General features: G+C 44.0%; 1 protein-coding gene across 2 annotated transcripts; it reads right to left on the reverse strand.

Annotated features, from left to right (window-relative positions):
- Nucleotides 1–38,564: 38,564 nt before the first annotated feature.
- On the reverse strand, nucleotides 38,565–237,985 carry plcg1 (phospholipase C, gamma 1). 2 transcript variants are annotated; one of them, XM_063041158.1, is made up of 32 exons: nucleotides 236,938–237,979; nucleotides 150,945–151,109; nucleotides 149,182–149,275; nucleotides 137,142–137,189; nucleotides 131,845–131,929; nucleotides 130,446–130,529; nucleotides 128,113–128,135; nucleotides 114,060–114,132; nucleotides 112,837–112,938; nucleotides 110,310–110,428; nucleotides 97,135–97,220; nucleotides 96,096–96,216; nucleotides 93,783–93,951; nucleotides 89,850–89,969; nucleotides 86,811–86,912; nucleotides 85,818–86,005; nucleotides 82,679–82,879; nucleotides 78,305–78,424; nucleotides 76,951–77,131; nucleotides 75,281–75,358; nucleotides 71,474–71,577; nucleotides 69,059–69,128; nucleotides 68,788–68,857; nucleotides 62,542–62,705; nucleotides 60,669–60,765; nucleotides 56,835–57,059; nucleotides 53,427–53,575; nucleotides 51,425–51,539; nucleotides 47,726–47,887; nucleotides 44,330–44,424; nucleotides 42,983–43,164; nucleotides 38,565–39,061 (listed from the first exon to the last, which is right to left on the reverse strand). In XM_063041158.1, the coding sequence occupies exons 1-32, from the start codon at nucleotides 237,161–237,163 to the stop codon at nucleotides 39,022–39,024; spliced, it is 3,858 nt and encodes a 1,285-aa protein (XP_062897228.1). In that variant the 5' UTR covers nucleotides 237,164–237,979; the 3' UTR covers nucleotides 38,565–39,021. The 2 variants fall into 2 exon arrangements, with proteins under 2 accessions (XP_062897228.1, XP_062897229.1); XM_063041159.1 differs by lacking the exon at nucleotides 42,983–43,164 and having other exon boundaries at nucleotides 236,938–237,985.
- Between the last annotated feature and the right edge of the window lie 50,373 nt (nucleotides 237,986–288,358).

Genomic DNA, 288,358 nt, shown 5'->3' on the forward strand with positions numbered 1-288,358 from the left:
GTGAAACCTTTCTTCTCTGCAAACAATCGAATAAAATTAGTAACACACACAAAATGCTGAAGGAAGCCAGCTGGTTGGGCAGCATCTGTGGAGAGGAATAAAGAATTGACGTTTCAGCCCGAGACGTTTCATCACTCCTGGTGAAGGGTCTCAACCTGCAATGCTGACTGGTTATTCCTTTCCGTAGATGCTGCCTTACCTGCTGAGGTCCTCCAGCATTTTGCGTGTGTTACTTAAGAAAGTTTGCAGATGCTGGAAATCCAAAGCAGCACACACAAAAAGCTGGAGGAACTCAGCAGACCAGGTAACATCTATGAGTAAATAGTAAGTCATTGATGTTTCAGGCCGAGACCCTTCATCAGGACTGGAAACAATCTCTTGTGTTTATGAATGAAATTGGTAATTGTAGATTGGTTGCTTCCTTTAAGTGTTTTATCAGAGCTTGAAGGATTCTGCGCAAAGATGCCTTTCATTACTGTGTGTAATTCGTTTGGACAATGACAATTCTTTCCTACCTCAGCGAAGTTCAGTGATAGAATTTGATTAAAATCTTAAGTCATTCTTTTAATGCTTCTTTTAGTACTTGGTAAGGTGTATCATTAAAACAATTGCCATCTGAAGACCAGTACTTAGCAAGTTACTACTACTTCTGCCTGTTACACCGCTGGTGTTCAGGGCAGCAGTGAAGATCCTCCATCTCTGGCAGTGGTCAGGGCTTCCTTCATTGTGTCAACATCTCAGGTTCCACTACTATCAGACATGCAAGTTCCAGGTGGAGACTCAGGAATACTGTCACACTCAGACGTAGAAGGATTCTTCATTGCTGCTTCCATAACAGTTTTGTTTTACCAGTCAGGGGTGTTAGCCTTGAGCTGAACCCCCAAAGCTGGAAGACCGTTGACCACTCTTAGTCTTCCCTCTACCCTTTGACCTGTTTGACATGGGTGGCCCTATCAAGAGCCAAACCACAAGGCCCTGACTCCAGCCAGCAGAGCTCTCCGGGTCATTGAGGCACGCAAACCTCCAAACCACGACAAGGTTGTGGTCCTGTTGGAGGACTTAGCAAGTTAACCACATACATATCAGAGGAACTCAAAGATTTTAAAAATTTCCTTTACTTCTCGTGTACACCAAACATCCAGTGGAATGCATGGTTTGTGTCTATGACCAACACAGTCTGATGGTGCGATGGAGGCAGCCTGCAATTGTTGCCATGTTTCTGCCGCCAGCATAGCATGTCCGGAACTTACTAACAACCCATCCGTCTTTGGAAAGCAGAGCAGCCGGGGAAAACCCAGGCAGTCGTGGGGACTATGATCCAACTCCTTACAGACAGCAGTGGAGAATTGAACCTGGGTCACTGGCACAGTAAAGCATTACGCTAACCGCTGTACTGCCGTGCTGCCGTGCTGCCTGACGAATATTAATTCATCATCTGAGTAACAGGCCCATAGCCTTTCTCCTTGACTTACAGTCCACTTGAACCCATTTTTAGAATATTATCTCCCAGTTACTGCCTGTAATGCTGCTGTCGTTTAGGGTAGCAGTGAAGGTCCTTCATTTCTGCCGGTGTTCAGGGCTTCCTTCCTCGTGTCAGTAGCTTGCTCTCAATTTTCACTCCTGTCAGTCATGGAAATCCTGGGTGGAGACTCAGGAATACTGTCAGACTCAGAAGTAGAAAGATTCTTCATTGCTGTTTCTGTAATAGATTTTTTTTTGGACCAGTCAGGATTGTTAGCCCTGAGCTGAACCCCCAAACCTGGAGGACCGGTGGACCATTCTTAGTCTGACCTCTACCCTTTGACCTGTTCGGCATGGGTGACCCCAGCAAGAGCCAAAGCATAAAGCCCTGACTCCAGCCAACATAGCTCTCCGGGTCATTGAGACACGCAAGCCTCCAAACCCTCCGACAAGTTTGTGGTCCTCTTGGAGGAATATTACCTCTTGTTGGCAGTGTACTTGTTAGAGTCACGATGACAATGATTTCCTCATCGATTACATCAACTGGCGCATGGTACTGCATGTTATTAAAAACGCTGATTTCAATTGTGCACAATTTAAGCCTTGAAGTTAATGTGATTTTTCTAATTTTATTTAGAGATACAGTACGGTAACAGGCTTTCCTAGCCCAGCGAGCCCACGCCACTCAATTTACACCCATGTGACCGATTAACCTACGGACCTGTGCGTTTTTGGAATGTGGGAAGAAATTGGAGCAGCCAGAGGAAAACCACACGGTCATGGGGAGAACGTACAAACCCCTTACAGACAGCGACGGAATTGAACCTGGATGCTGTAGTAGTGCAATCACTCAAGCCCAGTAGATGTTGTCTATTGGTGGGTCTCAGGTGGTGATAGAAGCCAATCTGGGATCCACTGTGGACACGACCAAGTGGTAGCTGAGGTTCGTGGTTGAGTCTTAACAGCGTTAGGCTGCCATGCCACCCTAATTGTTTTTAAACAAAGAAATACAGATGTTGGAAAATAAACCAGAAAATGATGGAAAAACCCAGCATGTCAAGCAGCATCTGTGGATGGAGAAACAATCAACATTCAGTGTCTGGGACTCTTCATTATGATTTTTTTTTTCTCTAGAGTGTGATGAGCATGTTTTCCCCACCACTCTCCTTGGTAAAAAGTTCAAGATCCCCATTCCAATCAGGGCTTTTCACATGTAAACGTGTTTAAACCTGGCCCACTCCAACCTAGACCGGTGCAGGGCAATTGAGAGTACTCAGGAGTTCAATAAGTTTCAAGACTGCCTGGAGTGCACGATTGTGGAGTTTGAGATTAGTGTGAAGGCCACAATGTTGGATGAAAGCACAGAGAAAGATTTACCCAGTTTCTGGCCTGTTCACACTTGGCTGGGAGTGGTTAACGACAACTGAGTGGAAAACATTCTGTTCAACACTGCCAGCATCTCCCACCTTGCCAAGGGGAAGATTTAAAGGTCCTCAGTAAGCCACATACAAGCAAATATAGATATAACTAAACAAAGCTGGTAAGAAAGCAATAATACTGCAGCTAAGAGTTATTAAGTCTGATAAAAGTTTAGTCATGCATTTTCCACCAATTCTGAAAGCTGACTTTACACTTTAGACCAAGTCAGAGTTTGGAACCTCACTGCAATAGCTTTGGGTCTCTTGTTTGAGGTGACAGCATAGAACAGTACAGGCCCTTTGACCCAAAATGCTGTGCCGACCTTTTAACCTACTCCAAGATGAATCTAACATTTCCCTCCGACATATCCCTCCATTTTTCTTTCATCCATTTGCCTATCTAAGAGTCTCTCAAACGTAGGCTCGCTCTCCGCGGCATCCTCCTGGCAACTGAAAGTCTATCTTGGCAAACAATTAAAGTTCCCTGACTTCATTGCACCGTCATCCCTGAGGCCTGACATTGTCATTCTGACAGAAACCTTGAAGCAGGTGCTCATGGTGGGACTGACAGTGCCTTGGGAAGACTGAAATGAGGAGGCGTTTGAGTGTAAGAAAGCCAAATACCAGGAGCTGGTAGAGCAATGTCAGAGACGGGGGTGGAGGGCACTATGTGAGCCTATACAGATGTGGTGTAGAGATTCTGCTGGCTGCTCGCTACTCCTTGGCATTACAGGGCCTGCAAAGAAGTGAGCCATCAGGACTGTCACAGAGGCTGCTGATCGAGCCTCCGGGTGGCTGTGGATCAAGAGGTGTGACCCGTAGACCAATGCTGCTGAGTCACAAACTGGGGGTTGATCAACCCTGGCTAGGTTGCCCGGGCAAGAGCGACTAATGTTGAACGACCTGAAACACCTGATGACCCCAGGTTACATCACTGACGATGTGTCCCAGCACATCCCAGGATGTATCGCAGTATTCCGAATATAACCTGCCTCTACCACCACCTCTGGCAGTGTGCTGCACATGCCCATCATTCTCATAGACAGGAACGCGGGAAAGAAAGAAAAAGTAGGAAAGCAAGGAAAAAAGAAAGATAGATAAATTCCCTCTGCATCCTCTCTAAAGCTTCCACAGCGTTCCTATAGTGAGGCAACCAGAGCTGAACACAATATTCCAAAGCCTAGTATGACCAGTCAATGCACATAACGAGACAACCCCCTTCATCGGTGGTGAGGGATGCCAGAAACTCGCTGAACTGGCTGCTTGCTCCATGCTATTAATAAGCATGAAGAGTATTTTCAGTGCTGCTGTTAACAAGAGAAGAATTATCCTTTGTACATTACAGTATGAAATACTGGGAGCCAATTAAAGTCTTCCTTTATGTATTTAGCATGGAAGTAAGGCTGGTGTCGAAAGATTGATTGGTTTTGTAAACTTATTGATCTCCATTGAACTCTGAGATCTGACTTCCAGCATTTATTTGTTAACCAATGAAATAAATAGAATTTCAATGGAATCATTTTCATTTATCCCTTAGAACGTAGGTATATTGCAGTATCTGAATGCCGCATTTGCACAACGTGATTTTTTAAGAACTTTGCTGCCCTTTATGCCATGGGCACTTAAAGCGGCAACAAAGGTTCTCCATCTTCATTGCTGTTTCTGTAGCAACTCTTATTTGACTGGTCAGGGTTGTTAGCCCTGAGCTGAACCCCCAAACCTGGAGGATCGGTGGGCCACTCTTAAGTCTGGCCTGACTCCAGCCGCCATAACTCTCCAGGTCATTGAGGATGGCAGGTTTCGAAACCACAACAAGGTTGTGGTTGTCTTGGAGGAAAGTGATATTTTACAATTGGAAAATAACTGCACATAGCATTGTTTACAATGAGTCATAAATCAATGTAAATGGCACATGGAAAATCTTGCTTCCTTCAGCATCTCTGCCAGTAAGGGACTGAGCTAAGCAACCAGATAGCAAAGTAGGAATTGGGCTACAACTGCTGGTTGCACATTCCTATATTTCTTTCGCAGTTTGATACCAAGAGAAGATGGTAGGTGGTGAGGAGCTGAACTGTTCTGAGCTGCTGAAATGGAACTAAGTCACACTGGCACGTAGAGACACTAGACACCGCCTTGCAATGATGACCTTGGGAGCTGTTTGCAGGGAGGTCTACTCATTCTCCTTGTTAATGCATGGGTTTGCTCCCGTTGCTCATCTCCTCCCACACCCAAAAGATGAGCATGTTGGTAGGTTAATTAACAACTGTGAATTGCCCCTAGTCTGTAGAATCTGGGAGGAGTTGATCGGAAGGCGGGGAGAATAAAATCTGCTGAGTTCCTCCAGCATTTCGTGTGTGCTACTCTGGATTCCCAGCATCTGCAGAATCTCTCGTGTTTAGACTAAAACAGGATTAGTGTAGGGTTGGTGTAAATAGGTGGGTGATGGCAGTGAGGACTTGCTGGGTTGAAGGGCCTGTTTCTGTGATATTTTTCTCTGAATAAAAGAAGTGGATTCATTATCACCTCTTCACCTCCCTCCAATATTCCCTCTAATTTCTTTTTACAACTGTATGGACCAACCATTGCTCTAACTGCACAGCACTTTAAGTGCTTTCTTTTTGTAACGTACTATGAATACGGGGTGCACAGTAGTGTAATGGTTAGTGCAACGCTTTACAGTACCAGTGACCTGGGTTCAATTCCTACTGTGAGGAGTTTGTATGTTCTCCCTGTGACCACGGGGGTTTCCTCCAGGTGCTCCATTTCCTCCCACAGTCCATAGACCTACCGGTTGGTAGGTTAATTGCCCGTTGTAAATTGTCTCCTGATTAGGCTAGGATTAAATTGGGGGATTGTTGGGCTTGGAGGGGCTGGAAGGGCCTATTCCACACTCTACTTCAATAAACATTTTTTTTTAACAGCCACACGACCAACCGTTACTCTGAGCAGGAAATTTTTACACAGCCCAAAAAATGCGTGGCAATTTAAATGCTTTTTTTTGTAATATGATACCATGAATATTTAGAATGAGAACTGAAAAATCACATACTGTTGATTTTATTTATTATTTGAAAGGTATAATGAAATACAGTGCAAAGAAAATCTTCCATGTTTCATAAACCTTTTCCAGCTGCGCTGCAACGAAGGCTATGTGCATGGGAGCATTTCAGTTACTGTGCGGCTGCACACCCGCACAGCTTAGAGGGGACAGTGCCTCCCTTGTCTGCTTCTGTAGCATTAATGTACAAATTTGGCTGGAATCTGTGGCTTTTACAGGTGGAGCTGGCCGGCACTTGCCAACCCTAAGCACACGGAGTTTTTCTTCCAGTTTTTTCCAAATGGGCTCTTTCACGATTCTGTTTGGACTCCAACTCCCAATTTGATTAGTGTTTGATACTTCATTAATTATTTTAAAAAGAAGATACTCCAAAGATGCATTGAAATTCAGTCCATATAAAGTGCAACTAAATCAAAATTGTTGCTGGTAATAATTACTGAACTTGTTGAACTTTCACCTTAGTTTTTTTTCCAAGTCATCACAAATACCTTTTATGTTTGTCATCCCATTCCTGTCCACGATTTGACTTTTCCAATTTTTCTAAGTACCATCACATAACTGACCAACAGATCCTACATTCAAATGGAACTGTTCAGTGGGCTGGGCATTTTGAGAACTACTTGTCTTCATAAAGCAAATAGAATAAATCTTTCAGCTCTGTATGGTTTTAGTTTTGGTTGAGCTTTATTGGTGGAAGTAAATTTAACAATTGGGAGGGAACCACTTCATCGAGCACCTTCGCACCATCCACCACAAGTGGGACGTCCTGATGGCCAAACATTTTAATTTCGATTCCTATTCCTGTTCTGATGTGTTGGTCCACGGCCTCCTCTGGTGCCAAGATGAGGCTAACCTCAGGTTGGAAGGGAGCACCTTGTGTTCTGTTCTGGGTAGCCTCCAACCTGATGGCATGAATATCGATTTCGCCTTCTGGTGAACAAGTTCCCTCCTCCCCTCCCTCGATTCCCCACTCTGACCTTTTACTTCTTCTCACCTGCCTATTACTTCCCCTGGGTCCCCTCCTTCTTCTTTTCTCCTCTGGTCCACTGTTCTCTCATATCAGATTCTTTCTTCTCCAGTCTTTGACCTTTACCACCCACTTGACTTCACCTATCACCTTTCAGCTAGCTTCTTTCCCCCTTCCTTCCCCCTTCCTGCTGCTTCCCGGTCCTGAAGAAGGGCCTCAGCTCGAAATGTCGACTACATTCTTTGACATGGATGCTGCCTAACCTGCAGAATTCCTCCACCATTGCAACAAGTTTCCAGGTAGGTTTCAGGTGTGATTTTTCAAAAGGTTTTATCAGAATTCAAGGACCAGTGCTTTAGGAAGGCAACGTCCATTAAGGATCCCCACCACCCAGGACACGCCCTCTTCACACTGTTTCCACCGGGAGGGAGGTACAGAAGCCTGAAGGCACACGCTCAGTGATTTAGGAACAGCTTCTTCCCGTCTGCCGTCTGATTTCTAAATGGACATTGAACCCAAGAAAACTACCTCACTACTTTTTTTTATTTCTGTAATTTTGCACCACTTAATAACTTAATGTATTTAAGAGACAAATACAGTGCCTATAAAAGCATTCACACTCCTTGGAAGTTTTCATGTTTTATTGTTTTACAGTGGATTAAGTTTGGCGCTTTTTTGACAACAGAAAAAGACTCATGTCAAAGTGTAAACAGATCTCTACAAAGTAATCTAAATTAATTACAAATATAAAACACAAAATAATTGATTGCATAAATATTCACCCTCTTTATTATGACACACCAAATCATCACTGATGCCCCCAATTTGTTTTAGAAGTCACATAATTAGTTAAATGGAGATCACCTGTGTGCAGTCACGGTGCAGTTGATTGTAGTAAAATTACACCTGCGTCTGGAATGGCCAATTGCTGGTGAGTCAGTATCCGGGCAAAAGCTACACCATGAAGACAAAAGAACACTCCAAGCAATTCTGAAAAAGGCTATTGAAAAGCTCAAGTCAGGAGATGGATATGAGAAAGTTTCCAAGACACTTACTATCCCTTGGTGTACAGTTAAGTCAATCACCAAGAAATGGAAAGAATATGGCACAGCTGTAAATCTGCCTAGAGAAGGCTGTCCTTGAAAACTGAGTGACAAGTGACTGTACAAGAAGGAGACTAATGAGGGAGGCCAACAAGAGACCTATGACAACTCTGGAGTAGTTAGAAGCTTCAGTTTCTGAGATGAGAGAGACTGTGCATACAACTGTTGCCTGGGTGCTTTACCAGTTGCAGCTTTATGGGAAAGTGGCAGAGAAAGCCACTGTTGGAGGGGAAAAAAAACAATGAAATCTCAGCTAGAGTTTGCCAGAAGGCATGTTGGAAACATCAAGTGGAAGAATGTTGTATGGTCTGATGAAACCAAAATTGAAAGTTTTGGCCATCAGACTAACTGCTATATTTGGCATAAGCCAAACAGCGCACATCATCAAAAACACACCATCCCTACTATGAAACATGGTGGCTGCATCATGCTGTGGGGATGCTCCACTGCAGTGGACCCTCAAAGGCTTGTGAAGGTAGAGGGTAAAATGAATGCAGCAAAATACAGGGTAATCCTGGAGGAAAAGAGAACTGTGACTTGAGAGAAGATTTGTTTTCCAGCAAGCTTAAAGCCAAAGCGACAAATGAATGGCTTAAAAAGAACGAAGTTAATGTCCTGGAGTGGTCAAGTCAGAGACCAGACCACAATCCAATTGAGAATTTGTGGCTGGACTTGAAAAGGGCTGCCACTCACGATCCCTGTGCAATCTGCTAGAGCTCGAACAGTTTTGGAATAAAGAATGGAGAAAAATTGCAGTGTCCAGATGTGCAAAGCTGATAGAGACCTATCCACACAGACTCAAGGCTGTAAATGATGCCAAAGGTGCATCTACTACATACTGACTTGAAAGGGGTGAGTAATTATGCAGTCAATTATTTTGTGTTTAATAATTGTAATAAATTTAGACCAATTTGTAGAAATTTGCTTTCACTTTGACCCTAAGGAACCTTTTCTGTTGATCAGTGTCAAAAAAAAACTAAATCCGCTGTGATTCAATGTTGTAAAAGAATGAAACATGAAAACTTCCAAGGGGAGTGAATACTTTTAATAGACACTGTATATACTTAATGTAACTTGGGTTTTTCCTCTATTTATCATATTTCTGCCGTTAAGTTGACAAATTTCACAACATATTCCAGTGATATTAAATCTGCTTATGAGAATTGGCTTTAATACCTTTGTCCTATATCACCTGACGTTTGTTTTATAGCCCCAGTTCAGTGCAAATACATTGGATCAGTATGAATTACAGACCAGGAGTGTAAAACAAAAGGAATAACAAGGCAGTATTCAGAAACCTGATGGTGGAGCAGAAGAAGAAGCTGTTTCCGAATCATTCAGAGTGGTAGGCTCCTGTTCCTCCTCCCCAAAGGTAGTAATGAGAAGAGGGCATGGTAACAGTGATGGATGTCACCTTCTTGAGCTGTCACCTCTTGAAGATATCACAGAAAAGTACAGCATAGAAACCGGCCATCTAGTCCATGCTGAACTATTTAAAACATTATGTTCCCAATAGTGGGTCAAACTAAACATTTCAAATCTAGTGAGAGGAAATTGAGTTTGCAATCAAATGGTGCTTAATCCCAAAACGTTTTTTACCTATAAAATACTTTCAAGGAGTAGTCACCACTGTAATGTATTAATTGCATTAGGCAATTATGAAGCTGCAACTTCACATTGACATCAATTTTATAATGAACAGGTATCAGTTTTCGGGGCATTTATCAAAGTTCAAAATTCAAAGGTTAAAAGTAAATTTATTATCAAAGTATGTCACTGTATAAAGTCACAGAAAAATGCAGTACTGTACCGAAACAGGCATTTCAGCCCATCTAGCCCGTGCTGAACTGCCCTGAGATTCACTTTCTTGTGGACATTCACAGTAGAACAAAGAAATACAATAAAATCAGTGAAAAGCTACACACAAAGACTGACAAACGACCAATGTGCAAAAGAAGATAAACTCCGCAAACAGAAAAAAATAATGGATTTTATTTTATTGTCATGAAACACTGGAAATTTCTGCTGTTACAGATCTTTAATTTACAACTCAATTGAGGGTCTTATTTAGAAGATAGGAGCACTAATAGTGCAGCAGGCTTTCAGAACTGCACTGGAGTGGTGTACTAGACTTTTGTTAGTGAAGTTTAAATATACGTAAATGTCCATAATGTCTTTAAGTAACTGGTATAACAAAATATGTGCACATGCCATAATCACCCAGATTTGGTCTGTGACCTTACCCAGTGAGGGAGAGATCTGTGTACCTGTGAGGTATCTGGAATGAAGGTGGGTGTTAAGGAGGAACTGAGAAGGTATGGTACCGGAGGGTTAAGCATGAAGTTCAGTATGTTGCGTCACTTCAACGAGAGCACCCATTAACACATTTCCCACCTGACATCATCTCAGAGAAGGTACAGGATCCTGAAGAAACACACTAATATTTTAGGAATAGCTTCTTCCCCTCTGACATCAGCTTTATGAACCATCCAGGACTCTACCTCACTATTTTGCTCTGTTTGTTTGCACTGTTTATTTTTTATATACTTATCATAGCCCAGCAATTTTTAATGTCTTGCGCTGTACTGCTGCCACAAAACAACATATTTCACAACATATGTCAGATAATAAACCTTATTCTGAGAATTGTAGTTGGAAAACATTACAGGGAAAGATTGTATTAGCCAAGAACATGGCAAGTATTTGTAAATCAACACATTTCATTTCAGCAACAGCCCACAGTCTGTAAATGGTACTTCAGAACAGTGTTTGCAGGGGCAGGCTATCAGGGAAGATGGACAGAAAGGCAGAGAGTGGATTGGGAAAGGGTGAAGCATGTAGATGCTCTGCACTCTGAACTGGCTTCTGTTTCTGCCCCGTGGCGTATGATGTTACTGATAATTACTCCTTTTTGTAAACTGTGTGTGTGTGTGTATACACGTACACAGTGGTAAGAGAGGGAGTGTGGAAAAAGAGAAAGATAAAAGCAGACAACTTCTGCTGCAGTCCATCCACAGTGCGATGATGTGCTCCGTCATGCTGGACAGGCAGTTTTGGTCAGAAGCAAAATTGTTCCATAATATTACCTGCCCCAATGAATCCAAATCCAATTCGCTCTCCACATGCTGGTGTCAAGATGGAAGTGATTTGCCTCTTCATTTCAGAGTTTAGAGAGGTTGACCCTGGAAATCATGTTGCAGTAGACAGCACTGTTTCCTTAACGTTTGTTCAACTAGGAAGGAATTTCTGGGACAATAATGGGTTGTTAGATCAGCTGCTCTTGCTGTTCAATTCCTTCATTCTTGCTCAGGAGGTTGGAGAGTTTCACATGACTATTTCTTCCATAAATTTCTAAATACATTAATTTTACACCACAGGTTTAAAGCATTTTTTAATTATATTTTTTGGTCTGTTTCTTCACTTGTCGGGCTGTATGTCTGCTTGAGCAATGGAAGGATTTCAGATGGTCGATGCTGAATAATGCTAATTCGTGTCTTTAGGCTTGCTGTAGTGGAAATACAGTACCTACACTGGTTTAATTGAAAATAGTTTTCCTTTCTTTCTTATTACTTTGGAACAGTTTTGGGAAATAAATGTATACCACAGTAGAGCCCCTCTTTTCTACAGGAAAGTAGGAATAATCCATCAAGCCTGACGTATCATTGTCTTTTGCCTCTCTATTAGATTGTCCCTGACCATTTCCTTGTCTTTCATCCAAATCAAGTACACTGGTGGCCACTTTACTAGGTACCTCCTCTGTCTGCTTGAAGTGCCGTGGTTAAGATTTATACTGCTATACTGTAGGTATTTTGTTCCAGCAGTTTTCTGCAAAAGCAGTGTGTCCTGCTGGTGAAATGTTTTGGTTTCAGCTAAAGGTAAGAGGCCCTGTTGTGTCAGCTATCAGGAAGGTGGGATCTGGAAAAGGTTCTAAAGAGAGCAGGGTGGAGAGAGATTTGTGATGGACAGTAGTCTGGTTTGGCAGAAGCTGTGGAGTGGGACAGAAGGTTAGATGCTGCAGAATGCAGGAAGGAGATTCACCACTGCAAGAAGTGCTTTGTGCAGATGAATAGCTCCAAGGAGGAAGAGTCAGTACTCCTGAGAGAGAGCCAGTGTGTTCGAGATGGACTTTGAGGGAACTTCAGAATGTGCCAGGTGCTTTCATGCAGACCCTGGCTCCAGTGCATGACTAATAGATACAATCCCGAAAACTTCAGTATGAGCTCCAATGATATGTGCTCATTTGGACTGGTTTAACCGTAATGGACCCTTTTCTTTCATTTCTTTATTTTGATAACTGTTTGATAAAGCTGAAATTGGTAAATATACTTTCTTTATGTAATGTACGATCTGTTATTTCTTGTCAACCGATAATTATGTATGGCCAGTATTTACATAGCATTTACTCAAATCGAGGTTTCTTTAATTGGAACATGATATTCCTGTTTGGTTGAACCTCAAATCATACCAACCCTAGACATATTGTTTATGAAAGGTGGCTTTCTTGCCACCGAGTCTCATGGCTGTTAGGAGAGTTGGCTAATGAGCTGAGTTTGTATACGAGCCCGGTGAGGGGGTTACATAATTTAGTGAGCACTGAGTGTATGTTTGTGGTCAGCTGCTGCTGTAGCTCATCCACTTCAAGGTTTGATATGTTGTACATTCAGAAATGCTTTTCTGCACACCTTTGTTGTAAGATGGGGTTATTTGAGTTACTATTGTCTTCCTGTTGGCTTGAACCAGTCTGGCCATTCTTTTTCAGTAACAAGGAATTTTCGCCCACAGAATTACTGCTCACTGGATATACGTTTTCTTCTTTGTTTTCTCATCATTCTATGTAAACTCCTGTTCTGTATGAAAACCCCAGGAGATCAGCAGTTTCTGAGATACTCAAGCCACCATCTCTGGCACCAAGAACAATTCCACAGTCAAAGTCACTTAGATCACATCCCTTCCCCATTCTGATATTTGGTCTGAACAACCAAACCTCTTGACCATGTCTGCATGCTTTAATGCATTGAGTTGCTGCCACATGATGGGCTGATTAGATATTTGCATTAACGAGCAGGTGTTCCTAATAAAGTGGCCACTGAGTATACACTTGCCCAATAAAAATCTTCCAATTGCCGTTGTCAAAGTTCTGATTGTTCCACCAGTCTGTGCTCTGCCTGGAGAGAAAATTCAACATTCCCAATCCATTTTGTGAGGGAATTTTTCAAATCTGTAATTTTAATTTGTACTTTACATTTCTCATTACCCTATCACCTAGAAGTAATTTCCATTGATCATATGAAATCCTTTAGTTCCTGCACCAAGATTGGCCCTCAACCATCTAACTCAGTGGAACATAAGCCATGTTTTATGCACTTTCCTTTGTGATTTTAACCCTTCAAACACTATTGATAGTGTAGGAAAGCTGCTTGTAAATCTACCCCTTCCCAAGTCAAAGTCTCCTTTGAAGAGTATGGCACCGTTTGTGAATCCTGTCTCTTGACAAACAAGCAAACCTTATCACTAAGTCATCTTAAATATTGTGCATTTTGCCCTTGGTCATTTGTTCTGTATAACATTCCTTAACTATTTATTCATGGAGCTATTTCTAGCATTACAGTGAATTCTGAGGGGATTCACAGCTCTGTGCCAGATTTTTGATCTGCACTTGCTCAAATGTGGGGGCATTCTGTTTCTGACAGAAATTTAACCTGTATTCTGTAGCTTTCTGGTTTCTCCTTCCCTCCTTCCCAAATAATGCACCAATTGTAGCTCCAACCTTGAGCTGCAACTTCCAAATTGAAAAAGCTTTGCAAAGTTATGGCTAACATATAGGTAAATTCCTCAGTCTGTTTCACTTAATAACTGAGGGTGGAGCCCTCAGGTTGAATGTGTCAATTTTAAGTTCCTTTATTTTCTCTAATGCAATTGTAAGATGTATATTAAATCAATAAGGGCTCTTTACTAATTTTAAGGTTTCCTTCATGTCTTCTGGATACAGCAGATTTGCTGTTTGCTTATTCTGTTTTGACTGAACATGTGATATCTTTTATTGCTGGTGTTGATATATTATTCTTATACAGTGGATTCTGGTTAATCAGGGCAGCTGTTTATTTGTTCAAAGTACATTTTTTAAAATCAAAGTATGTATACTTTATACAACTTGGAGATTTTTCTCCTTACTGGCAGCCACAAAATCAAGATACCCAATATAACTCATTTTAAAAAAAAGATTGTCAAATGTGCAGGGGTAAAAAAAAAAATCATGCAAACATGGAAAGTAAGCAAATAACGTTTGGAACTGAAATTTATGAAAGTGAGTCCACATACACGAAACCAGCAGCTGATTCAGGAGCAGGCCATAGTCTCAGTTCAGCACAGAACTGAGTAAACATAGAGCAGTGAGCTGAACCAGCCTGTCCCTTGCCTCTGGCCCTGACACCCCAGCCTTCTCAATCCAACACGGTGCTTCAATTGTCCAAACCTCAGGTCGTTTCTTGCTCACGAACTGAGACCCTGCTGCTTTGATACACTCTTGATCTCACGCTTTGATGCCCCACCGCCTCGATCCGGCCCACACCTAACGTTTCCAATTTATTCTGGACAACTCTTAACTAAACGAGAAAATGGCCAGGATTTCCTGCATTTATTTGGGATACTATGCTGTTTAATTGTGATATGAGACTTGCCAAACAGCCGCGTGCACTTGAGTGGCTGTTAGTCACTACACCGTGCTTTGAACAGTTTTTAAAAATCTAATTTATGTGTTTAGTGTGTTTTGTTTGTTGCTCTGATTTATAAAGGTCATCTCAATGGGATCTGTTGTCTCATGGGGCAGCATGGTAGTGTAGGGGTTAGCATAATGCTATTTCAGCGCCAGCGATCTGGGTTCAATTCCTGTACGTTCTATCCGCGAATGTGTGGGTTTTCTCCAGGTGCTCCGGTTTCTTCCTGTACGTCAAAAGATGTACAGATTATTGGGTTAGATGGTCACATGGGTTTAATTGGGCAGCACAGGGTTGTTGGGCTAGAAGGACCTGTAAGCATGCTGTATATAAAAAGAATAATCAAAGGGAGGGAAGGTAGAAGGGAATATTTAGAGAACTCTATAATTTTAGGGCACAAGGGTCCAAGGTTTTCCAGTCATAAAGTAATAAGTGAAGTTGAGCTTGCTTAGGACCCCAGAATTGAAAGAGAACTGATATCCTGGGCATGTGATCTTGTGGATAGTGTAGAAGGTTGTTTGTTGCAAGTTATAGCAGGTAATTGATGGGATGCAGAGCTGGGCTGAGAAGAGGCAGATGGAGTTCAATCTGGAAAAGAGAAATGTTGCACATTGGAAGGTTGAAGGTAGAATGCAGGGTTAATGGATGGATTCTTGGCAGTTTGGAGGTTCAGAGGGATCTTGGGGTCCACATCCAGAGACCCCTCAAAGTTGCCATGTAAGTCAATAGGATGGTTCAGAAGATGTATGGGATTAGGGCTTCATTAGTTGGGGAATTGAGTTCAAGAGTCTCGAAGTAATGTTGCAGCTCTATAAAACTCTGGTCAGACCACACTTAGAATATTGTGCTCTGTTCTGGATGCCTCATAGGAAGGATGTGGAAGCTTTAGAGAGGGTGCAGAGGAGATTTACTAGGATGCTACCTGGATAGGAGAGCATGTCTTAGGAGGATGGGTTGAGTGAGCTAGCGTATTTCTCTTTGGAGAGGAGGATGAGGGGTGACTTAATAGAGGTGTACAAGAAGGTAAGAGGCACAAGTCGAGTGGACTCTTGGATAAGCATATGGATGGAAAAAAGTGGATGGCTTGTGTGAGTGAAAAGTTAAATTGATCTTAGAATAGGTTAGTAAAAAAAACAGCACATCGTTCTATGTATGTCATGGTCCTGACTGAACAGCAGCAGGCATCCAAGTTTCAGCACTCCAATTCCCTTTAGTCTGGTTAGCTGCCACTGTCCCTTTAAGATTGACTGCCAGTTGTTACCTGCCACATTCCTTCATGGAAAGGCCTTGCACTGAGCACTCAGGGCTCAATTGTAAGAGTTCCATTTCCAGTACCACTGTTTGTGGTTTTGCTTTTGGATTTTGTTCGTGCCGTCTTGTTTATATTTTGAGTCTGAGTTGATACTAGAACTTACTCTGCACGTGGATCCACCACCATCCATGGCTCTCTCGTTACAATGTATGGCTGGCTTGGATAACATAGGTGCAGTAATTGAAAAACAAGGATGAAATTTTGACCGAAAGATGTTACTTGATTGGGGGTCAATCTAATCACCAATCTCTGAGGGAGGGGAATTGGTGCCATTTGGACACAGCCACTAACAGTTTTGAATGACCTCAAATTTATAGAAAGTGTGGCAGGCTGGCTAAGAATTCATTTAAAAGGTGTAGCTATGTGGACATAATTTATTTTAAGTTAATCCATTGAATTTTGAAAACTCAATGTAGGTACGTTTTTTAAAAAAATTGTGGCATTTTGCCCATCCCCCAGTTGCTCTTGAGAAAGCACCTTTTTAAAGCACTGCACTCCAACTGTGAGTAAATGGTTTGAAGCCACCAAGAGGACCGCAACCTTGTAGGGTTTAGAGGCTTGCCTTCCTCAATAATCCAGAGAGCTCTGTTGGCTGGAGTCAGGACTTCATGCTTTGACTATTGGTGGGGTCACCCATGCCAAACAGGGTAGAGGCCAGACTAATAGTGGTCTACCAGACCTCCAGGTTCAGGGGTTCAGTTCAGGGCTAACAACCCTGAGTGGTAAAACAAAATTGTTACGGAAACACCAAGAAGGATCCCTCTAAATCTGAGAGTGACGGTATTCCTGAGTCTCCACCTGGATGACTGCACTTGCATGACTGCCAGCAGTGAAGACTGAGTGTAAGCTATTGACATGATGAAGGAATCTCTGAAAACCACCAGAGGTGGAGGACCTTCTGTGCTGAGCTGTGTAGTGGGGGGGGCGGGGGGAGTCTTGAATCAATGTATTTTATAATTCACTTTATTTTCCGTGAGGAACTTCATTTGTGCAGTGGTGAGGACAACATCAGAGCTGAAGATACACAACAACACACTACATATTGTTCAACACAATATAAAATACTCATAGCAGAAAATAAATACTAATAATGCATGTAATTTAAAATACAAATACACATAATAGAACAGTTTTTATTGTCAAAGGTGTTGTGCATGCTATATATTCAAAATTGGGTGTTGAAGAGGTGAATAGAGGAAGGCACAAAACTGAATAAGGCTCTTCTGGTGCTGATGGGCAGGGAACTATAGCAGCGTCCAGATGGCATGAAAGTGTAGTGTGTGTGAAGTGTATGTGTAAAGTCCGCTCCTATTTGTTGAGCTGTCTTTATTGTTTGTCTCTGATGGATGCTGTTGAGTGATTCTTGTTCCTGGCCAATGATTTTACTACTAATTCTGACAATTCTGTTGAGTGGGGTGAGGTAGATAGTATACCTTGCTCCAAACCACGCCGTGATGTTGTAGGTTAATATTGATTCAATGAAGCATTAATAAAAAGTCTGGAGAATCAATGGCTGGATCTGAAGTTTCCGCATCTTCCTAAGAAAAATCAGCCATTGTTGGCCCTTAGAGTATCAATCCACCATTGGTCTTAAAGGTGATTTTGTTGCCTGTAGTTGTGCCAAGGTACTTGTATTCTCCAACATACTCTATCGACTGACCTCTTATTTCCAGGGTTGGGACAGTGTACTATTGTTTTCTAAAGTTCACTGTCATTTCCTTAGTTTTACTGGGATTTGGGTCCAGATAGTTGTTTGTGCACTATCAAATTTATTGATTTCCTCATTGATGCAGTCATCAGAGTTGGTAGTGTCAGTGATGGCTGTGTCATCTGAGTACCTGTTGCACTGCATGTCTGGCTGTGAGCTTCTGCAGTTGTCTGTGTACAGTGTGAACAAGACTGGTGAGATATTCGAGCCCTGCGGTGCTCCAGTTGATATTTACCTGTTGGTACTCTTATAGCCATGATATCTCACTGTTTGATGTCTGCCTGTGTGGAAGGAGAGGATGAGGAGTATAAGGTGGGGGTTTACATGCCTTTGCTGGAGATTGTGTCCCGTGAGATGGGGTTGCACAGTATTAAATGTACTGGAGAAGTCCACAAACAACGTCCTAGCAAATGTGTTAGGACAGATTTCGGGCAACACTTGGGCATCAACCACTTCGCTATGGGGCTAAAGTAACTTGTCGGTGATTCCAACTTATGCTGGCTAATTCCATTTCCTAAAAGACATCATAGAACCAGATGGCCTGTTATGACAATCTGGTAGTTTCACAGTCATTAATACTGATTCTAACTTTTCATTCTATATTCCAAATATTGATTGGCATCTCCCTAGAGCAAGGGGCTTAGATGGGGTGGAGTTTGTTAGGTGTGTTCAGGAAGGTTTCTTGGCACAATATGTAGATAAGCCTACAAGAGGAGAGGCTATACTTGATCTGGTATTGGGAAATGAACCTGTTCAGATATCAGGTCTCTCAGTTGGAGAGCATTTTGGAGATAGTGATCACAATTCTGTCTCCTTTACCACAGCATTGAAGAAGGATTGGAACCGACAAGTTAGGGAAATGTTTAATTAGAGTAAGGGGAAATATGAGGCTATCAGGCAGGAACTTGGAAACAGATGTTCTCAGGAAAATGTACAGAAGAAATGTGGCAAATGTTTAGGCAATATTTGTGTGGGGTTCTGCGTGGGTACATTCCAATGAGACAGGGAAAGGATAGTAGGGTACAGGAACTGTGGTGTAAAAAGGTTGTTGTAAATCTAGTCAAGAAGAAAAGAAGAGCTTACGAAAGGTTGAAAAAACTAGGTGATGACAGAGATCTAGAAGATTATAAGGCTAGCAGGAAGGAGCTTAAAAAGGAGCCAGAAGGGGCCATGAGAAGACCTTGGTGGACAGGATTAAGGAAAACCCCAAGGCATTGGACAAGTATATGAAGAGCAAGAGGATAAGACATGAGAGAATAGGACCAATCAAGTCGGACAGTGGAAAAGTATGTATGGAACCAGAGGAGATAGCAGAGGTACTTGGTGAATACTGAAGCAAAGTATTCATTACGGAAAAGGATCTTGGCGATTGTAAGGATGACTTGCAGCGGACTGAAATACTTGAGCATGTAGATATGAAGGAAGAGGATGTGCAGGAGCTTTTGGAAAGCACCAAGCTGGATAAGTCACCGGGACCGGTGGGATGTACCCCAGGCTACTGTGGGAAGTGAGGGAGGAGATTCTTGGATCATTGGGATCTATTTTGGGGGAGGTATGACTTGTACAAAAATGATGGGTTACACCTGAACTCAAAGGATACTAATATCCTGGCGGGATTGTTTAATATAGCTGTTAGGGAGGGTTTAAACTAAGTTGGCAGGGGGAAGGAAACCAGGGTGTTAGGGTTGAGGAAGAGAAAAATAGAAATAAGTCAAAGATACTGTGCAGCAAAGATGGCAAGAAGGACAGGCAGGTGAATAGACAGGATAATTTGCTGTGCGATAGAAATGTAGCAAAATCAGTAACAGATACTGATCTAAATATACTGTACTTAAATGCACGCAGCATTAGAAATAAAGTGGATGACCTTGTTGTACAGCTACAGGTTAAAAAATATGACATTGTGGCCATCACTGAGTCATGGCTAAATGATGGATATGATTGGGAGCTGAATGTCCAAGAATACACAGTGTATAGGAAAGATAGGAAGGTAGGTAAAGGGGGTGGCGTGGCCCTGATGGTAAGCAACCATATCAAATCACTAGAAAGAAGGGACATAGGATCAGAAGAGGTAGAATCCTTATGAGTCGAACTAAGAAATGGCAAGGATAAAAAGACACTAATAGCAGTTACATACAGGCCTCCAAACAGCAGCCGAGATGTGGACGACAAGTTGCAGCTGGAAATAGAAAAAGCATGTCAGAAGGAAAATGTCAAGATAATTATGGGGGATTTTAATATGAAAGTGGATTGGGAAAGTCAGGAAGGTACTGGATCTCAGGAGAGGGAGTTTGTAGAATGCCTACAGGATGGCTTTTTGGAGCAGCTTGTCCAGAAGCCCACCAGGGGATCGGCTGTTTTGGATTGGGTGCTGTGTAATGAACCTGAGGCAATTAGGGAGCTGGAGGTAATGGAACCCCTTGGAAGTAGTGATCATAATATGATTGAGTTCAGTTTCAAATTTGAAAAGGAGAAGCTGGTATCAGGTGTATCGCTATTTCAGTGGAACAAAGGAAATTACAGTGGTATGAGAGAGGAACTGGCCCAAGTAGATTGGAAAAGTAAGCTAGATGGAGGGACGGTAGAGCAGAATTGGATGAAATTCCTACAAGAAATAAGGAAAGTGCAGGAAAAATATTCCAAGAAAAAAGAAAATTGTGAATGGAAAAATGGTACAAATGTGGCTAACGAGAGAGGTGGCTAATGAGAGGGGTTAAGGCAAAAATAAAAGCAAAAGAGACGGCGTACAAGGAAGCAAAAATTAGTGGGAAAACTGAGGACTGGATGACTTTTTAAAAACTTACAGAAGGAAACTAAGAAAGTCATTAGGAAAGAAAAGATGAATTATGAAAAGAAGTTGGCAATTAACATGAAAAAGGACACTCAGAGTTTTTTTAAAATATATAGATTATAGAATAGAAAATAGGTGCAGGAGTAGGCCATTCGGCCCTTCGAGCCTGCACCGCCATTTATTATGATCATGGCTGATCATCCAACTCAGAATCCCGCCCCAGCCTTCCCTCCATACCCCCTGACCCCCATAGCCACAAGGGCCATATCTAACTCCCTCTTAAATATAGCCAATGAACTGGCCTCAACTGTTTCCTGTGGCAGAGAATTCCACAGATTCACCACTCTCTGTGTGAAGAAGTTTTTCCTAATCTCGGTCCTAAAAGGCTTCCCCTCTATCCTCAAACTGTGGCCCCTCGTTCTGGACTTCCCCAACATCGGGAACAATCTTCCTGCATCTAGCCTGTCCAATCCCTTTAGGATCTTATACGTTTCAATCAGATCCCCCCTCAATCTTCTAAGTTCCAATGAGTACAAGCCCAGTTAATCCAGTCTTTCTTCATATGAAAGTCCTGCCATCCCAGGAATCAATCTGGTGAACCTTCTTTGTACTCCCTCTATGGCAAGGATGTCTTTCCTCAGATTAGGGGACCAAAACCAAAACTGCACACAATACTCCAGGTGTGGTCTCACCAAGGCCTTGTACAACTGCAGTAGTACCTCCCTGCTCCTGTACTCGAATCCTCTCGCTATAAATGCCAGCATACCATTCGCCTTTTTCACCGCCTGCTGTACCTGCATGCCCACTTTCAATGACTAGTGTATAATGACACCCAGGTCTCGTTGCACCTCCCCTTTTCCTAATCGGCCACCATTCAGATAATAATCTGTTTTCCTATTTTTGCCACCAAAGTGGATAACTTCACATTTATCCACATTAAATTGCATCTGCCATGAATTTGCCCACTCACCCAACTTATCCAAGTCACCCTGCATCCTCTTAGCATCCTCCTCACTGCTAACACTGCCACCCAGCTTCGTGTCATCCGCAAACTTGGAGATGCTGCATTTAATTCCCTCATCCAAGTCATTAATATATATTGTAAACAACTGGGGTCCCAGCACTGAGCCTTGCGGTACCCCACTAGTCACCGCCTGCCATTCTGAAAAGGTCCCGTTTATTCCCACTCTTTGCTTCCTGTCTGCTAACCAATTCTCCACCCACACCAATACCTTACCCCCAATACCATGTGCTTTAAGTTTGCACACTAATCTCCTGTGTGGGACCTTGTCAAAAGCCTTTTGAAAATCCAAATATACCACATCCACTGGTTCTCCCCTATCCACTCTACTAGTTACATCCTCAAAAAATTCTATGAGATTCGTCAGACATGATTTTCCTTTCACAAATCCATGCTGACTTTGTCCGATCATTTCACCGCTTTCCAAATGTGCTGTTATCACATCCTTGATAACTGACTCCAGCAGTTTCCCCACCACCGACGTTAGGCTAACCGGTCTATAATTCCCCGGTTTCTCTTTCCCTCCTTTTTTAAAAAGTGGAGTTACATTTGCCACCCTCCAATCCTCAGGAACTAGTCCAGAATCTAAAGAGTTTTGAAAAATTATCAGTAATGCATCCACTATTTCTTGGGCTACTTCCTTAAGCACTCTAGGATGCAGACCATCTGGCCCTGGGGATTTATCTGCCTTCAATTCCTTCAATTTACCTAACACCACTTCCCTACTAATATGTATTTCGCTCAGTTCCTCCATCTCACTGGACCCTCTGTCCCTTACTATTTCTGGGAGATTATTTATGTCCTCCTTAGTGAAGACAGAACCAAAGTAATTATTCAATTGGTCTGCCATGTCCTTGCTCCCCATAATCAATTCACCTGTTTCTGTCTGCAGGGGACCTACATTTGTCTTTACCAGTCTTTTCCTTTTTACATATCTATAAAAGCTTTTACAGTCCGTTTTTATGTTCCCTGCCAGTTTTCTCTCATAATCTTTTTTCCCCTTCCTAATTAAGCCCTTTGTCCTCCTCTGCTGAACTCTGAATTTCTTCCAGTCCTCAGGTGAGCCACTTTCTCTGGCTAATTTGTATGCTTCTTCTTTGGAATTGATACTATCCCTAATTTCTCTTGTCAGCCACGGGTGCACTACCTTCCTTGATTTATTCTTTTGCCAAACTGAGATGAACAATTGTTGTAGTTCATCCATGCAACCTTTAAATGCTTGCCATTGCATATCCACCGTCAATCCTTTAAGTGTCATTTGCCAGTCTATCTTAGCTAATTCACGTCTCATACCTTCAAAGTTACCCCTCTTTAAGTTCAGAACCTTTGTTTCTGAATTAACTATGTCACTCTCCACCTTAATGAAGAATTCCACCATATTAATAAGAGTAAAAGAGTGACACGGGTAGATATAGGACCGATTGAAAATGATGCTGGAGAAATTATAATAGGTAACAAAGAGATGGCAGAGGAGCTAAATGAGTATTTTGCATCAGTCTTCACAGTGGAAGACATTAGCAACATACCTGATAGCCAGAGGTCTTAGAGAATAGAATTAGGTACAGTCAAGATTACTAGAGAGAAAGTGCTTGGGAAGCTAAATGGACTAAGAATTGATAAGTTTCCCGGACCGGATGAGGTGCATCCACGGGTTCTGAAGGAGGTGGCTTTGGAGATTGTGGAGGCATTGGAAATTATCTTCCAGGAATCAATAGACTCTGGCATTGTTCAGGAGCACTGGAAGGTCGCAAAAGTAGATCCGCTGTTTAAGAAAGGAGGGAGGCAGCAAAAAGAAAATTACAGACCTATTAGTCTGACATCGTTAGTTGGAAAGTTATTGGAGTCGATTCTCAAGGACAAGGTTATGAAATACCTCGAGGTGCATGACAAGATAGGCCCAAGCCAGCATGGTTTCATGAAGGGAAAATCCTGCCTCACCAACCTATTGGAATTTTTTGAGGTAATCTCAAATAAGATTAATAAGGGAGAGGCTGTAGATGTTGTGTATTTGGATTTTCAAAAGGCCTTCGATAAAGTGCCGCATAAGAGGCTGCTTAATAAGATGAGAGCCCATGGAATTACAGGAAAGATATTGGAATGGGTGGAGCATTGGCCGATAGGCAGAAAGCAAAGGATGGGAATAAAGGGATCCTATTCTGATTGGTTGCTGGTTACCAGTGATGTTCCACAGGGGTCGGTGTTGGGGCCGCTTCTTTTCACAATGTATATTGATGATTTAGATTATGGATTAAATGGTTTTGTGGGTAAGTTTGCGGATGACACCAAGAAATTGCACCATCTCGTATCACAAGACCCTGCAGCGGATGGTGAGGTCAGCTGAGAAGATCATCAGGGTCTTTCTTCCCACCATTAGAGACATTTACACCACATGCTGCATCCGTAAAGCAAACAGCATTATGAAGGACCCCACGCACCCCTCATACAAACTCTTCTCCCTCCTGCCATCTGGCAAAAGACACCGAAGTATTCGGGCTCTCACGACCAGACTATGTAACAGTTTCTTCCCCCAAGTCACCACTTCTCAATACCCAGAGCCTGGACTGACACCAACCTACTGCCCTCTACTATGCCTATTGTCTTGTTTATTATTTATTGTAATGCCTGCACTGTTTTGTGCACTTTATGCAGTCCTGGGTAGGTCTATAGTCTAGTGTAGTTTTGTGTTTTACGTAGTTCAGTGTAGTTTTTGTATTGTTCATGTAGCACCATGGTCCTGAAAAACGTCGTCTCATTTTTACTGTGTACTGTACCAGCAGTTATGGTCAAAATGACAATAAAAAGTGACTTGACTTGGTAGGTGGAGGAGCAGGAAGTGTTGAAGAAACAGAAAGGTTGCAGAGAGACTTGGTCAGTTTAAGAGAGTGGGCAAAGAAATGGCAGATGAGATACAATGTTGAGGAAATGTACGGTTATACATTTTGGAAGAAGAAATAATCGAGCAGATTATTATTTAGATGGAGAGAAAATTCAAAAATCGGAAGTGCAAAGGGACTTGGGGTCCTTGTGCAGAATACCCTAAAGGTTAACCACCAGGTTGGATCGGCAGTAAAGAAAGCGAATGCTATGTTGGCATTCATACTTTATACTTTATTGTCACCAAACAATTGGTACTAGAACGTACAATCATCACAGTGATATTTGATTCTGCGCTTCACACTCCCTGGATTACAAATATTTAATGATAAAAATATTAAAAATAGTTAAAATTAGTACATATTAAAAATTTAAATTACAGTATAGATCATAAATAGAAGATAGAAAAATGGGAAGTAAGGTAGTGCAAAAGAAATCGAGAGGCAGGTCCGGATATTTGGAGGGTACGGCCCAGATCCGGGTCAGGATCCGTTCAGCAGTCTTATCACAGTTGGAAAGAAGCTGTTCCCAAATCTGGCCATACGAGTCTACAAGCTCCTGAGCCTTCTCCCGGAGGGAAGAGGGATGAAAAGTCTGTTGGCTGGGTGGGTCGTGTCCTTGAGTATCCTGGCAGCACTGCTCCGACAGCGTGCGGTGTAAAGTGAGTCCACTGACGGAAGATTGGTTTGTTTGTGTGATGTGCTGCGCCGTGTTCACGATCTTCTGCAGCTTCTTTTGGTCTTGCACAGGACAACTTCCATACCAGGTTGTGATGCACCCTAGAAGAATGCTTTCTACAGTGCATCTATAAAAATTAGTGAGGGTTTTAGGGGACAGGCCAAATTTCTTTAGTTTTCTCAGGAAGTAAAGGTGCTGGTGGGCCTTCTTGGCAGTGAACTCTGCTTGGTTGGACCAAGTCAGGTCATTTGTAATATAGACCCCAAGGAACTTAAAGCTTTTGACCTGTTCCACTTGTGCACCACCGATGTAAGTTGGGTCGTGCGGTCCGCTACTCCTTCTGAAGTCAACAACCAATTCCTTCGTCTTGCTGACGTTGAGGGATAGGTTATTATCTTTGCACCATGCCACCAGGTTTTTAATTTCCTCTCTGTACTCAAACTCATCACTACCCGAAATACAGCCTACAATTTTTGTGTCATCAGAAAACTTGTATATTGAGTTTGATGGAAACTTGGCTACACAATCATGGGTGTACAGTGAGTACAGCAGGGGGCTGAGTACACAGCCTTGTGGGGCACTGGTGCTTAGAGTGATTGTAGAGGAGAGCTTGTCCCCTATTTTTATAGCCTGGGTCCTGTCTGTGAGGAAGTTGAAGATCCAGCTGCAGTTCTGACTGCTAAGGCGCTCTTATACACTATTCAAGGGGGTGTTGATGAGGCTCTATGGGGCACTGGTGAGACCTCATTTGGAATACTGTGTGCAGTTTTGGGCCCTCTATCTTAGAAGGGATGTTCTGATGTTGGAGAGAGTTCAGAGAAGATTTACGAGGATAATTCTTGGAATGCAGGGGCTAACATATGAGGACCATTTGTCGGCTCTTGGACTGTATTCATTACAGAATCGAAGAATGAGAGGGGATCTCATAGAAACATTTCGAATGTTGAAAGGGTTGGACAGAGTAGATGAGGAAAGGCTGTTTCCCTTGGTGGGTGAGTGCAGGACAAGAGGCCACAGTCTTAGAATAAGATGGTACCCATTTAAAACAGAGATGAGGAGAAATTTTTTTTCAGCCAGAGGGTCGTGGATTTATGGAATTCGTTGCCACATACAGCTGTGGAGGCCCGATCATTGAGGGTGTTTAAGGAGGAGATTGATAGGTATCTAGTTAGTCAGGGTATCAAGGGATATGGGGGGAAAAAGCCAGAAACTGGAACTAGATAGGAGAATAGTTTAGCTCATGGTGGAGTGGCAGAGCAGACTCGATGGGCCGAATGGCCTACTTCTCCTTTGTCTTGTGATCTTGTGATTGCTGAGCCTCTGGTGATGATCTTTGCATCATCAATGAGGACGGGAGAGATTCTGGAGGATTGGAGGGTTGCAGATGTTCCCTTATTCAAGAAAGGGAGTAGGGATAACCCAGGAAATTATAGGCCAGTGAGTCTTACTTCAGTGGTTGGTAAGTTGATGGAGAAGATCCTGACAGGCAGGATTTACGAACATTTGGAGAGGCATAATATGATTGTGAATAGTCAACTGGCTTTGTCAAAGGCAGTTCAAGCCTGATTGAATTTTTTGAGGATGAATGTAGAGCCGTAGATGTAGTGCGTATGGATTTCAGCGAGACATTTTATAAGGTACCCCATGCAAGGCTTATTGAGAAAGTAAGGAGGCATGGGATCCATGGGGTCATTGCTTTGTGGATCCAGAACTGGTTTGCTCACAGAAGGCAAAGAGTGGTTGTAGATGGGTCATGTTCTGCATGGAGTTTGGTGACCAGTGGTGGGACCCCTACTCTTCATGATTTTTATAAATGACCTGGATGAGGGAGTGGAGGGATGGGTTAGTAAATTTGCTGCTGACACAAAGGTTGGAAGCATTCTGGATAGTGTGGAGGGCTGTCAGAGGTTACAGTGGGACATTGAAAGGATCAAGACTGGGCTGAGAAGTGGCAGATGGAGTTAAGCCCAGATAAATGTTTATTTTGGTAGGTCAAATATGATGGCAGAATATAGCATTAATGGCAAGACTCTTGGCAGTGTGGAGGATCAGAGGGATCTTGGGGTCAGAGTCCTTAGGACACTCAAAGCTGCTATGCATGTTGACTCTGGTTAAGAAGGCATACGGTGCATTGGCCTTCATCAACCATGGGATTGAGTTTAAGAGCCGATAGGTAATGTTGCAGCTATATAGGACCCTGGTCAGACCCCACTTGGAGTACTGTGCTCAATTCTGGTCGCCTCACTACAGGAAGGACGTGGAAACCATAGAAAGGGTGCAGAGGAGATTTACAAGGGTGTTGCCTGGATTGGGGAGCATACCTTATGAGAATAGGTTGAGTGAATTTGGCCTTTTCTCCTTGGAGCGATGGAGGATGAGAGGTGACCTGATAGAGGTCTACAAGATGATGAGAGGTGTACAAGATGATTGTGTGGATAGTCAGAGGCTTTTTCCCAGGGCTGAAATGGCTAGCACGAGAGGGCATATTTTTAAGGTTCTTGGAAGTAGGTACAGAGGAGATGTCAGGGGTAAGTTTTCTATGCAGATAGTAGTGAGTGTGTGCAATGGGCTGCCAGTGGTGGTGGCGGAAACAATAGGGTCTTTTAAGAGGCTCCTGGATAGGTACATGGAGCTTAGGAAAATAGAGCTATGGGTAAGCCTTGGTCATTCTAAGGTAAGGACATGTTCGACACAACTTTTGTGGGCCGAAGGACCTGTATTGTGCTGTAGGTTTTCTGTGTTTCTATTTAATTAGTGAAATCTCATTTATCCAGAGGTGGTAACGGGATTTGAACACTTGAGACATCGCAAGTCCAGTAACAAACACTCCCCTTGCTTCAGGTACTTTTAGCTGAGGAGAAGAAGATGGGAAAGACATTGCAACATTTCTGTTAAGAGACGAGCAAATCAGGCACGAGCACCATGGTGGCAGAGTTTAAATCAGAACGATAGTGTCCTGGTTCTCATCCACTCATTGCTTGTTACGTACCCTGGAGAAAGTGGGGGGGAGGAGGGGGTTGCAATCTGGGCAAGATTGACCGAACCGTGTTCAGCACTCCGCCAACATCTGAAAGCACTTACACTGAAATAAGACATTGGGAGGAAAGCTGTGTAGAAATGCCAGCACACATCGAAACAACTCTCTCAGAAGGATAGAGAGATGGCATTGGGGAAATAACAGCTGTCTGGCAGGATTTGGGCGTTGGAATACTGGCTGCTTGCTGTAATTGTAATGTTTCACATCTCCTCCCGCACTGATCACTTCTGTGGAGACCTTACACCCCAAGTACAGCCAGACTACAGGGACCACAAAAGGAAAAAAAAAGTACAAAATTAATGCCTCAGCATCTTCAATATTAGGAAGGGGTTCTTCTTGTCACAATACAGGAGATGGGATATTATGTTGAAGTTGTATAAGAAGATGGTGAGGCCTAATTTGGAGTATTATGTGCTGTTTTGGTCACCGACCTGCAAGAAAGATGTAAATAAGGTGTAAGAGTACAGAGAAAAATATGAAGATGTTGCTGGGTCTGGAGGACCTGAGTTATAAGGAAAGATTGAATAGATTAGGGCTTTAATTCTTAGAAAGTAGAAGATTGAGAGGAGATTATCAACCAAGTGACAGTTCTTCAAACTGGGTATAATTGCAGTCGCAGCACAAAAACATTCCATTCCCCACACTAGCTGCGATCAGTAAACAGCAACAAACCCCAGGGAGTGTTTTGTTGTCACTCTCAGGGATGTAGAGATAAATAATAACGGCCTGGTAGAAAAGAAACCACAAACAATCCTAGCTGTGCAATGCACACAATGAGTTAACACAGTAATGGAGTCCTAATGAAGTAAAAAGGAGCTCCGTAATGAAGCAACAAAATTTGCTAGCTGAACTCGGAAGGTTGTGCGGCATCTATGGTGGGTGGGGAAGAATTGTCCTGATTCAGGGTTTTAACCTGAAACATTGACAATTCCAACCCCCCCTCCCAAGTGCTCGTCAACTCACTGAGTTCCTCCAACAGAACGAGAATCGGGGCGGCACAGCAGCAAACACAACGTGTTACTCTACCGGCAAGCCAGGTTCAATTCCTGCCGCTGCCTGTAAGGAGTTTGTACGTTCTCCCCGTGACCCCATGGGTTTTCTCCGGATGGTCCGGTTTCCTCCCACAGTTCAAAGACGTACTGGCTGGTCATTGTAAATTCTCCTGGGATTAAATCGGGATCGCTGGGCAGTGGGGCTCGAAGGGCCTTTTCTGCACTGTATCTCAATAAACCAATCAATCAATAATTGGGTGGATAGATGGATGAATAAATAATCTGGTTTATTATTACTGACGTATATCCAGCGTTCATTGACCATTCACAAATCTGATGGCACAGAGGAAGAAGCTGTTCCTAAAAGATTTTGTTTGCCTTCAGTCTCCTGTACCTCCTCTCTTACGGTAGCAATGAGAAGAGGGCATGTCCTGGGTAGTGGGGGTCCTTAATGATGGGTGCCACCTTTTTGAGGCATCGCCTTTTGAAGATGCTCTCGATGGGATTCACGGAGTCCCTCAATCAGAATCAGGTTTATTATCACTTACATATGTTCATGAATTTTTTTGTTTTGTGGCAGCAGTACAGTGCAATACATAAAAAATATACAGGTTACAATAATAAATAAATACATGGCACAAAAGAGGAATAGTGAGGCGTGTTCCTGGACCATTCAGAAATCTGATGGCAGAGGGGAAGGAGCTGTTCCCAGAACCTTGCACCAGATTCCAGCATCTGCTATCCCATGTGCCTGGTTCAACAATGAAGCTGGGACATAGTGTGGTGATGCTGTGGTCACTTCTGCTGCCTCCAGGTCACCGGGTTCAATCCTGACCTCCGGTCTTGCCTGCATGATCTCCCTATGATGTACTGGCTTTATCCCAGTGTTCGTTTTACCTCCCACATCCCAAACCTGTGCTGGGAGGTTGAGTGGCTAAATGACTTGACTAAATTATCTCTTCAGTGATGGTAGGTGGCAAAATAATCAAAATGGGAAGTTGGTAGGCATGTGGTGGAGAGAAGATGTTGCAAGAGCAAAAGGGAAAGAAGGGGGCAGGGAATGGACTTGTTCTGGGGGCTGGCCTGGACTCGATGGGGGAATGGCCTCTTTTTGTGTCATAACAAGCATGCCAGTAAAGCAACAAGGAAGTACTGACAATGATTCTAAGTACACTCTACAACAAGCTAGCTAGCCAGACAACTCACAGATGGAAAGTTAAAAAAAAATAATTCCAAATGGGGTTTATCTGGTTTAAACCTGACTCTGAGTTCTGAAATATAGAAGCTTGTCCTTCACTGATTTTTTTTTTCCAGAGCAGGATTTGACACTAGGATGAAATCCTTTCCAGCTTTTACCCAACAGAACACAAAGAGCTGCAGGCAGTGAAAGTGCCAGACTGGAGAAACAGCAAATCACATGTCCTACTTATTAAAAATCAAAAGCTGCTCAGAGCCTTCTGGGGAAACTAATTTGAATCCCATACTAAATGGTGACTTAAAAACACCACAGGTTCTGGACAGGACATCTGAACACTGACAAAATGTAGGGAAGGCTCTGTTGCTTCAACAACTACAAACAAAACAATAGAACAGGGAGCTCATGTTCAGAAGTCATCACAAAATATAATGAGAACAAAAATGAGATGACATATTTGAGTCTAATTGTGAAAAGAGTCACACTAAGATGCCTCCTTCCACACACTCCAACTCACTCAGAGGTGCAGTTGAAATCACAGCAAATAATTTAACCATAGAAACAAAATGAAGAGCAGAAAAGGCTGGAAATACTCAGCAAGTCAACCAGCGATGTTGGAAAGAGAAACAGAGATAATCATTCGAATCGGGTGGGAAAGCCTTCAGCCAGAAAGATTAACTAAATTTTCCACCGTATTATTTTGGGGTATTTTGGCATTCCATTAGACATAGAAGCAGAATTAGGCTCATCGTGTCTGATATATTATCCCTCTCAAACCTATTCTCCCTCCTTCTCCCTGTAACCTTCGATGCCCTTATTAATTAAGAGCTATCAACCACCGCTTTAAATTTACCCAAGACTAGGCCTGCACAGATGTCTCTGGCAATGAATATCAAGACTCTCTAACCTCTGGCTAAAGAAATTCCTCCTCATCTCTGTTTTAAATGAACATCCCTCTATTCTGTGGTCCTAGATTCCCCCGCTATATGTAACATCCTGTCCAAGTCTGCTCTCTCTAGGCCTTTCAACATTTGACAGGTTTCATTCACTGAAAGCGCAGCAGAAGGAGTTTGGCTTTTATGGATCGTGTAGAAGACCAGCAGTCCCTCAATAATGCACAGATATCTGACACCAACATACGCCCTGGAGCACATACCTGCCATCAGTATGACTGACAGTATGTTGGCCTTCATTGCTAGAGGGATTAAATTCAAGAGCAGGGAGGTCATGCTGCGACTATACAGGGTACTGGTGAGGCCGCACCTGGAGTACTGTGTGCAATTCTAGTCTCCATACTTGAGGAAGGATATACTGGCTTTGGAGGCAGTGCAGAGGAGGTTGACCAGGTTGATTCCAGGGATGAAGGGGTTAACCTATGAGGAGAGATTGAGTCGCCTGGGACTATACTCTCTGGAATTCAGAAGAGTGAGAGGGGATCTTACAGAAACATACAAAATTTTGAAAGGGATAGATAAGATAGAAGTAGGAAAGTTGTTTCCATTGGTAGGTGAGACATTGCCTCAAGATTCAGGGGAGAAACATAGAAACATAGAAAATAGGTGCAGGAGTAGGCCATTCGGCCCTTCGAACCTGCACCGCCATTTATTATGATCATGGCTGATCATCCAACTCAGAATCCCGCCCCAGCCTTCCCTCCATACCCCCTGACCCCTGTAGCCACAAGGGCCATATCTAACTTCCTTTTAAACATAGCTAATGAACTGGCCTCAACAGTTTGCTGTGGCAGAGAATTCCACAGATTCACCACTCTCTGTGTGAAGAAGTTTTTCCTAATCTCGGTCCTAAAAGGCTTCCCCTCTATCCTCAAACTGTGACCCCTCGTTCTGGACCTCCCCAACATCGGGAACAATCTTCCCGCATCTAGCCTGTCCAATCCCTTTAGGATCTTATACGTTTCAATCAGATCCCCCCTCAATCTTCTAAATTCCAACGAGTACAAGCCCAGTTCATCCAGTCTTTCTTCATATGAAAGACCTGCCATCCCAGGAATCAATCTGGTGAACCTTCTTTGTACTCCCTCTATGGCAAAGATGTCTTTCCTCAGATTAGGGGACCAAAACTGCACACAATACTCCAGGTGTGGTCTCACCAAGGCCTTGTACAACTGCAGTAGTACCTCCCTGCTCCTGTACTCGAATCCTCTCGCTATAAATGCCAGCATACCGTTCGCCTTTTTCACCGCCTGCTGTACCTGCATGCCCACTTTCAATGACTGGTGTATAATGACACCCAGGTCTCGTTGCACCTCCCCTTTTCCTAATCGGCCACCATTCAGATAATAATCTGTTTTCCTATTTTTGCCACCAAAGTGGATAACTTCACATTTATCCACATTAAATTGCATCTGCCATGAATTTGCCCACTCACCCAACCTATCCAAGTCACTCTGCATCCTCTTAGCATCCTCCTCACTGCTAACACTGCCACCCAGCTTCGTGTCATCCGCAAACTTGGAGATGCTGCATTTAATTCCCTCATCCAAGTCATTAATATATATTGTAAACAACTGGGGTCCCAGCACTGAGCCTTGCGGTACCCCACTAGTCACCGCCTGCCATTCTGAAAAGGTCCCGTTTATTCCCACTCTTTGCTTCCTGTCTGCTAACCAATTCTCCACCCACACCAATACCTTACCCCCAATACCATGTGCTTTAAGTTTGCACACTAATCTCCTGTGTGGGACCTTGTCAAAAGCCTTTTGAAAATCCAAATATACCACATCCACTGGTTCTCCCCTATCCACTCTACTAGTTACATCCTCAAAAAATTCTATGAGATTCGTCAGACATGATTTTCCTTTCACAAATCCATGCTGACTTAGTCCGATCATTTCACCGCTTTCCAAATGTGCTGTTATCACATCCTTGATAACTGACTCCAGCAGTTTCCCCACCACCGACGTTAGGCTAACCGGCCTATAATTCCCCGGTTTCTCTCTCCCTCCTTTTTTAAAAAGTGGGGTTACATTAGCCACCCTCCAATCCTCAGGAACTAGTCCAGAATCTAACGAGTTTTGAAAAATTATCACTAATGCATCCACTATTTCTTGGGCTACTTCCTTAAGCACTCTGGGATGCAGACTATCTGGCCCTGGGGATTTATCTGCCTTCAATCCCTTCAATTTACCTAACACCACTTCCCTACTAACATGTATTTCGCTCAGTTCCTCCATCTCACTGGACCCTCTGTCCCTTACTATTTCTGGAAGATTATTTATGTCCTCCTTAGTGAAGACAGAACCAAAGTAATTATTCAATTGGTCTGCCATGTCCTTGCTCCCCATAATCAATTCACCTGTTTCTGTTTGCAGGGGACCTACATTTGTCTTTATCAGTCTTTTCCTTTTTACATATCTAATAGATTGAGGACGGAGATGAGGAGAAACTGTTTTTCCCAGAGAGTGGTGAATCTGTGGAATTCTCTGCCCAGGGAAGCAGTTGAGGCTTCTTTACTAAATATGTTTAAGGTAGGTTTTTACATAGTAAGGGAATTAAGAGTCTTGGGGAAAAGGCAGGTAGATGGAGCTGAGTTTACGGACAGGTCAGCCGTGATCTTATTGAATGGTGGGGCAGGCTCGATGGGCTGGATGGCTGACTCCTGCTCCCACTCCTATTTCTTATGTTCTTACGACAGTTCCCACCACTGTCCATCTCAGTTCATCCCATCCTTTACTGAAGGTTTCATCCATTCCAATTACTTCCAATGTTCCTGAACACAAGAGGTTCTGTGGAGGCTGGAAACCTTGAGCAACACACACAAGTTACTGGAGTAATTTAGCAGGCTAGGCAACATCAACGGAGAGGAATAAAAGGTTGACATTTCGGGCCAAGACCATTCATCAGGACTGCGAAGGAAGGAGACAGAAACCAAAATAAGTAGTGGGGGGAGGGGTTAAGGAGTACAAACTGGCAAGTGATGGCAGAAGCTAGGGGAGGGGAAAAAGGAGGGTGGGTGGGGGAGAGGAATTAAGAAGCCGGGAGGTGATAAGTGGAAGAGGTAAAGAGCTGAAGATGAAGGAATCTGATAGGAGAGGAGAGTGGGCCGTGGAAGAAAGGGAAGGAAGAGGGGGAACCACAGGTTTTCTTATCAGATTCTTCCTTCTTCAGCCCTGAAGAACTCAGGAGCTACTCCTGAGTTTACCACCTCAACATCGCCTTGGGTGGCATGGTGGCATAATGTTTAGCACAATGTAGGTGACCCAGGTTCAATTCCCGCCACTGCCTGTAAGGGGTTTGTACATTCTCCCCGTGGATTTCCTCCAGGTGTTCCAGTTTCCAGTTAGTAGGTTAATTGGTCACTAAATTGTCCTGTGATTGGACTAGGAATAAAATGGAGGATTGCTCGGGACACAGCTGGAAAAGGTTGGAAGGGCATATTCCATACTGTATCTCAATAAATAAAAAAAAAACATATTTAAAAATTGGATAGAATCATGGAGAGCTATGCAGGAGAGAAGGGTAAGAATGATCTTGGAGTAGGCTAGAAGGTCAGCTTGACATTGTGGGCCAAAAGGCCTGTACTGTGGTGTACTGTTCTATGTGCTATGTTAATACCAGCCCACCATTACTGCTTAGCTTTAACCAGAATTCTTTTTCGAAGATCAGCGTTCAAAGTAAATTTTTTTATCTAATTACATATGTCATTACATACAACACTGAGATTAATTTTCTTGTGAGCATACTCAATAAACCCGTAATAGAATAGGAACCATAAGACCGCACCAGCTTAGGTGTTCAACCAGTGTGCAAAAAACAAACTCTGCAAATACAAGAAACAAAGAATAATAAGTTGGTCCATAGGTTGTGGGAACATTACAGAGATGGGGCAAGTGAAGTTGAATGAAGTTGCCCCCCCGGTTTAGAAGCCTGATGTTTGAGGGGTAATAACTGCTCCTAAACCTGGTGGTGTGGGTCCCGAGGCTCCTGTACCACCTTTCTGATGGCAGCAGGGAGAAGAGAGCATGGCCTGGATGGTGGGGGTCCCTGATGATAGATGCTGCTTTCCTGTGACAATGCTCTGTGTAGATATGCTCACTTTACCCATGATAGACTGGGCCATATCCACAACTTTTTGTATTTCCATTCAAGGGCATTGGTGGTTCCATAGCTGACTGTGATGCAGCCAGTGAATATACTTTCCGCTACACATCTATAGAAGTTTATCTAATTTGGATATCATGCTGAATCTTTGTAAATTCCTGTTACATTGAGATACTTGCTATTGTCAGCAATTCCTCTTCCCAAGCCACGTAAATGAAGGGACTCATTAATGAATCTACATGTGATTTGATAAATAGTGGCCTTTTCATAGTAGTCATAGTCATACTTTATTGATCCCGGGGGTAATTGGTTTTTGTTACAATTGCACCATAAATAATTAAATAGTAATAAAACCATAAATAGTTAAATAGTAATATGTAAATTATGCCAAGAAATAAATCCAGGACCAGCCTATTGGCTCAGGGTGCCTGACCCTCCGAGGGAGGAGTTGTAAAGTTTGATGGCCACAGGCAGGAATGACTTCCTATGACGCTCTGTGCTGCATCTCGGTGGAATGAGTCTCTGGCTGAGTGTACTCCTGTGCCTGAGCAGTACATTATGTAGTGGATGGGAGACATTTTCCAAGATGGCATGCGACTTGGACAGCATCCTCTTTTCAGACACCACTGTCAGAGAGTCCAGTTCCATCCCCACAACATCACTGGCCTTACGAATGAGTTTGTTGATTCTGCTGGTGTCTGCTACCCTCAGCCTGCTGCCCCAGCACACAACAGCAAACACGATCGCACTGGCCACCACAGACTCGTAGAACATCCTCAGCATCGTCCGGCAGATGTTAAAGGACCTCAGTCTCCTCAGGAAATAGAGACAGCTCTGATCCTTCTTGTAGACAGCCTCAGTGTTCTTTGACCAGTCCAGTTTATTGTCAATTCGTATCCCCAGGTATTTGTAATCCTCCACCATGTCCACACTGACCCCTTGGATGAAAACAGGGGTCACCGGTACCTTAGCTCTCCTCAGGTCTACCACCAGCTCCTTAGTCTTTTTCACTTTAAGCTGCAGATAATTCTGCTCACACCATGTGACGAAGTTTCCTACCGTAGCCCTGTACTCAGCCTCATCTCCCTTGCTGATGCATCCAATTATGGCAGAGACATCAGAAAACTTCTGAAGATGACAAGACTCTGTGCAGTAGTTGAAGTAGTTTTCCCATGATGGTCATGTCTAAAGATTCATTAATGAATCTACATGTGATTCGATAAGTAGTGGCCTTTTCCCATGATGGTCATGTCTAAAGGCAGGGAACACACAGGTTCAAACTGAGGGCTCAGTGGCTTAGAAGGGGATCAGAGGAACCATTGTTTCACCCAGACTGGGGCTGAAATCTGCATCGTACTGACCAAACGGGTGGTGGAGGCAAGGGCTTTCACAACATTTAAATAATATAATCCTCTGTTATGAATTCCCGATTCATGGACACCCCTACATACAAACAAGTTCCAATAATATTAATTTCAAAAGTCTGACATATGTGCCAACATTTCATTGTGTATTTAATATTTGAGTAATCTTGTATATGTCTTTTGGGCACGTGGCCAAGTGGTTAAGGCGTTCGTCTAGTTATCTCAAGGTCGCTAGTTCGAGCCTCAGCTGTGGCAGCGTGTTTGTGCCCTTGAGCAAGGCACTTAATCACACATTGCTCTAGTCTGTGCGAGGAGTGGCTTCCAATCTTCTAATCTGCGCCTTGTAAGTGCCCGACGCAGGCCTCTCATGGTCTGAGTCGACGTTCCCTCCCTCCCTCCCTTGTATATGCATATTGATTTAAGCATTTTTGTTTGTTTAAACAATTGCAGGTTGTATATAGAAACACATAATCATGCTACATGTGATACACGTGTACCTTGCTTGAAGTAAAAGTTAGACCTGCATTTTGGACTCCTGAGTCTAATTCTCTCTCTGGATCTACCTTGAATTAGTTTAAAGTTTTGAAGTTACAAAATATATTTGTTCCTATGAACAAAACAAATTAGTTTACCCTCTTCCCCCTCTCCCCTTTTGGTAGTCAGTCCTTATTATCAGTCCTATGTGTTTTTCGTCCTATTCACTGCTATATGGTGGAGGTGTAGTTACCATATGGAGTGAATCTTGTCTATTTTCCAAACAATGGACACCTGTAAAAATAAAAGCTGTACATTACCTGGAGATGCATGTACCTAGATAGGAACTTGAATCATAGCATAGAAGGCTACAGACTGAGTGCCAGTAGGTGAGCTTGGTTTCCATGGATACTTGATGATGATGATGATGATGGGCTGAAAGGCTTGTTTCTGTGCTATCCAATTCAATGTATTCCAATGATTACATGGAGTTCCCTGCAAAATTACTTGCAAATTTCTACAGATATACCATGGACAGCATTCTAACTGGCAGCAACACGGTCTGGTTTTTTTTTTGGGGAGGGGGTTGCTTTGCACAGGATTGAAATAAGCTGTGGAGAGTTGAAAACTCAGTCAGCTCCATCATGGGCACTGACCTCTATAGTGTTCGGGACATCTTCAAGGAGCGATGTCTCAAAGAGTTGACATCCATCACTAAGGACCCCCATCACCCAGGTCATGCCTTGTTCTCATTGCTACCATCAGGAAAGAGGTACAGAAGCGTGAAGAGACACCCTCAATGACTCAGGCACAGCTTCTGCTGTTCGATTTCTGAATGGACATTGAACCCCTGAACGCTACCCCACTCTACTTTTTAAAATTTTTATTTTTGTATTTAATTTTACTATATATATATACACACACACTGTAATTCAGTTTTCCTCTGTGTATTGCACTGTACTGCTACTGTATAACAACAAATTCCCCAGGAATGGCAGAATGGCAGACATTTCCATGTGGAAATTTTCCCTGCCCATCAGATTTTCCTTTCTGGGCTTCATTCGGCTTCAAGGGTGAAGCACTCCTCTTTAAAGCAGCCCCTCACTTGACAGTCTGTGCTCGGTTAATGGCCACTCATGACACCCATATCTGTTGGCTTGAGGTGCACATTCAGTGTATTATTTAACATTTCCTCAGGAATATATGTGGCTGCACCAACCTGTGACAAACACCCTTTTTTCTCCACTGAACAGAATACCCCAACAGCCGCCGAATAAGAAAACCGTTCACCAATATTGGCTTCTGAATAGAGTGCACAGGACGAGAACTTACATCACAGACAAGTCTTTATTAAACACATTCTACTTCACGGCGTATTATGCCTCTGGGTAAAAGGCATTCTTACCATTATGTTACAAGGAACTTACACAGGCACACACTATATATTTGCTCTGTTCTTTAATTAAGAACAGTTCTCACAGTTTAATAAGCAGGGGCTCACAAATGACTGACTTGGTCGCACATTTCAAAAACAGAATAGTGAATACTTCCCATCGCCGCTGATGTAATCATCCTTTTTCATCTCTTCAAAACTACATTTCATCAACGTATTAAAATGAAAGTCAGCTGTTCTGATGTTGAAATGTACTTTCCTGTGAACACAAGGGCTACGACTTGTACTGAAGAAGCTGCCTGAAATAGGCCCGAGCAGCAAGAGTTTCCATAGAAACCAAATTGCAGCAGTCCACATCCCTAGAACTGGCAGGGCATCCACGCGGACCGCATCTGGCAGGTTTCATCTATTGTCTCCACTTATCCTAGTCCTCCTCAACAGTCTGAGAGAAAGAAATGATGTGATTAAAGACAGGCATTAGAGATTATATGGATTAAATAGTGGAGAAGTATAATAGAACATCCTTCGGCAAAGGGTTACATGTGTCTGGAATAATCTACCAGATGGGATGGCAGGAACATGGATATAGCTGCAGCGAGGATCTACTGGGTGGGCTGTATCACCTTCCACACCCATGAATTTTATGTTCTTATTAAAGGAACAATGAAATTTCTAAAGCCTTAGACTCAAAACAGTAACAATGAATGCACACATAATGAATATATAAGCCACAATAAATATAAACGATGTAATATATGCATACACACAGACATACATATAGACATATCCTGACCAACCACACTCAGATTTACATATATAACTAACAGAAGGTTTTCTATTTTTTGTGCTTACTTTTCATGGGATTAATTTATGCTGCACAGTTCGCTATTTTCTACTCTAAGTGTCCATAAAGAAAGACTAATATTTATAATAATGTCTTCTGCTGTTTCTAATTGCACTATGACTCTCGGGGAGTTTAACCTGGTTTAAAATATTAGAACATTCAGCTTCGATTTAATAGAACATGGACCACACTGTACTGAAAACAAACAGGAAAATATGGGAGCACGAGACTGCAGATGCTGGAATCCAGAGCAACACGCAAATGCTGGTGGAACTCAGTGTGTTGGGTAGCACCGCCGGAGAGAAACGGACGGTTGGCATTTCAGGTCGAGACCCCTCAGCTAGTCATAAATTGCAACAGCACAGAAACAAGCTCTTCGGCCCATCTAATCTGTGCCAACCCAATCTTCTGCCTAATCCCATCAACCTACACTCAAACAGTAGCCCTATGCCAATAGACTGCTTTGGTGTACACCATCAGGAAAATTATAAGTGTGATAGGACACTGAAGTGTCTACCAAAATGGATGGATATAATGCAATGTGCACACAGAGAAGCTGATATTCTGGAAAAAATGTACCACAAAGTTTGTCATTCTAGAAAATTCTAGAATTGTTTATTATTGATGAACAAAGTGACAAATGAAGCAACCTTTCTTCTAATTTTAAAATGAAGGATATGTTTACTCATTTTCACTGTCTTCTCACTAACAACTCCTTATTTCACCTCTGGGCTACTCTGCCTCCAGGAATTAAACCTTAATTACTGCTTAAGGTACTGCTGGGAGCAACACCTGGGAGAAAAGTTGTAAGGGCATTCTTCAGAAAAACATGAGTCAAAATTCAAAAATTCACAGGTGTTGACTAATTGAAACAGAAGTCTCACCTAAAATGTGAACTCTGTTTCTCTTTTCACAAATGGTACCTCAAAGGAGGAGGAACTTCTTCAGACACAGGGAATTCATTGCCACAAACAGTGGTGGAGGCCAAGTCATTGGGTATATTTAAAGCGGAGGTTGAAAGTTCTTGATCAGTAAGAGTGCCGAAGTTTACAGGGAGAAGGCAAGAGAATGGCGTTGAGAGGGAAAATAAGTCAGTTAGGATCAAATGGTGAAGCAGACTCAATGGCCCAAATGGCCTATGTATTATGCATGACCACCAACTCCTCCAACCTCTGGTAACCATTCCCTCATGTCTCCCCACTTTGATTTCCCTTATCCTGCCTTCCCCTACATCAGGGGTCCCCAGTCTGGGTCCATGGACCACTTGCTTAATGGTATTGGTCCATGGCATATCTCTTTCTCTGCCATGATCCTCTTGATCAGCTCATCACTCACATATTTGGTTCCTCTCCTTCCCTCCTTCCCTTTAGTCCACAATCCACTATCCTATCAGATTCCACCTTCTTCATCCTTTGGCACTTCTATCACCTCCCAGCTTCTCACCTCATTCCCCCCCTCTCATCTGCCTACTAGCCCCTGTCAAATGGACCTATCTATCTCCCACCAGCTGTCATTCCACTCCTCCCCTACACCGTTTTGTACTGGCTATCTCCCCTCTTTCTTTCCAGTCCTGAAGAAGGCCCTCAACCCAAATCATTGCCTGTGCTTTTCCCTTCTGTGTGATCTGTTGAGGCTCCTCCAGAATTTTGTGCGTCACTTATCAAAAACTCCAAAGATGTACAACTGTCCAAATGAAGCATGTTCTCCTCATTTCAAATTCAATTGGCTTATCCCTTATCCCAAGACTCAGGGCTGAGATACTTCTATTGAGAATGGTTACTTGGACAAGTGTTTGGGACCTGACAAGAAACAATGCCAATGGGAGAGATGCATTGCCACACTCAGCAAGATCATAGTCTGTTGTCCTCTCTGAAACTCAGTTAAATTCTGGAATCCACTTCTAGACTTGGAAAAGGTGATATGTCCTGGCAGACACCCATTGAAATTCAACTTTCATTCCCATTCCAACATGGTGTCCCTGGCCTCCTCTACTGCCACCATAAGACCACATTCAAGTTGGAGAGCAACTCCTCGTATTCCATCTGGACAGCCAGATGACATGAACATCAATTTCTCTAACTTATGGTACCTTGCCCCACTCTCCTCCTCCTCCTCTCTTTTTCCAGTCCCCATTCTAGCTCCCCCTATTATACCTTCCTTCATCTCCTCTTCCCCTTTCTCCCATGGTCCACTCTCCTCACCTAACAAATTTCTCCTTCAGCCCCTTCCTCCTACTTACTGCCTCCCAGATTCTCACTTCATTGCCTCACCCCCCACCCACCATTCCATCTTCCCACTCACCTGCTTTCACCTATTACCTGCCAACTTGTATTCCTTCCCCTCCTTCCCACCTTCTTATCCTGGCTTCTTCCCCTACCTCTCCAGTCCAGATGAAGGGTCTCAGGCCGAAATGTCGGCTGTTTATTCCCTTCCATAGATGCTGCCTGACCTGCCGAGTTCCTCCAGCATTTTGTGTGTGTTGTTCTGGATTTCCAACATCTAGAATCTCTTGTGTTTATATGTTGTTCCAGCAAATTATTGTTCCAGATTCCAGCATTTTAAGTCTCTTCTGTCACCAGTCCCTTTTTTTTTGTAACCTTGTAAATATCTGCTTTCTTGAATGCCCCCTAACTCAGTCTCCAAAAATAGGACCTTGGCCTTCAGTTGCCAACTTTGGAATTCCTTCCACACACCTCTCTCTTTCATTCTCCTTCAGGAATCTGCCTCCTCTGACCAGGTTATTGGCCATTTGCCCTAACATCTCTTGATGTGATTCAGTTTGCTTTTGGCAATGTTATCTGGAAATGTTTCCACTATTTAAAAGATGGTATCCGAATAGACATTATTGTTTTTTTCATCACTATTCTAGAGAGGCATTCAAAATTGAGAGCTTTTGATAATGTTTTGTTGTTCCTCTCTGTGCCTTGTGGTACATCAGGTGGCAACCTTGCCATTTCTTTGGCATTTGTCTGCTTGTACGAGGCAGAGTTGCTAACTCGATGTTCAACGCAGCACGGATGGAAAGCTCGCAAGGAGCCGGCCCGATTTGAACCTGGGACCACTTGCCTCGAAGTCTGGTGCTGATGCCACTACACCACCTGCCAGCTTTTGCTAACGTAGATGGAGGAGAAAAAAAATCTGCTTCCTCTGGTAAGAATGGACAGAAAGACAACAGATAATGACTTTATGGCGGTTCACTAAAGACAACAGACATGGCTTTATGGTGGTTCACTAAAGACACAGGAGGGAGATGAAGAGAAGTCTTAAGCAGAGTTTTGGAAATCACCTCCCAAAAGCGTGGGTGAAGGAGATTCAACAGAAGCTTACAAAGAGAAATTGGATATGTAAAAAGGGAAATATGGATGGGAGAGGACGAGGGAGCTGTGGTGATCACTTGGTGACTACGCCAGGTCAGCTAGGTGGAGTTGTCACCATTCTCCAAACCTGGCCTGACTCAGATGAACAGAGTTCATCATCTTTATGGATCCACCTCAGGGCTCCTAGTGCAACAGCTTTTACCTCCGTTCCCTGCTCTCAGGGTGCTCCATGTGCTGCTCCTGGAAAGGCCGCAAGTCGTCCTGCTGATACCGGGCATCAAACGACCCCTCTCGGCCCCTGTAGGCCTGCCCCTGGCTGGCGCGGTCGGCGCCACGATCCCGCAGCGATGAGTTTGCCACGGACAGAACAGCATCGCCGTTCTCCTGGGTGAAGAGCACCAAAAAATGACGGGGGGAAGATGGAACTTCTGTAACACAATGAGCTCTGACTCAGGACAGAGGTCAGGGTGAGAGGTCATCCTTATTCCAATAATCTGGTATCGAATTGGTTGGATATCCCAAAAGTCTGGCATCTGGTTCACTCATGATGTGGGCACCATGGCGCCAATGCTATTACAGCTCAAGGTGTTCCAGAATTCAGAGTTCAATTCCAGTGTTGTTTGTACAAAGTTCATACGTTTTCCCCGTGACCAAGTAGGTTTCCTGCAGGAGCTCCAGTTTCCTCCCACAGTCCAAAGATGTACCAGTTAGTAGGTTAACTGGTCACTGTAAATTGTCCTGTAATTAATCTAGTGTTAAATCAGGGATTGCTGGGCGATGTGGCTTGTTGGGCCGGAAGGGCCAGTTCCACGTTCCATCTTTAAATAAATCCATACACTAATCCTCGTTATCCACGGATCCACCTACTGGGAATTTGTGCCAGGTGAGTGGCTAAAGCCGGGATAGAGTTGGGAACAGCGTAGTTCCGGAATGTTTGGGCAGGTCTATGGGTCAGAAGTGTGGGCTGAAATCCTGAGGACCTGACACGATGAAATATTTGACAGAGTGGACATGGAGAGGATGCGTCCAGTAGTAGTAGTGTCCAGAACCAGAGGGCACAGTCTCAGAGTAAAAGGATGTCCCTTTAGAACAGAGATGAGGAGGAATTTCTTTAGCCAGAGGATGGCGAATCTCTGGAATTCGTTTAAAGCGGAGATTGATAGGTTCTTGAACAGTCAGGGAGTCAAAGCTTATGGAGAGAAGGCAGGAGAATGGGGTAAAGTGGGAAAAACAAATCAGCCATGGTCAAATGGAGCAGACTTGATGGGCCAAATGGCTTAATACTGCTCCTATACCTTACAGTCTTATGAGACTTACTCTCAGGATTCCCTTTCCTGTGCTCTCTCTCAGCTCACTGAGCACACTGAATCATTATACCATTGTGTTATATTTTAGAATATATAGTATTAACGCACTGGGGAAAAATAAAAGTTCAATAAAACCCTTTAGCCTGTCACCAGAAAAATTACGGGTTATTGGAGTTTTACGCCCTGACACTCAGATTCAGTTTCACACAAGACGCACTGGGTTTGATTCAAAGTTGCTTTACCTTTATTGTGGACTCCAAGATCTCCAGGTGAATCAACAATGCTGCCAGTTCGAGGTCCTCGCTGTAGCTGTTCTTCAAAGGCACCGATCGGTAACCTGAGGCAGCATAAGAGGCACAGTCAGAGCTGGAGAGGAAAATAGTGTAATAGGTGGGAGGAGAGAATGGGCAAATACACAGACTGGATAACAGGGTCGAAACTACATGGGAAGCTTTGGTAAATGATCCTATAGGGCACCAGGTTCGTGTGGTGCTTAGCGTAGCGCTGTTACAGCTCGGGGTGTTGGGGTTCAGAGTTCAATTCTGACGCTGTCAGTCAGAAGTTTCTACACCCCCCACGACCGTGTGGGTTTCCTCTCACAGTCCAAAGGCGTCCCGGTTAGTAGGTTAATTGGTTATTGTATATTGTCCTGTCATTAGGCTAGGGTTAAGTTGCTGTGTAGCTGGATGTTGGCCTTGAAAGGCCTTTTGTGCGCTGTATCTCTAAATAAAGTAGTACATGTTGCCGCCTGGAGGCAGTGCCTCCTGTAGTTATAACCAGTGGTGACAAAGGATGTGCCCATGATATACTGGGCAGAATCCACTACCCCACACAGCTTCTTAAATCTCTGTGCATCTGAATTGCGGTAGCAGGCTATGATGCAACCAGTCAGGATATTTCAACAACACATCTGTTCCAGTTTTTGGTGACCAGCTGAACCTCCAAAGGAAGTAAAGATTCGGGCACGCCTTCCTTCTGGCCCTTTCGATGTGCTGGGTCCAGATAGTGAAGATTACATGAACTGTTCTTTGTTGCGATAAAAATGATATGATTTTATGAAGCCATGCAAGGGACATGGAGGTTAGTCAGAGGGGCCTCAACAGAACTGTGGAAAATTGCGGATGGGAAGTGTAATAAACACAACTTAATACAATGGTGGAATTCTACCTGCCCATATACTCACAAACAAGAGAAAATCTACAGAAGCTGGAAATCCAAGCAACACACACAAAATGCTGGAGGAACTCAATGGAAAGGAGTAAAACGCATCCTGCTGAAGGGTCTTGGCCCGAAACATCGACTGTTTCCTCTTTTTCCATAGATGCTGCCTGGTCTGCTGTGTTCCTCCAGCATTTTGTGTGTGTTGCCTCATACACTCAATGGCCACCTGTACACCTGTAAATATCGGATCCACCAATTGTGCAGCAGCAACTCAGTGCATAAAAGGTTGCGTTCATTCGTTATGTGTCATGTCATATGACGTGGGCGATCACTGTCTTTCCATGACCACGACCGTTCTTGGCAATCTTTTCTACAGAAGTGGTTTGCTGTTGCTTTCTAGTAAGCAATGTTTTTACAGGATGGGTGACCCCAACTATTATCAATACTCTTCAGATATTGTCTGCCTGGTGTCAGTGGTCACATAACCAGGACTTGTGATATGTACCAGCTGCTCATACGACCATCCATCATCTGCTTCCTTAGCTTCATATGACCCTGACTGGGGGGCTTAATTAGGTGCTACGCCCACTCAAGAGTGAACGGCAGGCCAGCAGAGGGAAGGAACGCCTTATACCTCCTTTGGTAGGGATGTAACTCCTGCACAACATATTGAGCCTTGAAGTGGATGGGCTACAGCAGCAGAAGACCATGAACATGCACTCAGTGGCCACTTTATTAGGTACAGGAGGTGCCTAATGAAATGACTACTGAGTGTAACTTCAGGAACTCCAGGGATCCTGACCTCTGGCATTGCTTGCATGGAGTTTACAGGTTCTCCCTGTGACCATGTGTGATGCTCAGGTATTCTCACACATCCCAAGGATGAGCCGGCTAGTTGGGTAATTGGCTATTGCAAACTGCCGCTGCCGTGTAGGTGAGTGATCGAATCTGCTGATGGGAGTGTGAGCAGGTTAAAATGGGATTGCTGTAGGATTCCTCCAAGAGGACCACAGCCCTTCATCGGTTTTGGAGGCTTGTGTGCCTCAATGATCTGGAAGAGCTATGTTGGCTGGAGTCAGGGCTTTATGGTTTGGCTCTTGGTAGGGTCACTCGAGCCAAGCAGGTCAAACGGTAGAGGTCAGACTAAGAGTGATTCACCAATCCTCCAGGTTCGGGGATTCAACCCTGACTGGTAAAACATAATTGAAGTATGAAGACGGGAGGAGAAGATGGCGGCGCGACGCAGCGTGGGCGGCCTCTCTGATGAAATGATATTGTATTTGTTAAATAGTGGCTGTGCACAATTCTGATTTGATGGAGACAGATGTGAGAAGCATGGAGGAACATCTGGAGAAACTTCTGAAATGCCCAGTTCGCTGCCGCTGCTACTGTGCGATCGAGAATCTCCAGAGGGAAGGCCCCAAATCCTCGGCTTTTCCTGTTGCTGGCGGTCGGGGCTGGGGTCGAAGCGCTCGGTGCTTGGTGTCGAGGCTCGAAGTTTTCGGACGATTCAGAGTTGGACTGTGGTTGGGTGCTTCCAGGATGCTGCATCAGCAAGTTTGTGGCACTGGAAGCTCATGGCAGGGAGAGTTTTCTTCCTTCTCCCGTCTGCGTGAGATGATGGAACTTTCGAGAGACTTTGAACTTTTTTTTTACCGTGCCCATGGCCTGTTCTTTATCAAGTTGCGGTATTGCTTGCACTGTTGTAACTATATGTTGTAATTATGTGGTTTTTGTCAGTTTTTCAGTCTTGGTCTGTCTTGTGTTTCTGTGATATCACACTGGAGGAACATTGCATCATTTCTTAATGCATGCATTACTAAATGACAATAGAAGAGGACTGCGTGTCCTCATAATCTTAAAAACATTGTTTCGGAAACTGCAATAAAGAACTCTTCTATGTCTGATTACGATGATATTCCTGAGACTCCCCACCCGGGACTTGTATGACTGACAGCAATGAAAACCAAGAGGCAGCTACTGACATGATGAAGGAAACCCGGAATACTGCCAGGGATAGAGGACCTTCATTGCTGCCCTAAATGCCAGTGGCATAATGGGCATTAAGTAGGTGTTGGATTAGTAGAAATGGGTAGTTCTTGGTGTGGTTCGGTACTGATATATTCACATTACTCCTATGAAGGGCACTGTGGGTCAAGAAGGAATGAACATTACAACATTAGATACTAGGAGCAGGCATCAAGCCTGCTCCGCTGTTCAATAAGATCATGGCTGACCTGGCCAAGGACTTGCCTGCCTGCCTCTTCCCTATAATCTATTTTTTCTGCTGTGCAGAAATTTAACTGTGCCTCAAATATATTTAATGAAGTAAAGTCTATTGCTTCTCTGGGCACAGAAACCAAGTCCACCAGAAGAAATAAAGTGACTTTTGGAAAGGCAAAGACTGTCAGAATGGAATGGAGATGAGATAATGCTGAAGTATGAGAAGTGGAGAAAGGCTTTGATTGCCCATTTACCTGTCCTGATGGCTTTAACAGGGTAGGTCGCCTCTGCCAAGAAGTTCTGGTCACTGAAGACATCCTCCTCATAAACAACGAAGCGCAAGAAGCTGAATTCAGGGTTATTGATGTTGATAGAAAATGGTTTGGCTGTCCATGTAGGATTTAGTCCATTCACCGCTGTAAGGAAGTGACACAGAAACATCGGAGATGACCACATTTTATTGAGTGGGAAATAAGGGCAGAGATCTGGATCACTAAACTCAGCAAGCCCAATCGTGGCCTCTTGGGTATGGGCAGCTTCCTTTTGCCCTTCACTGGTGGCCAAGTCTTACTTACCCGAAACCCAACCTCTGGAACTCCTTTTCTAAATTTATGTATTTTGTAACTTACAGATTTTTATGTCATAGCACTGTTCTGTTGCCACAAAGCAACAAAATTCACATCACATGGTACGTCAGTAATAATAAATTTGATTCTGAAGATGTTCCTTAAAGCCCCACATCCTTGAGCAAGCTTTGGGTCATCTATTCAAAAACCTCTTAACGTGGCTCTGGGTCACATCCTGATTAGCTCCTGTAAATAGGATGTGTTCAATTGCTCAAGGTATAGTGTACAAGTATTTTGGGCCACTTATTTAAGAAATGATGGATCAATGGTTCCATTTAATATCACAGAATGTATACAGTATACAACCTGAAACTCTTACTCTTCACAGACATTCGTGAAACACAGGGTCCAGAGGAGGCTCACAAGAATGATACCAGGAATTAAAGGGTTAACGTATGAGGGGTGTTTGGTGGCTCTGGGCCTGAACTCATTGGTGTCTAGAAGAATTGTGGGGGGGGGGATCTTATTGAAATCTATTGAATACTGAAAGGCCTCAAAAGAGTGGACTTGGCGAGGATGTTTTCTATACTGGGCGAGTCTAGGACCACAGAACGTGGCCTCAGACATCCCTTACGAGCAGAATTGAGGAGAATTTCTTCAGCCGAGGGTAACGAATCTGTGGAATTCATTGTCACAGGCAGCTGTGTAGGCCAAGGCATTTAAAGTGGAGGTTGACAGGTTCGTGATTAGTAAGGGCATCAAAGGTTACAGGGAGAAGGCAGACAAATGGTGTTGAAAGAGAAACTAAATCAGCCACGATGGAATGGGGGTGGAAACTCAATGGGCTGAATGGCTTAATTCTGCTCCTATGTCTTATGGTTGTATGCACAAGTAATTATATTCCATCCATTCCATAAAAGAAAAATGATGTTGAGTGGTGATTTCCCTGTCTAAGAAGGACACACATGGCATAGCTGAAGGAACTCAGCATCTCTAGTGGAGTTATGAATGCTTTGGGTTGAGACCCTTCACCGAGACTCAGGACCTGAGAGGTAATGTTGCAGCTATATAGGACCTTAGTCAGACCCCACTTGGAGTACTCTGCTCAGTGCTGGTCGCCTCACTACAGGAAGGATGTGGAAACCATAGGAAGGGTGCAGAGGAGAGTTACAAGGATGTTGCCTGGAATGGGGAGCATGTATTAAGAGAATAGGTTGAGTGAATTTGGCCTTTTCTTCTTGGAGCGATGGAGGATGAGGGGTGACCTGATATAGGTGTATAAGATGATGAGAGGCATTGATCATGTGGATAGTCAGAGGCTTTTCCCCAGGGCTGAAATGGCTAGCACGAGAGGGCATAGTTTTAAAGTGCTTGGAAGCAGGTATAAAGGAGGTATCAGAGGTAGGTTTTTATGCAGAGAGTGGTGAGTGCGTGGAATGGGCTGCCTGCGCCGGCAGTGGAGGCGGAAAATAGGGCCTTTTGAGAGACCCCTGGATGGCTACATGAAGCTTAGAAAAATAGAGGGCTATGGGTAAAGCCTAGGTAGTTCTAAGGTAGGGACATGTTTGGCACAGCTTTGTGGGCTGAAGGGCCTGTATTGTGTTGTAGGTTTTCTATGTTTCTAACATATTTCACTCAGAGGGTGGTGAATCTTTGGAATTCTCTTACTTCAGATGTTTGAAGAGCTAATCACTGAGTTCATCAACAAAGATTGATAGATTTCTAAATAAGTAGGGGAATCAAGGTTCACAAAGCTAATATAGGAGATCAACTGTGATCTTGTTGAATGCTAAGAGTCCAAAAGTTCAAAGTAAAATTTATTATCAGTGGTCACTTTATTAGATACACCTGATTGTTAATGAAAACACCCAACCAGCCAATCATGTAGCCGCAACCCAATGCATAAAAGCATGCAGACGTGGTCAAGAGGTTCAGTCATTGTTCAGACCACCATAAGACAAAGGAGCAGAAGTCGGCCATTCGGCCCATTGAGTCTGCTCCGCCATTTTATCATGAGCTGATCCATTCTCCCATTTAGTCCCACTCCCCCGCCTTCTCACCATAACCTTTGATGCCCTGGCTACTCAGATACCTATCAATTTCTGCCTTAAATACACCCAATGACTTGGCCTCCACTGCCGCCCGTGGCAACAAATTCCAGAGCTTCACCACCCTCTGGCTAAAAAAATTTCTTCGCATCTCTTCAATCCTTAAGTCACGCCCTCTCGTATTAGACTCCCCCATCATGGGAAACAACTTTGCCACATCCACTCTGTCCATGCCTTTTAACATTCGAAATGTTTCTATGAGGTCCCCCCTCATTCTTCTAAACTCCAAGGAATATAGTCCAAGAGCGGACAAACATTCCTCATATGTTAACCCTCTCATTCCTGGAATAATTCTAGTGAATCTTCTCTTGTACCCTCTCCAATGGCAGCACATCCTTTCTTAAATAAGGAGACCAAAACTGCCCACAGTACTCCAAGTGAGGTCTCACCAGTGCCTTATAGAGCCTCAACATCACATCCCTGCTCCTATACTCTATTCCTCCAGAAATGAATGCCAACATTGCATTTGCCTTCTTCACCACACATTAGAATGGGGAAGAAATGTGATCTAAGTGACTTTGACAGGGGAATGATTATTGGCACCAGGTGGTGTAGTTTGAGTATCTCAGAAACTGCTGATCTCTTAAGATTATTCACACATAATAGTCTCTTGAGTTTACACAGAATGGTACGAAAACAAAAGAAAAACACATCCAGTGAGTGGCAGTTCTGTGGGTGAAAATGCCTTGTTAATGAGAGAGGTCAGAGGAGAAGAGCCAGCCTGGTTCAAGTTGACAGGAAGGTGACAGTAACTCAAATAACCATGTTCACAACAGTCGTGTGCAGAAAAGTATCTCTGAATGCACACTTTGAACCTTGAAGTGGACGGGCTAGAGGATCAGAAGACACGGAGTGGCCACTTTATTAGGTACAGGAGAAACCTAATAAAGGCACAGGAGACACCAGATAAAGTGGCCACTGAGTGAATGTCACCCTGAGATTCATTTTCTTGCAAGCATTTACAGTAATACAAAGAACTACAACCGAAACAATGAAAAACTACACACAGATAGAGACTGACAATCAATCAATGTACTAAAGAGGGTATTCAAACAGCCAGGTGTACTAATTCTTCTATAATTTTAAGGGTAATCATGATCTGGGCAAACCGTAGAAACAAATGTGAGGGAATTCTTGCCAAAGTCTTGGTGCTTACAGCAGCCCTAAAGGCTGGAATGGACACGAAATAAAAACCTGTTTGACTTCATCATGGAGAAAGTTACAATGGGGACTGGGGCAACAGTACAGCCACCTTGGGACACTACAAAGGCAGTCTTACCTACAATTTCAGTCTTGTATTTGCAGTTGTCATATTCAGCTCCGCACACCTCAACCTCTACAAACGGGCAGGTAATCCCTCTGCCGTTCTTCGGGAGGTGACGAGCTGCCAGGACCTGGAGGAAACAATGAGGAGAAGGGAAGTTATCCATAGGTTGCACCTCTCCTATATATCGTGTCCACACAGCGTGCCTACACATCCACAGTCCACCCCGGACCCTGCTCCATTTACAGGATCAACAATACTCAGCTGTTACACGTGTAGAAATTGGGAGTGGCCATGTTAAGTCAGCTAATGGCACATATTCAGAGTCACAGAGTGTAACAGCACAGAAACAGGGCCTTCGGCCTATCTTCCTACATCACAGCAGTGACCACTCAGTCACTGTAAATCGCTCTTGATACATCCTGGGAGCGGCACTTATAAACAATTCCATTAAGAGAAGTTAGCTTCTTTGGACACTAAATGCTACACAAAAGCTTTCTCCTGACTGTCAATCATTCTGCTGTGTAATACCATCACTTTACTCCCTCACCTGAACTAACACACAGCAATATAGAACACAGAACACTACAGCAGAGGAACAGGCCCTTTGGCCCACAATGTTGTGCTGAACCAATTAAATTAGCAATCAAATGGCAAATTAAACTAATCCCTTCTGCCTACACAACGTCCAGATCCTTCCATTTTCCTCACATTCATGTGCCAATCTAAATGTCTCTTAATGTCCCTAATGTCTCTGCCCCTACAACCACCCCAGGTAGTGCATTCCAGGCATCCCCCACTCCCTGTGTTTAAAAAAAAACTTGCCCCTCATATCTCCTTTGAATTTACCCCCCACTCCCTCGCCTTAAAGTATACCCTCCAGCATTAGGCATTTTAACCCTGGAGAGAAGATGCTGTCTGCCTACTCTGTCTTCATTTGTTCATTATGTGCTGGGTCATATTATATGGGTGATCTTGATTGTGACCTTGACCATGGTTGTTCTTGGTGAATTTTATGACAGAAGTGGCTTGCCATTACTATCCTCTGGGTAGTGTCTTTACAAGATGGGTGACCCCAGCCATGATCAATACTCTCAGAGATTGTGTGCCTGGCATCACCGGTCACATAACCAGGACGTGTGATATGCACTAGCTGTTCATACCACTACCTGCTCCCATGGCTACACGTGACCCTGATCGGGAGGCTAAGGGGATGCTACACTTTGGCCCAGGGTGACCTTGCAGGCTCGTGGAGGGAAGAAGCGCCTTCCACCTCCTTTGGTGGAGATGCATCTCCACCCCACCACCCAGCCTTAAAGAATACTCACAGCCCTGGGATGAAGACACTATCTGTCCACTCTATCTATGCCTCCATTAGACCTCTCCTCAGCCTCCACTGCTCCAAAGAAAACGACTTCTTGTCATAGTACGTGTTCTCTAAATGCCTTTTCCAGGATCTAGAAAACCTCTTCTTCATCCTCTCCAAAGCCTTGACATCCTTCTGTGATGGTGTCATGGCTTTAAAGTTAATATCACTCTGATGAATCCATCAGAAGTTGATACTACTTGTAGGACGATTAGACATTAAACCAGTCGGCACATTAACTAGGCTCTCTCATTCGATCACAGTGGATTTACTTCCTCTCCCACCTTTGCCTGGTAACCTCTGACATTCTTACTAATCAAGAACTGATCAACCTCCGCCTTAATGACTTGGCTTCCAGAGCAGTCACTACCCTCTGGTTAAAGAAGTTTCCAGATTGCTATTGTGAGTCATAGGGTCTAGGCACGAGGCTACTGGATAAGACACGGGAGCAGAATAGGAGCAGTCATTACACCCATGGAGTCTGCTCTGACATTCCATCTTGGCTGAAATATTATCCCTCTCAACCCCATTCTCCTGCCTTCTCACAGTAACCTTTGACAGCCTTACTAATCAGCGGCCCATCAATATTGGCTTTAAACTCCGCTCAGGGGAAAACGGGACAGGAAGCTTGCCTTGGACTGCACCACTGACCTGCATCTGGATGCTGAGCAACTCTGTCGATCTCACTGAGTGCTTGTCAAAGGGGTCAAACTGCTCGTCCCTCATAACGGGCGGCTGCAGCACGTACCCACACTTTCCGCTCAACGCAAACAAGGACTGGTTCATCTGCATGGGTTTGTCTGAGGAATGAAAGCACACACAGGGAATGAAAGTTAGAGCAGGACTGCGGAAGTGGAGGTGGCCAGTGGTCTCTCAGGGTTTACTGGGTCCAAGTAGCAAAGCTGAGGGCTCCGCGTGGCTTCCCTGTTGACACTTAAGCCTCTGAGCTAGAAGGTTGTAGATGCAAAGCCCCATCCCGGAGATCACAGCCTGACGCTCCAATGAACTACTGAGGAAGTACTGTATTGGTAGAGATGCTGTCTTTCAGGCCCCCAACATCTCTCTCCAAGTATCTGATAAATTGAGGAACCAAGGGTTATGGAGAAATGGCGCAGAAGAGCAGTTGAAAAATATATATCTAAAAATAAATATAGTGATCTCCGATCTCCCTCCCACACTTCACTCTTCACCCTCTCCATCCCTCTCTCCTTCCCTCCCCATCTCTCCCCTGTTTACTTCCCCCCTTCAAACCAGCCGTGTAGTCCAGTATAATCACAGCTGATCTGATGCTAGCCTCACCTACGATTGTTGTGGCTAGCATTAGACTTTACAGCGATTGGAAGATCCGGACTCTATTCCCACCGTTGTTTGTAAGGAGTTTGTATGTACTCCGCAAGACCACATGGGTTTCCTCTGGGTGCTCTGGTTTCCTCCTACATTCCAAAGACTGGGGATAGTAAGTGTAGGCACGATACGTTAGCACCAGAAGACCGCAAGACTTGCGGGCTGCCCCTCAAGCTCGGACTGTGTTGGTTGTTGATGCAAACAATGTACTTCATAAATGTTTCAAGGTGCATGTGACAAATAAAGCTATCTATCTATCTACAGTGTCTATAAAATCTATTCACCCCCCTCCTCCCCACCCCCCATTAGAAGTTTTTATGTTTTACTGTTTTACAACATTGAATCACAATGGATTTAATTTGGCTTTTTTGACACTGATTAACAGAAAAAGACTCTTTCATGTTAAAGTGAAAACAGATCTTTACAAAGTGATCCAAATTAACTACAAATATAAAAACACAAAATAATTGGTGTATGATTACTCACCTTCTTCAAGTCAGTATTTAGTAGATGCACCTTTGGCAGCAATTACAGCCTTGAGTCTGTGTGGATCAGTCTCTATCAGCTTTGCAGATCTGGACACTGCAATTTTTACAAAACTGCTCAAGCTCTGTCAGATTGCATGGGATTGTAAGTGAACAGCCCTTTTCAAGTCCAACCACACATTCTCAATTGGATTGAGGTCTGAACTCTGACCTGGCCACTCCAGAACATTATCTTTGTTGTTTTTAAGCCATTCCTGTGCAGCTTTGGCTTTATGCTTGGAGTTATTGTCTTGCTGGAAAACAATCTTCTCCCAAGTTGCATTTCTCTTGCAGACTGTATCAGGATTTCCCTGTATTTTGCTGCATTCATTTTACCCTCTACCTTCACAAGCCTTCCAGGGCCTGCTGCCAAACACAGCATTTAGTCTGATAGCCAAAAAAACTCAATTTTGGTTTCATCAGACCATAAAACCTTCTTATAGCTAACCTCAGAGTCTCCCACATGATTTCTGGAAACTCTAGCCAAGATTTCATGTGAGTTTTTTTCAAGACTGACTTTCTCTTTGCCACTCTCCCATAAAGCTGTGACTGGTGGAACACCCAGGCAACAGATGTTGTATGTGCAGTCTCTCCCATCTCAGCCACTGAAGCTTGTAACTCCTCCAGAGTTGTCACAGGTCTCTTGGTGGCCTCCCTCACTAGTCCCGTTCTTGCACAATCACTTAGCTTTTGGTGATAGTCTGCTTTAGTCAGATTTACAGCTGTACCATATTCTTTCCATTTCTTCATGATTGACTTAACTGTACTCCAAGGGCTATTCAGTGATTTGGAAATTGTCTTGTAACCATCGCCTGACTTGTGCTTTTCAATGAAATTTTTGAGGAATTGCTTGGAAAGTTCTCTTGTCTTCATGGTGCAGTTTTTGCCAGGTTACTGACTCACCAGCAGTTGGCCTCTCCATATGCAGGTGTATTTTTACTGCAATCAATTGAAACATCTTGATTGCACAAACAAACTCCAAAAAAAATCTCCATTTAACTAGTTATGTGACTTCTGAAAACAATTGGCTGCACCATTGATGATCTGGTGTGTCACATTAAAGGGGGGGGGTGAATACTTATGCAATCAATTATTTTGTGTTTTATATTTGTAATTAATTTAGATAATAGAACCCCAATCTTCCATTTGCTGCAAAGTGTTATGCTACCCATGCCACTACCATGCCACATCGATCACAGGTGAGGCCAGCCTCAGATCAGCTGTAATTATATTGAGTTGCAGGGCTGGTTGAGAGGGAAGGAGAGGGCGAAGAGTGAGAGTGCAGTGTGGGAGGGAGATTGGAGAATGTGACTGAGTCAGTCTTAGGGAGAGGGAGAGGGGGAGAGAGGAGTAGAGAGACTAAGTGGAGATACAGACGAGGTGTAAACATACAACAGGGAGATTGAGTTTGAAAGTGAGACAGAATGAGAGTTTGAGTCATTAAGTGTGGGAGGGAGACAGGAAGAGCATGAGTGAGTGAGTTAATTTTGGGTCGAAAGAGAGTGGGTGAATGAGTGACTAGAAATCAGAGAATAAGAAAGACTGAGTGAGAGGAAATATGCATGTGAATGGTGTGTCTGTGTGTGAGTGAGTGTGTGTGAATGGTGTGAGTGTGTGTGTGCGTGTGCGTGTTTTTGTACGTATGTATGTACACTGGTTATTGGAACCAAAGGATCTCTGTAATCCCTGACTCACAGCACACCCCTCGATTTGCAGCAGGAAGGCACTATAGCACTGCAGTCATATGCTGAAAGTGAGTACATGGCTACATTTTACAATTAGATTACCATAAGAGCATACGACATAGGAGCAGAATTAGGTCATTCAGCCCATCGAGTCTGCTCCGCCATTCTAGCATGACAGATTAATTATCCCTCTCAACCCCATTCTCCTGCCTTGTCCCTGTAACCTTTGACACCTCGACTAGCAAAACGTGCTTTAAACATACCCAATGACGTGGCCTACACATCTGCCAGTGGCAGTGAATTCCACAGATTCACCAACTTCTGGTTAAAGAAATTCCTCCTCATCTCTGTTCTAAAGGGACATCCTTGTACTCTGAGAGATATTTATGTTAGATCTTAATATAATTCTGGGAACTCTCCGTCTAAGAGCTAACACTGTATCCTGTCCACCAGCTCTCCCTGCTACCTCAGTATTATGATGTTAGAAGCAGGAATTCAGTCAGTACCTGGAGTCTGGAAGTTCAATGCCACAAGCTGACTGCCACAGATCCACATGGGCAGCGGATCGTAGTTGGACGAATCGAGACGCTGCCCTTTAGGGTAGATGCGACTCAGCTGCAGGCGATTGTACTGAAGAAATTTCTTCCCTTTGGCTCTGTTCACGTACTTCTCGGCCTTGGTCTCTGGAAACGATGACATATCCCTGTAGCAGGCCCGGTCACTCCCAATCTCTGCAACACAAAGGCTATTGCTTTCATATTCCTGAACACAAACTCACTACCCAGCACTTAGATATCTTCCCATCCACAGACTGACCTTCATGAGAAGACAGATTCTAATCACAAGGAATTCTGTAGATGCTGGAAATCCAGAGTAATGCACACAAATGCCGGAGGAGCACAGCAGGTCAGGCAGCATCTCTGGTTCAAATGGTTCTGTTCATTATCAGAGAATGCATACAGTATACAACCTGAAATACTTAGTCTTTGCAGACTAAATTCCGCTCCTCTTTCCCTTTCTCCCTTTCATCCCCCCTCCCCACCCACCTACCTTTATCCTCGCCTGGTTTCACCTAGCTCCTTCTCGTACGTCACCGTACCACTTACCTTCCCCCCCCTCACCTGGTCTCACCAATCACCGTCTAGCTTCTAGCTTCAGAGGGTGCAGAGAAGATTTACCAGGAATACTGCCTGGATTAGAGAGTGTGTTTTATAAGGAATGTTTCAACGTGCCAGGGCTTCTCTTTTTGGAGCGAAGGAGGATGAATGGTAAGTTGATAGAGGTGTATAAGGTTTGGGGTGTATGGGGTGTCAGGGAGGGGTAGCACCTCTGGTGGGGGAACATGTCGCATCCTTTTCAAGGCAGTTAGTCCACCTTTGTTCCCCACCTGGCACTCAGCTCTCACCTGTGGCTCCCCGTAGCTGTTGCATGCGACAGAAGCCACACCCTGGGCAACGGCTTCAACAAGCCGGCTAAACCAGGTGAGGGTAGCCGACGGGTCTCAAACCCTCGGTGAGACAGGGAGTTGTCTATCCCAGCATGTGAAGACAGACTCCGGCAGATTGAGCCGACGAGACCAATGGAAGGTCCAATGGTCAAGAAGACGGTCTCTGCAAGCGTCGTGGAATGTGTCGAGCAGGACTAGATACAGAAGACGTCCTGGTCATCCACTGCACCTAGTCCCATCTCCAGCCGTCTCAACTCTGTCTTGCCACTGGATCCAGATGGGAATTGGGAAGAGAGAGTGAGGCTGACGCTGCGCAACTCTCCCTCACTTAAATCCAAATCACGCACTAATCTTGACACCATCATGATGGTGTCAAGGTCCTCATTGACGTCAATGATGGAGGAACACATAAGCTGATAAGAGGCATAAGTAGGGTGGATAGCAAGCAATTCTTTTCCCCTGGGCAGAAATGGCTAAAACAAGGGGGCATAATTTTAAGACAATTGAAGGAAAGTATAGAGGGAATGTCAGAGGTAGGTTTGGTTTTAAATACAGAGGGTGGTGGATGTGCACAGTACTGCTACCTCAAAAAAAAAATTCCATGACATATGTGAGTGATGATAAACCGGATTCTGATATGGGTCTCTGCTGTGGGCTAAGAGTGGGAAGGGGGCAGGGAGAGGGGAATCATGGTTGGGAAAAGGGGAAGAGAGAAGGGAGTGAGCAGGAAGCACCAGAGAGACATTTTGTAATGGTCAGGTGACCTTGCCTGGTTTCTCAGGGCTGGGTGTGTCTGCACCTGCGCCACCCTCTGCCCGGGCACTCCCTCTCTGCCACCTGTCCCAAACACCTCCCGAGGCGCTCCACCCTCACCAATCCCAACGTCCTTTGCTCTGCCAGATTTACAAATTTGCTCTGGGCTCCATGCTGACAAATACAGTACTGTGTCAAAGCCTTATGCACTCTGGCATACAGTACATGTGCCTAAGACTTTTGCACTGTACTGTAGATACAGGAGATAGCCACAAGGTGGCTCTGTGGACTGTTGCTACAGTAACTCTCAGTAACCTACACAGAATAAAAATAATACACTTGTCAAATGGTTCTGTGCCTTAGTTGCTATCGTTAGGATCGGGAAATGAGTCAACGCACTGTTTGACTTGACGGCACGCTGGCGCAGTGAGTGGAACTACTGCTGTACAGCTCCAGAGACCCAGGCTCAATCCTGACTTTGGACAATACCGGTGTGGAGTCTGCGTGTGGTCTAGTGGACTAACTGGGCACTATAAATTTCCCATAGTCCACAGGTGTGGGAGAACCTGAGGAGGGTGGGGATTGTTACTGATACAGATCCCTAGTCCGTAGGTAAGTGGGAGAAACTTGGAGGGGGGGGGGGATTGTTACTGATGCAGAAAAATGCAGTAATTGTGGAGAGAATGTTTCCAATGATGAGAGAGTGTCTACGACCAGAGGACACAGCCTCAGAATAGATGGATGTCCTTTTAGACCGGAGATGAGGAGGAATTTCTTTAGTCACAGAATGTTGAATCTGTGGAATTCGTTGCCACAGGTGGCTGTGGAGGACAATTCATTGGGTGTATTTAAGGCAGAGGCTGATAGATTCTTGATTAGTTGGAGTAGGAAGGGATACGGGGAGAAGGCAGGAGATTGGGGCTGAGAGGGAAATGGATCAGCCATGATGAAATGATGGGCTAAATGGACTAATTCTGCTCCTATATTTTATGGTCCAATTCTGCATGGTAGTGTACCCGTTAATGCAAACCTTTACAGCACCAGCGATAAAATAGGGGCTCAATTCCTGGTGCTGTCTGTGAGGAGTCTGTACGTTCTCCCCATGACTGCATGGGTTTTCTCCCACATCCTAAAGACCTAAGGTTAGGGTTAGTGAGTTGTGGGCATGCTACATTGGTGCTACAAGTGCGGCTTGCTGATTTGACTTGATACAATATGGCCCACCACACACCCTTGCTGATTTGATTTGATGCAAACAACATATTATTTCACTGTATGTTTTGATGTACATGTTATAAATAAAACTAATTTCTCTGTTGCTGGCCCAAAAGAACACAGTACAGTACAGTACAGGAACAGGCCTTTGGCCTACAATGTCAGGGCTGGCCATGATTCCAACTTAAGATCATAAGATACAGGAGCAGAATTAGACAATTTGGCCCATCGAGTCTGCTCCGCCATTTTATTATGGTTGATTCATTTTCCCTCTCAGTCCCAATCTCCTGCCTTCTCCCTGTAACCCTTCGTGCCCTGACTAATCATGAGTCTATCAACCTCTACTTTAAATATACCTAATGACTTGGCCTCCACAGCCACCCATGGCAACAAAATTCCACAGATTCAGCACTCTGTGGCTAAGGAAATTCCTCATTTCCGTTCTAAAAAGATGCCGCTGTATTCTGAGGCTGTGTCAGGAGTCTTAGACTCCTCCACCCTAGGAAACGTCCTCTCCACATCCACTCTATCGAGGTCTTTTAACATTTGATAGGTTTCAGTGAGGTCACCCCTCATCTTCTGAATACCAGTGAGTAGAGACCCAGAGCCGTCAAAGGCGCCTCATGTGACGAGCCTTTCAATCACTTTAGTAAACCTCCTTTGATCCCCCACCAATGTCAGCATATCTCTTCTTAGATTTGAACAGTGCACGAGTTCCACTTCCTCCAGCCCATGCCAACTGGAAGAACAGACTGCTGGCATCATCCACCTGCCACCCATTCCCATGGCAACGGTTCGGGTCCAGAGGGACAGCAAACGTGAGTACAGTGTACGGTGTATCAGTGCAATGCCAGGACTTCAACTGGGGGCAGCAGTCCACGGCCGTACAGCAATCAGGCCCGTTGGCTCACCCAACATCACTTACTATCTTCATCAAATGGAACAGGTCTGCAGTACACCACCAGGTCAGAAAGCTCCAGTGCAATCTTCTTCCTGCGCTCCATCATCTTGCCTTCTTCTTTCTAAGGGAAGACGAAGTCCCACATCAATACCATTACAATGGGATTTTCCCACGCAGTAATTGAACATAGCCATGACATGACCTCATTCAGAAGGGGCCCTTTCTTGCCTTTTCCTCAGTTTCTCAGCATTCAGTATATATCTGGTTTGTGCAGGATGCGCACAGTGTGTGGGCCACCTGTATTAACTCAGATAATACACTCAGTGGCCACTTTATTAGGTACACCTGCTTGTTAATACAAATATCTACTCAGCCAATGATATGGCAGCAACTCAGTGCATAAAAGCATGCTAACCTAGTCAAGAGATTCAACTGTTGTTCAGACCAAACCTCAGAATGGTGAAGAAATGTGATTTAAGTGACTTTGACTGTGGCATGATCATTGGTGCCATATGGGATGGTTTGAGCATCTCAGAAACTGCTGATCTCCTGGGATTTGCACCCACAAGTCTCTAGAGTTGGGGTTCACAACCTGGAGTCCACAGACCCCTTGCTTAATGTTATTGGTCCATGACATAAATTGGTTGGGAACCCCTGCTACAGCGAATGGTGTGATAAACAAAAAATTCTCTGGGCAAAAATGCTTTGTTAATGAGAGAGGTCAGAGGAGAATGGCCAGACTGGTTCAAGCTGACAGGAAGGCAACAGTAACTCAAATGATCATGTGTTACAGCAGTAGTGTGCAGAAGAGCATCTCTGAACACACAACTTAACAAACCTTGAAGCAGATGGCTAGACAGTAGAAGACCACGAATGTGCAGTACTGGTGGTACCTCACAATGTGGCCACTGGGTGTATTTCTACACCAGCCATTCTGAATAGGCAACAGATCTAGGGATGATTATCTCTGGGTTGCCATTCTTACAGTAGTTATCATAAGCACCCCTGTGGTCCTCTTCCTGGGAGATCAGGAGTCTCTCAGCCCAGTTGCAGAGATGACAACTATTATTGGGATAATTTGACAGATTCCAGCAACTGCTTCAAGTAATTGAGTTTGTCGGATTATAAGTTTCATGGAGCCTTCTTTCTTACCATCCGTACTGAGATACGGACATGCAGAAAGGCTGCTAGTGAGAGAAATAAAATGCCTCCACTTTCCAACTCTAGATCGTTGGTGAGACTTTTCTCACAGCCCCGGCCAACACTGTGCCGGCAACCACCAATAAGCGGTGAACGTAAAATTCCTTTCGCCAAGAGACTGGAAGACAACGGATGACTTACTAGAGGTGTATAAAATCACGAGGGGGCAGAGATGGGGTGAATTCATGCAGTCTTAATCCCCCAGGGGAAAGTGAATCAAAGGCTAGAGAGTGGAGGTTAAAACTGAAAGGGGTGAGGTTCAAAAAGGACTACAGGAACAAGTCATTCACACTGAGGGCTGTGTGTATATGGAACAGGGTGCCAGAGGAAGTAGTCCAAGCAGAATCACTAACAATATTTAATTTGGATAGGTACATGGATAGGAAAGGTTTAGTTAGAGCAGGGGTTCCCAACCTGGGGTCCATGATCTCCTTGATTAATGGTATTGGTCCATAGCGTAACAAAGGTTGGGTTAGAGGGATACAGGCCAAAGGTGGGAAAAGTGGAACGAGCTTAGGTGGCACCTTGGTCAGTATTGACCAGTTGGGCCAAATAGCCTGTTACAATTCTGTACAACTCTAAGTTTTTATTTACAAAACAGAACATTTTATGAAAAAAAATCCTTCCATCACAATTTCTAACCTAGGCAAGAAGAAATTCAAGAGGAGGTGGCTTCATTTCGGACTGTGCGACCTACCCTGGCACCTGCATTCCGAGCCGCGTCCTGGATCTTGGTCACCCAGTCGTTCAGGTCTTCCAGTGTTTCCGCTGCCAAGTCCATCGTTCCCCCCGAGGAAGCAAATGAACCGGCATTTATTTTGAAAACGAACGGCCGACTGCCTTTCCCGTCTGGGTGAACAGCTGCAGTGAGACAGATGGGTACAAGAGTCACTGGTACTTCGAAGCATTATGTCTGCTCTGACCACTTACATCAATCCCATACGGCCACAAGATTCAGAGCAGAATTAAACTATTCGCCCATCAAGTCTGTTCCACCGTTAATCATAGCTGATTTTTTTTCCAACGTCATTCTCCTACCTTCTCCCTGTAACCCAGAACTGCTTTATCAACCAAGCACCTATCAATCCCTGCTTTAAAGACACCCAATGACTTGACTTCTGCAACCATCTTTGGCAACGAATTTTACACATCCGCCGCACTCTGGCTGAAGAAATTCCTCCTCATCTTAGTTCTAACGAGGCATTCCTTTGTTCTGAGGCTGTGCCCTTGGATCAGCAACCCTCCCAACCATTCTAACAATTTTCTACAGGAACACCATGAAGAGTGTCCTGTCTGGATCATCATTGTGTGGAACAGAAGCTGCAAGGCATCAGACCGCGAGACCTGACCGAGGATAGTAAAATCCCGAGAGGACCACCAGGGTCCCCCCGCCCCCCCCCGCCATCTGTGACATTTACTGGGAGCATTGAATACAAAGGACACAATGCATTGTTCAGGATCCCTGTCATCTATCCCACAATCTCTTTGAGTCACTATTGTCAGAAAGGAGGTATAGGACCATCACGACTAGGACTGCCGGACGGGTTTCTATCTTCAGGCCGAGACTAATGAATACTCTGCCACCATTGAGCTCTCACCACTACGACAGCGAACTGCACATTACATAAATATTGAATTATATTTTATTACATTATTTGCGGTATTATTTTGTTTTAAGTGCGACGTGTGATAAATGTTTTGTGGGTGCACTGTGGTCTGCAGCAATGTTGTTTCATTTGGTTGTACAGTCAGATGACAATAAACTTGAACTTGATCTTAATGATGGAACATCCTCTCCACGTCCACTCTATCCAGGCCTTTCAGTATTCTGTAGCTATTATCTACGCTACAGGTAACGTAATTACACTGCTACAGTAGTCAGCTTACAATCTGTTACCAAAGGGAACCATGCATTTTCCAAGGTAACCACCCTCTCCGGTTCACTTTCTCCACTTTACCCTTAAAAAGGCATACATCATTAAGGACCCTCACAATCCGGCATGTGCCCTCTTCTTATTGCTAGTGTCAGAGGGGAGGTACAGAAAACCGAAGGCACACACTCAACAATTCAGGAACAGCTTCTTCGCCTCTGCCATCTGATTACTGAATGGACATGAAACCCATGAACACTACCTCACTACTTTATTTTTTTCTTACTTATTTAACTTTATGTGTATATATTTCTTACTGTAATTCAGTTTTTATTATAATGTATTGCATTGTAGTGCTGCTGCTTAACAACATTTGCCAATGATATTAAACCTGATTCTGATCCCATGAACACTACCTTGCCACTCTTTTCTTTTAAACACAAGGGATTCCACAGATGCAGGAAATCCCAAATAAACATAGAGTCAGGACGGATGGAGGGTCTCAACCCAAAGCGTCAACTCTTTACTCTTTTCCATAGATGCTGCCTGATCTGCTAAGTTCCTCCAGCATTTTGTGTGTGTTACTCTGTTTCTTTCAGACTATTTATTTATTTTGTAATTTATAACAGCTTTATGTCTTTGCAACGTACCCATCCCCTCAGATTTTGGTATGCGTTCCTTTGAAGAATGAAGCCTATCCAATCTAGTTAAGTGTGGCCTCAAACCCCTCAAGGGAGGCTGACTCCATACTGCCCTCTAATGGATTAACAAGGCACTGATTTCAATAAACAATCCACTGCAGGAACTTAGTGGGTCAAGCAACATCTGCGGGGAGGTTAAAGAATTGTCGACATTTGGGGTCAAAACCCTTCATCAGGAGAAACAGTTAATCTGAGTCCTGATGTAAGGTTTTCGACCTGAAACATCGTTAGTTCCTCTCCCCTCCCACAGATGCTGCTCGAGCTGCTGAGTTCCTCTACGAGTTTGTCTGCTGGCACTGTTCCTTCTAAGCTGCGCTGGTGTGCGGTTGCGCAGTGACTGAAGAGCCTTTGTTGCCGTGCGGCTGGAATTAAAAAAAAAATGTTATTATAAATTGCCGTGCCATTTTCAGGCCACATAAACATTTCCTGCTCAAAGGAGTGGTTGGTCCGCACAGCAGCAAAAAAATTTATAGGGAACATTGTTTGTTGATCCTCATTCCAGAAGCTGCCATTACTTGTGTCTCCAAGTCACTGAGATCATGGGCAGTTATACAGAGATACAGTGCAGAAACAGGCCCTTCGGCCCTTCAGGTGGATAGCCAAAGGCTTTTTCCCAGGGCTGAAATGGCTAACACAACGGGGCATAGTTTTAAGGTGCTTGGAAGCAGGTACAAGGGAGACGTCAGGGGTAAGTTACTCACACAGAGATTGGTGAGTGTGTGGAATGCTCTGCCAGCCAATGTGGTCGAGGCAGATACATAGAAACATAGAAAGCCTCTCATCATCCTATACACGTAAATCAGGTCATGTCTCATCCTCCGTCGCTCCAAGGAGAAAAGGCCGAGTTCACTCAACCTGTTCTCATAAGACATGCTCCCCAATCCAGGCAACATCCTTGTAAATCTCCTCTGCACCCTTTCTGTGGTTTCCATGTCCTTCCTGTAGTGAGGCAACCAGAACTGAGCACAGTACTCCAAGTGGGTTCTGACCAGGGTCCTATATAGCTGCAACAATACCTCTCGGCTCTTAAACTCAATCCCACTGTTGATGAAGGCCAATGCACGGTATGCCTTCTTAACCACAGAGTCAACCTGTGCAGCAGCTTTGAATGCCCTATGGACCCAGACCCCAAGATCCTTCTGATCCTCCACACTGCCAAGAGTCTTACCATTAATACTATATTCTGCCATCATATTTGACCTACCAAAATGAACCACCTCACACTTATCTGGGTTGAACTCCATCTGCCACTTCTCAGCCCAGTTTTGCATCCTATCAATGTCCCGTTGTTACCTCTGACAGCCCGCCACACTATCCACAACACCCCCAACCTTTGTGTCATCAGCAAATTTACTAACCCATCCCTCCACTTCCTCATCCAGGTCATGTATAAAAATCACGAAGAGTAGGGGCTCCAGAACAGATCCCTGAGGCACACCACTGGTCATCGACCTCCATGCAGAATATGACTTGTCCACAACCACTCCTTGCCTTCTGTGGGCAAGCCAGTTCTGGATCCACAAAATAACGTCCCTTTGGATCCCGTGCCTCCTTACTTTCTCAATAAGCCTTGCATGGGTTACCTTATCAAATGCCTTGCTGAAATCCATATACAATACATCTACTGCTCTACCTTCATCAATGTGTTTAGTCACATCCTCAAAAAATTCATTCAGACTCATAAGGCACAACCTGCCTTGGACAAAGCCATGCTGACTATTCCTAATCATATTATGCCTCTCCAAATGTTCATAAATCCTGCCTCTTAGAGTCTTTTCCATCAACTTACCAACCACTTAAGTAAGACTGACTGGTCTATAATTTCTTGGGCTATCTCTACTCCCTTTCTTGAATAAGGGAACAACATCTGCAACCCTCCAAACCTCTGGAACCTCTCCCATTTCCATTGATGATGCAAAGATCATCGCCAGAGTCTCAGCAATCTCCTCCCTGGCCTCCCACAGTAGCCTGGGGTACATCTCGTTCGGTCCCGGTGACTTATCCAACTTGATGCTTTCCAAAAAGCTTTTCAGTCCACTGTAAGTCATCCCTACAATTGCCAATATCCTTTTCTGTAGTGAATACTGAAGCAAAGTATTCATTAATACCTCTGCTATCTCCTCCGGTTCCATACACACTTTTCCACTGTCACACTTGATTGGTCCTATTCTCTCACGTCTTATCCCCTTGCTCTTCACATACTTGTAGAATGCCCTGGAGTTTTTCTACAATGCGATCCCTAAGGAGCTGCAGCCTGACGCACCTGGCACAGATGTGGCCATCCAGAAGGCTGGGAGCCTCCAGGACTTCCCACATCTGACACCGAGCACAGAACACCGGCCTCACACACATACTTCGTGTCTGTGTTCTACACAGGCAACCTACCTCGCCTCAACCCGTTATCACCAAGGCCCTGTTGAGCCAAAGCCTTCCTACTCTGTCTCCCTCTACTCCGCTTCCCGCTCCTCCGGCACCCTCTCTATAAAGCTGTCTCCTTTTAAACTCTTCTTGCTGTCCTAACCAGGTGATGTCCACGCACTTGTGCAGTCGTGCCCCGATCAAACCGCTGAAGAAATAGCCAATAGGGTCTTTTTAAGAGACTCTTAGACAGGTACATGGAGCTTAGAAAAATAGAGGGCTATGTGGTAAGGAAATTCTAGGCAGTTTCAACAGTAGGTTACATGGTTGGCACAACAGTGTGGGCTGAAGGGCCTGTAATGTGCTGTAGATTTCTATGTTTCACCATTTTACTCTCCCTACATTATCTTCAAGTGCACCCTGGATTCTGCTCCTCACTGACACATGCTAACTTATTCACTCACCAATGTCTTCAGGGTGCTGGGAGAAAGCTGAGCTCCCAGAGGAATGCCATGCAGTCACAGGGAGAACATGCAAACTCCATCCAGACTGCAGCCGAGTTTAGGAATGAACCCGGTCCCTGGTGACATGGGATAGTCTCTCTACTGTCCGTGCCTCTGCGGTCACCCTCAAACTGTCGCACCTCACTGAAGAACAAAACGTGGGCCTGTAAAACCGGCTGCTCTGAATGCTCTTACAGAGCCCCCCCACGCTAAGCTGAATACAAACCAACCACTGGAAAGAACACAGATTGTCATGATACAGGGATAACAAGCACTCTCATATGAAAATAAGCCGGCCGGTGGCGTAGTGGCATCCGCACTGGACTTCGAGGGTTCAAATCCGGCTGGCTCCTTGCACGCCCTCCATCTGTACTACATTGAGCATCAAGCTTGCAACTCTGCCTGGCAAAAAACAGACAAAAGTGCTAAAGAAAGGGCAAGGTTGCCACCTGATATGCCACAAGGTGCGGAAAGAAACAACACATATGAAAATAAACAGTCCTCAGTGCCTGCTCCGGCATCCATCCACAGTATGGCTGGTTGTCACCTTCAGAGCCATTCTCTGCCCTATCCCCATGTCACTCAATTCCCTTATCCATAAATCACGCTGTCGGAGATATCTCCTCTGATCCACCCATCACCCCCTCCCTCCACCTTCACTGCCATCCAGACCACCAGAACAAAGAAACAAACTGAAGCATCTCAGACATGAAACGTTAACTGTTCACCTCTCCACAGATGCTGCCTGAACTGCTGAGTATTTCCAGAATTTTCTGCCTTCATTTCATTTTTAAATTATTTTGTCTATTTATTTATTGAGATACAGTGCAGAATGGGCCCTTCGAACCACACCACCCAGCAATCCCCCGATTTCAAACCTGGCCTAATCACAGCATAATTTACATTGGCCAATTGCGAATGGCTGTGGAGGCCAAGTCATTGGGTGCATTTGAGGCAGAGATAGATAGGTTCTTGATTAGCCAGAGCATCAAAGGGTATGGGGAGAAGGCAGGTGAGTGGGGATGAAAGAAAGAATTAGATCAGCCCACCAGCAGAGTCGATGGACCGAATGGCCTACTTCTGCTCCTATATCTTATGGTCTCAATTAACCTACTAACCGGACTGTGGGAGGAAACTGGAGCACCCGAAGGAAACCCACACTGTCACAGGGAGAATGTACAAACTCCTTATAGGCAGTGATGGGTATTGAACCCAGGGAGCTGGTCCTGTGAAATGTCGTGCTAACCACTACACCACCATGCCGTTCCAAGTACTTGAAATTGTTAACGTGGGAAATATGAACAGTAATGTCCCCAGGCTGTCTGTGACTTCACCTCACATTAAACTTTTGTGACTTCTTTCCAAGTCTCAGTTTTAATTTCTGATTTCCTGCATCAGCAGATAGTCTTGCGGTTTCACTTTCCCCTCCACTGCGGTCTCTAATCCCTGGCACATGGCTGGGTGTGAAGAAAGCAAGCAAGATTTAACCGAAGTAATACTCGCCACTCACCAATCTGACAGGAAGGGACATCCAGAACTCCTCTCAACAGGTCTCCCAGAGGACTGTTCTCAGTAAGGGGCTATGGGTGGAGGGAGAACAGTGAGAATGAGGAAACTCTGAATTCTCTCGTGTTGAATCAGTGCTTAATTTATCAGTCCTACAGCTTTATAGCAGCCAATAAAATCGTTAAGAAGAGAAATAAGCTCTTCATTTAAAATACTCTTTTGAGCCCATCCAGTTCAAAGTCTCTTACCCATCTCTCTGGCACCAATCTACTTACGTTCATGATCTCTTCCACGTAATTAGCAGGGAACCAAAGCTGCCGTTTACCTCCATAGTCACCCTTCCACCTGGAAGATAAACTGTGATTAAAATCCGCAGCGTGCCCTGGCTGCTCCCACAGAGCCAAGTCCCCAAAGGGTTTATGGCACCACAGAGGCACCGTTGCTCCAGTGACCAGGGTTCAGTTCTGATCGCTGGTGCTGCCTCTGCGGAGTCTGCATGCTCTCCCAGTGATCTGGGCACGTTCTCCCAGTGCGCTGGTTTCCTCCGGATGCTCCGGCTTCTGGGCTGGCAGGTTAATTGGCCATTGCAAATGTTTGGGTGAGTGGTACCCCCATCACAAGGTTAGGACCCCCACTCACCCATTGCTCTTCTCATTGCTACCATCAGGAACAAGGTATAAGAGCCTGAAGGCACACATTCAAAGAGTCAGGAACTGCTTCTTCCTCTCTGAATGGCCAATGAACCCATGGGCACTACCTCACTACTTTTCTATTACTTTTGCACTGCTTACTTAATTTAACTATACTGTGTATAAATAAAACAGCCAAGTAAAGGTTTCACTGCTAACGTCATAGGGTATTTCATGTAATGGTCTTTCTGTAGAAGCAGTGTTTGGGTTATGGTTAGAGATAACAGGTGCTTCGGAATGTGAGCCGTCCCATCAGCAGAGAAGGCATGGCGAGCGGGGTTTTTTATTGTGCCTGGCACCAGTGTGAGCTTTTATCCTTTCTTCGGTGGGAGATGAGGAGAGAAGACGCTGGAGACAACCGGTCGTAGGACTCAATCCGATGGGGACTGTGATTCGATGGAGCAAGGTGTGGGAGTCTGCTGACTTCTGGAAGAGCGGACCTCCAATCTATGCACATTTAATTGTTAATTATAATGGGCCCTTTTCATTTTTTTCTTTCTTTTCTTTACTAACCTTTTAGTTAAGTTAGTATTCCTAAATATACTTCCTTTAATCACAGGCCGTGTGCGGTCAGTTACTTCCCGGCAACCAGTTGAAACAGGGCAGCCAATCAAATAGCATTCACACAAACCGGGGTTTGGGTGGGAGAGACATCCCAAACTCGCAGGACCGAAGTGTGTATTCCCTAGACGTAAGCGGCTGGAGAACAGCGGGTCTTTCGGTGCTGTTGGGAGTCTGCTCTCGACGGCTAATGAGCCGTTTCCAGAGATGCCCGGGAGGAAAGTAATTCACAGTTTTTCTTTCTCTATTAATATGCATTGCATTGTGCCAGTGATGTTAACCTGATTCTGATAGATTGTGGCAAGGGGAAGGAGGGAAGTTGATGAGAATAAAAAAACAGGTCAGAGTAGCAGTAGTGTAGAAGTTACATAATGGCTAGTGTAGTCCCAGAGACGAGGAGCCTGTTTCTCTGCTCTATCTCTAGTATTAGATTCAGTTTAGAACTGCAGGTGAAAGGTCAGAAGAATGGGGTGAACATTGTGACACTTTAGATCAGGGAGTTCCCAATCTGGGGTCCACGGACCCCTTGCTTAATGGTATTGGTCCATGGCATAAAGAAGGTTGGGAACCTCTTACTTAGATAATGTTTCTAAAGAATTGGATGTTTCCTATAGTGGGGGAGTGGAGGACTGGGGGCACAGCCTCAGAATACAACAACATCTCTTTAGAATGGAGATGAGGAGGAATTAAGGTGGTGAATCTGTGGAATTCACTGCTGCAGACACTTGCGAAGGTTAAGTCATTGGGTATATTTAAAGCGGAAGATGATAGTTTCTTGATTGGTAAGTGCGTCAAAGGTTATGGGGAGAAGGCAGGAGAATGGGGTTGAGAGAGATAATAAATCAGCCATGATGGAATGGTGGAGCAGATTCAATGGGACAAATGGCCTAATTCTGCTTCTTATGGTCTTATGATAAGTAGATGGATAGGAGGAGTTTAGAGGGATTTGGGCCAAAGGTAGGCAACTGGGACTGGTTTGGGGCTAACACCATTGTCAGCATGGGTGAGTTGGGCAATAGGGCTTTTTTCCATGCCTGTACCATAGAGCGTTGTGCTACCCACTACTTACCGTACCGTACCATACTTAAAGGGAATCTGAGGGGGATCTTGCCCATGAGGGGGGATACTACTTCTGCCAGCGGAAGTAGTAGATGCAGGTTCAATTTAAGTCTGCATAGGTACATGTAGGCCTATGACCCAGGAACAGACAGAAAAACAGGCTGGCATGGACTAGATGGGCTGAAGGGCCTCTTTCAGTGTTGTATGACTCTATAAAGAAAATCACTGTGAACAGGACAACATAAAGTGCTTGTCTGTTATGCTTGGCCCAATATGACCCAAAATCAACTGTTCGATCAGCAGCCACTGCAAGCCCTGCACTGTTTAGGTCACGAGGGGGTCGGGTTCTGGGAAAAGACGAAGCCTTCTGTGTGAGCTTACCACCCGCCGTCCTGCTTGTCGACGTTCTGTATGATGGCATGCTTGCAGAACGACAGCTCGTCTTCCCGCTGTGCCTTGTAGTCATACATTGCTTTCACTGTACACTGCAACAAACCAAAACTACTCAGAGTCTAAGCGGGCGGGGGGGGGGGGTTGACACTGTATGACGCGCTCCAAAACCGAAGAAAGTATTTTTGATCTCTAATTAAGAAACCAGCAGAGGCGAACAATCTTGTAACAATAAGAAAAACTAATGAAACTAAAACTAGCAATATATAACAAAAAAAAGCAGTCAAAGCGTATTGAAACATTCTTAAGCATTAAGCGATCTTAGTGTACTTACACGTACTTAAACATTAAGTGAATTTAAGCATAATAGAGAAATTAACATTCTTAGGTGTCAGCAGTCAACCAAAACATTTCACTCCACTGGCCTACCCCCTATTCTAATCAGATTAAAGCTGCACCAAGAAAAAGTGTGAATACACAACTATAATCTTCACTTCTATCAGGCCCCAACCCACCTGACAGATTTCCCAAGATAAACATGCAACACAAAATACTATACAGGCAGGCAGAAAATAGATACATGGCTCCGACTGCATTGATATATTAACATCATGTTACCAAGATACAGTGAAAAGCTCCTGTTGAATGCTGCCTGACCTGCTGAGTTCCTCCAGAATTTTGTGTGTGTTACAGTGAAAAGCTAATCTTGCATACTATTCATACAGATCAAATTGCTACACAGTGCATTGAGATCGCACAAGATAAAGCGATAACAATGCAGAATAAAGCACAGGCTGTGAAATCAAGCAGCCATCGTATACGATTAAACACTTCTGTCACCTTCTTTGCTACCTGGAGAACGTGTTCCTTTCTTTCACTTCTAAAATATTTGCTTCTCTTTCCAAAGATAACTCATAGTCATACAAAAGTACAGCACAGAAACAGGCCCTTCAGCCCATCCCGAACCATTTAAACTGTCTAGTCCCATTGACCTGCTCCCAGATCATAGCCCTCCCTTCCATGTAGCTATCCAAACTTCTCCTAGATGTTGAGATCGAGCTCGCATGCACTACTTGTGATAGCAGCTATTTCTACACTCTCACGACCCTCTGGGTGAAGAAGATTCCCCTCGTTCCCCTTAAACATTACACCTTTCGCCCTTAATCCATAACCCTTAGTTGTAGCCTAACCCAGCCTCAGTGGAAAAAGCCTGTTTGCATTTACTATATATATAGGCATCCATGGATTTGCACCTTGGAAGGTTGTATGGAAGACCGGCAGTTGCCCCTCTCCACGCCACCGATGTTGTCCAAGGGAAGGGTATTAGGACCCATACAGCTTGGTACCAGTGTCGTCGCAGAGCAATTTGTGGTTAAGTGCCTTGCTCAAGGACACAACACGCTGCCTCAGCCAAGCCTCGAACTAGCGACCTTCAGATCACTAGACGAATGCCTTAACCACTTGGCCACGTGCCAACACATCTTATATCCCTCATAATTTAGTGTACTTCTATCAAATCTCCACTCAATCTTCTATGTTCCAAGGAATAAAATCCTAACCTATTCAATCTTTCCATACAATTCAGGTCCTCCAGACCCAGCAAAATCCTTGCAAAATTTCTCTGTACTATTTCAACCTAAGTTATATCTTTCCTGTAGGTAGGTGGCCAAAACTGCACACAATACTCCAGATTAGGCCTCAACGACATCTTATACAACTTCAACATAACACCCATCTCCTGATTTATGAAGGCTAATGTGCCAAAAGCTTTCATTATGGCCCTATCTACCTGTGCCTCCACCTTGAACAAATTATGGACCCATATTCCCAGATCCTTTTGTTCTACCACACCGTTCACTGTACAAGACCTACCTGTGTAAGGTCAGTGCAAGATGTTGTCTGACCTGTCTAGAAATTCCATGATTTCTAATCTTTATTTCAGATTTCCCACATCCTTTTTTTTTCTTAAAACGATGACTGATTGCAGACGCTGAAGATGCACTGGTACTGTACCACAGACTGAAGGAGTACCAGTAGTGGAGATGATCAGGTCCACTTGTATCTACACCGGTACTGACTCCGCCTTCCTTTGTGCCGACTTAAAGCACTGCAATGAATACTCTAGGTAAGAGGTGGCGAACCTTTCTGAGAGCATGCATCCAAGTTGGTGATAATCTCGAAAAAATCTCTCGGGTGCCATGGTATAATATTGAGCAGTACGACCTGGCGTCCAGACTGGAGTTGGTGCTGCCCCCCTACCCAGTGTTCGCTCTATTACGGCTCGAGTCTGAACTTTTTATTGTATGGCTGTATTTTACTGATATCTTTATGTGCTCGCTACCTTGTATGTGCTATGTGTGCTTTGTGCTGTGTATGACTGTTGGTACTGTGTTTTGTACCTTGGCTCTGGAGTAACACTGTTTTGTTTGGCTGTATTCATGAGTATTCATGTACGGTTGAATGACAATGAAACTTAAATTGAACTGAATTGAATTGAACACTATCCAAATATTGCTACGTACCGCAGGGCTGCGAGGATTTCAAAGCGTATCATCCACTGTCACCTGTTCTTGCTGGCGCCAAGCTGGCATGAGACATTTCCTATGAAAACATCTCACTGCTCTTGTGTTGTAAAAAATCATTCACTGCTTCATTTGGCAATAATCACTGTGTATCTTTATTCTATGGGAGGAGTTTGAAGAATCAGGGAGCGGCACTGCATGCTGACAAATCTTTGAATGTGCCACAAGTTTGTCACCCCTGCGTATTGACTAAATTTCCTCAAACCCCCTTTGTTCAACTTATACAATACTAAGCATCCAAAGGGAGAAGTTGTCTATGTACATGATACTGCAGTGCTTGAGGGAAAAAGTAGCACATTATTTCCTAATGTGGGGTCTGGGAGACGTGAGTGAAGGGAAAAGTGCTGTGTCAACAGCCAGTTCATTAGTATTACTGTCAACGTGGGTGTTGCTGAAGTGGTTGACACGGATATAGTTAAAATGGTTTAAAGAATTTTGGGCAGGTTCATGGATGCCAAAGGTTTAGTGTGATACAGACCAAACAACAGCAAAGAGAATTAACTCAGATAAGCAAGTCGGTCTGCAGTATATGTTAGGCTGAAGGGGGCACAAGAGATTCTGCAGATGTTGGAAATCCTGAGCACCACACACACACACGATGCTGGAGGAACTGAGTAGGTCAGGCAGTATCTATGGAAAGAAATAAACAGTCAATGTTTCAGGCCAAGACCTTGAAGTCCTGATGAAGGATCTCAGCCTAAAATGTTGACTTTTTATTTCCCTCCATAGGTACTGCCTGACTCGCTGAGTTCCTCCGGCATGTGTTAGGCTGAAGGACCTGTTTTGGTGCTGTGGAACTCCCTGACCCAACTCCCAGCGTTTGGCACTCTCACCCACACCTCCACTGAATTAGAGAAACAAGTCACTTGGCCCATCAGACCTGTGCGGCTGCTGTGGCTTCATAAGAAACTCCTTCTGTTCCCACCAAACCAGACCCTAACAGCGTACGATTCTATTGCTCCCTCTACTGTTTTCTCAGACCTCTTTAAGGCTCTATGCCACTTAGTCAGTAACTGCATTCCAACCAAAGTCCTGCCACACCTTATAAAATGCAGCCTATCAAGACCTCAGCTTTTGGCTGTGGTTTTCATCTTACAAGGCTGACTGGTGCAGACAGTAGATGTTACCTGACCACAGTGTGTGTCAATTGGGGGCAAGAGGCTTTTATGCACATGGGAGCAGAGAGCAAGGCAAGATCCACTGGGTAAATCCTGACCTTAAATGTTGGCATCTGATTGGCTTCCACATAGAACCCTGACTGTCGTCCTTCGTAGAGAGCACCATAGTCTGGTTCCTGTGGAAAGGAGAAAATGAGTTAAACCTATTCATCTTGCACTCGGTTACAAAACACCAAGAGGCCGAAGAGTAAGGCCCTTGCTGTCAGCCCACTTACACCTTATCCAGATACAGGGCAGATGGATGGGCTGGCCTTCTGTGTAATGAGCTCTTCAAGACTGTGCAGGGCGCCAGAGAGCGTTGGACTCTGAGGTTTTTAAAGCATCCGAATTGGTTAATTGTTGTTTAATTAATGACAGTCATTAATCATTTAGAGTCCCTTCTGTTTTCCCCAAGCAACTTGCTACTTGTAATGTGGTCTCCTGGTTCTTTCTGTTTAAGCTTGTTAGGTTTATTTTGATATACTCAGGAATCCCATGTTACTTGTATTATTTAAGTGGACGCCATATTAGCGCCAATCGCAGGGCCTTAGATTTGAGAATGTTACGTCTCACGGTGTTGCTATGCTGAGCCACCGATGTTCTGTTAGAATTATTATGAATAAACTCTTATCGTCCTCTCCACACCAGTGTCTTTCCTCTGCACTTGGGTTCCGATATTACCAGCACACATCGTGACACCCGAGATCCATCCCATGAGTCAGAGGGAGCTCAAAGCCACAGGTAGACCTCATCCACCACATGCGGAGGTCTGCTCTCTAGAACCTCAGGGGTGGACAGTAAATGCAGATATGGCCATCTTGCCCACGTCCTGAGAAATAAGTTCAATTTCCCACTTCAGGCAGAGACCAACAGCTAAAAGCACAGACTCAGGGCTCTGGAGGCTAAATGCCAACAAATTACGAAACGCTTCCAAACAAATGCCTAAGTAAAACTGTCAACATGATTCACCCTTGGGTTGCATAATATCAGAATGAATTCCAGGTATTCATCTACAAGTGGTATTTCTTGCTTTCCTCAGTGAGCTGCTACCATGGTGATAGCTGAGTCATCATTAGCAACATAAAACTGGTTTATCAGACAATAGTCTCTCACGCATCCTGGACTTTGTACTCTTGTTGGCCAAGGTTTAAGAAGCACATCCGACTGGTGCGAAGGGTTTTCACTGAAAGGATACACCATAACATTGATTACATTTACACAGAGCGCCGCTACAACAAAGTGACATCCATCATCAAAGACCCTCCCCACCACCCAGACCATGCTCTCTTCTTGCAACGACCGTCAGACAAGAGGCACAGAAGCCTTAGGTCCAACACCACCGGGTTCGGGAACAGTTATTACCCTCCAACCACCAGGCTCTTGAACTGGCATAGATAACTTCACTCACCACAACTCTGAACAGATTCTACAACCTACAGACTCACTTTAGGACTCTGTATCTTTTGTTCGCCCAATTTGGGTTCTTCTGCACATTTGTTGCTTGTCAGTCTTTGTGTATATATTTTTTAAAATTCTATTATATTTTGTTAATTTTCCAGGAAATGTCTGCAAGAAAATAAATCCCAAGGCAGTATCTGGTGACATATAAATACTTTGATGATAAATTTACTTTGAGCTTTGAAGAGGGAGAGGAGTTGTTGCCACAGATGGTGGCGGGTCACCTGCACTTGCCATCGTGCACAGATGGTAACGGGCCACTTGCACTTACCGCCGTGCCAATTTTTTCCAAGGCTTCCTCGTTTATTGGGTAGCGGAGTTTCATCTTCCTGTATAATGGATGTTTCTCGTAGTAACTGACCAAGTCAACAAGGCTTTCAAATTCCGAGCTCCCCAGGCTGACCAACTGCCCTTCCTGGTGCACACGACAATGCTTAATCTTTCCTTCCGCTCTGTATGAGAAAGGCAGTACAGGAGTTAGCAGGTAACAATGCAGCTGAGTGGACTACCCCTGATTCAGGCAGCTACAGGTTCCAGTCCCATGCTGGAAACCTCCTAGCAACATCCAAGCTAAAAAGTGCCATCTGTCAGATGTGCCACCAGAAACATCTGTAAAGATCTGAAAGCATTGGGCATCAAGGTAACGTAGCGGTTAACACGATGCTATTACAGTGCGGGGTGACGAGTTCAGAGTTCAATTCTGGCGTCATCTGTATGGAGTCTGTAGGTCCTCCCCGTGGAATGGTGACCTTTCCCCTGGGCACTTCAATTTCACCCACAGTACAAAGACGTACCGGTTAGATTAACTGGTCAACAGGTGAAAGTTAAATTGGGGTTGTCGGTTGTTGCTTGGGGGTGGGCGCTGTATTGCCAAAGAAAACAAAGCATCTTATCTGGATGCAACACACACAAAATGCTGGAGGAACTCAGCAGGTCAGGCAGCATCTAAGGAAATGAATAAATAGTCGACGTTTCCGGCCGGGACCCTTCTTCAGGGCTGAGAAGGAAGGGGGGAAATGCCAGAATAAAAGAAGTTTGGTGGGGGAGGAGAGGGGAAGGAGGCTAGTTGGAAAGTGATACAGTACGTGAAGCCAAGTGGTTGGGAAAGGTCAAGGGCTGGAAAAGGAGGAATCTGATGGGAGAGGAGAGTGGAGCATAGCAGAAAGGGAAGGAAGAGGGGACCCGGGGTAAGTAATGTGCAGGTGAGAAGAGGTAGAAGTGTTGGGAATACCGGGGGGGGGGGGGGTGAGGGAATTTGTTTACCGGAAGGAGAAATTGACATTCATGCCATTAGGTTGGAGGGTACTCAGACAGAATACAAGATGTTGCTCCTCCACCTGAGGGCGGCTTCATCTTTGCACAAGATCTAAATATTTCTTAAAGGTTGTGAACTTTTGGGGTGGATGAAAGGGGAGCTAATCAAGCAGACTTCCTCCCCTAGAGCAGGGGTTCCCAACCTTTTTTATGCCATTAACCGAGGGGTCTGTGGACCCCAGGTTGGGAACCCCTGCCCTAGACAAGAGTTGAGATTCTTGAGTATTGTTGGAGATGAGCCCCTGCAGCCCAAGTGAACAGTAGTGATTGAAGGGCAAGAAACAGGTTAGCGAGAACGTCTTGACACTTACCGGAATGAGATAGCATAGGAGTTGGGCTCACTCCTTTTCCGAACTAGGAAGGCACCATCTCGAGGCACCCTCATCAGCATGTGCTCGGCCTGGGCTCGCGTGAGGTTGGCATGGTACCACCTGTGCAACAAAGGGAGAAAAGAGTGCATCACAAAAGCTGCCAAGGATTCTGCGTTGTTAGCGTTTTAACTTATTCTAGCTCAATGATTCGGTCTGTATGAACAGTATGCAAGACAAGCTTTTCACTGTATCTTGGTACATGTGACAATAATAAACCAATATCAATACTGGTCACGTCGACACTCTGTTCCCATCGCTGACTGGGAAATGGACCCATATCTTGGAAAGACCCTGATCTGTCAAGGACCATGTGGTGGCTGCCTGTGTGTCAGCCTCTCCACGTTAAACGTCATATTCATACATTGTCCATTAAGGGAACTTGCCCCGAAATCGCAGATCCTGTGTCTCCACAGCCACCTGCTGAACCATCTTAGGAGAACATCACTCAACTCAAGTGGTTGCACTACTGTTCCTACAATATTACAGATGTGTGAGGTGGTGGTGAGACCATTGTGCTCAGTTTTGGTCACCATGTCACAGGAAAGATACCATTAAACTGGAAACAATGCAGAGGAGAATTACGCAGATGTTGCTAGGACTTCAGTTATGAAGAAAGGTTGAGCAGGTTGGGATTTTTTCTGTCAGAAAATGAGGGATGACCTATTAGAAGTGTATAAAATCATTCACTCTTTTATACATAATTTCATATACCTCTCTAAGATCACCACTCATTCCACTGCGTTTTGGTTGGGGAATCAAGATCCACAGACAATTCCAAGGGTTGGGGAATCAAGACCTACAAGATATTAGTTTAAGGTGGGAAGAGACAGATTTAGTGGGAACCTGAGGGGCATTTGTTTTTTTTACTGAGAGAGTGGTCAATGTATGGAATGAGCTGTCAAAGGAAGTAGTTAAGGCAGGTAGATTAACAACATTTGGACATTGGGACAAGTTTCTACAGATGTACTGAGGAGAGCATTCTAACCGGCCTTATCTCCATTTGGTACTGGGGTTGGGGGGGGAGGGGGGGTGCCTCTGCACCGGATCGAAATAAGCTGCAGAGACTTGTAAACTTAGTCAGCTCCATCATGGTACTAGCCTCTTTACTATTTTAGGACATCTTCAAGGAGCAATACCTCAAAAAGGTGGCGTCCATCATTAAGGACCCCTATCACCCAGGTCATGCCTTGTTCTCATTGCTACCATCAGGAGGGAGGTACAGACACCCCCTGGTTACTAACCCTCATGCCAGAGGATGCAGATGCTGGCAAGATGGACAGCCTTCCAGATATGCATCAGATGCCACTGTCTGGTCACCTGGCCTGATGGAACACTTCAGCAGAAACACTTCTGCCCTTCCCAGAACTACTGCTCCCCTGCTCTTTCTCTCCACTTCCCCCACCCCACTTCATGAACAAGTTCAAGCTGAACTGTCAATCATCCATACACGAATACAGCCAAACGAAACAGTGTTACTCCAGGGCCAAGGTACAAAACACAGTACCAAAAATCACACACAGAACAAGGCACATATAGCACATATAAATGAGTAAGCACATATAAATAAGATAGTAGTCACACAAAATAAATATAGCCCAAGTCCCTGACTCCATGAGTGTTCCAGCTGTCTGCAGTCGAACACAATACAGCTTGTCTTCCGGCGAGCGAACACTAGGCGGCAGCACCGACTTCAGCATGGACATGCCACGGGGTAACAAGTTGTTCCTCCTACCAATCCTGGCCCTTAGGCCAAAATCTGCTCCCTCCTCTCTGTTCTCTACCTTCCACCAACAAGAAATGTTGACCTGGTGATTTTGTTCATTGCGATCCCGAGTTTGAAGAAGGTTCCTGGCTGACATTTGTCACACAACAACTGTACCAGCAGATGGAGCTTATGAGACGGTGGGGAGGAGGGATTCTGGATGCCTGCCCTTGTACCACAACACCATTGTGCAGCTCCATCACAGAGCGCACGGCTGCAGCAGCAAGAAGTACTTAATGTGAGGGCTGCTGAAGTTCAGGTTCAAGTTTAATAGTCATTTCAACTGCATACATGTATATAGCCAAACGAAACAAAGTCCCTCCTGACCAAGATGCACAACACAGAACATATAACTCACACACAACCCACGTGTACGTTAATAATATTATCACAAGTAAATTAACAAATAATAAGGTGCATTTACGTCACAAGTTAAAAAGTAAACAGTATAATGCTACTGGTGCTTCATATGTGGTGAGACCTGGGTGGAAGCAGGGAGTTTAGCAGTTTCACAGCCCAGGGGAAGAACCAGTTTCTCATCCTAACAGTCCTTGTCTTAACGTACGGTACCTCCTGCCTGACGGTAGGGTTGTGGGGGGGGGGGGGTCAGGGAGATTGTGGGATGGATGAGAGGGATCACTGATAATGCTAAGGGCCCTGTGATTCTGATAGATATATTCGATGGGCGCTAGACAGCCTGCAATGATTCTCTCAGCAGTCTGCACAATTCTTTTAAGGAAGCGATCTGGACCGGCAGTACAACCTCCTGGGATTCCACTTAAGATGCTCCGGCCCCAGACAGCAGCTCCTGGTGGAAGGAAGCAAGGATTACCTTTCAAAGAAAACAACTGCTGAGTCACAGCGTAGACCAAGGCAGACTACAAAATGACAAAGGGGACCTCTGTGCTCATAAAGCAATGTGACACAGACACAACTCAGGACTGAGGACCCGAGTTAAAATGAAAGGTTGAATAGGTTAGGACTTTATTGCTTGGAGCGCAGGAGAATGAGGGGAGATTTGATAGAGGTATACAAAATTATGAGGGGTATAGATAGGGTAAATGCAAGCAGGCTTTTTCCAGGTTGAGTGAGACTAGAATCAGAAGTCATGGGTTAAGAGTGAAAGGTGAAATATTTAAGGGGAACTTCTTCAAAGTGCTGCCAATGAAAATGGTGGATGTGGGTTCAATTTCAACATTTAGGAGAAGTTTGATAACTGTATGGATAGGGAGGGTTATGCAGGGCTGTGGTCTGCGTGCAGTTTGATGGGAATGTGCAGTATAATAGTTTGGCAAGGACTAGATGGGCTGAAGGGCCTGTTTCTGTGCTATAATGCTCTATGACTCTATAACTGCCACTCAGCAAGGCTCCCTCTTATCATTCCTTTGGAGATTAGTTAGTTTCAATGTACACGTAACAAATAAGCTACATCAGGCTGCTGAAAATTGATTGTAGCTCAGTGTTCAACACAATCATACCCTCGGTTCTAATCAACAAGTTCCAAAACCTGGGCCTCTTTCCCTCTCTCTGCAACTGGATCCTTGACTTCTTCACTGGTAGATGCAGTCTGTGCGGATTGGAAATAACATCTCCTCCTCACTGACAATCAACACTGGCACAACTCAGGGATATGTACTTAGTCCAGTGCTCTGTTCTCTCTACACCCGTGCCTGTGGGGCTAGGCACAGCTCTAACGGCATCTATAAATTCCTCATGTCACATCTATTGTTGTCAGAATTTCAGATGGAGGCGAGGAGGCACACAGGAGCAACATAGATCAGCTGGTGTCGCAACAACGACCTTGCAAGACCAGGGATCTGATTATGGACTTCAGAAAGGGAGGGCCAAAGGAACACACACCAGTCCTCATCGAGGGATCTGCAGTGGAAAAGGTGAGCGGTTTCAAGTTCCTAGGTGTTAGCATCTCAGAAGATCTAACCTGGGCCCAACATATCGATGCTGTTACAAGCAAGGCATGACAGTGGCTATATTTCATTAGGAGTTCGAGGAGCTTTGGGGTGTCACCAATGACACTAGCAAATTTCTACCGATGTACTGTGGACAGCATTCTAACTGGTTGCATCAATGTCTGCTATGGGGCGGGCTCTGCACAGGATCGGGAAAAAGCTACCGAAAGTTGTAAACTCAGTCAGCTCCATCATCAGCACTACCTCCCCAGCATCGAGGACACCTTCAAAATGTGATGCTTCTAAAAGGAGGCATCCATCATTGAGGACCCCCATCAGCTGGGACATACCCACTTCTCATTGCTACCTTGAAGGAGGAGGTACAGGAGCCTGAAGACACACACTCAATGATTCAGGAACAGCGTCTTTCCCTATGCCATCAGACTTATGAATGGCCAAGAAAATCATGAACACTACCTCATATTTCCCCCCTTTCTTTTTGCACTACTTGTTTTTTTTTAAATATATACTCATTGTAATACATAGTTTTTTTTATTATTATGTATTGCAATGCCACAAAACAGATTTCATGACATACGCCGGTGATGTTAAACCAGATTCTGACTAAGCTAAGACGGTACTTACTCTTTGCTTTCGTGGGCGTTGGTCTGGGGTACTGGTTCAGTCAGACGCATTTCAAACTCGTTACATCGAAGTGGCTGTTTCTGGTAGTGCGAAATCAAGGCATACAGGCTGTCGAACACCAGGTTGTCCGTCAGGTAGAACTTGGGGCTGCCTGCCTCTTGTCGGGAATGGATTCGGCAGTGCTGCACCCTTCCAAAGCGCCTGGCGGAGAAGACAGAAGTTTTGTTTTGATTTCCAAGAAATAAACAGTGAAGCTCACTAGTGAAATAAACCTCCCAGATAAATAGCAGAACTTGCACCTTATTCCATACCCATGGATGTAACACTATTCTGCATTCTGTTACTGTTTTTACCCGGCATGAGGTCAATGCATTACATAATGACGTGATCTGTATGAATAGTTATGCAAAACAAAGATTTTCGCTGTACCTTGGTAAGTATGACAATAATAAAGCAATTTCAAACTATTTGCTTTGTCTACTGATTAACTGCAGCATTATTCTTTAGCGTTCATCTACTGCCTCTAAACCATGGGATTCCAAACCTTTTTATGCCATGGGCCAATACTGTGAACCCCAGATTGGGAAGCCCTGCCTCTAAACCATCTGTGGCACATAGTCCTTAGCAGCTTTCTGTAATATTACACTCCCTTATTTTCTCACACACCATGCATTTATATTTCCATCTCATCTACCATATTGTCATGGTAGCTTCTCATCCAACTCTCTCATTCTCTCACATACATTTAGAACCTTTCAACTCCTCATATGTTCTAATTCTATTTTCACGTACAGCACAACTACCCTTGTATCTTCCCACACAGCACCACGTTATCATCTCAACTGTGAAGATGAAAAAAAGAAAGAAGAGCTTTATTTGTCACAAATAAGAGAAAATCTGCACATGCTGGAAATCTGAGCAACACACACACACACACACACACAAAATGCTGGAGGAGCTCAGCAGGCCAGGCAGCATCTATGGAAAAGAGAACAGTCAACGTTTTGGGCCGAAAACTTTCAGCAGGACTGGAGAAAAAAAGCTGAGGTGTGGATTCAAAAGGTGGGGGCGGGTGTGGTGGAGAGAAACACAAGGTGATAGGTGAAACCTGGAAGGGGAGGGACAAAGTAAAGAGCTGGAAGTTGATTGGTGAAAGAGACAGAAGGCCACGGAAGAAAGAAAAGGTGGGGGGAGGAGCACCAGAGGGAGGTGATGGGCAGGCAAGGGGATAAGGTGAGAGAGGGAAAAGGGGAAGAGGAATGCTGAAGAAATGCATCAGTCTCTGCCATTCCTTTGGGTTCATCAGATGCATGGAGAGAGGGAGCTTGCCATATGGGCACAGCTTGCCCTCCGTATCGTGCTGCCCTAGCCTGCATATCTAGACTGCTAGAATGCAACATCCATGGCCAACCCTGACCCACGGAGACCTCAGCGTGGATAGGTTAGGACATTCATCCTGGACCAAAGGAGTCTGAGAGATGACTTAACAGACGTTTATAAAATCAAGAACTGCACAAATAGGGTAGGTAGGTGGTCTTCTTCCTGGGGTAGAGGAGTACCCAAAAGAGAAAGGGGAAAGATTTAAAAGGGACCTGACGTGACTTTTACGACACAGAGGAAAGTAGGTTTAAGGAACAAGCTGCCAGAGATGTAGGAGAGGGCTGGCAGACCTGTTTCCCCGCCGTGTATAATGCCATGATCCTACTGCATAGCATTTTATTTCTACAAGGTAATTCTGATTATAGTCTCAGACAGCGTAATCACAAGCACAAACCACCCACAGCACTGAGGACATATTCAAGAGAAGGTATCATGCATCATTATGAACCCTCACCCCTCCGAGCACGCCCTTTTCTCATTACCACTATCAGGGAGAAAACCCACACTCGATGTTTCAGGAACAGCTCCTTCTCAGCCAGCATCGGATTTCTGAATGGGCCACGAACACCACCTCACTACTCCCCTTTCATTGATTCCTTCATTTCTTTATTGTAAGTTGTAGTACTTCTTTTTCCCTGTCTTGCCACAAAACAACAAATTCCGTGGTCACAAAGTTAACAGATTTCGTGCCATATGCCGGTGATATGAAGCCTGATTCTGACTTGTCAGTGATCTAAATGTGCATAAATTCACAAAGAACAGCATGATTGTAAATAAAAGTTCCAGTCCCCCTTCCCCCCGGCAGTTAATCTGGTCAACCATTCCCTTCTATCTATTAAACCATCACCACACTGTACTTTACACCACTTTCTATAATGCTGTTTACATTGTAAATACATGCAGACACCTTTGACTTCATTTTATATAATTCTTTATAATTGTTGAGTGTTGTTGATTTTTGTTACATGTCACACCAACACAACGAATTCCTAATAAATGTAAATGTATATGGCAAAAAAAGTTGCTCCTTGATACAGATCTGACTCTGATGCTGTGTTCCTGTGAGGCTGCAGGAAGTAAGGTTGAATTGAATTGAACTGAATTAACTTTATTACTTACATCCTTCATATACATGAGGAGTAAAAATCTTTTATGTTACGTCTCCGTCTAGATATGCAGTTTATAGTAATTTATTATAAATAGTATGTACAATAGGACAGTCAATATGACATAGAAACACAATTGTGTCAACATGAATTAATCAGACTGATGGCCTGATGGAAGAAGCTGTCCCGGAGCCTGTTAGTCCTGGCTTTTATGCTGCGGTACCGTTTCCTGGATGATTGCAGCTGGAACAGTTTGTGGTGGGGATGACTCGGATCCCCAATGATCCTTCCGGCCCTTTTTAAACACCTGTCTTGGTAAGTGCCCTGAATAGTGGAAAGTTCACATCCACAGATGCACTGGGCTGTCCGCACCACTCTCTGCAGGGTCTTGTGACTGAGGGAAGTACAGTTCCCATACCAGGCAGCAGGCAGTGATGCAGCCAGTCAGGATGCTCTCAATTGTGCCCCTGTAGAAAGTTCTTAGGATCTGGGGGCCCATACCAAACTTCTGGTAGTGCACCTCTGCATGCTGTATAAGTACTTGTGTGTATAATATTGAACTTGACTTTAGACTTCAAACAATTTCTGGTAAACCTTGGTCCTCTAAGCTCCAAGTCCATTATCATACTCATGGACATTTTATCTCAACCTACCCGAACGAGAGGGTATAGTCTCCCACAAACGTCTCGCTCTCACGCACAAGGAAGGAGCCATTGGGTGCTCCGGTCTCGAGGCAGTAATCTGTGAGTAGCCGTTCTGCAATCTGTCGGCCGTCACGCCCGGCGCCGAGCTTCCCGTGGAACCACTTTTCCGTCACGTGAAGGTCCGTGCCGATGCTGGGCTGGAAAGGTGTCTGGGCATTAGAATTGTGCGGGGTACAAACCAATGGACAGGACTTGCGTGGTAAACCCATTCAACCCCTTTCCCACTCCCATGAATTTCCTCCCCTACCCCTGGTGTAATCAGGGTGGGAGAGTTGGAGGAGAAAGCAAAGGTGTAGGAATTTGGAAAGAAGTCCACAATACTTTGACCTTGCAGGGACATTCTAAAGTACTCATCTAGCATGATAATTCTGATTTTCAGCAGCTACCCTGCAGATGAGAGTTCCAGATGGAAGCTTAGCATTAGGCAGCAATTCTGTTGCAGGAATACCCAGCACTTTGTATGCAAATCCCCTAGTGCAGAGAGATTGAGAGGAGATTTGATACAAAATCATGAAGGGTAAATGCAAGCAGGTATGTTCGCTGAGACAAGAACTAGAGATCGTGGGTTAAGCGTGAAAGGTGAAATGTTTAAGGGGAACATGAGGGGGAACTTCTTCACTCAGAGGGTGGTGAGAGTGTGGAACGAGCAGCTGGCACAAATGGTGGATATAGGTCTGATTTCAACCCTTAAGAGAAGTTTGGATAGGTACGTGGATGGGAGGGGTATGGAAGGTTATGGTCTAGCAGTGGAACTGACCCAGGTCACTGATGCTGTAATAGTGTTACGTTAACTACTCCGCTATTGTGCAACCCTTGTATACCTCTGGATTACCGGTCCAATGATACCCCCTGTGCTAGTTCATGCCTTATTGACCTTGTGCTGTACACCCTTTAGATTACAGCTTCTACTAGATTTCCACACCCAAGAGTAAGTTATCTTACCTCTCTCTGTTCTTCCTCATCTTCGTTGGTCTGATTTACTGTCGTCTCCTCCGAATAATAAACCTTGTTGCTTGTGAGGACAAAGAAATGTGGGTTCCATTCCTGGGAAAACACACAGATTACAGAACAGCAAGCACAGAGCAAGTGACTCCATTATCAGCAATACCTACTGAATGAACAAAAGCTGGCTGTACAAAAAATCCAGGAGATGTTACTCCGTTACCTCTACAGAAACTAGTCTTTACGGTTTAATTCCTATTCTATACTGGCAAGGGGAATGAACGATGTACAAGATGGAGCAAGTCTCAGTCAGAAGCAAATGAAGCCCTCCAAAATAAACCCTAACGCCACCCATAGGTAGATTCTCCAACAACGCAGCTCTCCCTCAGCACTACACTTCATGATTTTGAAGCTTCAGAGAGTGCGCAGCGGAGATTTACCAGGATGCTGCCTTGACGAGAAGGCATGTCCAATGAGGATAGGTTGAGCGAGCTAGTGCTTTTCTCTTTGGAGCAAAAGAGGATGAGAGTTAACTGATCGAGGTGTACGAGATGATAAGAGGCACAGATCGAGAGGACAGAAACTTTTTATCAGGGTGGAAATGGCTAATACATGGGGTCATAATTTTAAGGTGATTGGAGGAAAGCATAGGGGGGATGTCAGAGGTAAGTTCTTTACACAGAGAATGGTGTGTGTGTGGACTACATTGCCAGAGGTGGTGGTAGAGGTAGATACATAAGGGGTATTTAAAAAACTCATAGAAAGGCACATGGATGATAGAAAAATGGAGGGCTATGTGGGGAGGGAAAGGATAGATTTGATCTTAGAGTAGGTTAAAAGGTCTGCACAACACTGTGGGCCAAAGGGCCTATACTGTACTGCACTGTTCTATATTCTATGTTCTACACTGCAGTCTCAGTCCAGATTTCTGTACTCACATCTCTGATGTGGGAAATGAACCACTATATTCTGGCTCAAAGTGTGCCTTGGTAGGCTCCTTTCAAAGTTTGGACTTGGTCTGAACTCTGAAGGAAGATTACAAGCCTTTCTCAGCTCAAGGAAGACAGGTTACAGACCTGTGGACTCCACTTTGGATGGGAAGGCATAAAGGCCTTGAGGAGAAGGCTTCATTCTGTAACACTGGAGGATGGCAATGGGAAATCTGAAACATATGAAGGTTTCCCACAGGGAAGGGAAAGGGCTACATCCCCATGTGAATCTTAAGGCCCAGAATGTGTAGGATCACAGTTGCTAGTTGGTTTATTATTGTCACATTTACTGAGATAACGTGACAATAATAAAATCCATACAGAGTACTTCAAAGCCTAAGTACATTGACAGGCCTAAGGCAAGGATGGTAAGGACACAAGTACTGGAGTATCTGAGATTAGAATCGAGACACAATTTTGAGACTGAGACGAGAACAGATTTTTTGACTAGATGCTAGATGAGAACCAGACAAGACTAGACCAGAATCCGAAAGCGGCAGAAATCCTAAACGCAATTGCTGACTGAACCAAAGTTGAGCTGATGACTGAGCGCTGAACCTGAGTTCAGATGCTCTTTAGCTATCCGAATCTTGGCACCAAAACATGGCCACCAATCAGCAGAGCGGGCCAGAATTTTTAAAGGCACTGCACAATTTATCCATACCCTGGAACATCAGTGTGTCAAAGCCCCAGAGGCTGAAGTGGTTGGGTGCATCCCGTAACAAGTACCAGGGAAAAGCAATAACAGAGTGCAGAATAAAGTGTTACAGTTACAGAGAGAGTGCAGTGCAGGCAGACAATGAGGTACAAGCGCCATGATGAGGTAAAATGTGAGGTCAAATATTCAGGCACATCGAAGCCATGGTGGAGCATCGAGTGGAATGAACTCTACTGTACTGAAACAGGAATAATTCAGGAGGGGTTCACATTGCCTGATGCAGCTCTTTTATCATCCCCAAGTCCAAATTGGTAGATTAAATCAGATTCAGATTTATTTATCACATGTATAAAAAAATACAGCAACATTTTTCATTTACGTTAACTATCAACACAACCCAAGGATGTACTGGCGCCAGCCCGCAAGTGTCGCCACACATTCCGACACAAACATAATAAGCTCACAATCTTCGGCAAAATAACATGAGGTAAATTGTGAGGTCAAGAGATCATCGTTTTCGAGTAAGACGTCCATTCAACATACAAAAACCAGCAACAACAACAGCAGAACAAGTACGTTCCCACCTCCCCCTTCTCTCACGCGCGCACGCGCACACAAACACGGGCCTCCAACCCCGCGACAGGCCGCCTCCAGGCCTCTGACCGCCAATCCTAGCCCAGGCCTCGGACTTGCTAACCTCTGGATTTCAACCCCTGAACGTGCCAACCACAGGCCCCCCACCTCAGAACCTTCCAACTGGCCTCAGGCCTCCAATCCCAGGTCTAACTAACTCCAGGACATGCTGACCTCAGGGATCACTGGCCCTCATTCTCGTAGCACGTAGACTGTTTGAACGTCTGTCTTTGGGGATCATTAGCCCCCAGCCTAAGAGCAATCCGTCCTGAACATCAACCTCCGGCTCCTTCCCCTAACTCTCCGCCTTCTTCCCCTGACCCCTCACTCCCCTCATCCCTAAATCCTAACCTCATGCGTGTGTATTCACCATTATGCATACAACTTTATCACAATGACAATAGAAATTCAAGGGGCAACTGTAGGTGAACAATAAATTGACATCAACATCCACATTCCCATCACCATCACCCAGGACATGTCCTCTCCTCATCGCAACCATCAGGAAGGAGGTACAGAACCCTGAAGGCACACTCAGTGATTCAGGAACAGCTTTTCCTCTCTGCCATCTGGTTTCTGAATGGCCATTGAACCCATGAACACTACCTCACTACTTTTACATACCGTAATTCACGATTTTATTATTCTGTCTTGCATTGTACTGCTGCCGCACAGACAACACATTTCACAACACGTGCTGGTGATACTAAACCTGATTCTGACTCTGAACTGCTGTCAAAAGAGTAGATTGGGACTCACGTGATTGATTGGATCCTCAAGATACAAGATCCCATTCTTTATCGAGTTGCTGATGTCGTTCTCCGAGTACGCAGAGTTCGACACCTCCTCGTAAGCACTGCCCTCAGCCAGTTTTTTATGCTGCAAGAAAGAGAGGGACAGGAGCCATGATCAGAGCAAGAGCCTGGACTCAAAGATACAGGACAGGGATCCACAGGACAAGGCACGGCAAAATACTCAATATACAAGCATCTCTAAACACGCACAGATAAAGCACACAGCCCCGCCATACACTGAAGAGTGAAAATTAAGAAAAACTTACTCACTGCCCGTTATGCTGCTGCGTTTAGGGCAGCAATGAAGGTCCTCCATCTCTGGTGGTGTTCAGGGCTTCCTTCATCGTGTCAGTGACTCAGTTTCACTACTGTCAGTCATGCAAGCTCCAGGTAGAGACTCAGGAATACCGTCACACTCAGCTGTAGGAGGTTTCTTTATTGCTGCTTCTGAAACAATCTTGTTTGACCAGTCAGGGTTGCTACCCCTTAGCTGAGCCCCTGAATCCGGAGGATCAGTGGACCACTCTCAGTCTGACCTCTACCCATTGACCTGTTCGGCATGGGTGACCCTACCGCGCATAAAGCCCTGACTCCAGCCAACATAGCTCTCCAGGTCATTGAAGCACGCAAGCCTCTAAGCCACGACAAGGTTGTGATCCACTCGGAGAGTGAAAATTAAGGAAAAAGTTTAGATTTATTGGTCACATGTACATCGAAACATACAGTGAAATGTGTCATTTGAGTCAACGACCAACACAACCTGAGGATGTTGACATTCTATCTCCTACACACCTCAGGTCCAGGTTTCAAATGCAGGAATATGCCAAGGTCAGCCGACCTCCCCCCATGGGCAGATGATCCACCGAGCCTCAAACCAACTCAATCAGTCAAAAGCACACACTGTTCTGTTGGGATCACCCTACCTCCTTTAATTTGATCACCACACTTCCGTCACCAACACAGCATGTCCACAACTGAACAACACACACAAAATGCTGGAGGAACTCAGCAGGTCAGGCAGCTTCTATGGAAATGAATAAACAGTCAACATTTCAGGCCGAGACCCTTGATCCTAACTCGTATGTCTTGGGAATGCAGGAGGACACCTAAACAGTCACAGAGATTAACGTACAAACTTCTTACAGACACAGACAGTGGCAGGAATTGAACCTGGACTATGATACTGTAGAGTGACCCGGACTCAACTTCTGCCACTGCCTATGAGGAGTTTGTACGTTCTCCCCGTGACCCCATGGGTTTCCTCTGGGTGCTCCAGTTTCCTCCCACAGTCCAAAGATGTACCAGGATGGTGGGGTTAATTGATCATTGTAAATTGTCCCATAACTAGACTAGGGTTAAATTGGGGGATTGCTGGGTTTTGTAGCTCGAGGGCTGGAAGGGCCTATTCTGCACTGTTTCTCAATTAAAAAATATACAGAATATATTAAAAAAAAACCCATATATATATATAAAAGAGTGAACATCAAATCAATGAAGTTTTATAAAATCTGAGGACATTTTTGGGAAGTGCCTTTCATATTTCCCTTGCTTGAGGCCAGAACTTGAAAAACAACCTGCAGATGGTGAAAGCTGAAAATATTGGAAACAGTCAGCATCCATGGAAAGAGAATCAGTTAACCGACGTCAACGCTGCTTCTCTTCTTACAGACATTTCCTCAGATGCTGAACATAGAACAACATGGCACAGTGCAGGCCTTTTGGACCATAATGCTGTGCTGACCTTTTAACCAGCTCTAAGAGCAATCTAATGCAGGGTTCCCAACCTTTTTTATGTAGTGGACCAATACCATTCAACGATAGGTCCATGGACCCCATGTTGGGAACCTCTGAACCCTTACCTCACACATTTCCCGCCATTTTTCTTTCATCCGGGTGCCTACCTAGAGTCTCTTAAATGTCCCTAATGTATCTGCCTTAACACTTCTGGCAGCATGTTCCACCACGTTCTCTATAAAAAAATCTACCTGTGTACACACCCTATAATTTCCTCCAATATCTTTAACGTTATGCCCCCCCCCCCATCCCGTATTAGCCATTTCCGCCCTGGGAAAAGGGTCTCTGGCTGTCCACTTGAACTATACCTTTCATCATCTGGTCCACCTCTCCCAAGTCACCTCTCGCCTTCATTCGCTCCAAAGAGAAAATCCCTAGCTCACTCAAACTATCCTCATAAGACCTGCTCTCTAATCCAGGCAGCATCCTGGTAGATCTCCTCTGCACCCTCTCTAAAGCTTCCATATCCTTCCTATAATGAGGTGACCAGAATTGAACACAGTGAACATCTGGGTGCAGTTTTAAAAGTTAATTTTTAATTACCTAAAACCCTGACTAGCTCTGCCTTAAATATTTCTACAAGCATTGAGTTCAGATCAAAGTCAGACTTGGTCTAAATCCGTGTTTGCATTGAAGTTGTCCCTCTGTGGCTTCGAACCATTTGTTGATAGGAACAGCTACCACATCCTTTCTAATGACTAGAACTGGATGCATTTATCAACAAACACGAGGAATTCTGCAGATGCTGGAAATTCGAGCAACACACATCAAAGTTGCTGGTGAACGCAGCAGGCCAGGCAGCATCTCTAGGAAGAGGTACAGTCGACGTTTCGGGCCGAGACCCTTCGTCAGGACTAACTGAACGAAGAGCTAGTAAGAGATTTGAAAGTGGGAGGGGGAGGGGGAGAACTCCCGTCGAAGGGAAGATTTAAACTTCTTCAGTGTAGGCATCACGGAAGAGGCTTTGCAGTAGTGAACTTTACTGTACCTCTTCCTAGAGATGCTGCCTGGCCTGCTGCGTTCACCAGCAACTTTGATGTGTGTTGCTTGAATTTCCAGCATCTGCAGAATTCCTCGTGTTTACGTTTTTAAATTCACTACTGCGAAGCCTCTTCCATGATGCCTACACTGAAGAAGTTTAAATCTTCTCTTCGACGGGAGTTCTCCCCCTCCCCCTCCCACTTTCAAATCTCTTACTAGCTCTTCCTTCAGTTAGTCCTGACGAAGGGTTTTGGCCCGAAATGTCGACTGTACCTCTTCCTAGAGATGCTGCCTGACCTGATGCGTTCACCAGCAACTTTGATGTGTGTTGCATTTATCAACATCTGCTTTGAATCTGTATCCCATCAGCATTGGTTGTCAAAACTGTTTTTCCCAGAGAGTAGTGAATCTGTGGAATTCTCTGCCCAGGGAAGCAACTGAGGCTTCTTCACTAAATATATTTAAGATACAGTTAGATACTGTAGTAGGGGAATTAAGGGTTATGAGGAAAAGGCAGGTAGATGGAGCTGAGTTTACGGACTGATCAGCCATGACCTTATTGAATGGCGGGGCAGGCTCGATGGGCCGGATGGCCTGCTCCTGCTCCTATTTCTTATGTTCTTATGTTCTACCACCACATTGATAGAATGGACACCCAGTGTCTTTTTTCCCAGAGAGGAGATGCTAATACGTGAGGGCATAATTTTAAGGTGATTGGAGGAAAGTATAAGGGGGTGTCAGAGTTAGGTTGTTTTTAAACAGAGGATGGTGGGTGTGTGGAATGTGCTGCCAGGGGAGTCGGCAGAGGCAGAGACATTACAGAAACTCTTAGCTCGGCACAGGGATGAAAAGAAAATGGAGGGCTATGCAAAATGGAAGTGTTAGACTAATCAAGTAGTTAAAAGGTTGATACAACATCATGGGATGAGGGATCTGTACTGGGCTGTATTATTCTATGTTCACAGTAAAGATGCACTGTTTATACACCTCTTAATAACTATTTCTTTCCTCTTGATGCCAATATCTCCAGTTTCTCATTCTTGCAGACATTCTCCTAAATCTCTTCTGTACCTTGTCTGAATGGATCAAAGCAAACAGCAAGGATCAAAGACAATCTGCTGACCTTAATCAGGAATTTTCTCCTAAGCTGATTGGGTGACGGGAGTCCATCTGCAGAGACGTCAACTGGTTTGGTGAGCAGCATGTCGCCGAAAACCTTCTTGAAAGCATTAGCCATGTTTCGCTGTTGAACGATACTGCAGTGGTCTTCGATGGACAGGATTACAGGATACCTGCCGAGAGACAGAAGGTAAGATTAATGTTCTAAGGGCTGGGTGGGAGGCAGAATCCCCAGGTTAGATAATTGGGGACGGTGATGCCTCAGGTGACTCTGAGCATGGCCTCATCTGACACTAATGCTGTTGCTACTGAATCCAACACTGGTGTCAATATGAATGCACACAGACCTCAGCCACAAGACGTCCATCACATTGATGCTGTGAAGAATTTAAGGGGAACAGAATGATTCACTACCCCTGCTGCTAGTTTCACCATTTTGCGAGTAATTACTCTGTTTGTTTCAAAGGCTGTCAGATCTCAATGCTGAAAAGCTGGACACAGGAGTAGGCAACAAACTCGCTATGGAAGCAACTGGATTCCCCCACTGTCTAGGCCAAGCTCTCTTCTCTCTACTACCATCAGGTAGGAGGTACAGAAGCCTTAGGTCCCACATTATCAGGTTCAGGAACAGTTACTACCCTACAAACATCAGGCTCCTTAAGTTGTGGATAACTTCACTCACCCCTACTCTGAACAATTCCACAATCTACAGACTCACTTTCAAGGACTCCTTGCAAATTATGTGCTCAGTACTTTTTTTCCCACAGAGCTAGTCTTCTTTGCACATTGGTCGTTTGCTAGTCTTTGTCTATTTATGTACAGTTTTTCTTAAAATCCTATTGTATTTCTTTTCTTTTTTCTTGTAAGTGCCTGCAAGTTATTATATGGAAACATTAATGTACTTTGATATTAAATCTACTTTGAACATTGATGCTGGCATTCTGTGATGGCACAACACAGGTGACAGAGCTACCTCTGAATGTCTGTAGACTCTCACACACAGTCTCGGCGTCATCCCTTCACACTGGATGCTTAAAATCTGGAGTTGGGCCAAATAGGATGCTTAAAAAAAACTGTGCTAATCTCTCTGCAGAAACTGCAGTGAGAGTACCAGCCTGAACATTCAAGAGCAGCTGCCACCAGAGGTATTGGACAGAAGGACATCTGTTGTTCACATGACTAATAAATGTGTAGACTGGCATATAAATGAAAGGTGTTGATAGATTGGACACAGAGAGGATGTTTCCAATAATGAGAGAGTCTAGGACCAAAGGGTACAGCCTCAGAATTGGGTTGAAGAAGGGTCTCTGCATGAAACAGTTATTCATTTCCATAGATGCTGCCTGACCTGCTGAGTTCCTCCGGCATTTTGCATCCTCAGAATAGATGGATATTCATTTAGAACAGAGATCAGGAGAAATTTCTTTAACCAGAGGGTAATGAATCTGTGGAATTCATTGCCACAGATGGCTGTGAAGGTCAAGTCACTGGGTATACTTAAATAGGTTCTTGAATAATAAGGGTGTCAAAGGTTATGGGGAGAAGGCAGGAGAATAGGGTTGAGAGGGAAAATAGACTCAGTGGCCACTTTAATAGGTACAACTGTACACCTGCTCATTAATGCAAATATCTAATTAGTCAATCATGTGGCAGCAACTAAATGCAAAAAAACATGCAGACATGGTCAAGAGGTTCAGTTGTTGTTCAGACTAAACATCAGAGTAGGGAAGAGAAGTGACCTAAGTGACTCTAACAGTAGAATGATTGTTGGTTCCAGATGAAGTGGATGGAGTATCTCAGAAACTGCTGATCTCCTGGGATTTTCACGCACAACAGCCTCTAGAGTTTACAGAGAATGGTGCGAAAAACTGCACTGAGTGGCAGTTCTGTGGGCCAAAGTGCCTTGTTAATGAAAGAGGTCAGAGGAGAATGGACAGACTGGCTCAAACTGACAGGAAGGCGACAGTAAGCCATATAACTGACCGTTACAACAGTGGGGTGCAGAACAGCATTTTGAAACACACAATACATAAACTTTGAAGAGGATGGGCTACAGTTGTAGAAGACCATGCCAAGTTCCACTGCTATACCTAATAAAATGGCCACTGAATGTAAATTAACCATGATCAAATGGCGGAGCAGACTCGTTGTCCAAATGGCCCAATTTTGCTCCTATGTCTTAAGTTTTATAGCTTTATTCACGTTCTCAGTATTATGTATGTATTTTATTTTAAATTTGTTAACTTTGTCTTCTTTTGGCCAATTCTGTGTCTGCTCAATGGAGATTATCAAAAGTACTAAGGAAAGAGCATCTTACTCTGAAGTCACAAACGCATGCTCCTTGATTGTAGTCAGAACATCGTTAAATTTGATTTTTGAAGTCAGTGTGTGACCGTGGTAAATAACTGGCATTCCCTCAGGTCCGTCCCAGCAGTCCACTGTAAGAGAGTCACAACAGGTTCATCATGAGACTGGGACATGGGAGCAGAATTAGGCCATTCACCCCATCCAGACAACAGGAAATCAAGTCTGTGCCAGCCAGCAAGCAGGATGTTTTACACCAGTCATACTCTAATCCATGTTATTCTCCCCACACTCACATTAACTCCTCACCCAGACCATTCCACACACCTACACACCAGGGGTAATTAACTTACCAACCCACAAGTCCTTGGGACGTGGGAATAAACTAGAGCACCCAGGAGGGAGAATGTGTAAATGCCATACAAACAGTCCCAGATTTCAGGATTAAACCCAGGGAGGCTGCAGATACCAGATTTCTGTCCCATCAACCATCTTGTACACCTGCACCCTTCCTGACCCCCAGGGTTGTATTGGCATTCTTCATCTTCATCGGTCTAAGACCACCTTGTGCCTCCTATTCCCCCTCTCTCCCAAAGGGGCTGGCTCCAGTTATTGTCCAATTGCCCATCCAACGAGTCAGCTTTCACATTTAGTTCTGTGAGGAGGAAAAAGAATTTTTGGGGCGGCATGGTAGTGTAACGTTTAGCATAACTCTATTAAAGGACCTGCTACCCAAGTTCACTTGGCTATTGTCTGTAAGGAGTCTGTACGTTCTCCCTTTGACTGGGTAGGTTTCCTCCAGTTTCCTCCCTCATTCCAAAGACATACGGATTAGTAAGTTAATTGTTGACATGGGTGTAATTGGATGGTGTGGGTTTGTTGGGCCAGAAGCGCAGTATCTCGAAATCAGGAGTTCCCAACCTTTTTTATGCAGTGGGCCGCTACCATTAACCATCAACCGAGGGGCCCGTGCACCCCAGGCTGGGAAGCTCGGCTCTGAATGAAATAAATAAAACAATTTGTATAGATTGATAGCAGGCAGTCTGACTCACGTTCAATACATCGGCAGCCCATTCTCAAGCAGCGAGCGTAAGCTTCCAGCGAAGACTCGCTGGAAAACTGGTCCCCGGTCAGGTAACTGAAATGAGAGGTGAGAGTCAGAGATGGCAGCTCCAGGCACACGGGGCCATGGAGGGAGGAAAGTTCACGTTAACCATCCCGACAGCACAGAGGCGGAGCAAACCACAAGTTACATCTTACTTGTTCAATGTGGCGCTTTCACAAATGGACAACCTAAATGCTCATCTCGGCAACTGAAGTTGATCAAGGCTTTTAAATTTCACAGACTCTTTCTCCGCTTACACCATTGACTTAGCACACTAGATTTCCCACTTTTCTAGCTCTGTTGAAGGGTCCTTGACCCTTTTCTCTCCCCATTGACCTTCAAGGTTTAATCGACATGGTTAGTGGATTGGGCTCTGTACTTCGTGTTATGATGTGTTTCTGTTTCTGGTTGCTCCTTTTTTTGTCGCTATTTTGTGCGGTTTTGATCGGGGCGGCCTGGTACATGGGACAATAATAAACCAATGTCAATACCCAAGTAGCATCCTAGAGAATCTCCTCCACATCCTCTCCAGTGCAATCTGCATCCTTACAGCATAGCAAACGGAACTGCACAGAATATTACAGCTGTGGCCTAACCAACAGGAAGTCACCGCTCGAGCAGCCAAAACCTTTCTGACTACACTCTTGTCTCGAGTGCTTCAGAAGTGTCACGTAGGCGCAGAGCAAGAACGACAACGAAGCAACACGATTTAACATTTTTACTGTGTCGTGTTACCCACAACGAACCGGGCCCGCTGAGACGAGAACCTGTACTCTCGAAAGCCCGCACCAGAAGAGAGAAAGAGCCTCCGGCATGCAACAGGAACAACTGATTCACCACATCAGCTGCAGGGTGCACTCAGCACATTCTTGCCATTGGTCCGATATGGTTCAAGAGACTCCTTTCTCAGAGGAGTGCAGGCAGCCAGGCAGTAATTTCTACGCGACTATTTCCAAATTAGTCGTCAGCCACCTCCATCTGAGCCAAGGGTTTGGAAACATTTTATTCACCTCTCTAACCTCGTAACTCTTTTCCTGCCCCACTCCTCTCCTTTCTCAGATGGTCAACTCTCCTCTCTGATCACATTTCTTGTTCTCCAGCCCTTTGCCTTTTCCACCTATCATCTCCCAGCTTCTTACTTCATCCACCCCTCCACCACCTTATAGCTTGTCCTCCTTCTCCTCCCCCCACCTTTTTATTCTGGCATCTTCTCCCTTCCTTTCCAGTCCTAATGAAGGGTCTCAGCCCAAAACGTTGACTGTTTATTCATTTCCACAGATGCTGCCTGACCTGCTGAGTTCCTCCAGCATCTTGTGTATGTTGCTTTGGAAACTTTTGCCTTTCTCTGTCCCAGAGAGGTGTGGATTCTCAGGTTGTTGAAAATATCGAAGGATGAAATCAAAAGAAATTAGAACACACAGGGGTGCCACGGTAACGTAGCGGCTAGTGCGACGCTATTACAGCTCAGGGCATCAGAGCTCGGAGTTCAATTCGAGCGCTGTCTGTAAGAAGTTTCTACGTTCTCCCTGTGACCATGTGGGTTTCCTCTGGGTTTCCTGGTTTCCTCCCACAGTCCAGAGTCAGGTCAAGTCAAGTTCATTTTCATTTAACAATATACATGTATACTGTCAAACAAGACTGCGTTTTTCCGGACCAGGGCGTAAGGCAGTGTAGTATGCAAAATATGGTTCCAAGGTTGTCAAGCCGAGGAGTGGTAGTGGGAACAAGCTCCCACTACCTAAAAGTTCTCCTCATGGCATGCGCCTCAAATAGCCTCTGACAACCAAGCCCAACTCCTGGCCTTCTCATGTGGCTTAGCCTCTAAGCCCAGCGGAACTGTTTCTACTGACAAGAGAAGGGGCGAAGGCGGGTCCTGGTGCCTTAAAACCAGTGCTTCGGGTAGATGGAGCTTGTCAGCCTGGGAAGGCAGTCCATCTAAGAGAGGGGAGACTCTAGATTTCAAACCTCCGCTGCCTTGTGGCCAAACCTCATGGGAAAGGTTTTGGGAGTAAATCCTGAGGACAAATATGGAGCTGGAGTCCCTAAGGCAGTCTGACGTTGCCTTCAACCTCGTTCTGGCAACTCCTGCGACGACCCTGTGCCAAGCTGTATCGGCCCTTGCCCTTCCCTTGGTCAACATCGGTGTTGTGGAGAGGGGAGACTTCCAGCATGGGCAACTGCCGGTCTTCCATACAACCTTGCCCAGGCCTGCGCTCTGGAGAAAATCCAGGTGCAGATCCATGGTCTCGCGAGACTAACAGATGCCACCACCAGATGCATAACACACATAACACTTAGAAAGATGAAATTTACAGATGGATTACACATAAACAAACAAACTGAAGTGCATAAATTAAATATTGTGAAGTACTGAACAAATTAAGATGCAGCAGGTGGTTCAGAAGTCTAATGGTCTGAGGGAAGAAAACGCTCCCTGTCCTGAACGTTCTTGTTTTTATGCATCAGAGTCTCCTGCTTGATGGTAGAAAGTCAAAGAGGATGCTAGATGGATGGGTGGGATCGTTAATAATCCTGGTTAGTAGGTTAATTGGTCATTTTAAATTGCCTGGTGTTTAGGCTAGGGTTAAACAGCTGAGTTGCTGGATGATGCGGCTCCCAGAGAAGGAAGAGCCTGTTACCACTCTGTATCTCTGAATAAAATTAAATATGAAGGTAGGCAGCAGGACAAAGGGAAATGGTGCTGAGCGAAAGGATGAGGGAGCAGGCAGTCAATCTGCACATCCGCAGCTGTGTAAGCTTAAAACACTTGACAGGATAAACTGTTCGCAGGTGTTCAATTGAAACAGCTACTTCCTATCTACCTTTGGACCTTGGAACATGTTGCTGGACTTCCATCCAGAGCCTTATCAGTACACAGGATGTACGCAACAGGTGCAGTGCCCAAGAGCCAGAGCTAATCTGTGGATCCGGCCCCAGGCAGCTTCAAGAACCACTGAACCCATGAGCCACGTACCCCAGTTGTCCCACAGCTGCCCATTGAAGCATTTCCCACACTCCTTATAAACTCACCAAGGCCCCATTCCCATGCTCCCTGTCTCTATCTCCTCTTTAAATTCACCAGCAACTTGCTCCCAAGCTCCCTTCAAACTCACTGAGGACCAGGGTTGCCAACTTTCTCACTCCCAAATAAGGGACAAAAGTAGCAGTCAAATACGGGACACTCGTGTTTACCCCGAGAAAGACTACCGTGACGCCTTGTGCGGGCACCTGTGTGCACGTGCGTGTACGTGCCAATTCTTTTCTGCAAATCGGTTTTGGCTTAATCTTCCTGATTCTATTAAGTGAAACTACACCGTACATACATTATTAGGCTGTGTATTTATGGTATCATTCCTGCTTTTACTATATGTTAGTGTTATTTTAGGTTTAATGTGTTATTTGGTATGATTTGGTAGGTTTTTTTGGGTCTGGGAACGCTCAAAAATTTTTCCCATATAAATTAATCGTAATTGCTTCTTCGCTTTACACCATTTCAGCTTACGAACGGTTTCATAGGAAAGCTCTACCTTAGCGGGGGAAATACAGGACAAGGGCGGTCCCGAATGGGACAAACCAATTTAGCCCAATATATGGGATGTCCCGGCAAATAAGGGACAGTTGTCAACCCTACTGAGGACCCTCCTCCCCACATTTCCTATAAACACACTGTGCTCCAATCAAACACTCCCTTTAAACTCAACACGGTGCTGTTCCCAAACTTAGTGGGCCCTGTTCCCTCACAACCTTTAAACTTACCAAAGCCCTATTTCCCATATTCTCTACTAACTCACTGGGGCCCATTTCCAACTCTCTTTAAACTCATAGTCTTATTTCTCACACTCCGTTCAGACTCAACAATGCCCCAATCAAACAGTCCCTGTAAGCTCAACACGGCCCTGTTTCCAAATTCAAGTGGGCCTTGTTCCTTCGCAGCCTTTAAACTCACTAGGGCCCTGTCTCCCATGCTCTCTTTAAACTCCCCAGGTTTTGCCTCCTGCATTCACCTTGGTTCACTAGAAAATTTATTGCACCACAGTGCAGCATCCAACCTGGAACTGACCGTGTGTTGGTGTATTAACCAATGAGCTGGAAAATCTGCCAGAGCAGCTCCACTAGAGTCCCAGCATGCTTAATTATCAGAGTTCCTCACCCACACTGTTAATGTAACAATTTGGAATACTGTAGCCTTACATATGGCATGGATGTCACTGGCTAGACAACAACTTATTGCTCAATATTAATTGAAATGAATGGGTCACGGTCATAGAACACTATAGTACAGAAACAGGTCCATCAGCCCATCTTGTCCATGCCTAACCATGCAGCTGCCAAGTCCCATCGACTTGCATCCAGACCGTTGCCCACCATACCCCTCTCATCCTCGTACCAATCCAAATTTCTCTTAATTGTTGAAATCAAACCCACATCCATCGCTTGCGCTGGCAGCTTGTTCCACACTCTTACCACCCTCTGAGTGATGTTCGCCCTCATATTTACCTTAAGCATTTCACCTTTCACCCTTAACCTCTAGATGTAATCTCACCCAACCTTAGTGGAAAAGTGTGCTTGCATTTACCATATCGTTTCGTTTGTATACCATATATATAGTTTCAGCTTGATCATTGATCATGGATAAAGATGATCTGGTCCTCGGGTTGAGGTTCTAAACTGGAAAAAGGCCAAATTTGAAGAAATGAGAAAGGATCTAAAAAGCGTGGATTGGGACAGATTGTTCTCTGGCAAGGATGTGATTGGTAAACGGGAGGCCTTCAAAAGTGAAATTTTCGGAGTGCAGATTTTCAGAGTATGTTCCTGTCAGGATTAAAGGCAAAGTGAATAAGAATAAAGAACCTTGGTTCTCAAGGGATATTGGAACTCTCATAAAGAGGAAGAGAGAGATGTATGACATGTATAGGAAACAGGGAGCAAATAAGGTGCTTGAGGAGTATAAAAAGTGCAAAAAAATACTTAAGAAAGAAATCAGGAGGGCTAAAAAAAGACATGAGTTTGTTTTGGCAGTCAAGGTGAAGGATAATCCAAAGAGCTTCTACAGGTATATTAAGAGCAAAAGGATAGTAAGGGATAATATTGGTCCTCTTGAAGATCAGAGTGGTCGGCTATGTATGGAACCAAAAGAAATGGGGGAGATCTTAAATGGTTTTTGTGCGTCTGTATTTACTAAGGAAACTGGCATGGAGTCAATGGAAATAAGGCAAACAAGCAGTGAGGTCATGGAACTTATACAGATTGAAGAGGAAGAGGTGCTTGCTATCTTGAGGCAAATCAGAGTAGATAAATCCCCAGGACCTGACAGGGTATTCCCTCGGACCTTGAAGGAGACTAGTGTTGAAATTGCAGGGGCCCTGGAAGATAAATTTAAAATGTCGGTATCTACGGGTGAGGTGCCGGAGGATTGGAGGATAGCTCATGTTGTTCCCTTGTTTAAAAAAGGCTCTAAAAGTAATCCAGGAAATTATAGGCCGGTAAATTTGGTAAATTATTGGAAGGAGTACTAAGAGATAGGATCTACAAGTATTTGGATAGACAGGGACTTACTAGGGAGAGTCAACATGGCTTTGTGCGTGGTAGGTCATGTTTGACAAAACTATTAGAGTTTTTCGAGGAGGTTACCAGGAAAGTGGATGAAGGGAAGGCAGTGGATGTTGTCTACATGGACTTCAGTAAGGCCTTTGACAAGGTCCCACATGGGAGGTTAGTTAGGAAGATTCAGTCGCTAGGTATACATGGAGAGGTAGTAAATTGGATTAGACATTGGCTCAATGGAAGAAGCCAAAGAGGGGTAGTAGAGAATTGCTTCTCAGAGCGGAGGCCTGTCACTAGTGGTGTGCCACAGGGATCAGTGCTGGGTCCATTGTTATTGGTCATCTATATCAATGATCTCGATGATAATGTGGTAAATTGGATCAGCAAATTTGTTGATGATACAAAGATTAGAAGTGTAGTGGACAGTGAGGAAGGTTTTCAAAGCTTGCAGAGGGATTTGACCAGCTGGAAAAATGGCAGGTGAAGTTTAATACAGACAAGTGTGAGGTATTGCACTTTGGAAGGACAAACCAAGGTAGAACATACAAGGTAAATGGTAGGGCACTGAGGAGTGCAGTAGAACAGAGGGATCTGGGAATACAGATACAAAATTACCTAAAAGTGGCATCACAGGTAGATAGGGTCGTAAAGAGAGCTTTTGGTACATTGGCCTTTATAAATCAAAGTATTGAGTATAAGAGTTGGAATGTTATAGTGAGGTTGTATAAGGCATTGTTGAGGCCGAATTTGGAATATTGTGTGCAGTTTTGGTCACCAAATTACAGGAAGGATATTAATAAGGTTGAAAGAGTGCAGAAGGTTTACAAGGATGTTGCCGGAACTTGAGAAACTGAGTTACAGAGAAAGGTTGAATAGGTTAGGACTTTATTCCCTGGAGCGTAGAAGAATGAGGGGAGATTTGATAGAGGTATGTAAAATTATGATGAGTGAATGCAAGCAGGCTTTTTCCAATGAGGCTAGGGGAGAAAAAAAAAGTGGACATGGGTTAAGGGTGAAGAGGGAAAAGTTTAGGGGGGTCTTCTTCACGCAGAGAGTGGTGGGGGTGTGGAATGAGCTGCCAGATGAAGTGGTAAATGAGGGCTCACTTTTAACATTTAAGAAAAACTTGGACAGGCACACAGATGAGAGATGTATGGAGGGATATGGTCCAGGTGCAGGTCAGTAGGACTAGGCAGAAGAATGGTTCGGCACAGCCAAGAAGGGCCAAAAGGCCTGTTTTTATGCTGTGATGTTCTATGGTTCCATGGTTCTATACCCTTCACAATTCTGTATACCTCCATCAAATCTCCCCTCAATCTTCTACGTTCCAGGGAATAAGGTCCTAATCTATTCAGCATTTCCCGATAACTCAGGTCTTCAAGTCCTGGCAATATCCTTGTAAATTTTCTCAGCACTCTTTCAATCTTATCTATATCCTTTCTGTAGGTAGGTGACAGGACTGGACACAATACTCCAAATTAGGCCTCACCAACATCTTACACAACTTCAACATAACATCCCAACTCCTATACATAATATATGAAGGCCAAGGTGCCAAAAGATTTCTTTATGACTCTATTTACCTATGACACCACTTATAAGGAATTATGGATCTGTATTCCCAGATCCCTCTATTCTACTGCACTCTTCAATGCCCTGTCACTCACTGCGGAAGACCTACCCTAGCTGGTCTTCCTAAAGTGCAACATCTCACACTTGTTTGCACTAAATTCCATCTGCCAAGCTTCAGCCCATTTTTCCAGCTGGTCCAGATCCTGTCTCAAGCCATGATAGTCTTTCTCACTGTCCACTACACGCGCTATCTTGGTGTCATCTGCAAATTTGCTGATCTAGTTTACCACATTATCATCCAGATTATTGATATAGATGACAAACAACAATGGACCCAGCACCAATCCCTGTGGCACACCACTAGTCACAGGCCTCCTGTCAGACAGGCAACTCTCCACTATAACCCTCTGGATTCTCCCACAAAGCCAACGTCTAATCCAATTGACTACTTCATCTTGAATGCCAAATGATTGAACCTTCTTGACCAACCTACCATGCAGAACCTTGTCAAAGGCCTTGCTAAAATCCTTATAGACAACATCCACTGCCTTATCTTCATCAGCTTTCCTGGTAGCTTCCTCAAACACTCTAAGACTGGTGAGACACGAATTTACCACGAACAAAGCCAAGTGAATATCCCTTATCTATCCGAATACTCAAAATTCCGGTCCCTTAGCGTACCTTCCAATAACTTTCCCACTACCAACGTCAGACTCGCCGGCCTATAATTTCCTGGCTTATTCTTAGAACCTTTCCTCAACAACAGGAGAACATTAGCTATCTTCCAATCCTCTGGTACCTCACCCATGGCTAAGGATGTTTTAAATCTCTCTGCCAGGCCCCTGCAATTTCTGCACCAGCCTCCCACACGGGAGCATCTTGTCAGGCCATGAGGATTTATCCACCCTAATTTGCCTCAAGGCAGCAAACACCTCCTCCTCTGTAATCTGTATAGGGTCCATGACCTCACTGCTGCATTGCCTCACATCTATACATTCTGTGTCATTCTCCTGAGTAAACTCAGATTCAAAAAATCCAATTTAAGATCTCCCCCATCTCTTTCAGCTCCACGCGAAGATTACCACTCTGATCTTTAAGATCACCAATTTTGTCCCTTGCAATTCTTTTGCTCTTAATATATCTGTAGAAATCCTTAGGATTCTCCTTCACCTTGTCTGCCAGAGCAACCTCATGTCTTCTTTTAGCCTTCCTGATTTCTTTAAGTGATCCTTGCATTTCTTATTTGTATTTCTTTCCAGTACCTCATTTGTTCCTGCCTGCTTATACCTGCTATGCGCTTCCTTCTTTTTCTTAACCAGGGCCTCAATTCTCTCAAAAACCAAGGTTCCCTAAACCTGTTATCCTTGCCTTTTATTCGGAAAGGAACTTACAGACTGTACTCTCAAAATTTCACTTTTGTCAGCTTCCCACTTATCAAGTTCACCTTTGCCAGAAAACAACTTGTTCCAATCCACACTTGCCAGATCCTTTCTGACACCATCAAAATTGGCCTTTCTCCAATTTAGAATCTCAACCTGAGGACCAAACCTATCCTTTTGCATATTTACTTTGAAGCTAATGGCATTATGATTACTAGATGCAAAGTATTCCCCTACACAAACTTCTGTCACCTGCCCTATCACATTCTCTAATAGGAGATCTAGTATCACACTCTCTCTAGTAGTTGGAACTTCTAAATGTACTGATTAAGGAAACTTTTCCTGAGCACATTTGACAAAATCTTTCCCATCCAGCCCTTTTACAGTATGGGCATCCCAGTCAACATGTGGAAAATTAAAATCACCTCCTTACCACAGCCTTATGTTTCTTGCAACAGTCTGCAATCTCTCTACAAATTTGCTCCTCTAAATCCCATGGACTGTTGGGTGATCTATAACATAATCTCTTTCATGTGGTCTTACCTTTCCTATTCTTCTATTCTACCCATAAAGTCTTGCTAGATGAGCTCTCCAGTCTGTCCTGAGCAACACTGTAATATTTTCCCTGACTAGTAATGCCACTCCTCCAGCTCTATCATGTCTAAGTCAACGGAACCCCAAAACATTGAGCTGCCATTCCAGCCCCTACTGCAACCAAGTCTCACTAATGGCTGAAATGTCATAATTCCAGGAGTTGATCCATGCCCAAACTCATCCGCCTTTCCTACAATACTCCTCGCACTGAAATATACACTGCTCAGAATATTAGTCCCGCCAGACTCGACCTTTTGATTCCTGACTTTGTATGTAGGCTTAACAATAACTTTCTCCACAAACACTCCACTAGCTCTTCTGGCACTCTGGTTTCAATCCCCCTGCAACTCTAGTTTAAACCTTCCCCTCCCCCAACCCCCGTGTAGGACTAGCAAACCTTCCCACTAGGATATCAATCCTGTCTCATTCCCTGACAGGAGATTATCTCAGTCCACTGCACTTAAAGAGTCATAGAGCACTACAGCACAGAAACAGGCCCCTCAACCGATCTAGTCCATACCATACTATCATTCTGCCCCTGGACATTAGCCCTCCATTGCCCTCCCATCCGCGGACTTATCCAAACCTCTCTTAAATATTGCAATCGAACTCGCATCCACCTCATGCTAGTTCCACACTCTGCATGAAGTTTCCCCTCATGTGCTCCTTAAACATTTCATCTTTCACCTTTAACCCATGATCTCTCATTCTCACTGAACCTCAGAGGAAAAAGCCTGCTTGCATTTGTTCTATCTACACCGCCTCATAATTTTAGTGGTGTACATTCCACCTCAGGCCAATATCAAACAGCCTCTAGGCAAACTAAGTGATGTAATCAACAGGCAGGAAACAGCACACTCTGATGCCTTCCCCATCATTCTGGGTAATTTCAACCAGGCCAGCTTGATAAAGTCAATAAATAATTATCAACAAATTACCTGTAATACCAGAGGAAATAACAGACCGAACCACTGTTACACTAAGTTCAGGACTGCCTAGCGTGCTATCTCATGCCCTCACTTCGGGAAGTCTGATTACCTAGCTGTACTTCTACTCCCTGAGTTTTGGCAGAGACTGAAGACTGCAGCACCAGCAGTGAGGACTAAGAAGGTATGGATCACGGAGGCACAGAAGCGCCTACAAGACTGCTTTGAATCGGTGGACTGGACTGTATTCAGGGATTCATCTTCGAATCTGGATGAATATGCCGCAGTTGTTACCAACTTATTAAAACCCGTGTGGATGCATGTGTGCCTACAAAAACTTACTGTACATTCCCAAACTAAAACCCATGGATGAACCAAGAGGTTCATAGTCTGCTGAGGGCTAGATCATAGCAATCAGGTCTGTATAAGAAAACCAGGTATGACTTGCGGACTGCTATTTCAAGAGCCAAGAAACAATTCAGAGGCGACATTGGATGCACGTCAACTCTGGCAGTGTTCGCAGGCCATTACTTCCTACAAAGTAAAACCCAAAATCATGAATGGCAGCGATGCTTCACTACCAGATGAACTCAATGCCTTTTATGCCCGCTTTGAAAAGGAGAATATAACTACAGCTACGAGGATCCCTGCTGTACCCAGTGGCCCTGTGATCTCTGTCTCAGAGGCCGATGTCAGGCTGTCTTTCAAGAGGGTGAACCCTCGCAAGGTGCCAGGGCCTGATGGAGTACCTGGTAAGGCTCTGAAAACCTGTACCAACCAACTAGCAGGAGTATTCAAGGACATTTTCAATCTCTTATTGCTACAGTCAGAAGTTCCCACCTGCTTCACAAGGGCAACAATTATACCAGTGCCCAAAAAGAGCAGCGTGAGCTGCTTCAGTGGCTATCATCTAGAAACACTCACAGCTACGGTGATGAAATGCTTTGAGAAGTTGATCATGGATAGAATCAACACCTGTCTTAGGAAGGACTTGACCCTCTGCAACTTGCCTATCACCACAAAAGGTCTACAGCAGATGCAATCTCAATGGCTCTCCACACAGCCTTGGATCAGCTGGACAATGCAAATACCACTGTTCATTGACTATACTCAGCATTTAACACCATCATTCCTACAGTCCTGATAGAAAAGCTACAGAACTTGGGCCTCTGTATCTTCCTTTGCAACTGGATCCTCAACTTCCTAACAGGAAGACCACAATCTGTGTGGATTGGAAATAACATCTCCACCTCGCTGACGATCAACACTGGTGCACCTGAGGGCTGTGTGCTTAGCCCACTGCTCTATTCTCTCTACACCCATGACTGTGTGGCTAGGCATAGCTCAAATGCTATCTATAAATTTGGTGATGATACAACCATAGCTGGCAGGATTTTAGATGGTGATGAAAGGGTGTCGCAGCAATGGCCTTGCACTCAACGTCAGCAAGACCAAAGAGCTGGCTGTGGACCTCAGGAAACCAATCCTCATAGAGAGATCAGAAGTGGGGAGAGTGAGCAATTTCCAGTTCCTGGGTGTCAGTATCGCTGAGGATCTAACCTGGACGCAACATAACACTGAAACTATAAAGAGGGCAAGACAGCAGCTATATTTCAATCAGAGTTTGAGGAGGTTTGGTTTGTCAACTAAAACACTCAAAAACTTCTATAAATGTAGCATGGAGAACATTCTAACTGGCAGCATCACTGTCTGGTATGGGGGGGGGGGTGGTTGCTATTGCACAAGATTGGAATAAGTTGCAGAAACTTGTAAAATTAGTCAGCTCCAACATGAGTACTAGCCTCTGCAGTGTCCTAGACAGCTTCAAGGAGCGGTGCCTTAGGAATGCAAAGTCCATCATTAAGGACCCCCACCACCCAGGACATGCCCCCTTCTCATTGTTACCATTGGGAAGGAGGTACAGAAGCCTGAAGGCACTCACTCAGCGATTCAGGAACAGCTTCTTCCTAAATGGACATTGAACCAAGGAGACTACCTCACTACTTGATTATTTCTGGGTTTTATTGCACTAATTATTTTAACTTAACTATCAAATTTCTGTCAAATTTCCCCTCATTTTCCTACGCTGATACCCAAGGGCTGGAGTAAGAACAACAGATTTCCTTTCCTTCACAGTACTAAGTAAATCAGTCAGTCTTTATAAGAATTTCTGACACTATCTTCTTTTCAAAATTCAGATTTATTTTGTTACTTGAAATTCAATATCCCAGCTGCTGTTATGGTTTGGAACTCGTGTTCCTCCACTCCAGAAACTAGTCCAGCAATTTAACTGCTATGTTCTGCACTACAAAAGCAACAGGGGGAAAAGCGGAAGTTAGTTTTATCCCCTAACATCATAAGACAGAGGGGAAGATGGCATTCTGATCTGATTCCGAAATTGGCAGTGAACCCGTGAACACTACCTCACTTTTTAAACTTTTTTTTTCAGTTTTTGCACAATTTTCAATCTATTCAATATACATATACAGTAACTGATTTACTTATTTTTTCTTCTTCTATGTTATGTATTGTATTGAACCGATGCTGCTAAGTTAACAAATTTCATGACACATGCTGGTGATAATAAACCTGATTCTGATTCTGATACAGGAACAGACGTAGGCCATCCAGCTCCTCCTAGCCTGCACCACCATTCGATCATGGCTGATTTTATTTTCCTCTACCTCATTCTCCTGCCTTTTCCCCGTAACCTTTGACACCCTTACTAAACAAGAACCTATCAACCTCCATTTCAAATACACCCAATGACTTGGCCTCCACAGCCGTCCATGTCGACGAATTCCACAGATTCACCATGCTCTGGCTAAAGAAATTCCTCTTCATCTCCTTTCTAACTACTTAGGAAGGATACAGGAAGAGAAATCTGTATAGCCAGAAGCAGAGAAGTGGCAAGAGAGGGATCTGAGTTTAAGTATAGAAACTTTATCTGGATTAAATTATTCACTTAAGACACTGTATGTGTCAGTGACAGGACCACTTGGAAATACACCAAATGAAACAGGTAATTGGGACTACATTACCACTTTAGCACGTGGAATTAACGTGGAGGTGATTCCGACTACAGAGTTGGTGGGGCCATTACTCACGTGTTGTGTGACGATGAAATCCAGTAATGTGACAGCGGGTTGTTCATCTCTTCGACGCAGACGTGATCATATCTCGAGTCCCAGATGGAGTTTTCTTTGGAGAACAGGAAAGTCAAGAACTGAAAAGAATGTGAAAGAAAGAAGTGAAAGGTTTGAAACAATAACTTTATCGTGCTCCAGTGCTGAACCCACCAATGCATTTACAAGTGCCAGTTCCCATTGGTTTTACCCTGAGCTACAGTGTTAGTACCTACAGGGTTAAAATTACCTGCTCAGCTCTTAAAGATGCATATAAACGTTGATATATGGCAACATACGGTGACATACATGTAGTTTGATAATAAATTTGCTTTGACTAAACCATTACGCTCTCTGTAGCCCTACCACTAGTCAACCGTATACCACAAAACAAAACAATGTTCCTCTAGACCAAGGTGCACAAGACAGTACATGTAACTCACGCACACAACACATAAAGTAACATTACCACAAATAAATTAATAAATAATAAGGGACCCATTAAGACCCAAGTTAAGTAAATGTTGCGCTTCATTCATGATGAGACCTGGGTGGTGGCAGGGAGCAGTCGTCTCACGGCTCGAGCGAAGAAGCTGTTTCCCATCCTAACAGTTCTTGTCCTAATGCTACCGTACCTCCTGCCTGATGGTACAGGGTCAAAGGGCCTCATGCAGGAGAGATGGGAGGGATCACTAGCAATGCTAGGGGCCCCGCATACACAGTGCTCCCGATAAATATCTCCGATGGATGGAAGAAAGACCCCGATAATCCTCTCAGCAATCCTTTGTAGGGTCTTGCAATTAGATGTCTCTACTCCATTCATCCCTTCCATTCTCTCTCCATTGAATCAACCACCATCTCTGGCTCTATGACGTACCCATTTCCTTCTGCCTTGCCTGTCAGTTATTGATTGGCACACTTGGAATATTGTGTTCAGTTCTGGTCAGCTCATTAGAGGAAGGATGTGAAAACTTAAAGAGAGGGTGCAGAGGAACTTTACCAGGATGCTGCCTGGATTAGAGAGCATGTTTTTTGAAGATAGCTTGAGTGAGCTAGGGCTTTTCTCCTTGGAGAGAAGGAGGATGAGAGATGACTTGATAAGAGGTACAAGATGGCAAAAAGTATAGATAGAGTGGACATTCAGTGCCTCTTTCCCAAGGTGGAAATGGCTAATAGGAGGGGGGTAGGGGAGGCACATTTTTAAGCTGATTGGGGTAAGTATGGGGTGGGGGTCAGAGGTAGGTTTTTATTTATACAGAGTGGTGAGTGTGCGGAATGCACTGTCGGGGTGATGGTAGGGGTAGATACATTAAGAACATTTAAGAGGCTCTTAGATTGTCACATGGTTGAGAGGAAAATGGGTGGTGGTGGGGAGGAAGGGTGAGACTGATCTTGGAGAAGATTAAAAGGTCAGTAGTGCATCGTGGGTCAAAGGCCTTACTGTGCTGTAATGTTCTATGTTTAATGACACACTCTCTCTCTCTTTCTCCACTGGATCCTTGCTCAGAGTCTCGCTGCCTTTGTGCAGACAATGTGTTTAGTTGACAAGATTTTGTTAGTACATGCCCAAACAAGATTAGTAAAACTGTCTTGATGAAGAGTCTTGGCCTGAAACGTCAACTGTTGATTACTTCCATAGATGCTGCCTGACCTGCTGGGTTCCTCCAGCATTTTGTGTGCATTGCTCTAGTAGAACAGATATTGCATGTGACACCCCTTGAGCCAAATTCCAACTGAGGGCGAAGAGCGGTGCTGACAAAGCAAATGTCGATATACACACGCATTTCATGTATGATAGACAGTGAACCAGTGCCAACTAGAATGGTCAGTGTGTACAAGACCATGGGAATCCGATGGAAAACTCTGAGAGCGTTTGTGGACACCTCAGCTTGGAGACCTCAACAACAATCAGCATCGCTGGAGAGGCCCAATCTGCATGCCTGCCCTGAGTTGCACGATGACACTGTGAGAAGAGTACAGCCCTTCTGACCTGAAGGACAGAGACGGATGCTGGGAATGAAATTATACTGGATCCTTTTTGACTCCTCCTTTGGGAATTTCACACAGTCAACAGGATACCCCCTCAAGTTCAACAAGGTTTTGGATGTGGAGTTGGTTTATTATTGTCACATGTACAGAGGCACAATGAAAAGCTTGTCTTGCATACTGTTCATACAGGTCAAATTTTTTACCCACAGCATTGAGGTAGTACAAGATAAAACAATCTTTCAATGCCAATATACTAATGCCTCTGTCTCACATCTCCAGCCCACCCTTCCACTATGTTATTTTATACCCATCCTCAATCCACTAATTACCTCAATATCCTGTCTTAACACACCCCTCTATGTATCTCTCCACTCTCAGTCCTGATCCAGGGTTCTGACCCCAAAATTCGACAATTCACCCCCGCAGATGCTTCTTGACCTGATTGTTAGGTCAGTACGTGATTGAGAAACCAACTCCCTTGACAAATAGGCTGTGCTTCACAGTATGAGGATAATCTTACTTCATCGAGGTAGAAGAAGGGATCCTCAATCTCCCGAAGAGGATCTCGGAGGTAATTGAACATGAATTCTCGTACCCGCTGAATATCTGTCGCCCACAGTTCCTGGACAACGGAAACAGAAGGTCAGAAGGATGAAGGTTATGAATGGTGAATTACTGAATGTTTAGTTGAGTGAGCAGTAATTACTGAGACAGAATTCAAGACTATGAAAAGTACTCTGGTAGATGGCAGCAGAAGGTATCAGATTGATTTGGTCTTATTTCCATATGGAGGCAGCTTCTCCCTGCCTATCATCTACCACCACCCTTCTTCACAGCAGAAGGAAGTGGGTTAATAGCAGAAATCCCCCTTCCAATGGACAGGGTAACTGCAAGCAGACTTTTTCCACTGAGGTTGCGTGGGACTACATGGGTTAAGGGTGAAAGGTGAAAAATTTAAGGGGGGTCATAAGAGTGTGGTCTGGGTTCAGGTCAATGGTACTAGTCAGTTTAACTGGTTCAGCACAGACTAGGTGGGCCGAAGTGCCTGTTTCTGAGTTGTGCTCTTCTACGACTCCCCAACCCCCAACAGGTAAACGTATGCACTCATCCACACACTTTGAGTTTACATTAGCTTTTAAGCTCCTTCCCTATCCAAAATAAAAACATAAAATATAAGATTAATTCTGAACTTATTATTTAGAGATACAGCACAGCATCAGGCTCTTCTAGCCCAACTGGAGCACCCACACGGTCGCAGGGAAAACACACAAACTGCTTACAAAGAGCAGCAGGAATCGAACCTGGTTCACTGCATCTGTAATAGCATTACCCCAACAGCTACGCTATTGTGCCGCCCTTTCGAAGAGGAGGCGACAGCTTCCGACTGGTTAATAATAAGTAATAAGCTGATGTCAAGAATAACTGAAAATGTAACAACCGGATTGCCTGAAGCGCTCACCTTGTGGAATTAAACTTCTACTAAGGGAGAAAATCAAACAGTATTGTCTAGGCTGACTTCTATGTGACTCCAGGCCAACAGGAATCTGGCTGCCCTCTGAAATAATCTAACAAGCTCTTCCTCTGCATCAGAGCTTCTGTGCATGGATTGTGACAGTCCAAGGTGGTGGCTCACCACCAGTTTTCAAAGGAAGTTAGAGGTTGGGCAATATTGGCAGGCTCACAATAAATAAATCATTTAAAAAGAAACTTTGCCACGGGGAAGGGGTGAGTGGTTTCACTTACCTTTTGGTATTCCAGCAGAAATTGCTGGAAGTCTTGTAGGGAGACTTTGCTAAGTTCCAGTTTATCACAGCTCCTGTTAAGCAGAAAGGTCACAGGTTGTTAACCATGGAAATGAGCCTGGGTTGAGTCTAGGCAACTGGTGAAGGATTGGAGCAGGAGTTCCCAATCTTTTTTGTGCCATGGATCCCTACCATTAGCAGGACCCATCCGTGGACGTCAGGTTGGGAATTCCTGCTGCAGATGATGGATCTCATCCACACGTACCCAAAACTAAGCAAACAAAATACTATTCAGAGCATTACAATATAAACATAAGGAACAGGAGCCAAATTTGGCCATTTGGCTCCTTGAAATGGCTTCATCATTCTCCCCTGACCTACATTAATCTGATTTTCCAGCACTCCTCCTGTACGCATCTATGCCATGACGCTTCAAGTGTTCATCTAAATCAGGAGCCCCCAACCTGGGATCCACGGACCCCTTGGTTAATGGCAGGGGTCCATGGCATCTAAAGGGTTGGGAATCTCTAATCTAAATGCTTCACAAACATGAGAGTACCATCTTCCCAAGATGGTGCGCTAGATTCTAGCCATTCTCTGGCTGAAAATAAGTTCTTCCTCCGATTACAACTAAATCCTCTAGCTCTTACCATACAGTTACACCCATGTATAATCCTATGACTCTAATAAATGATATTTTAATTACTTAACAATGAACAATTATTTCTTTAATAATAAACAATATATAAATATATAATGATTTTAGAAATGCCAATAAAGTGGGTAAAGGGTAAAGAGGGAACTATGAACTTATTGCCACATAAACTTTAAAGGGAAACTGAGCATTAAGGAACAAGGACACTTGGGATTTAAAGAAAAGCATTGTTACGTTGTTGGCAAGAAGAGCTATTTTATTGAAGTGGAAAGACACTTCTGCCCCTACACTAATTCAATGGTTTTCCCAAGTGATGTAATGCCTTAGTTTGGAAAAAATTATAAGTAGAATTTTTGATCCCCGATTCGATTTTGAGAGAAGGTGGCGCTCTTTCGCCAAATATTATCATTTAATTTGAATTAATTTATATGGTTTCCTTCCAATTTTATGTTATATAAATGTGATTTGGCAGTTGTTGTTTTTTCTTCTTTTATATATATAGATGATTGTAAGACATATTGCTTCGGGAGTTGGTTCCTAATGGTTTTTTTTTCTTTTGTAGTTAGAGGGGTTTTTTTTTAGTTAGTTGGGGTTCTCTTTTTTCCTTCTTTTTCTTACATAAATTTTTTTTTCATTACCACGTATAAGTTTTTTTTCAGCTTTATTAATTATATACTAACTTGTAAAACTTTTGTATTTTATAGCTGTAGAAGATTATATATCAATAAAATATTTTAAAAATGAAAATGAAAAAAAAAGCAATCATAGTAAGGGTGCCACAGTAGCGTAGCAGTTAGCCTGACGCTATTACAGGTCAGGGCATTCCAGAGTTTGGAGTTCAATTCCAGCACTGTCTGTAAAGAGTTTGTACGTTCCTCCCATGACTGCATGGGTTTCCTCTGGGTGCTCTGGTTTCCTCCTACAGTCCAAAGACATACCAGTTGGTAGGTTAATTGGTCATTGTAAATTGTCCTGTGATTAGGCGAGGGTTAGATCAGAGGGTTGCTGGGCGATGTGGCCCACTGTGCTGAAAGGGCCTGTTCCACTCGGTATCTCAAAATAAGATTAAATAAAAATAATAAGCGTGGCAAATTTAATTTAGAGTCACAAGAAACATTCTAGAGTGGGAGAGCAGCAATGCAAAATCACTGCCTAAAGCAATAACCTGAAAAGTATATCAAGCTTTATGTAAGTCGGGAGATTCTTGTCACCCTTGGAGAAGGTAGCTATGATTTTCAAGTTCATTTGTGTGGGGGCAATGCATGGGCAAGGTTTTCCAAGCCGGGCTCCAAGGCTACCACTTTACTGAAGCCCTTGAGCTACTGATTAAGTCCCAGTATTTAGTTCCAAGGCTTGTGGCTTTACTGGCAGACAAAAAAGATAGACTGTTGAAGAGCACTGTTCCACCGCGTATCTGACGAATGGGGAAAATATCGCTGACCATTTGCAATTACTACTGAAATAACTGGAACTACAACATTTAGGAAATATCTAGGAACAAGCTGAGAGGGTGATTAATGAGGTGTATTAAGTGTTAGTCCTCATTAGATGGGAGATTGAGTTCAAGAGCTGCAAGGTAGCATTGCAGCTCCATAAAACTCTGGCTGGACCACATTTGGGAGTATTGTGTTCAGTTCTGGTCACCTCATTATAGGAAGGATGTGGAAGCTTTCGAGAGGGTACAAAGGAGACTTACCAGGATGCTGCATGGATTGGACAGCATGTCTTATGAAGATAGTCTGAGTGAGCTAGGGCTTTTCTCTTTGGAGTGTAGCAAGATGAAAGGCAACTTGATAGTAGAGGTTTATAACAGGCACAGATAGAGTGGGCAGCCAACACTATGTTCCCAGGGCAGCAAGGGGCAATACCAGAGCACATCCTTCTCAACTGAGTGGAGACAGGTTTTCTACACAGAGTGGTATGCACCTGGAATGATCTGTTGGAGGTGGTAGTAGAGGCTGATACATTAGGGACGTCTAAGAGACTCTTAGAGAGGCACATGGATGAAAGGAAAATGGAGGGTTATTGGCCATGTAGGAGGGAAGAGTTGCATTGATCATGGCACAGCATTGTTTGCTGAAGGGCCCGTACTACGCTGTACTGTTCTATGGACACAGCAAACTCCAGGGCATAGAAGGTGTTGGACTAAGTGCTGGGAAAAGGCATTATTAATTAATGCGTACTTAATGATCGGTAAGCTTGAGGTATGATGGAAATTCTATTTAGAGTCGTCGAGCACTACAGCATACAAACAGGCCCTCCTAGTACATGCTGAACTAACACTCTGCCTAGTCTAATCAACCTCCACCCACACACCTCCATGACCATACTCCTTCATGACCATACACCTCCATTGACCATACACCTTCATGACCATACACCTCCATTGACCATACTCCTCCATGACCACACACCTCCATTGACCATACACCTCCATGACCATACTCCTTCATGACCATACTCCTTCATGACCATACACCTCCATTGACCATCCATACTCCTTCATGACCATACACCTCCATTGACCATACACCTCCATTGACCATACTCCTTCATGACCATACACCTCCATTGACCATACACCTCCATTGACCATACTCCTTCATGACCATACACCTCCATTGACCATACTCCTCCATGACCATACACCTCCATGACCATACTCCTTCATGACCATACACCTCCATTGACCATACACCTCCATGACCATACTCCTGCATGACCATACTCCTCCATGACCATACACCTCCATGACCATACTCCTGCATGACCATACTCCTTCATGACCATACACCTCCATTGACCATACTCCTCCATGACCATACACCTCCATTGACCATACTCCTCCATGACCATACACCTCCATGACCATACTCCGCCATGACCATACACCTCCATTGACCATACTCCTCCATGACCATACACCTCCATGACCATACTCCTCCATGACCATACACCTCCATGACCATACTCCTTCATGACCATACACCTCCATTGACCATACACCTCCATGACCATACTCCTGCATGACCATACTCCTTCATGACCACACACCTCCATTGACCATACTCCTTCATGACCATACACCTCCATTGACCATACACCTTCATGACCATACACCTCCATTGACCATACACCTCCATTGACCATACTCCTTCATGACCATACACCTCCATGACCATACTCCTCCATGACCACACACCTCCATGACCATACTCCTTCATGACCATACACCTCCATTGACCATACTCCTTCATGACCATACACCTCCATTGACCATACACCTCCATTGACCATACTCCTTCATGACCATACACCTCCATTGACCATACACCTCCATTGACCATACTCCTTCATGACCATACACCTCCATGACCATACTCCTGCATGACCATACTCCTTCATGACCACACACCTCCATTGACCATACTCCTTCATGACCACACACCTCCATTGACCATACTCCTTCATGACCATACACCTCCATTGCCCATACACCTCCATTGACCATACTCCTTCATTGACCATACTCCTTCATGACCATACACCTCCATTGACCATACACCTCCATTGACCATACTCCTTCATTGACCATACTCCTTCATGACCATACACCTCCATTGACCATACTCCTTCATGACCATACACCTCCATTGACCATACTCCTTCATGACCACACACCTCCATTGACCACACACCTCCATGACCATACACCTCCATTGACCATACACCTCCATGACCATACACCTCCATTGACCATACTCCTCCATGACCACACACCTCCATGACCATACTCCTTCATGACCATACACCTCCATTGACCATACTCCTTCATGACCACACACCTCCATGACCATACTCCTTCATGACCATACACCTCCATTGACCATACTCCTTCATGACCATACACCTCCATTGACCATACTCCTTCATGACCACACACCTCCATTGACCATACTCCTTCATGACCATACACCTCCATTGACCATACACCTCCATTGACCATACTCCTTCATGACCATACACCTCCATTGACCATACACCTCCATTGACCATACTCCTTCATGACCATACACCTCCATGACCATACTCCTGCATGACCATACTCCTTCATGACCACACACCTCCATTGACCATACTCCTTCATGACCATACTCCTTCATGACCACACTCCTTCATGACCATACACCTCCATTGACCATACACCTCCATTGACCATACTCCTTCATGACCATACACCTCCATTGACCATACACCTTCATGACCATACACCTCCATGACCATACACCTTCATGACCATACTCCTTCATGACCATACACCTCCATTGACCATACACCTCCATTGACCATACACCTCCATTGACCATACACCTTCATGACCATACTCCTCCATGACCATACACCTCCATGACCATACACCTCCATTGACCATACACCTCCATTGACCATACTCCTTCATGACCATACACCTCCATGACCATACTCCTGCATGACCATACTCCTTCATGACCACACACCTCCATTGACCATACACCTCCATGACCATACTCCTCCATGACCATACTCCTTCATGACCATACACCTCCATTGACCATACACCTCCATTGACCATACTCCTTCATGACCATACACCTCCATGACCATACTCCTCCATGACCACACACCTCCATTGACCATACTCCTTCATGACCACACACCTCCATTGACCATACACCTCCATTGACCATACTCCTTCATGACCATACACCTCCATTGACCATACACCTCCATTGACCATACTCCTTCATGACCATACACCTCCATTGACCATACACCTCCATTGACCATACTCCTTCATGACCATACACCTCCATGACCATACTCCTGCATGACCATACTCCTTCATGACCACACACCTCCATTGACCATACTCCTTCATGACCATACACCTCCATTGACCATACACCTCCATTGACCATACTCCTTCATGACCATACACCTCCATGACCATACTCCTCCATGACCACACACCTCCATGACCATACTCCTTCATGACCATACACCTCCATTGACCATACACCTCCATTGACCATACTCCTTCATGACCACACACCTTCATGACCATACACCTCCATTGACCATACTCCTTCATGACCACACACCTCCATTGACCATACTCCTTCATGACCATACACCTCCATGACCATACACCTCCATGACCATACTCCTTCATGACCACACACCTCCATGACCATACTCCTTCATGACCATACACCTCCATTGACCATACACCTCCATGACCATACTCCTTCATGACCACACACCTTCATGACCATACACCTCCATTGACCATACTCCTTCATGACCACACACCTCCATTGACCATACTCCTTCATGACCATACACCTCCATGACCATACACCTCCATGACCATACTCCTTCATGACCATACACCTCCATTGACCATACTCCTTCATGACCACACACCTCCATTGACCATACTCCTTCATGACCATACTCCTTCATGACCATACACCTCCATTGACCATACTCCTCCATGACCACACACCTCCATGACCATACTCCTCCATGACCACACACCTCCATGACCACACACCTCCATTGACCATACACCTCCATTGACCATACACCTCCATTGACCATACTCCTCCATGACCACACACCTCCATGACCATACACCTCCATTGACCATACACCTCCATTGACCATACTCCTTCATGACCACACACCTTCATGACCATACACCTCCATTGACCATACTCCTTCATGACCACACACCTCCATTGACCATACTCCTTCATGACCATACACCTCCATGACCATACACCTCCATGACCATACTCCTTCATGACCACACACCTCCATGACCATACTCCTTCATGACCATACACCTCCATTGACCATACACCTCCATGACCATACTCCTTCATGACCACACACCTTCATGACCATACACCTCCATTGACCATACTCCTTCATGACCACACACCTCCATTGACCATACTCCTTCATGACCATACACCTCCATGACCATACACCTCCATGACCATACTCCTTCATGACCATACACCTCCATTGACCATACTCCTCCATGACCATACACCTCCATGACCACACACCTCCATGACCATACTCCTCCATGACCATACTCCTCCATGACCATACACCTCCATGACCATACTCCTCCATGACCACACACCTCCATGACCATACTCCTTCATGACCATACACCTCCATTGACCATACTCCTTCATGACCATACACCTCCATTGACCATACACCCTCATGACCATACACCTCCATGACCATACTCCTCCATGACCATACTCCTCCATGACCACACACCTCCATTGACCATACTCCTCCATGACCATACACCTCCATGACCACACACCTCCATGACCATACTCCTCCATGACCATACTCCTCCATGACCATACACCTCCATGACCATACTCCTCCATGACCACACACCTCCATGACCATACTCCTCCATGACCACACACCTCCATGACCATACTCCTTCATGACCATACACCTCCATTGACCATACTCCTTCATGACCATACACCTCCATTGACCATACACCCTCATGACCATACACCTCCATGACCATACTCCTTCATGACCACACACCTCCATTGACCATACTCCTTCATGACCACACACCTCCATGACCATACTCCTTCATGACCACACACCTCCATTGACCATACACCTCCATGACCATACTCCTTCATGACCATACACCTCCATGACCATACTCCTTCATGACCACACACCTCCATTGACCATACTCATTCATGCCTCCTACTGAATACTGAAATCAAACCGGCATCCATCACTTCCGCTGCCAGCTCGTTCCACACACTACCCACCCCGAGTGAAGAAATTTCCCCTCATGTTCGCCTTAAACCTCAGAAAGGAAGTATCCATTACTAAGGATCCTCATTACCCAGGACATGCCCTCTTCTCATTGCTACCATCAGGAAAGAGGTACAGAAGCCTGAAGGCACACTCTCAACAATTTGAGAACAGCTTCTTCCCCTTTGCCATCCAATTTCTAAATGGACATTGAACCCATGAACACTACTTCACTTTTATTATTTTTGTTTTTGCACTACTATTTTTAATTTAACCATTTAATATACATAAATACACTTACTGTAATTCATTTTTTTCTGTATTTATCATGTATTGCTGCTGCTCAGTTAACAAATTTCACGATATATGCCAGTGATAATAAACCTGATTGTATTTCTGATTTGAAATGTTGCACCTTCCCATGTTTTATAACCCCATGTCTCTAAACGCAATTACACTTAAATAACACTTATTACACTTAAAGCCCCCTGATTATTGCAGGAAGATCAATTAGCCTTACACACCTAATAAATTCATTAATTTATTGACTGAGATAAAGTATGGACTAGGCCCTTCCAGCCCTTCAAACCGTGCTACCCAGCAACCCCTGATTTAATCTTAGCCTAATCACAGAACAATTTACAATGACCAACTAACCTACCAACCTGTATGCCTTTGGACTGTGGGAGGAAGCCTTCACGGTCACGAGGAGGCAGCAGCGGGAATTGAACCCGGGTCGCTGGTAGAGTGTAAAGTGTTGTGCTAACCACTACGCTACCATCCCACCCCCAATTAAGATCCGATTAAATACTGTTTGCTATTTGCCTAACAACCTGAGCATTCAAATGACCAACATTCATGTCCAGATTTAACTGCTATTCTGACAGAAGCTTAAGCACAGGATACAACGGCCACTCTCGGCAATAACTCACTTGATCTTATTACAATGATCTTGGAGTCAGGACAGAATCAGGCTATTTGGCCAAATTCATCCACACCGACCAAGGAGCCCATCTAAGCTGGTTACATCTGCCTGCATTTGACACATATCCCCTGATATCGCTCCTATTCATGACTTAGATCGGGGCGGCTTACAGGTAACAAATGATACAGCACTAGATTGAACTGAACTGAAACTGAATATGCCTGGACTCTATCCATGACTTTTGCAGGTTGACGTTTTATATTCTGTGTTTTTCATTTGTTTTTGTTTTGCCATTTGCGTGATTTAAAATTTTTTTTGGACACTGGGCTTGATGTTTTACTTTGAATAGGTTCCATGGTTTCCTTTCTTTGTGGCTGTCTGTGGTGAGACAAATCTCAGGGCTGCACACTGCATATATACTTCGATAACAAATGTACTTTCAACTTATCAAAATGTTTATTTTTAATATTGTTATTGTAACTCACTCAACTACTTCATATGGCAAGTTTCTTATACCGTGAAAGAATTGTCCCTCATGCCACTTTTAAATCTTTCTTCTCAAGCCTTGAGCTATGCTTCTAGCTTCATATTCCCTGTCAATGGAACAAGGATTCAAAAATTCAAAGTACATATGCAGTATACAACCACGAGTTTTGTCTTCCCTGTGCACATTCACCGTTTTTGGCCCTCGTGATTTGAGACAACTCAATGAGACCATTCTCCTGTATCCTTTACAGCTTGTTAGATAATGCTCTGTGGTCAGCCTGTTTCCTGCCATAGACTGTGTGTTCGTTATTGAGGGATAGTCCAGAGCACACCAGGACACCAGCATGCAGGACACTCAACTGAACTTTATTGTTAACCCTGAGAGCTATTCCTATGCCAATTATTAATCACGCCAAAATGGGAGGAGTTCACATACTGTTTTCTTTATAGGCATCTGTTAGTCTCATGAGACCATGGATTTGCGCCTTGGATAGCTGGTTGTATGGAAGACCGGCAGTTGCCCATGCTGCAAGTTTCCCCTCTCCACGCCATCGATGTTGTCCAAGGGAAGGGTATTAGGACCCATACAGCTCGGCACTGGTGTCGTTGCAGAGCAATGTGTGGTTAAGTGCCTTGCTCAAGGACACAACACGCTGCCTCAGCCAAGGCTCGAACTAGTGACCTTCAAATCACTAGACGAACGCCTTAACCACTTGGCCATGCACCAACACAACTGCACAAGCAGGGTTATCAATGAAGCTTAGTTGAATACCCTATATGCCGGCATCCTGTTGTGCTCTGCACTATCCCTCAATAACGAACACAATACGTTGCCAGAAGTGGGATAGAAATAACACTATTAACTACCACCACATAGACACCACACTTCAAACATTGGAAATGACAAATGAGTTGAGTAAGAGGAAGTATGTCTTAAGTATTTCAAAGATAAGGATTCGTTTTATTTGTCACTTTCACATCGAAACGTAGCGAAATGCTTCGTGTGTATCACCTATCAATACTCTACGAGGATGTGGGCGCCATGGTAGCATGGCGGCCAGTGTGACGCTTTTACAGTTTGGGGGCAATCCGGAGTTTGGAGTTCAATTCTGGCACGATTCTGTAATGAGGCTGTACGTCCTCCCCCGTGGAATGCGTGGGCTTTCCTGGGGTCCTCCGGTTTCACCCCACAGTCCAAAACTGTAAATTGTCCATGATTGGGTTTGTCAGGGGGTTCTGGGTCTTGAAGGGCCAGAAGTGCTTACTCCACACTGTATCGCTGAATAAATCAATAATATTCGCTGGAGGCAGCCCACAAGTGTTGCTATTTTGCTTCCAGCACCAACGTAGCATGCACACAATTTAATTATCCTAACATTTATGTCTTTCTAATGTGTGAAGAAGCATTTTTTGGGTGAAAAGTTAAATATTTAAGGGGACCCTGAGGGGGAACTTCTTCACCCAGAGAGTGGTGTGAGATTGGAATGAGCTGCCACCAGAGCTGGTGGATACGGGTTCGATTTCAACATTTAAGAGAAGTTTGGGTAGGTACACGGATGAGAAGGTTAAGGAGGGCTATGGTCCTGCTGTAGGTAGATGGGGCTAGGCAGATGACCAGGCTTCCATGGACTAGATCAGGCGTCCCCAACCTTTTTCGCACTGCGGACCAGCCGACCGGGGTGGGGGTAGGGTAGCCAACGGACAAGAGTAGCAGTCAAATGCGTTGTTTACCCAAAAGACTACAATGACCATGAAGCCTTGCGCGGGCAGCAGTGCGCATGCGCGTCGTTACCTGCCGATCTCTCCCCCCCCCCCCCCCACCAAGCAAATCCTTTTTGGCGATTCTGTTCGTGGGGGTGGGTGTTAATCACGACCGGAATATAGATGATAAGTGGGTAATACACTCAATTTTGTTTCTAAAAGGGTTTATCTAACAAATTTAATATTAAACACAGAACGCATATTTTCCTCGCATGAATATAATGATAAGTCAATTATCAGGGGAGCTTGAAGTGTTGAACAAACTTCCAGTAGAAGTGGCAGAAGCAGATTTGATATGATCATTTACAGAAAAATTGGATAGGTATATGGACAGGAAAGGAATGGAGGGTTATGGGCTGAGTGCAGGTCGGCGGGACTAGGTGAGAGTAGCGTTCGGCACGGACTAGAAGGACCGGGATCTCCTGTTTCCGTGCTGTAATTGTTATACAGTTATATAGGTCACTTATAAGTCAATAGCATTATAACATTTTAAGTAACATTTGGATATTAAACGCACAGCACATATTTTCCCCGTATGAATATATAAAATCATTTCAACACACCAATATTGCTGAATCAGTGGGAATCAGTAGCGCATGCTCTGCGGCCCGGTACCGGTCCGCGGCCTGGTGGCTGGGGACCACTGGACTAGATGGGCCAAAGGGCTGTATTAATCTATGACTTTAAATGTTTAGCCAGTCAGAAGTCACTACTCCATGCAAAGAGCTGGGGAACATGAGCAGTTACTGTCAGTGGTGGTACACAAGCTGCCAGTAAATACACACAACGCACATTAAAGTCTCTCTCAGCCAGGTTAGTTTCCCTCACTGGCTGAAGGACAGTGAGTCGATCGTGGCAGAGTACTGTGCACAATTCAAGCCACAACACAGCAGGTAGCATGCAGAAGATCGTTGCCGGAGGTGCAGAACTCTGAGTGTGGGTAAAGGTGAACCAGGCAGGGGTTCTCCCTCTAGAATGGAATGGGTCAAGAGGTGCATAAAATTATGACAGGCCTGGATTGAATAATAGAAAGTACTTCTTTGTCCGAGGATACAGATCATTAGCTTGATGCTCAGAGACTGAAGGTAATTTGTGGAACCCTTAAATCAAGATGGTGTTCGGTGGAGACCTTTTCTTGCACACTTGAGGGTTCTGTGCTTGTGGGCCTCACAGTCTAGAAGGCTGGAAGGATCTTGTTTTTCTTAATTAAAAAAAAATTCTTTGTACTCTAAACTCATGAAGCCTTGATGTAGTAGGTAGCATTTGTTTTTTAATTCCACATGGATGGCGTGTGCTGGGGCTGGAGAACTGCCTGTCTGTGTGGGTGGGTTGGGACTGTGGGAGGGAGGAAGGGGCTTGTTTTGCTGCAGTTGTTTTATTGCTTGTTGTGTTCTGTGCTGTTCTGCTGAACATTCTGAGTATGCTACTCACTGTACGTTAGCGCCAGAATGCGTGGCGGCACTTGTGGGCTGCCCTGAACACATCCTGAGGCGTGTTGGTTGTTAATGCAAGCGGTACATTTAGCTGTTGTGTTTTCATCTACACGGAGCACTGTTGCAGGAAAGCAGCATCCATCATCAGGGACCCCCACCACCCAGGTCATGCTCTCTTCTCACTGCTGCCATCAGGAAGAAAGTACAGGAGCCTCAGGACTCTCAACACCAGGTTCAAGAACAGTTACTACCCCTCAACCATCAGGCTCCTGATCCAAAGGGGATAACTTCACTCACCTCATCATTGAAATGTTCCCACAACCAATGAAATCACTTGCAACGACTCTTCATCTCATGTTCTTGATATTTCTTGCTTATTTAGTTATTACTATTATTTCTTTTTGTACTTGAACAGTTCGTTGCCATCTGCACTGTGGTTGAATGGCCTAGTTGGTGCGGTCTTTAATTGATTCTGTTGTGGTTATTATTCTATAGATTTATTGAATATGCCCCCAGGAAAATGAATCTCAGGGTTGTATCAGGTGACATATGCATTTTGTTAATAAAATAACTTTGAGCTTTGAAATACATATTAAACTGAATCTGAATCTGAAACCTTCAGATGATTTAAAATTAACAACATACATCAAAGTTGCTGGTGAACGCAGCAGGCCAGGCAGCATCTATAGGAAGAGGCGCAGTCGACGTTTCAGGCCGAGACCCTTCGTCAGGACTAACTGAAGGAAGAGTGAGTAAGGGATTTGAAAGCTGGAGGGGGAGGGGGAGATGCAAAATGATAGGAGAAGACAGGAGGGGGAGGGATGGAGCCGAGAGCTGGACAGGTGATAGGCAGAAGGGGATACGAGAGGATCATGGGACAGGAGGTCCGGGAAGAAAGACGGGGGGGGGGGTGACCCAGAGGATGGGCAAGAGGTATATTCAGAGGGACAGAGGGAGAAAAAGGAGAGTGAGAGAAAGAATGTGTGCATAAAAAAGAGTAACAGATGGGGTACGAGGGGGAGGTGGGGTCTAGCGGAAGTTAGAGAAGTCAATGTTCATGCCATCAGGTTGGAGGCTACCCATACGGAATATAAGGTGTTGTTCCTCCAACCTGAGTGTGGCTTCATCTTTACAGTAGAGGAGGCCGTGGATAGACATGTCAGAATGGGAATGGGATGTGGAATTAAAATGTGTGGCCACTGGGAGATCCTGCTTTCTCTGGCGGACAGAGCGTAGATGTCTACTGTAAAGATGAAGCCACACTCAGGTTGGAGGAACAACACCTTATATTCCGTATGGGTAGCCTCCAACCTGATGGCATGAACATTGACTTCTCTAACTTCCGCCAGACCCCACCTCCCCCTCGTACCCCATCTGTTACTCTTTTTTATGCACACATTCTTTCTCTCACTCTCCTTTTTCTCCCTCTGTCCCTCTGAATATACCTCTTGCCCATCCTCTGGGTCACCCCCCCCCCCCCGTCTTTCTTCCCGGACCTCCTGTCCCATGATCCTCTCGTATCCCCTTCTGCCTATCACCTGTCCAGCTCTCGGCTCCATCCCTCCCCCTCCTGTCTTCTCCTATCATTTTGCATCTCCCCCTCCCCCTCCAGCTTTCAAATCCCTTACTCACTCTTCCTTCAGTTAGTCCTGACGAAGGGTCTCGGCCTGAAACGTCGACTGCGCCTCTTCCTATAGATGCTGCCTGGCCTGCTGCGTTCACCAGCAACTTTGATGTATGTTGCTTGAATTTCCAGCATCTGCAGAATTCCTGTTGTTTGATGATTTAAAATTACTGGGTTGGATGTCCAAAGTTCTATGACAGCTGAAGGTGTAGGATCAAAGTAATTCACATTTTTTCAGCAAGCATGAAAGAGTGCTACATGTCACCAAGGCTCGCCAAACTACATCCAAAGACTTTGTCAACTTACCTTTGAAGAAAAGGGATGTCCATCTGCCAAAGGAGAAACAAAACAGAATCAGAAACAAGGGTCTCTGTCCATACATATAAAAAAATTCTCTCCTTGCCCGTAGTGTCAACAACGTAGCAAGAGTCCAGCTGGCCTGTATACTGAGCACAGTACACCATTACCCCTCTGCAAAAAACTTTCCCCTACACCATAAGATTCAGGAGCAAATTAGGCCATTTGTCTCATCAACTCTGCTTCACCATTCCATCATGGCTGATTTATTATCCCTCTCAAATCCACTCTCCTGCCTTCTGCCTGTAACCTTTGACTCCCTTACAAATGAAGAACCTACCAACCTCTGCCTTAAATATGCCCAATGACTTGGCCTCCACAGCCATCTGTGGAAATATTTCCTCAGATTCACCACCCTCTTCCAAAAAAAATTCCTCTTCATTTCTGTTCTAAAGGGATATCCTTCTATTCTGAGGCCGTGCCCTCTGGTCCTAGGTTACCAACTATTGGAAACATCCTCTCCACTAGACCTTTCAATATTTGACAGGTTGCAAAGGAATCCCCCTTCATTTCCTCATACACTCCTCATACATGAACCTTTTCATTCCCATGATCATTCTTATGAACCTCTTGCTCAAACCCAACCCTAAGAGAAATCTTATTAGGAGCGCAGTTGCAACACAGGAACAGCATGTAAACCAGCCGCCGACCAGAACACCATCTGTTCATCTCCCAAGTCTACCTGCATTCCTTTCTCCACCTGAAAGCAGTGATTTAAAAAAACTACACTGCAAAAATATATCACTTGGCCCTTGCAGTCTATGTCAATTGTGGAAGTTGTGGCAAGGCAAGGGTTAAGATGGCGTGCTGGCAGAAACAATGTGCAGACATGCTGCAGTCTCGCTGGTTGAACGTGGCCACCAGACACACCCCAGCCAAGATAAAGATGCTAACGAAAGAAAGCCTAGCGGCACTTACTAGTTATTGAACAGGAATTTTACTCATTCTCAAATATTATTGGTCTTTAACTGATTGACTTACTCGTTATATACACCTGAAACACTGTACTGTGCAAAAGTCTCAAGCATATATATATATCAATAGGGTTCTAAGACTTTTGCACAGTACTGTATTAACTTTATATATTGCACTGTACTCCTGCTGTTAAAACAAAACAAATTTCTTGACCTACGTGAGTGATGATAAACCTGATTCTGATATGGGTCCCTATTGTGGACTGAGAGTGATAAGGGGGCAGGGAGAGGGGAATCATGCTTGGGGAGAGGGGAAGGGAGAGGGGAGGGAGTGGGAAGCACCAGAGAGACATTCTGTGAAGATCAATAAACCAATTGTTTGGAATCAAATTACTTTGCCTGGTGTCTCAGGGCTGGTGTGTTTGCACCCGCACCACACTCTGGCCCTGACACTCCTTCTCTGCCACCTGTCCCATACTGCACCTGCATCGCCCACCCTTGCCATTCCCAACATCCTTTGCTCCCGCCAGATTTACAAACTCACTCTCCACTACACATTAACAAATACTTTACTGTGCTAAAGTCTGAGGCACCCTAACTATATATGTGTGCCTAAGACTTTTGCACTGTTCTGTAAGTATAATGATTGGTACTTAAGTATGCAAATAACAGGATTTAAAAGTCCACCAAGTTTCTATGGGATAAGATTTGGCAATTCTGAGTAAGAACTTTAGAGGGGCTGAACTGATCCCATTGTGCACAAGTAAATAAATTATGATTGACAAGTTCTCAGAGTCCTGTTAATCAGCAATGCCACAACCATTATTCTCCACAAACACAAGAGAAGCTGGAACTCCAGAGTAAAACATACAAAATGCTGGAGGAACCCAGCAGGTCAGGGCTGATGAAAGGTCTTGATTCTTGATCCAGCTCCATAGATGCTACCCGAACTGCTGAGTTCCTCCAGGATTTTGTTTCTGTTGCTCATTATGCTCTAGACAAATTTCTCACTATATGCCGTCTCACACAAATTCTTGACCTCACAATCAACCCTCTCACGGTCCTTGCACTATATCACCTCCCTGCACTTTCTCTGTAATTGTAGCAACAACGAAAATCTTCCACGTTTCGCAAACTTTTTCCAGCTGCATCCAATTAGAGCAACAGAGTCTATGTGTGTGGAGCATATCAGTTACTGCACAGCCGCGCAGCTTAGAGGAAACAGTGCAGTCATAATTTTAAATTTCTTCAGGAAATATTTATTATAGTTCTCTACATAACCAAAGTGACCACAGCTCAACCATCAAAGCCATGGATGTCTTAACCACGTCCTTCTCTTTGAAACCTTGCACTATTTCTATTACTCACATTTTTCTGAGCGTCGTACATCAAGCTACGATAGAGCTGAGCGAACTGGCAGTATGTGACATCTCCACTCCGTAGTTCCATATCCTGAGAGCAGGAAAAGATGTTAATGACGGACTACATTTGGGTCATTAACCACTTCCACCAACACTAAAGATAAGCCAGTTTACTGGTCAGATGGGGAAACTGGAAGCTCCCATAGCTCTCACCAAGTTCCTGATCCTGGTATAGAACAGAAAAGCGGTAACAACCAAGCGAACAGTTGGATTTTATTACAATGATGTTTCCTGAAATGTTGACCATTTCAGAGTTATACTGAGGACTAATGGTGATTTTGATTTGAATGGGAGACACTGGATCAAGAGTGTGGAGACACCAGAGATTGTACAGATGCTGGAAATCCACAGCAACAGATATAGAATGCTGGAGGAAGTCAGTGAGTCAGGCTGTGTCTCTGGAGGGAAGTGAACTGTTGGCTTTTCAGATTAAGACCCTTCATCGGGGCTGGGAAAGCGGTGGGTTGGGGAGACAGCCAGTAGAAAAAGAGAGGGGGAGGAAGGGGTGGAGTGAGAGCTGGCAGTTGATGGGAGATGGGGAAGGTAGGCAGGTAGGAGAGGAGTGAATGGGACTGATTCCAGTAGCTGGGAGGTGGTAGGTGGAGCTAACAGATAAAGGGCTGAAGAAGATGGGATCTGATAGGAGAGGATTGCAGATCATGGAATAACGGGAAGGAAGTAAGGTGGGGGGGAGGAAAGAGTAGGTGATGGGCAGATGGAGGGAGTGGGAGAGGAGAAAGAGAAGAAACGGTGGGGCTGGTGGAATAAGGGAGAAAGTGTGTGTGTGTATATATGTATGTGGGGGGGCGGGGGTGAAGACGCTGTACCAGTAGTTAGCCACATGGCACAAGATGATGACAAAGTCAAGTGCCCAGGATGGACACGTGGTTGTTGAAGCAAGTCTGGGTGAGCACACAGCTGAAGATCTGCAGAGCAGCAGAGAAGTCTCACAGAAGTCCCAAAGAGAGGAGGAAATCTCCTTCAGAGTAGGTATATCTCAAAGAGACTTTACAACAGAGTAACAAAATTGAGACATAAGGGACATATGCAGTTTCCATCTGCAGTACATTACAAGTAAAAGTTTGAAATTAGATAAACAAAAAGCATATTTTCAAGTTTTTGAAAGTGCTTTGATGTCTCAGTTATTTCTGTCAACACCATATAATATCATGTGTAATATTATACCGTACAGCTTATAAACATGTGCAATGAGTCTTTAGCATATTCACAAGTATGTATATTATTCAGTACATTAGCATTGTTTAACACGTATTTACATCTGATAAGCATGAAAGATGAAAATTTTATTCTGCTGAATAAATTGAATTCAAGAAGAATTAAATTACCGTGATTTTTTCCCGCAGAAATTTCATATTGGGCACCCGGTAATTAACTTGAGACAGCATGTTCTTCAAATCCTTCACAGTGACCCTACAAAAAGAAAAATGTCCAATAATCCTCAGAGTTTTTCCTGCTTTGTGATTTGCAGCATGCAATAAGACACTGAAATGGAGCTCTCCTGTGCCAAATGATGATCTCTTGATCCCCCAATCATTTGTCTACCCACTCCGCAATTTCTCTGCAACACTATATAATGCATGGTTTTCTTTTCCCTCTCTCACGAAACACCTGATTGACCTGAGAAGTCTGCATATGCATGAATGCAATGAACTCCCCATTCACCTCAGATGTCTGCATATGTATGAATGAAGCTCAGAGACAGCAGTGTTTAACATTCAGTCTAGGGTGTCTGGAGGAGTGTTGGTGTGAAGATCTTGGTGTTTGAAATATTTAACTCAAAGGAAGTACTGTGAATGCATTGTAACTAAAGAAATTGTCCTACTTTTAACTTGGATCTTTAGCATATAAAAGTGTGATGTAATGTTGTGTCAGAGAGCCTCTCTCCAGAGTGACTCCAAATGCTGCCAGCTTGAGTCTGCCAAATAATGGCTTTTATACAACCAGCTGCATGACTCTCCAGTAGTTTTAGTTGACAGTCACAACATTTGGGGGCAATTATGGTCTGTATTGTATGTGGGCCTTGATTGGAGGAAAATGAATAGTCGACCATTTGGGTCAAGACACACTATTACTAGCAGCCATGCATCTCTTCTCTAGCTGCATTGTATTATTTGTTGCGCATTTACCGTTAACATTGTCAAGATGGCGCCAGCGTACAACACTCCCTCAGTTGACATCATCCAGATAGCAAACAATAATGTATTTTTTTAACTTCTTTTATGTTTGTTTTTCACCTTAAATGTGTTTCTGGGATGGTTAAAGCCTGCGATTTTCAGTTTGGGGATGGTTCAAGTGATCCAGCATTTTGCTGACTCCGAGAAGATTCAGGGAAATGAACGCGTACTCAGATGGCCTCGATGTGAAGAAACTTTGAGACAGGGCGCAGGCCGATGTTCAGCTGCATTTTGCCGATTAAAGCGTAGAGGAAGATTGAGACATCGAGGCAAATGCAGAAGGCGAGTAAGAGTTTCAGTGCTGACTGCCTGCCTTTTGATTGCTGTGGAGAAGGAGTCTGTGAGCAGCCTATTGCTGTGTGGCTCGCTGTAGCAGGTGGATAGGCCTCTCTGCCTCATGTGGTGTCCCTCTTTCGATGAATCAGTGATATCGTAGGACAGTATCATGGTCTGGATTGGATTATGGATTGAATTATTGTATTTCTGGATTGTGGACTTATAAGGAACTCGTGAGACCATACCTGGAGTATTGTGTGCAGTTTTGGGCTCCTTATTTTAGAAAGGATATACTGATGTTGGAGAGGGTTCAGAAAAGATTCACAAGAATGGTTTCAGGAATGAAAGGGTTACCATATGAGGAACGTCTGGCAGCTCTTAGGCTGTATTCCCCGGTGCTCCGGAGAATGAGGGGGGATCTCATAGAAACATTCCGAATGTTAAAAGGCCTGAACAGGTTAGATATGGCAAATTTATTTCCCATGGTAGGGGATTCTAGGACAAGAGGGCATGACTTCAGGATTGAAGGGCATCTTTTAGAACTGACGTGCGGAGAAATTACTTCAGTCAGAGGGTGGTAAATCTGTGGAATTTGTTGCCATAAGCAGCTGTGGAGGCCAAGTCATTGGGTGTATTTAAGACAGAGATAGAGAGGTTCTTGATTAGCCAGGGCATCAAAGAGTATGGGGTGAAGGCAGGGGAGTGGGGATGACTGGAAGAATTGGATCAGCCCATGATTGAATAATGGGGTAGACTCAATGGTATGAATGGCCTACTGGTCTTGTGGTTGTTATACTGTGTTTTTTTAAATTACCTGTTCCTTTTCTGTTTTGTTGTGCGAGGGGAGGGTGGTTGTTCTGTTACGTTCTGTTAGTTTTTTTGTGTGGGGGAGGGGTTGTTTTTTGGGGGCTGATGTTCCTGTTTCTTTTCTGCGGGGGCAGGGGGGTTTTGGGGGAGGATGAAGTTCTGAATGCCGTTCATTTTTGTACGTGGGGGGGGGGGTTGATGTTTCTCCCTCAACGACTTTCATGTTCTTTCTTTGTTTCATGGCAATCTGGAGAATACAAATTTCTGAGTTGTATATGAATACTTGCTTTGATACTAAATGAACCTTTGACCCATTTATTATGGTACCTAGTCATACGATTGTGAGTATGGTAAAAGCAAAGGGAATAAGTTAAGTATTCTTTCTTATTTCATTGCAGTTTGTAGCTTGGGACTGGCTGACGACATATCTTTTGCTGACCACTCAATAATGCTCAATTACACTTAGGTACGCTTAAGTTTCATTGCTTCAAGATTGTAAGTTTGCTAATTGCCAACAAAGGATCGAATAAAGGATTTATTTTTGGAGCTGGGGGTGGGTCATGCAAGCATAACAACTGTATACCAGTCGCAGACTAGCAGCAATTGTTTTGCCTTTGTTGGTATTGCCAATACACCTATCAACTGGACCCAATGATGTGCATTAAGTTCAGATCAGTTCAGCTTGGGGAGTACAGTCCCTGTGTTTTGGCTGGATCAAGCCCCACCATTTCTTCACAAGTAAAAGTTTGCTATCACTTAACTTCAAGGGTGCGTAAGCTGTAAGCATGATGGGTACTCCACAGTGGTGGGCCAGTAGGATGGAGATGGTTCAGGAGCCAGGGAACACCACCACTGCAAAGCCCACTGAATCAATGAAGACCTAAGCTACAACAACAGCCCTTCCAGTAAGAGTGCAGATACCTGACCAAGCCAACTGAACATCATGCTTTCTTAGATATTATAAATATTACAATTGCTCAGACTGGGTTTGAAATTAGTTATCTATTGATTTATTATTGCCACGTATACTCAGATAAAGTGAAAAGCTTTCACTTAGCATTCCACCCAGACATATTAGAATCATATTCAGAATCCGGCTTATCATCACTAACCTATGTAATGAAATTTGTTGTTTTGCGGTACAGTGCAGTGCAAAACATAGGAGTGACTGTTTAATTATTCATGCATAGATATAGTAGATCGAGAGATAGAAAGGGAGAGATGGAGTGACAGAAAGACAGAGGTGGAGAGATAGAGGGAGATGAATAGAGAGAGAAAGATGGAGTAAGAGAAAGAGATGAAGAGATGCAAAAGTGAGAGTGATGGAGAGATAGTGCAAAAGAGGAATAGTGAAGTAGTGTTCATGGGTTTATAGACCTTGCACAACTGTTCTAGTCCACCGACTGAGACAGTCTGATAAGCGCTCCTCTGCCTCCCCAGATTACAAGTAATTACATCGAGCTAGTGGGAAGGAAACCAGCATGCAGAATATAGAGTCGTAGTCACAGGGAAGGTACAGTGCAAACAGGCAAATCAATGTGGCAACCATGTGGTAGATTGGGAGATTAAATGTTTAGTTTATGATAGGCTCTTTGAAGAGTCTAGTAGCAGTGGGATAGAAACTCTCTGATAGGCTGTGCTGGCAGACTTTGCATCTTCTGCCCAACAGGAGAGCGGAGAAGGGAGAACGAATTGGGTGGGAGGGCTCATTGCTGATATTAGCTGCTTTCCCTGAGGCAGTGCGAAGCTTGACCGAGTGAGTGGGTGGGAAACAGGTCGCAGGTTGAGCCGGTGGTGAAGGAGGCAAATGTAATGTCAGCATTCATTTTGAGAGGACTAAATATAAGACCCAAGATGTAATGCTGAGGCTTTATAAGACACTGGTGATTGTGAGCAGTATTGACCCCTTACTTGAGATAGTATTTGCTGCCTTTAGAGAGTGTTTCGTGAGAATGATTCTGGGAATGAAAGGGTTTGCCATAGGCATGTTTGATGGCTCTGGAGCAGTACTTGCTGGAATTTAGAAGAATGAGGGGGAATCTCACTGAAACCTATCGACTGTTGAAAGGCTTAAACAGAGTGGATATGGAGAAGATGTTTCCTATAGTGAGGGAGTCTGGCATCAGAGGACACAGCCTTAGAATAAAAGGACATCAGAATAGAACAGAGATAAGAAGGAATTTCTTGAGCCAGAGGGTGGTGAATCTGTTGAATTTGTTGCCACAGGCAGCTGTGGAGGCCAAGTTATTGGGTGTATTTAAGGCAACAGGTTGATAGGTTCTTGATTGGTTAGGGCCTGAAAGTTTACAGGGTGAAGGCAGGAGAATGAGGTTGAGAGGGAAAATGGATCAGCCATGATAAAATGGCGGAGCAGATTCGATGGGCCGAGTGGCCTAATTCTGCTCCTATCTCTTCTGGTCTTATGGAAGCTCGTCCATGTGATGGACTAAACTGCATTCCCAAATCTCTGCAATTTCTTGTCATCTTTGGCAGAGCAGTTGCCATGCCATTGGATACAATATGGTAGTTGGCACATACAACATGAGGTCCTGAACACCCACCTCACCCAGGCCATCCACTGAAGTCTTGACCCAGACATAACGCTCAACTCTCAGGCGTGAGATCTGAACCCAAAACCTTCAAATTTAGAGGTGAGAATGTTCATAGTTGACATCAACTTGGATCACTTGTACAATGTATCCAAGCCTGGCCCAGTCCCTTGCCTTCTCACCACTGTGAAGCTTGCTGTGATGGGCTAGCTCCCCTAGATGGCGGTGCTGAATTCTAAACATGTTAATAAAGTCTCAAAGGGCTACACCGCATGAAGCAGGGCCCTTCAGCTCATCTCAACCATGCCACCTAAGTTGCCCAACTGATCCCATTGGCAGAGCTTGCTCAATAATACCTGCAATCTCACGTATGGACAGGGCCGTTAAGTCAATGAATCACACAAGCACACTGTCCTGGCCTGAAACGTCAACTGTTTACTCTCCTACATAGATGCTGCCTGACTTGCTGAATTCCTCCAGCATTTTGTGTGTGTTGCTATGGTAATGAGAGTTATGTATATCTTTTCTAATGTGCAGCTCAGTTTGTACGTCAGGTTATTCCACTATGAGCAGAGCACTGGCTGAGGTGTGCGAGGTTTTTCAAACCCACCACTATTTGGCGCCTCTCACCTTGGTACACTATTAATATATGTATCCATATGTACTCAACCTGGTCTAGGACTTGTTCATCTGGTGGAGGGATCATCAAAGAGAGAGGGAAATCAATAAATGGTAAAATAAAATGCTCTTCCCCCATATGACATAACCCAACTCTCACGATTACCCTGCCCTCAAAAGACCCCTGGTTGCCATTACCGATCTTCCCTGTTGCGATCCATGTTGTAGAACTGCTTCCTCAGCCACCTGCAACGAAAACGGACAGTATTCAGCCACAGTTTCAGCAGCTAGGAGAGAAACCTCAAACCAAACTTGAACAGCTTGCTGAGAGGATTGATAACCCACACTTCTGTAAACTAGAATCAGGCTTATTATCACTGACAGATGTCGTTTTGTGGCAGCGGTACAGTGCAATATGCAAAAAAATACATGAAATAAAACTACAAAATTAGAGTAAGAAATACATATTAAAAAGTAATTAAGTAGTGAAAAGAAAACCAAAAAGTAGTGAGGTAGTGTTCATGGTTCATTGTTCATTCAGAAATTTGGTGGTGGAGCTGTTCCTAAAATGTTGAGTGTATGTCTTCAGGCTCCTGTATCTTCTGTCTGATGGTAGTAATGAGAAAAGGGCATAACCTGAGTGATGAGGGTCCTTAATGATGGATGCCACCTTTCTCAGGCATCGCCGTTTGAAGATGTTCTCGATGCTGGGGAGGCTAATGCCCATGATGGAGCTGGCTGAGTTTACACTGATCCCAGATTTTTGTGGCATCGCCTCGATGCCAGCCAGGCAGGCTAGTGCCCATGATGGAGCAGCCTGAGGTTACGGCCCTCTGCAGCCTTTTCTGATCCTATGCACCAGTGATGCAACCAGCCAGAATGCTAAGCACCATGTCTGCACTTGGGAATTGTGCTGCATTACAGAAATAAAACTCCACTGTAATCTGTAGACTCTGGGTTGCCCTTCTCAAAGCAGTAGAATGGAATTTGCAAATTTGATTAATAAAATTAAACAAGATGCTAAAACCAGGCAACATTATATTAGACAGCATCTTTCCTATGCAGAGGAGACCACCACCAATTACAGTGCACTGGGTTGTTAAAACCAAACATAAATTGGATGACTATTTTGCAAAAGCACAAAAACCGGCCCTTCAGCTCAGCTTATCCATACCAACTAAGATTCCCATTTACGTTAATCCCATTCACCCTAGCTCCATAATCAAGTTCGTAGACAACACCACAGTGGTTGGCCTGATCAGAGGGGATGACGAGACAGCCTACAGGGACGACGTCCAGCACCTGGCCACGTGGTGTGCCGACAACAACCTGGCCCTTAACACCCAGAAGACCAAGGAGAACATTGTGGTCTTCAGGTGTGCTAGAAACCACACTCACATCCCCATCTACATCAACGGAGCTGTTGTGGAGTGTGTATCAAGCTTCAAATTCCTTGGTGTCCACATTTCCGAGGATCTCACCTGGTCCCTGAACTCCTCCATCCTGATCAAAAAGGCGCAACAGTGCCTTTATTTCCTGTGGAGCATGAAGAAAGCTCACCTCTGTCCCAGGATACTGACGGACTTTTACCGCTCTACTGTTACCGCATACTCACCAACTGCATCTCAGTGTGGTATGGCAATTGTCCCGTATCGGACCGCAAAGCACTCCAGCGTGTGGTGAAAACTGCCCAGCGGATTATCGGCACCCAATTGCCCACCATTGAGAACATCTACCATAAATGCTGCCTAGGCAGGGAGAAAAGCATTATCAAGGATACATCTCACCCTAACCATGGACATTTTACTCTCCTCCCATCCGGTAGGCGCTACCGGAGCCTCCTTTCCCGCACCAGCAGGCACAGGAAGAGCTTCTTCCCTGAGGCTGTGACCCTGCTGAACCTCTCATCACAGCACTAAGCAGTATTGCATTCGTATTGTACTGTCTCAGTACTTTTATATTTGTGTGCTGTAGCACTTACTTTTTATTCGCAGTTATTTTGTAAATAACACTATTCTTTGCATTTCTGGTTAGATGCTAACTGCATTTCATTGGCTTTGTATCTGTACTCGGCACTATGACAATAAAGTTGTATCTAATCTAATCTCTCCTGACCTTTCCCCAGTTTTATAATGTCCTGGATCTCATTACTAGCTAATTTATGTTAATTTAAGCTGATGTTATCTCACATTTGATCCCATCTTGTAATGTTCTGCGAAAAAAACCCTCACATTTTCATGGCACTTAATACTCTGTTTGCCTATTCCAATGATAAACTTCAACCTGAAGTTTCTCACCCATCAGGAGATGGAGTAATTATGAGTATACTGATGGTAGCAATGAGAAGAGGGCATGGTGAATGCCCTTCATGTTGCAAGCCATCTTCTTGACACATCACCTTTTTTTGTACTCTCCCTTCAAATGCCCTAATTTAACAACTCTTTTGTTGATTTGCTTATGTTCCCAATTTCTCTGTTTCTCTCTCTCACACACACTGACTCTCTCTTTGTCTCTGTCTATCTTTTTTGTGGCCTATCTTTCTTTCTCTATCTCTCTCTGTTTTCATCTCCGTTCCTCTCTCTCTCTAGTCTTTCCTTTAGTCTTTCTCTTTGTCTTTCTCTCTGTCTCTCTCTCTCTGCCTGTCTCTCTGTCCTTGACTATCTGTCTGTCTCTCTCTGTCTCTTTGTTCCTCTGTCTCTATCCCTCTCTGTCTGTCTCTCTCTCTCTCTGTCTGTCTGTCTCTCTCTATGCCTTCACTAACTGCTGTAACAGTGCTGACAGCCACAGACAGATAGGCTACAATGTGTGTGTGTGTGTGTGTGTGTGTGTGTGTGTGTGTGTGTGTGAGAGAGAGAGAGAGAGAGAGAGAGATGGGGACTTGAATTGCAGGTGACAGGAAGCCCAGGGTCACACCAACAGACAAATGCAGGTGTGCTACTAAACAACCACCCAGTTTGTGTTTGGTCTCCCAGCCCAGATGTTCACCATTTGGGCTTCTTTTCGTATGGGAAATGCAGCCTGAAAAAGGCACCATCCATTGTTAAGGACCCTCTTCACCCAGGATATCCCCTCTTCTTATTGCTCCCATCAAGATGGTGGTACAGCAGCCAGAAGACACACATTCAATACTTTAGGAACAGCTACTTCCCCTCCATCATCCAATTTCTGAATGGACACTGAACCTATGTACAATACCTCAATATTCCTTTTTGCTCTCTTTTTATAGTACTTTTTAAATTTAATTTTAAAAATATATTTCTTACTGTAATTAGAAGTTTTAAAAAAATTACTACATATTGCAATGTACTACTGCCACAAAACAACAAAGCTCTCAATATATGCCGGTGATATTAAACCTGATTCTGATTTGCTGAGTGTTTCCAACATTTAACCAATCAGCTGCTCTGGTGCAACCCCTGGATGATTTCCTCCACAACTCATCCTCACGGCAACTCTTGCCTCATCCAGATCTGATGAAGGGTCTCGGCCCAAAACGAAAACTCTTTATTCCTCTCCATGGATGCTGCCTCACTTTGCTGAGTCCCTCCAACACACTTTGTGTGTGCTAATCTGGATTTCCAGCATCTGCAGAAACTCTTGTGTTTCTTTTCTGAGACAGTCTCTTTCTCAAATTGATCTCTCCTCACTCTCTCTCCGTTGCAAAGAAGGGTCTTCAAACTGAAGCGTTAACTCTGTTTCTCTTTCTGCAGATGCTGCCTGACCTGCTGAATATTTCCAGCATTTTTCATTTTCTTTCACATGTACAGTATCTAGTTATTTTTAATGTTCATTTGTTATTAATAAATAAGTTTCATTAATAAAAACAATATGACTATATTAAACAAATCAGATCAAGAATTCTTTACTGATATATGCCCAATATTAGACCATAAGACATAGGAGGAGAATTAGGCCATATGACCTATCGAGTCTGTTCCACCATTTCATCATGGCTGATATATTTCTGTCTCAGCTCCAATTTCCTGCCTTCTCCCTGTATCCCTTCATGCCCTGATTAAACAAGAATCTATCAATCTCTGTCTTAAATATACATAAAGACTTGCCCTCCACAGCCACTTGTGGCAATGAATTCCATGGATTCACCACTCTCTAGCAGTTATAACCAACTTCATTAAAACCTGTGTAGATGAGTGTGTGCCTATGAAAACTTACTGTACATTCCCAAACCAAAAGCTAAGGATGACCCAGAAAGTATGTCCTCTGCAAGGGCTAGATCTGCGGCATTTAAGTCTGGTGACCCAGGTCTGTACAAGAAAACCTCTGCAGGTATGACTATTTCAAGGGTGAAGAGACAATTTCAATCGAGGTTGGAGGAGACATCAGATGCATGGCAACTCTGGCAGGGTTTGCAAGACATTACTTCCTACAAAGCGAAACCGAATAGCATGAATGGCAGTGATGCTTCACTACCAAATGAACTCAATGCCTTCTATGCTCGCTTTGAAAGGGAGAATATAACTACAGCTATGAAGATCCCGGCTGAACCCGGTGACCCTGTGATCTCTGTCTTTAAAGAGGGTGAACCCTCACAAGGAGGCAGGCCCTGATGGAGTACCTGGTAAGGCTCTGAAAACTTGTACCAACCAACTGGCAGGAGTATTCAAGGACATTTTCAATCTCTCACTGCTATGATCAGAAGTTCCCACCTGCTTCAAAAAGGCAACAGTGCCTAAAAAGAGTAGTGTGAGCTGCCTTCATGACTATCACCCAGTAGCTCTCACATCTATGGTGATGAAATGCTTTGAAAGGTTGATCATGGCTAGAATTAACTCCTCCTGCAGCAAGGACCTGGACCCACTGCAATTTGCCTATTGCCACAATAGACTATAGCAGATGCAATTTCAATAGCTCTTCACATAGCCTTAGATCACCTGGACAATACAATCACCCACGTCAGGACGCTGTTCGTTAACTGTAGCTCAGTATTTAATACCATCATTCCCACAATCCTGATTGAGAAGTTACAGAACCTGCTCTTCTATACCTCCCTCTGCAATTGGATCCTCAGCTTCCTAACTGGAAGACCACAATCTGTGTGGCTGGTGATAATATCTCCTCCTTGCTGACAATCAACACCGGCGCACCTCAGGGATGCATGTGTAGCCCACTGCTCTACTCTCTTTATACCCATGACTGTGTTGCTAGGCATAACTCAAGTACCATCTATAAATTTGCTGATGGTACAGCTATTGTTGGTAGAATCTCAGATGGAGATGAGAGGGCGTTCAGGAGCAAGATATACCATCTAGCTGAGTGATGTCACTGCAACAACCTTGTACTCAATGTCAGTAAGACGAAAGAGCTGATTGTGAACGTCAAGAAGGATAAAATGAGGGAACACAAACCAATCCTCGTAGAGGGATCAGAAGTGGAGAGAGTGAGCAGTTTCAAGTTCCTGAGTGTCAAGCTCTCTGAGGATCTAACCTGGTCCCAACATATTGATGCAGCTATAAAGAAGGCAAGACAGCATCTATATTTCATTCGGAGTTTGAAGAGATTTGGTGTGTCAACTAAAACTCTTGGAAACTTCTATAGCTGTATCATGGAGAGCATTCTGTCAGGCTGCATCACTGTCTGGTATTGGTGGGGGGCTACTGCACAGGACTGAAAGAAGCTACAGAAAGTTGTAAAATTAGTCAGCTCCATCATGGTACTAGCCTCTGTAGTAACCAATACATCTTCAAGGAGCGATGCCTCAGAAAGGCGATGTCCATTAATAAGGACCCCATCACCCAGGCCATGCTCTCTTCTCATTGTTACCATCAGGTAGGAGGTACACAAACCTGAAGGCACACACTCAGCGATTCAGGAACAGCTTCTTCCCCTCTGCCATCCCATTCCTAAATAGGCACTGAACCCATAAACACTACCGCACCTTTTTTTCTTTTTTTAAAAAAAGTATTATTTATGTTTTTGAACTATTTTAATCTATTTAATATACATATACACTGTGCTTACTGTAATTGATTTACATATTTATTTTTTCCTTACTGTATTATCATGCGTTGCATTGAACTGCTGCTGCTAAGTTAACAAATTTCACAACACATGCCAGTGATAATAAACCTGATTCTGATCCTTTGACTGGATACATTAACTCTGTTTCTATTTCCATGGACGCTGCCTGACCAGCTGAGTGTTTGCAGCATTTTCTGATTTTATATCAGGTTTCCAACATCTGTTTTTTCTGTCTTGAATTACATTTTTTGTAAGAATTTATAATACAGATCACCCATAATCTAATTGGATGAGAGAAAAGGAACAAAGATTGGATGACCCCATCCTGTTTCAAAGTAAATATAAAGAGAGAACGCTGTTGCCTGAGAATGATCATATCACACAATCTGTCCTGGGACCAGTATGTAAATGCTAGGTCAAAGGAAGTGTGGCAATGCCTCTATTTTCTTAGAAGTTTGTGCAGATTTGCCATGTCACCTAAAACTCTGACAAACTTCTATAGATGGACAGTGGAGAGTATTCTGACTGCTTGCATCACAAACTGGTATGAAAACACCAATGCCCAGGAATGGAAAAGCCTACAGAAAGTGATGGATATAGCCCAGTTCATCACAGGAAAAGCCCTCTCCACCATTAAGCACATCTACAAAGAGCGCTGCCACAAAAAAGCATCACCCATCACCCATCACCCATCACCCAGCTCCCCTGCCACCCAGGCCATGCTCTCTTCTCACTGCTGCCATCAGGAGGAAGGTACAGGAGCCTCAGCACCCACACCACCAGGTTCAGAAACAGTTATTATCTTTCAACCATCAGGCTCCTGAACCAGCGTGGATAATTTCACTCACCTTAACACTGAACTAATCGTTGAATACAACCAATGGACTTACTTTCAAGGATTCTACCACTCATGTTCTCAGTTTTTATTTAATTATTTATTTATTACTACTTGTTTCTTTTTTTTTGAACAGCTTGTCAGAGTTGTGTAGTTTTTCATTGATGCTATTGTATTTCTTTGTTCTACTGTGATTGACTGCAAGAAAATGAATCTCACAGTCATATTTGGGGACATACACATACTTCGATAATGAAATTAACTGTGAACCTCAAAAACATTAATCCTATTTCCCTCTCTACCAATGCTGCCCGACCCACTGAGTATTTTCACTGAGTATTTTGTGGCTCTCCGGCAAAAGGAGCACTTTGCTTTGCCTCTGGGTCCAGTTTGATTATTGGCACAAAGACAGTGGCAGCTCTCTGTGAAGCTGGGCGACTTCCTGTCACTAACAGCCACTCGGGCAACGTTCTGCTTGACAGCCAGTGCACTCACAACATTACACTCGGAGCCAGTCGGTACCCTTGGGGGGACGTGGCTGAGAAGTGAGTAATGTTTTCCACAAAGAGAGCCTCAAGAAAAATCACAAGGAATTCTGATTTCCCCCCCCCCCCAACTCCTAACAACCAGGTAAATATTTCTTTGAGTGACAGCTCATTTCTTCCAGCCAGTGCTCTGTATAGGCATGCTGTTTTATGAATTTTGGAGAAACCTGCTATATCACGTGAACAAGTTGCAGTCTGCACTGTCAACCAGCTGTGGACTGTACACAGTGATTGCTGGAGCTGCCCAATAAAGGATGCTGCAAAGGTGACAGAGTTTAACATTAAAAATGCAAATTAATCATTCATCAGAAATTTAGAGGTAAGGCACAGCCCATGGTTCTTGAAATTGTCAAGAACTAAGAAAAAAGAACTTTAAAATGTCCAGTAGAAAAACAAATGGAAAATTTGATAATAGGCATAGATCAAGTGGGCAGCTGGAGACTTCCTTCCAAGTACACGTATTGCTAATACAAGGGGGCATAATTTTAAGGTGTAGGGAGGAAAGTTTAAGGGTGATGTCAGAGGCAAGTTATTTTACAGACAGAGTAGTGGGTGTGTGGAATGCTCTGCCAGGAGTGGTGGTAAAGGCAGATATGTTCGGGGTATTTAAGAGATTCTTAGATGGGCACGTGGATGATAGAAAAATGGAGGGCTATGTGGGAGGGAAGATTGATCTTGGAGTTGGTTAAAGGGTCAGCAACATCATCATGGGCTGAAGAGCCTGAACTGTTTTATATTAAAATAAGAGAGATAGATCCGTTGGGCTGCAGAAGGTGAGTCGGGCCATCAGGTTGAAAGAGTCCAGTCAGGGTGCTGGGCTGAGAAAGTCCAGTCGGGCCATTGGGCCAAGGAAGGCAGGACAGGCTGTCGGGCTGAGGAAGTCGGGTCAGGCGGTCGGGCTGAGAGAGTCCGGTAGCGCTGTTGGGCTGTCAGGCTAAGAGAGTCCAGCAGGGCTGTTGGAGAGCATGCTAGCTGGCGGCATCACTGTCTGGTATGGAGGGGTCACCGCACAGGCTAAGGAAATGCTGCAAAGGGTTGTAAACTCAGCCAGCTCCATCATGGGCACTAGCCTCCCCAGCACCGAGGACATCTTGAAAAGGCGATGCCTCAAAAAGGTGGCATTTGTCAATAAGGACCCCCTTCACCCAGGGCATTCCCTCTTTTTGCACGCCTTATTTAATTTTCTGTATTTATTATTGTAACTTATAGTTCTTTTATGTATTGCACCTATACAGCTGCCGCAAAGCAACAAATTCCTGATGTATGTGAGTAATATGAAACCTGATTCTGATTTTCATACACTAATCCTCATTCTGAGCGCTTAGCTATTCAAATCCAAGATAATCAGCAGATTAGGCAACATCTGTGGAAAAGCCAACATTTCAGATCAAAGGCCCTTTCTCAGAAATGAAACATCAACGCTGTTTCACTTTCCCAGGTGGATTTCCCAGAAAATTCCTGACCAGTGGATTTTTCCTGCATTTACTCCATTTTTACCTCAGGTTGTCAGCATCTGTGGTTCTTTTCATTTCGATGATCTCTTCCAACTCAAATAGCTTTCTGAGGGTAAACAAGTTTTCACTCTATCATGGTACATGTGATAATAATAAACCAATACCAGCCACCAAGCAATTTGTAGGAGATAAGCATCTGTTCTCTATTTGATTTGAATTCTGTGTTATGCATTTATTATGGCAACTAGTCACTTGAATGAGGTCGTGGTAAAAGCGAAGGGAATAAGTTCCGTATCCTTGTATTTGGGAGCAGTTTGTAGCTCGAGACTGGCAGAGGTCGCAGCTTTGCTGACCACTTAATATCACTGAATAACGTTCAGCTTACACTTGGGTATGCTTCCAGACCATCACTTCAACACTGTATGTTTGCTAATTGCTAATAAAGGATCGAAATAAAGGATTCGACTCTTTGGAACAATAACTTCATCAGAACTGAGGGCAGGTCATACAAGTATAACAACACCATGAAAGTCACAGGCTAGGAGCAATTGTTTTGTTTTGATTTTGGATTAGTTTTGCCGCTACAGAACTGTTTGCAATTTGGAAGGGGAGTGGTGCAGAATTCTTTTGTAGGGTAGGTCAGACTGAAAAACAGGTTTTATTTTAGCATGCCTAACTAGATATGTAGAGACACGAGAGGCTGTGTTTACCAATTAATAACAACACACATAAAATGTTGGTGGATCTCAGCAGGCCAGGCAGCATCTATGAAAAAGAGTAAACAGTTGACGTTTCGGGCTGAAACCTCTCATCAGGACTGGAAAGAAAGAGAATTCAATGTAAGAAGTTGGGAGGAGAGTAGGAAGAAGTACAAGGTGGTAGGTGATAAGTGAAACCAGGAGAGGGGGAAGGGGCTGAAGGAAAGGTGTGCAAAGTTGATTAGTGAAAGAGATAAAGGGCTGAAGAAGGGGAAAATCTGATAGGACTGGGCAGAAGGCCATGAAAGAAAGAAAAAGGGGAGGAGCTTCAGAGGAAGGCAATGGGAAGGCAAGGAGATAAGGAGTGAGGGAAGGCCATTACCGGAAATTCGAGAAATCAATGTTCATGCCATCAGGTTGGAGGCTACCCTAATGGAATATAAGGTGCTTGTCCTCCAAAATGAGTGTGACCTCATCATGGTAGTAGAGGCAGCCATTTTGTGTGTGTTGCTTTGCAGATCCTCTAGTGTTTGTGATATTACCAATGACTGGTTTGCACTCAGTTTGTCACCATTCAGCAAAGAACACAGCCACGGAAATAGGCGCAGGAGTAGGCCTCCGGGCCTGCAGGAGTTCAAGCCTGTCCCACCACTTAATATAGCCAACTCAGGCTGATTGTATTGTTATTTCCTCACGTACAGTGAGGTACAAAACCAATAAAAAACATACTTGCAGCAGCATCACAGGCACGCAGACTCGGGCAACACACAGGACATAAATCCAGGCTAACGCACACAAAATGCTGGTAGAACTCAGCAGGTTAGGCAGCATCTCTGGAAAGGAATAAGCAGTCAACATTTTGGGCCAAGCCCTGACAAAGTTCTTCCAACATTTTATGTGTGTGTTACCCTGGATTTCCAGCTTCTGCTTGTATTTCCAGTTATTATGGGCCTCAGCTCATCTTCTGTGCCATTTCTCCACACCTCCCTATTCCTTGATATTTTTCCAGTTAAATATCTATCAGAGAGAGTACTGTGCAAAAGTCTTAGGCACGTATGTATAACCAGAGTGCCTAAGACTTTTGCACAGCACTGTATTTGTCAATGTGGAGCGGACAGTGAGTCTGTAAATCTTGCGGGAGCAAAGGATGTTGGGAATGGGGAGGATGGAGTGTCACAGGATGGGTGTGGGACAGATGGCAGAAAAGGTGTGGCTGGGCGAGGTGTGGTACATATGCAGACACACTCAGCCCTGAAACACCAGGCAAGGTCAATTGATTCCAAACAATTGGTTTATTGATTATTACAGAATGTCTCACTGGTGCCACTAGCTCCCTCCCTTCTCCCTTCCCCTTTCCTCAATCATGATTCCCCTCTCCCTGCTCCCTTCCCACTCTCAGTCCACAATAGAGACCCATATCAGAATCAGGTTTATCGTCACTCATATATGTCATGAAATTTGTTTTTTTTTAGTAGAGTGCAATACATAAAGCTAAGGCTTTTGCACACTGTACTTTATTCCAGCTCCACTCTAAAGACCTCCAAAGACCCAGCTTCCATCACCTGCTGAGAGTTGTAGCGATCCACCTCCCTGCGTACGAAAGAAAATTCTACGTTCGTCAGTTTAAATGCCTAGCCCATAAAAAGACCTAACTTTGGGGAAGTCATAAACACAAGAGATTCTGCAGAAGCTGGAAAGCCAGAGCAACAAACACAAATTTATTTATTTATTATTTTATTGAGATACAGCAAGGAATAGGCCCCCCTGGCCCTTTGAGCTGTGCTGCCCAGCAACCCCCAATTTAACCCTGGTGTAATCACAGGACAATTTACAATGACCAATTAACCTACCAACCGGTACGTCTTCGGACTGTGGGAGGAAACTGGAGCACCCGAAGGAAACCCACACAGTCACAGTAAGAACATACAAACTCCTTACAGATAATAGTGGGAACTGAACCCTGGTCACACTGTAGTAGCACTGCGCGAACCTCTGTGCTACTGTGCCCCCCACCCCCACAGTCCTGGAGGAATTCATCAGGTCAGGCAGCGCCTATGGAAAGGAATAAAGAGTCGACATTTCAGGCCGAGACCCTGGACCAGAGTTCAGCTTCTTCAGGGGATAAACCATCTAATCAGGCTGTAAAGTACAAGGAAGTTGCTAGAGACAGACTGCAGTACGGAAAAAGGGCTGGGTACAATTTCAACAGTGATTGATTGTCTGAGAGTGGGCCACCTTAAGGCATGGTGGAAACACACAGCAGGTCAGACAGCAAATGTGAAGAGAGAAATTACTGATGCGTGAGAATATAGAAATGGGTGTGCATAGGGATCATTGTCTAAAAATAGGAGATAACACATTTAAAACAGAGATATGGTGCAATTTTTCTGCTCAGGGGATCATATTTGGCATTCAGTTCCTCAAAGGGAAAAATAATATAGCAATCGCAGCAAAATTTGAAAAGGAAGATTTTGGGGGAAGGAATGGGGAGTGTTGGAATGGCTCATTCAAAGAGTTATCATGGGACGATAGGTTGAATGGTCTCCTTTTTTGCCATCAGATTCTATAATCAAGTTACTGAGTACAAACACTCCAACTTCCATGAATATTCAACTGCATGAAGTATCCCCCCAGAGCAGACTCACTAATAATGTGGAAACTAACACCCACTCAGAATGCAAGACACGTGGCCTCCCTGTTGTCGTTCTTAGGGGTTTCTTTTGTTACCTTTCTATCTGAAGTGGTGTCGGTGATTTCACAGTGTCCCCCAAAAGCCAGTTCAGACCAGTTATCCACATGTTCATCTCCTCTTCCGAAGTAGCTGTGAAAGAGGGGAACAGGACGAGAAGGGGTCAAAACAATCTCCAAAAACTAATCATGGTGCTGGTGGCAAATAGGCACAATATCTGCACCGAGCCAACACCCATGAATCTAATGTTGTAACAGAGTTTTCCTTTACAGCATCTTGTTTCTCCTCTAATGGAGCATAAATGTCATTCACAATTACATTAAAGAAAATCTGGAACCAGTTATAGGCGGTGAAAGGATTTTTTTTAAATCAGCCTTCGGAAGGGCCATTTATTTTCTATTAAAATACTGAAAGGCTGCTGAGTTTGCAAGTGGTGAGGCAATTCCCTCTCCTCATTCTCTTTTCTCTGCCAACCCACTTCTCGACCATCACGGAGCCACCAGACATAGAATGGAAACAGGATGTAATCAAAGGCCCCAACCAAACCCAGACTTTGGGGCTTCTCCTCTCTTCCATTGGGCAGAAGATAGAAAAGCTGAAAACAAGGACAGCTCCACCCTGCCATTGTAAGACCACCGAATGGTCCTCATGTCACGATCTACTTTGTCACAACTTTGCACCTTATTGTCTGCCTGCACTGCACTCTGTAACTGTAACACTTTAATCTGTATTCTGTTATTGTTTTTCCCCTGTACTACCTCAACGTACTGATGCGCTGAAATGATCTGTACAGATGGTATACAAAATAAAGATTTTCCCCGCACCTCAATACCCGTGGCAAAAATGATGCTACTTGATGCTGAGATACATCCTGGGACGCACTGGTCACATTATCGGTGATGGAGCCTGGGGTCATCGGGTGTTTCAGGTCATTCAGCATCAAACACCCTCGCCCAGGCAACCCAGCAGGGTTGATCAGAGTTGATCCCAGCCGCACTGGTCCACAGGTCACGCCTCTTGATCCAAAGGCACCTGGAGGCTTGCTCAGCAGCCTCTGTGATGGTTCCGATGGCTCTTTTCTTTGCCAAGCAGAAAGTAGGTTCTGCACAGCTAACAGCCAGCAAACCTCTAAACCCCAAGTCTACAGGCTCACATCGTGCCCTCCACCTGTCTCTGGCACTGCTCTACCAGCTCCTGGTATTTAGCTTTCTTACAGTCAAGCACCTCCCTCAATCTGGTCTTCCCAAGGCACTGTCAGTTCCACCATGACCACCTGCTTCGAGGTTTCTGAGAGAATGACCATGTCAGGCCTCAGGGATGACAATGTGATAAAAGTCAGGGAACTTTAATTTCTTGCCAAGATCGATTTTAAGTTGCCAGTCAGATGCCGTGGTGAGCAAATCTGCTGGTGATCTGGGCGGAAGCTGGGGTTGGTCTCCAGCTTTGACAAAGGCAATGGGTGTCTGGGTTAGCAGAGGTGCTTCCTGTTGTTAATGGCCGAAGAGATGCCTTCTGCCACTGCCTTCAGCCATTGGTCATGGCACCAGCGGCAGCAGCCTTCTCCTAAAGCTTCTGGGTTTCAGGGCTCCTCTGCCGGGCTGGAGAGGTAATGATGGTGCCTCACTTTTAATTTTAGTTGCTAAACATCTTGTCTAGGGACCTCACATGGCTTAAGGTGGCCTAAAGACAATTTGAAATCAATCCAAATATCTAAGGTGCAAGTTAATACTGAGATCAGTTAGTTTTGATGCCCAATATGAATGACAAGCATGGAAAAGAACTCATGGAGCTGGGGGATTACCTGCAAGACTGAGTGTTTTCAGTCGGAACTCCATCCCATACAGAATGACAAAACAGTGCGAAGAGTCAGGCCTGGACAGATCGGCTCTGGCTGCGTCATCTTGATACCGTTCAAAATCCCGGGAATTCCTTCCTGCGCGAATCTCCTTAATTTCCCGAATATCGACTGAAAGAGAAAAGAGATATTTCTTTTGAATCTGGTTGTGTTCTTCCACTGCTAGATGCCTCAGGTTTATATATCCAAAGGCTAAAATGTTGTGGACACAGTAAGTGCTGTTGGAACTCAGCAAGTCAGGAAGCATTTCTGGAGGGCGAAAAGAAAGTTGACATTTCAGGCCTGGTGAAGAGTCTCTGCCTGAAACATCGACTGTTTATTTCTCTCCATTGATGCCGCCTGAACTGCAGAATTCCTCTGTTTTGTGTGTGTTGCTCAAGGTTTCCAACATCTGCAGAATCTCTTGTGTTTATGACAGAACAAATGCCATTTTCCGTAAGACCATAAGAACATAAGACAAAGGAGATGAAGTCGGCCATTCGGCCCATCGAGTCTGCTCCGCCATTTTATCATGAGCTGATCCATTCTCCCATTTAATCCCACTCCCCCGCCTTCTCACCATAACCTTTGATGCCCTGGCTACTAAGATACCTATCAGATACCTTTTCCTACTGGTTCACCTGTCCCTGTCAGAGTCTGGTGTGAAACACTATTCAGCAAAGATGAAAACTGCATTTACCACACTAAATAACCACTTCAGAGTTCAAATTACTCCAGCAATAATCTTCAACCAAAGAAATACATTACCCGCTGTGACTCGCACCAGCTGAAAGATGTCATCACACTTTGGCCATTTACAACTGCAAGACAGAATAATGCTACACTTACAAGACACAAGGCCATTCAGACCATTGAATTTGTGCTGGTCAAAAAAATCTCATCTAAATCTGACCCTCCAGTAAGTGCTCTGAGATTTGCAGGATGTGGCTTTTCACATTCATTCTATATGTTTAGTTTACTTACGGCGACACAGAAAGAGGCTATTTAGTCCATCTAGTCTCTGCTAGCTCCCAGAAGGGTAAACCCATTCATCCCATTCCTTTCCCCTTATTTCTGTGTACACCTCTGCTACTTATCTACATTAAAGGGCGATCCTCAAAGTGCAAAGTAATTTTATTACCTTGAGATTCATTTTCTTGCAGCCAGCCACAGGAAAACAAAGAACAATAGAATCCACAAAAAAAAAACACCCACACACAACAAACACCTCCAAACATCCAAAGTGCAAAAGAACACAAATTGTGTAAATAATTTTTAAAAAGTAAACAAATAATAGTGAACATGAGCTGCAGAGACCCTGAAAGTGAGTCCCCAGGCCGCAGAGACCCTGAAAGGGAATCCTCAGGCCACAGAGACCCTGAAAGTGGGTCCACAGGCCACAGAGACCCTGAAAGTGACTCCACAGGCCACAGAGACTCTGAAAGTGAGTCCACAGGCCGCAGAGACCCTGAAAGTGGGTCCACAGGCCGCAGAGACCCTGAAAGTGAGTCCACAGGCCGCAGAGACCCTGAAAATGAATCCACAGGCCGCAGAGACCCTGCAAGTGGGTCCGCGGGCCTCAGAGACCCTGAAAGTGAGTCCACGGGATGCAGAGACCCTGAAAGTGAATCCATAGGCTGCAGAGACCCTGAAAGTGAGTCCACAGGCCTCAGAGACCCTGAAAGTGAGTCAGTTCAGTGCTGAGGCGAGTTAAGCCAGTCCAGGAGCTCGACGGCTACAAGGCAACAACTGTTCCAGAACTAGGTGGCGTGGGATCCAAGACTCCTGCACCTGCCGTCTGATGGTAGCAACAAGAAGAGCGGTAGACAGTTCAAACACAGGCAGATGGAATAGGCTCAGCTGGGGTCCTTGGCTGGCATGAAGTAGCTGGGGTGAACTTCGGTTCATCTTCTACTCTCTGGATCCAAATAGTTGAGCAGTATACCTCCACGTTGGTGGCAGGGTGGAGATACGCAAGGCGCTCCTTCCTTCTGATGGCCTGCGGGCCATCCTTGGGCAAGGTGTGGCACCTGCTTTGGATCAGGGTCATGTGAAGCCATGAGTTTAGGTGGTGGATGGTCGTATGAGCAGCTGGTGCAGATCACAAGTCCTGGTTATGCAGCCACTGACACCAGACAGACAATCTCTGAAGAGTATTGATAACGGCTGGGGTCACCCATATTGTAAAGACAGTGCCCAGAAGACAATGGCAAACCACTTCTGTAGAAAAATTTGCCAAGAACAATCATGATCATGGAAAAACTATGATATCCCATGTCATACAACACATAACAAACGAATGACCGAATATTAAATATCCATTTTGCTGCTGTCGTTTTAGAACCAGGTTTGGACAGTTTTAGTCTATGGCTCAGCTGATGCAGAGCAGCAGACACCAACACACTCAGTGATTCAGGAACTGCCTCTTCCCCTCTGCTGCCAGATTTCTGAATGATCTGTGAACCCATGAAGTACTACTCCTTCATGGCAAACCACTCCTGTAGAGAAATTTGTCAAGAACAGTTATAATCATGGACAGGGAAAAGAGTACGAACACCAGATGGAAAGACAGACGGAGGACCATGATCTGCCATGTCATACGCACCAGCACACGAAGATGATGATAAAACTGGAAGCCCCGCATGAAACCCAAACAATTATGGCAAAGATATGCAAACCAGATGGAGGCAGCACCCGAGATCAGGATCGAACTCGGTTCACAGGAGCTGTGAGACAGCAGCACTAACTGCTGCATTGCCACGCCCATTTCTATGTTCCTCATCCTTCACATCCTTACTAGTATCTGGGTGATTTATTTTTCTTCTTTCATCTCCCCTTTAACCTTCTACCGATGACTTTAAGTAACTCTTCAAAAGACAGTGCCTCAAAAAGGTGCAGAAGGTGGCATCCATCATCAAAACCATAAGGTACAGGAGCATAATTAGGCCATTTAGCCCATTGGGTCTGTTCCACCATTTCATCATGGCTGATCCATTTTCCCTCTCAGCCCCAATCTCCTGCCTTCTCCCCATATCCCTTCATGCCCTGACTAATGAAGAATCTATCAACCTCTACTTTAAATATACCCAATGACTTGGCCTCCACAGCCACCTGTGGAAATGAATTCCACGGATTCACCACATTCTCTGGCCAAAGAAATTCCTCCCCATTTCTGTTTTAAACAGACATGCCTCGATTCTGAGGCTGTGTCCTCTAGTCTTAGACTCCCTCAGCATCCACTTCATCGAGACTTTTCAACATTTGGTAGGTTTCAATGACATCTCCTCCACCTCATTCTTCTGAATTCCAGTGAGTACAGGCCCAGAGCCGTCAAACGTACCTCATATGATAAGCCTCTCAATCACGTTAAAATTTTCATGAACCTCCTCTGAATTCCCTGCAATGTCAGCATATCCTTTCTTAGATGAGGAGCCCAAAACTTCTAACAATACTCAAAGTGAGACCTCATCAGTGCCTTATAGCCTCAGCATTAAATCCTTGCATTAAAGATCCTCACTACGCAGGACATACGCTCTTCTCATTTCTGCCATCAAGGAAGAGGTACTGGACCTTAAAGACCTACAAATCAACATTTTAGGAACAGCTTCTTCCCCTCCACCATCAGATTTCTGAATGGTCCATGAACACTATCTCATTGTTCTTCTTCTGCCCTATTTATTGTATCTTTTATTGTAACTTACTGTAAAATTTTTTACTGTACTGTACTGCTGCCACAGAACAACAGATTTCACAACATCCATCAGTGATAATAATCCTGATTCTGAAAAGCCCAGCTGAATCTTGGGAAGAGGTTGCCTAAGCTAAAGAGGGGCAAACTTTGGAAAGATCTGAGTACAACAAGATTATCAAGAAGGAGGCATGTATCTACTTTCTGTCTGTCTGTATTGTGTTTTGTGTTGCATGTTTATTATGAATAATTTGTCACGTTGGGTTGGGGTGTGGCAGAAGTGAAGAGTATAGTTACGTTTTCATACTTTTATCCTTCGTTCAGTATCAGTCTGGTTAGATCGGGGGTAGGTCGGCAGTATGTAATTTTTTTTGTTGACCGCTAGCGTTGATGTACGCTTAACGCTAATGCTTAAGTTTGAATATGCTAAGACCACTTATTTCATAATATCGCTAGTTTTAGTTTTTTTTAATGTTACATGATTGTTCATTTTTGCTGATTTCTAAATAAAGGATCAAACAGATTTTCTTCAACTTAGAACTTCGTTACTGTGGAGCGTGTCATACAGTGTCACACCGCGCCCCGCCGCGTGCCCTTTCCCGTGGATATTTGTTTTAAAGTGACCACTACATGGCGTATTTTGAGTGACCAGTGGACTATGGTGGGTAGGTGAAGTACAGCGAGCTGAGCTGTGTCGTTGCTTTTGAAGGAAATAGTGTTAATAAAACCTGACTCTGATTCTACTTTTTTTTTCCAAGTCTGGCTTCTGATCTAAAACTCAAAATATAAATTTCCCGAATGCCATGGTGGGAACTGAAGTTAATCTCCTGATCGACCGTCAAGCAATCAGTTAATTGTCTTGCTACATAGCCACTGTGCAACCACACCCTGTAATAAAGCACTTTGTCATCTATGATGTGCTTTTGGAGTGAAGTTGTCGGTAGGAAATGCAACAGACATTTTGCTCTCAGCAAGCTGAGATAATGAGGGTGTAATGCACTTATTTTTCAAAAATGACCATTGAGATATAAATATTAGCCAGTATATTCGGGGAAAAAGTTACCCTGCTCTTTGACACGGTGCCAGTGGGAGATTTTACGTCCACCAGGGATTAGTTGAGATACAGATCTCATTGGAAGGGCAGCACATCCAACATAGGGCTTTATTCCTTCGACGGGAAAGATGTGAATAAGGTTGAAAGAGTACAGAGAAAATTTACAATTATGCTGCCAGGACTGGAGGACCTGTTAAAGGGAAAGATTGAAAAGGCTAGGACTTTTTTCCTTGGAGTGTAGAAAATTGAAGGAAGATTTAATAGAGGTATACTAAATTATGAGGGGTAAATGCAAGCAGGCTTTTTCCACTGAACTTGAGTGGGACTACAAGCAGAGATCATGGGTTAAGGGTGAAAGGTGAAAGGTTTAAGGGGAAACTTCTTCACTCAAAGGGTCATGAGAGCGTGGAATGAGCTGTCTGCACAAGTGGTACATGCGAGCTCCATTTCAATGCTTAAGCCAAGTTTGGATAGGTGCGTGCATGGGTAGTAGGGGTATGGTCCCGGGACAAGTTGATTGAAGTAGGCAGTTTAAATACATTTAGCATGGACTAGATGGGTTGAAGAGCCTCTTTCTGTGTTGTATTTCTCTGTGACTCATACTGGAGTGTCAACTGGTCTTATTTCAGTAGTAGCCCTTTGCACTTGCCCCGGTATGCAGGGATAATCACTTACTTCAACTACAAATCCCTGCTCGCTTGGTGTTTTGTTGCTTATTATGTTCTGCCTTGTTCTGCCAAACATTGTGGGCACGCTATACTGGCGCCAGAATGTGAGGCAACACTTTCGGCAGCCCCCAGTACATCCACGGGTGTGTTGTTGTCAACTCCAACAAGGCACCTCACTGTTAAAATGAATCTAAATCTGTACTAACTCTATATTCTTGGAATCCCCTAACTTCCGTTGATTGTCAAACAGTACAACATAGGAACAGGCCCTTCATGATGAGGCTTATAAGACCACTGGTCAGTCAGCATTAGGAGTATTGTGAGCAGTTTTTGGCCCTAGCTGCTTGTTACACCATTAGCGTTTAGGGCAGCCATGAGGATCCTCTGTCTCTGGTGGTGTCCAGTGCCCCCTCCATCATGTCAGTAGCTTCCTCTTGGTTTTCACTACTGTCAGCCATGCAAGTCCCAGGTGGAGACCCCAGAAATGCCATCACAATGTAGAAGGATTCTTCATTACTGCTTCTGCAACAGTTTTGTTTTACCAGTCAGGGGTGCCAGCCCTGAGCTGAACCCCCGAACCTAGAGGACCCTTATCCAAGGATGAGCCTGCATTGGAGAGGGTCCAAAGCAGGTTCACAAGAATGATCCTGGGGATGAAAGGGTTAATGTATGAGGAGCGCTTAATGACTCTGAACTTGTAATCACTTGAGTTTTAGAAGATTGAGAGGATATTTCATTGAACACTAACACATATTGGAAAGCGTAGATAGAGCGGACATGGGGAAGATGTTTCCAATAGTGTGGGAGTTCAGGACCAGAGGACACAGTCTCGCTTTACAAGGACATCCATTTAGCACAGAGATGAGGATGGATTTCTTTAGCCAGAGGGTGGTGAAATTGTGGAATTCATTGTTACCGACAGTGGAGGAGGCAAAAATCAATGGGTATAATTAAAGCAGAGGTTGATAGGTTCTTGATTAATAAAAGTGTCAAGGGTTATGGGGAGGAGACAGGGGAATGGGGTTGAAAAGGATAATAAATCGGCCATGATGGAATGGTGGAGCACACTCGATGGGCTGAAGGGCCGAATTCTACTCCTATACCTTTTGGCTCTGGTTCTGTATTCGCTGGAATTTAGAAGGATAAGGGGAGGATCGTATTGAAACCTTTTGAATGTTGAAAGGCCTAGACAAAGTAGATGTGGAAAGGATGTTTCCCATGGTGGAAAGTGTATGACAAGAGGACACAGCCTCAGGACAGAGGGGCAGCCTTTCAAAACAGAGATGCAGAGAAATTTCTTTCGTCAAAGGGTGGTGAATTTGTGGAATTTGTTGCCACACGCAGCTGTGGAGACCAGGTCATTGGGCGTACTTATGGCAGAGATTGACAGGTTCTTGATTGGACATGGCAACAAGGGTTACGGGGAGAAAGCTGAGAAATGGTGGTTGAGGAGGAGATTTAAAAAATGGATCAGCCATGATTGAATGGCACAGCAGACGCCATGGGCCAGATGGCCTAATTCTGCTCCTAGGTCTTATGGCCTATGGCCCTCAATGTCTGAGTTAAACACCAAATTAAACTAAAGCTGTTCAGCCCACTCTTGATCTATATCCCTCCATTCCACGTGCCTGTCTAAAAGCCAGTTAAACAAGCCAGTGTTGTATCTACCCATTCCAAGCACCCATCACTCTGTGTGTAACAGAGCAACATCTCCCTCTCACCAGGATTCAAAAGCCATTTCAGCCCCACTTGAATATAATCAAAGGCTGAGCATCCACAACGTTCGTGGGCAAAGAACTCCAAAGATTTAATACCTTTGAGATGACATTTCTTTACATCTCAGCCCTGATCCATATTTGAAACTTAAATTTTGGACACGACAGGGAGTGAAACTCTCATCCCTGCATCCACCCCGTGAAGTCTTGCAAGATTCTACAGATGTACCCAGAATCTTGCATCTAACTGGTCGCATCGCCGTCTGGTGCGGAGGGGCCACTGCACAGGATAGGAAATAACAGCCGAAATATAGAAATTGAGGCAACTCCATCAAAGGCATTAGCCTCCCCAGAATCACAAACACCTTCTAAATGCGATGCCTCAAAAAGGTGGCATCTGGCATTAAGGACCTCCTTCACCCAGGACATGTCCTCTTCTCATTGCTACCATCAAGGAGGAGGTACAGGAACCTGAAGGTACACACTCAATGTTTTATGAACAGCTTCTTTCCCTTCACCATCAGATATTAGATATTGTCTACATGGACTTCAGTAAGGCCTTTGACAAGGTCCCGCATGGGAGGTTAATTAGGAAAATTCAGTCGCTAGGTATACATGGAGAGGTGGTAAATTGGATTAGACATTGGCTCAATGGAAGAAGCCAAACAGTGGTAGTAGAGAATTGCTTCTCCGAGTGGAGGCCTGTGACTAGTGGTGTGCCACAGGGATCAGTGCTGGGTCCATTGTTATTTGTCATCTATATCAATGATCTGGATGATAATGTGGTAAATTGGATCAGCAAATTTGCTGATGATACAAAGATTGGAGGTGTAGTGGACAGTGAGGAAGGTTTTCAGAGCCTGCAGAGGGATTTGGACCAGCTGGAAAATTGGGCTAAAAAGTGGCAGATGGAGTTTAATACAGACAAGTGTGAGGTATTGCACTTTGGAAGGACAAACCAAGGTAGAACACACTGGGTAAATGGTAAGGCACTAAGGAGTGCAGTACAACAGAGAATACAGATACAAAATTCCCTAAAAGTGTCGTCACAGGTAGATAGGGTCGTAAAGAGAGCTTTTGGTACATTGGCCTTTATTAATCAAAGTATTGCGTATAAGAGCTGGAATGTTATGATGAGGTTGTATAAGGCATTGGTGAGGCCGAATCTGGAGTATTGTGTTCAGTTTTGGTTACCAAATTACAGGAAGGATATAAATAAGGTTGAAAGAGTGCAGAGAAGGTTTACAAGGATGTTGCCGGGACTTGAGAAACTCAGTTACAGAGAAAGGTTGAATAGGTTAGGACTTTATTCCCTGGAGCGTAGAAGAATGAGGGGAGATTTGATAGAGGTATATAAAATTATGTTGGGTATAGACAGAGTGAATGCAAGCAGGCTTTTTCCACTGAGGCAAGGGGAGAAAAAAAACCAGAGGACATGGGTTAAGGGTGAAGGGGGAAAAGTTTAAAGGGAACATTAGGGGGGGCTTCTTCACACAGAGAGTGGTGGGAGTATGGAATGAGCTGCCAGACGAGGTGGTAAATGCAGGTTCTTTTTAACAACATTTAAGAATAAATTGGACAGATACATGGATGGGAGGTGTATGGAGGGATATGGTCCGTGTGCAGGTCAGTGGGACTAGGCAGAAAATGGTTCGGCACAGCCAAAAAGGGCCAAAAGGCCTGTTTCTGTGCTGTAGTTTCTATGGTTTCTATGGACATTGAACCCATAAACACTAGCTCACTATTTTTCTCTTTCTTTTGTTCTCTTTTTCCCCTCACTTATTTAATTTATATTCATTTATTGAGATACAGTGCAGAATAGGCCCTTTCAGAACTTCGAGCTGCGTCGCCCAACAATCCGCCAATTTAACCCCAGCCTAGTCACGGGACAACTTATAATGAAGTCATCCTACCAACTGGTACGGCTTTGGACTACGGGAGGAGACTGGAGCAACCGGAGGAAACCAACGTGGTCATGGCGAGAACGTCCAAACTCCTTACAGGCAGAGGTGGGAATTGAACTCGAGTCGCTGGTACTATAAAGCGTTGTGCTACAGCATGCTACCATGACACTATACATTTATTATAATTTATAGTCTTTTGTATTATTATGTATTGCAATGTACTGCTGCCACAAAACGTGTGACACGTCAGTGATGTTAAACCTGATTCTGAGTTTGGTGTGTTTCAATGAGCCCACCTCTCACTCTGCTAAGACCTTGAAAACACAGCTGCACTCTGCCACAGAATATCCCAGAATCCTTGGAATCAGTCATTTGAGCCTGTGGTTGGGGGCGCAGGCTTATCCCCACAACCAGTCAGAATCGCCTTCACACAAACTCTACGTGCTGAAGTGGCAACGTATCCCAACTTGCCGGGTGTTTCTTTTTTTCGGGGTGAATTCCCAAGAGGTCCTGACACCAACATATGCAGTCTCTTAGTGGAACCATTTCATCCAGGCGAAGTTTCAGTACTTAAACTTGATGCCTTCTCTTGGCTACAGATTGCTCTCCCAGGATCTTTCCCAAGTGGTTCAGAGGAACGGTGCAGCAGACTTGAAGGGCTGAATGGCCCAATTCTACTCCCGTGCCTTGTGGTCTTAACCCTCCAACTCAATCATAACTAGTTCTTGAATGACAGCCCACTGGATTCTTTGAATGTTACGTAGATCAGACTACAACACCAGTCAGGTGGAGAATCTGTAGTTAAGCTGCCCTTTATTCCTCTAGAGAGTTCTAATTAATTTCAGAAGCTAGGAAACATAAAGGCAACCAATGTCCAACTATACCAAGACGTTAACACCAATGCTAAACTATGCAGAATTTATTTACCTAAATCTCCCAAAACAACCCTCTTACACACCAACCCTTGTATAGGATCAGCACGGTTTCTACACGGGGCCAAGAAGCATTTACTCATATATCATATCACTTACTTCTTTTGCAACTTGTTTCCGATTCAGCAGTGAAAGGCTGCCTGTTGGGGGGGCGGGGGGGGGCAAACAGACGGCATTCTCTGATTGGCCAAAGCTTTTTACCAGCTTCTTCCAAACCCACATCATCCATCAATCAAAGACAGCAGGCACAGGGGAATGGTATAAACCACAAGTTCCCATCCAAGACAAACCATCCCAATGTCTATTAGCTTCTAGCAATTCAGGGATTTGTTACCACAGCTAGGTTTTGACTGCAACACTGTGAATACTTCAGTCTCTGAAAATACAGTTGGGGAACTTTTTGTACAGAATTGCCTGACTGTGTGCGTAGTTAGAAATATACACTCAGTGGTCACTTTATTACCTACCTCCTGTACCTAATAAAGCGATGACAGAGTGTATGTTCCTAGTCTTCTGCTGCTGTAGCTTTCAGAGCTGCTCTTCTGCACTCCACTGTTGTACCATGTGGTTACCTGAGTCACAGTCGCCTTCTTGTCAGCTTGAGCCAGGCTGTCCATTCTTCTCCGACATCTCTCGTTAACAAGGCACTTCTACCGATTGAACTGCAGCTCACTGCATGTTTTCTGTTTTCACACCATTCTCCACGAACTCTAAAGAAAAATCAGCATTTTCGGAGATCCTCAAACCACCCCATCTGGCACCAACAATCATTCCACTGTCAAAGTCACCCAATTCTCAGCAACACACACAAAATGCTGGAGGAACTCAGCAGGCTAGGCAGCATCTATGGGAGAAAAAGTAGAGTTGACGTTTCGGGCCGAAACTCTTCGGCAGGACACACATTTTGTGCGTGTTGGTCAGATTTCCAGCATCTACAGATTTTCTCTTGCTTGTAGATCACATTTCTTCCTCATTCTGATGTTCACCATACAGACATTGAGGAGTATGCGGAGGCAGTAATCAGCTACATAGCCAAATGCACGGAGAATGTCACTGTGATGAAAACCTTCACTGCACGTGGTTATAAAAAGTCATGGGTGACAACAGAGGTGCGTTCACTACTGAAGGCCCATGACACAGCCTACAGATCGGGGGACAGGAGTGCGCTTCGCTCAGCCAGGTCTGCGCTTTCACTAGGGATCAGGAAAGCAAAAAGGGCCTACACGGGCAAAATACACGGACACTTCTGTGACACAGGTGACACCAGACGGATGTGGCAGGGAATTAAAGCTCTGACAGACTACAAGATCAGGCAGAAAACTGATGACAGCGACGCCTCTCTTCCAGACAGGCTTAACAATTTCTTGGTACGCTTCGAAGCATCAAACACTGCAGCAAGGGGGAGAGCCAGTCCCTCTTTACCATCTGACCAGCCGGCTCCAATCATTGATCCAAAGCAAACACGGAGGACCCTTGCCAGGGTCAACCCACGAAAAGCGGGAGGTCCCGACAACATCCCTGGACATGTGCTCAAGGAATGTGCTGATGTATTAGCAGATGTCCTGACAGACACTTTCAACATCTCCCTTAGTCAAGCCATTGCCTCCAGATGCTTCAAAACCTCCACAATCATCCCTGTAGCAAAGAAATCAGTTGTAGCCTGTCTGAATGATTACCGTCCCGTTGCCCTGACCCCCATACTGCTGAAATGTTTTGAACGGCTTGTCAAGCCTCATATCACGGCCAGCCTCCCCTCATCGCTGGATCCTCTACAGTTTGCTTATCGTCCAAATCGCCCTACCGACGACGCGATATCCCCCACACTGCACACAGGTCTCTCTCACTTAGACAACAAAGACACTTATGCCAGAATCCTGTACATTGATTTCAGTTCAGCGTTCAATACCATCATCCCGCAGAGACTAGTGGAGAAACTGTCGCTGCTTGGCCTTAACACTGCCATGTGTCACTGGATTCTGGATTTCTTGACAGAGAGACCACAGTCAGCCCGTGTTGGCAGGAACATCTCTGACTCCATCACACTGAGCACTGGATCCCCACAAGGCTGTGTGCTTAGACCATTGCTGTTTACACAGCTAACACATGACTGTGCAGCCAGATTCAAGGAGAATCTGATCATTAAATTTGCTGATGATACCACAGTGGTGGGGCTCATCAGCAAAAATGATGAAACAATGTACAGGGAGGAGGTCAAACACCTACAGAGCTGGTGCAGTGATAACAACTTGATGCTTAATGTCACCAAAACCAAGGAGATGATCATCGATTTTAGACGGTCTCAGCCTGAGCACACACCCCTCAGCATTAGCGGCACCACAGTGGAGAGAGTGGAAAACATCAAGTTCCTTGGGGTGCAGATCTCGGACAATCTCACCTGGTCCAGGAACACCACTGGGATTGTGAAACGGGCCCAGCAGAGATTGCACTTTCTGAGGAAGCTTAAACAAGCATCACTCCCCACTAACATCTTAACTACATTCTACAGAGGCGTGGTTGAGAGTGTGCTGACCTTTTGCATCACAACCTGGTACTCCAATTGCAGTGCTGTTGACAAAAAAGCCTTGCAGAGGGTTAGGGGAGCAGAGAAGGTTACTGGGGTCTTCCTACCTTCTGTCCAAGACCTCTTTCAGAGTCGATGCCTCCAGAAGACACGGTACATCATTAAAGACCCCTCACACCCTCTCCATGAACTGTTTGTTCTTCTGCCATCAGGCAAACATTACAGGAGCACCAAAACTAAAACCACAAGGCTACTAAACAGCTTCCTCCCACAGGCAGTCAGACTGCTAAATAGCTGCTCCACCTGACTCTGCTTTGGACACTTTTAACTTGCACTGGACACTTATAACTTGATTTTAACTGACATGTGGCTGTTGTGTTTTACTATTTATTGTTATGTTTATTATTTAGTGTTGCGTTTGTTATGTTATGATTGCACTGCTCCTGGGAAACACTGTCTCATTCTGCCCTGCAGAGCTATTGTACGGTTAGAATGACAATAAAGTTTTTTGAATCTTGAATCTTGAATCTTGAATCTTTTGTCTGAACAACAATTGAATGAATCTGTTGACCATGTCTGCATGCTTTATGCACTGAGGTGCTGCGACATAATTGGCTGATGATAATTTGCATTAACAAGCAGATGTACCTAATAAAGTGGCCACTGAGAGTATGGCAAGTTTAAAATAGGTAACAAGTTATTACATAACCAAGTTAGATAACCATCAGTCATAAATTCATCTCAGGTTTACAGTACTGTGCAAAAGCCTTGAGCACATTCAGTTGCAGAAAAAGTTCGTGAATCCTTTGCAATCTCCTGGTTTTCTGCATTATTTACTCATAAAATGTTGTCTGATCTTCATCTAAGTCACAGTAATAGACAAACACAACCTGCCTAAGCTAATAACACACAAAAATTGCATTTCTTCTTGTCAATACTGAGTACACCATTTAAGTAATCACAGTCTAGGTTCAAAAAGGATATGAACCTCTGAGGTAATGCCTTCTACAAAAGCCATTTGGAGTCAGGTGTTCCAATCAATCAGATGAGATTGGAGGTGTGGATTGTAGAGGTGCCCTGCACTATAAAAAAGACACACAAAGTCAGGTTACTGTTAGAGCCTGCACTTCTCTGAAAGATCTGTTTACGTGTGATCAGAACAACTTTCAGAGGTTCTTAGAAGAAGAATTATAGAGATACATGAAGCAGGAAAAGGCTACAAAAGCATTTCTAAAGCCTTGACCGATCAGGAAACCATTAACTTCCGCCTTTAATATACCCATGGACTTGGCTTCCACTGCAGACTATGGCAGAGCATTCCACAGATTCACTACTCTCTGGCACATTCCCATGATCATCCTTGTGAATCTCCTCCAGACTCTCTCCAATGACAGCACATCCTTTCTGAGATCTGGGGCTCAAAACTGTTGACAATACTCCAAGTGCAGCCTGACTACTGTCTTATAAAGGTTTAGTGTTATCTCCTCGCTTCTATATTCTATTCCCCTTGAAATAAATGCCAACATTGCATTTGCCTTTTTTTTTTACCTCACACTCAACCTGTAAATTAACCTTCTGGGGGTCTTGCACAAGAACCCTATGTCCCTCTGCAGCTCTGATGTTTGAACCTTCTCCCCATTTAGATAACAGTCTGTACCATTGTTCCGATTACCAAAATGCATTATCATACATTTCCCAACACTCTATTCCATCTGCGACCTTTTTGCCCATTCTTCCAATTTGTCCAAGTCCTGCTGCAATCACATTGCTTCCTCAGCACTACCTAACCCTCTACCTATCTTTGTATCATCCACAAACTTTGCCACAAAGCCATCAATTCCATTATCCAAGTCAATAACAAACAATGTGAAAAGTAGCCGTCCAAATACTGATCCCTGAGGAACACCACTTGTCACTGGCAGCCAAGCAAAAAAAGCCCCTTTTATTCCCACTCGTTGCTTCTGCCCGTCAGCCATTCCACTATCCACCCCAGTATTTTTCCTGTAACGCCATAGGATTTTAATCTTGTTAAGCAGCCTCATTCACGTGTGACACCTTATCAAATCTCTTCTGAAAATCTAAGTAAATAGCATCCACTATCTCTCCTTTGTCCACCCTGCTTGTTACTTCCTTGAAAAACTCTAACAGATTTGTCAGGCAAGATTTCCCTGGATAGAAACCATGCTGACTTTGACTTATTTTATCATTAGTCTCCAAGTACCCCGAAACCTCATCCTTAATAACAGACTCTAACACTTTCTCAGCCGCTGAGGTTCGGCTAACTAGCCTATGATTTCCTCTCCTTTGCCTTCCTCCCTTCTTAAAAGAGTGGAGTGACATTTACAATTTTCCAGTCCTCCAGGAGCATGCCAGAATCAAGTGATTCTTGAAAGATTATGACCAGTGAACCCGTTATCTTTTCAGCAATCTCTCTCAGGTCTCTGGGATGTGATCCATTTGGTCCAGGTGACTTACCGACCTTAAGACCTTTCAGTCTGCCTAGCACTTTTTCCTCTGTAATAGCAATGGCACTCACCCCTACTCCATGATGCTCACGGACCTCTGGCACACTGCTGGTGTCTTCCACAGCAAAGACAAAGTTCATCTTATTAAGTTCATCTGCCATTTCTTTGTCCCCAATTACTACCTCATCAGCATCATTTTCCAGTGGTCCAATATCAACTCTCACCTCCCTTTTACTCTTTATATAACTGAAAAAAATGTTATCACTAGTGGGAGATTTCCAAATGTGCCATATTTTCAAGATAAATGGTTGGTCATTGAGGCATTGATCATGTGGATAGTCAGAGGCCTTTTCCCAGGGTTGAAATGGCTAACATGAGAGGGCACAGTTTAAAGGTGCTTGGAAGTAGGTACAGAGGGGATGTCAGGGGTAAGTTTTATACGCAGAGACTGGTGAGTGCGTGGAATGGGCTGCCGGCCATAGTGGTAGAGGCAGCTACGACAGGGTCTTTAAAGAGACTCCTGGATAGGTACACAGAGCTTAGAAAAATAGAGGACTATGGGTAACCCTAGGTAATTTCTAAAGTAAGTACAGGTTTGGCACAGTGTTGTGGGCCGAAGGGCCTGTACTGTGCTGTAGATTTTCTATGTTTCTATTTAAAACTGGGATACATCAGCATTTCTTTTAGTGGGGAGGTGGTGAGCTTCTGAAATTCTCAATTCCATATAATTGTAATGATAGATCATTAGAGATATCTAAAGCAGAGATAGGTGAGATTTGAAAGCTTGATGGATTGAGGTCATTGGAGATCTTACATGGCGGAAGTGGTTTATCAGCCATGACCATAGATAATTTCAGGCTTTCCTGGGAAGTATTTCCAATGTGCATTCACAATCCCATTGCAGAAAAGGAGACAGTCAATGTGCATATGGTGCAAGCCCCAAACAAGAGCAACGTGACAATATTAATGTTGTGGCAAAAATGATGGACAGAGCTCTCTTGCTGTTCTTTGAAATAGTGCTACAGCGACGTTTACAGAATCTCCAAAGCAATTAAAACACAGAGAGGGCGAACACTGCAAGCAGCTGAACCATATACAGTTACAACAGTCTCTTATGCAGCCAACATGTGATCTGCTCAGTGTCACGACCAAAGCAAAATTAGTCTCAGAGCCCTTTGGATAGAGAAGGGAGGAGTGTGAGTGAGTGAGGGAAAGGGAGAGGGGGTGGGGGAGAGAGGGAGAGGGGGAGAGGGGGAGGGGAGGGGTGAGTGGGGAGAGAGAGAGAGGGGAGAGAGACAGAGGGGGAGAGGGGGAGGGGAGGGGGAAGTGGGGAGAGAGAGAGAGGGGAGAGAGACAGAGGGGGAGAGGGGGAGAGAGGGGGAGAGAGGGGCGGAGAGAGAGGGAGAGAGAGGGAGGAGAGATGGTAAGAGAGGGTATGGTGGTAGGAGAGAGGGGGTGAGAGGGGGAGAGAGAGAGAGGAAGAGTGGGGGAGAGAAGGGAAAGGAGAGGGTAGAGAGAAAGGCAGGGAGAAAAAGGGGGGAGAGAGAAGATAGAGGGGTGGAAAGAGAAAGAGAAAGGAAGAGAGGGGGAGAAAGAGCGGGAGTGCAGACTGAGAGGGGGGAGGGAAAGGGGAGGAGAGAGAGTTGGCACATTTAAGGGGCAAGTGACCTACACCTGCTTCAAATTTCTCATCTCCATCACCCCCCCCCCACCCATGTGACCCTCATTCTTCTCCCACTCCATAAACTGGCTCCCATTCCATGGCTCACCTCCCAGTCTGTGACCTGTTTCCAACGAGGTTCGTGGGAATGATCCCAGCAACGAAAGGGTTAATACGAGTGTTTTAGTGGCTTTGGGGCTGTATTCGCTGGAGTTTAGAAGAACGAGAAGGAATCTCATTGAAACCCATTGAATATTTGAAAGGTCTAGATAAGACTTGATGTGGAGAGGATGCTTCCAATAGTGGGGAGCCTGGAACCAGAGGGCACAGCCGCAGAATACAAGGACGTCCTTTAGAACAAAGATGAGGAATTTAGTGGTAAATCTGTGGAATTCATTGCCACAGACTACTGCACAAACCAAGTCATTGGGTATATTTAAAGTGGAGGTTGATAGGTTCTTGATTAATAACAGCATCAAAGTTCACAGGTAGAAGGCAGGAGAATGGGGTTGAGAGGGGGGATAAATCAGCCATTATTTATTATCCCTTTCAACCAGAGCAGAGCAGAGCAGAGCAGACTTGATGCATCGGATGCCCTAATTCTGCTCCTATATCTTATGGTCATGTTAAGCTGCCTCCAGTTTCCTTCGATTACTGGGATGGCAATAGAGAGGATGCAACTTCTCATTCACTTTCATTATCTGCAACTCCAGTCAGGCGTGAGTGATTCAGTCAGGAATAAGCCCATTATACATAGCAGCAGAGTTAGATCATTTGGCCTACTGATTGATCTGCCATTCAATGATGGCTGATTTATTTTCCCTCTCAACCCCGGTCAGGTCACCGGAGTTCGGAGCTCAATTCCAGGGTCCTCTGTAAGAAGGTTTGTATGTTCTTCCCATGCACGTGTGGGTTTCCTCTAGGTGCTCTGGTTTCCTCCCACAGTCCAAAGATTACTGGTTGGTAGGTTAATCACTTATTGTAAATCGTCGCAGCTCATTGGCCCAGAAAGGCCTGTTCCATGATGTATTTCTAAATAAGTAAACAAAAATAAACCTTTGATACCCTGACTAATTAAGAACCTTATCAACCTCCACTTTAAATATATCCAACCCGATACTCCTGCTTTTGAATTTATTTCCAACGTTGAAGAAAGGAATTGGTTCCAGTACCATCACAAAATGGAAGGCCACTGCTCACGAAGCATTACCAATGGGCTCAGGAGTTCAGTGGTAGTGGCTTCCTCCCTCAAGAACATCAGTCAATGGGCCAGTTGGAAAATAACAGTCAGTCCACGTCAAGGACATCTTAGGCTTCCAAAACTTGCACATTGGGAGATTAAGTTTTGAGAGGTCTGGTGCATCAGATGCCAATATAACTGCTCTTCTGTTCCACCACATCATCTTCAATCCACCTGCTGATACAGCACTGACAAAGAGAGGAGTCTCCTTCTCTCTACATCCAGCTCCTTGGTTTTAAGCACATGAGTTATTTTCATGCTTTTAATGGAACATTTAAATAGACAGCAAGGCCTTCCGCTCATAATGTTGAGCCAAACTAAATAAACCTGTTAGACAAGAGGTTCTGCAGGTGACGGAAATCCAGAGCAACACAAACAAAATGGCTGGAAGAACTCAGCAGGTCAGGTAGCATCTATGGACGGAAATACTTTTATTTCATTAATTTTTTAAAAATTTATTTATTTGCTTGTTTGGCCATAGAGCATGGAGTAGGCCCTTTCAGCCGCCAACAAAACTGATTAACCTTCGTCTAATCACAGGACAATTTACAATGACCAACCGGTACATCTTTGAACTGTGGGAGGAAACCGGAGCACTGGGGGAAACCCCACACATTCCTCAGGGAGGATGTACAAACCCGGCAATAAACATCAAATTCCTGGACGGTCCGCGTAGTAATAACATCGTGCTAGGAGTGTCTTAAACGCTCTTGTGCTATCTGCCCCCATCACCACCCTTGCCAATGCATTCCAGGCCCAAGCACTCTGTAAAAAAAAACTTGTCTCCTACATTTTCTTTCTCTCCTTCTCACCTTAAATACGTGCCCTCTAGTGCAATCATGGGAAAAAGATACTGATGTTAGGTTTTTGTGCATATAATTAAGTTCATGAAAGTTTTTAAAATAAGTTTCAAAGTCAAAAATAAAGTCAATGTGAGCAGGTTTTAAATTCCTCTATTGAACCCCTGAACAGATAACACACTTCAAAATCATTGTGAACATCACAGACACACTAAATAGTTCTGCGGTTTCCACAAACGACCAAAGCTGATATAACCACTAATTATTCGTTAAAAACTATGGTTATAACTAAGTTTAATTACTGTTAGCAACTTCTTTGACACTTCCCCAAACCTGTGACCTTCTGCAACTTCCATTTGTCTGACCCAGGATAAATGGCCTAATTTGCTTAAATCAGTATCAGAATCGGAATCAAATTCACATGTCATGAAACGCATTGGTTTGTGGCAGCAGTGCAAGTACAAGACTAATAAAATCACGGTAAGTTATAAAAGATAAATAGCGCAAGCTGAATTGTGAAGTAGAGTTCAAGGACTGTTCACAAATCTGATGGACGGGAGGAAGAAGCTGTTGCTTACACATTGAGTGTGGGTCTTCAGGCTCCTCTCCTCCCTGATGGTAGTAAGGAGAAAGGGGCACGTCCAGGATACTGAGGGTCCTTAATGAGGGATGAACAGAGTAACTTTCCTGCTGTTCCAAATCAGGAACTCTAGAAGCAGCTTTGAGGAAGAGGCCCAGCTTGACAAATGTCTCCTTACCATACCACCTTGCTGCTACAGAAGCCCGAGGTCCCTCATCACTAGGTTCAAGATCAGCTGCTTCCCTTCAACCATTTGTTTCGTGGCACAATCAGCACAAAAGTTCAAAAAGTTCAAAAGTAAATTTATTATCGAAGTATGTATATGTCACCATATACTACCATTAAATTCATTTTCTTCCAGGCATTCACAGTAGACAAAGAAATACAATAGAATCAATGAAAAGCTATACCCAAAGACTGACAAACAACCAATCTATAACAGAAGAATGTGCAAATGCAAAAAGATAGAGATTATAGATAGATATAAATATAGACAGATATAGATATAGATAGATAAATCTGAAAGCATGAGTTGTATGACCATAATTGCTACTTTGGTACAGCAACACCATGACTATTTGATCACTTTACACTGAAATGAACTTTTTTGGTTTCAATAGTGTTTTCCTATAAAAGTTGTGTACGACTTATATTTTTCTTCCGAATGATATTTATTCAGGTCGATGCTACGTGCCTGTGATGTTCCTTGCATGTACTTGTGCAGATGACTGATTATTTCACTTTGTTGAAATTGGAGGCAAATCTGTCCTCTTTCAGAAGGTACACATGCTAATGTTGTGGTGCAATCGTGTATGCACGACTAGAATGCAACACTTATCAGATGATTATTGTGGGTCTTGATCCTCGGCTCACATCTCTTAAGCGTTTTCAGTGCTGCACTAACATAGAAGTGTTGTGCCTTTGCAGATTACTGCTGGCCCCTTCCTCTCTTCCAGCACCACCATGAAACCTTTGTAGAGATGGCAGAGCTGATGCTCCACAGCCACAGTGACACGGATTCAATCCTGTTTAAATGGTTCAGTGTGGACTAGATGGGCCAAATGGCCTGTTACTGTACTGTACTTTTCTATGACCTGGACTGAAACGTTGTCCATTTCCTTCCGCGGCTGCTCTCTGTGTAAAGTTTGCATATTCTCCCTGTGACTGCATGTATTTCCTCCAGATGTTACAGCTTTCAACTGCATCCCTGAGGGATAGATATAGCTCACAGTTTAACTAGTCACTGTAAATTGCCCCTGGAGTACGGGTAATTGACGATATCTGGAGAAGTTGATAGGTACACTGACAAAATAAAAATGAAACAAAAAAACAAACAAATTGCTGGAGGAACTCAGGTCAGTCAGCATCTGTGGAGGCAGAGTGTTGGTCAATGTAAACAACAGGAATTCTGCAGATGCTGGAAATTCAAGCAACACATATCAAAGTTGCTGGTGAACGCAGCAGGCCAGGCAGCATCTCTAGGAAGAGGTACAGTTGACGTCTCGGGCCGAGACCCTTCATCAGGACTAACTGAAGGAAGAGTTAGTAAGAGATTTGAAAGTGGGAGGGGGAGGGGAGATCCAAAATGATAGGAGAAGACAGGAGGGGGAGGGATGGAGCCAAGAGCTGGACAGGTGATTGGCAAAAAGGATATGAGAGGGTCAGGGGACAGGAGGTCCGGGGAGAAGGAAAGGGGGGAAGGGGGGGAAAAAAACCAGAGGATGGGCAAGGGGTATAGTCAGAGGGACAGAGGGAGAAAAAGGAGAGAGAGAGAGAAAGAATGTGTGTATAAAAATAAATAAAAGATGGGGTACGAGGGGGAGGTGGGGCATTAGCAGAAGTTAGAGAAGTCGATGTTCATACCATCAGGTTGGAGGCTACCCAGACGGAATATAAGGTGTTGTTCCTCCAACCTGAGTGTGGCTTCATCTTTACAGTAGAGGAGGCCGTGGATAGACATGTCAGAATGGGAATGGGATGTGGAATTAAAATGTGTGGCCACCGGGAGATCCTGCTTTCTCTGGCAGACAGAGCGTAGGTGTTCAGCAAAGCGGTCTCCCAGTCTGTGTCGGGTCTCGCCAATATATAGAAGGCCACATCGAGAGCACCGGACGCAGTATATCACCCCAGCCGACTCACAGGTGAAGTGTCGCCTCACCTGGAAGGACTGTCTGGGGCCCTGAATGGTAGTAAGGGAGGAAGTGTAAGGGCATGTGTAGCACTTGTTCCGCTTACAAGGATAAGTGCCAGGAGAGAGATCAGTGGGGAGGGATGGGGGGGACGAATGAACAAGGGAGTCGCGTAGGGAGCGATCCCTGCGGAAAGCTGGGGGGGGGGAGGGAAAGATGTGCTTAGTGGTGGGATCCCGTTGGAGGTGGCGGAAGTTACGGAGAATAATATGTTGGACCCGGAGGCTGGTGGGGTGGTAGGTGAGGACCAGGGGAACCCTATTCCTAGTGGGGTGGCGGGAGGATGGAGTGAGAGCAGATGTGCGTGAAATGGGGCAGATGCGTTTGAGAGCAGAGTTGATAGTGGAGGAAGGGAAGCCCCTTTCTGTAAAAAAGGAGGACATCTCCCTCGTCCTGGAATGAAAAGCCTCATCCTGAGAGCAGATGCGGCGGAGACGGAGGAATTGCGAGAAGGGGATGGCATTTTTGCAAGAGACAGGGTGAGACGAGGAATAGTCCAGATAGCTGTGAGAGTCAGTAGGCTTATAGTAGACATCAGTGGATAAGCTGTCTCCAGAGACAGAGACAGAAAGATCTAGAAAGGGGAGGGCCCTGTCAGAAATGGACCAGGTAAACTTGAGGGCAGGGTGAAAGTTGGAGGCAAAGTTAATAAAGTTAACGAGCTCAGCATGCGTGCAGGAAGCAGCGCCAATGCAGTCGTCGATGTAGCGAAGGAAAAGTGGGGGACAGATACCAGAATAGGCACGGAACATAGATTGTTCCACAAAGCCAACAAAAAGGCAGGCATAGCTAGGACCCATACGGGTGCCCATAGCTACACCTTTAGTTTGGAGGAAGTGGGAGGAGCCAAAGGAGAAATTATTAAGAGTAAGGACTAATTCCGCTAGACGGAGCAGAGTGGTGGTAGAGGGGAACTGATTGGGTCTGGAATCCAAAAAGAAGCAGAGAGCTTTGAGACCTTCCTGAAGGGGGATGGAAGTATATAGGGACTGGACATCCATGGTGAAAATAAAGCGGTGGGGGCCAGGGAACTTAAAATCATCGAAAAGTTTAAGAGCGTGAGAAGTGTCACGAACATAGGTAGGAAGGGATTGAACAAGGGGGAAATAAAACCGTGTCGAGGTATGCATAAACGAGTTCGGTGGGGCAGGAGCAAGCTGAGACAATAGGTCTGCCAGGACAGGCAGGTTTGTGGATCTTGGTTAGGAGGTAGAAACGGGAAATGCGGGGTGTGGGAACTATAAGGTTGGTAGCAGTGGATGGGAGATCCCCTGAGCGGATAAAGTCGGTGATGGTGAGGGAGACAATGGCCTGGTGCTCCTTAGTGGGGTCACGATCGAGGGGTAAATAAGAGGAGATATCCGCGAGTTGTCACTGTGCCTCGGCAAGGTAGAGGTCAGTACGCCAGCCTACAACAGCACCCTCCTTATCTGCGGGTTTAATAATAAGGTTAGGATTAGTGCGGAGGGAGTGGAGAGCAGCGCGTTCCGAAGGAGTGAGGTTGGAATGGGAACAAGGTGCGGTGAAGTCGAGACGGTTGATGTCCCGTCGCCAGTTAGCGATAAAGAGATCCAGAGCAGGCAGAAGACCAGAGCGGGTGTCCATGAAGAAGTGGAGGGTTGAAGACGGGAGAAGGGGTCATCTGTGGGGGTAGAAGAGTCCTTGCCGAAGAAGTAGGCTCGGAGACGGAGACGGCGGAAGAAGAATTCCGCATCATGACGAACACGGAATGGTCAATGTTTTGGGTACCAAATTTGAACGGTCAGACCTCCGTAGACCACCCTGACTTCCTCCAGCAGCTTGGTCCTTGCACCATATCACAACATCTGCAGTCTCCCATGACTCAGAAATAAATATAGGATTAGAGTAAGGTTAATGTAAATTGGCGTTTAATGGCCAGCACAGTCTTGATGGGCTGAAGAGCCACTTCCCTGCAGTAGAACTCTATACTGAATTGAAGAGTCCACCTTGCTTTATCTAAGAGTATGCTGGTTGTTCCCACATCGTTAAACAATAAACATAGATCATCACAGCACAGTACAGGCCCTTCGGCCCACCATGTTTAACCAACCTTTTATCCTACTCCAAGATATTTATTTATTTATTATTGATCAACAGCGCAGAAGTTGGGAGCTGCTACTAGTGCATGGAAAGAAGGAGGGGAGCTTTGAGGTTCTGATGTTTCTGTCCTTCATTCATCGGATTTCTTGTTCTGTGGATGTCTGTAAAGAGCAAGAATTTCAGGTTGTATACTGTATATATTCTCGGATAATAAATTGAACCATTTCAATAGGCCTTTCCGGCCCTTCGAGCCGCACCTCTCAGTAATCCTCCAGCTGAATCCCAGCCTAATCACGGGACAATTTACAATGAACAATTCACCTACCACCTGTCTTCCTTCCGCAGTCTTTTAGCCGTGGGAGGAAACCGGAGAAAACCCAAGCACTCACGGGGAGAACATACAAACTCCTGACAGGCAGCGGCGGGAATTGAACCCTGGTCACCTGTACTGTACAGCGTTGTGCTAACCCCTGTGCTACTGTGCCACCCTAAGATCATTCTAACCTTTCCCTCCGACGTAGCCCTCCATTATTCTAACATCAATGTGCCTATCCAAGAGCTTTGGGGACTTTGTGGTTCCCGTTGCATGTATTCCTGGATCCTGGTTACTGTTTTTTTTTGCTGATTTTGAGCAGTTTGATCGGGGCGGTCGATACAGACCGGGGCACTTCGGCAAAGTGTGGCCTGACGGCCTGCATTGCCTAGTGGTGTGGCGTTGAACTGAACTCAACGATCCTGAACACGACTGGCTTGATGGTTGATATTCCAGATGCTGTTCTCTCGCTTTTTTGGCATATCTCCCAGTGGCCACACGTTTTAATTCCATGTCCCATTCCCATTCTGATATGTCTATCCACGGCCTCCTCTACTGTAAAGATGAAGCCACACTCAGGTTGGAGGAACAACACCTTATATTCTGTCTGGGTAGCCTCCAACCTGATGGTATGAACACTGACTTCTCAAACTTCCACTAATGCCCCACCTCCCCCTCGTACCCCATCTGTTATTTATTTATTTATATACACACATTCTCTTTCTCTCTCTCCTTTTTCTCCCTCTGTCCCTCTCACTGTACACCTTGCCCATCCTCTGGGCTTCCCCCCTCCCCCTTTTCTTTCTCCCTAGGCCTGATCCTCTCATATCCCTTTTGCCAATCAACTGTCCAGCTCTTGGCTCCATCCCTCCCCCTCCCGTCTTCTCCTATCATTTCGGATCTCCCCCTCCCACTTTCAAATCTCTTACTAGCTCTTCTCTCAGTTAGTCCTGATGAAAGGTCTCGGCCTGAAACGTCGACGGTACCTCTTCCTAGAGATGCTGCCTGGCCTGCTGCATTCACCAGCAACTTTTATGTGTGTTGCTTGAGTGCAATTTGTGCTTTTTTTTAAATCACGTGATGGGTGTTTGATGTTTGCTTCAATAGGTCCCATGGCTGTTTCGTGGCTGCCTGCGGAAGGACAAATCTCAGAGCTGTATTCTATATACATACTTCGATAGTAAAAGTGCTTTGAAACTGTAACTTTAATGTATCTGGTTTTACCACCACCCCTGGCAGAGCATTCCATGCACCTCCACTCTCTGGCGTTCCCTTATACTTTCCTCCAATCACCTTAGAGTTATGCCTTCCCGCGGTAGCCATTTCTGTGCTGGGAAAAAGATGCCGGCTGTCCATTCTATCAACACTTCGTATGGTCTTGTACACCTCTTATCAAGTCACCCCTCATTCCCCACTCCAAAGAGAAAAGCCCCAGCTCACTCAACCTATCTTCATAAGACATGATCTCTAATCCAGGCAAGCATCCCGCTAAGATATCCTCCTCTCACAAGCATTTAGCATTTATCACTCATGTATTCGCCTGCCGTAAACCTTATTAAAGTTGAACGAAGTCTACCGATTCCAGTGAAGAAACGCTTAAGGAATGCAGATATCTGCAAAAAAAAATGTGTGGTTTCCTGCCCCAACAAAACGTGACTTATATCTGACTGATGAAATCAAAAGCACGTTTTTTTTTATCTGTTTGAACATCTTTCAAACTCTGAAAGTTCTTTTTCAAATTGCAGTTTACCCAACAGACGCAGCACTTGCCACCACACTAACCCAAAGCACCAATTTTACCTGAGCAGCAAATTAAAATATCTCGGCCTTTACAATGAAAAGACAGAAATATTTTTCCCTCTGTGGTCAGGAGATCAATGGTGGGGAATAAAACTCAGCATCATCTTGGTGCAGTATGCCAACTATCATCAAGATAAGCACAAAGAGTAAAATTCCATCTACGCCACCCCGACGTTGCACTTCAGCCTTACGTCAGATATGCCCTTCCTGAAGTACAGATGTGACATTTTTCCATTTCCCCTCCACCACTGCTGTCTGACTGAAAATGCTAAATTTGCAACAATTTAAGGCAAGGGATGTTCATAAAATTACTTCAACTGTGGCTATTGAAAACTTCCATCCCTTTCTCAAAAAGCAGTCAGCATAATCAAAGACCGCACCCACCCTAGACATTTTCTCTTCTCCCACTTCTGTCAGGCACCAGATTTAAAAATATCCTGAAATCACATACCGCCAGGCCAGACTCAAGGACAGCTTCTACCCTGTGTTATCAGACTATTACATATACTCAGCGGCCACTTTATTAGGTACCTCCTGTTTTAACGTGTGGTTATTCGAGTTACTGTCGCCTTCCTGTTAGCTTGAACTAGCCTGGCCATTCTCCTCCGACCTCTTCCATTAACAGGTTTTCACCTACAGAACTAACGCTCACTGGATGTTTTTTGCTTTACTCTGTAAACTCTAGAGACTGCGGTGCATGAAAATCCCAGGAGATCAGCAGTTTCTGAGATACTCAAACCACCCTGTCCTGGCACCATAGTCAAAGTCACTTAGATCACATTTATTCCCCCATTCTAATGTACGGCCTGGACCATGTCTGCATGCTTTTATGCACTGAGTTGCTGCCATATGATTGACTGATTAGATATTTGCATCAATAAGCAGGTGTGCCTAATAAAGTGGCCACTGAGTTTAGGTCCATATATGATTAAAAAAGACATTCACAATCTTGCACTTCGTCGTGCACCTGCACTGTACTTTCTGTGTAGCTAATACACTTTATTCCGAGTTTAACTGTTTCACATTGTTCTACCTCAGTGCCCTGTGGGATGATTTCATGTGTATGAACAATATGCAAGTCAAGCTTTTCACTGCACTGTCTTCTGTTGGGAAAGTCAATTCCAAATCCACACAGCCAAGTTTCCCTGAATTCCATGCCTTCTGACTTTCTGAATGAGCCAATGAGCCTACCACATGGAATATTGTCAAACACCTTACTAAAATCCATATGCCCCTCCCCCCACCTTCTAACTCCTTCATTTTTAAAATCTTTTTATTGATATATAATAAACACCTTCTAACTCCTACTCATCTTTTTTTCTCCAAATCCTGCTGAAGGGTCTCAGCTCGAAACATCGACTGCACTATTTTCCATACATTCTGCCTAACCTGCTGAGTTTCTCCAGCATTTTGTATGTGTTGCGTGGATTTCCAGCATCTGCAGATTTTCCCTTGTCGATATATACCACTCTACCTTCATCAATTCAGAAATACAGTGGATTCCAGTTAATTGGCCCCTCCCTTAATTGGGGCAGCTGCTTATTTAGGACAAATCCTGAAGAACAAAAACTAATCAAGAAAATAGCCAGGATTGTCTTCACTTATTTGGGAATCTATGCTGATTAATTGGGACTGGAGACTGTGCTGAACAGTTTCTAACTAGTGTTAGTTGCGCGCACTTGTGTGGCTGTTAAGACACTATGCCCTGCTTAGATCCAACAGTTTTTAAAATAGTGTCAGTTACATGTGTTTTGTGTTCAAAAAACTGTGGTTTTTGGCACTGACAGTTGGCCACAAATAAGCAGCAGGGAAATTCAGAACTGTTTTGCTCACTGCGGTTTCAAGCATTCAGGCTTGAAGATGTCGGAATTGGCCGGGAAGCGAAAACGAAACAATTTCACTATTTCAGCAAGTTGCATTTGAAGGTACCTACAATCATCCTGAATGTTACAATGAAAACCAAGACTTGGAGGATGCAATTTTGAAAGGATTGCATAAAGGCAGTCCAATTATCTGCACTAAGTACCTACAATAACTTTGTACATTTACACTCAATCAAAAGAACACAGCAATATACACTGGATGTAATCCTCCATCAATAACTAAGTCACAGTGTTATAGTACCACAGTAGTATTGTTAGTGCTCTAATTTGTTCTGTGTTTCATTTTTACATCTGTAATTTGTTACTCAGTTTGTCTTTCGTATACCTTTCTAAATATTTCCATGAAACGAGTATCTGCTTAATTAGGCCACAATGCACAGGTCCTGATTTGTCCCTGGTTAACTGGAATCTACTGTATTACTTAAGCTTGTTTTGTTTTCTTTCTTGCTTTTCCTTACTCTCTCTGGAAGTGGAGAACACACCTAGCCTGATCTGTGGAGCGTTTCTTCCTGCTCTACATTTCACAACTCCCACATTCTTTTGCTCATATTTTCACTCTCTGACTCCCATTCGCACATTGACCCTGTAACGTTCTTTACGTGACACCCAAGAGACCCACAGACACGACAAACAACCTGCTGGAAGCAACCAGTGAATCAAGCAGCTTCTGAGAGGGGGAAAGGAACTGTCAACGTTTCGGGTCAAACGCCTGCACCGGGGTTCGGGGTTGAGAGCGGAGAGGCAAGAATCACGGGGCTGTGGAAGTTCTGGATGCAGTGTCTTGATCAAAAATGTCAACTAAGCTTCTGCTTCCACAGATGCTGCTGGCCCAATGAGTTATTCCAGCAGTTTCTTTTTAGCTCTGACAAAAGGTCTCCGATCTGATACAGTGCCTTTAAAGGTTAGCTTTACTTGTCAAGTGTACATTGAAACATACGGCGAAACACGTCGTTTGCAACAATGACCAACACAGCCCAGGGGTGTGCTGGGGTCAGCCTGTAGGTGTCACCATGCTTCCGGTACCCACATTGCATGTCCACAATCAACTAACCCGTACGTCTTTGGAACGTGAGGGAAAACAGGAGCATCCAGAGGAAACCCACTAAGTCGCAGGGAGAATATAAAAACTCCTTACAGACAGCGCTGTAAGCGTGTTACACTATCGTGCCGCCCCAGTCTGTCCGGGGAGTCTTCATAGCAACGGAAACATTCTCCTTATGGGTGCAGCTCTTTCCACCATCAAGGACATCTACAAGAGGCGATGTCTCAAGAGTGTGGCATTCATCACCAGGGGCCTCCGGCATCCACGGGACCATCAGAGAGACGACACAGGAACCTGAAGACCCGCAGCTCGGCGTTCAGCAGCAGCCTCTTCCCCTCTACCATCAGCTTCTCCAGCCAACTTGTGAAACATTGCCTCGCACTATCTTCTCTTCTCTCTCTCGATCTTGGACCAGTTTCATTACGCTTCCTTTGCCGTTATTCTGCAAACGTCTGAAGTTCAGAATCAGAATCAACTTTTTTATCACTGGCTTACCTTGTGAAATATGGTGTTTTGCAGCAGCAACACAGTGCAACATATAAAACTTATTGTAAGTTACAATTAAAAAATGGTGGTGGTCGGCACCGTCTGTCTCGAGGGACAATGGGTGATGATGATCACCATCACAAGCCTGGACGGAAGGTATGGAGATCCTGAGATGCCCAGTCATCAAGATCCCCTCTCGGCCTCACCAGCGTAGTCCAAAGGAAAGCTTATGAAGCAATACGTTTGTCACCAGCTTGGCTGCAGGAGCTGCCGGAAGGATGTTCAATCACATCCAGCCACCTTAGGTGCTCCACTCTGGATCTGCTGTCTGGGTTTACTCCCGTAGCCTTTGTCTCTCCCGAGGCTGCCCACAAGGCTATCTACCCATAGCTGGCGATAAGAAATAAATGGGTAGTGCAAAAAAAGAGAGAAAAATAGGTACTATTCATGAACCATTCAGAAATCTGACGGCAGAGAGGAAATGCTGTTCCGAAAACATTGAGGGTGCATTGCAGGTTCCTGTACCTTCCCCCGATGGTAGTAATGAGAAGAGAGCACGTCCTGGATCTCATTACTATCTAATTCATGCTAATTTAAGTTCATGTCAACTTACTTATTTATTTTATTTTCATTTAGCAAAGCAGCGTGCAGTACGCCCTTCCAACCTTTCAAGCAATGTCGCCCCAGCTACCCTCGACAAACCCAATTAAGCCCAACCTGAAAATGGGACAATTTACAACGACCGTTAACCTACCCAGTACGTCTTTGGACTGTGGGAGGAAACCAAAGGACCTGGGGAAAACCCACACATTGCATGGAGAGGACGTACAGAGACTCCTTACAGATGGCACCACAATCGAACTCCAAACTCTGATGCCCTGACCCGTAATAGCCTCATGCTAACTGCTTTGCTACCTCGGTGCCCAATTAAGTTTGATCTAATCTGTGGAATTCATCACCACAGATGGCTGTGGAGGCCATTTCAATGGGTATATTTAAAGTGGAGTCTCTTCATTAGCAAGGGCGTCAAAGGTTACGGGGAGAAGGCAGGAGAATGGGATTAAGAGGGATAATAAATCAGCCATGATGGAATGACCGGCCAAATTCTAATCCTCTGTCTTATGATCATCTTGTAATGCACTGAGCAGGTGTTGTAAAAAGCTAATTTTCATGGCACTTATACTCTGTGCATGGTTGCCTACAATAACATGTTGAAAAGTCGTTAAGGCGACGCATGTTGTGTTGGCCTTCATTAGTCAGAGGATTGAGTTCAAGAGCCGCAAGATAGTGTCGTTGCTCTAGAAAAGCCTGGTTAGACCACACTTGGAATATTGTGTTCAGTTCTGGCCCCTCATTATAGGAAGGATGTGGAAGTTTTAGAGAGGGTGCAGAGGAGATTTATCAGGATGCTGCCTGGATGAGACAGCAGGTCTTATGTAGAAAGGTTGAACACACACTAGGGCTTTTCTCTTTGGAGCCAAGGTGGATGAGAGGCAACTTGATTGAGATGTACAAGAAGGTAAGAGGCGTTGATTGAGTGGATAGAGTCCTTTCCCCAGGGTGAAAGTGGCTAATACAGGGGGCATAATCTTAAGGTGATTGGAGGAAAATACAAGGGGGGGGGGTGTCAGAGGTTTTTTTTATTTTACACAGAGTGTGTGGAGGTGGTGCTAGAGGCAGATACATTAGGGGCATTTAGGAAACTCTTAGATAGGTACAAGGATGATTGAAAATTGGAGGGCTAGGTGGGAGGGAAGGGTTGGTTGGAGTAGGTTGTAAAGGTCGACAGAGCATCGTGGGCCAAAGGGCCTGTAATGTGCTGTAGCATTCTTTGTTCTAACAGTAAACTTGAACCTGAAGTTTCTCACTCATCAGGAGGTGCAGAAATTATGGCAGCAGTGTTAGGCACAAGCAGAAAACTTGCAGTGCTGGTTAACTCAATGGAATGGGTCTCATCTGATTGGTCTGATCCCACCTGCACATTTGTGCTCTTTGCAAGGCAAAATGCATCTTCAGATCTAAAAGGGAAACACATACAAAATACTGGAGGAATGAAACAGGTCAGGCACATCCATGAGGAGAAATAAACAGTCAACGTTTCATGCCGAGACCCTTCATCAGAACTCCAAAGGAAGGGGGAAAGAAGCCAGAATCCAGATTTTCAGCATCTGCACAACCCCTTGAGTTTATGGTTTCAATGTAAAAGGCACATTAAAGGCAGGTTCAAAGAGCAGTTGAGGAAAGCATTTTGCACAGTGACACCTCCAGAATGCTGCAAAAAATAGCTAAAAGATACCGCACACAAAAGGAAGTTAGCAGCAATTCGGCTTGGTGCTTCAAAATCAGATAGGTGTGAAGAATAGCAAGAGCAGACAGGGTACCGTGCCAGCTGTAGTCAGCACTTTCCTGTCAAGGAGATGGCTTCCTGTCAGCCTATATCAGCAGTATAACAGAAGCAGGGGTGGGAGGACTGAGGTGGGGGGGTCAGTATAGCACCGCCTGCAGGGAAGGCAGAGGGTAATGTACCACAAACTTTCCTTTTCTGAGGGCACAAAACTTTCAGTACATCAGCTTCTTCTGTCTTGTCCCAAACCCAACCCTGTTACTTTACTCCACCTCTACTGTCTTACTGGAAGACCATAAGACACAGCAGCATAATTAGGCCATTTAGCCCATTGAAACTGTTCCACCACTCCACCAAGGCTGATTTATTATCCCTCTCAACCCAATTCCCCTGCCTTCTCCCTGTAACCTTTGACACCCTGACTAATCAGGAACCTATCAACCTCCCCTTTAAATATACCCAATGACTTGGCCTCCACAGCCATCTGTGGCAATGAATTTCACAGATTCACCTCCCTCTGGTTAAAGAAATTCCTCCTTCTCCCCATTCTAAAGGGACGTACCGTCCTGTCATAGACTCCCCCATTAATGGAAACATCCACTCAACATCTTGTCCCAAGCCCCAACCCTATCACTTTGGTCCCCCTCTGGTGTCTTGGCAGGACTGAGCAGGGATCAGAGCAGTGGAAAACTGAGCAAGCTCCACCACTCCTGGGGTGGGTTCTGTGCTTGAAAGCAGCTGAGCCGTGGGCCCAGCAGTGTGGTAATCCAGGCTTTTCCCAGCCTCTCATCACCTGGTGAATCCAGGTAGGCTGCGATCACGGGGTGATGGAGTCAAACACTCTCACATCATGAGTGCTGGAAAATGGGGCAGTATAGAATCCCAGAGCAGTATAACACAGAAACAGGCCCTTTGGCTCATCCCGTCCTCACCAGCCACCTAAGCTGCTCCCCTTCGCCAGCATTAGACCCACATCCTTCTAAACCTTTCCCATCAACAAACCTGTCCAAATGTTTTATTTTTAATGTTGTTATTGTTATTGTGCCTCAACCAATATTCCCTCCAAGTTCTTTTTTTAAGCAGCATGGACCAAAAAATTGCTCTCAACAGAAAATTTTTACATGGCCTGAAAATTGCGTGGCACTATAATTTTTTTTTAGTAATATACATACTATGAATTTATATAATTGAAGGGTGTGAGGGCATATTCTGGAGCTATGGTATATAGCAAATACTAGTTTTAACAGCAGCCAGTCTTCAGATTTGAAAATGGGTTGTAGGTTGAATTTAAAATGCAGCTCTGAACAATCGTCTTCTTGGAGCTACATTTTGGGTTTGATTGCAAACAAAGAAACACTCCATTTGACCTTAGATGCCTGAATATGCACGAACGCGGCCCAGGGTCAGTGGGGATTAACATTCACTTTGGGTGTCTGGAGCGTGGGTGTATAACTGAAGGTTGTAATGTATGGATCTGTTTCTTTTACTGCAATGACCACCCCCCACCTTAGCACTATGAATTGATCTGTTGACTACACATGTGCATTGTACTCACTCTCTCTCTCACTGCAATGTGAATACACCAATTAGATTATGAGAACACTCAGTCCTCGTTTATTGTCATTTAGAAATGCATGCATGCATTAAGAAATGATACAATGTTCCTCCAGAGTGATATCACAGAAAAACAGGACAAACCAAAGACTAACATTGACAGAACCACATAATTATAACATATAGTTACAGCAGTGCAAAACAATACCATAATGTGATAAAGAACAGACGATGGGCACGGTTAAAAAAAAGTCTCGAAGTCCCAAGCCGATCAACTCCCAAGCCCCCAATAGCAGGCAGCAAAGGGAGAAACTCCCTGCCATAAACCTCCAGGCACCATCAACTGCCGATGCCTTGGAAGCATCCGACCACAGGTGACACTGAGTCCGTCCGTCCGTAAACTTCGAGCCTCCGACCAGCCCCTCCGATACAGCCTCCTGAGCGCCATCCTCTGCCGAGCGCTTTTGACCTCGCCCGGCCGCCAAAACAAGCATTGCCGAGGATTCGGGGCCTTCTCCTCCGGAGATTCCGGACCACACAGTACAGCGGCAGCAAAGCGGGCATTTCAGAAGTTTCTCCAGATGTTCCTCTGTACTCTCACGTCTGTCTCCATCAAATCAGAATTGTGCACGGTCCCCTACTTGACAAATAACAGACATCACCACCGAAGTTTCCGCGCGCAACACGTCGCGCCGCCATCTTCTCCTCCCTCCAATTAAAGCCATCTCCCGCGTGAGTGCTTTTATTTAATAGGTAGTTGTACACAGACACAAATTGGCGACGAGTACGAAGCTGAATGTTAGAAAATATCGCGAACTGCACTGACAGTTACGGGACGAAATAGTGAGAGTTAAACAGCACGAGAAAGTCGAAGGGGCTGTGAGTAACAGTGAAAGACGCACTGAATTTAAAGTGAAAATAATGTGGTGATGGCTTCAGTCAGGAAAGTTGACAAATTAGATAGCACTAATGAAGGTTGAAAGTCGTATATCGAGAGGGTTGAACAGTATTGTAACATGAGTAACGGGGGAGAGCAAAGGAAAGTCCCTATACCTCTTAGCTTAATGGGTACAGGGACATACAGTCTCTATGCAACTTAGTAACCCCTGGAAAGCCAGCAAGCAAGACTTTCGATGAAATTGATGCCATTTTACAAAATCACTTGAGCCCTAAACCATTGTCAATAGCTGAGAGATTAAGATTCTACAAAAGGAATCAATTAAAAGATGAAAGCATTTCTGAATACATTGCAGAATTGGGCAAACTTTCCCAGTAATGTGACCTTACAGATGGACTTTCTAGAATGTTAAGGGACAGGCTTGTATGTGGCATGCATAGTCAAAGCATAGGCTACTATCGGAAAGAGACCTAACCTTAGAAAGGGCAATATCATTAGAGACTGCAGCAAAGGATGCATCAGAACTGCACTAGAATGTGAAATACACGAAATGTCCCCAAATGGTGCAAAAAGACAAAGATGTTATCGATGCAGCAAATCCTCCCATGATGCAAATGACTACTGGTTTAAAGAAAAACTGCAGAAAGTGTCACAGACAAGGTCACAGAGAGTGTGCAAGACAGACAAAAAGGTGAAGAGCCTCAAACACAAAACTAAGCAAATGCACAAAGTTACCAAATGTAAAAGAGAATCAGACAACTTAAGAGTCTGACAAAGGTGAACTATCATGCCTTGAACTGCATAGTAGATCACAAAATCACTGAATCACAATAAAAGTATCCAGTGTAAAACTGAAAATGAAACTGGATACAGGATCAGCTTTGTCCATTATTCCAGAGGCTGACTACAACAGACTGTTTTCTAATTCCCTCCCCCTCCCTTCCCCTATCCCTATTTCACTCTGCCCCCTCCTTCAGCTGCCTATCACCTCCCTCATGGTTCCGCCTCCTTCTACTACCCATTGTGTTTTCCCCTATTCCTTCTTCACCTTTCCTGCCTATTCCCTCCCTGCTTCCCTTCCTCCGCCCCTTTATCTTTCCTCTTACTGGTTTTTCACCTGGAACCTACCAGCCTTCTCCTTCCCACCCTTCCCCCACCTTCTTTATAGGACCTCTGCCCCCTCCCTCTTCAGTCCTGGCGAAAGGTTTCGGCCCGAAACGTTGACTGATCGTTTCCACGGATGCTGCTCGACCTACGTGTTGTGAGTGTTGCTTTAACCCCAGCATCTATAGAGTATTTTGTGATTAAGACTATTTTCTAAGATACCATTAGAGAAGACCTCAGTGATGCTACGACTTACACAGGCGGAAAGGTGTCTCCCAAAGACTGAACACAACAGTTAGAGCTTTATGTGTTGAAAAGTGGAGGGTCAGCACTTTTCGGATGTGAATGGTTGAGAAAAATCCAACTAGACTGGCACTCAATCAAAGCTCTCAGTGTGGCATCAACAGGCAGCAGCAACCCAAGTGCTAGCATTAACCAGAGACTGGCACAGTTGTTTAATGCTAATGAGGAGGTGTTTGAGAAGGGGCTGGTAAACTTAATGGTATAAAGGCCAGAATTGAACTGGATGAAACAGCAACACCAAGATACCATAAAGCACATCCAGTGCCTTATGCACTATGTCCTAAAGTGGATGCTGAACTTGGAGGCATCTGGAATTCTCTGTAAGATTGAGTGGAGTGATTGGACCTTGCCCATTGCCATGGTGATCAAGAAAGGAAAGGACGGAGCCATTCGCATATGTGGGGATTTCAAGGGCAACATCAACCCAGTGCTGCGTACTGTGCAGTGTTCTCTGCCACAAATAGAAGACATTTTTGCATCTTTGGCAGGCAGGGAGAGGTTTTTAAAGATTGACTTGTCACAAGGATATCGGCAAATGGGAGACTGAGGAGTCAAGTAGGAAGTTCCTCACAATCAACCCTCTCAAGGGACTGTTCCTGTATAATAGTCTCCTCTTTGGCGTTGCATCAGCTCCAGCAGTTTGGCAAAGAGCAATGGCCCGAGTGCTCCAAGATATCCCAGAAACACAAAGTTACCCTGATAACAACATCGTGACTGGTAAGAGTGATCAAGAGCACCTCCAGAACCTTGGTAAAGTGCTTACCAGGCTGAGTGAGTATGGGAAATAAAGAAGTTCCACCACTACCTCTACGGACAAAAGTTTATGCTCGCAACAGATCAGCGTTGTGTCCACTTTCAATCCCAGGAAGGGAATTCCAGTGATGACTGCTACTCAGTTACAACACTGAGCTCTATTCCTAGCAGCCCACACTGATCACACAGAGTTGAAGGGTATCAAACAACACAGCAATGCTGATGGCTTGTCACATCTTCCATTATTGGCAACTGAAGAAGAAAGGTCTTCATACTGTGACCCAGCAGAAGTGTTCCATCCCCACTGCCCTGGCGGACCAGTTGCCAGTAACAAATACAAACGGAAACAAGGAATGACCCGACATTGACAAAAGTCTCTGATATCACCATTCAGGATGGCCAGCTCATGGTAATCCTATGTTTCCAGAGCTCTCAATGAGGCGAGACCAACTGTTGGTATGTCAAAGAACCCTAATGTGTAAATCTCGTGTTCTGGTTCCCTCTAAATTGCACACCAGAGTGTTAGAAGCTCTGCATGAAGGACAACTGGGTACAGTTAAGATGAAGAGTCTCGCCCGGAGCTACGTGTGGTGGCCAGGAATAGATAGACAGATTGAAAACTTGGCCAAAGGCTGTACAGGATGCCAAAAAGTTCAAAATGCACCCCCACAGACACCGTTACACCCGTGGGAGTAGCCGTCTTCACCATGGTAAAGAGTACTTATGAACTTTGCTGGGCCATTCATGTTTCTAATTACTGTGGATGCTCAAAGTGGCCAGAGGTTATACCAATGAAGTCAACCACCTCAGCAAAGACCGTCTTTGCTCTGAGGACCATCTTTGCCAGAACAAATTGTGAGTGACAACAGACACAATACACGTCAGAAGAATTCCAACTGCTTATGAAGAAAAATGGCGTCAGATACTTCGTCAACTCCTTACTACCCAGCAACGAATGGGTTAGCTGAGAGGTTTATCCAAACCTTCAAATAGTCCATTAGAACAATGAACTCTACAGCACAAGGCGAACAACTTCCTTTTTGTGTATCGAAACTCTGTTCATGCAAAAACAAATCAAACACCTGCAATGCTGCTTAGAGCAATGACACCCCCCTTAGCACTATATTCTGATCTGTTGTCTGCACATGCACATTGTTCTCTCTCTCTCTCTCTCTCTCTCTCTCTCTCTCTCGCTGCAATGTGAATACAGCAGTTAAAGCCATCTCCCACATGTGTGTTTTTATGTGGTTGTGCAGACACAACAGAGGTGTTTGAAAATTGTATGTAATTCAAAGGAAGCATTGTAGATACATTGTAACTGTAAAATGTCCTGTTGTTACCTTTGATTTCTAGCATGTGAAAACGTCATGTAATATTGGGTCACACAGGCCTCTTCTTCCAAGAGTGTCTTGACTATGACACCTGCTCTGTTTTGCTGAAAAGACTTCAGTATCCTCTATCCTCAATGCTTCTCCAGTCACTTTGTTCACAATCACACAAGTATAATGAAATACAGTTGAACAAAAAAATCTTTCACATTTCATAAACTTTTTCTTATTTGACTTTATTACAAATGCATTGCCTGTAAACACTGTCCTGACTAACTTTGCATCCAGATTAATATGTGTTAATCCTCATTAGATCATCCAACCGTTCCACTTCTAATCTGTGAGCATAATTTCAAAATTATATCAACATTATAGAAAAGAACATTCCAGCTACACAGTAACGTAGGCTATGTGCACGGGAGCATTTCGGTTACTGTGTGGTCATGCACTCACACAGCTTAGAGGGAACACTTCTCTGGCAGCTTTTTACATAGTCATAGTACCTTCTGAGTGAAGAAGTTGCTTCATAGTTCCCTTTTAATTGCAGAACATCCAATAAGATTGAGGTGTGTTCGGTCACAGCAGCCTCTCCGGTCCAGCAAATTGTGCAAATGTTTGCCTTAAATGATTATCTTGTGATCGCAAGACCCTAATGGACACTGGCAATACAAAATACTCCCAGTCCAGTTCATTGGTGAGTCTGATGGTGGGCCAGGCCATGGTTGTTGCACAGAGCAGGCCCACATGCCTCAGCCACCCAAGGGAGGTGGCGCTGGAGGCGGTGTCTGAGAGAAAAGAGACACTGTCGGCAGTGCACAGCAGGCACAGCTGGAATATGTGCTGAGTTGGAGGTTGGCCCCTCCCATTGGTGCCTCACTCCAGTGTTCACACCCTGGAAGACAAGCAGGCTAACCCAGCATGAGATGAGGAACTGCTGCATACTTGTTCTTGCAGAAATGTGGCTCCTGGACAACATCCCATGCACATCAATCTTCAGACCATACCACTTAGAGACTTGTGCTCATTTATATACTACTAAAGCTCTCATGCTCTGCCTGTCTGTTTGTGACCTCCAATTAGCGCAAACGGTGCATTACAGCGGCACTTTTTTGGCTAAATCAAATTAAAATGAGCTAACTTACAGAATGCAGGCAGAGTTCAGGGTTATATATTCGTATAAAATTGCTTATTCGCCAAAAACCAACAGGCTTGCTTTGACCCGAAAGACGATCCGCCATCATGGAAATCAGGACACCACAGCCCGCGAATGCGCACGGCCAGCCTCAGCAGCGACACCTACCGGAGTAAAAGGGCAGGCAGCTCTATTTCGAGGGTTCACATTTTGCTGATCACCATCAGCATGTGCAGGATTGGGACAGATCTAACTGCCACCCGTCGATAAGAGATAATTAAACCTTATTGTAATGATGTACTTCGAGACATCCATAAAACCCTTTGCTGCAGTCAAACAACAGTGGTGACTGTATCACGTCCATTTAGGAGAGCGCCAACCACACCATCAAGAATAATCAGCATCCTTTGGTGTTACTGCTTCGTATCTTCTATCCAGTTTTAGGGTAAAAGAAATGGTCAGCCTAATTATGCCGCGTGTTAAAGGAAAGGGGACATTATGGTCAAGAGATGACGCCAAAGGTCGTCGGAAAGCGGCAAGGAGAGGGAAAGAACAAGAATCGGATGAGGCCAGGGCCCCACGACTCCAGGATCAAACAGTCAGGACAAAATAAGATGAGAGAAGAAGAGACAGAGGAGGAGAGGCATGCACGTTTCCAGGATCAGAGACAAACAACAAACAGCAGAAGAGCTGAAGAGACGGGGGATGAAAGGGCTGCACGTCTTCAGAATGACAACGAGAGGCACAAGGGCGGCAGATAAACCAGAAATGATGCCATCAAAAGTGTCCTTCGTTAAATGAAGAGGAACTATATTTTCTTTGCTACGCATCGTTCTTCTTTAATAAACTAAGGTTTTCTACTTTAGTTTCCAAAGCAAGGTGATACCAATAGCATTCAGGAAAATTTAATGTTCATTCTGGTCACATCAGATTGCACTACCCTCCTCTCAAAGGGTGCCCCAATGGGTCACCACGTTGTCTAGCATTTCTTTATGATTGAATGTGGCATTGTAACTACATGTGCTGTATGTAATGTGTTTTGCACTGTTTCGTTTAATTGTGTATGCTTGAATGACAATTAAACTTGAACTTGAAATCACTTCCCTCTCATGCTAAATATACCCCTTCTCTGGGAAAAGGTCTGTGTGTATTCACCCTGTCTATTATTTATATACACCTCAGGCACCTAGCCAGGTAGGCCGCAGGGCCCGTTTCCATGGTGAATGACACATTCAGTGATCATTCATCATTATGCCTGCTTCTACAGGGTCACAAAAAGAAAGCCCGTTCAGTGGGGATTATTTCAGAACTGAAACACAGGAAAAATTATGCTAAATCGGTACTATACCTTGGTTAGCACACATTTTCAGTGCTGCATACTGTTCTTGGGAGAACATCACAAAAAGGAAACTAAGGCTCTGGCAGATGCAGGACTTCCAAAAACAATGACAGAAATACTAGGCTAGAGAGACAAGGGTGAACAAGCTGGGTCTCCTTTCTCTGAATAAAAGAATTTAAAACCGGTTAAAGGCTTGACTGAATGCATGGAGAGAAAATTATTCCACCAGTGTAGAAGGCCAAACCAAAGAAAATCACCATGAAATCCAATGGAAACTTGAAACCAATCTCTTCACCCAATACACACAAAATGCTGGAAGAACTCAGCAGCATCATGGAGAAGGATAAACAGATAAAGTTTTGGACAGACCCTTCATCAGGACTGAAACGGAAGGTGGGGAGAGGGGAAGGAGTACAAGTTGGAAGGTGATAGGTGAAGACAGCTGAGCGGGAAGGTAGGTGTTTGCGGGGGGTGGTGGTGAAGTGAAAAACTGGAGGTGATTGGTGGAAAAGGAAGAGGCCTGAAGAAGGAGGAATCTGATAGATGAGGGTGGACAATGGGAGAAGGGGAAGGAGGAGGGGCACCAGAGGGAGGTGATGGGCAGGTGAGGAGAAGAGGTAAAAGGGGAGCCAGAATGGGGAATGAAAAAAGAGAGAAGTGGGGGGTAAAAATTACTGGAAGTTGGCAATATCCATGTTCATGCTATCAGGCTAGAGGCCAGTGGGTCGTGAAAATGTGGACCTCATTGAAACAAATAGTGCAGATCCGTTTAAGGGAAGGTTGAACAAGCCATTGAGAAAGTTATGCTGATAGATTTAGAGGGGGGAAGTTAGGGTTTTTGGTTTATTATTTTCAAATGTGCAGCAGAAACAATAAGGTGGTGGTGGGGGGAGGAAGGAGTACACGTTAAAAGGTGATAGCTGAAGCCAGGTGAGGGGGAAGGCAAATGGGTGGGGAGGGGGGATGGAGAGTGTATGGAGTTATGGAGTGTTTTGGTCTGGGCGCAGGTCGATGGGACTAGGCAGCATAATAACTCAGTGCAAACTAGATGGGCCGAAGGAACTGTTTCTGTGCTGCCATGTTCTGTGACTCTACCTCAATGCACAATGTCATGAACTGACCCGTGTGAACAGTTTGCAAGAGAAGCTTTTTACTGTATCTCAGTAAACCAGTATCAATTCCGTACAAAAGGACTCCCAATCCCATACTGCAGGGAAACAGACACAAAGACTGAAACCCAAGGTTAGTCATCCAGACAATCATGTCCCACAGCCACAGCCCTGTCACCCTCTTGCTCTCCAAGTTAAAGTGCTAAAAATGTTGTTTGTGAAACCCTGATCAGTACAAAGCAATGATTTCCTATGTGTGAAAGGTAAAGCAAACATCACATTATGCACAAGTGCAGTAACTGTAGATTTTAACATTAACAAAGGGAACTCGAAACCCTTGTTAAAAAGGCTTTATCAGAAGAAATGAACTTTACAAAACAAATGGAAGTTCAGCAGACAACCAGCATGTATGAATGGGTGACATAGCTTACAAATATCGAACTACATACATGTCTACATGCTGGTGTAACGCAATGCAGAACTGGGCAGAGAGAAAGCATGGGTGCACGAGGGAAAGTAGAGGGGAATTGTGGACAGAAAGAGAACAAGGAGAGTGAAGAAGAAAGAAAAGGGAGAAAGAGAGGGTGTAGAATAATGAGAGAAGGTAGAGTGAAAGAGAAGAGGCAGAGAATAAGAAAGATGGAAACTGCACAGAGATAAGATGGGGGAGAGGAGGTGGGGAGCGGGGTTGCAGAGAATAAACCAGCATTTTACTTCCAGGCCACAAAGAGAGCAGAGGTCATGCAGTTGACATGGGTGTGCTATTACTGGTGATGGTGTGAAATGACTCAAGGGAGCAACACCTACTTAGCACATATTACACTGTGAAATACTTGTGTGAAATGATCTCCCTTTCTCCTGCTCGTGGGAAATCTACAGTCTGGATACATTACTTTCACAAAGCTCTCTTCAGGCACAACCTAGAACACTACAAAACTAAATCTATAACTATGCCACGGGGTGCTTGCACAGTACAAGTCTTGACAATTATCTGGCAAAAAAAAAACTCAGTGTTAGTTACATTTGCTACTGCTATGAGCTTCCTCATTCGTTAGGGGAAGCCACGAGAGACTTTCACAGCTTTCATATGTATGAATTATGATAACATCTTAGTTCAGTTCCAGGCTTCACAATCTAGACACAGTGTAAGTTTATTGTCATCTGACTGTACATATATACAACCAAACGAAACAATGTTCCTCCAGACTATGGTGCACTCACAACTCATATAACACACACAGCATATAAAACAAAATATTACCATAAAAAGTTAATAAAATATAATTCAAAATGCAGGCAGCACAGGTAAACAGTACACCATAGAGTAAACAGCTTGCCGACCTAATAACGAGACCTCCTGTAGCAGGATTTTCAACAGAAATTGAGGCTTAAGTCCCGCAATTGTATATGGAAATTTTTAATTCAGTCACTATTAAATAAAATACTCTAGCATTGGGTTTAGTCCTTATAATGACCCTTGCTGCTACCATCGGGCAGTAGGTACAGGAGCCTCAAGTCCCAATACCACCAGGTTCAGGAATAGTTATTACCCTACACCTATCAGGCTCCTGAACTGGCAAGGATAACTTCACTCACTACTGCTCTGAAGCAATTCTTTGACCTACACATTCACTTCCAAGGTCTCTTTACTACTCTTGTTCTCAGAATTATTTTAATTGGCACAGGGTTCAGAGGAGGTTCACAAGGATGATTCTGGGAATGAAAGGGTTATCATACGAGGAACGTTTGATAGCGCTGGGTCTATACTCACTGGAATTTAGAAGGATAAGGCGGGATCTCATGGGAACCTTTCGACTGTTGAAAGACCTATACAGATAGATGTGGAAAGATTGTTTCCCATGGTGGGGGAATCTAGGACAAGAGGGCACAGCCTCCAGATAGAGGGTGTCCATTTAAAACAGAGATGTGAAGAAATTTCTTTAGCCAGAGGGTGGTGAATTTGTGGAATTTATTACCACAGGCAGCTGTGGAGGCCAGGTCATTGGGGGTATTTAAGGCAGAGCTTGATAGGTTCTTGATTGAACATGGCATCAAAGGTATGGGGAGAAGGCTGGGGAGTGGGGCTGAGGAGGGGAAAATAGGATCAGCCATGATTAAATGTCAGAGCAGACTCGATGGGCCAAATGACCTAATTTGCTCCTACATCTGATTCTGATTCTGACTCCGAAGTACATGATTTATTAATAGAATTTCTTAAGAGTTTCATCATTATCAGTCAGGCTGTAGGTGTGTGTTGGTGAGTGTCAGGATTTTAACACTGTGGTTACAAGAGTATCTCAGAAGCTGCTCGTTCTGCGTTAGTCTGCAACGTCTTCTTCCCCCAAAGCCTTTCCACCACGTACAAGTCCAGAGCCTGTCTGAGCTCAACATTCACTCCTCCCCTACGCAGTACACAATGCCTTGTCATCTGGAAAAAGCACAGCAGCAACTCCATGAAGCTTGTTTACAGAGGTCACAGGTTCATTGGGTTTGGAAGGTGCCATCATTAGAAGTTCGCTTTATTATTGTCACAGATATCAAGATAGAGTGAAAAGCTTGTCTTGCATATACAGATCAAATCATTACACAGTGCACTGAGCTACAATAAGGTAAAACAACCACAATAAAGAGAAAAGACAGATCAACTTTATTTGTCACATGTACATCAAAACATACAGTTGCCCGTATCAAACCAAATCAGCAAGGATTGTGATGGGCCTTGCAAGTGTCGCTTTGCTTCGGGTGCCAACATAGCATGCCCATAGCTCTCTAATCCTTACCTTATGTGTTTGGAATGTGGGAGGGAAAAGGAGCATCCGAAGGAAACCCATTCAATCACAGGGAGAAGGTACAAACTCCTTACAGACAGCAGTGGGAATCGAACCCCTATCTTTCAGCTGGCATGCTGTAAAGGCTACACAAACATGCCTCCCAATTCGTAATAAAGTGTAAAAGCTATCAAAAAAGTACAGCGCAGGTAAACAATAAAGTGCAAGATCATATTGAGGTTGATCGTGGAGCCATCTTATATAAGAGGTCCATTCAAGAATCTGATGACAGTGGGATAGAAGCTGTCCTTGAGCCTGGTAGTGTATTGTTCTAGGTTTTGTATCTTCTCCCGAATAGAAAGGGGAGAAGACTAAATGTCTAGGATGTGCAGGGCCTTTGATGATGCTGTCTGATTTACTTCAGCAGCGAGAAGTAGACTGGGCCCACAGAGGGGAGGCTGGTTCCTGTGACGTGCTGAGCTGTGGTCACGTGCAGAGCAATTGCCAAGGGTCACAGGTATGACAGCACGCAAGTCTCTTCAAAACTATGTTCCTTTTCCATCACTGGACTCTCGTCCCTGATGCAGACGACGAGGGTCAGAAACAACTACTACCCTACAGTGATCAAATTCTTGTGCCGACCTGCACAGTCTTAACTCTACCTCAGCAATGGAGCACAACAGATCACCTCCTGCACCATCGTGGACTTGTATCAGATTGCATCCTTCTTTTTGGACCAAAAACGAGATCTTAGTACAGTCCTTATTTTACCTCTCTTCATGTCCTCGTAAAATTTACATTGTGTGTAGCAGTTAGCTAACGCTTTGCAGTGCCAGCAATAGGGGTTCAATTCCCCCCGCTGCCTGTAAGGAGTTTGTACGTTCTCCCCGTGACCGCTGGGTTTTCCTCCCACATTCCAAAACGTACTGGTTAGGTTTAGTGAGCACATAGGCACGCAATGTCAGGCCCGGAAGCAAGGCGATACTTGCAAGCTGTGCCCAGCACATCCTCAGGACTGTGTTGGCTGTTGATGCAACAACGTATTTCACTGTTTGTTTCGATGTTTAAAAGTATACGTGATAAATAAAGCTCATCGTTAATCTTTATTGTCTCTGTACAATGCACCTGCAATGCTGCTGCAAGCAAATTTTTCATTTCCTCACCGAACTTATGCACATGACAATAAATTTGACTTAACTTCAAGAGGGTGCTTTTTCCCACCAGCTCAGGGTTTTGAGAAATGGTTATTATGTCGTTGGCATGCTCACGTCCCAGTATCACAGCAGAGCTCCCCACTCCACACAAATAATGTCTGAGACCTTATCCGATTCCTTCCCCATCTCCCCACCCTCCCAATGACCGTAGCTCGTTTCACACATTTGGGATACAGAGGAACAGGCAAGGTTGATAAGGCAGCATGATAGCATAGTGGTTAGCACAATGCTTTATAGCACAGGTGACGCTGCCTGTGGGACGTGCGCGCTCTCTCCCCATGGGTTTCCTCCGTGTGCTCCAGTTTCTTCCCACAGTTCAAAGACGTTCCAGTTAGTAGGCCATTGTAAATTGTCATGCGATTAGGCTAGCTAAGCGGCGTGACTCGAAGGGCAGGAGGGTCTGCTCCATGCAGTATCTCAATAAGATAATACTTCATTGTTGCCAAACAATTGGTACTAGAACGTACAATCATCACAGCGATATTTGATATTAATAAACCCATCTTTCCACCCATGTAGCTTGGGTACAACAACAAACGTTGCCCCTTTTTTGCTTGAACCACTACCCTCTTTGGCACTCAGATAATGAGAGTGTCTTGTGTCTGTGATCGCTTTGCTCTCAACTTCAAACACTGGGGAGGATTACCTAGGTGCATGCTATGTCCTGGCAACAACATGCCAGCCACAAATGCAGACTAATGAAAACTGGATCACTAATATGCAAATTAAAGCAATCACAGGGCCTCCTGAAACAATCAAAAGCCGCTTGATGCTAACTTTGGTTTATCTGCAGAAATCATGAAGATTGACCATCTGACTCGTCTCAAAATAAGATCAAGAACTTGACTCATGCCTTCAGTGTACATTCTGACTCGGCTTCTTTTTCACATCTTAAATGCAGGAGGAACTCTGTAGGCCTGACCTGCTGAGTTCCTCCCGCATTTTGCGTGTGTTGCTTCGAATTTCCAGCATCTGCAGAATTTTTTGTGTTTATATTTTTCACATTCTTCCCTGAAAAAGTCTTGGCACATTAGAGCTTTGGCCTGGAAGTGAGGAAAAGAATACAATACTTTTCAAGGAAAGACTGAACAAATGTTTAATAAAATAACCTGACACTCTATTTGTGAACATACAGTGGTGCTAGAAAGTTTGTGAACCCTGTAGAATTTTCTCTATTTCTGCATAAATATGACCTAAAATGTGATCAGATCTTCATGCAAGTCCCAAAACTAGATAGAGAACCCAATTAAATAAATAACAGAAAAAGCATTATACTTGTTAATTTATTTATTGAGAAAAATGATCCAATATCACATACATCTGTTGGAAAAAGTATGTGAACCTCTGGGGTAATGCCTTTTACAAAAGCTATTTAGAGTCAGGTGTTCCAATCAATGAGATGAGATTGGAGGTGTGGATTGTAGCGGTGCCTTTCCCGATTAAAAAAAGACACAAAGTCAGGTTACTGACAGAGCCTGTTCTTCTCAAGAAAGATCTGCTTATGTACACCATGCCGCAATCAAAACAACTTTCAGAGGACCTTAGAAGAAGAATTGTAGAGATGCATGAAGCTGGAAAAGGTTACAAAAGCATTTCCAAAGACCTGAGTGTTCATCAATTCACAGTAAAGCCTGATTTATACTTCTGAGTCAACGTGTCGCCGTAAGTACTGCGTCGCCGCAAACCCTACGCAAAGCCAACACGGAATCCTACGCGAGAGCCTGCGTTGCTGCGACGCGCACCTCTCCCAAAATGTAACCGCACGTCGCAGCAACGCAGAACGCAACAGCTGTGATTGGTCCGCTTGGTAGCATCGCATTTCCTCCTACGCTGCAATAGCTTCCCATTGGGCGACTGAAGGGCAGGGAAGGAACTCTGGCTGCAATGCTTTCCATGAAGCTTTACAGACCTCCGAAATTATGGAGGACACATTTCACTTTTAGGAAAAAAGACGATCGCTTTAAACTTGTTTACCCAGATAAAGACTACCATGACCATGAAGCCTTGCATGGGTAGCTGTGTGCGCATGCACGACGTGCATGAATTGCAGAGCAACGCAGACACACCAATGCACAATTATAAATGCTCACAGCGCACGTAGGCCACTTGCGTAGGTTACGGCGTCCATTTGACGCAGAAGTATAAATCAGCTTTAACCTGGCAGCTAATAGGTGAAACGAGGTGAGGGGAAAGCTGAGTGCCCCCTTTAGCTTGGCAGCCTCTTGACGGAGTGAACTGAGCTTTTCAAAGTCAGAATCGGGTTTATTATCAGTGTCGTGAAATTTGTTGTTTCGTAACAGCAGTACAAGTGCAAGAAATGGAAAAAAATACTGTAAGTTACAATAAATGCATTTATTACAACCATCAGGCTCCTGAACCAAGATGGATAACTTCACTCGCTTCCTCTCTGAACTGATTCTATAACCTACATACTCACTTTCTAGGACTCTTACTGCACAGTATTAATTTTTTATCTCTACAATTTGTCTTCATTCACACACTGGTTGTTTGTCAATCTTGTTTATTTATAGTTTTTCATAATTTTTATTTATTTTACTGTAAATGCCTGCAAGAAAATGAATCTCAAGGTAGTATATGGTAACGTTTACACACTTTAGTAAAAAAATAAATAACGTGAAAGAGGAATAGTGAGGTAGTATTTCATGGATTCATGGATAATTCAGAAATCTGTCCGCAAAGGGGATGAAGCTGTTCCGAAAACTTTGAGTCTGTTAGTGTTTGCTGCTCTACGTCAACTGAGCCATTGACTGAAACCGTCCAAACCTGGTTCTAACAGGACAGCAGCAAAAAGGATATTTAACATTCTTTCAACGCACACAAAATGCTGGAGGAACTCAGCAGGCCAGGCAGAATCTGTTTTCTCTTGTTTGTGATTTAACATTTATTCTTTTGTTTGCTATGTGTTGTGTTCTTGGTACATTTTTCTACGGATGTGGTTTGCTATTACCTTCTTCTGGGCAGTGTCTTTGCAGGACTGGTGATTCCAACCATTATCAATACTCTTCAGAGATCCTGCCTGACTTCAGTGATCGCATAACCTCAAAGGGAAACCTAGCTTGACAAATCTGTTGGAATTCTTTGAAGAAATAAAAAGCAGGATAGACAAAGGGGAATTGGTTGATGTTGTGTAGTTGTATGTCTGGCTGGCTGCTGGTGAATAGTTATGTTCCGCAATGGTCTCTGTGTTGGAATTGATTTTTTTGTTACATTATATGGCATTGATTTGGATGATAGAATTGATGGCTTTTTTGCAAAGTTTGCAAATGATATGAGGATAGGTGGAGGGCAGGAAGCTTTGAGGAAGTAGAGAGGCTACAGAAGGATTTAGACAGATTAGGAGAATGGGCAAAGAAATGGCAGATGGAATACATTGTTGGGAAGTGTATGGCCATGCACTTTGGTAGAAGAAATGAAAGGGTTAACTATTTCCTAAATGGAGAGAAAATACAAAAAACTGAGACGCAAAGGGACTTGGGAGTCCTTGAGCAGAATTCCCTAAAGGTTAATTTGCAGGTTGAGTGTGTGATGAGGAAGGCAAATGCAATGTTAACATTCATTTCAAGAGGACTAGAATATAAAAGCAAGGATGTAATATTGGAATTTAGAAGAATGAGGAGTGAACTCTTTGAAACCTATCGAATGGTGAAACGCCTCCATTTTCCCATTATCCATGGAGTTTAGGTCAGTCTTGTGTCCAATATAGCCTACATGTGTATCCAGCCCTCTCACTGTATTAACCTGATGGTTGCTTTAAATGTAAATGCTTCCTGTTTGCGTGTCGAGATCAGTAGGGTTAATGCCCATAAGCCATAGGAGCAACATTAGGCCATTTGGTCCATCGAGTCTGCTCTGCCATTCCATCATGGCTAATTTATTATCCCTCTCGGCCCTATTCTTTTTGCCTTCTCGCTGTAACCTTTGATGCCCTTACTAATGAAGAACCTATCAACGTCTGCTTTAACTATACCCAGTGATTTGGCCTCCACAGCTGTCTGTGGCAATGAACTTACCGCCCACCAGCGAAAGAAATTTCTTCTCAACTCTGTTCTAAAGGGAAGTTCTTGTGTTCTGAGGCTGTGCCCTCTGGTCCTAGACTCCCTCACTGTGGGAAACCTCTCTCCAGGTCCACTCTATGTAGGTCTTTCAATATTCAATAGGTTTTAATGAGATATCCCCTCATTCTTCTAAACTCTAGTGAGTCTAACGTAGAGCCGTAAAATGCTCCTCATACATTAACCCTTTTTTTGGGGATAATTCTCATGAGCATCCTCTGGACCCTCTCCAATGCCAACACATTCTTTCCTTGATAAGGGGTCCAGAACTGCTCACAATATTCCTCGTGCGGTCTGACGGACGCCTTTTCAAGCCTCGGTACTGCCTCCTTGCTTTTGTATTCTAGTTCTCTCCAAATGACTGCCAATATGGCATTTGCCTTCAACACTGACTCAACTTGCAAGTTAACCTTTAGGGGATCCTGCACGAGGACTCCCAAATCCCTTTGCACTTCTGTTTTCTGAACTTCCTCCCCGTTTACAGCCCTTTGCCTTGTCAACCAGTGCAGTACTGGTCTGAACCTTCTAGAGCAGTGCACCCCTCTGTGATTTAATAATTAATTTACCCCAACCTCAGAATTTTCACAATGAATTCACTACCCTTTCGCTAAAGAAATTCCTTCCCATCTCTGTTCTAAATGGATGTCCCTCTATTCTGAGGGTATGCCTTCTGGTCCTAGACTCAGGCACTATAGGAAACATCCTCTCCACATCCACTCTATCTTGGTGAGTGGGAAGTTGTAAAGAACACGTCCGGCAGCTCATATCTCCTGAGATTTGGGTCTTTTTAATGGCTTAGTGCTGAAAGGATGTCAGGGAGTTCTCCCAGATGCCCGGCTCAGTAGGGACTAGTTTGCCCACAGTAGGACTGTCACAGTTTTATTTATTTCCTCGCTCAACCACAGGAAATGAGGTATAGGTGACCAGCATTTATTGTCTCGTCTCAGTAGTCTGACAAAACAAGGGGGTGAGTGCACTGGTAATATTAATGATGGGTATCAGAGATAGCACAGAAATCAGCCACATTTTTGTCGGTCTGGTGCCACATAAAAGACCAAGAATAAGAAGTCAAGGACAAGAATAAGAAGTCAAGAAAGCACAGCAGTATCTCCACATCCTGAGGAGATTGAGGAGGATGTGGCTTCACTCCTCCCCAACGCCCACCCATTCTGAACAATTTTTACAGGAGCACCATGGAGAGTGTCCTAACCAGCTGCATCACCGTCTGGTTTGGGAGTTGCAAGGACTGCTGAGAGGATTATCAGGGCCTCTCTTCCACCCATCGGAGATATTTATCAGAAGTACTGCGTATGCAGGACCCTTAGCATTGTCAAGGATCCCTCCCGTCCTTCCTGCAATCTCTTTGACCACCTATCATCAGACAGGAGCTACCGCAGCATTAGGACAAAGACTGTTAGGATGGGGAACAGCTTCTTCCCCCGGGCTATGAGATTACTGAACTCCCTGTGATGACCCAGGTCTCATCGCTTATGAGGCACCAGTAGTGTTACACTGTTTACTTTTTAACTTGTGTTGTAAATGCACCTTATGCTAAATGTCAATCTTCTGGAATATATTTTATCATTTGTTAATTTATTTGTGGTAATATTACTTTGTGTTGTGTGCGAGTTATATATACTATGTGTTTTGTTCACCTTGGTCTGGAGGAGCTCTGTAACATGGCGGCACATTCGATGGCAGCGGCTTCTAAGTGTCAACCAAAGGTGTTATTGTCTTTCTTAAATGTATTTTTTATGATCGCGGGACCCGGCTGGACATTTAGAACGTAAAGAACTGTAGGTCTACCCCATCAGTGAGCTGCTCGTTGGTGGAGAAGTGAAAGGAGCTGGACTTGGTTCTGCTGCTTGCATCAGAAAGGCAGTGTGCAGTCTAACATTGAGCGATCGGCTTAGGTGCTTTTCTTGTGATGGTAGGATCCTGCTGGACATTGTTAATATCTGATTTATTGATTTATTGCCGGACAGCAGAGGTGGACAACAGGGGAGCAACGTGGTCTTGGTCATAGCGAGGACTGGGCCTCAAGCTGCAGTATCACTTGTGTACAGGAGACAGGCGTCGGAGTCACTGCGCTCCACCGGAGGCGGTGTGGCGCGCCAGGCGTCATAGTCACTGCGCTCCACCAGAGGTGGTGTGGCGCGCCAGGCGTTGGAGTCACTGCGCTCCACCGGAGGCGGTGTGGCATGGCATCCAAGCTGGCGTCGGTGCTGCCCCCAGGGTTCACTCGGCAGAAGACAAGCCATATTGTGCTCGACTGCAGACTGCTTCAACATTCATGGACTCCGGGACTTGGACTATGTTGTTTTGTGCGACTGCATTTTACTGATCTCTTGTACGTGTCGTGAGTGACAGTATTTTTCACTGTGGCCACGGAGTAGCGATATTTCATTTGGTTGTATTCATGGGTATCCTTATATGGTTGAATGACAATTCAACTGGAACTTGAATGAACTTTGACGGTGTATATATATGTATGGTTGAATGACAATAAACTTGAACTTGAATAGTAGCTTCCTTTTGCCAAGGAATAGGAGTGAACCCAGAGTTGTTTTAATATCAGTGCATCAAAAAACACTTCTGGCATCAGTTTGTTCTTAATGTGACTGGCTTTGGTTCCGTTATACTAGCCGTGCTTAGAGACACACCCAGGGATTGCCAACCTGGTGTCCACAGACCCCTTGCTTAATGGTATTGGCCCATGGCATAAAAAAGGTTGGGAACCCCGGAAGCCCAGCATGAATGGCAAATGGAGTGTGCACCCCCCAGTAACCACCCACCCACCTGTGGTCCCCACTCACTCTACTGGAACTCAGAGCCTCTAAAGCTACAGTGGAAGCAAATCAAAGTCGAGTTTATTGTCATATGTACAACTACTAGTATGCAAAGCTACAATTAAAAACTTACTCACAGTAGCATGACAGACACATTTATTTATTGTGATACAGTGCAGAATAAGCCTTTTCAGTCATTTGAGCTGCGCCGCCAGCAAGCCCCCAGTTTAATCTGAGCCTAATCACGGGACAATTTACAATGACCAATTAACTTACCAACCGGTACATTTTTGAACTGTGGGAGGAAACCAAAGCTCCCAAGTAAAACCCGCACAGTCACGAGGAGAACGTAGAAACTCCTTACAGACAGCGGAGGGAATTGAACTTGGGTCACTGGTACGGTAAAGGGTTACGCTAACCACCACGCTACTGTGCTGCCCTAGCATTATATAAATAGCATTCACAAGAAAAGTATCATCATCATCAGGTGCCATTCCCAGTTTGAGCTTTGACTGCCATGGCCCACACTCTCCTGTTTCGGGTCAAGTGGATCAAATCATTGGTATTCATTTCTAGTTCTCTGGCTGCTGTCTCCATCATCATTTGTCTTTGTCTTCCTCTTGCTTTCTTCCCTTCAATCTTTCCCATAGTTACCGTGCATTCTAACTCCTCTTTCCTAATCACATGTCCAATGAAGTTACGTTGCCTTTTCATGATCTCATACATTATTTCTCTTTTTGTGTTTGCTCTGTTCATGACATCCTCGTTAGATATTCGTTTCGTCCATGATATTTTTGCATCCTCCTCAAAAACCACATCTCTGCTGCTACAATTCATTTCCTCATGTTAAATATAAATTAAACAAATTATATGCAATTGTTACAAGAAAAAGCACAATTAAAACAAAAAAAATTCAATTTTAGTGCAAAGTGATGAAAGTGTTACAAAGCTGTAGTGATTAAGGCTTTGGCGGTGAGTTCAAGAACTGAATAAAACATATTGGGGGCAAGTTGAATAGGGAGTTAACAATGGCATGTGGCAAAGGAAATGTCGCAGTAGTTATGGGGGATTTCGACATGGAGGTGAACTGGGAAAATCAGATTGGTACTGGACCCCAGGATAGGGAGTTTGTAGAGTGCCTACGGGATGCATTTTTGGAGCAGCTTGTATGACAGCCGACCAGGGATAAGGCTATTCTGGATTTAGTGTTGTGCAATGAACAGGATTTGATAAGTGATCTTGAAGTAAAGGAGCCATTAGGAGGTAGTGACCATAATATGATAAGTTTTTATCTGCAAGTTGAGAGGGATAAGGGCAGATCAGAAGTGTCAGTATTGCAGTTGAACAAAGGAGACTATGGAGCCATGAGGGAGGAGCTGGCCAAAGTTGACTGGTCGGATATCCTAGCAGAAAAGACAGTGGAACAGCAATGGCAGGTATTCTTAGGAATAATGCACAAGGTGCAAAATCAGTTCATCCCCCGGAGAAGGAAGGATTCAAAGGGGGGAAAGTGGCCACAGTGGTTGACAAAGGAAGTCAGAGATAGCATAGCATTAAAAAAGAAGTATAACAGAGCTAAGGTGAGTGGGAAGACGGATGACTGGGAAATTTTTAAGGAGCAACAGAACTTAACTAAAAAGGCTATACGGGGAGAAAAAATGAGGTATGAACGCAAGCTAGCTGGGAATATAAAGGAGGATAGCAAAAGTTTTTTTAGGTATGTGAAGAGAAGGAAGATAGTTAAGAACAATGTTGGGCCCTTGAAGAATGAATTGGGAGAAATTGTTATGGGAAACAGAGAAATGGCAGACGAATTTAATAAGTACTTTGGATCTGTCTTCACTAGGGAAGACACAAGCAATCTCCCAGATGTATGGATGGGCCAAGGACATAGGGTAACAGAGGAACAGAAACAGATTGACATTAGGAAGGAAATGGTGATGAGTAGACTAATGGGACTGAAGGCTAACAAATCCCCAGGTCCAGATGGTCTGCATCCTAGGGTACTAAAGGAGGTGGCTCTGGAAATTGCAGTGCATTGGTGATCATTTTCCAATGTTCCTTAGATTCAGGATCAGTTCCTGAGGATTGGCGAATGGCTAATGTTATCCCACTTTTTAAGGAAGGAGAGAGGGAGAAAACAGAGAACTATCACCCTGTTAGCCTAACATCAGTAGTGGGGAAGATGCTAGAGTCCATCATTAAAGATGAAATAGCGGCATATCTTGATAGCAGTGATAGGATTGGGCCGAGCCAGCATGGATTTACCAAGGGCAAATCATGCTTGACTAATCTATTGGAGTTTTTCGAGGATGTAACTGGGAAGATAGATGCGGGAGATCCAGTGGATGTGGTGTACCTTGACTTTCAGAAGGCATAAGGTACCACATAGGAGATTGGTGGGTAAAATCAGAGCTCATGGTATTGAGGGGAGGATATTGACATGGATAGAAAATTGGTTGGCAGAGAGAAAGCAAATGGTAGCAGTGAATGGGTGTTTCTCGGAATGGCAGGTGGTGACTAGTGGGGTGCCACAGGGCTCGGTATTGGGACCACAGATGTTTACGATTTACATCAATGATTTAGAAGAAGGCATTGTGAATAACATCAGCAAGTTTGCTGATGATACTAAGCTGGGTGGCAGTGTGCCATGTGTTGAGGATGTTAGGAGAATTCAAGGTGACTTGGATAGGCTGGGTGAGTGGGCAGATGGCGTTTAATGTGAATAAGTGTGAGGTTATTCACTTTGGGAGCAAGAACAGGAAGGCAGATTATTATCTGAAGGGTGTGGAGTTAGGTAAGGGAGAAATACAAAGAAATCTAGGAGTACTTGTTCATCAGTCTCTGAAGGTGAATGAGCAAGTGCAGCAGGCAGTGAAGAAGGCTAATGGAATGTTGGCCTTTATTACAAAGGGAATTGAGTACAAGAGCAAGGAAATCCTTTTGCATTTGTACAGGGCCCTGGTGAGACCACATCTGGAGTATTGTGTGCAGTTTTGGTCTCCAGGATGAAGGAAGGACGTCCTGGCTGTGGAGGAGGTGCAGCGTAGGTTCACTAGGTTAATTCCTGGGATGTCCGGACTGTCTTACGCAGAGAGGTTAGAGAGACTGGGCTTGTACATGCTGGAATTAAGGAGATTGAGGGGGAAATCTGATTGAGACATATAAGATTATTAAGGGATTAGACAGGATAGAGGCAGGAAATATGTTCCAGATGCTGGGAGAGTCCAGTACCAGAGGGCATGGTTTAAGAATAAGGGGTAGGTCATTTAGGACAGAGTTGAGGAGGAACTTCTTCTCCCAGAGAGTTGTGGAGGTGTGGAACACACTGCCTCAGAAAGCAGTGGAGGCCAATTCTCTGGATGCTTTCAAGAAGGAGCTAGATAGGTATCTTATGGATAGGGGAATCAAGGGTTATGGGGACAAGACAGGAACCAGGTATTGATAGTAGATGATCAGCCATGATCTCAGAATGGCGGTGCAGACTCGAAGGGCCGAATGGTCTACTTCTGCACCTATTGTCTATTGTCTATTGTCTGTTGTCTAAAACCTGAAGGAAAGTGGCTGTTCTTGAACCTGGTGGTGTGGAACTTGAAGCTGCTGTACCATCTGCCCAATGGTAGCTGTGAGGAGATGACATGGCCCGGATGGTGGGGGACTTTGATAATAGGGCAGCCTCCTGAAGGCAGCATCTCCTGTAGATGCTACTGATGGTAGGCAGAGGTGTGCCCGTGATGTATTGGGCACAATTCATTCCTCTCTGCAGCTTCTAACATTCTTGTGCTTTTAAATCACTCTACCAGACCATGATGCAACCAGTCAGGATATTTTCAGTAGGACACCTGTAGAAGTTTGTTAGTGTCCAGTGGCACTCTAAGCACACGTATGGTAGGGGAATGGAAGGCGATTGTCCTGGTATGTGTCGATGGGAGAAGGCAATTTAAATAATTTGGCATGGACTAGATAGGCTGAAGGGCCTGTTTCTGTGCCGTACTTTTCTATGACTATGACAGGCAGAATCTCTGTAACATACTAAGAAAGTAGATGAAATCAAAACAAGTATATACACTCACTGGCCACTTTATCAGATACACCTATACACCTACTTGTTAATACAAATATCTAATCAGCCAATCATGTGGCAGCATAAAAGCATGCAGACGTGGTCACAATGTTCAGTTGTTCAGACCAAACATCAGACTAGAGTTAAAAAAGATCTAAGTGACTTTGATTGTGGAATGATTGTTGGTGCCAGATCGGTGGTGTCTCAGAAACTGCTGATCTCCAGGGATTTTCACACACAACAGTCTCCAGAGTTTACAGAGAATGGTGTGAAAAACAAATCATCCAGGAAGTGGTAGTTCTGTGAGCAAACTCACCTTGTTAATGAGAAAGGTCAGATGAAAATGGTCAGACTGGTTCAAGCTGACGAGAAGGTGACAATAACTCAAATAACCCCTGGGCTGCAGAAGAGTATCTCTGAATCACAAACATGTTGAACCTTGAAGTGGGTGGGCCACAGCAGCAGACAGATATACTCCTGTACCTAATAAATTGTCCACTGAGTGTATAATCCCTGTGCTATTATCTCTTGTCTGATTCGATTCATAGTACTAGAAAGTTTGTGAATCCTGTGGAATTTTCTGTTCTTCTGCATAAATATGACCTAAAATATGATCAGATCTTCATGCAAGTCCTAAAACTTGATAGAGAACCCAATTAGATAATTAACACAAAAAACATTATAATTGTTCATTTGTTTACTGAGAAAAATTATCCAATACTACATGTATTTGTTCGTAAAAGCATGTGAACCTTTGCTTTCAGTAACTAGTGTGACCCCCTTGTACAGCAAAAACTTAAACCAAATGTTTCTGGTAACGTGATCAGTCTTGCACTTTGGCTTGGAGGAATCTTGGGCCATTCCTCCTTACAAAACTGCTTCAGGTCCTTCCACAACATTTTTGTAGGGTTAAGGTGACTCGGCCATTCCAAAGCACCAACTTTTTAAACCATTTGGTTGTTGATTTTCTCTTGTCTTTTGGATCATTGTCTTGTTGCATTATCGAACTTCTATTAAGCTTCAGGTGACAGGCTGCAACCCTGACAGGTTTTGATACAGTTTTGAATTTATTGTTCCCTCAATGATTGCAAGCTGTCCAGTCCCTGAGGCAGTAAAGCAGCCCCAAGCCATGATGCTCCTTCCACCGTGCTTCACAGTTGGGATGAGGTGTTGGTGTGTAGTGCCCTTTTCCCTCCAAACATAGCAATGTGTATTTCTGCCAAAAAGTCACATTTATCTACAGAACGTTGTCCCAGAAGCATTGTAGAACCTCCAGGTGGTCTTTTGCAAACTTGAGATGTGCAGCAATGTTTTTTTTTTGGAGGGCAGTGGTTTCCTCCATAATGTCGTTCCAAAAACACAATCTTGTATAGTGTTTTTCTTATAGTGGGCGCATGAACAGAGACTTTAGCAACTTCTAGAAATTTCTGCAGGTCTTTGGCTATTACCCTTGGGTTTTTTTTCACCTCCTTCAGCATTGCATGTTATGGTTTTGGTGTGATATTGCAGGATGCCCATTCCTAGGGAGAGTGGCAACAACACTGAATTTCCTCCATTTGTGGACAATTTCTCTTAAGGCTGATTTGTACTTCTGTGTTAACTGGACGCCGTAACCTACGCAAGTGGCTGACGCGCGTTGTGAGCATTTATACTTGTGCATTGGTGTGTCTGCGTTGCTCTGCAATTCGCGCACATCACACATGCACACTCACCTGCTGGCGCAAGGCTTCATGGTCATGGTAGTCTTTCTCGGGGTAAACAAGAAGCGAGCGTCTTTTCTCGTAAAAGCGAAATGTGTCCTCCATAATTTCGGAGGTCTGTAAAGCTTTATGGAGAGCATTGCAGCCAGAGTTCCTTCCCTGCCCTTCAGTCGCCCAATGGGAAGCTATAGCAGCGTAGGAGGAAATGCGATGCTACCATGCGGACCAATCACAGTTGTTGCGGTCTGCGTTGCCGCGACGCCTAGTTACATTTTGAGAGAGGTGCACGTCAGGCTGCGGCGTAGGGATCCCAGTAGGCTCTGCGTAGGGTTTGCAGTGATGCCGTACCTACAGCATCAAGTTGACGCACAAGCATAAATCAGCCTTTAGTCTCCTTTCGCCCCACCGCCTTATTGTGGCCTCTTACCCGTCCTGATGAAGGGTCTTGGCCCGAAACATTGACTGTTTATTCCCCTCCATAGATGCTACCTGACCTGCTGAGTTCCTCCATCATTTTTGTGTGTTGCGCAGGATTTCCAGCCTCTGCAGAATCTCTTGTGTTTGTGGAGAGGGGCAAACCCTGGAAATATCTGAGTAGATAAGATCATCAAAATAGAGGCAAAGGGGTGCATTTTGAACAGCCAGCGGGCTGAGGTGGGTGGGTGAGGTACGGTGGGGTGTGTCATTGTTTTTGAGGAGCTGAGATGTGTGATGGGTGGGAGCCAGTCAGCGGCTTACGCAAGTATTCGAGTACGGACGTGTCAAATGCTTGACAAGTAGTTTCAATAAAAGGCAAGCGTGGGTTGGGGAATGTATACATTTGATGCAGTTGTGTGATGGTATTTTTGGGCTTCAGCACATCAAGGGAACTGAATTCCAATCAGTCGAGTCATTATTGGGAGTCTGATTCAGCATCTCCTGTGTGGATAGATTCACCTTGTTTTCTACCAGCTTCCTACCACCTGATTATGTCATCCAATAAACATAAAACTATTAAATAAATGGAGGCAGATAAGTGCTATTTAATACTTACTATGGATGTGTGTAACTGACTTGTCATTGGGTGTGATTACCTCACTCACTTCAACTCTAGTGGATAGGGTAGTGTAGTGGCTGAGCATTAGGGTAAGGTTGAGATTATTCGGGCAGTGGGCGAATCAGCCCTCTTGTCCTTCTTGTGCACATTTCTTCTCTTGCTCTCTCTCTCCTCCCCATCTCCTTTTTGCAAATTGATTGTCAGTCTTTGTGTGTAGTTTTTCATTTAATCTATTATAGTTCTTTGTTCTACTGTAAATATCTGCAAGAAAACGAGTCTGAAGGTAGTATATGACATCGTATTGTATACATACTTTGACTTGTACTGGTGGGTTGACTAAACTGTGACACTGGATCAGAGGCTTCCATCCGTTCATGGCCTGTCTGTCGGGAGTGTGCACTGACGCCGTGGCATTTCTGCAGACTCTGCAACCCAAAAGAGAAAGCTGTTTCCTGGAGGTAGAGATTTTGGGTTTCATTTGCTTTCCTTTAGCTACCTTTATTTCTCTGTCTGCAGCTGTGAATCATCACTGAGATCATCTCTGTTACTGATTACTCGAGAAGGTTCCGTCAGGCTGTCTCTACCCCTTCAGTCATCTTGATGGCGTGGGCATTGCTGGTGTGACCACTGGATCTCCATCCCTCCATAAGCAACAAATTAGCTCAGTTGGCTGCTCTTCCACTTCTGAGACCAGCTGAGGGTGAAATGTGACTGGAATCATACGACGCAGCTCATAACGACTGAATGATCTGACATACAAGAGACCATCATGTTGCTGGGACCGAAGTCACATTCCCCCCAGACTGTGTAAGAAGTGCAGATTGACGACAAATGCCATTCTGAGTGAGGCAGAGTTCTCCTACACCTCTTCCAACTTGCACTGGACACCCATGATGTGGACTCCTCTCCAGTGAAACAACCAAACATAGCTCAGGTGCCTGTCTTGCTGAGAGCATGTACATCATCCGCAATAACCATCTCAAGCTTCCACTCATTCTCCTTCCCAGTCCCACACCGTCCTCTCTGTCCTCGGTCTTCTCCATTGACGTGAAGGAGCCAAAAGCAAACGGGAAGAACCTCTCATGTTCTGCTCACGTAGCTTACAACTGGCTGACCAATATTTCCTACATATTCTATCCCTATCTGGTCTAGCCAGTGCCAATGTATTCTGAGCAGTATGCGACTTTGACCAGAGGAGTAAAGCAGTTATATATTTTGATACCATGAGGCACAGGAGCAGAATTAGGCCATTCAGCTCATCAGTTCTGCATCGATTCTGAGGCTGTCAAATATTGAAAGGCCCAGATACAATGGATGTGGAGAGGACGCTTCCAACAGTGGGAGAGTCAAGCACCAAAGGATCCTAGCCTCACAATAGAAAGAGGTTCCACTTGGACAGAGATGGGGAGGAATTCCTTTTACCAGAGGGTGGCAATTCATTGCCGAGGATGGCTGTGAGGGCAATTCACTGGGTGTACTTAAAACAGAAGTTGATCGGTTCTTGATTAGTCAGGGTGTCAAAGGTTATAGGGAAGAGGCAGGGGAATGGGAAAATAAATCCGCCATGATCAAATGGCAGAGCAGACACAATGGGCCAAATGGCCTAATTCCGCTCCTACATCGTATGCTCTTATGGATCCTAACCCTTTTTTCTCTCCTCCTGACCTTCCCAGTTCTTCCTACATCCACCCCAGCTCCCATCACCCCATCTCCTCCACCCACACCATCTGCCTGTCCGTCACACATCCCTCCCACTGATACCCCTCCACGCAGTTCCCATCTGCCCCCTCCATCTCCCTCATTTGATTTTATGCTCCACCGTCCTCTCCCATCAGTTTCCATGATAGTCACACCTTTGTTGCTTACACTATCACCTGCTAATTTCCATCTCTGTTTTCCTGCTCGACCTGCCTGTCAATGCTCTTCACCTGGATCCATCAATCGCCAGCCAGCTCCTGCTGCTCACCTACCAGCCCTTTATCTCTCAGTCCAGTAGAAGGTTCTAGACAGAAACATTGACTGTCCATTTCCCTCCATAGATGCTGTCTGAACAATTGAGTTGCTCCAGCATTTTGTGTGGACCTCCAACCTTGTTGTTTTTCTACCGTTCGTTGTCTCCCTGGTTATATATTATGTTTTTATTTTATGATTATGAGGACACGCAGTCCCCTTTTTATTGTCATTTAGTAATGCATGCATTAAGAAATGATAAAATGTTTTTCCAGAATGATATCACGAAAACACATGGCAAACCGACTTAAAAACTAACAAAAACCACATAATTATAACATATAGTTACAACAGTGCAAAGCAATACCATAATTTGATAAAGAACAGACCATGGTACAGTAAAAGTCTCAAAGTCTCTCGGAAGTCCCATCATCTCACGCAGACGGTGAACCTCCAGCGCCACCAACTTGCCGATGCAGCATCCCGGAAGCATCCGACCACAGTCCGACTCCGAGCCTCCAACCCACCTCTTTGACACGGAGCACCGAGCACCATCTCTGCCGAGCGCTTCGACCCCGGCCCTGGCAACAGGTAATACGCAAAGCCGAGGATTTGGGGCCTTTGTCTCTGGAGATTCTCGATCGCACAGTAGCTGCGGCAGTGAAGCAGGCATTTCAGAAGTTTCTCCAGATGTTCCTCTGCACTTCTCACAGCTGTCTCCATCAAATCCAGATTGTGCACGGTCCCTAGTTACACATATCGATATTCATTCGGAACGGCCGCGCGCACCATTACTTATTGAGATACAGCGTGAAAAAAGCCTTTCCGGCCCTACACACCGCACCACCCAGCAATCCCCCCAGTTTAATCCTCGCCTAATCACGGGGCAATTTACAATGACCAATTAACCTACCAACTGGTACGTCTTTGGACTGTGGGAGGAAACCGGAGCACCTGGAGGAAACCCCTGTGGACATAGTGAGAACATACAAACTCCTTACAGGGAATCGAACCCGGGTCACCTGTACTATAAAACGTTGTGCTAGCCACTACTTACCGGCTGGTTCTGGCCTTTTATGGTCTCAGTTTATTGTGCTCCTTATCTACATACTTGGTCTCGTTGTTCCTCCAAGTCAGGGGACTCCTACCTTGGAGCCCTTGACCAAGATTGTGTTTAATCTCACTCTGACAGGGGAGAAGGCTGAGGACAGACATATTGATGGTGGGAATGGGAAGGCGAATTAAAATGGCCAGCTGCCAGGAGCACCAGATGTCCACGGAGGACAGGGCACAGGAGCTTGGCAAAGCGAGCACCCAGTTTGCCCCTGGTATTACCGAAGTAGAGCAGGACACATTGAGAGCACCGGATGCAATGAACAAGACCAGAGATGATGAACTTCAAAGTTCAAACTGAATCTTATTATCAGAGTACATTTATGTTGGCATACACAACCCTGAGTTCATTTTCCTGCGGGCATACTCAGCAAATCTACAGAATAGTAACTATAACAGGATCAATGAAAGATCAACCAGAGCGCAGAAGACAACAAACTGTGCAAATGCAAATATAAATGAATAGCAATAAATAATGAGAGCATGAGATAATAAGATAAAAAGTCCTTAAAGTGAGATCATTGGTTGTAGGAACATTTCAGTGATGGGGCAAGTGAGTGTAGTTATCCACTTTTATTCAAGGGTCTGATGGTTGAGGGATAATAACTGTTCTTGAACCTGGTGGTGTGAGTCATGAGGCTCTTGTTCCTTCTACCTGATGGCAGCAGCGAGAAGAGAGCATGACGTGGGTGGTGGCGATCTCTAATGATGGATACTGAGACATAGTGACACAAGCCCATAAGTTGCACACAAGCTGACAACAAATGGAAGAACACACACAAAATGGTGGAGGATGTCAGCAGGTTAGGCAGCATCTATGGAGAGGAATAATTAGTCAATGTTTCAGCCCAAAACCCTTCTTCAGGGCTAGAAAGGAAGGGGGAAGAAGCCAGAATAAGAAGGTGGGTAAAGGGAAGAAGTACAAGCTAGAAGGAGATGGCTGAAGCTAGGTGGGTGGGGGACAGGTGGATGAAGTAAGAAGCTGGAGGTGATAGGTGGAAAAGGAAAGGGGAAGGAGAAGGAGGAATCTGATAGGAGAATGGATCATGGGAGAAAGGAAGGGCACCTGGGGGAGGTGATAGGCCAGTGAGGAGAAAGTCAACCTCTTATTCATTTCCATAGATGCTGCCTGACCTGCTGATTAAAGTCGGTCACGAGCCTTGTGGCCCATCAGGCCAGTGCTTATGCCGGTTTGCGTGGTGTGAAAAGACTCAGAGTACGAGAATCCCCCCCCCACCCCCCCCCAGATAGGACGCCAGTCTATCGCAAGGTTAACCCCCAGCATTTTTGCCGGTACCCATTCTCAGCTGGGTAGACTGGAGCACTGTGTAGTTAAGTGCCTTGCTCAAGGACACACACGCAGCCTCGGCCGAGACTCGAACCTACGACCTTCAGATCGCTAGTCCAATGCCCTAACCACTTGGGCACGCACCACACCTGACCTGCTGACCTGATGTCCTCCAGAATTGTGTACGTGTTGCTCTGGATTCCAGCATCTGCAGAATCTTGTGTGTTAACAAATGGAAGAAGAGGGTAAAGGAAGAAATGAGCAATGCGGTACAGTAAAAAAAATAAGAGCAATATTCTTTACGGAAGATGGAAACAGCCACAGTGACATCAGATGCAGAGCTCAGTTTATCATGATTCCACACCCCAGCTGAGCCCCAGGATGTGGTCAGGGATCAATGACACTGGAGCCCGAACAGTTCTGGTGAAGACAGTCTTCTTGCTACAAGAGCATAGGATGAAGCCATCTGACCTGTCATGCCTTTCCAGTCTCGATACAGTGAATGAGCAAACCTCTACAACTTACTGCTCAGTAAAACAGCCAACAAAGCTGTGGGCCCCACTCACCCTGGACATTTTCTCTTCTTCCCCCTCCCATCGTGCAAAAGATTCAAAAATTCTGAAGCATCTAACACTAGGCTCAATGAGAGCTTCTATCCTTCTGAAATGAGAATATTGGATGGAGCTCTTGTATGATAAGGTGGACTCTTGCCCTCTTCATGGTCTTACACCCATTATCTGCCTGCAGATGTGAAGAAATGATCTGTATGGACAGCACACAAAACTACATTTTTCTTTGCACCTCAGTACAGCTGAGAATAATAAACCCATTTATCTTGGTTAAACACACAACGCTTGAGAAGATATGAATGTTTCCCATATGCCTCTGAAAACTGGTCTGAGCACCCCACAATTGATCTCATGCAGAAGAGATATTACAGGGGTAAGTAGTCTGGCAGGCAAGGTGAGACACAATGCTGGATGTACCTATCCAAAATCGTCTTAGCTGTTGAAATTGAACCCACATTCATCACTTGCGCTAATTCATTCCACACTCACACCACCCTCTGAGTGAAGAAGTTCCCCTTCATGTTTCCCTTAAACATACCACCTTTCACTGTTAACGTATGACTTCTAGTTCTAGTCTCACCCAACCTCAATGGAAAAAGCCTGTTTGAACTTACCATATCTATATCCCTCATAATTTTGCATACCTCTATCAAATCTCCCCTCATTCTCCTACGCTCCAGAGAACAAAGGCCTAACCTATTCAACCTTCTTTCCCCATAACTCAGGTCCTCAAGTCCCAGCAACATGCTTATAAATTTTCACTGCACTCTTTCAATCTTATTGATACCTGCAGTTCCATTGAGCTGGGCAAATAGATGAGGGTAGTGCAGTGGATGTGATCTACATGGATTTTAGTAAGGCATTTGACAAGGTTCCACACGGTAGACTTATTCAGAAAGTCAGAAGGCATGGGATCCAGGGAAGTTTGGCCAGGTGGATTCAGAATTGGCTTGCCTGCAGAAAGCAGAGGGTCGTGGTGGAGGAAGTACATTCGGATTGGAGGATTGTGACTAGTGGTGTCCCACAAGGATCGGTTCTGGGACCTATACTTTTCGTGATTTTTATTAACGACCTGGATGTGGGGGTAGAAGGGTGGGTTGGCAAGTTTGCAGATGACACAAAGGTTGGTGGTGTTGTGGATAGTGTAGAGGATTGTCAAAGATTGCAGAGAGACATTGATAGGATGCAGAAGTGGGCTGAGAAGTGGCAGATGGAGCTCAACCCAGAGAAGTGTGAGGTGGTACACTTTGGAAGGACAAACTCCAAGGCAGAGTACAAAGTAAATGGCAGGATACTTGGAGGTGTGGAGGAGCAGAGGGATCTGGGGGTACATGTCCACAGATCCCTGAAAGTTGCCTCACAGGTAGATAGGGTGGTGAAGATAGCTTATGAGGTGTTAGCTTTCATAAGTCGAGGGATAGAGTTTAAGAGTCGTGATGTAACGATGCAGCTCTATAAAACTCTGGTTAGGCCACACTTGGAGTACTGTGTCCAGTTCTGGTCGTCTCACTATAGGAAGGATGTGGAAGCATTGGAAAGAGTACAGAGGAGATTTACCAGGATGCTGCCTGGTTTAGAGAGTCTGCATTATAATCAGAGATTAAGGGAGCTAGGGCTTTACTCTTTGGAGAGAAGGAGGATGAGAGGAGACATGATAGAGGTAAACAAGATATTAAGAGGAATAGATAGAGTGGATAGCCAGCACCTCTTCCCCAGGGCACCACTGCTCAATACAAGACGACATGGCTTTAAGGTAAGGGGTGGGAAGTTCAAGGGGGATATTAGAGGAAGGTTTTTTACTCAGAGACTGGTTGGTGCGTGGAATGCACTGCCTGAGTCAGTGGTGGAGGCAGATACACTAGTGAAATTTAAGAGACTACTAGACAGGTATATGGAGGAATTTAAGGTGGGAGTTATATGGTAGGTAGGGTTTAAGGGTCAGCATAATATTGTGGGCTGAAGGGCCTGTACTGTGCTGTACTGTTCTATGTTAAAGAGAAGATGAAAGGGTCTCAAACAGGAGAAAATATCGATTGCTGCAAGATTAAGTGTAGCTATAACAAGCACACAGCCTGTGCCAGCTATGACCTAACCAAAGTCATTTCCCAATAAAGTCACTTCCTTTTTGTCATATTTAATGGGTCACTTTATAACGGGAAGGTTTTGGATTTTTTTCAGCCTTTATTTCACATTTAAGTTCTGTTTGGTTACAACCTCTTTCCTTCCATTCTACGTGTTTCTCACGTATTTTTTTGCACTCTTCTGCACTGAGGTTCCCCTGCCTCCCCACGAGCCCATCAACCTCTTACAACCATGCTCTTGCTTCACCATGATTCCCCATCAGACCATCACCATTGCTTTGTCATCATAGCAAAGTCATTCACATTATGAAAGTTAGCCACATCACATGTCTGAAGTAAACCTCCTCCATTTAGCAACACACACAAAACGCTGGAGGAACTCAGCAGGCCAGGCAGCATCTATGGAAAAGAGTAAACAGTCGACGTTTTGGCCTTGCTTCTCCTGGCAGCATGCTGATCCCACTGAAACACTCCACTTTCTATCATTTAGGCAACTCAAGTGTTTAATACAGCGATTCCCAACCCGGGGTCCAAGGACCCCTCCGGTAAAGGTAGGGGGCCATGGCATAAAAAAGGTTGGGAATTCCTGGTTTAATAGCAAAACACACAAAAAGAACTCAGCACATCAAGCAGCATCTTTGGAGGGGAATAAAGAGTCGACGCTTTGGGGCTGAGATTCTTCATTATCTCTTTCATCAATCATCCCCCACCCCCCAGCTTCCTACTTCAACCCCCTCCCCAACCCACCCAGCATCCTCCTCACCTAGTTTCAAAGTTCAAAGTAAATTTATTCCATCCCCCTCACCTAGTTTCAAAGTTCAAAGTAAGTTTATTATCAAAGTACATATATGTCACCACATACTACCCTGAGAGACATTTCCTTGTGGGCATTCACAGTAAATATAAAGAAGCACAACAGAATCAATGAAAAACCACACACAAGGCAGATAATCAGTGTGCAAAAGACAACAAACTGTGCAGATATAAAAAGAAAACAAACAAAATAGTAAGAATAAATAAATAAGCAATAAATATTGAAACATGAGATGAAGGGGTTGTAGGAACAGCTTAGTGATGGTGTTACCACAGTTCCAATAGGTGTTCACCTATCACCTGCCAGCCTGTACTCCTCTCCCTCCCCGCACTTTCTTATTCTGGCTTCTTCCCAACTCTATCCATATGAACCTTACTGGCTGCACCCTACGGTCGATCCTGACCTCCGGTATGGCCATGGTGGAGTTGAGGCATTCCACCTGTGACTTCACAGAATTATTGAAGGTACTTGGCTTCTTCTCCCATCTCAAAAACATACAGGTCTGTAAGCTTACTGGCCACTGTACCTAGTATGCAAGGTGAATGGTAGAAGTTGACGGAGTTGATGGATGCAGAAGAAATTACCTCATAAGATCAGGAGGAAATGGAATTGTTCCAAGTGCAGGCAGCTACTCAGTATGTCCAATGACCTCCTTCCATGTTGGAAGAAATTATGATAAATGTTATGATTTCTGCTTTCTCCATCTTTCTTAACTTTGGCTGCAGACTGGATTTAGAAATCCATCATTTACCCAGACTAGCATATTTGTCCCATCTTTGGACTGCCCCCAACAGAGGCACACACCCGCTTTTATTTAGCGAAGTCCATCACTCACGTAGACAGGTGAAAGTAGGGTTCTGGGTGGTTATTTTTGCCCCTGCTCTGTGTTAACCCCACTCCCGAGGGTAGAGGCTTGGTCTGTCATCAGCCCATGATACACTGTGATTGTCTACTGTATTGGATGGAGCCTTTTATAGGGCTTCTGCATTTTACAGACACATTGGGCCTTTATTTTTGTGTCATGAAACAGATGCAGAGCACTTCCTCTGGAAAGCAAATGGTATCCATAATGTCAGTAGTTCAAGAAGGCCTCCACTTGCTCTAAAGTAAAAGCAAGATGTACAACTATTGTCAAACTCAAAATAAAATTTATAAGTAAATATACAAATATTTATTATAATCTATAAGTACATGTTACCATATACTACCTTAAGATTCAATTTCTTGCAGACATTTTCAGGAATATAAAAAACAATAGAATTTATTAAAAACTATACATAAACAGAGATTGGCGAACAACTAATGTGCAAAAGAAGACAAATTGAGCAAATAATTTGAGCAAACCAATAATGTTTATTCTATATCTGGTTTAAGATGGTGTGTGAAGCACAGCGACGCCTTGCTGGCAGCAAACAAAACTACTAACTACATTATTACTCTCACTTTTTCCAGAAAACTATCACTATCGATAGCCTATAACTTCCATTTTGGAGTTCTGCTTTTCAGCTGCCTAGATGACCTGACAATTTTGCCACCTGAACTGAAGACTTGAAGGTGCCAGATGATTGTGGTGCAGTATATACAGTTTGTTCCTGTTTTTTCGCAAATAGGGTGTTCATCTGTCTTCTTTTAATGGGTTCTATTGGGTTTCTTTGTTTTGTGACTGCCTGTAAGGAGACAAATCTCAAGGTTGTGTATAGTATACGTACTTCGATAATAAATGTATTTTAAACTTTGATCTCACTGAATCACATAGAAACAGGCCATCAGTGCCAACCAATGAGTACCCATCTGTATTAATCTCACCTTCCAGCACTTGGCTCATAGCCTTTATTTTAAGTGCTCATCCAGGCACATCTTAAATGCTGTTTGACTGCCCACTCTTTTCTGAAGTGATGCCTCAGACAAAAGCAATTGTACCAGAGAGAACCAACTGACCAGCCTCACTGGTGACAACAGGTTTTCAATTCACCGACAAATCTTTCAATCTGCCACAGCAGTGGACAGTTTCAGGAGAAGTAACTCGTTTTTTTGCCTCCTCCAACTCATAGATCCCTCAAAGGTGCTGTGCAAGTTGATAGGGTTGTTAAGAAAGTGCACGGTGTGTTGACTTTCTTTGGTCAAGGGACCAAGTTCAAGTGCTGTGAGGTAATATTGCAGCTCTTTATTGCCCCGGTTAGACCACACTTTGAATATTGTGTTCAGTTCAGGCCCACTCGTCATAGGAAGGACATGGGAGCTTTGGGGAGGGTGCAGAAGAAATTTACTAGGATACTTTCTGAATTTAGAAAGCACATCTTATGAGGATGGGCTGAGCAAGCTAGGGGTTTTCTCTTAGAAGTGAAGGAGGATAAGAGGTGACTTGATAGACGTGTACAAGATGGTAAGGGGTGTAGACAGAGTGGACAGCCAGACATTTTCCCAGGGCAGAAATACAAGGGGGTATAATGTTATGGTGATTGGAGGAACATACAAGAGGAACGTCAGAGGTAAGTTCTATAAACAGGGAGTGATACATGTGTGGAACAAGGAATGGCAGGAGAGGCAGGTATATTTGGGGCATCTAAGAAACTCTTAGGTAAGCACATGGATGATAGAAAAATGGAGGGTTATGTGGGACAGAAAGGTTATGTTGATTTTAGAGTAGGTTAAAAGGTCGGCACAACATTATGGGCCCAAGGACCTGTACTGCGCTGTACTAATCAATGTTCCACCAGAACAGAAGCACCTGAAGCAGGAGCAGAGTATGCATCCCCTGCTGCCTACTCCAGCCGTCAATGAGATCACGCTGAATCTGCACTTCAACTTTAATGCTCCTTGCTATGAGGCAGAAAAAAGATTGAGTAAAAATACTATAACCAACCCTGCAGGATCGGTGACGAGATTAATAACTTCAAGATGAGCAGCCCTAAATGTGATTATGGAGCTGTTATAATGAATCCAACTAATTTGACATGATCCTTCAGATGAGATCTGCTGAATTGTCCTGGTCCAGCTTTTGTCAGTGTGTCAGGAATCACACACGTTTGACTGACAAAAAAGGCAGTTAATCTCAAAAAGCAGAAGAATCCTCCTGATGTTCTTCCTACGGTGGGGGAGTCTAAGACCAGAGGACACAGCCTCAGAATAGAGTGGTGTCCTTTTAGAATGGAGATGAGGAGGAACTTCTTTAGCCAGAGAGGGGTGAATCTGTGGAATCCATGCCCCAGGGTGCTGTGGAGGTCAAGTCACTGGGTATATTTAAGGCAGAGGTTGATAGATTCTTGATTAGTCAGGGCATGAAGGGATACAGGGAGAAGTCAGGAGATTGGGGCTGAGAGGGAAATGAATCAGCCATGTTGAAATGGTGGAGCAGACTCGATGGGCCAAATGGTCTAAATTTGCTCCTATACCTTATGAACATTCCAAAGGAGACAGTTATAGAACTATACTAATCAAGATGCCCCATCCAAGCTTGTCAGCAATTGGTCCATATTCTGAATCTTTCCAATCAACTTATCCAAATGTCTTTTAAAAGCTGTTATTGTACCTGGCAGATGACATAGATAACACCATTCGTGTAAAAAAAAGATGCCTCACAAGTTCCTCTTAAATCTTTCCCTTCTCACCTTAAACCTATGCCCTCCAGTTCTTGATTCCCCCATTCTAGGCTGACACTGAGTGCGTCACCTTATCACTGCCTCTCATGAATTTATACACCGCTGTAAGATCACCTACCAGTACTCCAAGGAATTAAAGACCCAGCCTCTCTAATCTCTCCCTATAACTCAAGAGTTAATTAAATACTTTCTTGATTAATGGTAGGAGTCCAAGGGAGAAAAAAGGTTGGGAGTCCCTATATAATAGCTCAATAGTACAACTCAATCCCTCAAATCCTGGCAACATCCTTCTTAATATTTTCTGCACTGTTTCCAGTTCAGTAACATCTTTCCTATAAGAGGGTGACCAAAACTGAACACAATACCCCAATAGCGGCCTCACCAACACCTTGCACAAGCACTGTGACCTCCCAAGTTCAATTCTTATTGTCCTGACCAATGAAGACCAGCGTGCCAAAAGCCTTCTTCACCACGACGTCTCCAGGAATGCAACTCATCAAATTGGCCTGAGGGTAAGCACAGGGTCTCTTTCTCCTAAACCGCATGCACTCACTAAATCCCATTGTCAAACCTTAATTCATTTCCATCGACAAGGTTAGATGTTGTCCTTTAACCGAAGATATCACGACTAGTTCAGATGGGTGGACGGAGGGGAGTGCTCCCAGGACCCAATGGTTCAACAACCAAGGACAACATTTTCAGCAAAGTATACAATGGGGGAATCATGAGGAAAATATTTACCCATTTCAAAAACAGTTATGTTGAGACTGCGAGGATTGCAAACACAGAATCAAGCACGGGTTTCAAAAAAGAATTAGAAATGTACCCAAGGAAAAGTAATTTGCTGGGCAATAAATTTTTTAAACATTGCTTAAAAGTTTAAGAGAAAGAGAGAGAAAAAACGAGAAATGGGACTGATAGGGTTGCCCTCTTTGGAACCAGCACACAGGCTGTGCAGTCTCCTCCTGCATCAAAGTAACCTTCTAATTCATATGAAACTACGATGGGATATCTATGTTCTAAGAACACATTTTGTGGGCAGGCAGGAGTGTGAGAAAAGAATACAATCACATAAACATTATTGTTCTTAATCATGATCTACCCCTGCCTGTTTAAAATGAGATGCTGACAGAGATAAAGTCAACAAAAGCCAAAGCCTTTACCTTTTAAGATCATGGTTAGCATTATCTGTCACGCGTACATCAAAACATACAGTGAAATATGAAATGTGACCTTGCACGGCATGTGTCTCTGTGGCTCAGAACGGAAGAGGAGAGGAGCGCAGTAGTGATAAGCCATTCCGTAATTAGAGGAGTAAACAGCAGATTCTGTGGACGTGAAAGAGACACATGTTGTTGTCTCCCAGGTGCCAGGGTCAGGGATGTCTCAGATTGGGTCCACAGCATTCTAAAGGGAGACAGTGAACAGCTGGAAGTCATGGTACATATTATGCCAATGACACAGGTAGGAAAAGGAAGGAGGTCCTAAAGAGAAAATATAGGGAGTTATGTAGAAAGCAAAAAGCAAGACCTCTAGGGTAGTAATCTCTAGATTGCTGCCTGTGCCATGCACCAGTGAGGGGAGGAATAGGATGATTTGGCAGATGAATGTGTGGCTGAAGAGTTGGTGCAGGGGGCAAGGTTTCAGAATTCTGGATCATTGGGATCTCTTCAGGGGAAAGGTGTGATATGTACAAAAAGGACAAATTACACCTTAATCTGATGAGGACCAATAATCTTGCTAGAGCTGATGGGGGGGGGGGGGTTTAAACTAATTTGGCAGGGGGATAAGAACCAAAGTGGTAGGGCTGAGGAAGGGGCAGTAGGTATACAACTAGATGCAGTGTGTAGTGAGACTGTGAGGAAAGACAAGGCAGATGATAGGACAAAATGCAGTCAGTAGGATGAGTTAAAGTGTAACAGAGGGCCAAACTCAAAAAGGATGATAAATACAGGACTGAAGGTGTTATATCTGAATGCACACAGTATACGGAATATGGTAAATGATCCTGTAGCGCAGTTACAAATTGGCAGGTATGACATAGTGGGTATCACTGAGTCATGGCTGAAAGATCATAATTGGGAGCCTAACAACTAAGGATACAGATTGCATTGAAAGGCAGGCAGAAGGGTGGGTTGCGTCTGCTGGTAAAAAATATAATCAAATCCTTAGAAAGAAATCACATTGTAACATCCTAGTGGGTAGAGTTAAGAAACTGCAAGGGTAAAAAGACCCTGCTGGGACTAGTATGCAGGCCTTTAAACAGTAGCCAGAATGTGGGCTACAAATTACAATGGGAAATAGAAAATGCATGTAAAATGGTTAATGTTACAATAGTCATGGCGGATTTCAATATGCAGGTAGATTGGGAAAGTCAGATTGGTGCTGGATCCAAAGAGAGGAAATTTGTAGAATGCCTACAAGGTGGCTTTTTAAGAGTAGCTTGTGGTTAAGCCCATTAGGGGAATGGGAATTTTGATTGGGTGCTATGTAATGATCCAGATTTGATTAGGTAGCTTAAGGTAAAGGAACCCTTAGGAGACAGTGACATATGATAGAATTCACCCTGCAGTTTGAGAAGGAGAAGCTAGAATGAGATGTATCAGTAATGCAGGGGAGTAAAGGGACATACAGAGGCATGATAAGAGCAGCTGGTTTGAAGGGAAAACTAGCAGGGATGATGGCAGAACAGCACTGGCTGGAGTTTCTGGGGGCAACTCGGAAGATGTAGGCAAGATATATCCCAAAGATGAAGTATTCTACAGGGAAGATGAGGTAACCTTGGCTGACATGTAAAGTCAAAAACAACATAAAGACGAAAGAGAGAGCATATAATATAGCAACAATTAGTGGGTAGAGGATTGGGAAGCTTTTAAAAGGCAACTAAAAAATTCATAAGGAGAGAAAAGATGAAATAAGAAGGTAAGCTATTCAATAATCTCAAATAAGATATAATACGTTTTTTTCAGATCAGATACTAAAGAGTAAAAGAGAGGCAAGACTGGATATTGCACCGCTGGAAAATGATGCTGCAGAGGTAGTAATAAGGGCAAAGAAATGGCAGACAAACTTGCGAAGTATTTTGTGTCAGTCTTTACTGTGAAAAACACTAACAGAATGCAAGAATTGTGAGTGTCAAGTGTCAGAAGTGAGTGTAGTTGTTTTTACTAAAGAAAAGGTGCATGGGAAACTGAAAATTCTGAAGATAGCTAAGTCACCTGGACCAGATGGACTACACTCCAGGGTTCTAAAAGAGGTAGCTAACGAGATTCTACAGGCATTAGTAGTGATTTTTCAAGAATCACTTGATTCCGAATGGTTCAGGTGGTTTGGAAAATTGCAAATGTCACTCCACTCTTTAAGAGGGAGTGAGGCAAAAGAAAGAAATAATAGGCCAGTTAGCTTGACTTCACTGGCTAGAAAGATGTTGGAGTCTGTTAAGGATGAAGTTTCACAGTACTTGGAAGCACATGACAAAATAAGCTAGTCAACACGGGGAAATTTTGCCTGACAAATCTGTTGGAATTCTTCGAGGAAATGACAGGCAGGATAGACAATGGCAAGCCAGTGGATTGTAGTTTATTTGGATTTTCAGAAACCCTTTCACAAGGTGCCACACATGAGGCCGCTTAACAAGTTAAGAGCCCATGATATTTCAGGAGGTTAGGAGTGGAAATAAAAGATGTCTTTTCTGGTTGGCAGCCGGAGGTTAGCGGTGTTCTGCAGGGGTTGGAGTTGTGACCGCTTCTTTTCACCCTATATGTCAATGGTTTGGATGAAGGAATTGCTGGCTTAGTGGTTAGGTTTGCTGACAATACGAAGTGGAGGGGCAGCTAGTGTTGAGGAAGCAGGGTGTCTGTAAAAGGACTTAGACAGATAGGGAGAAAGGGCATAGAAGTGGCAGATGGAATATAGTGTAGGGAAGTGCATACACTTTGGTCAAAGGAATAAAGGTGTGGACTATTTTTTTTAAGTGGGAAGAAAATTTAAAAATCAGAGGAGCAAAGTAACTTGGGAGTCCTTGTGCAGGATTCCCGATAATTTTACTTGCAGATTGAGTCAGTGGTAAGAAAGGCAAACACAATGTTCCCATTTATATTGAAAGGACTAGAATACAAAAGCAAGGATGTAACGCTAAGGCTTTATAAGGCATTGTTCAGACCACATTTGGAGCGTTCTGTGCCGTTTTGGGCCCCTTATTTAAGAAAAGATGTGCTGGCATTGGAGAGGGTCCAGAGGAGGCTCACGAGAATATTGTTTTGCGTTGAGGATGGGCAGGGAGGGTGCCACAAGTGCCACCATGCTTCCAGTGCCAACACAGCATGCCTACCAACCACTGAGCCTAGCTTGTACATCTTTGGAACATGGGACGAAATTGGAGCACCTAGAGGAAACGTAGTCAAGGGGAGAAGGTACAAACTTCCTATCGACAGCGACGGAAATTGAACCTGCATCATGCAGTTAGCACTGTAAAGCGATACACTAACCACTACACATCATATCACCCACTAACCTCATGAGGGACCAACATAATCCTGGAGACAAGATTCAGGTATCCTAGACTTACTAACGCTCACTTTATAAGTTTTGACATTTTGGGGTTCATATCTTGAATATATTTTTCACTGTAATGAACAGTTGCCAGCACTGCCCATGGGAATATACATTACAGAAACACCCAAGTCATTTCACCCAGCCTTTTCTATTCACAAGTTTTCAATTTATTAAACATTTTCCATCTTTCTTATAAATTAAGGGATGGCTATTTATGTAGAGAAAAGGGGAACTGTCAGGAATGTATATTTTAAATCAGTTCAAAGGATCAACAATCGGACCTAAATCATGCTTTGGCGATACCACATAATCATGGAATAAACAGCTGCCCTTTGCTGATGTGACCACATAAGTGATTCCAGTCAAATTCTATTGTGTTCACTGTCAACTGGTCTCAGAAGTGGAAGAGCGGCCAGCTGAGCTGATTTGTTGCCTACAGAGGGATAGGGGATCCAGTGGTCTCACTAGCAATGCCCACACCATCAAGATGACTGAAGGGATAGAGACAGCCTGACGGAACCTTCTCAAAGTAATCAGTAACAGAGATGATCTCAGTAACGACATTCATAGCCACAGACAGAGAAATAAAAGTAGCTAAAGGAAAGCAAATTAAACTCAAAATTTCTACTTCCAGGAAACAGCTTTCCCTTTTGGTTTGCATTGTCTGCAGAAATGCCACGGCGTCAGTGCACACTCCCGACAGACTGGCCATGAACGGATGGAAGCCTCTGATCCAGTGTCAGAGTTTAGTCAACCCACCCAGAAGAAGTCAAAGTCAAATTACCGTCAAAGTACATATGCAATACGTTATCAAATACTAACCTGAGATTCATTTTCTAGCAGCCATTCACAGTAGAACAAAGAAATACAACAGAATCAATGAAAAACGACAGACGGACAGATAGATACTGGGTACATGAGTTATTGAACGGAGTCCAAAGGTTGATGAATCAGCTTAGTGTTGAGGTGAGTGAAGTAAACAGACCCAATGACAAGTCAGTTACATACATCCATAGTAAGTATTAAATAGCACTTATCTGCCTCCATTTATTTAATATTTTTATGTTTATTGGATGACATAATCAGGTGGTAGGAAGCTGGTAGAAAACAAGGTGAATCTATCCACACAGGAGATGCTGAATCAGACTCCCAATAATGACTCGACTGATTGGAATTCAGTTCCCTTGATGTGCTGAAGCCTAAAAATACCATCACACAACTTCGTCAAATGTATACATTCCCCAACCTACGCTTGCCTTTTATTGAAACTACTTGTCAAGCATTTGACACGTCCGTACTCGAATACTTGCGTAAGCCGCTGACTGGCACCCACCCATCACACATCTCAGCTCCTCAAAAACAATGACACACCCCACCGTACCTCACCCACCCACCTCAGCCCGCTGGCTGTTCAAAATGCACCCCTTTGCCTCTATTTTGATGATCTTATCTACTCAAATATTTCCAAATTTGCTGCTCTTCACAAACACAAGAGAATCTGCAGATGCTGGAAATCTTGAGCAAAAGACACAAAATGATGGAGGAACTCAGCAGGTCAGGCAGCATCTATGGAGGGAAATATACAGTCAATGTTTTGGGCCAAAGAACAGGACAGGAAAAGAAGGGGGAGGAAGCCACAATAAAGTGGTGGGAGGAAAAGGAGGCTAACCTGGCAGGTAATAGGTAAAACGAGCCTCTATCCAAGAGTGAACTGGGTATTTCGGAATCAGATTCATGCTTATTATCAATGTTGTGAAATTTGTTGTTCTGTGATAGCAGTACAGTGCAGAAATTTTAAAAACTACTATAAGCTACCACAAATACAATTACTACAACCATCAGGCTCCTGAGCCAAGTTGGATAACTTCACTCACCTCCTCTCTGAACTGATTGCACAACCTACACACTCACTTTCAAGGACTCTTACTGTAGAGTATTAATTTTTTATCTGTATAACTTGTCTTCATTTGCACACTGGTTGTTTGTCAGTCTTGTTTACGTATAGTTCTAATTATTTATCTTCCTGTAAATGCCTGCAAGAAAATGAATCTCAAGGTGCCATGTGGTAACATTTACATATCTTGGAATAAATAAATAACGTGAAAGAGGAATAGTGAGGTAGTAACTCATGGGTTCACAGATCATTCAGAAATCTGGCAGCAGAGGGGAAGAGGCAGTTCCTGAATCACTGAGTGTGTTGGTGTCTGCTGCTCTGCATCAGCTGAGCCATAGACTAAAGCTGTCCAAACCTGGTTCTAAAACGACAGCAGCAAAATGGATATTTAATATTCGGTCATTCGTTTGTTATATGTTGTATGACATGGGATATCATAGTTTTTCCATGATCATGATTGCTCTTGGCAAATTTTTCTACAGAAGTGGTTTGCCATTGTCTTCTTCTGGGCGCTGTCTTTACAAGACAGGTGTCCCCAGCCATTATCAATACTCTTCAGAGATTGTCTGCTTGGCGTTAGTGGTCGCATAACCAGGACTTGTGGTCTGCACCAGCTGCTCGTACGAGCATCCACCACCTGCTCCCATGGCTTCACTGGACCCTGATCGGGGGAGTGGGGGTCTAAGCAGGTGCTACACCTTGCCTGAGGATAGCAGAGGGACGGAGCGCCTTACACTTCCTTTAGTAAAGACGCATCTCCATCCTGCCACCCACTTAGTTAACATTACTCGGCCCAAAGTGACAACTCTATTCCTCCATGGATGCTGCCTGACCTGCTGAGTTCTCCTGCAGTTTGCATGTGTCCCTCTGAATTCCCAGCATCTACAGAAGCGGGGTTTGTTCAGTTCAGCAGCACCGGCATACAGAAGACAAGCCTTGTGATCGAGCAGCAACACAAGTTCAAATCCCTTCCTCCCCACCAAACAACAGATCAAGAAGGCAAATACAAATGACTCATGAGATGTGGCTGAAAAGGCCCACTTAATGTGTCCACTTTAATCTGCTGAAGGAGCTCTCCTATTGACTGTGTAATGTTTGCGGCTACTACATGAAATGCAGATCAGAACACAGGCCCTTCAGCCCACAATGCTGTGCCAACCTACAGGAACTTATTCCAAGATCAATCTAACCCCTCCCTCCTACACAGCCCATAACCCACCATTTTCCTTTCATCCATGTTCTTGGCTCAGAGTCAAAGTGGTGGTCGCTCCCGATCAGACAAGTAAACACAGACTGAGTGCATGAGAATGGTGCAAAAAAACAAAAATAACATCCAAATACTGGCAGTTCTGTGGGCGAAAATGCCTTATTAATGAGCGAGGTCAGAGGAGAATGGCCAGACTGGTTCAGGCTGACAGGAAGGTGACGGTAACTCAAATAACCACACATTACAACAGTGGCGTGCAGAAGAGCATCTCTGAACACACATGTTGAATCCTGAATTGGATGGGTTGAAGCAGAAGACCAGGAACATACCAGGGGTGATTGATAAGTTCGTGGCCTAAGGTAGAAGGAGTCAATTTTAGAAAACCTAGCACATTTATTTTTCAACATGGTCCCCTACTACATTTACACACTTAGTCCAGCGGTCGTGGAACATACGGATCTTGGACCTCCAGAAAGTGTCCACAGCAGGGGTGATTGATAAGTTTGTGGCCTAAGGTAGAAGGAGATGAGTTATACGGCTCTCGTTATATGCACGTGCAGTTCAACGCTTTGAGTGATTATGCAGAAAGTTTGAAGTTAATAACTCATCTCCTTCTACTTTAGGCAACAAACTTATCAATCACCCCTGATGAGTTATTAACTCCAAACTTTCTGCATAATCACTCAAAGCGTTGAACTGCACGTGCATGTAACGAGAGCCGTATAACTCATCTCCTTCTACCTTAGGCCACGAACTTATCAATCACCCCTCGTCCACTCAGTAGCTACTTTATTAAGAACATCTTGTATCTAATAAAGTGGCCACTGAGAGTATAATCATCAGATTCCTCACGACCTCTCTTGAACTTACAAAGCCAAAGCTTATTTTATTACGAGAAAATTCTCCCTGGCTGGATCTACACGATGAATCTCAAGAAACTAAAAGACCTTGGAAAAGGGATTGCTTCACAGTGAGTCCCAGCTAACAATTTCACAAGTACTCCATTCTTAGTTCCTGCTGCACCTTTATATGCAACTCTTAAGATGATCAGTAATTCATAATGAAATGACATAGATAGGAAATAGTGCTCAGATTGTTAAAAGATGCTGCTGTGTTGGAGGTTATTTGGTAATGTGGTAACACATACAAAATGCTGGAGGAACTCAGCAGGTCAGACCACAAGCCTGGAAAGGAATAAACAGCTGACGTTTCGGGCCAAGACCCTTTATCAGGTCCTGAAACGATGACTGCTTATTTCTCTCTATAGATGTTGCCCGACTTGCCAAGTTCCTCCAGCATTTTGTATTTGTTGCTCAAAATTTCTAGCATCTGCAGATCTCTTGCATTATTATTTGTATAACTAAAATAAAATTAAAATACATAAGTATTTCCACACAGTATTGGAGGAGAAAATAAAGGACATGTTGGCACAATCCATTGATGATACTATGCTGAGCATCTGTACAGATCTAGTTAGGGCTACTCCTACAATGGCAAAAAAAGTTCAAAGCAAGTATACTATCAAAGTACGTATATGTCACCTCAGATTACCTTTTTTTTGCGGGAATTCCCAATAGAACAAAGAAATGCAATAGAATCAATTAAAAAGTACACACGATGACTGGCAAACAACCAATGTGCAAAAGATGACAAAATCTGCAAATATAATAAATAAATAAATAAATAAATATTGCGAGCATGAGTTGTAGAATCTTTGAAACTGAGTCCATAGGTTGTGGAATCAGTTTCAATGTTGGGGTGAGTGAAGTTATCCCTGCTGGTTCAGGAGCCTGATGATTGGAGGGTAATAACTGTTTCTGAACTTGGTGACGTGGGACCTAAGGCTTCTGCACCTCCTGACACAATATCCTATGTGACAATATGATAAACTTACACTAATAAATTCAGATTAAAATTCTACTACCGAATCAATGCAAGCACGCAACTATTTCTATTAAAAACGGGGAAACCTGCCATCCTTACATATTTTTGCCTGGACGTAACTTCAGACCTGTCAACATGGCTGACTCTTAACTTCAATGGAAATCAAAACGAAGAAGACACATTGGAAATAAAAACAGGAAATGCGAGAAACACTCTATGGGTCAGGCAAGAAGGGTTTTAGAACTGTAAAGTTAACTTTGTTTCTTGTTCCATTGAAGATGCTCGATTGCTCCCGTGTCTGGTTATGATTCCTTAACAGACCCTTGATGTGCACCAGTAAATAAAATTAATGGTAAGTGGTCGATAAATGCTAGACTTCCGCAGTGATGTGCACAGCACAGAGGAAAAAAACCCACTTCAAATGAAATAAGAAAAATCCAGAGCTAAATGAGGGAAGTTTTCATTACAGCCACAGGTCTGTGAGTATAAAGGGAAAAAGGCACTTCTCTGCATGACACTTTAATCGGAAATGGCATTTGAAATGAGCCATGCTGAAGAGTGCTTGATCAATAGTATTCTGCAGGTTCTCATAGCCGAGAAGCCCTGATTAGGCAGCAGAAGCAGATTCAGCCCACTCCATCACAGGCAAAGCCCTTCCCACCACTGAGCACATTTACATGGAGTGTTGCCACAAGAAAGCAGCGTCCATCATCAAGTTCACCTACCCTCCAGGCCATGCTCTCTTCTTACTGCTACCACAGGTCCCACACCGCCAGGTTCAGGAACAGTTATTATCCTCTGACGATCAGGCTCCTGAACTGGCGCGGATAACTTCACTCATCATAACTCTGAACTCATGCATATTGTATTTTCTCATGCTGCATTGGATCTGGAGTAACAATCATTTTGTTCTCCTTTATACTTGTGTACCGAAGTGTAACAATCAACAGTCCTGAACTAATTCCGTTACCTACAGACTTGCTTTCAAAGAATCGACAACTCATTTTCACAGAATTATTCATATTTTTTACTTGCACAATTTGTCCTATTTTGTACATGTCAGTCTTTATTTATGTACCTTTTTTTTCCCATTATGCATCATTACTTTCCTGTAAATCCCCGCAAGGAAATTAATCTCATGGTAGTATATAGTGAAATATCGATACTTTGATAACGAATTTACTTTGAACTTTGAAGTAGCTTTCTACCTCTCACACCACCCACCCAGCAAGGAACTTTCTACCCTATCCATGGGTAATCCACAGTTATGTTTTTTACCACAAACATACGAAAGCTTACGCCTACAAGCCCTTGCAGAGCCACCATTCTCAGAACTTCCCCGCTGTGCCCACGGAGACTGTATGCTCTCTCCCCAAGTACACCCAAGCATAGACATAACCCTGGAGAAGGGGCAAATATGCAGCTCAGGCAGAGCTGTCAACTCCCCATCGCCTGGACCTGTGAATGGCCAGCTTGGCCAGGCCCAGGATCAAGGCTACCAGACGATCCCCTGACTAGGGGACCGTAGATCAGAAGTGCAGGGCTGAAGTGCAACCAGAACTTGAGGAGCAGCCCCTTCAGATACTCAAACAGGGGCTGCAAGCACTCACACTCCATATCATTGTTCCTCTCCACACCTTGTGGCACATTGGGAGGCAATTGTCATTTCTTTAGCATTTTGACTTTTTTTTTTGAGAGGCCAAATTGCTAGCTTGGTGCTCAACCCAGCTCGGATGGAAAGCGTGCAAGGAGCAGGCTGGGTCAAACCCAGACCACTCACCTCGAAGTCTAGTGTGGCTGCTACTACACCACTCACCAGCAATACACTCTATAAATACATGATATATTGTCTCCTCCCAGCCACAGAAAGAACAGTGAACCAGTCCAGAAATCTGTTTCACAGCAGTTCCCACAATGGTCTCATCATTGAAACTTTTGAATGGTCAAAGGCCTTGATAGAATGGATCTGGACAGGATGTTTCCTATGGTGAGAGTCTAAGACCAGAGCACACAGAGGGGTGTCCTTTTAGAATGGAGACGAGGAGGAATTTCTTTATCCAGAGAGTGGTGAACCTGTAGCCTTCCTTGCCACAAGCAGCTGTGGAAGCCAAGTCTTTATTTTTGAGGTACAGGTTGATAGATTCTTGATTGGTCAGGGCATGAAGGAGATTGGGGCAGAGAGAAAAATTGGATCAGCCATGATAAAATGACAGAACAGACTCGATGGGCCAAACGGCCTAGTCCTGCTCCTATGTCTCATATTGTTATCAGGTATATCGGAAGCCACTAAAGCCAAGTGGAGCGGCTTGTCTTCAATGCCAAGGAACAAGAATCCGTACAAAATGTTGCAAATGGGACACATCTTCATCCATTCAATTCTAACCAATGCATCAGAAGCAAGGGAAAATGGTTCAGTACATACGACAGAAATAAAACCATTCTGCCCCCTCAATCACCAGGCAGATGTCAGCCACATCTCAGTCAGCAGCACCACTAAAAAAATCGTAGTTATTTGTCCTACTCAATGAACAGACCAGATTAACAGACCAAATACCATTGGAGGCTCCAAGAGTATCCATTCCTGTTGTCTCACATAGGTGAGCCAAGGACATCATTTCAAGTTCAAGCAGACAACTTATCTTCATGTTCCAAGCCAGAGAATATCAGAGGCGCCACTTGGTCACTACCACCACACTGCTCGTACAGAACTGGTATACTAAAAATTACTAATAAAACATTTCTTTGGCTGTCAAATTCCTTGAGTGCTCAAGGTTTGAAAAGGTCTTTATACACAGAATCGTCTTTAAAAACAAGCATTTCACAGCCAAAATTCCGCTCTTACTGATGTGCTTTTGATCATATCACTTGCTTACCTAATAATCTGTGGTTATGAAAACTTGACCATAACACATAGATTTTGGGACAAAGTTTCTATTATCACACTGCCTCACAGCTTATGATCCAAGACCTCGTGTAGGATCCCCTTAAGGTCAACTTGCAAACTTGCAGGCTGAGTCGGTAGTAAGGAAGGCAAATGCAATGTTAGCATCCATTTCAAGAGGACTAGAGTACAAAAGCAAGGATGTACTGCCAAGGCTACATTCGGAGTATTGTGAGCAGTTTTGCGCCCCTTGTCTAAAAAAAGATGTGCTTGCATTGGAGAGAATCCAGAGGAGGTTCATGAGAATGATCCCAGGAATGAAAAAAGTTTAACACATGAGGAGTGTTTGATGGCTCTAGGTTTGCACTCACAGGAATTTAGAATAATAAGGTGGTTTAAATCTCATTGAAACCTACTAAATATTGAATGGCTGAGATAGAGTGGATGTGGAGAGGATGTTTCCTATAGTGGGGGAGTCTAGGCCCAGAGGGCACAGCCTCACAGGGTGCAAGGCTGTCCCTTTAGAATTAGAATCAGATTTATTATCATCAGCATGTGACATGAAATTTGTTAACTTTTTAGAACAGAGATAAGGAGGAAATTCTTTAGCCGGGGGGAGGGGGGTGAATCTGGGGATTCATTGCCATGGATGGCTTTGGAGGCTAAGTAATTAAATATTTTTAAAACGGAGGTTGATAGACTTATCATTAGTAATGGCATCAAAGATTACGGGGAGAAATTCCTCCTCATCTCTATTCTAAAAAGACACCCCCCTATTCTGAGGCTGTGTCCTCTGATCTTAGATTCTTTCACCATAGGATACATCCTCTCCACAAACACTCGATCCAGGCCTTTCACCAATCGATAGGTTTCAAAGAGGTCACCCCTCATTCCTCTAAATTCCAGTGCATACAGGCCCAGAGCTATCAAACGCTCTTTATTTGACAAGCCATTCAATCCTTGGGATCATTTTTGTAAACCTCCTTGGAGCCTCTCCAGTTTGAGCACATCCTTTCTAAGAAAAGGGGCCCAAAAACTGCTCACAATACTCCAAGTGAGGCCTCAACAGTGCTTTATAAAGTCTGAGCATTACATCCTTTCTCTTATATTCTAGTCCTCTTGAAATGCATGCTAACTAACATTCCATTTGCCTTCTTCAGCATAGACTCAACCTGCTAATTAACCTTTAGGTAGGGAATCCATTCAAGGACCCTTTGCGCCACCGATTTTTGTATTGAGGGAATTAGCCTCTCTACTTCCTTAAAACTACCTGCCCCTCCACCCATCTTCATATCGTCTGCAAACTTTGCAGCAAAGCCACCAATTCCATCATCCAAATTATTTACATATAGCGTAAAAAGAATTAGTCCCAATACTGATTTTGTGAACCACCAGTAGTCACCGGCAGCCAACCAGACAAGGCTCCCTTTATTCCCACCCTTCGCCTCCTGCCAATTGGCCACTGCTTTATATTGAACTCAGGTGCCTTCTGGGCTGAGTCTGCACCTTCGCCTGTGACTGTGGGGCTTTCCTAAGCGCATTCTGGTTTTCCCTCACTCCCCAAACTTTTGCAGGTCTGTAGGTTAACTGGCCACTGAAGAGTGCCAGTGAGGGGTAGGATGTGTGGGAGTTGCTGGGACACTGGGGCTGACAGAGTGGGATCAATGTCAATGGGTGCTTGATGGCTGGAACAGACTCAGTAGCTCAAAGGGCCTGCTTCTGCACTGACTCCCTAAATTCTAAAAACATTGCAGGTTGGTAAAAGATTGTGTGTTCTCTTAACCTTTACAACAAGCTCCAACATAAACTTCAGGGAAAACATCTCATTCCCAGTCTAGGCATGTGGTCGCCTCACCCATTTTACTTTTACCTCCCACTCCCATTCTGACATGTCAGTCCATGGCCTCCTCTACTGCCATAATGAGGGCATTCTCAGGTTTGAGGAGCAACACCTCATATCTGTCTGATAGCATAAGTATCGATTTCCAACTTCCCACTCCCCCTCACTTTTTTCTTTTTCCATTCCCTTTCATGGGTCCCCACTCACCTCTTGTCTTCTCCTCATCTGCCCATCATCTCCCTCTGGTACACCTTCTCCTACTCTTTTTCCCATGGTCCACTCTGCTCGCCTATCGGATTCCTTCTTCAGCCCTTTACCTTTTCCATCTATCACCTCTTGCTTCTCGCTTCATCTCCCTTCCCATTCACCTGGTGTCACCTGTCACCTGACAGTTTGTAGTCCTTCCCCTCTCACCACCTCCTTATCCTGGCTCTTTCCCCCTTCCTCTCCAGTCTTGATGAGGGGACTTGGCCTGAAACATCGACTGTTTATTCCTCTCCATAGATGCTGCCTGACCTGCTAAGTTCCTCCAGCATTTTCAGCGTGTTGCTCTGGATTTCCAGCTTCTGCAGCCACTCTTGGGTCTAAAATAACACTTCCTAATATCATTCCTCTATGGCCTCACTAACTTCTAAAGATCATAGCCCCTTGACAATAATCACTGGCCACAAAAATAGCTTTTCAGATTCAAGTTTAATAAATTCCTTTGTAGCTGTTTCACACACCTTGATCAGATATTCTTTCAACTTCCTCAAGGAAATGTATTCCAGGTTTGCACAACGTGTAATTAAACACCTCCAATCATTGTACCTAAACGGAACCTAAAATATACCAGGCACCAACGTTTCAAGATGCACGGACTTCCATGTAATAGGGAACAACATGGGAATTATAATTGAAAATCCCAAGCCAACCATGACCCAGGGTTTCAAAATCAGGTCCAACACTTATTTTCCATCTGCTCTGAGTATTCTTTTGCTTTGCAGTGTGTGGAGGGAGACACAAAGCCAACATTCCAGAATGGTGTCCTTTCATCAAAACCCCTTCTGATGGAATGGTTACCAGACCAGTAACTGCAGCCGAGACTGTCACTCCCATGTGGGACTCTACAGCCACAACAGACGCTGCTCTAACGCAGACTGAAGCAAGACTTTCCAGGCGCAGATCCATGGTCTCGCGAGACTAACGGATGCCACCACCAACTTTCCTCCCTCCACAGATGCTGACCAACTTGCTGTGCATTTCTGGCAGTTCCCTGACCCAGACATTGCTACCGATTCACCAAATCTGTTCGCTGAAACATAAACTGTCTCTCTTTCCACACTCAACATTTCAAGAGTAGCTTCTTCCCTCTGCCATCAGATCTCTGAATGGACAATTAATCCACGTACACAACCTCACTATTTTTACTCCTGTTATTTATTTATTTCTTATTACAATCTAAAGTTTATTATTATTTATCGCAATCTATTGCTGCAAAACAACAAATTTCATAACATATTAAGTGATATTAAACCGGATTCTGGGAAACTGACCAGCTTGCTGCACATTTCTGCCATTTCCCTTCCCCATACTACATTACCATTGATTGACCAAATCTGTTCTCTGAAACATAAACGGCTTCTCTTTCCGCAGTTGCTGTCCGAACTGCAGCGTATTTCTAACCTTTTCTGTTTTACCTCCGTCTCTGTGAACATTTTGAAACTGGGAGGCGGGGGTTTTAAACGAGTCCTAGAGTTAGGATCCTCAAAGTTAATGCGTAACGATAAGCAACTTACTTTCTCCTTCCACTTTTTCGGGACCCCGGCTCCAGATTATCTGCCGGGTCTCCAGCTTCACCTGAAGGGTTCTTCTCTCCGGCCTCTGCGACTTTTTAGAGAAGTACAGAGTGATGACGGTGCCCACCTCTAAACTTCTGCACAGCTCCGCGATCTGGGTTTCGCTCTGGATCCCGTGGTCGAGTTGTGGCATCCCATGGTGGAATAACCCTCCTGCAACAGCCATGTCCCTTTCCTTATAAATGTGTGTGAAAAAAAATTCCGCGTCCGCGTGTGTGCGCGCCCCCGCACTCCTTTAATGCACAGGGAGGATTTGGACGGTAAAAGCCCCCGAGGGTCTGGAAGGAAGAGTGACAATCCTTCCCCTTTCAGGGTCAATTCTATTGTTCCGCGGACAGGGGCGAGGAACCTCCACAAAGACTTGAGCTCTTCGCTGTTGCATGCGCCGCTTTCCAACCCCCCCGCTCCTTTGCGGCTTCCTTCTCCTTCTTCCCACCTCGCTCCCAGTCCCCGTAGTTACTGATTACAAAAAAAACTGCACCACTCGCAATTAAAAAAATGCGACGGTCCGGAAGTTATGGTAGCGTCTTGTCGACATCACATTCAGTGCCTTCTAACCAAACCGGCTGAAAATCTCAGATTTTTTTCCACCTTTTTGTCGTTCTGCATCCGATGTATTTAGCAAAAACTGCTTCCTCTCTGAAGGTTTCGTCTTCCCGGTGCGCAGCTTTTGTTGTATGCACTCTGCATTTTACTCAAAAGGCCGGACTCACACTCCATACGGCCCCAGGATACACAAATGCGAGACTTTTACACCCTTCCCCCCTCGCCTCCACCTCCAAACAATGACTGCCGCACTTCTCGGCTCGCCGTCTCCCAGCCTTGCATCACCACGGCAAGCACATCTCAGCCCAAGTCCCCGCTAATTCCCTCGCTTCTTCCTCCCCTCCGACATCATCTTCAACAAGGAGGCATGTCCAAAGTCGAAGTGCCCACGGCGGACAGGGGATACGTTGCAAGCATACCACACGCCGCATATTTACAACTTTTTTTTCACGCTGGAAGCATTAAGCTCTACGTACGCCTGTAAACAAAGGCACCCTGTTACTTGGGATACATTACAAATCGGATCCGAGGACTGGAAATACAAGAGCCGACTGTTTGATATTGCGTAGCTCAGAGAAGTGGGAACATCTAGGATGCAATAAGGGGAATTAAAATAACGCGTGGAAAGGTTCTGATGAAAGGTCGGAGACCTGAAATATTAAATATGTGTCTCTCTCCGGCAGTGCTACCTGACCTTCTGGGTATTTCCAGTCCCTTCATTTCTACAAATATTATTATGATTGTGCCTTGGACCAGAAATCTATAGCTTAAAATCAGGTTTAATATTACTGGCATACGTCGTGAAATTTGTTGTTTTGCAGCAATAGCATATTGCAATACATAATTAATTAAAAGTTTAAATTACAATTAAAAATACGTACAGTACTCTGTATTCCTCCAAGAGGACCAAACCTTGCCGTGGTTTGGAGGCTTGCATGTCTCAATGACCTGGAGAGCTATGCTGGCTGGAGTCAGGGATTTATGCTTTGGTTTTGGGTGGGGGTCGCAAGGTCAAAGAGTAGAGGCCAGATCTAGAGTAGACCACCGGTTCTCCAGGTTCAGAGGTTCAGCTCAGGGCTAACCACCCTGACTGGTCAAACAAAGCTGGTAAGGAAACAGCAATGAAGAATCCTCCTACATCCAAGTGTGATGGTATTCCTGAGTCTCCACCCGGGAATTCCATGACTGACAATAGTGAAAACCGAGAGGAAACTACTGACATTGAACCCATGAACACAACTTCGCTACTTTTTATTGCAGTACTTATTTAATTTATTTTAACTTTTTATACATACATATATATATATATATACACACACTTACAGTAATTCACAGTTTTTGTTATTATGTATTACTATGTACTGCTGCCACAAAAACAACAAACTACATATGTCGGTGATATTAAGCCAGATTCTGATTCTCGTTCTGATTTTGCCTTTTGAAGATTTTGAAAATATAAAAGAGATTTCTGCATTAGTACGTTTAGTGCCTTGAGCAAATACACACATGTTGTGGCAACACTCACAACACGCTGGAGGAACTCAGCAGGTCGGGCAGCATCCATGGAAGCGATCAGTCAACGTTTTGGGCTGGAACCCTTCGTCAGGACTGAAGAGGGAAGGGGCAGAGGCTTTTGTGTTTACTCACATGGTGGAATCTGGAGCAACAGACAAGCTGCTGGAAGACCTCAAAGGGTCGAGCAGCATCTGTGGGGGAAAGAAATTGTCAAAGTTTTGGGGTCAAAACCCAGCATCAGTCCTGATGAAGTGTTTCGATGTAAAACATTTCCTTTTCCTTCACAGATTCTGCTCAGTCTGCTGAGTTCATCCAGCTGATAGTTTGTTGCTCTAACAACAGAAGGATTGTGACAATCAATGGCTTAGGCACTTTTCAATAAACAGAGTACAATTTATGGTCTACATAGAATACGTAAGATTAACATAGAACATAGAAATTTACAGCGCATGGCTGAGAGAAGTGGGAACGTCCAGGATGCAATAAGGGGAATTAAAATAACGTGTGGAATAGTTCTGATGAAAGGTCGGAGACCTGAAATATTAAATACGTGTCTCTCTCCAGCAATCCGGTTGTGCTGACCATGTAACTTACTGTAGAGACTGCCTAGAATTTCCCTGGCGCAGATCCCTCTATTTTTCTAAGCTCCATGTGCTATCTAAGAGGCTCTTAGAAGACCCTATTGTATTCGCTTTCACCACTGCTACCAGCAGTGCATTCCATGCACCCATCTAAGATTAGTTTAGATGTATAGACTTTATCCAAATACAATCAATCTATGTACGTAAGCTACTCTTATCTGTATGCGGCTACACTCAACAGTTAACTGTACATTGTGCATTATAGGGGGCTTTATATATTTATATTTATTGTGTTTTTAATACTCATCATATTCAGTGTAACAGTCATTTCATTCTCCTTTACACTTGTGTACTGAAAAATAACAATAAACAATCTTGAAGTTCTTCAGTGTGCACTTTAGAGACAATCTAACCACAACACCTCATCACTAGTCAAGAAGCACCTACATCTTCCGAGGAAATTGAGGCATGGAATACTCCCCGCATGCCTCCCCCACCACACACCTGAAAACTTTCTACAGGAGCACCATTGAGAGGGTCCTGTTTGGCTGCATCATTGTGTGGTACGGAAGCCGTAAGGCATCAGACCACAAGACCCTACAGAGGACAGTGAAAATCACCAAGAGGATCACTGGGGTCTCTCTTACCCCCGGTTGTGATATTTACTAGGAGTGTTGTATACGAAGGGCACAAAGCATTGTTGAGGATCCCTACCACCCCTCCCACAATCTCCTTGACCCACTACTGTCAGGAAGGATGTACAGAAGCATCAGGACTAGGACTGCTAGACTGGATAACAGCTTCTTTCCCCAGGCTGTGAGAGTAATGAATACTCTGCCATCACTGACATCTTGTCACTAGGACAGCAAGCTGGTTCCTGTTTACTGTTTACCTGTGCTGTGTACTACTTGCATTTTGGATTATATTTTATTAACTTATTTATAAAACCATAAGATGTAGGAGCAGACCAGAGTCTCTCATCCCATCGAGTCAGTTCTACCATTCCACCATGGTCAATCTACCATCACTCTCAATCCCAGCCTCCTGCACCGCACCCCTCCCCGCAAAGCCCAACACCACGACCAATCAAGAACCCATCTACCTCCACCACAATTGCAGCCATCTGTGGCAACAGGCTCCACCGATCCACCGTCCTTCAGCCACAGAAACTCCTCCCCTTCTCTGCTCCATATGGACATCTCTGCACTCCTCCGGTCCCACAAGAGGAAACACCCTTTCCCCATCTACTCCACCCCAGTCCTTCGACACTTGATAGGCTTCAGTGAGATTCCCCTCCCTCATTCCTCTGAACTCCAGCAAGCGCAGGCCCAGAGCCATCAAACTCCCCACACACCAACCCTTTCACTCCTGAAATCATTCTCATGAATCCCCTCTGAACCGTCCCCAATGCTGGCACATCTCTCAGCCAAGAAGTCCAAAACTGCTCACAATACTCCAAGTGCGGTCCAACCAATGCCCTAGAAACCCTCAGCATCACATCCCTGTTCTTGTATTCCAGTCCTCTTGAAATAAATGCTAACATTGCAGTTGCCTTCCTTGCCACAAGTTAACGCATCTAGGGAACACCCCTTGCACCTCTGATTTTTGATTTTTCTCCCTGTTTAGAAAATCGTCTACACATTTACTCCTTCCACTAAAGTGCATGACCAAACACTTCACCACACTGTGCTCCATCCACTCCCCTTTGTCCATTCTCCCAATCCATCCAAGTCCCTCTGCAGACTCCCTGGTTCTCTGACACCACCTGCACCCACCACCTGTCCCTGCATCGTCTGCAAACCCAGCCACAAAGCCATCAATACCGCCATCCAAATCATTGACATTATTATGGCAATATTTTGTTTTATACGCTGTGTGTGATATATGTTTTGTGGGTGCACTGTTGTCCAGAGGAACATTGTTTTGTTTGGTTGCATATATGCAAAGTCAGATGACAATAAACTTGAACTTGAACTTGAATTGTGAATCTTGAATCACTACATAGACTAACAGGTTATAATGATAAGGAACTCGCAAGGGTCCCCATTCTTTGGAAGAGAGAAGCTGTGGGGTGAATTGATGTGGATCTTCAAGGTTAGGAAATTGTTTGCAGGTTTGCAGGTGTCAAGTTTACAAAATAAATACTCATAGCAACACATACAAAATGCTGGAGGAACGCAGCAGGTCAGGCAGCATCTACGGAGGGAAAGAAGCAGTTGATGGGTGAGTCAAGACCCTTTATCAGGGCTCGAGAGGAAGGGGGAAGAAGCCAGAGTAAGAAGGTATGGGTGGGGGAGGGAGGGGGTAGGGAAGGAGTACAAACTTCCAGGTGATAGTTGAGACCGGGTGAGGGGGACGGTGAGTGGGGGAGGGCGATGAAGTAAGAAATTGGGAGGGGATAGGTGGAAGAGGTGAAAGCCAAAGAAGAATGAATCTGATAGGAGAGGAGACTACAGCATGGGAGAAAGGGACAGCATTTCTGTACAGAGTATCTTGTGTGGCAGTATTTATTGAAGTTCTATCTGCCCTATGCAGGATGTGTTGGCATGATCGGAGTTCAGTTCCCATCATTGTAAGGAGTTTGTATGTTCTCCCCAGGGATGTGTGGGTTTCCTCCAGATGCTCCGGTTTCCTCCCACACTTCAAGGGTGTACGGATTAGGATTAATAACTTGTGAGCAGTCTATGTTGGCACTGGAAGCATGTTGACACTTGTGGGCTGCCCCCAGCACATCCTCAGACTGTGTTGGTTATTGACACAAAAGACGCATTACACTGTATGCTTTGATGTTTTGATGTGCATGTGACAAATAAAGCTAACCTTTAATCTTCTCTGTTGGTCTCTCCCGATAGAAAAATTGGAAATTTGACCTGGACGGACATGTCCAGGACAAAGACGCAGACGCGAAAAGCCATTGCTGACACAACTGCCTTTTCTAAAACCTCCTTTCTGGAAAGCACTATAGGGCTACTGAAACAAAAACTTAACACCATCTTAATAGTTTCTTCCCACAAACAATTAATCTGATTAACCATTCTAGTTATCACTCCAACAGTCCTCTATTAATTACCTGTCACTGCACTGCACTGTAAACAATTTAAACCGCTTTTTATAATCCTGCCACAAAACAGATTTTTACCTCCTCGCTTCCGTTTTCCATAGAGATCGCTCCCTCCGTGATTTCTGTGTCCATTCATCCCTACCCACTAATCTCCCTCCCGGCACTTATCCCTGAAAGAGGCCAAAATGCTACACCTGCCCATTCACCTCCCTCACTTCCATTCAGGGCCTCAAACAGTCCTTCCAGATGAGGCAACACTTCACCTGTGAATCTGCTGGGGCCGTGTATTGTGTCCAGTGCTCCCGATGAGGGCTCCTCTACATTGGTGAGACTTGTCGTAATTTGGGGGACCACTTCATTGAGCACCTCCGCTCCATCTACTAAAATCTGCACTTCCCAGTGGCCAAACATTTTAATTCCGACTCCCATTCTCCTTCCCACATGTTGGTCCATGGCCTCCTCTTGTGTCAAGATGAGGCAATCCACAGAATGGAGGAACAACACTTTATATTTGGTCTGGATAGCTTTCAACCTGATGGCATGAATATCGATTTCTCCTTCCATGTCCACTATATCTAGGCCTTTCAATATTCAATAGGTTCTAATGAGATCATCTGTTAATCTTCTAAACTTTTCAGTTTTCAATGTCTCACTCACTGCTGTAGTCAGAGGTTCCCACCAGCGTCAAAAGGGCAGCAATTATACCAGTGCGCAAGAAGGTCAGAAGAGCTGCTGATGATCATCCAGTAGCACTGACATCTATGATGATGAAGTGCTTTGAGAGGTTGGTTATGGCTAGAATTAACTTCTACCTCAGCAAGGACCTGGGCACAGTGCAATTTGCCTATCGCCACAATAGGTCCACAGTGGATGTGATCTCGTTGGCTCTTCACGTGGTCTTAGATCACCTGGACAATACAAATACCTACAGTAAGTCTGGACAATGTTTATTGACTATAGCTCAACATATAACAGAATAATTCCTGCAGTTCTGATTGAAAAGCTTCAGAACCTGGCCTCTGTACCTTCCTCTGCAACTGGATCCTTGACTTCCTAACTGGAAGACCTCCATCTGTGCAGATTGGAAAAAACCTCTCCACCTTGCTGACAATCAACGCTGGCACACCTCAGGAATGTGTGCTAAGTGCCCTGCCCTACTCTCTCTATACCCATGACTGTGCCCTCTATAAATTTGCTGATGATACAACCACTGTTGGCAGATTCTCAGATGACAACAAAAGGCTGTACAGGAGCGAGATATACCAACTGCTTGAGTGATGTTGCAGCAACAACCTTGCCCTCAATAAGACCAAGGAACTGATTGTGGACTTCAGAAAGGGTAAGATGAGCAAACACACACCAGTCCCCACTGAGGAATCAGAAGTGGAGAGAGTGAGCAATTTCAAGTTCTTGGGTGTCAATATCTCTAAGGCTCTATCCTGGACCCAACATATCGATGCAGCCACAAACGACAGAGGCTATATTAAATTTGGAGTTTGAGGAGATTTGGTATGTCACCAAGGGCACTCACAAAGTTCTACAGATGTACCATGGAGAGTGGCATGTCTGTGTCCAACTACATATTAATTAAACAAAAGCACACACTCAGGAAATGGCTTAACTGGTGTATTCACATTGCGATGAGAGACGGGGGAACAATGTGCATGCACAGACAACAGATCAATACAGTATGTTACCAGAAAGGGGAGGGCTGTCACATTGCACTAAAGGAAATAGATCCATACACTACACTTCCTCCCCCTTTAGATTAATGCAACATAAAACTGTATATGTACAAAACATTCATTTTCCCTTTGATAAACCCATATTCTAAATAAACATACTTTCACAATAACAGTCCATAACTAACTTCACAGTTCTAAAGTTCAGCCTTTGGTGTGGGGCTCTACTTCTTTCAGCATAGCGCCTGTGCACCTGTAGAGTGGCAAGAGGTTTGGTGAGTGTCTTGTCTAAGACAACGTTCTTGGTTTTCATTGTCATATTGCTCTCTGTGACATGATCGTCATTGAGAGTGAAGTCCGGTGACTGTGATGTGTCCGTCTTGTTGGATGCAGTCGACTCAGGCGTGTTCTTCGATTGAGTATCCAGTATCTGGTCCACATGACATTTCCATGTCTGATCTCCAACATCTACCGTGTACATCGGTGATCCATTTCTTGTAGCTATCCTATAGGATGTCCACTTGTCTTCTAGGTAATCATGCACTAAGACTTCCCGCCCAATCTTGAAACTCCTTGCTGCTTCACTTGGGAACTGGCTGAACTGTTTATCCTGCACTTCCCTCCGGAGGTCTGGTTTCAGGAGTTCTATATGAGATCTCAGATTCCTGTTCATGAACAGCATTGCTATTGTTTGATTTGTCGTTGCATGAGCAGAGTTCCAATACACAAAATGGATGTTGTTTGCTTTGTGCTGTAGAGAAATATCCTCCTTGCCCATCATTTTAATGAACTTCTCGAAGGTTTGGATAAACCTTTCAGCTAACTCATTCATTCTTGGGTGGTAAGGAGATGACTTGAAATGACCGATGCCATTTTTCTTCATTAACAGTTGGAATTCTTCTGATGTGTATTGTGGTTGGTTGTCACTCACAATTTGTGTGGGTAAGCAGCTACCGGTGAAGGTGGTCCTCAGGGCAGAGACGGTCTTTGCTGAGGTGGTTGACTTCACTGGTTGACTCCAGCCAGTTCCACAGCAATCAGGAACATGGAATCCATAAGACCATAGGACCATAAGACATAGAAGCAGAATTAGGCTATTCAGCCCATCGTCTGCTCTGCCACTTCAACATGGCTGATCCCAGATTACACTCAACCCCGTACATCTGTCTTCTCGCCATATCCTTTGAGGCCCTTACCGGTCAGGAAGCTATCAAATTCTACCTTAAATATACCCACGGACTTGGCCTCCACTGCAATCTTTGGCAGAGCATTTCACAGATTCATCACTCTCTGGCTAAAAATTTCCTCCTTACCTCTGTTCTAAAAGGTCGCTCATCAATTTTGAGGCTATGCTGTCTAGTTCTGGATACCCCCACCATAGGAAACATCCTCTTCACATCCACCCTACCTAGTCCTTTCAACATTCGGTAGATTTCAATGAGATCCCCACACATTGTTCTAAATTCCAGTGAATGCAGGCCCAAAGTAGCCAAGCGCTTCTCATATATTAACCCCTTCATTCTCGGAATCATCCTCATGAACCTCCTCTGGACTCTCTCCAATGACAACATATTCTTTCTGAGATATGGGGCCCAAAACTGTTGACAATACTCTAAGTGTGGCCTGACTAGTGTCTTATAAAGCATCAGCATTATCTCCTTGCTTTTATATTCTATTACCCTTGAAATAAATGCCAACATTGCATTTGCCTTCTTTACCACAGACTCAACCTGTAAATTAACCTTCTGGGAGTCTTGCATGAGGACTCCTAAGTCCCTCTGTGCCTCTGATGTTTGGATCTTCTCCCTATTTAGATAATAGTCTGCACTATTGTTCCTTTTACCAAAATGCATTATCGTACTGTTTCCAACACTGTATTCCATCTGCCACTTCTTTGCCCATTCTTCCAATTTGTCTAAGTCCTGCTGTAATCACACTGCTTCCTCAGCACTACCTACCCCTCCACCTATCTTCGTATCAACCACAAACTTTTCCACAAAGCCATCAATTCCATTATCTAAATCATTGACAAAAAATGTGAAAAGTAGTGATCCCAATACTGACCCCTGAGGAAAACCACTAGTCACTGGTAGCCCATTTTCTGCCTTCTACCTGTCAGCCATTCCTCTATCCATGCCCGTATCTTTCCTGTAATGCCACATGATTTTATCTTGTTAATCAGCCTCATGTGTGGCACCTTATCAAATGCCTTCTGAAAATCCAAGTAAATGACATCCTGCTTGTGACTTCCTTTGTCCACCCTCCTTGTTACTTCCTCGAAGAACTCTAACAGATTTGTCAGGCAAGATTTACCTTTACAGAAAGCATGCTGACTTTGACTTATTTTATCATTAATCTCCAAGTACCTCAAGACCTCATCCTTAATAATCGACTCCAACTCTTTCCCAACCACTCAGGTTAGGCTAACTGGCCTATAGTTCCCTTTCTTTTGCCTTCCTCCCTTCTTAAAGAGTGGAGTGACATTTGCAATCTTCCAGTCTTCCAGGACCATGCCAGAATCAAGTGATTCTTGAAAGATCATTACCAATGCATCCATTATCTCTTCATGAATGGCCCAGCAAAGTCTGTAAGTGGCTCAGCAAAGTCAACATGTACTCTTTGACATGGTGAAGACGGCCACTCCCGCAGGTGTAACAGTGCCTGTGGGGGTGCATTTTGGACATTTTGGCATACAAAACAGCTACTGGTCAAGTCTTCAATCTGTTTATTTATTCCCGGCCATCACACGTAGCTCCAGGTGAGACTCTTCATCTTAACTGTACCCAGGTGTCCTTCATGCAGTTTTTCTAACACTCTGGTGTGCAGTTTAGAGGGAACCACAACACAAGATCCACACATCAACGTTCTTTGACATACCAACAGTTGGTCTCATCTTGCTGAGAACTCTGGAAATGTAGGGTTACCATGAGCTGGCCATCCTTGCATGGTGATTTCATAGACTTTTGACAATGTCGGGTCATTCCTTGATTTCCTTTGTACTTGTTACTGGCAACTGGTCCGCCAGGGCAGTGGGGATGGAACACTTCTGTGGGGTCACAGTATGAATTATTTTCTTCTTCAGTTGCTGATAGAGGAAGACGTGACAAACCATCAGCATTGCTGTGTTATTTGGTACCCTTCAACTCTGTGTCATAAGAGTGGGCTACTAGGAACAGTGCCCAACGTTGGAGCTGGGTAGCTGTCATCACTGGAATTCCCTTCCTGGGATTGAAAATGGGGACAAGGGGCTGGTGATCTGTCACTAGCATAAACTTTTGTCCGTAGAGGTAGTGGTGGAACTTCTTTATTCACCATAGTAGCCTCTCGGTCCATCTGTGCATAGTTGCATTCTGCACTTATCAGTGATCTTTAAGTAAATGCAATCAGGCATTCAGATCCATCTTTCATAATATGTGATAAAATGGCTCCAATGCCATAAGGGGACGCATTGCACGCCAGTCTGATGGGCAAGGATAGGTCATAATGGGTTCAGCAGTCTATCGGATGTTATTAGTTCTTTTGTTTCTGAATGGACATTGAACCCATGAACACTACCACACTACTTTTTTATTTCTAATTTTGCACTACTTATTTAATGTAACTATTTATATATATAAAAATAAAATTTATTTACTTGCACTTACACACACACACACACGTATATTTAATATAATTCATGTTTTTCTCTCCATTATTATGTATTGCTTTGTACTGCTGCCACAAAGGCAACAGATTTCACGACATTACGCCGGTGATATTAAACCTGTTTCGAATTCTGATTCAGTGAGAACAGGACAGGGGCCATCAAAAGGTTCTCATAGATTAACCCTTTCATTCCTGTATCTTTTATTGACAAAAAAAGTTATATTTATTGACAATAGTACGTCAGTCACCAGGGCAGGGTGTGATTGAGAATGTATGATACAGCAGACAACATGGAAACAATGTTGTTTTTGTTGCATGTCACACCAATAAACCACAGCAAATTCCAAACACAAGTAAACGTGTATGGCGAAGAAAGTTGATCCTTAAATACCAACTGCATTCGGAATATTATCTGTCCAGTGAAAGGCCCCTTAACTTATTGGTCTTCCAGTGCAGGTTGCTGTCCCTTGTTGGATGGCAGAGTCTGGTACGATACAAAGTCCAGAACTCCAATGAGCATTGCAAATATCCTTTTGAAGCAAGGCCACAGTTTAAGGTCCTTTTGTCACAGGACGCTGAGGTGCATGGCAGAGATCATAACTTTCCCAACTGATCAAGCTGTAAAGCTAATCGACGCCTCCACCTACTACCCACATCACCACACCCTTGTGCAGTGGAAATGGCACTGAACAATCTTGAAATCTTGAATCTTGAAGTCTTGACCACTCATTCATGTTAGGGGAAAACAATAATGGGCTTTGGGGTTGACAGTGGCACAGCTGATAGAGCTGCCGCTTCACAGCTTTGGGGAATTAAGTTCAATCCTATTCTATACTGCTGTCTGTCTGGAGTTCACGTGGGAGCTGCTGGGATTTCCTCTGGGTGCTTTGGTTTCCTCCCACAGCTCAAAAAACTCACAAGTTAATTTTATTATCAGAGTACATCTATGTCACTACATACAACCCCTGAGATTCTTTTTCCTGCTGGCATACTCAGCAAATCTTTAGAATAGTAACTATAACAAGATTCATTGACAGATCAAGAAGAATGCAGAAGACAACACACTGTGCAAATGCAAACACAAATAAACAGCAATAAGTAACAAGAACATGAGATAAAGAGTTCTTAAAGTGAGACAGTTGGTTGTGGGAACATCTCAATGGATGGGCAAGTGAGTGTAGCTATCCACTTTTGTTCAAGCGCCTGATGGTTGAGGGGTAATACCTGGTGGTGCAAGTCCTGAGGTGCTTGTACCTTCTACCTGATGGCAGCAGCGAGAAAAGAGCATGGCCTGGGTGGTGAGGATCTTTGATGATGGTTGCTGCTTTCCTATGACAGCATTTCATGTAGGTGTGCTCAATGGTTGGGAGGGTCTTAAGGCTAATCTATACATCTGTGTAGGCTCTACGCCATAGCCTACGCAAGTGGCCTATGCTGTTGTGAGCATTTATACTTGTGCGTTGGTGTGTCTGTGTTGGTCTGCAATTCACCGCCAAAACGCTAGTTGATGGTGGGGTTTCTATGCCACTGTGTTGAGTTTCTTTGTGTACTTCAAACAATGGTGACTGAAACTGAGCGCATCATGTTGGAGTTGGAGCTAATAAAATTACTATTATACTGTGTTTTAGTTATTCATAGGCCAACAGTGTCTGTCTAAACTAAGTGTCTGGAAAAGTTTGACAATGCCGAAGGCAAATAAAGCCAAGATCGCCGACTGCCAAACTACCGAAGTTAGTGCTAATAACGGGTCTGTAAAGAACTTCTTCACATCTGAGATACCACCGGATAAAACTTACGCTATGTGCAAGGAATTAGGTCAGCAGATTTCTGAGTCAGTTCTGCGCGGCATTAACGACCACTTTGATGTTTTTGAGACTAAGTTTGAGACGCTTGTGGCCTCCCAGGCTGACTTACAAGCCAGTGTGGCTAATCAAGAACTAACCACAAGTGACCTTGAAGCATGCAAGCAAGAGCTTGAAGTTAAGTATTCAAAGCTAATGAGACAAAATAGCCATCTTGAAGCCAAAGTGCATGACTTAGAGGCTCGTTCCCGGAGACATAATATTAAGATTGTAGGGATACAAGAGGGCGAGGAGGATGGTAAACCTACTGAATTTGTTTCCAGACTGATTCCCAAGTTGCTCGGGGAAGAGCATTTCCCGTATCTGGTTAAAGACGATTGCGCGCATCGCTCTCTCTATCCTAAGCCGGCTGCTGGCGGGAAACCGCGTACCATTTTGGCACGTATCCATCACTTTCAAGCGAAAGAGCTGATCCTGCGCCACAGCAGACTACAACCCATGGAGTACAAGGGAAATAAGGTCTTGATCTTCCTGGACTATACTAAAGAGGTGATGACTCAACGTCGTGCCTTTTGTGATGTACTGCAAACTCTGCGTGATGGAGAAATCAAGCACACCCTGCGGTATCCGGCTAGGCTCTATATTTATCATCAAGATGGAAGAGCGCCTAAAGTATATGACGACCCGATAGAAGCAGCACAATTCTGGGAAAGGAATAATGCATGAAAAAGGGAGTAGATATATTGACCCTGTTTATTCAGCTTATATTTGTGCCATTTGCCATGTTGGGATATGGGGAGGGACCTGCTCGTTATACATAGTTTTGCAACGCTGTATGCCGCACTGGGATTTAATTTTAGAGAATGTTCTAAATATTTTTGTTATTATAAGGATTAAATTTAAGTTGGTGTCGTGAATGTTCAGCTTCAGGTGCGGACATTGGATAACTCTCCCCAGCCCTAATAGCATTTGTTTAATGGTATTATATAATTTGTGTTATAAATTTTCTCAGAGCGGGGGTTTGTGATATTGTGTAATGTTAGTTACCTGCCCAGCAGCTCCTTTTGGGATGGAAATGAGGAACTTTGTGTCTGGTTTAGGGAGACACGAAAGGGGGTGGGTTAGGGTGTGTGTTGTTTTTGTTTATAGCTCAGACATGCTTTTTGTTTGTGTAGTTGTGTTCTTATGAGGCTGCCAGTTATTTTGCATTGTTTACTATGTTTGTGCTCAACTCTAATAATCTCCTTTTTATTCTCATATACAGAGGCCTTGCGGTAGAACGCAGCTGGGGGATAAAGATATTATAATAGTTTCGAAGAATGTTAAGGGCCTTAGACATGTTGTTAAGAGGGATAACGTTTTTAGACATCTCAAATCTCTATCTGCAGATGTGATTTTTCTACAGGAAACCCATATTAAAGTAACTGAGCAACGCAGATTGAGGTCTAGCTGGATATCACAGGTTTACCAGTCACCATTTACTTCTCGTAAACACAAAATAATCTGCAGATGCTGGGGTCAAAGCAACACTCACAAAATGCTGGAGGAACTCAGCAGGTCGGGCAGCATCCGTGGAAAAGATCGGTCGACGTTTCGGGCTGGAACCCTTCATCAGGACTGTAGAGGGAAGGGGCAGAGACCCTATGAAGAAGGTGGGGGGACGGTGGGAAGGAGAAGGCCAGTAGGTTCCAGGTGAAAAACCAGTAAGGGGAAAGATAAAGGGGTGGGGGAGGGGAAGCAGGGAGGTGATAGGCAGGAAAGGTGAAGAAGGAATAGGGGAAAGCACAATGGGTAGTAGTAGGAGGTTGAACTATGAGGGAGGTGATAGGCAGCTGGGGGAGGGGCAGAGTGAAATAGAGATAGGGGAAGGGAGGGGGAGGGAATTACCGGAAGTTGGAGAATTCTATGTTCATACCAAGGGGCTGGAGACTACCTAGACAGTATATGAGGTGTTCTTCCTCCAACCTAAGTTTAGCCACATCTTGGCAGTAAAGGAGGCCATGTATGGACATATCTGAAAGGGAATGGGAAGCAGAGTTGAAGTGGGTGGCTACCAGGAGATCCTGTTTGTTGTGGTGGACGGAGCGGAGGTGCTCGATGAAGCGGTCCCCCAATCTGCGTTGGGTTTCACCGATGTAGAGGAGGCCGCACCGGGAGCACCGGATGCAATAGATGACTCCAACAGACTCACAAGCGAAGTGTTGCCTCACCTGGAAGGACTGTTTGGGGCCCAGAATGGTGGCAAGAGAGGAAGCGTAGGGACAGGTGTAGTACTTACGTTTACAGGGATAAGTGCCAGGTGGGAGATCCGTGGGGAGGGACAGGGAGTGATCAGGGAGTCGAGGAGGGACCGATCCCTGCGGAAACCAGAGAGGGGTGGAGATGGAAAGATGTGCTTAGTGGTGGGGTCCTGTTGAAGGTGGCGCAACAATCATTCCCAGCATCAGAGACTGTTGTATGGCTGCAGGGAAACAAATAGATTGCGAGCAGCCAAAGATGGCGGGACCAGCTTCCAAGGGGAAGGATCTTTCATAGGCCTTTGAGTACCAGTCGAATATTTTGGACCAAAATCCAGTCAGTAATGGGCAAACCCAAAAGGTGTGTGACAACGTAGCTTCCATCCCTTGGCATCTATCACACACTGGCGAGACAGAAGGGTAAATCCTGTGCAATCTAAGTTTAGAGTAATGGAGATGGTGGACAACTTTAAACTGGATCAGTTTGTGCCTGCTGTTAACAGAGCAAGCCTGTATCATAGACAAACTCTTATCCCAGGCAGCTTCAGATAATTCAATGCCCAACTCCTCTCTCCAAGCATCTCTAATCTTCACAGTAGACGCTACAGTACAATCATCGAACAAATGTACAAACTTAGAAACGAGATGCCTGGAGTCAGGAGGGTTCTTTAAAATATCAAAAAACATATGTTTCCCCGGAAGGATTTCAAAATTACAAATTTTAGATTGAATGTCGTGTCTAATTTGTAAATAACGAAAAAAGTGTGAATGAGGCAGCTCAAATTTCTCTTTCAGCAGACTAAATGTTGCAAACCATCCCTCTACGTACAGGTCTTCAATAGAAACTAGACCCTTCTCCCTCCAAGCATGGCAGGTTTTATCTGACCATGAGGGTAGAAAGGAGTGATTGAAACAGATTGGTATTTGTACAGAGGTCTCTAGTAAATTCAGAACGCTCCTAATCTGATTTAGAATTCTGACGGAATTTTTCAAAACAAAACTCAAACTTTTTGAAGTCCCAGGCTTCTCTAGCTTGGAGAACAGCATGGCTGGCAAGGAGGAATTGACAACAGAGTTGGATTCCATACATAGCCACAAGGGAGCCCCAGGGGCTAGGTTATCCGGAGCCCCCTGTTGCCAAAGCATTAAAGCCCTAGCATTGACAGCCCAATAATAGTGTCTAAATACAGGTAATCCCAGCCCTCCTTCAGACTTGGGCTTTTGTAAATGAATTTTTGAGATCCTGTGATTCTTATAATTCCAGATATGACAATATTAAGGAGTCCAACTCTTTAAAGAAAGCTGATGTAAGAAAAATGGGGAGATTTTGACAAAGATAGAGAAACCTAGGAAGGGAAACCATTTTAGTTGAATTTATATGACCAATCATGGACAGAGTTAGGGTTTTCCAACTTACTATATTCTGTTTAAGTCTTGAAATAAACTCCGCCAAGTTTAATTTGAATATTAATTTAGGATCTTTGGGGATTGTCAAGTCGAGATAAGTAAAGTGATCTTTAACTACTTTGAATGGGACACTTTCCAAAAAACCCTGCGTGTAGTCGTTGGAGAGGAGCACAAAGTCACTTTTTGTCCAATTGATTGAGTATCCCGATAGTCTGCCAAAAGAGGTGATTAAATCTAGAAGAAGAGGGACTGACTTTTCTGAGTTTTTTTAAGTAGAGTATCACATTGTCAGTATATAAACTAATAAGTGTTTCAATACCTCCCACTTTCAAACCCAGAATATTTGGGTGACTTTTTATTTTTAAGGCAAGGGGCTCTACCGCGACAGCAGAAAGGGCCGGCGAGAGAGGGCACCCCTGCTGGACTGAACGGTGTAGGGGAAACAGAGTTGACTTGTCACCATTAGTTATAATAGAACACATTGGGCTGGCGTATATCAGTTTTACCCAAGATACAAATGACTCCCTGAACCCAAACCTGTACAGTGACTCAAACATATAAGGCCACTCAATCTGGTCAAAAGTCTTTTGTGCATCAAGGATAAAATTGCTGCCCCATTAGCTTTCCCATGATCAGCATATATAGTATTAAGGAGGCATCTGACATTGGAAAAAGAGAACCTACCCGGGACAAATCCTGTCTGATCAGGATGAATGATAGATGACAAATGCTTATTTAATCGGTTAGCCAGCATTTTAGTAATTACCTTTCTATCAAAATTCTGGAGAGCAATGGGCCTATAGCTGGCTGGGTCTGTTTCCTCTTTATCTTTCTTTAAAATGAGGGAAATGTTAGCCTCGTGCAATGTCCTAGGCAAGGTTTTATCTCTCTTAGAGAAAGGTATCATTCTGAGGAGAAGTGGGGCAAGGATATCACAGAATTTCTTATAAAATTCACAGCCAAATCCATCCCGCCCAGCAGCCTTGCCAGATGGAAATGACTTAATGGCAGAAGTTATTTCTTCCAATGTGAAGTCAGAATCTAAGTCCTCCCTAGCAGCGTCACTAAGTCTCGGCATTACAAGAGAGTCAAAGAAGTCATTCAAATCAGATTGAGTGGCATTGCATTTAGAAGTGTAGAGTTCACTGTAAAATTCTTTAAAACAGTCATTTATCTCCTTGGGATTAGTTATCAGGGTACCCGCCCTCGATCTAATGCAATGAATTGACCTTAGGGCCTGGGTGCCCCTGAGCTGCCGCGCCAGGAGCCCCTCAGGCTTGTCCTCCATTTCAAAATGCTTTTGTCTTAATTTTAAGAGGAGGTTATTTATCTGACTACCCAAGATACAATTGTACTCATATTTAAGCTTCATCATTTTATTATAAGCTATAGAGGATTTCGAAGCCTGGTATGTCGCTTCGAGGGTTGGTGGAGTATTCTCAATCTCTAATAATTGCCCTTGTCTCTCCCGCTAGGCAGCAGATTCATATGAAATTATATACCCACGAATTACAACTTTTAATGTCACCCAGAATGTGGAATCTGACACCTCGCCGTTATTGTTAATTTCTATAAAATCTTTTAATCTGGTAGTGATATATTCTATAAATTTCTTATCGGCGAGTAGGGAGGGGTGAAATGCCAGGAATAGATTCTTTTGGAAAGGGAGGGATTTAGGGACATTGTCAGGGGGCTATGGTCAGAAATTAATCTATTATGATATTTTGTATTGGTAACACGAGATATTAAATGAGAATCAACCAAAAAATAGTCTATTCTACTATAAGATTTGTGTACATGAGAATAATAAGAATAGTCCTTGACAGTGGGATGTTGAACTCGCCAAATATCTACTAAATTCCTAGATCTAATCAAATTATTTAGAACCTGCACTGACACGATATTTGAGGGTGGGCAGGAGGACAATCTGTCTAAATATGGATCCAGGTAGCAATTCAAGTCACCGCCGATTATTATATTTGAATTGCTGGCATCCGGAAGTAAATCAGAAACTTTCCTAAAAAAATTTGGCTCGTCTGTGCTTGGACCATAAATATTAAGGAAGGTTAGCAGAAATGAATTAATGGTGCCAGAGATCATAATAAACCCGCCGAGAGGATCTGTGGTCATGGAAGTGAGTTGAAATGGAATATTTTTCTTAAAGAGGATAGCCACACCATGGGCACGAGAAATAAATGGTACACTACGGAGCTTGAAATTGAGAGGGCACTCGTCCAGCCGCCTCCTGAAGACAGACAAAGTAAACCGCACTCAATAGTACTTAAATTCCTTCGATTCAAGAGCAAGGCGGAGATTCTACGAGGGGCCTGGGGTAAGAAGAAGGTTTTTTGGAACGGGAAGTTAATATACTTTGATCATGATTACCCCCCCCCCCCCCGGTGGTCCTACAGAAATATTCCGAAGCGAAACAAATATTAAAGCAAGAAAAGATTAAATTCCAAACCCTGTACCCTGCTAAACTGAGGGTATTTTACCAAGAAGGGATACGACTATACCAGACGGTGGAAAAGGCAACTACAGGCATGAACAACAGAGGACTGTACATTAGCGTGTTCAAACCAAGGGGAAGTCTGGCTGAGCAGTTATCCTGAACTGCTTGGGAAATAATAAGAGAACCGAGAAAGCAGGGGATGGGAGCAGGCCAAGAGAAGGATATTAGGAAGAGACTGTCAGTTCTCCAAGGGTAGCCCTCACCTCCTCCAGAAGAGCCATAAGGTTTGGCTAACTTTTAAAGTGCTAATAAATTAAACGGAAGCAAAAATAGATGGTGATATACGTATCTTGAGAAATACGTGTTATAATGTGGATTTTATATTACTCAATTTTTAAAAATTCATTTATCCATTCCTTTTTCCCCACCTAAATAAGAATATATACATGGGAGGAATACACAGGGAAATCATTTCTGTGTAATGGACATAGTTTTTTTTACTTACTTTTATAAGTACTGCAATGGGGGCCCTCAACCCACAGGTAGGAGGGGCTATCCCCCACAGCTAGACTTTTCTTCTAGCCCAACCCAGGGTCATCTAGAGACCCCGGTCTTGGAATCACACCTTCGTTACCTTTTTTTTATTATTCGCGTTTCTTGGCTCTTATTTGTTCAGGGAGTAGATTGATTAAGTTATATTCTGCAAATTTCAATAATATACTAACAGATAAATACACATGGCTAAGGACAAAGTAAAATTCATTTCTTTTAATGTCAATGGGCTCTTGAATCCAGTCAAGTGCAGTAAAATTCTATCAAAAATGAAAAAAGAAGAAGCCCATATATTATATTTACAGGAAACTCACTTAGGTGATAGTGAGCATGGAAAATTTAAGAGAATGGGCTTCACTAATTTGTTTTTCTCCTCATATAAATCAGGACATAGAAGATGCTATTCTCAGCTCAAGTAAGCTAAATGTTGAAAAAGTATTCGAAGTGGGAGATAAGGAGGGCAGATATATTCTGGTAAAGGGGAATATACAAACATAGATGGAAATCCAAGCAACACACATCAAAGTTGCTGGTGAACCAGCAACTTTGATGTGTGTTGCTTGAACTTCCAGCATCTGCAGAATTCCTCTTAGATGGAAATCCAGTTACTTTATTGAATATATACGCACCCCCAGGAAGTGATATTAGTTTCTTCCAGAAAATTACTAATATTATGGTAACGGAAACAAAAGGTCTCTTGATATGTGGGGGAAGACTTAAATTTACAATTACAACCAAAGTTAGACTCTTCCAAAAGAAAAACTTATGAAACAAAGTCCTTACATAAGAAAGTTAACACTCCTTTTGAGGATGTTGGTCTAATTGATATATGGAGGGACCTTTTCCCCGACAGAAGGATTATTCTGCCCCCCATTCCGTATATACAAGAATAGACTATTTCATAACATTTGGAAAAGAAAGAGACAAAATAATCACCTGTGGAATTGGGACAATAGATGTAAGTGATCATGCACCTATATATTTATCTGTTCATTTTGATCTACAACCAAAGAATACTATTTGGAAACTAAATTCAAGTCTACTCAATGATCCCTATTTTAAGGAACAAATTAAAAAAGAGATTAGTTTTTACTTAGAATTCAATGATAATGGAGCGGTTTCACCTCCCATTCTATGGGACACTCTGAAGGCTGTCTTAAGAGGGAAAATTATAGCGATATCTTCATATAAGAAAAAAATAAGGAATAGAACATTAGAGGAATTACAAAATAAGCTGAAGGAACTAGAAAAAAAAACACAAATTGAGTTTGGCACAGGATACACTAGAGGAAATTTTAAAAATTAGGAATGAAATTAATAGTTTGGCTACACAAGAAATTAGAAAAAAATTAATGTTTCTGAAACAGAGACATTATGAAAGTGGATTTAGATACTGGTGTGGAAACTGAAAAAAAAGCAGAAAATACAATTCATAGAATAAGGGATCCAAGAACAAAAGTGATAAAAAATAAGCTAAGTGAAATTCAAGAAGCTTTTGAAATGTTTTACAAAATTCTATATTCCAAAGTTCTGGGGGAAGCATAACCCAAATTGACACCTTCCTGAATCCTTTAGAGTTACCCACTTTAAGCAAAGAACAAAATAGAACGATGACTGCTGACGTAACTGAAGCTGAACTAAAAACTGCAATTAGTAGGCTTAAATTAAGCAAGTCACTGGGATCAGATGGATATACGGCAGAGTGGTATAAAGAGTTTAGAAGTGAGTTAATTCCTGTTTTACTCTCCACACTGAATTGGGCCCTGAGAAAGGCACAAATGCCACCCAGCTGGAAGGAGGCGATAATCTCAGCTATACCGAAAGAAGGCAAGGATAAAATGGAATGTGGGTCATTTAGACCAATATCTGTTCTTAATGTGGATTATAGAATATTTACCTCCATCACGGCCAAACGATTAGAAGAATTTCTACCCACACTGATACATAATGATCAGACAGGTTTTATACAACAACCCCAAACACAAGACAATATACGAAGGACACTTCACATTATGGAACATATTTTAAAAAATGAAATTGAAGCAATAGTGATAAGCGTGGACGCTGAAAAGGCATTTGATTCGGTTAATTGGAATTTTCTTTACAGAAGTTTACATAGATTTGGTCTATATGACACAATTATTAAAACTATACAGGCACTATACAACAATTCTACTGCCAGGATTAAAATCAATGGCTATTTATCTAATAGCTTTACCCTAGAAAGGGGCATGAGACAGGGTTGTGCATGGTCACCGCTATTCTTCACATTATATCTGGAACCATTAGCTCAATATATCGACAAAATGAAGATATTAGGGGAATTACTATTAAAGGGACAGAGCATAAATTGGCCTATTACGTGGATGACATTTTGATCTATCTAGGGCAACCAACATACTCGTTACCCAAATTGATGCAATCCTTTGAACAATATGCCCAATTATCAGGATACAAGATCAACATAGGTAAAACCCAACTACTTTCATATAACTATAGCCCACCAAGAGAAATTGAACATAGATATCCTTGGACATGGCAAACAGAGTCCGTCAAATATTTGGGCATCATTATGCCAAAAGGTTTGGCAAAATCATCAGAATGCAATTAAGAAAAAAAATCAGAAAAAAATTAAGGAAGATCTAACAAGATGGAACCTAATTCCTTTTCTTGGTCTCAGTTCAAGGATTGAATCTATTAAAATGAATATACTGCCCAGACTATTACATCTCTCTCAAACCCTACCAATAGAGATTTATCACAATCAATTCAATGAATGGAACAAGATGCTATCAAGATATATCTGGCAAGGTAAAAGGCCTAGGGTTCATCTCAAAACTTTGCAATTAGCCAAGGAAAAGGGGGGATGGGGCCTACCTTCTCTTAGAGATTATTATTTTGCAGCACAGTTGAGAGTTGTGATATGCTGGTGCAACGCATCATATGACGCTCAATGGAAAAACATTGAGGAGAGGATACTTTCCATCCCCATACAGGCAATTTTGGCTGATAACAACCTACAAAGTTACATAAATAATATTGACAACCTGTGGGTGAAATGGACCCTTAAAATATGGATAACTATTATAAAAGAATATAAACTAGAGAGAGACATTGCAATGCTTAAATGGTGTGCATATGACTCAGATTTTACACCAAATAAACTGGATGCTAGATTTAAGGACTGGACAGCTAAAGGAGTAACAGCTATTTGCAATATAATGAAAGATGGAACACTGTTCAGTTTTGAAATGCTCAAAGAGAAACACTTGTTAGAAAAACAAAGCTTTTACCAGTATTTACAGATGTGACAGTATGTTAATAGGACAGTTAAAAATGTAACCAAGGCAAGTACATGTCCCTAATAGAGCTATTTAGAAAAGCATACAATTCAGACAACGGTAGTAGAATAATTTCAAGCATTTATAAGGGTTTGTCAAATCTTAGAACACATCCGACTTCATACATTAAAACAAAAGGGGAGAAAGAAGGAGGGATAATAATATCTGAGGAAGACTGGACAATAATATGGAGGTATCAATGGAAGTGTACCAGTTCACAGAAATGGAGGGAGTTTGGGTGGAAAAACTTGATAAGATATTTTATTACACCCTCTCAGAAATCCCATTATGAAAACAACACCCCTGCTTGCTGGAGAAATTGTGGAAATCAAAATGCAAACCATTATCATATTTTCTGGGAATGCCCCATTATCAAAGACTATTGGAGTGGGATACATAATGCCCTACAAGACATCTTTAAATGTGAAATACCCTTAGAGAGTAAGACCATATATTTTGGGTATATACCTCAAGAATGGTTGAAAAGAGATAAATATTTAATGAATGTACTGCCTGTGGCTGGTAAAAAGACCCTCACCAGGAAATGGTTATCACAGGAGAGCCCAACTTTAAATGTATGGATGGAAATTACAATGGACATTTACAAAATGGAGAAGATAACAGCATCTGTTAATCATAAGTTGGAACAATTTGATTCATACTGGGAAAAATGGTTTAACTACATAACAACTCAACAACTCATAGGCCTGATTTTATTCTCACAAGTCAATGAATATGTTGTAAAAAAAAGATCACTCCCTACTCTGTACATAGTTTTCTTCTTTCGATTGTTCTTTCTTGCCTCTCCTTTCTATAAATGTATACCTCAGATAAGTATTATGTGGAGATTTGTGACAAATATGATTATATGATATATATGTACAGTATCTGAAATACATCTTATGGAAATGTTTGTTTGATGATGAAATTCAATAAAAAAAATTACAAATACTAGACAATATTGCTAGCTAGCCTAGACACTTACTACAACATAGAGGTTTATGATACAAAGAACATGTTATATTTACCTTGTTGTCGCCATAATTTGACTCTGTTTTCTGGTGCTTAATATGTGGTGCCAGTCAGGAAAGAAACAAATAAAACGCGGGCACATTTTTTCTGCCTGGGTCCCTGCTCCTCTTGGCGAGTCTTTTCCGGACGCACACATATTTGTCCCTCAAATTTTTCCATTTCTTTGTGCATTCCGTGACGTCTAAACCAATGTTTGTGGAAATTTCTTTCCACGAATTTGATGCCATTTGGCAGACTTTATAGTCTGGCAACGAAGCGTTGTACAAATGTACATATTTTTGGACTTCCTCAATTAACCTCTCCTCGATTTGGTCCATTTTCCAACTCACGTTCAACTCACGTTCCTCTTCTCTCTTCTGTCTCAATTCGAAAATGGTGGGAGGAAGCAACCGGAAATGCGCAGGAGGAAATGCGATGCTACTAAGCGGACCAATCACAATTGTTGCAGTCTGTGTCGTTTCGACCCGTAGTTACATTTTTGGGGAGGTGCACGTCAGGCTACGGCATAGGGTACACGGCTACACTGTACCTATGGTGTAGATTCGACGCAGAAGTATAAATTGGCTTTTAACTGTGATGCATTGGGCTGAATCCACTACCATTTGTAGAATTTTACGCTCAGGGCATTGGTGTTCCCACACCAGGGTGTAATGCAGCCAGATGTTATACCCTCCACTACACAATAGAAGTTTGTCAAAGTTTTTGATGTCATTACGAATTTCCACAGACTCCTAAGGAAGTAGAGATGCTGTCGTGCTTTCTTTGCAATTACATTTACATTCTGGGTCCAGGACAGGTCCTGCCTTCCCCCCGTAACCTTTGATGCCCTGTCTAATCAAAAACCTATCAACCTCCACTTTACATATATCAAATGACTTTACATAGATGTCAATGGCAATGAACTCCAAAATTTAAGATACTGTACTTAACATTTCCTTCATAAATAAGCTATGTTGGGTTACACCTTATTGTTTTGGGCACAAAGTAAAGACAGGACATACCTGAACTTTATTGTCAATAAAATCCTGGGAGGAAGGTGGTTGTTCCCTAGCGCAGGAGGTGTGAGTGCATGGGAATAAAGCAGCTATTACCTGTGTAGGGCTACTTGAAAATTTTCAGAAGCATAAAACTATTTTAGCTCTTTGGTGAAAATCAAAATGTGCTGATGTTATGGTTTAATAGCGCTTGTTCTTCCTCAAATTTTATGTGGGATGTGCATCAAGGTAAAATAAGAATGGCCCCTTTTATAGGTGTTTCTTTAATGCAGCAAATGGGCATCTGATTTTAGTTCTTGCATAACCATGTTCACGATGGAAATCTCAAATGTTTTCCTGCTACACGGATTAAATATTTGAAAAGGACAGATAAAGATGGGTGCTGTTGGAGTACAAATCCATTTCCACACTAGCTGTTTTGGTAAGTTCTGAGTGAGTAAAATTACTAATTTGACGCCTGGTTAATGGCACCTCAGATTTTCTCGTAGCTGACTCCCTAACTTCAGATAAGCTTTTTCTACAGCACTGAGAAGACTTTCTACTTAATACCTTCATTCAGTATTGCTTTTGATACAGAAGAGGAAGTGGCTTGACTCCCTACAAGATGCTACGTCACCTGGCACATTTATGAAACTCATCACAGAGAACTAACTGATCTGGCTGCTGCAGACGTGCTCATGGCTCCATTACACGTCAAACTGAACAACGTTAATCAACAAATGACAATTGCCGTAGTGGGTGGTAGAAAGTGGAGGGGTGGGTGGATGATTGGTAGGAATGCGGGGAGAGTAACAAAGACCATCACAGGATGAGAGTAAAATAGTGCATGATTAATGGGCTGAAGGGCCTGTTCTGTGCTCTATCATGAGCCCTACTGGCCTCTGCAGCTTGGCGTAGTGCATTGGACTTTGAGGATTCTCAAGTATTTACAAATTATTATAGCTGTTAAGCCCTGGTGCTTCCTGTTTAATCTTGTGAAGTTAATTGTGAGTGGCACGGGTTTCCCACATTCTATGATTATGTAAAGGGGACTCCTGTTTAGCACTGTTTCTGAGTCATTGTGTTTGTGGAGAATGATTTGTCTCATGGTGTCGCTCGGTTGTGCCTCTCATGCTCTGCTGATGTTTCTACGTCTAAACTTTAGTTTCCATTTCTTCCTGGCAAGTTTGACGCTCCTCCGCACTTGGGTGGAGTGTTTGCCAGTGCGCTCTGTGACAGAACTCTATAACTCTGTGATAATATTGCATTGCTATTGCCACATGTACAGAGATACCGTTTGATCTGCATGTCACCCAGACAGATCACGTCGTACGTTAATTACACCGAGGTAGTAAAAAGAAAACAGAATGTACAATATAGCATTGCCAAAGAAAATAGAATTTCTGTGCTGATTCACTGAATTGGACTCAGAATGGCAACATACAGCTTTATTCACCATACACTGTATTAGGGCTTTGCTGTGACATGCAACAGAAAACACATTCAGCAGTTATAAGACCATAAGATATAGGAGCAGAATTAGGCCATTTGGCCCATCAAGGTTGCTCTGCCCCAGTTTCCTGCCTTTTCCCTGTAGCTCTTCATGCTCTGACTAATCAAGAATCCATCATGCTCTTCTTTAAATATATGTGAAGACTTGACCTCCACAGCTGCCTGTGGCAACAAATTCCACAGATACACTGCTGTCTGGTGAAATTCCTCCTCATCTTCATTCCGAAAGGACACCCCTCTATTCTAAGGCTGTGTGCTTTGGTCTTAGACTCTCCCACTATAGGAAACATCCTGTCCATATCCACTCTATCATGCCCTTTCACTATTTGATAGGCTTCAATTAGGTCACCCCCGCCCCACCTCAACATTCTTCTGAATTCTAGTGAATGCAGGCCCAGAGCCATCAAACACTCTTCATAGGACAAGCCGTTCAATTCTGGAATCATTCTTGTGAACTTCTTTTGAACCCTCTCCAATATCAGCATATCCTTTCTAAGATAAGGGCCCCAAAACTGCTCACAATACTCTGTGAGGCCCCACCAGTACTTTATGAAGCCTCAGCATTACATTCTTACTTTAATATAGTATATATAATAATATCCCATAATTTATATAATATTAATGTTAAGACTCTTGGCATTGTGGAGGATCAGCGAGATCTTGGGGTCCATGTCACTCAAAGCTGCTGCGCAGATTGACAGTGTTGTAAGAAGGTGTATGATGTGTTGGCCTTCATCAAGCACGGGATTGAGTTCAAGAGCCATGAGGTAATGTTACAGCTATATAAGACCTTGGTCAGACCCCACTTGAAGTACTGGGTTCAGTTCTGTCACCTCACTACAGGAAGGATGTGGATACTAAAGAGAGAGTGCAGAGGAGATTTACAAGGATGTTGTCTGGATTGGAGAGCATGCCTTATGAGAATAGGTTGAGTGAACTTGGCCTTTTCTCTTTGAGTGACAGAGGATGAGAGGTGACCTGATTGAGTCGTATAAGATGATGAGGGGCATTGATCATGTGGATAGCCAGAGGCTTTATCGCAGGGCTGAAGTGGATAACATGAGGGGGCATAGTTTTAAGGTGCTTGGAAGTATGCACAAGGGGGATGCCAGAGGTAAGTTTTTCCACACAGAGAGTGGTGGGTGCTTGGAATGCACAGCCAGCGAAGGTGGTAGAGACGGATACAATAGGGTCTTTTAAGAGACTCTTAGATAGGTACATGGAGCTTAGAAAAATAGAAGTAGAGGGATATGTAGTGGGGAAATTCTAGGCCGCTCTGAGAGTAGGTTACATGGTTGACACAACATTGTGGGCCGAAGGGCCTGTAATGTGCTGTAGATTTCTATGTTCTATGTTCTATTTTCCATTCCTCTTGAAATGAATGCTAACATTGCAAAGAATAAAGAATTATATAAAAATAATGTTAGATGTACGAATATGGATTGAATATACATAAATACCGGCATGTATTTACAATGTAACGGTATTATAAAACGTGATTTAAAGTGTTTATACTGCAGTGACAGGTAATAGATGGGGAGGGGATGGGGAGGGGCTAATGTCCTGAATTATATTTTTACAGATTTTATGAACAAGTTAAACCTGGGCAGGGGGTGTAAGCAAGAAATAAACTCATATTATCCTTGGGCTTTTTAAAAGGCTGCCCTTCACAAGTTTGGATGGCTGAAATGTTTTTCTTTCTTTACAGTTGTTAACATGATCTGGACAAAATTGGCAAAAATGACCCTCACTCATCCTGAATTAACTCTGATTTGAGGGGTGAACCTGTAGTTACTTTGAGAGCAGTGTAGATTTACTTTCCTGAATGATGTTTTGGATTAGATTAGCTTTATTTGTCACATGAACAGGGAAACATTGAAACGTGTGGTGAATGTGTTGTTTGCATCAAACCGGGTCAGTGAGGATTATGCTGCTGGGAAACCCTCAGGTGTCATCACCATAGTGGAATGGACTGCCAGCAACAACGGTGGAGGCGGATACGATAGAGTCGTTTAAGAGACTTCTGGATAGGTATATGGAGTTTAGAAAAGTAGAGGGCTAAGGGTAAGCCCAGGTAAATTCTAAGGTAAGGACATGTGTGGCACAGGTTTGTGGGCTGCAGGGCCTGTATTGTGCTGTAGGCTTTCTTTGTTTCTATGCCCACAACTTACTAACGCCAACCATATGTTTTTGGGAGGTGGGAGAAAACCAGAGCACCCGGAGGAAACCCACGCGGTCACAGTGAGAACGTATGAACTCCTTATAGGCAGTGGCAGGAACTGAGTCCCAATCACTGATTGGTGGCACTGTAAAGCGTTACGCTATCGTACCACCCAGTACTGTGCTCTTAGTGAACCAGATGGACCTCTAATGGCAATCGGTTAATTACTGAGATGAACGTTTTTCTTAAATGCCAGATATTTATTAAAGTACTTGAACTTCAGCTGCCCAGTTGTCATGCTGGGGGCGTGAAATCAAGAGGTTGCATATGGAATATGCATCAACAGGTCCTTCGCTCCGCAGATGCTGTTTGACCCACTTAGTTCCAACATCGAAGTCCCTTGTGTCACTGTAGATCAAAGCAGTGGCAGCCAATCTAGCGATTTGACAGCTACACTCTTGCAGCTCTTATTGTGATAGATGTGAGAGATTGGAGAGATGAACATTAATCTACGACAACGAGTTTTGAATAGGTATTCACAAATGCTGTTCATTCACATGTATTTCTTTGTGTCTCCACCCACACTGTACCAACTCAAGCTTACTGCAGTTCCTACCAGTCTGTTTATTCTGCTAAATCATACTTCCTTTGAAGGCGTTCTACAGCTCCCAGTGCCAGAACTTTGTTCAACCTTTGTATAACAGCTGAGTTTAAGGTAATGATGCCTATTCCTGACCTCAAATCCTCCACACTCGCAAGTGCAAGCAAAATAAAATGCTAGTCAATGTTCAGCCGCACTGATGTGATCCTCATTTCTTCGGCCTTTTACCTTTAAAGACAAATTTAGTCGATGTTTTATTATTTGCCTTTTCTAATTAGTTCTGGTAGGTTTATTGGATGTTTTTCATCTCCACAAACACTTGACACAAGAGTTGCCATGTGGTTTGTGGCAGGGATAAAGGGAGTTTTATGACTCACAGGACAATATAATAATAAACCTTTAATGTGGAGCAAGATCAGTTAATCTCTCGATAGAGAAGCTGGCTTTTGCAGGCAATCTGCACCTTGAAACCAGAATATGGAAATCAAAATTAAATTCCTTTTCAAACTCTTTTTCATTTAAAATCTGCAAAATCCCACAGTTATAACATTCATATCCTCCTTATTTCCTGTCATGGATCATTTAATAAAAAGAAGAAGCTTCATATAAGACCATGAGATATAAGAGTTGCTGCCTGGCCTGCTGCGTTCGCCAGCAACTTTTATGTGTGTTGCTTGAATTTCCAGCATCTGCAGAATTCCTCGTCCATGAGATGTAAGATAGGATTATAGATTCGACCCATCAAGTCTGCTCCATCATTTCATCATGGCTGACCCTCTCAGCCCCAATCTCCTGCCTTCATGGGCCCTGACCAATCAAGCACCTATCAACCTCTGCCTTAAATACTTGGCTACCACAGCCGCCTGTGGCAATGAATTCCACGGATTCACCGCTCTCTGGCTAAAGAAGTTCCTCCTCATTGCCATTCTAAATGGATGTCCCTCCATTCTGAGGCTGTGTCATCTGGTCTTAGACTCGCTTACCATAGGAAACACTCTCTCCGCATCCACTCTATCAAGGCTTTTCAACATTCGATAAGTTTCAACGAGATCCCCCTTGATTCTTCTGAACTTCAGTGAGTACAGGGCCAGAGCTAGCAAATGCTCTTCATATGATAATCCTCTCAATCCCAGAAGATGTTTTCCTTTGCAGAGTATTTATTGACCATAGTACATCCACCAATGAATTGATGGTAGGGCAGGATATGATTGAGAACCTATTGTACAGCAAGCAAAGACAATTTCCTCAGAAAACAGACCTTATTTAAAAAATGGGGGAGATAGAAAGTATGGAATTTTTTTAGTGGAAACAGGTCAACTTCTCCAGAAGGGAATGAAATAAATGAAATATCATTGCACAAAAATTAAGTGCATAAAATTACAATTCGTCATAGAGCAGGGCTGTCATCAAACTTGATTGACAGGGTAAATGCCCAATTTTCTCCCTTGCTACAAATAGGTCACCTGCTGAGTTCCTCCAGCATTTTGTGCATGCTTCTTGTAATAACCGAGATAACAATCTGCCAAAAGAACATAAATCCAGAGAGACACACACAAAATGCCAGAGGAGCTCAGCAGGACAGGCAGCTTCTATGGAAATGAATAAGTAGTCAGTGTTTTGCGCTGAGCCCAATCTTCAGGACTGGAAAGTGTCCTGTCCACCATGTGACTGTTTATCAGTCTGACGTGTGGCATCATGGGATTGGTCTATTTTGTGGGCTTGTCCATCTATCAATTAACGTTTGACCTACTAATCCTGTGCATGTGAATGTGTTTGTTGCTTCTGGGTAACTACGGGTCAAGCTGACCGATTCAGCAGCGCTATACACGAAGAACGTTCTGTTCGAACCTCCAGGTCTTTCCTGAATTGTAACGTGGTGACAAAAATGGGATTAAATCTGTGATACTCACTCTTTTGGAATACACGTTCACATTTGAACAATAAGCATAATTGGAAATGCTGAAGAATACCGTGATTCACAGTACCCTGGGAATGTTTATGTCGAATGGTTGGACTGTGTTTTTCATGGCAAACAACATCACTGATCCCAATAAAGAAACCAGCATCTTGCTCAGTGTATGCTATCCAAAAACATATGAAATTGTCCATAGTTTGGTGATTCGCCCTCTTCAAAACCTTATGAGGAACTTGTGAGATTAATTGGATCTCATTACAATCCTAAATCATCCGTTATTGTGCCATGCTTTAGATCCAACTCTGGTATTCCTTTAGAAAATGAATCCGTAGCAATGCTTGTTGCTAAATTAAGAAAATTGATTGAATTTTGTGATTTTGCCGCTGTTTGAGAAGATATGATCTGAGTTCGCCTGGTCGTCGGCATGCGTGACGCTCACATTCAACATTGCCTATTGGCAGAACTAGAGCTCACACTTAAAAGTCAGACTTTGATTTTGCAAGTGTCCTGGAACTGACAGATAAGAATGCAGTTTTGTTGCAACAGTACAAAGTACAAGGAGAGGTGATGTCCCCATCACCAACAAATGCAGCAGATCATACTGACCTTGATGAAGTGTCCCTAGCTAAAAAAAAGGAGTTATACTCCGGGTTTCCGATGTCATTGTTATGGTGAATTTTGCCAGAAGCCTACTGACTGTTGACACCAAGACTCAGTCTGCTATACTTGCTAAAAGAAAGGACACTTGGCAAGAGTTTGCCGCTTTTGGCCCCCATTTAAACCAGAACGTTCTACATCCATACAGTACACAGTTATGGAGCTGCGGTGGGGGAGGGAGTGGGGGGCGTTTGTAGTGCACTCAGACGCCTTAGGGCCAGTTCCCCCTATACAGATGGTTTTAAAGATTAACTGCGACCCATTCCCTTTGAACTCTTACGCCACCACATTGCAGACTGAAGAGCTGCATGGGGGAGCAGTTACAACTGCTTGGTTGTGACAGGGATCTTCTTGAGCGTGAAAATCAATCGCAACGACTAGTGGTGCATGTCACTAAGGGAGGAGGAGTGAAGTTACTCACGTGCAATTAGCTACAGCAAGCGCCTGTCCTATGTGTGTATTAGACGAAAACCAACATGTCGGTCAGGAGCTTACTCAAGCAGTATAACCTTTTTTTCAGCAACCCTGATGAAGGTAAGCTCTAGGGTACCACAGCACATATTCCAGAATCAGGCACGGACAAACCAAAGTTCTTCAAGACATGTTCCCTGCCATACATACTTTGCCCCCAAACTGAGGCGGCGCATACACAATTACAGGAAAACAGGATCATTGAACCTGAGAGATCGCCCACTGTGCCAGTAATCAAGAGTGCTGGGAGTGTAAGGATATGTGGAGATTACAAGGTCACAGTGCCTACCCATCGAGACGTACCCAATTCCAAAGACATCTTCATGACACTAGGAGGCGGAAAATCTTCACTAAACTTGATCTCGCACATGCATGCCCACAGCTCGAGCGAGAAGGGCAGTCTAAGAACCTCACTACTATTGTAACTCACAAAGGCTTGCTCCAGTATACAAGGCTCCCGTTCAGTGTAAATTCATCTCCAGCAATACTCCAACATACTATCGAATCCTGCATAAAAGACCTGTCAATACAATAGCTTACTTAACCCAACCAAACGAAACACTGCACAGGGGGAACATGAAAGCATTGGCTGTTGTTTTTGGGGTAATGCACTTTCACCATGACCCGTACCACCAACATTTTTGGATTTATCTGGACCACAAGCCATTGGTGGGATTGCTTGGTGAGAGCAAGGCCGTGCCACAGATGGCGTTCACCTGTCCGCTCATCAGTACATGAGAAACTTATGTTCCCAGTATAAACAACTACACCGCAGATGCCTTAAAGCCATCTTCCGTTATGAGCATATCCTCATGAGTCAGAAATTCCAGGTGAACTGGTGCTACTGATGGACTGGGTCAATGCATTTCCGATCACTGCTTCTCAGGTAAAAGAAAAAACTGAGCGAGACGTAACATAGGAACAAGTAAAAAGGTATGTCGAAGATGCATGGCCAACTAGTGTGCCTGAAACTGTGCTAACCATGCCAGATGACAAAGCGAGATTAGCATCTACGATGGCTGTTTTCTGTGGGGAAGTCATATTGCAATTCCTACACAATTATGGTTCCCTATCCTGGAAGAGTTACACCGTACGCATCCAGGAATATTGCATATGAAGGCACTAGCCCGGAATTATACTTGGTGGCTGAAAATTGAAGAAGATGTTGAGTGCATTGCTTGTGCATGTGACTCATGCCAGCAGTCTCCACCTATGGTGTCCTGTACCTATGGTTCCATAGTCAACCCATCCCTGGAGACGTTTACATGTAGACTATGAAGGTCCATTGCAAGGTCACGTGCTTTTGGTAGTTATTGATGCACATTCTAAATGGATCAAGACCAAAGCAGTGAAGACTTCGACCAGCCAGACGATGATAGACATTTTACACACTCTATTTTGTTCAATGGTTCCATTTAATATCAGAGAATGTATACAGTGTACAATGTGAAATTCTTACTCTTCATAGACATTCAAGAAAACAGAAGAGTACCCCAAAGAATGAATGGCAGTAAAGCATTAGAACCCCAAAGCCCCCTCTCTCCCTCCAACATACAAGCAGCAGCAAAGCATGCTGTCCCCTCCCCTTCCCTCCACTTATTCCAACAGAAAACATCAGCACTTACCACCCACCAAGCAAACAATAGCAAAGTCCCCAAAGGGACACTATGACCTACAGTCTAACAAAAACTAATTGTTCAACTGACAATTTGACATGCCACAGGCTCTCTCTCTCTCTCTCCCCCTAATAAAGAGACAGAGAGGTGTCACCCTTCCTACGTTGAGAGGGGAGACTAACAAAATAAAACAACTCACTGATTCTGATGTTACAGTCTGCCATGTTACTTTTATTCCAAATTCTCTGACTTGAGAATTGGGAGAGGAGAGATGACAGAGGACAGAGGGTGCAGAGGCCTCCAACAGCTGATCTGCTGTTCGCGATGTTCTGTTTCTCCCGCGATGCTTCAGTCGGCAACACTGGCATGGAATCGGCCCATCCACAGGGCCTCAGCCCGAAGGCACGTGTCTCCAGGCCGCATCCTTCGGATATTGAAAAACGGCCGGTCAGTGAGCACCGATAGCAGGAACCATTTCCGGAAAGAACCGCAGTTTGAACGCAGCTGTAGATCACAGACTCTGACAAAACCCCATCCACCTTTAAAATGAAAAAGAGACATCAAAGGGAAGGAATTAAGCTGATTTTGCAGACGAGCTCAAAGACGTCTTTGCTCCACCCCATCTACACATTGTACACATGGAATTACCGATACTGTGATCTGTGATAATGGCCCTGTGTTTACAAAAGAGGAATTCAAACTATTTTTACAAGACAATGGAGTTCTATTGCAACATATGTCCTCTTACGGATGCTGCCGACATCTAGACCACATCAGGAGACATCCAAGTAAATACCTCATTCCAAAACAAGCAGGTGAACAAGACGGGTTAGCACCACAACCTGTCGAAGCAGAATCACCAGTTTTAGCACTGAATCTGGACCAACACTCGATTCTGGGGCTTCTGGATTGCGCCAATCAGAACGGAGCAGAAAGCCTGTGGAATATTATCAAGCTGAATAAACTCTTCTCGGGCCTGAGAAGAGTTTATTTTTCATATATGCCGGGAAAGCACTAAATCCTTTTTCATTAACAAGCTGGTTTTGCCTAAAAACTTGTGGGTGGAGAGATGTCCTATCTCTCGTGTACACGAGGAATTCTGTAGATGCTGGAAATTCAAGCAACACACATCAAAGTTGCTGGTGAACGCAGCAGGCCAGGCAGCATCTCTAGGAAGAGGTACAGTCGACATTTCAGGCCGAGACCCTTCGTCAGGACTAACTGAAGAAAGAGCTAGTAAGAGATTTAAAAGAGTTTAAAAAAGGTGGGGGGGGGAGAGGAAGTTGGGTAGCTAGAAGGTGACAGGTGAATCACAAACTTGAGAAAACTTGCGGATACTGGAAATCCAAAGCAACACACACAAAATGCTGGAGGAACTCAGAGACCAGGCAGCATTAATGGAAAAGAGCGAACAGTTGACATTTGGGCCAAGACCCAGGTTTCGGCCTGAAATGTCGACTGTTTACTCTTTTCCATAGGTGTTGCCTGGTCTGTTGAGTTCCTCCAGCATTTTGTGGGTTTTGCTTCAGATCATAGGTGAAGCCAAGTGAAGCCAGGCGAGCTAAATTGGCACAAAATATGAAAACAGATAGCAAAAGTTTTTGTAAATACATGAAGTGGAAGAGGGTGGCTAAAATCAACGTAGGTCCCTTAGAAGAAGATAAGGGGAAGTTGATATTGGGTGATAAGGAAATGGCTGAGGCATTGAATGACTACTTTGTGTTGGTCTTCACGGTGAAGGACACATCTAATATGCCAAAGACTGATGTTATGGACGAAATGGGAGGTGAGGACCTCGATAAAATCACTGTCACCAAAGAGATAGTGATGAGCAAACTAGAGGGCTTGAAGGTAGATAAGTCCCCTGGTCCCTGGTCCTGATGGGATGCATCCCAGGGTGCTGAGGGAATTGGCGGAGGTTACAGTAGGTGCGTTGGTAATCACTTACCAAAATTCTCTAGACTCTGGGCAGGTCCCGGCAGATTGGAAGACAGCAAATATCACGCCACTTTTTAAAAAAGGATGTAGGCAAAAGATGGGCAACTATCTGTAGTTGGGAAAATGTTTGAGCTGTCATTAAGGAAGAAATAATGAAACATTTAGAAAGGAGTGGTTCCATTAGACAGATGCAGCATGGATTCAGAAAGGGCAGGTCCTGTTTGGCAAACTTACTGGAGTTCTTTGAGGACATAATGAGTGCAGTGGATAGAGGAGAATAGGTGGATGTCATATACTTGGATTTCCAGAAGGCATTCGATAAGGTGCCGCACATAGACTTATAGATAAGATACGGATGCATGGAGTCGGAGGAAGTGTATTGGCATGGATAGTGGATTGGTTAACCAATAGAACTGATAGAAACTGATAGAAAGCTTATGGGGTGTTAGCTTTCATAAGTCGAGGCATAGAGTTTAAGAGTCACGAGGTAATGATGCAGCTCTATAAAACTCTGGTTAGGCCACACTTGGAGTATTGTGTCCAGTTCTGGTTGTCTCACTATAGGAAGGATGTGGAAGCATTGGAAAGAGTACAGAGGAGATTTACCAGGATGCTGCCTGGTTTAGAGAATATGCATCATGATCAGAGATTAAGGGAGCTAGGGCTTTACTCTTTGGAAAGAAGGAGGATGAGAGGAGACATGATAGAGGTATACAAGATATTAAGAGCAATAGATAGAGTGGACAGCCATCGCCTCTTCCCCAGGGCACTACTGCTCAACACAAGGGGACATGGCTTTAAGGTAAGGGGTGGGAAGTTCAAGGGGGATATTAGAGGAAGGTTTTTTACTCAGAGAGTGGTTGGTGCGTGGAATGCACTGCCTGAGTCAGTGGTGGAGGCAGATACACTAGTGAAATTTAAGAGACGACAAGACAGGTATATGGAGGAATTTAAGGTGCGGGGTTATATGGGAGGCAGGGTTTGAGGGTCGGCACAACAATGTGGGCCGAAGGGCCTGTACTATGCTGTACTATTCTACGTTCTATGTACAGAGGGCAGAGAGTTGGTATGAATGGGTGTTTTTCTGGTTGGCAGTCAGTGGTGAGTGGGGTGTTGCAAGAGTCGGTGTTGGGCCCGCAGCTGTTTACTATTTATACTGATGATTTGAAAGAGGGGTCTGAGTGTAGTGCAGCAAAATTTGCTGACAACACTAAACTGAGTGGAAAAGCAGATTGTACAGGGGATATGGAGAGTCTGCAGAGGGATATAAATAGGTTAAGTGAGTGGGCCAAGGTCTGGCAGATGGAATACAGTGTTGGTAAATGCAGGATCATCCACTTTGGAAGGAATAATAAAAGCGGGGGGGGGGGGGAACATCGACTCAGACTATGAGAGGCCTGCGTGGGACATTTTCATGCCTTTCAAGGTGCAGAGCAGATTATTATTTAAATGGTGAAAGACTGCCGCATGCTGTTGTGCAGAGTGACTTGGGAGTGCTTGTGCATGAATTGCAAGAAGTTGGCTTGCAGGTACAACAGGTTATTAAGAAGGCAAACGGAATGTTGGTCTTCATTGCTAGAGGGATTGAATTCAATGAATATCATGTTTCAGACGTGATAGAGGCAGAGGAATGAAGGGTGGGGGAGTGGCATTGCTAGACAGGGAAAATGTTACAGCAGTGCTCAGGCAGGACAGATTAGAGGGCTTGTCTACCGAGGTCATATGGGTGGAGCTGAGAAACAGGAAAGGTATGACCACATCAAGGGGGTTGTATTATAGACCACCCAATAGTCAGCGAGAATTGGAGGAGCAAATCTGCAGAGAGATAGCAGACAACTGCAGGAAACATAAAGTAGTGGTGGTAGGGGATTTTAATTTTCCACATATTGATTGCTACTCCTATACTGTTAAAGGTCTAGACAGGTTTGAATTTATAAAATGTGTTCAGGACAGTTTTCTAAATCAATATATAGAGGTACTAACTAGGGAGGATGCAATATTAGATCTCCTATTAGGAAATGAGTTAGGACAGGTGACGGAAGTGTGTGTAGGGAAACACTTTGGTTCCAGTGATCATAACACCATTAGTTTCAACTTGATCATGGATAAAGATAGATCTGGTCCTCGGGTTGAGGTTCTAAACTGGAAAAAGGCCAAATTTGAAGAAATGAGAAAGGAGCTAAAAAGCGTGGATTGGGACAGGTTGTTCTCTGGCAAGGATGTGATTGGTAAGTGGGAGGCCTTCAAAGGAGAAATTTTGAGAGTGCAGAGTTTGTATGTTCCTGTCAGGATTAAAGGCAAAGTGAATAAGAATAGGGAACCTTGGTTCTCAAGGGATATTGGAACTCTGATAAAGAAGAAGAGGGAGATGTCTGACATATATAGGAAACAGCGAGCAAACAAGGTGCTTGAGGAGTATAAAAAGTGCAAAAAAAACTTAAGAAATCAGGAGGGCTAAAAGAAGACATGAAGTTGCTTTGGCAGTCAAGGTGAAGGATAATCCAAACAGCTTCCACAAGTATATTAAGAGCAAAAGGATAGTAAGGGATAAAATTGGTCCCCTTGAAGATCAGAGTGGTCGGCTATGTATGGAACCAAAAGAAATGGGGGAGATCTTAAATGGGTTCTTTGCATCTGTATTTACTAAGGAAACTGACATGGAGTCAATGGAAATAAGGCAAACAAGCAGTGAGGTCATGGAACCTATACGGATTGAAGAGGAGGAAGTGCTTGCTATCTTGAGGCAAATCAGAATAGATAAATCCCCAGGACCTGACAGGCTATTCCCTCGGACCTTGAAGGAGACTAGTGTTGAAATTGTAGGGGCCCTGGCAGATAAATTTAAAATGTCGGTATCTACGGGTGAGGTGCCGGAGGATTGGAGGATAGCGCATGTTGTTCCCTTGTCTAAAAAAGGCTCTAAAAGTAATCTGGGAAATTATAGGCCGGTAAATTTGACGTCAGTAGTAGGTAAGTTATTGGAAGGAGTACTAAGAGATAGCATCTACAAGTATTTGGATAGACAGGGACTTACTAGGAAGAGTCAACAAGACTTTGTGCATGGTAGGTCACGTTTAACAAATCTATTAGAGTTTTTCGAGGAGGTTACCAGGAAAGTGGATGAAGGGAAGGCAGTGGATGTTGTCTACATGGACTTCAGTAAGGCCTTTGACAAGGTCTTACATGGGAGGTTAGTTAGGAAGGTTCAGTCGCTAGGTATACATGGAGAGGTATAAAACTGGATTAGACATTGACTCAATGGAAGAAGCCAGACAGTGGTAGTGGAGGATTGCTTCTCTGAGTGGAGGCCTGTGACTAGTGGTGTGCCACAGGGATCAGTGCTGGGTCCATTGTTATTTGTCATCTATATCAATGATCTGGATGATAATGTGGTAAATTGGATCAGCAAATTTGCTGATGATACAAAGATTGGAGGTGTAGTGGACAGTGAGGAAGGTTTTCAAAGCTTGCAGAGGGATTTGGACCAGCTGGAAAAATGGCAGATAGAGTTTAATACAGACAAGTGTGAGGTATTGCACTTTGGAAGGACAAACCAAGGTAGAACATACAAGGTAAATGGTAGGGCACTGAGGAGTGCAGTAGAACGGAGGGATCTGGGAATACAGATACAAAATTCCCTAAAAGTGGTGTCACAGGTAGATAGGGTTATAAAGAGAGCTTTTGGCACATTAGCCTTTATAAATCTAAGTATTGAGTATAAGAGTTGGAATGTTATCGTGAGGTTGTATAAGGCATTGGTGAGGCCAAATTTGGAGTATTGTGTGCAGTTTTGGTCACCAAATTACAGGAAGGATATTAACAAGGTTGAAAGAGTGCAGAGAAGGTTTACAAGGATGTTGCTGGGACTTGAGAAACTCAGTTACAGAGAAAGGTTGAATAGGTTAGGACTTTATTCCCTGGAGCGTAGAAGAATGAGGGGAGATTTGATAGAGGTATATAAAATTATGATGGGTATAGATAGAGTGAATGCAAGCACGCTTTATCCACTGAGGCTAGGGGAGAAAAAAACCAGAGGACATGGGTTAAGGGTGAAGGGGGAAAAATTTAAAGGGAACATTAGGGGGGGGGCTTCTTCACACAGAGAGAGGTGGGAGTATGGAATGAGCTGCCAGATGAAGTGATAAATGCGGGCTCACTTTTAACATTTAAGAAAAACTTGGACAGGTACATGGATGAGCGGTGTATGGAGGGATATGGTCCGTGTGCAGGTCAGTGGGACTAGGCAAAAAAATGGTTTGGCACAGCCAAGGAGAGCCAAAAGGTCTGTTTCTGTGCCGTAATATTCTATGGTTTTATGGTTCGAGAGCAAGGAGGTCATGCTGCAACTATACAGGGTACTGGTGAGGACACACCTGGAGTACTCTGTGCAGTTCTGGTCTCCATACGTGAGGAAGGATATACTGGCTTTGGAAGCAGTGCAGAGGAGATTCACCAGGTTGATTCCAGAGATGAAGAGGTTAACCTATGAGGAGAGATTGAGTCGCCTGGGACTATACTCTCCGGAATTCGGAAGGATGAAAGGGGACCTTATAGAAACATAAAACATTTTGAAAGGGATAGATAAGGTAGAAGTAGGAAAATTGTTTCCATTGGTAGGTGAGACTAGAACTAGGGGACATTGCCTCAAGATTCGGGGAGAAGATTTAGGATGGAAATGAGGAGAAACTGTTTTTCCCAGAGAGAGGTGAATCTGTGGAATTCTCTGCTCGGCGAAGCAGTTGAGGCTTCTTCACTAAATATATTTAAGATACAGTTAGGTAGATTTTTACATTGTAGGGAAATTAAGGGTTATGGGGAAAAGGCAGTTAGATGGAGCTGAGTTTACGGACAGATCAGCCATGATCTTATTGAATGGTGGGGCAGGCTCGATAGGCCAGATGGCCTACTCCTGCTCCTATTTCTTGTGTTCTTATGTAAACGGCTGGAGAGAAAGGAATCTGATAGGAGAGGAGAGTGGATCACAGGAGAAAGGGAAGGGGGAGTGGGTGGACCCAATTATACTGTTTGGTTCAAATCATTAATGTCAAATGTATAAACACAGTTGTCACTTTTCTGGAATAACTTCAAGACAAATCAAGTTCAAGTTTATTGTCATTCAATTGTATACATGTATACTGCCAAACAAAACAACATTCCCCTGGACCAAAGTGCACAACACAGTACATATAATGGCATGGTAGTATATTGATTAGCACAACACTTTACAGTACAGGCAGCCCGGGTTCAATTCCCATTGCTGCCTGTAAGGAGTTTATGTTCTTCCTGTGACCAAGTAGGCTTCCTCTGGGTGTTCTGGTTTCCTCCCAAAGTCCAAAGGCATACCGGTGGGTGCGTTAATTGGTCATCATAAATTGTCCTGTGATTAGACTAGGGTTAAGTCGGGGATTTCTGGGCAGTGTGGCTGGAAATGCCAGAATGGCCTATTCTGTGGGGTAGCTCAATAAATAAATAAATAAATAAATTACACACTCCACAGTGGAATCCATTTAATTTGGCCATTGATTAATCGGGGCAGCTGCTTATTTGGGAAAATCTTAAAGAACAAAACTATTTTCTAACAGCCGGGTTTCCCTTCATTTATTTGGGGCTCTATGCCACACAATTGGGACAAGAACAGTTTCTACCAGTGTCAGTTGTGTGCCATTGTGTGCGGCCATTAAGCTCTACACCATGTTTAGAGTGAACAGTTTTTAAATAGCATCAGTTGCATGTGTTTGTGTTCAAAAAGCAGCAATTTTTGTTACTAATAGTTGGTAAGAAATAAGCAATAAGGCAGTTCAGAACTGTTCTGTTCACTGTGGTTTCAAGCATTCAGGCTTGGAGGTGCCAGAAACAATCATGAGGATGAAATTATTTCACTACTTCAACAAGTTAAGAACTATGAAGAATTTGAAGGTATCAGCAATCATCTTGAATGTTACAATTTTTTTTTATTCAGTGCAATCATGAACAATAGCCAGATCGGAAATGCTGATCAAGTCAACTAGTTCCCAAAGAGATCTCTAATAGGCCAGTCAGATGGTTGACTGCTGCTTAGTGAAAACACACCTGAACAGTGCGGTGGAGGTATGTGCTATGCATGACCTGATCTGAAAGCATCATGTTGATTCAACAGATCCTGTTCACAGTGGAACAGCTTAGTCAAGGATGGGGTGATCAGCACAGATGGACAAATGAAAACGAAAATTTCAATGATGCAATTGTCAAAAGGTTTGTAAGAAGGCAACCCATTTTCTGCACTTGGTGTCTGTGCTGATTTTCTTCTTTTGCAGTCAATCAAAAAAACACAGAAGCATACACTGCATGAATTCCTCTAATGATAACTATTAAGAACTAATACACAGTTTTATAGTACTGTAGTAGTGTTGGTAGTGTTCTAGATTGTTCTGTTTTTCAGTTAAATATATAATTTGTTATTCAGTTAAATGGTAGTTTGTCTTTTTTAAAGCTTTATAACTATATCCATGAAACTTTGGCTACTTGGGGTGAAAATGTACTGGTCCCAAGGTGCCCCAATTAACTGGAATCCACTCTATCACTGCAAATAAGTTGACAAATAATAAAAATATATTCCAGAAGATTGACATTTAGCATAAGGTGCATTTACAACACAAAAGTGAAAAGTATAATGCTACCGGTGCTTCATAAGTGATGAGACCTGGGTGGTGGCAGAGAGCTCAGCGGTCTCAGGCCTGAGGGAAGAAGCTGCTTCCCACCCCAACAGTTCTTGTTCTAACGTTATGGTACCTTCTGACTGTTAGAGGTTCCCTGGGATTTACTTTGGGAAATAAAATGTAAAACCTGTAGAAGAAAACCTATGTTTATCCACCAAGAAGTGTAAAGGTTTAGTCAATTATATCAAATCATCTCAGTAATCACACAGACCATAGATTGCTCTTCACTTCAGCTTCAAATATGCCAACAATTTTTCCTCAAAGAAGTTGGCTTAATTATTCTTCATGGTATTTTGAAGCCAATTGGGGATGGGTATTACGTCTTGGATTTGTTCAGTGCCTAAAAATTTAGAGACAATACCTTTCTAAGACAGAGGGGGAATGGTCACAACTCCATGCTTTATCATTCACGACTACGTTGAGTGATTGAATTTGTACTGAAATTCATAATCCATGAACGTCTATCCTCCAGACACTGGGTTTCTGCTCAGATTGGGAGATAATATATTTGCCTTTTGAATTCATATTTATTTGCTCATTAAGGATTCAACGTCAAAATACGTTTATTATCAAAGTATGTATGCAATATGCAACCCTAAAATTTGTCTTCCCGCAGAGAGCCACGAAAATAAGGAACACCATGGCACCTGTTCACGGAAAACATCAAAAACCCAATGTGCAAAAGAAGGAACAAATTGTGCAAATGGCAAAAAAAGAGTGAAAAACACTGAATATTAAACATTAAACTGCAGAGTCCTTGAAACAGCCTAGGTATGTTCAGTCTAGTTCAGTTCAACTGTGTTGATCGCAGGTCGCAAAGCCAGTCTGCCCTGATCAAAATCACACAAAATAGCAACAAAAAGAGGAATAACTAGTAACCAGAAACACATATAACATGATCTGTAAAATTCTCTAAACCTGAGTCCAATTCACAAACCACACTAATCAATCTTGGTCCAAGACTGGAGACTCCTGCACCTTCCTCTGACAGCAGCGAACAAGAGGGAGATCAGTCAAAAGCAGGCAGACGGCGCTAGACACCTCATCCTCGGTGATTTCAATCTTGCTCGTTGCTTTAATTGGCGAGTTGGTTGAGAATTGGAGTCAATCATGGTCTTGCGCTCTTCCATTAGTCCACAAACTCGGTTCTCAATCTTGCTATGAACCACACTGAACTCCCTCAGAGACAGCAAAAGCACCAGATTGCTCTGTTGGCCCAAAAACAGGTTATCAAAGTGTAAATTATAGGCTCCAATCGTGCACAGATTAGTAGTAGAAGCATATTTAAAAGAAGTAGCTTTGTGAACCGTCTGCAGGATGTTAACGTTAGTCACGTTGGTTGCTGGTGCCACCTTGAGAAGATGGACTGTTTACTGAGTAAAAATAATGGTTTATTATTATTATTATCAAGATACAGTGAAGAGATTTTGTTTGTCTGTCATTCAGGCAGATCACAGCGTGCACAGGAACACTGAGGTATTGAAAGAAAACAGAATGCAGAATGGAGTGTGGCATAAGAATATAAGAAATAGGAAGAGGAGAAGGCCATCTGGTCCATCAAGCTTGCTCCACCATTCAATAAGATCATGGCAGATCTGGCGATGGACTCATCTCCACCTGGGGTAACTGTGGTCTGTGTCTTTGCTATTGCTTAGCACACTCTTGGGCTCGGTGCGCTTTTTTTTCCTGGTGGGGGAAGGGGGTTGGTGTTTGCTGCCACTTATGTGTGGGGGGCGGAGCTGAGGGGACTTTGGGGTTTGTATCCATGCTAATACATCACCCCCAACTCTATGCATCCTTATCTTATGGCTAAGTCTTTTATGTGGCACCTTATTGGACACCTTCTGGAAATCCAAGTAAATAACGTCCATCTGTTCTCCTCTATCCACTGCACCCATTATATCCTCAAAGAACTCCAGTAAGTTTGTCAAACAGGACCTGCCTTTGCTGAATCCATGCTGCATCTGCCTGGTGGATCAATTTCTTTCCAGATGCCTCGCTATTTCTTCTTTAGTGATGGCTTCAAGCATTTTCCCCAACTACAGATGTTAAACTAACTGGCCTACAGTTGCCTGTACCCACATCCTTTTTGAACAGTGACGTGATATTCGCTGTCTTCCAATCCGCTGAGGCCTGCCCAGAATCCAAAGAATTTTGGTAAATTATCACCAAAGCCTCTGCTATAGTTTCTGCCATTTTGTTCAGTACCCTGGGATGCATTCCATCAGGTTCAGGGGACTTATCTTTCTTCCGGCCCACAAGCTTTCTCAGCACTACCTCTTTAGTGATAGCTGTTGTATTGAGGTTTTCACATCCCGTCACATCCATAATATCTCTCTTGGCACGTTGACGTGGCCTCCACCGTGAAGACGAACACAAGATAGTCATTCAAAGCCTCTGCTGTTTCCTCATTATCCGATATCAATTCCCCCTTCTCATCCTCCAAGGGACCTACATTCACTTTAGCCACCCTTTTCCGCTTTATCTAATTATAAAAACATTTACTATCTGTTTTTAGATTTTGCACTAGTTTATTTTCATAATCTTGCTTCCCTTTTTTATTGCTCGCTTTGTGATTCTTTGTTGCTTTTTAAAGTATTCCCAATCTTCCACTTTCCCACTACTGCCTTCCCACTGGAGAAAGTGCAGTGTATATAACTAACTAGAATGTAAGAGTCATGACAAGGCATTTTGGGAAATTGAGAATTCATCTTCAGCATAAAAGAGGTCTGTTCCTGCATTGGACAACAGCAGAATGAAAGCTGTCCTTGAGCCTGGTAGTATATCCTATCATAATTTTCTATCTTTGCCTGACGAGAGAGGGGAGAGAATGTCCGGAGTGCGAGGGGCCCTTTGATTATGTTGACGGCTTTTCCAGCATGGCTGGAAGTGTAGGCAGGGTCAGCAGAAGGTAGACTGGATTGTGCAATGGACTGAGATGCATTCACAACTCTCTAATTCCATGTGGTCCTGGACAGTGCAGCTGCCATACCAAACTGCGATGCGTCTGGGGAGGGATGAATCCAAGTTGCATACTACACAATCAAATGCTCTCGCATAGACGACAAAACACACCTGCAAATTCATTGGCTGCCACAGATTTGTCAATTGAATTTGTGGAAATTCTGGTTTGTCATACAAGGTAAGAAAGATTTTTGCATCATCCCTAATTTATGGTTACAGCATGTTATAATCTCTCTGCAAATATGAATCTGAGTTAGCAAATGCTGTGGCCAGTTGCCAGGCACATACCTTCTCCAAGCAGGGAACGAGGATGTGAGACAATGCTACAATGGGAGGGAAGGTCAAATAAAATTAGTGAACTTACCTATCACAGAAAACTTCACGAATTTCTACAGTTGCAGGGTGGAGAGCATTTTGACTGGCTGCATCACTGCCTGGTATGGAGGTTCCAAAGCACAGAATCACAAGAGGCTACAGAGGGTTATATCCTGGTATTGGAGACAAAGGAGAGCGCAGATGCAGGAATCTGGAGCGACACACAATCTGCTGGAAGATCTCAGTAAGCTGAACAGCATCTGTGAGTGTGAGTGTGTGTGTTGTGGTGATCGGTGATAGGGTGGAAAAGAATTGATGGTTTGGAAAAACCAATCCTGGCACAGGGTTTCAACCTGCCATGTTGACAATTCCTTTCCTGCCCACAGATGCTGCTGGACCCTTGAGTTCCTCCAGCTGTTATAAGACCATCACATAGTTCTCCAGTACAATAAGTTGGAGTCTTGACTTCACAATCAACTTCGTGATGATGTTACGAAGATTGTTTACCTGCATGCCACTTTCTCTCCTGCTTTTATACTTTGTGTTGCTATTGTTTTACCTTGTTCCAGCTCACTGAACTGTGTAATGATCTGATCTGTATGAACAGTATGCAAGACAAATGTCTCACTGTATATTGGCAAATATGATAATAATAAACCAATTCCAATTCTAATTGTGGGCTTCCTGACATTAAGGCCATAATTCAGTTCAATTAACTGTCATTCAACCCAAGAATACTGCCGAACAAGACAGTGTTACTCTGGGGCCAAGGTGCAAAAACACAGTACCAACAGTCAAACATAGCACATACAAGATATCAGTAAATTACTGCCCCACACAAAAAAATAGTACATGAATGCCACAGAAATCTGCAGTCAACCACAATACCACTTGCCTTCTCCCAAGTGAACACTGGGGGCAGCACAGGCTCCAGCCTGGACAATGCGCTACACTGCCCCTGGACAGAGGAGCAAAATAAGGCCATTTGGACTATCGAGTCCACTCCACCATTCCATAATGGCTGATTATTTATCCCTCTCAACTGCGTTCTTCCCCTTCACACTGTAACCGTTGATGCCTGACAAATCAAGGACCTATCAATCTCCACTTTAAATATACCCAAGGACTTGGCTTCCACAGTCACCTGTGGCAACAAATTCCACAGTATGGCCGCTGTCTTGCCTACTTTATGACTACATAAATATGTTGGGACTAGGTTCTTTATGACTACATAAATATGTTGGGACCAGGTTGGGATTAGAGATCTTGACATGCAGGAACTTGAAGCTGCTCACTCTCTCCAATTCTGATCCCTCTGGGGATTGGTATGTGTTCCTTCATCTTACCCTTCCTAAAGTTCACAATCAGCTCTTTCGTCTTACTGACGTTGAGTGCCAGGTTGTTGCTGCGGCACCATTCCACTAGTTGGCATATCTCACCCCTGTACGCCCTCTTGTCAGCACCTGAGATTCTACCAACAATGGTTGTATCGTCAGCAAGTTTATAGATGGTATTTGAGCTCAGCCTAGCCACAATCATGTGTATATAGAGAGTAGGGCAGTGGGCTAAGCACACACCCCTGAGGTGCGTCAGTGTTGATCGTCAATGAAGAGGATATGTTATCATCAATCCACACAGACTGTGGTCTTCCGGTTAGGAAGTCGAGGATCCAATTACAGAGGGAGGTTCAGAGGCCCAGGTTCTGCAACTTCTCAATCAGGATTGTGGGAATGATGGTATTAAATGCTGAGCTATATCAATGAACAGCATCCTGACGTAGATGTTTGTGTTGTCCAGGTGGTCTAAAGCCATGTGAAGAGCCATGGAGATTGCGTCTGCCGTTGACCTATTGTGATGATGGGCAAATTGCAATTGGTCCAGTCCCTGCTGAGGCAGGAGTTCAGTCTAGCCACGACCAACCTCTCAAAGCATTTCATCACTGTCAATATGAGATCTACCGGGTGATAGTCGTTAAAGCAGCCCACGTTATTCTTCTTTGGCACTGGTATAATTGTTGCCTTTTTAAAGCAAGTGGGAGCTTCTGCCCGTATCAGTGAGAGGTTGAAAATGTCCTTGAATACTCCCGCTAGTAGGTTGGCACAGGTTTTCAGAGCCTGACCAGGTACTCCATCGGGACCTTCTGCCTTGTGAGGGTTCACTCTCTTTAAAGACAGCCTAACATCAGCCTCTGAGACAGATATTACAGGGTCGTCAGGTGCAGCAGGGATCTTCACAGCTGTAGTTGTGTCCTCCCTTTCAAGCGTGCATAGAAGGCGTTGCGTTCCTCTGGTAGTGAAGGATCATATCCATATTCATCTATTTTCATATCCGTCTGCCAGTTCTCCCAATCTAATTCCTGACTGGCAGAGGAAAACTATTCAAGACCACTTCATCAGTTGGCTGTGCTCAAGAACGTTGCTAGTAAGTAATTAAGACGCAGACAAGATTGAACTACAGCCAGATGATGTAGGTGAAAGGGCAAAATCTGATGCAATACATGGGACCAGAGAGAGTAGGTGGGGAAAAACACTGAGCCACTTTCAAATCAGAACCTCAATAATTGCACATTTTGTGCACAAGTGTCAACAGCACCCCCTGGAGGTAAGGGCCATGTAAGTCCTTCTGAGATTTCCTTTCAACTATTTCGTTTGCCAGCAAATTCAAAGTTCAAAGTAAATTTATTATTGAAGTATGTATAGTCACCATATACTACCCTGAAATTCATTTTTGGCAGGCATTCACAGTAGAATAAAAAAGTACAACAGAACAAAGGAATACAATAGAATCAATGAAAAACTACACACAAAGATTGACAACCAATTGTAAAAAGACAAACTGTGCAAATATATAAAACCAAATAATAATAATAATAAATAAATAATAGAGAACATGAGTTGTAGAGTCCTTGAAAGTGAGTCTAGAGGTTGTGGAATCAGTTCATTTTTGAAGTGAGTGACTTTTGAGATTATCCACACTGGTTCAGAAACCTGATTACTAAAGGGTAATAATGCTATTCCAATGCTTCTACGAGATAAATGCTTTAAACTGTGCAGTCAAGCATGGATCACTTATACCTCATTCACAAAAGCTGCTACCTCAGTAGAGCAACACACATCAAAGTTGCTGGTGAACGCAGCAGGCCAGGCAGCATCTCTAGGAACAGGTACAGTCGACGTTTCGGGCCGAGACCCTTCGTCAGGACTAACTGAAAGAAGAGCTAGTAAGAAATTTGAAAGTGGGAGGGGGAGGGGGAGATCCAATCCAATCTTCATTGTTTGTGCCACCCAGGGTGCTTGAGTATCTCAGAAACTGCTGATCTCCTGGGATTTTCAAGCACAACAGTCTCTAGTTTTCAGAGAATGGTGCGAGAAAAAGAAAAAAAATCCAGTGAGTGGCTGTTCTGTGGGTGAAAATACCTTGTTCATGAGAGAGTCAGAGGAGAATGGCCAGACTGGTTCAAGCTGACAGGAAGGTGATAGTAACTCAATTACTATGCAATACAATAGTGGTGTACAGAAGGCCATCTCTGAACATACATGTTGAATCTTGAAGTAGATGGGTTACAGAAGCAGAAGACCACAAACTTACAATCTGTGTATTTTTACTCAGAGTCTGAGATCCAAAGCTTATTGTCTAAAATCACGGTAGAGGTTGATCACCTCAGCACACCTGGATGTGCACCAGAAAACCTGTGGCCTGTGGGGCTATGGCACTGGGTGCTGGAATAATGTGACATCTTTCTGAACCATGCACCTTCTGTGATTTAAATTATTTACAATTCCACAATTCCAAAGATGCTGTATGTCATTTAAGTACTTCTGAAGCATAACCACCAGCAGAGGGGGATGTGGCAACCAGTATGTACTGATGTTAAGACAGAGGAACAAAATTAGGCCATTTGACCCATTGAGGTTCCTCCACCTTTTGATCACAGCCTTTCTCCCCAAACCTTTGACACCCTGACTAATCAAGAACCCATCAACCTTCACTTTAAGTATACCCAAAGGCTTGGCCTCTACAGCCACAGATTCAGCACCCTTTGGCTAAAGACATTCCATGTCTTCTAAATGGACATCCCTCTATTCTAAGGCAATGCCATCTGGTCCTAGAATTCCCCCCCCCCCCCCACTATAAGAAACAGCCTCTCCACATCCACTTTGTCAGAGCCTTTCAATATTTAGTAGGTGTCAACGAGTTAACACATTTCACAACATTTAAGACCATAAGACATAGGAGAAGAATTAGGCCATTTGGATCATCGAGTCTGCTCCACCATTCAATCATGGCAGATCCTATTTTACCCTCCTCAACCCCATTCCTCAGCTTTCTCCTCATATCCTTTGATGGTACGTCCAATCAAGAACCTATCAATTTCTGCCTTAAATACACCTAACGACCTAGTCTCCACAGCTGCCTGTGATAACAAATTCACCACCCCCTGGCTAAAGCACTTTCTCTGCACCTGTTTTAAATGGACACCCTCCATCCTGAAGCTTTGCTCTCTTGTCCTTTTCACATCTACGCTGTCTAGGCCTTTCAACATTCGAAAGGTTTCAATGAGATCCCCCCTCAACCTTCTAAATTCCAGTGAGTACAGACCCAGAGTTGTCAAACCCTTCCATTCCCGGAATCACCCTTGTGAACTGCCTCTGGACCCCCTCCAATGTCAGCACATCTTTTCTGTTCACAATACTCAAGGTGAGACCTCACTAGTACCTTATAAAGCCTCAGCATCACATTCCTGCTCTTGTATTCAAGACTTTTTGAAATGAATGCTAACATTGCATTTGCCTTCCTCACCACTGACTCAACCTGCAAGTTAACTTTTAGGATGTTCTGCACAAGGAGTCCCAAGTCCCTTTGCATCTCAGATTTTTGGATTTTCTCCCCATTTAGAAAATAGTCTGCACATTTATTTCTATTAACAAAGTGCATGACCATGTATTTTCCAACATTGTATTTCATTTGTCCATTCTCCTAATCTGTCTAAGTCCTTCTGCAGCCTACCTGTTTCCTCAACACTACCTGCCCCTCTACCAATCTTCATATCATCTGCAAACTTGGCAACAAAGCCATCTATTTCATCATCTAAATCATTGATATACAGCATAAAAAGAAGCGGAGCCAACACCACTAGTCACTGGCAGCCAACCAGACAAGGATCCTCTTATTCCCTGTAACACTGTGGGTTCTCAACTTGGTAAGCAGCCTTGAGTGTGGCACCTTATCAAAAGTTTTCTGCATGTCCAAATATACACCATCCACTGCATCCCCTTTACCTATCCTATTTGTAATCTCCTCAAAGAATTCCAACAGATTTATTAGGCAAGATTTTCTCTTAAGGAAACCATGCTGACTTTGTCCTATATCTCCAAGTACTCTATAACCTCATCCTTTAACAATTACTCCAACATCTTCCCAACCACTAAGGTCAGGCAAATTGATCCATAATTTCCTTTCTGCTGTCTCCCTTCTTTCTTAAAGAGTGGACTGACATTTGCAAATTTCTAGTCCTTTGGCACCATGCCAGAATCCAGATCATTACTAATGCCTCCATAATCTCTACCACTATCTCTTTCAGAACCCCAGGGTGCAGCTGGCAATATTAATCCTGATCCCAATTCTGATTCTGGGATCCACCCTCATTCTTCTAAACTTCATGGAGTATAAGCCCAGAGCCACAACATGT

The sequence above is a fragment of the Mobula hypostoma genome, chromosome 2 (genome assembly GCF_963921235.1).
Source record: "Mobula hypostoma chromosome 2, sMobHyp1.1, whole genome shotgun sequence".
Lineage (NCBI taxonomy): Eukaryota > Metazoa > Chordata > Chondrichthyes > Myliobatiformes > Myliobatidae > Mobula > Mobula hypostoma.

Coding starts and splice junctions, on each gene's coding strand:
- plcg1 (XM_063041158.1), bottom strand. CDS start 237,163: ATGGCTGTTGCAGGAGGGTTATTCCACCATGGGATGCCACAACTCGAC. Junction 97,221..110,309: donor ATTTCATCGTCACACAACAC/GTGAGTAATGGC, acceptor CTCTCATTTCAG/TTACCTGACCGGGGACCAGT. Junction 62,706..68,787: donor TGTCCCTTCCTGTCAGATTG/GTGAGTGGCGAG, acceptor GTCTCACTGCAG/CTGTTCACCCAGACGGGAAA.